Source organism: Grus americana, chromosome 4 (genome assembly GCF_028858705.1).
Source record: "Grus americana isolate bGruAme1 chromosome 4, bGruAme1.mat, whole genome shotgun sequence".
In the NCBI taxonomy this organism is placed as follows: Eukaryota; Metazoa; Chordata; class Aves; order Gruiformes; family Gruidae; genus Grus; species Grus americana.
The window spans coordinates 2,783,958-3,072,315 of record NC_072855.1 but is presented as its reverse complement, the minus strand read 5'-3'; the positions used below and the strand labels follow the sequence as shown (position 1 = coordinate 3,072,315).

General features: G+C 45.5%; 2 protein-coding genes across 6 annotated transcripts; both read right to left on the bottom strand.

Annotated features, from left to right (window-relative positions):
• Positions 1-57,914: 57,914 nt before the first annotated feature.
• On the bottom strand, positions 57,915-67,783 carry LOC129205979 (5-hydroxytryptamine receptor 7-like). Of its 2 annotated transcripts, none has more exons than XM_054824514.1 (3): positions 67,704-67,783; positions 66,169-66,731; positions 57,915-59,055 (listed from the first exon to the last, which is right to left on the bottom strand). In XM_054824514.1, the coding sequence occupies exons 2-3, from the start codon at positions 66,675-66,677 to the stop codon at positions 58,284-58,286; spliced, it is 1,281 nt and encodes a 426-aa protein (XP_054680489.1). In that variant the 5' UTR covers positions 66,678-66,731; positions 67,704-67,783; the 3' UTR covers positions 57,915-58,283. The 2 variants fall into 2 exon arrangements, with proteins under 2 accessions (XP_054680489.1, XP_054680491.1); XM_054824516.1 differs by having other exon boundaries at positions 66,169-66,620; positions 67,704-67,780.
• Positions 67,784-79,577: 11,794 nt separating this feature from the next.
• Positions 79,578-177,468, bottom strand: SLC4A11 (solute carrier family 4 member 11). 4 transcript variants are annotated; one of them, XM_054824417.1, is made up of 21 exons: positions 177,254-177,468; positions 160,158-160,208; positions 148,521-148,673; positions 138,669-138,715; positions 134,031-134,262; positions 133,325-133,387; positions 132,697-132,778; positions 122,134-122,257; positions 118,615-118,821; positions 113,027-113,111; positions 105,300-105,425; positions 104,478-104,591; positions 103,811-103,943; positions 103,438-103,511; positions 98,603-98,852; positions 97,722-97,828; positions 96,639-96,807; positions 93,717-93,890; positions 88,839-89,034; positions 86,519-86,688; positions 79,578-83,288 (listed from the first exon to the last, which is right to left on the bottom strand). In XM_054824417.1, the coding sequence occupies exons 1-21, from the start codon at positions 177,312-177,314 to the stop codon at positions 83,225-83,227; spliced, it is 2,682 nt and encodes an 893-aa protein (XP_054680392.1). In that variant the 5' UTR covers positions 177,315-177,468; the 3' UTR covers positions 79,578-83,224. The 4 variants fall into 4 exon arrangements, with proteins under 4 accessions (XP_054680392.1, XP_054680390.1, XP_054680393.1 ...); XM_054824415.1 differs by lacking the exon at positions 177,254-177,468 and adding an exon at positions 172,909-173,317; XM_054824418.1 differs by lacking the exon at positions 177,254-177,468 and adding an exon at positions 170,514-170,564.
• Positions 177,469-288,358: the final 110,890 nt, after the last annotated feature.

Below are 288,358 nucleotides of genomic sequence, written 5' to 3'. Positions count from 1 at the left end.
TCCGTTTCCCGGTTTCTTGAGGAGTTCAGGGCAAACCCAGGAGGATCTTAGAAAGCATTTCCTCCTGCATATTGCAGAGTACATGCCCGGGAGCGCTGGATCGGTAGTTAAAAGCCAAACAGCCGGAAAGACTCCCAAGGAAGGGCTTATAAAATGACACGGGCGGGTTGGGCGCTGGGAATGACTCACACATCCGAAGCTTTGGGATCTCCAAACCTTTTGCAAACAACAGTGAAAAAAACCCTGTAGCCACCCCTCTGTCCTCAGTGACACATGGACTAGGACACGCAGTACCCATTGATGCCAGGAAGGGTGGCTCCCTGGAGACCTAGTGGTGGCCTTTTAAAGGGGGCTTATAAGAAGGATGGGGCCAGACCACTTCATAGGGCCTGTAACGATAGGACAAGGGACAATGGTTTTAAACTAAAAGAGGGGAGATTCAGGCTAGATATAAGGAAAAAATTTTTTATGAAGAGGGTGGTGAAACACTGGGACAGGTCGCCCAGAGAGGTGGTAGATGCCCCATCCCTGGAAGTGTTCAAGGTCAGGTTGGACGGGGCTCTGAGCAGCCTGATCTAGTTGATGATGTCCCCGCTTGTTGCAGGACTAGATGACCTTTAAAGGTCCCTTCCAACCCAAACTGTTCTATCATTCTATGACTGCAAGGGAGGCTTTTGAGGAGGAAGAAGCAAATTTGCCCCTGTGGAATGTGAGAAATATGATTGTTCTTTGCAAGCCAGTGTCTGGCTTGTGATGACCCCTGGAGCACCTCTCCTATGGGGACAAGCTGAGAGAGTTGGGGTTGTTCAGCCTGGAGAAGAGAAGGCTCCGGGGAGACCTTAGAGCCCCTTCCAGTCCCTGCAGGGGCTACAGAAAAGCTGGAGAGGGACTGTTTATCAGGGAGAGTAGTGACAGGACAAGAGGTAATGTGTTTAAACTAAAAGAGGGTAGATTTAGATTAGATGTTAGGAAGAAATTCTTCCCTGTGAGGGTGGTGAGGCCCTGGCCCAGGTTGCCCAGAGAAGCTGTGGCTGCCCCTGGCTCCCTGGCAGTGTTCAAGGCCAGGTTGGATGGGGCTTTGGGCAACCTGGGCTAGTGGAGGGTGTCCCTGCCCATGGCAGGGGGGTGGGACTGGATGGGCTGTGAGGTCCCTTCCCACCCAAACCAGTTTGGGGTTCTGTGATTCTATGACTCTCCTGTGAGTGGTGGTGCCTGGAAGGCCTCTGTTCTCTGAAAGAGCATCCCTTTGCTCCCAGACAGGCTGTTTTCGATCCTCTCCATTGAAACTGGTCAACAGCTTGCAAAGATAAAAGCAGAGGAGAGGGGTGAGCAGGAGGGGAGCAGTAGGCACAGATACAGCCCTTGTTTCCTTAGGAACCTGGCAATAAAAAGAAAAATAAATTAAAAAAAAGGATCTGTGATCACACGGTGCTCCCAGCCCTGCTCTTAGCACCCAGCCTGCCTCCCCATTGCTCTGCCTGCAAGAGGCAGCCTCCGCCGGCATCGCGGAGAAGCCGCAGACCTGCGTGGGCTGGAGGCATGCCTGCAGCTAAAACGAGCACCGCAGCTGCTGCCGCTGGGATATTTTCAGTCGTGTGACAAGCCGAGACCGTCCCTGCAGCGCCTGAGCACGGCAAAGTGTTGTGTTTAATTAGCAAGGGGGCTCTGCTGCTCTCCCCCCGTCACCTGCACCCGGGATGCGGCTGCGGCAAATCTGAGGTTAACAAAAGCCTGGAGTTAACACCTCCAGAGTGATGGGAAGGCCTGAAACAACCACAGCAGACTAAAATTAAACTGAACTAGGGCTTTTGGTTGGCATTGGGACCGAACTGAGACAAAATTTGTGCAAGCTCTGACTTGCTTCATGCTGAAAGAGCTGTGTTAGTTCAAAGTGTTCGCCTTGTTTTAAAAAATAAAAGTTTTCCAAATCCCAGAGCATCATATTTTAAGGCATCTGAGGCAAATAATTGCTGTGTAAGAGGAGACTTGCTAGCTTCATGAAGGGGAAGAAACTGCCTGCCTGTCTTCCCAGCTGCCTCCTTCCAGCAATGCACTGCTTTATTTTGGGGAGACCCGACCGACCTTAAACCCCTTTCACCAGACATACTAATCACAGTTAATTACAGCTGGGCCTTGGTCATTTGGGTCCCTGGTTTCTCACACTTGAAACCTTAATGGTCTACTTCTGTTAATTTATTTATTAAATGCACACAGCGTTGCTGGAAACAGCCTCCAAAGTTTGTACTTATCTTCCTAGAGGATGAGTCCAGAGAAGCTGTGGCTGCCCCTGGCTCCCTGGCAGTGTTCAAGGCCAGGTTGGATGGGGCTTTGGGCAACCTGGGCTAGTGGAGGGTGTCCCTGCCCATGGCAGGGGGTGGGACTGGATGGGCTGTGAGGTTCCTTCCCACCCAAACCAGTCTGGGATTCTGTGATTCTATAAGTCCACATTCACGGACGAAAAGAAGGTTTATTAATTACCTGCTCCACACTTGGAGCTGAACGGGTCCCCTCCATATTGTGCCAGGCACCAGAAAACATTGGCTTTATAAATACCTAGGAAGTTCTGTAACAGCTGGCAGAGGGCTTGCAGGGAATTGCATCTTTAACCTTCTTTTTGCCATCCCTGGACAGATTTCATCCACCTGCTGGGAGATCTCGACACATTTAGGGGCTGCAGTGCTTTGAGCCATGGCCTTCTGTCCTCTCCGTTGCAATGCTGATGGTTTCCCCTGGGTGTTTGCTGAGGTCAGGCAGAGCCCAGAGGCATTGGCTGTGCATTTGTGTGGTATCCTACACAACAATTTGTCATCTTCTCAACTGAAAATGTTGCTCTCTTCCAACTGTTTCTGCCTGCTGCTGAAGATGAGCAGATGGAAAGGTGTCTCTGCATGGCATTTCTCCCTTCCCTGCTCCCTGGATTCATAGATCTTGCCAGAGAGTGGGCATTTCATCCTGGAAACAGCTACAGGTGCAAGAAAACAAGCTCTGATCACACGCTCACGTTATCTCTAATGTTTACCAGGGATCTCGTCCTGTCTAGAAGTCAACCTGGAGCTCATCTGGCTAAAAATTACCACCAGAGGCACAATGACCACTGCATTTCCCATTCAAAGATCTCCCTGAAATATATCTAGAGCGCTATCAACTTGGTGGGGTCCTCCAGAGACACCTTCTGTGTCCCACAGAGCTTCTGGTTTTTTAGTGGTGAGCACTAACCCAAGTCTCTGTCCTGAGCAGAGGATGGTGGTGGATGAGAAAGCTGAAGCCTGGATGAGGAGGGTTCAGTCCCTCTCCAGTGGAGTGAAGGAAAAAGGACATTTCTTTCCATTCACTGTAGGGTTAGCCTGGACATGGCTTTCTGCACATCTCCACAGCAGAAGCCATCATCTCCTTTCAGGTTAAAGCTCTGAGCACGGCTGGAAGAGGAAAGATGTCTCAGAGACGGCGCACATCCACGTCTGGCTGTGTTTACATGGTGCTCCCTCTCTCTGACATGTGAATGGGTTCGCATGTTGCCCCCTGATTTCTCTCACCATGAAGGGTGTTATGACTTGTTGTCAAGTGCCAGAGCTGCTATTTCAAGGGCTTTTTGACCCCTTGGCTAGTTTGGGTCATGCACAAGCTCATCCCTCCCTTCCTATCCTTCCTCCAGCCATTCATGGCAGCTCATAAATCTTGCTTCCCATCCACCTGAAAGCCCTATTTCATCCTGCTGTGGGCCGAGACAGCCTGTTGGTGTACCTATCTCACACCCCTGCAGCCCATTTTTTGGCCAGCCAGGTGCATCCATCCGTCTTGCAGCAGCGTCTGAAGTGCTGAATCTCCAACAACACGCCAAGGAGAGGAATCATGGCCCGAAAGACAAGTGTCCCTGGAATTGCTACCAAAGAGCTTGCAGCCAGCCTGTGAAGTCCCAGAGGAGGAGGACAGAGGTCTAATTATCCCTCCGTCTGACAGCAATGGGTTGGAGCCCTGCATCATTTCTGGTCCAGCTGTTACTCGCCAGGAGTGACACCCCGTTGCAGATGTGCGATTGCCAGGGCTGAGCCATGGTTCACCCACGTTAGCATCCAAGCACAGCACCGATGGCTAAATGAACTGGTCGAGCAAAGAGCTGCTGTTTCAGCTGCTGGAGCTGACTGGGAATGGTCCTGGTCCAGCAAATCTAGGGGGATGCTGACCTCCAAGAGCTGGAGATGGTGCTGGCAGAGGCTGTGTACCCCTGTTGTTGTCTTCCCCTTCCACCTGCAGAGTCTCTGCTCTGCTCTGCAGAGGGTGGTGGGGACAGAGAAGAGGATGTGCCACCCCCTTGTCCAGAGGGGAAGGATGCCATCTCTGGGAATGTCTCTTTTGTTGGTATTTCTATCACACGCTTAGCTTACCTCCACCCATCTCATGTCTTGCAGCTCACCTGAAAGCTCCCCACCTTCTCTTTCTTATCTGACCTTCCTGGAATGGGTCTTAAGGAAACTCACCTTCCATCTCAGGCTGGTCCTCACACCATTATGGGAGGAAGGAAGAGCAGATGCTCAGATAGAGCAAAAGCCAAAAGCAGGGAATTGCAGAGATCGCTGCTACCTGTTTTCCCATGCTTGCAACCTGGATGCAGGTGTAAGCCCCATGCCTGTGGCATCTTGCTCCATTGGCATCGGTATAGCTGATGAGCAAGAGACGCTCCCCAGGGTATAATTCCCTTGGGGTGAATAAAGCATCATGCTTTCAGGATGCTTTTCATGGGAAGACAGCAAAAGGCTTTCCTAGTGTTAAACGTCAGGTTTGCCTGTTCGGTGGTGGTAGGGGGATGTTGAGGCACAGCGGGTGTCAAACTCAGCTTAGCTGGGGAGGGGTAAAGTTAGAGCTGAATTTTTGGATGACCCAATGGGAAGTGGATATAAACAGGCTGTCCTGGAATCTGAAGAAGACATAGACAAACCTATAGGTTTGTACAGGAAATTCCTGTATACAGGAAAATACAGGAAATCCCGGAGCCAAGACAATAAAACTCATGGGAGGAGCAAGCAAGGAAGAGAAATGAGCAGCCACTTTCTCCCTAGGCAGCAGGTTTATGCTCAATTTTTTTCATTTGCAATCTTGTGAGAGCAACATAATATTTCAAGGTCACTTGGGGGAATTTGTAGGAAGATAAGAAAATCTTGGAAAGCGCAGGAACTGTTCTGCCATGGTTCTGCTTTGCCTTTCCTCCAGTGAGTCCCACATATTTTGAGGACACCTGTGTTAGTACGTACGGTGGGAGCCTCAAACTGGGTGGAAGGCAACGCAAATTGAATTGACACACTTTGTGCCCAAGGAGGACTTCTGAAACCAGTGAAACCTATGAGGAGAAAAGGAAGGCAAAGAGACAGATGCCGATGCAGACAATCTCAGTGAAGATGTCACTTTGATCTGCAGCACCACTCGGCAAAGTTACAAACATATTTGATGGCATTAGAGAGCAGAGATGGAGCATAGGATGGGGGGCACAGTGTCCTCTACCCACTGAGGGGCACTTTCACCTGGATTAATGCCTCTGCCCATGGAAATGGGCTTTACAGGGCCTGTATAGGACTGGAGAGGGCTTGTTCCTGGGTTACAGAAAAAAAGGCAGGAGATGGGATTTACTGCGCACTAGGTGAGTGAAAAGATCTGGATGATTTGGGCTGGGCTAGACGTTCTCCAGAGATCCCTTCCAACCCATACCATTCTGTGATTCAGAGACTCTGTGATTTGGTCCAGATGTTTGGGTAAGACCGAGCATATGACTGGGCTCCTGGAAGGGACATCTTGCAGTAACACCCCTGTCGTGTGTTCATACTTACCCCTGGCTTTTTTAAGGATGAAGAGCTGTCCTGTTGACTTTGGAGGCCCATTGACTATACACAAGGCAAAGAGTTTTACTGGTCCACATCTGTGGGCAGTTCTGCAAAAAGAGTTGGCCACTGCCAACTGTGGCCCATCTCATCCCACTGTTGGCCCTGCTAGGGCTTTGAATGCTTTCCATGTCCTGTCCACAAGCGTGGAGACACGCAGACTTCTTCAGCAGCAGTATGGGCTCTGCACACACAGGCTGGGTGTCAACAGGAGATGGTCATCGTTCAGTTGCCTGTTTGATCTCCCTGTAGGAGAATGAGCAAATATGTGGAAATCCTCCGTGATGGAAGCCAGTTAGGAAGAGAAAACAAAAAGAGATGTTCAAAGACACTCTAACAAGGTTTCTAGGTCTGACCTGGGGGACAGGCAGTGATAATCCATCCAGGCAGGTTCTGATCCAGTTGTCTTATTATTAATACCTTCGTTAATTAACTGTGGTTCATTTTTATGCCTCATCTGTGGACAGATCTAGCAGTGCATTAGCGAACTCTCTGGCTTAATTAAACTCTCTGTTTAAAGACAGCAGAGCGAGCAAGGCTCGGCTGTCTCACCAGTCTCAGGCGAAATGTGGTCAGAGCATCACCCAAGAGGATGGGAGGGAAATCCTTCCATGGAAAGTCCCTCTTTCCACGGGGTGCAAAGATAATGGATAGAGGTGTGCTTGCATCCAAAAAACCACGGCATGATTCATGTCCAAACAGAGGCTTTATACATATTTCACACAGCAAGGATGTACCTTGCAGAGAGGACAAAGTTGTATCAGGTGCTGGAGCCTTTTTTTTATTTTTTTGGGCAGTTGAGTGGTCCCAGTTGTCAGAAGAAAAGCAGCGATCCCAGCTCTGGGTCCCCGCTCTCCCTTCCGATGTGCTGCAAATTACCATCTGCAGCCCGGGACAGCGTGGCCTCAGATGAACGCCAGGGAAAGACTCTTACATAAACCTCTTCATCCATAATGGATGAACAGCATCAAAATTCAACAGCAGCCTCCGGAGCCTTTCCGGTGCCTCGCCTACAAATTTCTCCAAGAGGCTAAAAAGCCCTGATTTAGCACTGCACATTGATTAGAGAGAAACCTGGGAGTTTGGGCTCCCTCGTGCCTAGGGAATCTCCATCCTCAAAGGGTCTTTTAACGTAACCAAGTCCTTTTTAAACTCAAAAAATGATGCTCTGGCCTGGGCATGCAAAAGTCCAGCTCTGAGCTCGTTCAGCCCTGGAGAGGCTGGGTGGGAGGTGGCAGCTGGGAAAGATGGTGCAAATAAAACCAGCAGTGATGGGAGGTACTGGCGCTTTCCCCTGTGTGCCCAGCTGCTGTCTGGTCACACGGAGGTGGTTTCAGGCCTCAAATGTCCCTTTATGCTTTAGGCTGAGATGTGGGGGTGGAGGAGGATGGAGATCTTGGCGCTTCATCTTGAATTGCTCAACTTGGAGACCGCAGTGGAGAATCCCTGATTTCTCCCATCTTCAAATCTCTCTCTGCTGGTTAAGGTTTGTAAGTAGAGGTATTATCTTTTGTTAAACCAACTGTGAAAGAAATCAGACAGGCTTCTGGGTCCGTGCTGGGGGTTGGAATAGAAACAGCAGATCTCCAAACTTGGAGATTGTTGGCCTGGAGTTTGGTGAGAGGTTTGCACCTCTGTAGGAGCAGGTAATTGGTAGCAATGGAAGGGGGCAAAGGGGGAAAAGGGAAAAGAAAAACAATAATAGATAAAAGAAAAAGGATAATAGATGAGAGGGGAATTATAGTGAAGGACAAACAGCTGTTCGTGGTTTTTTGGGGTCCAGAAGTTATGAATTTTAGCTCTTGAGTTCCTGAGCTTTGGAGATGTTTCGGCTCACTGGTCCAAGCAGTGGGAGGGCCAAATGTTTCCCTTTAAAGCCCATCAAGGGAAGACATGTCCCTGCTGGCTCTGCAAGAGGTGGAACAGAGGTCCAAGTCCACGTTGTCCCCTTGGTGCTGAGTGCTGAGTCCATATCGTGACCGACTGTGGGATGGAACACTATGAGACATCCATGCAGCAGGAGACAATGCCTGGCCATGTGCAGAGTGGCCTGTTTCTCCATCGCTCTAAAGGCTGGGAGTGTGGCTGGGGTCTGGCAGGTCAGGAGAGGAAACAGGGTGAAAAACCCACCAAAGGTGCTGTAGTGAGCATGCTGGTCATCTCCTGCAGGTGGATGGATACAACCTGCACAGTTGTGAGTGGTGAACTTGGATTGAAGTAGTGGAGACAAAAAGGGCCTCCTGAGCTGCATTAGCTGCTGTTCCTCAAGATTTTTGTATCCAAGGATCCTCTGTCTTCTTGCATCAAAATCCACTGGCCATGTCACTCAGTGCTATATCAGCCATTTTCACTTCCCACCACGTACAAATAAGGCTGCACTTCTGTGAGTCCTTCATCTTTCTCCATTTTATTTGTTGGCTGATTGGCTTGAATAGCATTTATTTTTCCCTTGTTCTCATGGGCCACAGGTGGACACCACTGCACACAATAGCACTCTTATTCTAGTTGATTTTTACAGATCTGCAAACAATCCCAAGAAGCTATATGGCAGTTCAGTGCCTTCATAGAAATGCGTGATCATGATAATTTCTTTGGATTACCCCAATTTACAGCAACGTTGTTGACATTATGTGCCAATGGGAAGGAGAGCATAAGCTTTAAGACCTATGAGTATGAAAGCTTATGAGGACCCAGCCTCCAAGGAAAAATGTGGTTTTGCTTCCTGTGATGCTGAAATTAGCTGATTAGATGAAATGAGCCTGTCCTACTGCCGCAGCCATGGGGCACATTATCTCCTATACTGGATTGAAGTTGTCCGTTTGGTGGTGTGTGTGGACTTGCTGCAGGTAGGTCTCTTGTTAATTCATGTGCCTAACGGCAGTGCTGAGGTCAGCACTGGGAGCCAGTAAATCCTTGCAATGAGATCCACATCACTTAATTTTAGCCATCTCAACATTAGATGTATCATCTCAGGCAGATTTCCATGCTCCATCTGTAGACAGTGGAGACCTTGGTACCAGCAGGTGATTCGGCCCTTGAATTTACCTGCCTACCGTAGGATGGGATGAACTGCTGCCATCAAAACCACCTCTCCCTATAGACCACAGAGGGAATGCAGGTAATACACTGGAACTCAGCCCTTGTCCTAAATGCTGGAGTTTAGTGTGGTGTCCCCATCAGCATGAACAGCCAGAGCTCAGGCTCTGGTTGCTTTCAGCATCCACTGTGCTGTTTTTGACATTTTCCAGCCTTTTCATCTGTGATACGCACAAAAACATCTCCTTCAGGATGCGATGTTATTTGCACAGAGGTTTGTTGGTTGCAGACTCACTCTCCAGAAGGGCTGACAAACAAATGCACAAGAGGGCAAAAGTCCCAGCTAGGAATGACATGAGTCAAGTCTTGTCTCATCTCACTCAAAATGTGGCTGCAATTGCCAGAGTAGCAGCCCGGATTTGTGGCGGTGCAGAATCTGACCCGTTCCCGCGAGAGTCAGAGGCAATAGGAGATACAACCAGAAGAGCTGATCTGGTTGTCAGAAATATTTCATGAATTCCTGTTAATTCACCCATCACTTCAGTTGGAAAGAGCCTTGTGAAAGCTGAAACATTTTGACAGTTGAAACATTTTAACACTCTTGCGTGAAAATGCTTCAATTTTCCCATTTAAAAGTTCCATTTAATTTTTTAATCTTACTTCAGTTTTATTTTAAAGATCCTCGAAATAGCCTTCTGAAAGGAAACAAAATAAACCAAAATGTTTCTTTAGATCCCAGGTGTTTTTTAAGAACCTGTTTCTCAGTATCACAAATAAACCAACTTTTTTTTTTTTTCTTCCCCGCCCCGCCCCCCCCCCCCCCAGCAGGGTTATAAAAAGATTTATACAAGAAGATAGCATCAGATCCTGTAGCAGAGTGTTACCCACCTTGTGCTGGTGGCTCACTGGTGTCTGTAAGACATCAGAAGGTGGTCCATGACATGATTATAAATTACCTTTTCTCCCCATTTGTTCTCTCCCGGGCAGCTGGTTTGTATGTGTTACCATGCTTGCCAGGCAGAAGGGGTCAGTACCGAGTTAAAAGCCAAGTTATAGCAATAAAATTACGTTTTTGCAAACCAATTAAACTACGTTTACCTAAATGCAAAGTGCCTTTATTTCCCCACTCATCCAGTTTCCCAACAAGTTAAATCCAAGCAAGCTTTACTCTTTTTCCCAAAGAATAAAGACAAACCATGAAACCCTGAGCTAAGATACCAACACACGCCGAAGTTACTTTTAATAAGGGCAGAGTTGGGCCTTAGGAGGTGTCAGCCATGGATGTAGCTATCCCAGTTTACGCCTGGTGTTCCCAAGGTGCACACATGCACCATTACAACAAAACAGACACAGTGCAATAAATTCACATCCTCCCTTATGTCTTTCCATCCATAAACTTCATCAAAGTCCTTGTAGGTACTTAGTTGCACTCAGCAAAAGCTTAGTTTTTATTACAGAGAAGATATGGACACCAGAAGAGCTTGCTCACCACTCTGGCTTGGGGGCAAATGAAGAAAATTTGGCTGAAAATATGTTTGCTGTTGCTCTGCAAGACCCATGCATTGAATGTGGGCATGGGCAGCCCAGAGAGTAGCGCACACTGGATATTAAAAATTCAGCATGCTGTGCAGAGCTTGGGGCTTTTAAAGCCACTTAGATCTTCCTGTGACCCTTTGTCTTGATTTTCTGGGAGCGTGCTGATCCCCCGGGACCGATGGCAGCTCAACGTGCGGTGGTGAAGTTAAGCACTGAGGAGTTTGATGACTGCAGAGATGAACTATGAACATCTTTCCTGCGAGGATGAATTTCTCATGGGACCTCTGCTAAGTTCTGCCTCCTGAGGCTGCAGAAATCCACTCCAAGGGCAAATCCATTCTGCAGCTTCAGCTTCCAGCTTTTTTTATTTTCTAATAGCTACTCCTGAGACCAGTTCAGGATGAAACAAAGTTTGAGAATTGGGCTGACGGCTGGTGTTCAAGAAAAGGAGCTTAAACAAGACAGGGGCACTAAGGTACTGGTGGAGATAAGGAAGAGGGGTCCAGGGCTCCCCCAGAGGCAGAAATCTGGATGAAGGATTGGGAGGAGGCTGCATTTGGCCAGGCTGGAGCTAAAATGCAGAAGCTAGTAGGATGCAAATGCGAAGATAGCAATGCTCATAAGGTGGTGTTGAATTTGACCATGTGCCCAGGGGTTAAGATGGTAAAGACGTGGTCACAGTCCTCTGAGCCACCAGAAAGCATGTGTATCACCAAGTACAGGTGACAGAGAGACTGGGCTTGGGTAGTCAAAAAGCCTCAGTAGATCTGGGCCAGAGTTTCTACGTCTCAGGTCTCTATCTGTAAGGGCTGAAATGCTTGTGCTGTTGACACTTCTTAAGAAGAGTCTGGGAGATGAATCCCGGCTGCACCACAGGCTGAACTGAAAGCAAAGGTTTGGGCTGCTAGAAAAAAAACAAGCAGCAAAAGCCGTTCTGCCCAAAACCCAGCTGAAGATGACAGCTTGTTAGATGAAATCCACTGAGGTGCTGGGAAGGAAAAATAAAGCAAAAACCAGTTCTCTGGGGCTTTTAAGATGCATTTTTGCACAATAGCTGCCTTTTGAAATGTAAAAAGGAATAACCAGATTCTCACCGGGAGTGTGTGTTATATTCACATGACGAGCTGTAGGATTCTCCCTTACCAGTTGTACAGAGATGAAAGCAAAAGCGCTCACAATCTTTTATTCAGGAAGGCGGTAGTAGTTAAGATGATTAACTGTTCCTTATGAAGTACCGTCCAAAGGACCGTGCTGGTTTTATGTCCAACTCAAAAATGAGCTGGTTAAGTTGCTTTCACAGACCTAGTGTGATAAGGATGTCCAAGCCAGGGAGGGAAGCCTGAAAAATGTGCTTTCATATTATGTCAAGAATTTTCATGAATAACAAAGACCCAAGAAAACAGAGTTTACATGTAAAATTATGCATCGCTTGTAATGAAGATGTTATATAGGGCAATGGATCATTGATCTGTACAAATACAGCATACATCACACCCAAAAAAGGGCTGCTGAGTGCTTTGCATTGCTATGCTTGGTCTTGTTTCACCTTCTCCCTGGCTTTATGGGTAGATTCACTATTTAAAATTGCACAAAATAGGCCAAATCTGCTGTCCCCCTAGGTCTCTGTTTTTTTAAGTCTGGGTAGTGAGAGTCACTGAGGTAAACTCCTTTACTACAGAATATTTGTAAATGTTAGGAGAAATAGGGCAATCCAAATCTTTGGAGGAAATAAGGATAATTGAGATTTTGATCCAAACTTTGTTCTGGTCCATCATAAGGTGTGAAAAAGGCCAGGAATAAAACAATGAAGTAATTAAGCTCTAAAATAGCACTCAGCAACATCCATGGGTATTAGCCTTGTCTCTGGAGGAGGTTCCTATGAGCACGTCTGCGTGTTTGTAGGACTCGCCTCGCTTAACAGGTGCCTGGCAGGTAGATGCATCTGTTTGAGCTTCTGACCCTCAGCTCCCTTTGTGGTCGGTGGAGTTAAAAAGTCACTGAAAAGACAGTTTGTTGGACTTACTCTAGACTTAGTGTGCCCAGGAAATGTGGATTTGCCTTTGTTGGCTGTGGTGGCCAGCTGAAATGGAGACACCCATGCAGAAGATGCTTGCAGTGGGGCAGAGGGATCCTGCCCCGCAGCAGCAGCCTCTCTGCCTGCGTTCCCAAACAGATCTTGAGCCTCACAGTTGATGGAAGGGAAGTTATCTCAAAGTCATTTGTTTTGCACATGCTTCATGAAAAAAATGACCAAAGAGAAACCTTAGTCATGTTTCCACTGAGGAGAGGATGCAGACTGAGCTCAGCCATCCCAGACAGCCAGTAATTCCTGTTGGGAACACAGAAACACTTCACCCAGATTGTTCATCTATTTCAACAAGCAAACCCAATCATCCATGAACACAAATGCAGAGGAAAAACAGAGATTTTTTTTTTTCATGGTACACACAGAATGATAGATTTTCAACCTAAGAAACAATGAAGTATTTGTTATCATATTTGCAACATGGCTGAAAAGCCCAGCTGGTGTGATGTTGTCCAAGAGAAAAAAAGATTGAAGAAGTGAGAACCCTGAATCCAGACTGGGGAAGGACTGTGGTTTGGTGCCATCTCTGTAGAAATGAAATGGTAGAGGGGTGAAAACACAGCCACAGTGGTATTTGGTTCTTTGAATATAGGTGTTATAATGCCATTTGAGGGGTACCTGAGCCACTGTATCGGGCTAGCAGAGGATTTGTGACCCTTATCGAGGTGTTGCTGGAAGTCAGCTGGGATAACCCAGAGCATTTCCCATGGCTCTGTGTTTGGAGAGCTGAACCCACTCTCAGTGACTACTTATTGTTGGAGTTAACTTTCATGCTTATTTTTATGATTAGGGAGTGTAAGGCTTTGTAGGAACTTGAGATAGCATGATGTGATTGGCAGGACGTGGGAGACGTGAATCCATAAATCTGTGCCTAGACATGATTGCTTGAGTGAGGGTTTTTTTCTTAGCTCCATCCCAATGTACATATATCACAGCATTTCTGGGTGGGCCCCTTGAGGACTTGGGAAAATCACTTGTTGTGTGCGGTGGGAAAACAGCACACAGGGGCCAGGAATAATGCTGGAAGTACAGATTCTGAGCTGGGGGGCACTAGGTATGGCTGCATCTTTTGAAGGGATCCTAAATTTAGGTGTTTGAGGTGAAGAGCACCCCATGACGATGTGAATAGCCCCTGGAGGTGCCCACTCCTGCCGTGCTGGAGATGATGGACTGCTCCCTCCAGGACCCATGCTTTGCAGCCTGTCTCTGGGTACCAGCTGGTTCCCTGCAACAGCTCATGGCCTTGGCCATGACATCCTAACATTTGCATGAGTCAGACTCCTCTGTGAACATGGCACCTCACCATCAGCAGCACCTACCAAACTGTTCTTACTAGGGAGCTCTATCTCTAAAACAAATACCCAGGGAGGAGTGGGCAGGTCTAAGCTCAGTCCCTTTTTGGGGAACACTGGAGAGCCTGAAAACTTATGAAACCTCTTGATCTCACATGACAGATGCAAAATGAATTCTTGAAGTTGTGCAAAACTGTAAAGTAAAATGATGGTAATGCCAAATTGGGCCATGCTGATGGTCAGAATTGTTCACAATCCGGCAGTGACCAACAGCAGATGATTGCGGTAGAACGTCAGCATCCGGTATGAATAGTGGAGTCCTTCCTCAAACACCCTTCGAGTTTTGGCAAATTAACATAAGGGTGTCCTAAGGAAGAATAAGGAAAACTGGAGTAAAGTTAAGGAAGCAAAAATGCATTTGTCCATGTATTAATCCCACCTGCCCCATCCCATCCCCAATACATGGCAGTGCAAGACCCGACAAGTAGTATTGCCAAAATGCAGCAACAGGGGACTCTCAAGAGACTTCTTCCATAAGTGGGAAGTTGTCACGAAGATGCCACTCCTCATTGGATTGTAGGCTGGTTTTCAGTGTCCAAGGATGTGTTTGAACATTGGGGTGAAGACATGAACCATGGAACAAGCCACTGTTCTTGAGCTTTTGCTGTTGGATAGACACTTTGCATATTTTGGCAAAGCTGATGTGGTTAGTCTCAAAACATGAAGAAACATCTTACCAGCTGGTTTCAGCTTCCTTACCTGGGCTGGAGACATAGCCCTGTCTTTCACAGCCATGGCAGAGCTATAAATAAATATTTCTAGACAAGCAAAAAAAGGTTCCTTCCCCTATTTTTGTCTTCCTTCCTGTAGCATTAGTTGTCTGAGATGTGGGTTGCTGTGTTGTTGTTGGTTTTGTTGTATTTTTGTTTGCAGACCCAAACCCTCAGAGGCCAACTTTGCACCGTAACAAGCAAAATCCATCTGACAGGTAAAGACAGGCCTGGAGAGGCAAGCTGGGTCATTCGGGCTCATATGACTCATATTTTGAGAGGCAAAATATCTTCTACCCCCCACTCCTTTCCCATCTCATCCTTGCAACAAAACACACTCCACGACATCAAAACAGTCCCAAGAAAGTCTCTTGTCAGAGCCACTCACGGTAATAACGGCTGCACTTCCCATTGGGGGGCCCAGCCTGTCTCAGCAGAGATGCTCTGAAAGGGCAGAGCTCTACAAAGTGCCAGGAGATGTCTGAAGTGGCAGGAAGCATCTGCCGCTGGAGATTTGTCTGGGTGCCTGGTGATTAATGATGAGATGGGAGGAGAGACGTGGTCTCCGGAAAAACATCATACGGCTTCATATATAGAGAGGCGAGGCTGTGGCATGGTAAAACTGTGTGTATGGTTAGCAGGGTAGCCCTTTCTGTCCACATTTTGGATGCCTACGTGTCTGGGTCTGAGAGCTGAGTGACCCCAATTTCTATAGGTTTTTCCAGCTAAGGATTAAGCTGGAAACCCAACTTCATCCCCCTTCTCTTCTCTCCCTGCAGATAATTTCAAACATTTTAGATTCTGGGTGCCAGCTGCAGCTGAAACATGAATGTCCAGTTCAAACAACAGTGCTTTAGCCACGCTCTGTGGTCCCTGGTGAAGATTGCTAGCCACTAAAGAAAAGTGATGCTACCACCAGAGAAGCATCTCCTATAGCATCACAACGACCTTTTCTAGCCTAAACTTAATCTGTCTTCCCACATACTCCAAGTATACAGCATTTCACCCAGCAGTTTCATCACATGCAGTTATTTTAATGCAAACCACGCATCTCACGTGTTCGTGATTTCCACAGGCAATGGGGACATTTCTTGGGCATTGGTTAAGTTGGATGAGCAATCGCCAACATTGTCCAGATGAAGAAAAGCAAGTCTGCGGCAGAAATAAGGCTGTGGTGGATGTGGTGTGAGAGCTCATCTCTCAGAGAAAGGAGGTACCGTTTGGGGTAGGATACCTGAAGCAGAGAGCAGCAATTGGAGAGGACACAGAGCAGGGAGGGTGGTGGGGTCAGGCTGGGTATGGCTGTGAAGGGAGCTGTGCATGCAGGAGAGAGCTCTGGGTTGGAAATCAGAGGCCAGGAAGAGAGTCAGGTTCAGGAGGACCCAGGGGAGAAAGAGGGAGGAAAAATGGGGGGAAAACGGAGGCTGGGAGCATTGATAGAAAGATCTGACTTTTTCCCAGCTGCTTCACAACCAGGGAAACATTTTCATCCCTATTTTACTTGTATGCAAATTTCTGAAAGACCTCTTCCAATAGCTAATTGATACCACTCCAGAAGAGACAGCAAGATACTGAATATTGGCCAAGTGCTTGATCAGGAGGGGCTACCATCCATGGCTAAGCTTGCGAGAGAGCTCGCAAAAGTTTTCTTTGCAATGTGCTTTGAGATCCCTGGAGGGAACAGGCCAGGCTGAGGAAGATGCTAAGTGTACCTGGCTGGCTGCTCATGTGGAACATCAACTCAGCTCTTGCTGTTGGGGCTGATTTGTTAGCTGAGATTTCAACCCCAAAGCTTAGCTCTTTGCAGTCCAGTAAAAAGGAGAGTTCATTTTTGGCCACAACTTGTGGCCATGCTCTGTAAAGCAGCAGAAACTTAAAGTAAGAATTTGGGCTTAAAGATTTCATAAATTTCATAAAGTCTGCTCTCAGACACAGATAAGCAGCTGAAAACTTGCTCAAGCAGCTCCAAAAATACACGGCTTCTTGCTCCTTCAGCTCAAGAGAAAATCAACTTGTATGGGTAAGTAAATTAATTTTTATCACTTGCAAAGCCCATGTGATGGCTGATTACGCATACGAAAGCGGTGCCACTACCAGGATAAAAGAGAGGTCTCCCCAGGCTTTTGGCCAGGCTTCCCATGCTGCCGATGTTTTCCTTAGCATTTCTGCTGGAATTTAACTGCTCCAGGGAAACGCTTTGCTGGCAGCTTTCCCAAACCAATCCCGCTGGGACAATTTCATGCTGTTGCCCATCACGGCCACGTGCAATGCCCATCTGTCTCGTTTGGGGAGGCAGCCGTTGGGTGATCCTCCGGTCACCTTTTTCCAGCTGCTGGTCCATCGTTGAGCCCTGGAGTCACCATGACTTCTCATGTCAGCAACAGAAAGGACCAAAGCAGCCTGTGGCCACAGGTGAACACCTTTACAGATCCTTACACGTGGCTCTGTCTGCCACTCGTCGAAAGCCCGTGAAGCCTAAGGCATGGTTATCCCAGGCAGATCCTACTGATCTCTCTCTAAGCCTCCTCTCTTTGCCCTTGGCAGCACTCTCCTCTTTCAAAAAAGGGAGGAAAATAAGGAAATATGGAAAGTTAATGTGTTCGGGAGCACCAGGCCAGCTTGATGTGGGTTCCTAGGACTCTGCACAATGCTCACAGCACAAGGATCCTCTCTTCTGCATCCCCACAGGGTCTATGCTACCCAGGTGGCCCCAGACCTGGACCCTGACTCAATGCTCCTACGTACTCTGCTGTTCATCTGCGAGAGCACAGACACCTGTCCTGCACTGCAGCTGCCCCAGGCTGGCAGGGCTATGAGATATCTCTTCTGGCTGATGGATATTTATGCCCAACACAATGGAGATGCCCACAAGGCCACAGCAGCCTTATCCCACCATGACGAAGGGGACCATCCCTGCCCAGCCACACTGCAGGACACGTTAGCAAAGCAATGCCCTGCTGAATTACACACCATCTGCTCTGGTGCCATCAATGGTTCGGAAGGATGCAATAATTTTCCCTTTCTGCCCAGCATCACACCTCGGGGCCCAGGTTTCCAAAGCGATGAGCATCTGCCGAGTCTATTATCGTCAGCGGGAGCTGCTGGCACTTAGCCCCGTCAAAAATTGGGCCCATTTAACATGACTCAGCTGAAATACAAAATTAGCCAGAAAGGTAGGGCTGAGTTGGAAGATTCGAGCTGTTCTGCCTTGATATTAATTCTGGCCACGCATATCCTTGCAACGTTACAAATGCTATTTTACAGATTGCGGCAGGCAGAGACACATATGCATCTTATTTTCACAGTAGTACAACAGGCAAAGGGAAAAGCTGGGTCATCCTGTCCCCCAAAGAAAAGGTTGGCTTCCATATGACTCAGGAATGTCCTAGAGCTTTATCTATTTATCTATTTATATATTTATTCTGGCTGGCATCCATGAATCACTGCTAATAGCAAAGGGTTGCATAATTGTAAGGAAGATGCTTTTGTGATGCCTCTGACCAGAGAAAATACATCTATTTTGGCTTGTGTCTATGAATAGGTACCCTCCTCTGACTCTCTGCATTTGCAAACCACAGATACTACTGAAAATAAGATATGATTGGCAGGTACAACCTGATTAGCATATACAAATTGCTGTGGCCTTTCTCCAAGCAATCATTTGTACAAATTGTTTGTCTCCTATCTGAAAAGAAACAGAGCTATTGGGCAGGTTGAGACTTTAAAAGAGTCAGCACAAGGCTAATGCTCATGCCATCTCATTTCACACCCTTTTGAATGTTCAGCTTTTTCTGAACCGTGTCTTTTTTCCCTTCCTTAAGAAAAAGGCCAAAAAACATGGGCTTTGGGTGAAGAGGCGGGGGTTTTTTCCCCTGAAGAAAATCCTTGCTTTTTTTCTTTTTTTCACAGCTTTTTTTTTCTTACAGCAACTGTTCCTAAAATATTTGCTCATTGTGGTTTTCAAACAGAAGAAAAATTTCTATAACAGTTTAGAGTATATATTTTTTAAAATCACATCAAAATGGAAAAATAGGCTTGCGAGAGAAGGAAAACCTCGCCTGATGAAAAGTGCTTCAGAGTGGGCTGGGATTATATCCCTTCCCCCATATTCAAGCCAGGAATAGGTCTTGTGGCATTTTTGGACTGACTATTACTGCATGCTCCTCTTAAGATGTTTGATAGCACCAATCATGGAGGTTCAAGTCATGAGTAAAATACACCAAAGAGCTGACACTGGCTCCAAAGATGTGCAACCCCTCCCAGACACAGGAATAATTTGTCTTTTTTATTTTGCTTTGTGCACGTTGGGTCTGGAGGTGGTGTTGAACTCTTCCCTGTAATCAAGAGCACTCAGCTGTTGTTTTTTCATGGTAGTGAAGGTTCCCATGACTCCAGGAGCCAGAGGCTTAAGACCTCCAAGACCTTCCTGGAGACAAGAAGACTGAAAGGGGATCTTATCAACGCTTATAAATATCTAAAGGGTGGATGTCAAGAGGATGGGGCCACACTCTTCACAATGACAGGACAAGAGGCAATGGGCACAAACTGGAACACAGGAAGTTCCATCTCAATATGAGGAAAAACTTCTTCACTGTGAGGGTGACAGAGCACTGGAACAGGCTGCCCAGAGAGGTTGTGGAGTCTTCTTCTCTGGAGAGATTCAAGACCCACCTGGATGCAATCCTGTGAACCTGCTCTAGGTGATCCTGCTTTAGCAGGGGGGTTAGACTAGGTGATCTCCGGAGGTGTCTTCCAATCCCCACCATTCTGTGATTCCTGGTCTTTGCAGGGGTCAGCTGGAGAATCAATGGGTCACTGAGTCCTTTTCAGTGAGGATGTCACTCCAGAAATTTTATTCTATCCACTTTAATTACAATAACAGCATCATTTTGCAGAACAGCCCATCCAAATTTCATAGGCTTTTGAATCAATAATTAGGCATCTTAATGCCGGTTATGAATACCAGGCTGAGTTCTGGCTGCAACCTTAATTAAAAACATCTCGCAGCAGGATAAATAAATAATTCCCTTTTAAGTCTGAGGCCATTTTGTGCTTCAGACCCTGCTGGGCTGCAGGAGGGCTGGTGTGTGGGAGAGGCGCGATAGCTCTGCCTCGATGAGATAAGCGGTGGAGAGGCAGCATGCGTCTTCCGATGCAGTCCTAACCACAACCCTTTCTGGGCTCTGCAAACTTTCTGGCCAGAATCGCTTTGCTTTTCCTACGTTGCCTCAGAGATAATTTTTTTCTCTCCTGGTTTGTTCTCTGGGGGCTTAAATAAATAGAGCGTGAGTGGGTGGGTGGGTGAGAGGAGGAGGCAATGTTGGGAAGCCAAGCTGAGCATGTGACTTGGTACAGGAATGTTGCGTGGTGCTGCCTGTCCAAAAATCACAGGTCATTCTCCAACCCCAACACTGCATGAGAAGGGATGGGTGACAGATTTGCTCCTTGGCTTCCTTGCCAAAATCAGTGCAGAGCTGACGCCAAAATAACACATGGACATCGTGGGTCCTCCTGAAGGGCTCTTTCTGGCCATGACATTTTTGCCAATAACCCAGCCAACAATACAAAATCATTGACAGTGGTGTTTTCAGCTGAGAAGAAGATTACTGGTGTAACGTGTAATGAGGCAGGGCACATAATATCACAGTGAATCACAGAGATGAAAGTATTTCAGACTTTATTTTGGAAAGAAAAGAAGAGGTTTTAGAGACCGCGATCAAAAATGGCCTTGGAATCAACATGCATATGTCAGTTCAGATCAAGCTGGGTGATGCAAAACAGGACCCCAAACTGAGTTTCCTTAAGGAGCAGCACTGAGAAATTCAAGTCAGTGAAACCATAAACTGGTTTTCAAAATGCTTTACTGCATATTGGAAAATCTCTAAAAATGGTTACCTGGGCGACTGGTTCAGACTTCACTGGAGAATTTGGAGCTTTGGAAAGGTAACTGGGAATATAAGGAATATGGGGACAGGGAAAATAAGTGGTAGAGCCCAAGTGGAGATGAAGAGGGGACGTATGGCCCAAATAAACACTCAGTGTTGTCTCTCTGAAACCTGGGGAAAATGTGGGTAATGAAATGGGAATTACTAATCTGAGGGTGAGAAGTCAGCTCTGTTTGGGATAGATAACCCTGTTCTTGAGTATTGACACACCCAAAATCCAAAGCAGCATGTGAAATTGAATTAAAGTCACGGGGATGGAGTATGACTGGAGAAGAGCAAATAGCAGCTCTGTCTAAGGGATGGGAAAAAATGGTCCATGCAGCTACAGGCCTGCTAGTCTGACCTTAGCCTCTCGCAGAGCAGCAGTGTTCAGACTGGAAGAGGTGGTGGAGTTGGGAAGATGATGGAGAAGAGACCTCAGGAGAAGAAGCCACTCAACCCCAGCTTTAGTCCAGCACAAGATGGGTTGAACATGAGGAGGAAGATTTCCATCACGCATTGCTGACAGCACCGTCCCCAGGGTGGTATGAAGCAACTGAGTATTGGGTGTGTACTCCACAGCTCCAGTAGTCTGTGGTTCCAGAAACCTGGTGCTGCAGTGAAAATGGTACTTGGACAAAAAAAATCATTCTTCTGCATGGAAGAGGAAAAGCCACGATGACATACCATGTGCTGCAGGAAAAGCAGAGAAATCAGTGCTGTTGCCACAGTCCAAGGGACACCTTTTAGCAACAACATCCAGTTATTCTAGGAAGTCCATCCCTCCCTTTGCTACACCAGGAACCACAAGGGCACTCCTGATCTCTATGGAAAGTTCATTCTGATTAATGCTGGAGCTCTTGAGCAAGATACACAGAGCAGGAATGAGTTTTTTTCCACAACTGCTAGGTGCACTCTTCCCAAAACCCCTCTTCATTGAAGTCATAATCAGTGGGCAAAAAAGCTCCTTCTCCTGCAGCCAAGTGATGCAGTGAAGAATTAGTACAGGTGCAATGTAACAAACACCATCCACAAGTCATGATCAGGTTCATTTTCAACCTCTGTTGGTGGGACCCATAGATCAAACACTCAAAATCTCCGAACCGCACAGGTTTTAGCTCCTGGCTCCATCAATGTTGGACTCCAGGACAAGAATTGTTGAGAAGTGTTGAGACAGGAGCTTCCCAGTGCCCTGGGAGCATGAGCAAAGCATGATCCCTTGCTCACCCAACCCATCCCTCTGACACCTCGCCTGTGTGCACACCGTCTCTAGCCATCTAGCTATAAAGCTGAGCAAATCTCTGAAGGAAGGCATTTCCCATCCCTGACATGCCAATTAATCATGGAGCACAATATCCGTGTGTTTTGTTGGCCATGGAATCGGTAGGACCAGGACTTCTCCCCAGCAGCCAGAGGGATTGGCAAAGGTTGGGAGCATGCACATCGGTGCTTTGTGCCAGGACCTAAAGGGACCAGTATCATTTTAAGCCTTTCTTGTAGATTGAAAATGCACGCTTATTCCCCTGCAATATTTAATACCTTGCTATGGATCCTGAGGAATATCTGCCCGCTTGATCGTTATAATTAATAATAACACCACGCTGCAGGGAAAAAGACTTGTCTAAATGCTTTCAATTGTTAATGACTGAGACCTTAAGGTTTAATTCATCCTATTCCCTCCTTGTTAATTAAAGGCACTTGGTCTCTCCTTGTGTCAGCCAGATTAAGAAGAGGAGATGCAGAACAGCTGTTTCTGCCACGGCAGGGAAATTGCATAAAAGTTATCTCAGCCTGGGACACCCTGGGAACAGGGATGGCTGTGGACAGCAGTTTGCTTCATCTGACAGCAAAGATGGAAAATGTGCAATGTGGTGATAAACTCCCTTCTCGAGCTTCTTAAGTCCTTTTCTTTACAACCCAGAGATTATGGCTATAGCTTGATTTCTGCTCCGATTCCTTGATAGCCGGGAATTATTTATTTTGCAGCTGTCAGACTGTATTTGCCACATGCAGTGCTTTTCTATTTCGTCTGTCTTGAATATCCTGGGGTTTTATACCTGAGTTTATGTTGTTTGTGGCTCTCTTAGAAATACAATGAAGCCAAAAATAATTGTGTTTATTACAACTCGTATTGAAGTTTTTCTGTCAAGAGTTAGCAGAGTTCAGGACCTGGTGGGATGCTTTCCAGGCAGAAAAAGGGTCAAGTGACAAAAATCAATACATTTTGAAGCACAGGTCATTTATTTGAGCAGTTCTGGATCAGATCATAACTTCCCAGACCTAAGAAGAATCCTTCCTGGGATCCACTCAAAAGAGTGCGATTAATATTTGCTAATCTATTTAGCAAGACTAGGGCAGAAACCAAAGTCACCTTCCATTGACAGCACCTTCTCTGCCCCCATTCAGTATAACCTCAAATATTTTTAGTCCTCCCAACCTTGTAGTGGTTCTGTGTAGGAGCCAAGATGCTGCTGAGTAATGGAAAGCTTAGTCAATCCCCTCCAGGGAATACATGTAAATAAGGAAGGTTTAGCATGGGGACGAAATGACGGCACGTTCCTTGGGCAGTGCACAGAAAAGAAAAATTCCCAATCAAATAATTTTTCTCTGCTTGAAAAAAAATGGTGCTTTCATGTTAGGCTGAAAATATCCTCCTGGTACTTTCATATCTCCAAAGTAGCTTGGAAATGAAAGCAGCTTTGCAGAAAGGGCTTCTGAGGAGAATTTGTAGCGGTCTGAATTATCTCCCTCGGTCCTGCTTGGATTCAGGCAAAATTTGGAATTTTTTTTGCTGAAGAAGTTAAATTCTGCTCAGGGATTTGAACCTGTCCCCCTCTCTCTGGGCCCCTGCTGCTGTGGAAGAACCACATGCCCTTTCCCCTTTCGAAGCAAAAACCACACACACACACACACACAAATCGATTCATCCTTTGCCACTTGGAGGATAAAGAGAAATTTAAAATCTCTGCACGTCTCACAAGATGCCGCTTCTCCAGTGTGACTTCCCTCCCTGCAGCAACTGCTGCTTATAACTGGCTCAAAACAGCAAGAACCAAATTTTATCAGTGGTTAATCCTGTTAGAGTGGACACAAGCTGATGGATAAAGTGGGTTTCTCTCCTCCACCAGCCACTGTGCCTGCCAAGTCCCAGGACACTGTTCCCCCACAGAATCATAGAATGGTTTGGGTTGGAAAGGACCTCCAACGATGATCTAGTCCATGCCCCCTGCAATGAGCAGGGACGTCTTCAACTAGATCAGGTTGCTCAGAGCCCCGTCCAACCCAACCTTGAATGTTTCCAGGGATGGGGCATCTACCACCTCTCCGGGCAACCTGCTCCAGTGTTTCACCACCCTCTTCATAAAAATTTTCTTCCTTATATCTAGTCTGAATCTCCCCTCTTTTAGTTTAAAACCATTGTGCCTTGTCCTGTCACTCCCTGCCCTTGTCACCAGTCCCTCTCCAGCTTTCCTGGAGCCCCTTTAGGGACTGGAAGGGGCTCTAAGGTCTCCCCGGAGCCTTCTCTTCTCCAGGCTGAACCACCCCAACTCTCTCAGCCTGTCTCCATAGCAGAGATGCTCCAGCCCTGGGATCATCTCCGTGGCCTCCTCTGGACTCGCTCCAACAGCTCCATGTCCTTCTTGTGCTGGGGACCCCAGAGCTGGACGCAGCGGAGTAGAGGGGCAGAATCCCCTCCCTCGACCTGCTGGTCACACTGCTGGGGATGCAGCCCAGGACACGGTTGGCTTTCTGGGCTGCAAGCACATGTTGCCAGCTCATGTTGAGCTTCTCGTCCACCAGTACCCCCAAGTCCTTCTCCTCAGGGCTGCTCTCAATCCCTTTATCCTCCAGCCTGTACTAATACCGGGGATTGCCCCGACCCATGTGCAGGACCTTGCACTTGACCGTGTTGAACCTCATGAGGTTCACATGGTCCCACTTCTCAAGCCTTCAAGGTCCATCTGCATGACATCTTCTCCCTCAGGTGTGTCAACTGCACCACTCAGCTTGGTGTCATCTGCAGATTTGCTGAGGGTGCACTCAATCCCGCTATGTCATTGATGATGATATTAAACAGTACTGGTCCCAGTACGGACCCCTGAGGGACACCACTCATCACTGACATCCTTTTCCTTGTCTGTGACATTTGGTTGAAAACTTGGTTGTCCACTGGGTTCAAAAGATCCAGGACAAACAGATGGACAGAGAGCTCACCCAAACTTCATTTCTTCCTTTCTTTTTAAAGGAGAAAACAAAAAATGGTCAATGTTTACACTGGTTTGAGCTAGTATCTGGAGTATTGCTTATACCTACAACCAGCCAATGCCTACAAGTCCATAGTTTGCTTTGCTTTGGGTTCATTATTCCACATAAATAGTTTTGGCGTGGAGAAGACCTTTCTTATCACGAGTTCAACCATGATTTAATGTTATATAGAATCACAGAATCCCAGACTGGTTTGGGTTGGAAGGGACCTCACAGCCCATCTAGTTCCAACCCCCTGCCATGGGCAGGGACACCCTCCACTAGCCCAGGTTGCCCAAAGCCACATCCAACCTGGCCTTAAACACTTTTAGGGATGGGGCATCCACAACCTCTCTGGGCAACCTGTTCCAGTGCCTCACCACTCTAACAGTAAAGAATTTCTTTCTAACATCTAATCTAAATCTACCCTCTTTTAGCCCATATACCACATTTTGAGTTCTTGCTAGACTTCAAAAATTTATGTTTTGAATGAAATCTCTTGACTATAAGAGTACTATTCAAGGTGTCCAGCATTTTGCAAATCACATGCAAGGCAAATACAGAGAGCCTTGAATCAAAGAAATGGTGAACATACCCCAGGGGGAGATCTAGAGAGAGCAAGGAGTTCAACAGAGCTGCTATGGGGGAGCCGTAGGTAATTGGGAGAGTCAGGGTGCTGTTGAAGAGCTTTTCAATTGACCACAAGTCAGAAAAAATCCTTTCTCTGGAGGCACAGAAATCCAGGAAATAAGTGAGACTTGATCTTTTTTTTTAAGCTGCCTTTCCAGGATGATGACCTACTTGACCTCAGTGTGTCAAAAGAGAGGGGAAAATACTGAGAAAGCCTCCCCAGGCTAAACCTCCTCCAGACTTAATGGCTGGTGGCTTTTTAAGATGAAGGCAGGCGTTAGTTATCCTCTACCTGAGTGTTTGGGACACTCGTGTGCAAGGGAAGGCTTTGCTGCCTGCTCATGTACAAGCTCTCTGCAGCTAAATGGGGCCTCCAGCCCTTGGAACCCCTAGTCCCACTGTCCCACCACATCCTCAGATCCACCACATCCCAACAGATGATGCTTCTCAGGGGGCTATAATAATGTACCCACATGTGGCATGGGAGGACAGATGGAAACCGACCTACAACCCCAGACCCAACAGGGAGCAAACGCATCTTCTCTCTTCAAACTCATCCGTGCCTGTGTCTCTAACTTGCTGCTTGGCAATTCGTGCCCCATCCGGCATCATGCTGCGCACACGATTCATTGCCAGCACTCCTGTGTTTTTAGTGTGCCATGAAAGGCAGATGTTACAATCAAACAGCCCCACTAAAGCCCCCAGGACTTGAGTATCTGTAGTCATTATAGCACCAGGAATGCATTTTGCACAGCTGTTTCAGTTTGTTATAGGGTGCAAAAGAGATTGAGGAGAAAGGAGGATTTCTTAAGGGGTTTTGGGTGCAAGGGAAAGGCATGTAGAATTTAAGAGACAAGCAAGGCGCACGCCTGTGTGTATGAGAGGGCTTCGGGAGGAGCTGCCATCATCACTCGGACATTGTAATGTGATGGGGTTGGGAAGCCTCTGTGACAACTGCATGGACTCAGGCCAGTGAGAAGAGGAACTGGGACATGACAATTTGGTGCTGAGCTGGTCCGCCTGCCTTGGACCAAGGATAGGTGAGCTGGGCTGCAGCCTCGGAAGAGATTTGGGTCCCACGTAGGGATGCTAAAGGTACAGAGCAGGACAGTTCAGATCCTGGGTAAGGTTGCCACAGGAGGCAATGTTACTGAGAAAAGGGAGAAAATTCAGTGTCTCAAATGAGTTCTGAAAGATCTGGCTTGCTTTGCCACCATGGTCCCAGGCTCCCAGCAATGTGGGAATCCCCAGGACACGAGATGCTGATGAAGGAAGGACAGAAGTCTCATCACCATTACGCAATTCTCTCGCGGCCTCTTCTGCATTCAGCTGGTTCTCTCTGCTGTAAATATTCCCAGGGAAAGGCAGAATGTCCTTCTTTAGGACAAACTCTCCCCTTGCAAGACAGCAAAGTGCTGCAGGGCAGGGAATCTGTCGGAGGACCTGGGTGCTGTTGTGCCTGCAGAGAGCTTGCATTGCCTCGAGCATGCAAAGGAGACAGCATTGCTACGCGTCGGTTTTGGGAACTGCTGAGCATCCTTTCCCCTTCGCTGCTCTTCTGAAGGTCAGCAGCAGCACAGGGTGGTGGAGATGGCAATTTTTCGTTGGAAGTTCAGAGCAAGGTTTTGCTGTGAAAGGATGAAAAGCAAAAATTTCCCTGTGAAATGAACATACCAGGGAGAGGCCAGCTTGGAAATGCCTTTGAACTATTTTATTCTGATAGTGTCTAGCCACCACTACCAGATATACCCTAATATAATCATACTGGCATCAAATGAGTATGATAAAACCCAGAAGCAAGTAACTTCCAAGCAGGAGTTGTCCCTCATTATGGGGCTAAACATTTCCAGGGGAAAGCCATCCTTTTTGATTACCCTCCCCACAACGAACATCCGCAACATTTCCCCTGAAACAGTGACGAACCCAAACCATTCCCAAAAGGGAAACCACTTCAGGAAATACATTTTCAAGCTGCTTTAGCTAGGAAGCCAGACGAGACGACTCAGCTCCATCACACGCAGCCCACGGCGCTCAAACACACCGCGAGATCCCAGTGCTGGGTAATTAGGAGAACATACGCTGGAATCAAGCCCAGTGACAGCAAATGTGTTCCTTAACTGTATTGACATCTATTTTGGTAAAACTCCCTTTTCTTGTCTCTTGGTCTTTTTTTCCACATTTCTGCTCCCCAGCATTATGGCCTGGAGGCAGGAAGGGGTTGCTGAGGCAGTTGTAGTTTTTTCAGCAAGTTGAAAGAAGATGAGCTGTTATTTTGTACATGAAAATGCACATATTTGCTCTGCAGTCTAGAAAGAGAAGAGAGGTGGATGAAGATAAAAATGGAAATAAAATGCCAGGAACTCAGCCTCTGTGACAGGAGAAGGTTGTCTCCAGCAGTTAACAGAAGCAACCAAAGGCAAGACCTAGAGAAAATGGGATCATTGGGAATTTTAGCAATTCCTGGACCCTTAAATCAGGTAGCTGGTAGGGACAACCACTCTGGTGGGTGGTCCTCTGGTCCACCAGTCCTCTCCTAAGTTACCAGCAGTGTTGACAAACCCTTTAAATTATCCGGACATCTACTGGTAAAACAATCCAGGAGGACTGTGACAAAATCTTCCTTCCTAGTCTCCAGGCCAAATGGTGGAGATATTTGGACTGGTGCCTGTTGGCTTCTTCTCCCGCACGGTGGAGATGAGTGACCTCTCTGCTATGAGACAGAGAGCTTCATGGGCTTCACACTGGACCACTCTTGGATGCAGTTTGGTGTCCAGACTTGGGTTCCTTCCATCAAAAGGGACCTTGAGAAATTGGAAGGATTGTCCAATCTACATCCACAGAACACAAAGCGTGAGGAATGTTAAAATGAACTAACTAACTTATTTTAGAAAAGACAGGACTAGGTGGTAAAGAAAAGATTAGCTTCCCAGTAGCTAAAACATTGTGATAAGTCAGACTGACAAAATGCTTTTGACATCCACTAAGGAAGGGCAGGACAGAACCAAAAAAAAAAAAAAGGGGGGGGATTTTAGTTTGGTAGTTAGGAAGCAGTAACGGCTGGGAAAATGCTTGTAAGTTGCTGTGAATATTTAAGGCCTGCTCTGGGAGCAGGGCTGAGAAATAAGTTTGGAAAAAACCTGCAAAGGAGGGTCTAAGAATGGGTCCTGCTTCTGAGCAGATGCTACAGATCTTCCTCACAGCTCAACATATCTCTTGTGGTGAACACTACTATCTTCCGAGCTTCTCATATGGTCACCTGTCTTCACTAAAGTAGGTGCCTTTCCTCCTTCTGCCCCATTTCAATCCCAGCCATATGCAGTTCATGTAAGTCCATGGGTTCATCTTGTTGGGACATCCTTTAGACCCATGACATCGGTTCTGCTCTCAGGATGGTGTCACTCTCCCCAGTCCTTCTCCACTTGCTGACAAAGCGTTTACTGATATCTCTGCCCTTGCCCATGGTTTTAACTTTGGAAGGAGACTTCAAACTTTTCCAGGGTACCTTCAACAGACACATCCTGTTAGTGAGCAAACCTTTCACATCATGCTAGTTTTGAGTGATCATGCTGTGAAGTCAAAAAACTCCACTGGCTCTCAGCTCACAGAGGAGCATCTCCATCCCAGCAAGAAACCAGAGTGAACAGATGCCTCTTTTGGGCTGTCCAGATGGCTGAGTAAGTGCAAAAGGCATAAGAAGGATCATAGCCTACGGCATCTTTCAAGTGGCCAAACTGATCTGGAGTGAACAACGACCTTCATAAACCCACTTAATGAAAAATACATCCTTGCAGCAGGGTGAACAGGAGGAATCTCTTTCTCTGAATCTCTTATGCCACTGATATTTTAGCTGTGCAAACATTTTAAAGTGAGACCAGCATGCAGTTAGCTCTCACCACTGGAAAATCCACTTTTCCACCCCAATTTTTTTGCTTTCTAGGCAGCTTGCCAATGGGCACCTAGCAGCCAGCTTGCAGGGTGCTGCTCCTAATCACATTAGAGGAAAAGCACTTCCTTGGAATGGAGGCAGACATTGCAAATAAAGGAGAATGTGGGCTGATCTCGCTAAGGGAGGTGAGCAAAGATCCCACTCAAAGTTAGACATGTAAAAGTTATCACTGCAGAAATGGCATCTTTGGTGTCCAAATGTTTGTTAGATTGAGTAAGAAAGAGAGTCTGGAGACATTCAAAAGAGAGGATGGATGAATGAGACCTCTGGGTCTGGAATCCAACCTCCTGCTCAAAACAGGACTATCCCCAATGCTGCATCAGTCTTGAAAGCCTCCAAAGATGGAGATCCCACCAGCTTTCTATTCCAAGTCTGCTCCACATCCATTGCTCTGTCTTGCTGCTTCTTCCATTAGGTGAGAAGTTCTTGGAGCCTGGAGCTTCTCTGTCCTTGCAGCATTACTGCAGAGGAGCGCTGGTCTTAGCAGGCTTGTTCAGGGTCCGGTGCCAGCACACAGCATAGCACAGTGTGGAACAGCATTGGTGCACTTGAAGATTTTGATGCAGTGGCGTGTTGTGTCATGAAATAATCCAAAAGGCATTTAAAAACCCACACAAACAGAGCTTTGGGATTTCCTAAGTCATGTGTTTAAATGTCTTCCACATAAAATTATCCTCATCAAAAAAATCATTTCAAGTTGTTTTCTCTGGAAACTTTCTTTGATATAAACCAGCATTTTCCATGGGAAAAATCCAAGCGTTTGGGTGAAAAATGTCCAGCCACCTCCCGTGTCGAATCTCATCTGAATGGTTCACGTGTAATAAAACGCATGCTCATCTGCAGTGAAATGCATGTAACTGAATTAGCTTTTACAGAAGAGAAAGGACTGGTTAACTACACTGAAATTAAGTCAGCTTCTTCAAGGGACTCTTGACTATCAGAGTGGAGGCGCAGAGTAAAGTTGCTCCCTGGGGAACATCAAACGCTTTGGTGCTGGACTCCTAATCCAAACAAGAACAGAGCTCCTGATGGTGAGTTAGGATTCTTACTACTGAAATGACTGAAGAGATGCATGAAATGGAAGAGAAGATTGTCCTTTTTCAGAGAGGAGGGAAGAACCTCTGAAGGTCTGGGCTTGCACAGCTTGCCCGTTGGAAGCGAAGCCACTGGATGAGTCTTATCTGATGTGAGCAGATTTGTCCTACTGCTGCACTTGAAAGGCAGATGGAAAAACCTTAGTCTGGTCACTCCTGATTTAAATTATGCATCCTCCATCTGCTGACTCGAGCACAGACGTGCTTACAGTAACTGCTGCGCTTCGTAAAATAACCACCCTGCTGCAACGGCTACTTGTGGAGAGGTTTTTACATATCCCTGTCTTGCCTAGTCCAAGCTCTCTCAGCTTCTTTCTCTTGCTGATGTCCCTGCAGGCGAAGGTTTGATGTCACCCGGAGAAAGGTGAGTTGTACAGGTTTGGACAGCTCCAGGCATAGCTCAGGCAGGCCAAGATCCCATCATGCCAATGAAAACTGCTCCCTCTTTCAACCCTCTTTCAACCCATTGCTAGGAATTTCACATCGGCATAGAGAGTGTCTACAGATGAAACCTGAAAACCTCCGTGAGGGACCAGAACCCAAGCCTGAGCCCTGGATTGACTTTAATTTTGGAAAGCTCTGACTTCTGGACCACAGCACTCCTTACAATGGGTCTTAGCACCTTCAGGAGACTGCTGCAGCCAACCCTGGTTTCCCACCAGTTCAGAGCAGCCCCAGATACAGGTGCAAGCGTGTTGGCCCAGCATCTCCCTGGAGCAGAGCCAGGGGTTGGTTAGATGGGGACTCAAGCTGCCGTGCTCAGGTCACTTCCAGACAGCACTCGCATCCCTGCCAGACATGCTCCACCACGCAGAACATATTGAATTCTTTGCCTCTTTCCTTGGACTCTAAATCAATTTTGTCAGCTCCTTAATTATTTTAATTTTTCTTCATTCTCCAAATCCCTCAAATATATTTTATATATAGGGCACAGACTTAAAAAAGAAAGCTACCGCTGTGCCCTTGCCTCTGAAATATTACCAGAGAAATGTATGTATTTCATCTCTGCCTTTCATTTTTCCAGACATTCTTTGCTTTGAAGAAGCTTGAAACAGTAATAGGCTGATGGCTACACTCCAACTCTATTGATTAACAGTGAGTGGTCAAGCTCTTCAGTGCCTGAGAATAAATCCAGAAATGGGGGCAGGTGAATTATTGCATTATCCTGCAGAGGAAAGAAAGGGGGAGGATAAGACCTCCACAGGGAGTTCAAAAGACCAGCCTACCCCATGTCCAAATCCCCATTGGCATGAAGTCCTAATCTGGGAGAGAACCAATGATTATTTCAGTGGCTCAGCACAGCACAGGGCTAAATCATTTACAAATATTGCAACTCTAAATTGTCTCTACTTTAACAGAGAGGGAGAAGGAAAGAAAGTTGGAACACTTTTCCACCATTTTATGCAAGAGCTCAGTGCTGAGACTAGAAATCTCTTCCTAGCCATTATGGTCCTCACCAATGGTCCCATTATCAGCACATTTTAGGAGAAAAGGCAAAGACTCCTCAAGACAAAGGAAGCATTGCAGGCTGCAAGATTTGAAGAAGCCCAAGGGTTGCAAAAGAGGTGGTTCTGATGGGCAATGGGACAGAGGTCCCACGTCTGCACCTTCAACTTCCTCACAGGAGGATTCCTTGTTACAACCTTGGAAGCTCCTGGAACTGCTTGGCTACTCCCTAACAAGACTGCAGGGTCATAGTATCATAGGATCATAAGGTAATTCAGGTTGGAAGGGACCTCAGGAGGTCTCTAGTCCAACCGCTTGCTCAAAGTAGGATCAGCTGTGAGGATGGACCAGGTTGCTCAGGGCTTTAACTAGTCTGGTCTTGAAAAGGTCCAAGGTTGGAGATGGCACAAGTTCTCTGGGCAACATGTTCCTTCTTGACTGTCCTCATATGGGAAATGTTTCTCCTCCAATATGTAGTCTTAACGTTTCTTTTTTAACTCAAAGGAATCGCTGGTGGGTATGAATGCAAAGGGAATGCTGTGAAAGTTGGACTTTTCACAGTAGGACAAACCTGGTAATGTATTTTCTCCAAAAAAGAGACAGGTTTGTGGTAGGATCACAGTCTCTAGATTCCTTCAAACTTGAGGCAAGGAAAAGGAGCAAAGCTTGGATGCAAACAGAATAGAGACCTCCCTCTCAGGTTCCACCACCATGGCCCCTCCCATCCCTCTATCACCTCATTCATTGTCTGGGAGAGGTGTGAGCTTGCATCAAACATCAGAGAATCCATTTTACCTTCAAAAAGATGGGGAATATTTTTGAAATCATGACTTCTCCTGAGATGGGAAAGCATTTTCTTCTTCTTCCTTGAATTCAAGACCTGTCCCAAGACTGAAGAACTGATGAGGCAGAGGCCATGGGTGATGATAAGCAATAGATGACTCCAGCTTGCAGGATGAGTCTGTGAGAAGTCAGAAAAGTTTGCAGCTTCTCTGCTGTAACTGATGCGGTGGTTGGTGCTGGGAAGTATTTCTGAAGTCTCTTTCAACTAGATGTCCAAGTGAAGTTTTCATTTGTATGTTAGGTCATCCAGAGCATTACAAAACTGCCATTTCCAATCCTCACGCAGCTAACAGTGAGTGATGCTTGCTTTTTTGATATATATCATGAAACTCAGATCCTGACAGGACTGATGCACTGTAAAAAGACTCAAGATCTTCAGTGAAGTAGGGTGTTCTTTTAACACATCAACTTTATGAATTCATGCGTGGCCAGTTTTGGAAGAATCAGAAATCCTTCAATGAAAAGAAGTTTAGTGAAGAAAAATAGTAACAACAAAATGAATAAACAACTGTAGAAAGTAAGCTGTGAAGAAAATTTTTTCATCTGCAAATATGCCTAAGTCAATAGGTAGTAATAGAGGTAGTAGTATCAACACACATTTGAAAGCTGTGAAGTCCAAAGGAAAAACAAATCTTTGGGTGCAATAAGCTTACTATGATATATATGTCCAGGCAACTAAAACACTACAGGAAAACATAGAAGTAGAGGCACATTCTTCTTCTTCTTTCTATTTATCTTTTTATAGAATGAGATTTAACTTATATTATCCCCATTAAATTTAAGAGAATTCGCCAAGGGGGTTTCATCTGTTCTGCTTAGATCTAAACTACCATTTCAAGGTATGACATTTCCCAAAGCCTTTTTGCAGTAGGAACAACGCACCTCTTGGAGAGTGGGGATCTGAGCATCGTAGTGACAGAGCGCGATTCAGTCTTGCAACTGTTCTGACCCCTATCTTGCCTTGTTCCTCCTCAATTCTGTATTTGCACATCTTCTCTTTTTTTTTCCCCCCTGCACATTTGAATTTAATAACTATTATTTTAAGAATTTGAAAGGACTAACTATTGAATAGCTGTAGTTTAAGTAACTGTCCTAGTAGCAAAACAGTTTAATTTTGTTAATATTGGTAGCTACAGAAATCAATATCTGCCATCGCTCTACGTCATCTGTTTCGACTCTACGCTCCTCAGGAGAGCATCTGCTTCTTTTCCACATGTTCTGATACCATGGTGAGATCAGGAACTTAAACACTCACCCAGGCGTGTGGCAACTCTCCTCTCTTCATTTCTTTCCTTTGATTTCAACATGGAGGTTGCTCAAACCTCCATGAGGCCCTTGGGGATTCCTCATGATAGACCCAGGACTCATATCATATTAAAACCGATTAAGGGTAAGCAATAAGTAGTAATAAACTCAAGCCATACAGCTTTAACATCAGCAGTCGAAAAGCATCCCAGACTACAATTTCATTGATTTTAGTGGAATCATGTCATGCAATAATTTGAGCCAAAACCACAATATATATTTCAGTGCTCCTGAAAACCCTTTTGGAATTTATTCTCCAGTGGAGGTTCCATTAAAATAAAAAGACGCCAATTTTAACCATTGATCAGAATATATTGTAACACATTTGAGCAGAGAGATTACAGAAGACCTCATAGAAGATTGACCTTTTGATATGTGGCAGAAAGATTGCTGGAAACAAGGGAACAATTCAAGACTTATTTGCTGAGAGCACCCAGGGGCATTAAAATCACTGCATTATGGCAGGCTTGGACTGTTGCTGTGGCCTTTATATACAGCTGAGAGAGACTTGCAAAAGAAGCTCCTCTCAAGTAATAGATACAATATTTTTGCAGCCAGTGACAAGAGATCTTTGACAAATTGTAGATCAACTCACTTGGAGGGAACAAAGGCTGCTGAAGTGAGTCAAGTTCACTCCTCAGTAGTCATGACAACACTTTCAAGAACTCAGAGTTTAGGGAAGAAGTAAGGGAAATAAATACCGATTGGCGACAGAAAGCGATCCATTATTGCTCTTACGTTATCTCTAACCATCTGGACAGATCTGAAGTTAAGAAACCAATGCCTGGTGGCATCCCAGAGGCCAGGCAGGATGTGATATATCACAACTGATGTCAAAGCTCGGGCAAAGGTGGCATCGCTGTGCTGCAGGCAGTGCAGAGGGTCCTGTGGTCAGAGCCCAGGATGCTATGGATTCATCACGCATGTGCTTGGAAAGCAGTGGAAGAAGTTAGGACCAGATCCCTCCAGCTCTTCACTTGGGCCTTTCTGGGAGACATTGTGGCTTCCAGGACTGCATCCGAGGAACAAAATGGCCATCCTGAGATGCCTCAGGGCAGAGTCTGGGGGGGTAGGTTTGAGCTGCTGCGGGAGGTGGCTTAAGCAGAGCAGTCAGACTTTGCACTGAAGAGGATGAGGAATGTCCAACATGATCCATCCTGCTGACCCCTTGTCCAGCCACGGGATGGTTACAAACAGGCGGAGGACAGGAATATCATAAATGGCTGCAACTACTTCCTAAATAGAAGTGTATCTTTGCAAGTGCTTGCCTTGCAAGTCACATCTGCTCTTTGAAAGTCTATTTCCCTTCTTTCCATTCCCCCAGGAAGTTTGATAGCGCTTTATTAGTTTGTTTTTTTTTTTTTTCCCCCTTCTTCATCTTTTTGGATGTAATAGCTGCCCTCCAGCTATATCTCTTCTTTGCTTCTCATCCAGACAGCTTCTGCCACTGCTAATACCCATCTGGACTATGGGAAACCAGAACCCTCACTCAACACTAATGGGCCAGGGGAAGCTTCAGAGTCTCCACGGCAGGGGAAGAAGGGATTAGGATTGATAGTTGCCATGCCCAGGCTCCCTTTGCAACCTCAAATGGGCTCAATAGGGCAGGAGACAGGCTAAAGTCCCCTGTGCTCTCCTGGAAATGTCTCTTATCCCAGCCAGAGGGGCAGGCAGAGTAAAGCCATTACTCTCTTCTGACCAGTTTCATTAAAGAAAAAAACCCAATAGTGACAAGTGTGGGATTGCTGGGGACCACAGTGCAGCAATGATCTGCTCCTCAGGTGTGGAGCTGAAGGCATCCATATCTGTTCCCAGGACTCCTGAGAGCCGCCTCAGATGGCAAGATTCAGAGACCTGGAAGCTGAGTGCTGTTCCACAGAGGTAAGAGGTTTCATCCCTCATGAACAAGATTCATGTGGTAGATTAAAATACAGACATCCAGTAAGTGATTCAGTACATCCTGAGAGAGATCTGCTCTGGTGAGACCCCCCTGCAGTGCTGCGTCCAGCCCTGGGGTCCCCGGGACAAGAAGGACATGGACCTGCTGGAGCGAGTCCAGAGGAGGCCACGGAGATGATCCGAGGGCTGGAGCAACTCTGCTATGGAGACAGGCTGAGAGAGTTGGGGTTGTTCAGCCTGGAGAAGAGAAGGCTCCGGGGAGACCTTAGAGCCCCTTCCAGTCCCCACAGGGGCTCCAGGAAAGCTGGAGAGGGACTGTTTATCATGGAGTGTAGTGGTAGGACAAGGGGTAATGGTTTTAAACTAAAAGAGGGTAGATTTAGATTGGATGTTAGAAAGACATTCTTTACTGTGAGGGTGGTGAGGCCCTGGCCCAGGTTGCCCAGAGAAGCTGTGGCTGCCCCTGGCTCCCTGGCAGTGTTCAAGGCCAGGTTGGATGGGGCTTTGGGCAACCTGGGCTAGTGGAGGGTGTCCCTGCCCATGGCAGGGGGGTGGGACTGGATGGGCTTTGAGGTCCCTTCCAACCCAAACTTTTATATGATTTTATGATACTATGCTTAAAGTTGAGTGACTTTGTCATCATGAAAAGCTTTCCCCATGTGCCCCTGGAGTACCGAGAGGCTGATGGGATGGCCTGACCCTCTCTCCAGCTCCACTGGTGGCACAGCCCTGACCTCCAGTGACCATAAGAGGCACCTCTGCAGCTAGCTCACAAGTAGGTGTCAACATGTAGACCCTCCCGAAATGGATGTTTTTTCATCTTGAGGTATCTCCCGTGCATTCACACCTTGGCAAGCCTGAGAAAGAGATGGGCTTAAGTTCTGTGGAACAATTACCCAGGGGCCAGCTTCACCAGTGGCAGTGGGACTACAGGAGAGATTTTGCACCTATACCCAGGGAGGCCTGAGGCTGTTTTACCTGGAAAGTAGCATAATTGGCATTTACCTTCACTGTCCCTAGAAACAATCCTAGTCCTGTATGTTAAACAACAGCGGAAAAAAAGTGCATTATGTTTTCTTATCAGTACAATTGCCATTTGGCTATTTGCTTGGAGCTGTGCAGCACATAAGATAAAGGACTCTGGGTCAGCTTTATGGGACTGCTCATGTATTAAGCACCACCTAATGAAGAAAAGCCTTATTTCTTTGAAACCAGCTTTTCCAGGGCAACGAACCGTTTCTCACATTAGACCTTTTCACACCTCTCCTTGACTTCCCACATGCTCAGACCACTGACACAACTTTTTGAGGTAAGCATTCACTCATGCATTGGTTTGGAAGAGAGAGCATTTCTGGAGACTTGTCCTTTCTGATGTTTTTATTTAGGGAACTGGGTGAGACATTTAGAAGTGGAGCTAACAGCCTAAAAACTGCCAAACTTCTCTCAAAATCTAAATAGAATAAGGAAAGAACTGCTTTTTCTAGCTTGGAGGCACTGCAATAAAAAAGACTAGACCAAAGCAGGAATTAGCTCTGGTTATGCCTTTGCTGCAGAAGGATGAGGTGGTGAGTCCACAGGTTTGATTTATACCATGTCAAAACCCTGCAGAATGGAGTCGCACAAAGTCAAGCCCCACACATGTAACTTCCACACGTGGGTCTCACTCAGTGCGTTTAACAGTACATAAAACATTTCCACCTAGAGCAAGTGGTGGACAGGAAGAGTTGATCCTTTTAGCCACAACTGCTCATCATTTCATCTTCCTCTATCAAATCCTCCGTTGTGGCTTGCAGCCTCAGATTTCTCCAATGTTTTTGGGTATCTTTCCCCCCCCGCCCCTAGAAAAATAACATAACAATGAGCCTCTGAGAACTTGTTGTGGGGCACCTCCCGTGTTTCAGAAACCGTGACTCATCTGCAGACTGTGGATTGGAAACCCGCTCTTTAAAGAAAATACTCCCAGTCCTTGAAATCCCTCCCCGTGCCCAGGGCTTTGCAAACCTCCACTTGCTTTTGGCATCCGTCTCCAGATTGTGTCACTCGCCAGCTTAGTTAAGAAGCTGATTTGAATATTGTTTTATCACACTGTGCTTCGCAGACAGCATTGAGTCAGCTTAAAACCAGCGCAGTGTATACTGGCTCCCAGTTAATTATAGTCATAAAACATAATTTACTCCAGTGAAAGGAAATACTTTGAATCCAGAGGGCTCTTTGCTGCAGAAGCCAGTTCCTGCAAAGGGTTTTGTTTTCCCCCTGTTATCACACGGGGCACGATGCTAGAGAGCAAGTTTTCTGACTGTGGGATTACAAATCACTGAAGACCGTGTCCAGACTACCCCCGGTGCATGGGCAATCACAGCGAGGATGGTTTGCAGAAAGTTTTTTTTTCCAAAGAGCGTTAATACAGCCCTTAGGAAAAAAAGAAGGAAAGAAACTGCACCCTTAGTAAATAACAGCCTATCTCTTGCTTGGGATTTCTTTCGGGAGCACCAAGCTCCCCAGGGACCCATCCTCCCTCCAGCAGGGTCTGGCTTGGTCCCTAGAGGAGACCATTTGCTGCGTTGCTGTTTCCTTCCATTTCAGCTCTCCAGGGAGCAGACTAGTCACAGTGCTAATGCCCAAATTGAGAATTTGTTTTCCCGAAGACCAGATTCTTGCAGTGTGCCACCCTCTCAGACAGCTCACAGTGCCAGGAGCTGTATCCTGGTCGTTGTCCATGTCTCAACCTTGCAGGAAAAGTTATCTCCATTGTAGGGACTGGATTGCCTCTTAAACTCATGTACTAAAACCATCTCATTAAGTAAATCCATCTCATTAAAACACCTGATGATCTGAGAGGTGAAGGCAGAGACAAGGGGAGATTGGGGTCCTCCTCACTATAGATGTAGCTCTTGGTCACGTCCCAAGTGCAGGACTCAGAGTTATTCTGGGAGCATTTGCATGTATGAGAGTCTCTTTCCCATTGTCCAGGAGAGGATTTCTGGCCAGAAACCAGGTCTGAGGTTTACACAAGAGGTTCAGGTTTGCACGGCTCAGCGTTTTCTTACCAAGAGGTTGCCTTGGATGAGTGCCCAGATACAGAGAGGCAGCCGGAGAAGGAGCGTGGCTGAGGACATACGGTGGAGCTGCAGCAACAGCAACCCACCCTCTTCTTCAAGCTGTCATGAGTGTTTAAAATAGGTGGGAGAAGAGCAGGCATAAGCTGGAACATCTAGGGAAGGTCCAATGGGAACAGCTATTGCTGATGAGCGCTGTCAGGGCTAACCTTGGAAGGGGGCAATTTGTTCCCAGCAGTGTTTGAGACATCTGGGAAGTGCAAGAGCACGGTGGAAATGCTTTGCTGATAGAATAACACATAACCAAATCCCCTGCCCTCGCTTCTTTCCTTGCAGCTCATTGCTGAATGAAAAACCATCTCACCCACCTGTTTTTCAGCTGATCTGGCATGAAATTTAGCTGCTCTCAGATTTCTTCCCACCAGAGTACCCCCAAAGCAGTGGGGAGGGAGGCAAGTGGAGGATATGCTTTAATTTGTCTGGCCAGATACTCTCCTTGGCATTGTGATGGTGAACTTGATCCTATCTAAACATTTCTCTGGGATCCCTCCCTAGTTTTGCTCCAGCACTGATGCAGGGGTGATGAGTGGAAAAGCAGCTCTCCTGCGTCTATCTGTTAGATGGATGTTGGGTAGAAATGACAGGCTGGTCTGAACTCCCAGCCTCCCGGTTGCCTCCCTTCAAAGCACTGTCCGTGTTGAAGAACGGAGGTGACATGTCTTGGCCAGACCTGAAGGAGGGCATGGAAGGTGCTTGGTGAGTCTGTGATGTCCTGAAGGAGCTGTGCATGCCTTGCTTCTGCGTCTGGGTCCCCTCCTCCTCTCCCCTCCTCATGATCAGATTATTAATGATATGGAAAGGAAATACTCAGGTATATATACCATCAGAGGGTGTGTAATATAACTGCCCAAATCTGACATCTCTCAAGAGTCAGAAACTGAGGCACTGGGTGCATTAGTGACATGATCCCAAATCCCAGCAAACCCTTAAAAGGTCCCAAAGAAAAACCAGCACTTGTGGCTCCAGCAAACACTGGACAGACTAACCAGACACCCTCCTTTATGTTTTAGTTAAGTGCTAACCAACCACAAATATGGTCCTCTTCTTCCTCACCGACATACGCCCGAGTTCCAGAGCATCTCTCAGAGGAAACATCCTGTATCAGCACTGCCAGCATGTCCCCTGGGTGTCTTTGGTCAGCCTCGCTGGGGACATGAGCAGCAGGATCAGCAGGGAAATAAAAGTACTTAGAAGAACAATGCCCATCACATTTGGTATTTTATCAGGCTTCCACTTCTCTTTGTTAACGTACTATGAGGAGATGGGAAGCATTGCTCCAGATTTGGGAAGGAAGGACCCCAAAGGGAAAGAAAAGTCACCCACTAGCCTTGGAGGCAAAGGCACATACACACAGAAACAAACCAGGAAAAAAATCCAAAAATGCCCTTAAAACGTTGTTTTGTTTCTCTTGCAGTTGCTTATTTTACTGCAGAGGAGTTTGAAGTTCTCCATTTCCTGGGTGTGTTACAGGAGCAGCAGAGTTGAGACACAAGCTTTTAATGAAGTTTATGTAAATTTGGGTATGTTTATATTTAGCAAAACAGATTTAGGAGTACTAATAAAGCAGCAGATGAGGCGTAGAAAAGAGCTGGTGCAGTTTTCCACCACTGTTATTTTTTAGCTTCCTCCCACCATTCCTAACAAAAAGAGTCTGTTTCTGTTGCCAGTTTCCCTTCAAAACAAGTGCTTTTGAAAACCCGTTTATCCCTAATTGCTGCTGAAGCATCTCACCAAGTTGCAGTTCAGTTGCACCACATCACCTTTCTTCTGCGAGCAGCCGGGGGCAATTCAGCCCATATTTGCTTTCCCTTAAAGCAAATTAAATTTTCCCAACGCCACTGACCGATCTTTGTTCAGTAACATGGGAGCACTGAGACAGGCCAAAGCAAGGCCAGGCTTTTCGTTATTCGTAGTCAGACTGAAGCTGAAGCAGCCTTTTCCTTTGGAAGAAAGGTGAGGGTTGGTGCAGCCACCCCGACGTGCCAGACTCAGATGCGGAGGTTTGCACTGTGGATGCTGAGGATGCAGGATGAGCCTCAGCCCTGGGGATGTGGGTGGAGGAGGAGGCAGAGGTGGAACTGACCAGTGATGGATGGTGACCGATCCTGTGCTTGTGGCTGCGAGGAGAAGAGCGGGGGCCACCAACAGAGACCTGTGACCATTGTCCCCTCTGATGCACCGCCTGTCCCCTGAGAAAGCGGCAAGTCCATTTCTAAAGACCATGGTGGAATGATTCATAGAGAAGCAGCAGAATTTGTGGGTACCAAGTGAGGACACAGAGTGTGATGGGACTCCAGGTCCTCATCTATTGCGTGGGAAGGCTGGCTAACTAACCATGACTGCTAACCTAAGAGTTGACATGGGGTGCATTGCCCCCTGTCCATCGCCACACCGCTGTGACCCGGCTGTACGGTGCTCACAAGTGCTTTGGTTTTGCAAAGTGAGTGGGCTTGGAAGGGGAGGGATGAAGGAGAATGAAGCGAGACCCCCACTACCTGCAACGACCTGAGGGCTGAGCCAGAGCTGTCTATCTCCATCCCAGAAACATCACTGAGGGGATCAGAGGGATGTCGTGGTGGTGACGGGTTTCATCCTGTCTCTCATCTCAGCCAGCTGAGGCCTCCACAGCCATGCTTGGTCTACCTGGACATCCCCTTACAGATGAGGAAAGCCAAGCAGCAAAGCGATTCAGCAAGTCCTCGGAAGAAGATGCTTGGGAGCCCCACCTCTCCTGACACCCTGCCACAACCTCTTTAAAATATTTTCTGCTCACCCCAGGAGTGTTTGTATTAAGAAATGAGCCAGATTTGGGGCTTGTCCGCATTACGCATTGCTATGACAGCAACCTCCAATGCAACCCAGCAGTGTCTGCTGAGGATATTCCCTACTGGATCCAAGTCACAGAGCCACTGAGCCCCTCCTCGGCAGACCTCACCCAAGATGGGGTTTCCAAGGAGGGAGGGTAGTCCTAGACCTCAATTTGAGCAAACCTGTCCTTATCAGAAGGGAGCAGAAGTCCTTTGCACATGCAGGGGAGTTCACATTGAACATAGCTGCCGGACGCACACATGAACCCAAAGCGATTTACAGGGTTCTGCCTGTATCGGCTGGATGACTGATGGTCTCTGGGCTGCATCCAGGCTATCTGAACCATTTATCCAGCCCTGTTGGTTCCCTCCCTGCCCCTGGGGTCCTTCACTGTGATCACGAAACTGCTCACTTTGGTGAAGAAGAGCAGTCTTTGATTTCTATATTTGTCAGCAGTCAACACAAAACGGAAGGTAATGCAAATTATTGCAAGCTACTAGGCAAAAGGTGCTACAGAAACACCAAGAAATTTTCCTATTCACGCCACCTTCACGCTTCTCATTTAATTAACAAAAGGGACAGGATCTAAATTTAGGACTGCTGTGGTCAAAGCTTAGGTTTGAGATGGGGCTTTCCCACGACCCCACAGCCCCCAAACGAAACAAAGCAACGCGGTTCAGGTGGTGATAATAAAACAGCAAAACCCCACTGTTCCCTGTCCACCTCATGGCAAGGCCAAATTCCTGCCAGACAGATAGATAGCCAACAGATGGAGGGCTCACTTCTTGTCTGCGTGGTTCAACGGGCAGCAGACACACTGCATGAGAAAACCACAGCCACTTTCCTTCAACTCAGTCCGGGTCTCAAGTTTTCCTCAGGGAGCCCATTCCTACAACACAAAGAGAGTCCTGAAAAACATGAAAACCCCCATATATTGGCAAGCACTCATGATTTTTATTTTTTTTTTTAATAAGAAACAACCATCTGTTTTACCAACATCTACCAGTGCTTTAATGCACACCCGGGAGAAAGTTTGCAGAAGCTGTATGTTAGTAAATCAACACCCCTGAGCTGACCATTGTATCCAGAATTTGGCTGCAAGGCTCTGACACGAGGAGCAAGGAAATGTGATCCACTGAGATCCATTAATTAGGCAGGGAGTTTTGTTTCTGGCAGGGCTTTGGGTCATGCCATAGCTGTTGGGGGCATCTGAGACCGTCTCCTCCCAGGGAGGACTTCAAAGACCCAGTTCAGTGCTGCAGAAGTGGCCCATTAACGGCTTTTACCTGGTCACCTCCTCTTTGCCTCTGCTTTCCTCCAGCTCTTCTGGGATGAACCAACAGTCCAGCTGGATCAGGCACTCTGATGGGGCTGTCAGACATCCAGAAACCTCCATGAGCATCTTCAGGGCATCTTCCTTGCTATGGACATGGACTCACAGTATTTGCAGGCATCCCAGTTTCTGACCAGTGTTTTCCTGGGGAGGAAGGGACAGCCCAAAGGAGTTAGAGCTAGGTGGGCATCTGAAGGGGAGATCCTGGAAACATGTGTGTCTGTGTTTCACTTAATCAAAGATATCTTTGGAGGAAATGGGCTTTTCCAGACCACTGGCACTCAAACACATTCTCAGGCACCTGAGTGACCTCGTTGAGTGTTGTGACACCGCGATGGGAAACCAAAAGCCTCTCAAGGGCTGACAGATTCACGGCATTTTGATTAAGTTCTGAACCTCGCTTGAATTTTCAGCTGCATTTTCTTTTCTCTTCAACCTGAAATGAATCTAAATATTCCTAACTTAAGGTGCTGGAGGAGGAGGACATTTCTGGAAAAAAGTGTTTGGTCCAGGAACCAGCTGTGATTGCTAAATTAGGAGATTTAGACACATGGGGAAAAAAAGCAAAGTGACTGAAAAGCTTAAAATACAGCCCAAAACATGGAGTCTGCCTAGGAACTGCATTTTCACCCTTCTTTACTATGGACTTCTCTAAACCAAGGAAGAAGGGCACTGCAACTACAGACCAGACCTACAATGTTAATACCTACACAAATGATGTAAGACTGCAGGAGATAAGCCAGTCCAAAACTCTCCTCTTAGGTATCACACCCGAGCTTTTGTGAAATTACAAGCATGAACAAGCCGTATCTGGGCCAACATGTGATTAGAAAAGGCAAGAGGGGCTGAGCACAGCCTCTCACGGCTGCCCAGGGCCAAGCCTTGCATCTATCAAATTAAAAGGGGCTGCTTGAGGCACCCCAAAAAAATGTTATCCTTGCCCTAAGTCAAGTACCAGATGCACAGAAGATGCTGCTCAGAAAGGAGACATTTTCCTGCTCTTTTGTTGGTCATCAGCCTCAGCACAAGTTGATTATCTCACTAATTGCTGACCAGATATCAGTGTGATGCTGAGCTACCAAAATGCATGAGGACTTCTCCAGCTGAGGGTTAAAGACATCTCATCTGATGCCTTTTGCTAGTTGTGGTGGTCCAGAGGGAAAGGAGCTGGGGGAACTGGTGAGTGTATTGACCAGGGGATGCTGCAGGTTACTGCATCCAGCTCCTGGCATCTTGGTGAGTCTTGTTAATCTAAGTTTACATTTTAAACAGAGAATAGGAACTTCCAGGCAAGAGGATTTATATGCAAGGACTTAACAGTTAAATTTATTCATGGCTAAACTGAGGAGCCCAGAGTTATTAAAGCATGAAATTGTGCCAGTCAATTAAAGCGTCAATCATAGCCAGCCTCATTTAGGAGAGCTGCTTTAATCCCAGGAAAGGAACATTTTTTTGGCCTAGTGAGACAGCACATTGACTTGAAGTTGGTTTTAGTGAAATAGCTGTTCCTCAGTTACTGTTCAAAGATTTGCCAATGATTTTTTTAATTTATTTACTATTTTCTGCTGTGCTTCTTCCAAGGTGACTTGTGTTGTGCTCAAGAAGAGACACAGATGCAATTTGAGCTGGAGATGGAATAACTTTGGTTGGCTACACAACAAGCAAACAAAAAGAACCAAACAAGAAAATTGATCAAAGAGATATTTAAACTGGTAAATATCAGAGTTGTGGGATGTCTTTTGCTTTTAAGCATATAATGGATTCTTCTTCTGTTTTTAAAACTCAGCAATTAGATTATTCTGCTTGTCATTTCATGCAACATGTGTTTGTTTTATTTGCTTTTAAAGCCTTTTTTATTCCTCTGGGCTGAAATCCCAGAATGCTGACTGCATTAGTGATATATTTCTAACAAATGATGACTGTCCTTTGGCCCTAGGTATAGCACAGCTATATAGAGCAAGTCACATACCTGATCATAATGAATGTATAGTCAGAAGAAACATCTCCAGAGGTGGTTTACCTGGAGATAAATGTAAGCCTAGGTGACAAAAATGATCTTTTATTCCTTCTACACCAAAGTTCATGAAACAGAGCCAAAACAGACTGTGGGTTGGAGGGGAAACAGGAGCTCAGGGAGTCCAATGACTTGGCCGGGCTTGAACTGTAAGTCATAGGTGGAGCTTGGTAGAGAGTGATGTGTCCTGCTAACTCATTTGTACACTTCATTGCCATTGATGGCCAGCAGCAGGCATTTCACTTAAGCTAGAGGAATTTTGGAGGGGGGGGGGGGGGGCAGCTTTGGGTATGCTTTCCAGCAGCAAAGCAGTGGTGTGAGGGTTGGTGGGAGGAGGAGGTGGTGGCTGACCTGCCTTTACACCGTTCCCCTTCCTGCAGAAGGGCCCTTCCAGTGCCAATCCTGGCTGTGGCATGAGCCAAGGGAAAGGAAAGCTTTGGGTAATCTAGGAATGAAACTTGGTCTGCAAGGCAGCTCCGGACCTGTCTGACTGCAATGGATCACACAGGCTTTGTGGTTGTTCCTGCACCAGCAGAGCTTCCCATGGTGAAGGCCCTGGGTGCACCCTTATGTGCTAGGAGTGAGGTTGCTCACTGCAGGACAGGTTGACTTATTTAGCATGGGACCAGCACACATGTATAAAAAATCTACTGGATATGCATTAAAGAGCTGTCACTTCATGTCTGGGGCATTCAGGAATGGGACTGAAGCTGGGATCTTTAACACTGGGAGTTTGGGTTTGGTCCCTCTGCAGTAGAGGACAGCTGGATAGGCTGTTCTGCACTCATTGGCCTCAGGACCAGAGGGCATTTAAGAATCTATAAGTATAAATATATAACCATATGTATTTGTTTATGTGTTTTTTACAGCCATAGTGTTTCTATGTAAGGCCCAGAGAAGATAGAGGGCAACAGTTGTGTAGAGTGGACACAGCCACCTTGACCCAGAAGAGATTAGCCTTGAGCCCTATCAACATGAGCCCCACTGTGCTGCTTAGCTGGGTGGCTTGAGATGCCTTCCAGGAGCAGGCTTTAGCAGCATAGATGTGGTCTGAGCTTTCCCACCCAGGCAGTCCCCTTGCCTTGCCCAGCCACAGTGAGCCATCAGGGACAAGCTGGACAATCAGGCTTTGTATGTGAGCATTGGTGTCTTTTTTTTTTTTTTTTCCTTTTCTTTTTTTTTTCCTCCTGGTGCCTTGCTTGAGATCTTGGGAAGGGCATGTATCTAGCGTCCGTGCTCTTCTGGTCACCTGTGTCCAGCAAATGAGTCCAAACTGAACAGGCAAAGGGGAGAGAAACAGAGAATTTGTCTTATAAGAAGAGACTAAAAGATTTTTGGCTTATCGCACCTAGACAGTGAAAGCTAAGACATCATATGATTGCTCTCTATAAATATCCTGAGCAGGCAGTGCTAAAGGTAAGCGCTGGAAACAAAGAACCATTTCATGGAAAGGTCTTGCTGCCAAACTGGAAACTGCCCAGATCTTGCGGTGAAGGGATCCGGGCTGGGATGGAGAGAGGAGATCTTGAGCATCACAGGTGTGAGGGTCTGAAAAACTCTTGAAAGGGCAAAAAAAGGGGGGGAAGCTTGGGGGAGCTTATTCTTCAGATTGGACTCGATATGCCCGAGAAAGGGGTTGTATAACAAGGTGTCTGTGAGGACCCAGGAGGTCCCTCCAGTCCTTCACCCCTGCCTCTGTAATGAAGATAATAGCACTTCATGCCTTGCAGGGGGATGAGAGACTAAGTACGTTGCAGAGGAAAGAGCACTGAGATGTGACAGTGATTGGAGCGTTATATATACCTGAGACAGTTGCATCTAGCTGTAATTTGCAGTATTAAAAACAAGCCTATTTAATTACTAGGCTGCAGACTATTTCTTCCTGTTCCCACCTGCCGTGAGATATTGTGAGGAAAAAATAGCACATGTGCAAAGAGAGCCTTAATAAAAACTTTGGAGAAATGCAAGTGGGTCTCATCTCCGTAGGTATCAAGGTAACTTTTCTTGGTTCTGAGAAGAAATTTTCCAAGGCTGGCTGTTTGATTTATTGTCCAGATCCTACAATGGAACATTTCTGTCTTAGTTTTGGCAGTAAGAACAAAAGTACTAAGTGTAAGATGTCCACATTGTTTTTCATTTTGCTGATGGATATTTTGACAGCTGAGAGACTTGTCACTATGATCTCTTTTTTCTATCACTTATTTTTATAGGACATTGGGGGGTGGGGAGAGAACTGAACTTCCCATCAGCTGGTGGCATTGTGTCAGTCAGTTTGGTGTGTGTGGTTTTTTTGTTTTTTTTTTTTTTTTTGTCAAATCCCAAATAATGTCTTCTCAGCTTTCTAAAAGCTGTGAAATTTTTTAAGCGTCACCGACTTAGTCCTTGCGGTGTGCAAAATGTTGTGTGCATGTATTTTTAATCACTGACTTAAAATAAAATTCACCCCTGATTTAGGTTGACCTGGTTCAAATCTGGTCGGACCCTCCCAGCTCAGCTTTGACCCTCATTTGTCAGGTTAGGGAGGCCGAGTAAGCTGAATTTGCCAGCAATGAGACTTAAAAACCAAGGAGCCTTGTCTTTTGGGTCAGTGCATCGTCGATGGGAAAGCTGATGTCCCACAGTCCCTCTGGGTGCTTTTACATGGTCAGCTAAGCATTTCTGCATCCGTCACATTCAAATTAAACCACGAGACTGCTTTAAATGGCCACTTCAGGCCAAGATCTTGAGCAGGGCATGGAGGAGGGGAAAGCCCATGTGCTGGGACAAGACTCTCCCCATACAGGTGGAGGTGCACCCATAGGAGACCCAGCTGTTGCAGGATAGACACTATAATCTCGTGCATCAGCTTCATCTCAGGTCTGACCCTTTGAGAGTTTCCAGCAAGCACTGAAGTACTCACAGTTTTCCTGTCGAGTTAAGGACCCATCTTATTTCTCTCTCCTTTTCTGTGCTAGAAATTGCAACATTTCTAACCCATTTTGTGGTCTGATTTTAATGGCATCACTGACACAGACCATGGCAGTCCCTGTATGTGGCATTTCTGAGTCATCACCAGCCAGTTATGCCAAGTGTTTTGACCCAGCTTTCCAAAGACATGGCTACAGCTCTAGCTGTGGCAGAGTTACACACAGGCATGGTAGGATTCATCCATTCAAATGCAGATGCCTCCAGTGTAGACTTCTGCTCTGAGCAAGTCCCTGTGGGCTCTTTATAGTGCCTGGAAAGAAACAGTCAGTTTAGGGTGGAATTAATCTCATCCACAGCAGACATCTACATTTGGTCAAGAAAATAACTTCCTAAAAGTGTTTATTTCTCCCCAGAAATGGCCACGGCATTGTGTGACTACCTCAAATGTAAGGAGTGATCCAAAATTAGGTGACATGAGTCCATGGAGAATTTTAAATTGAAGCTCAATGAAAAGAAGCTTTTTGGTGTTTTGGGTACCAGAGAAGCCACTGGAGGTAAACTGCATGTTTTGATACTGCAAGGCTTAGGGAATCCATTGTTGGTAGGGCCTGTGAAAGGTAGAAGAAACTATTTTTCTAGCCAGTCAGGTTTGTAGTCTTTTGAAGTATGTCCTGAAAGAAATTCAAGGAAACATCTAGCCTTTCATGTCTAGACACCACCCCCTTTAAAGTTTAGATCCTAAAATGCTCTCCTAGGAACAGGCTGTAGGAAGAGATGGCTCCGTCATGCTGTGCTGTGACCCAGAAGAAGAAAGGGAGTACGTCCTTTTCAAAGAACTGCAGCTCATGCCCTTTAGCTCCTTTTTACTCTGCTGAATTATTACCGCCATGCTAACAAAGCCCATTTTCATTGCCTGAACCGAGCACCTAAATTCTGCAATATGGGAGTGATCTCAGCCACGGTAGCTGTGAATTGAAGAGCAGGTTGTGGCTGATACCTGGGCAAGTCATGATGTGAGAGGAGCTGTCTCAGATGCACAACATGTGCATGCCAATTCTTGCATGGGGATGTTGCCAGAAGAATATCTCCCTGGGCTTAGACATGCTGTAAATATTGTTTTGCAAAGTTATCCATCAGAGCTCGAGCTGTTTCAGGTAGCAACCCATGTATGCACTGGCCATGGCCAAGAGTTACTAGCCTTTAGATTTGAGCACAGCCTTTTTTTGTCACTTATTGCAAAGTATTACTGCAGTAGGGGAAGGCACAGTTCCCCTCCCCTTGCCTCCTCTTGCAGCTGTATTTGGTGATTTAGGAGACTGGGTGCTAGAATTCAAACCTAATAATGGGATCGTGTTGATGTATTGATTTTTCTCTACATCTGATGGTTGTACTGCTTTATTCTTCTCTGGGCTCTGTAGTATTACTAGTACTTCATCTTTGATATGTCTTTCCTTGAAGCTTTTTTTAAAAGATATAGTAGTGAGTTTCATAAAATATATGTGCCATATTAAAAAAAAAACTAGAGGTGGAAAGGTGCTACATCACACTGATTTCAAAAAACAACACCCATCCTGAATTGTTATTTGCTTGATTTTCTTTCCCTGATCTTTGGTTCTTGCAGCATTTTCTCACAGCAATATTTTGCTTTCTCTGTTACATCTCCATTACTCCTGCTAACATTTTTCCAACCACAGATGCAACCCTAGATTTTTTTCTGAAAAAAAGGTATTGCAGGGTGCTGCTTACTAGAAATCAACCTTGCATTGTAAACTAGTGGGGTGGGAAAACTCTGAATTAATTTTTGGAGGGTCTTTTTGGGCTAAAATCTGACAGTGCCAGGGATTTTCTGATTAGGGCCAGTTTTTGGAATTGTATTAAATGCCCAAGAGAGAGAAATTCTTTATTTCTTTCCAGCACTCTTTTAATGTTTTTTAGTGTTCCTGTTGTTAAACTAAGAACTCATCATTAGACACTTCTAGTCAGTTTTCATTTAATTGCCAGTGGAAAAACATAAAGAAGTAAGTGAGGAAGAACAGCGAGACAAACTTCAGGAAATTCATCTCCCGATGGGATTTGTAAGTAACCCGTTATTTTGTCATCCAGGCACTTACATGGGTGGTGAGCAACACAGTCTATACCTATGGGGGACAGATGCCTGTTTGGTGACTGTACCAGAAATGCTTTTCTTCCTCCCAGAGCAGCGTGCACAGCTCCTTACAGAGACAGGCATTGCCTGTAGCAATCTACTTCCCAGCTCCTTTGAAGGCAATTTCATCCCTTGGTTTGATCCTGCAATCCCAAGCCCCATGCTAATTGCTCTTAATTTGAATGACATATCTATTTATTTGTATTACTGCTGTGCAGCCCTGACTTTGTGATGCCTTGGAAGCCTTGAAGACTCAGAGGGTCTCTGCACCCTTCTTGTCCCAACAGTCTTCCACCGTATCAGGAGGACGCTATGTCCTGGCCTGGCTCTGAGAGCGGAGACAGCCTCAAATCTGATCCAAAGAGGTTGTTTGAGCTGTTTCCCCGTGGGCTGTTGTGCTGGAAAGGCCACAGAGATCATGCACAGGAGGGGTGGGTGAGACATCGGTGGTCCCCAGGGTGCTGGGTATCCGGGCTGCACCGCAGGAACAACGTGTCTGCAGGCACCATTGAACACATCAGTCTGTTCGCACGCTGGATTTGTTCTTGCTAAAGGCTGTTGGCATTTTGATGTCTTTTGAAGATATAAAAGAGAAGTGAGTCCTGAGAAGTGACAGCACTAAACTCTGATTAATGTCTCCAAGGAGCTAGATAGTCAACCAGAACCATTTTCTTTAAGCTGCATCAATTTCCATATGTAGCTCAGATTTTTTTTGACAATGTTGTAGAAATGTGGTGCTTGGAAAGAGTGCCATTTGTTATGAGAAATGTTTCTCCTTCAGCCTTTAAGAAGAAATGAAAAAGACCTCCCAAAGCTCTGTTTAAAGATCTCACGATATTAATTTCCATAGTAATTAAGAGGTGACTGTCCCAAACGCTCCCATACAAGCCATGCCTGAGGTTTCAGGTCCTCGGCTAGGAGGTCTGCACACAATCTTGAGGTGGGAAGGAGCATGGCAACGTGAGGTTAAAGACTGGTGGAAACCACAGGTAACCCACATGCAGCTTTGCTAGGACATTGCAGGACCCTACTCAAAATCTGTTATTGCTTCTCATTTAGGGAGAGCATCTTCTACAGATGTAGCCGCAGTCCATCTGCGTAAGTTCACACCAGGCATGTGATGTAAGCTGCTGCCCAAAGCTTTAGGCTGTGAGTTAAATGACCGAGGCATTTCACAATCTAAAAATGTACATTTGGTGTTCAGATTGCCTGCATTCGAACAGAAAAATCACAGGCTTTCAGCAGAGTCCTCATGAGCTGTGCTAATGATTTACAAGCACGCGGCTGTGTTGTCATGTACCGTCCCCAAGTGTCTGGCATTTGGCCACCCTCTTCCTCCCTCTCTTCCTAATTGCTGTGTTAACAGACCTCTGACCACGTTTGAAGCGAAAGGTGGCAGAGAGGCTGAAAAATGGATCCAAATAACACAGTTTTTATACAACCTGTCTCATCGCCTGGAAAGAGTTAATTTTCATCATCTTTTGCAGGGGCTGGAGCAAGTATTGCAAGCTTCCAGCTATCTACTAGCACCACACACACCCCATTGCAGCCTATAAAGATTTTCCTTTTTTTAATTGTTAGAGCATCTATTTGGCAAGTTGTGCAGCAGCAGACAAGTCCTGCTGCTGTCCAAGGTCCATGTGCTTGGCGGGGGGAGCAGGAAAATGTACAGCATGTGTAGGCTGCCCAGACCTGAGCCTCAGCGTACCTGAAATAGCCTGGGATGTGGCTGTCTTGGAGGGGGGCAGGTTCAGGGCTTAGACTCAGCACTTTAATGGAGGAAACGCAGCAGGGTTAGCAGGTAAATCCTGGGCGCTAAGCTAGGTGTAATGGTATAGATCATAGAATGGTTTGGGTTGGAAGGGACCTCAAAGATCATCCAGTTCCCACCCCCTGCGATGGGCAGGGACACCCTCCACTAGCCCAGGTTGCCCAGATATATGCTGACTCTGTCAGTGACCATGCCTCCAGTATGGCTCTTCTTTCTACTTGCCCACCCAGCTTTCCTCCAGCAGTTAAAGGACACGGGGCTTAACCAAGTCTATGAATGCTGTCCTCCATAAGGTTGGATGTCAGACCCTCTGTTAATGTGGGCTGTAGAGAGCTCCTCCTCCACCTAGACTGGGACACCATGCCATGCTGCACCTCTACCTTCTCCATGTCCCCTGCCCAGGAACCCTATTCATATCCATCCCCAGTAAATCCTTTCCTGGTCCAATTGTCACCACCTATGAGCTCCTCCTTACACACTGAGGCCAGCTGCTTTCCTGAGACCTCTTGGACTCACATGCTCCATCATAGAGCCACAAGAGCCTTCCTAGAGTTATTTTTCCACAGGAGATGCTGCCTTTTTCCCTTTTTTAAAGAGAGCTGTAATGACATTGTCACAGGGAAGCAGATATCTCAAATAGGAAACAACCCAGATGGGAATTTTTGTGTTGCAAATGGGTGCCCAACTGGATGACCAGGGGACCAAGTCCAATGTTCACCCAGGGAGAAGTATTGATGCAACCAAAGAGAGCTAAAGAAAACTGCCTGTTTGCAAGATATATTTTGTTCCTCTCAGAATAAGACGTGTACAACATCATCTTTTAACTCCCACTTTCCTCTTGATTTCTTCTGAAATGGTATGTTCTGTGTGAAAGATCTTGTGGACATTAAAAGAAAGTTGAAGTGCATAACAGAGTCTGGCACTGTGTGCCAGTGCCGAGAAGGCTGGACATAGCCACCTATTGCCTTAATGATGTGCCACAAGATGACTTTATAGCAGTGGCTTGCCCTTTCATTTCGTGGTAATGGGGTTTGGCTTTAGTTCTGTCTCTGAGTGATGCACAAGATGGAGAAAAGGAATAGAGTCTGGTAACTGAAGATCCTGCATGGCGAATATGAAATGTGTCCAGATTAAGATGGCAATAAAAAAACCAAAAGGAAAACCATGTCATACATAGGAACACAGGTGGAAAGTGTCGCATGGCTGATGCTCAGTTTTATTAGACTTTCAACTTAAATGCTAGTAGGAGAAGGTTCGAAGTAGAAGGAGCTTTTTCACATGGCAGGTAGGAAATCTGTAAATTGTCTTGCCAAAGAATATGGATGATAAATTTTAACGTGAGTTTGAGTGGGAGACTAGACAAATCATCCCACTCATAGAATAAATAGGTTGGAAGGGAAACCTGGAGGTCTCTGGCCCAATGTCATGCTCAAAGACAGCTTCAGAGGTAGATCATTTTGCTCAAAGTTTGACTCATTTTGCTCAGTTGATGTTTGACTATCTTCAAATAAGAAGATTCCCCCATCTCTCTGGCTGAATCTGCCTCCATCTTCCCTGTAATCCCCCTCAAGGCACTGGTTGGCCACTATTAGCCTTCCCCTTTGCCTTCTCCTCACCAGGCTCAGCAATGCCCCAGCCTGGAATGTTACATGGAGTGATCTGGTCCCAGATGCAAGATTTGGCGTTTGTCTGTGGAAAACCAGGGGGCTACACTGGGGCTTGCACATAAACCATGTCTAAGCAGGGAATTTCCTGAACTAAAAATGGTTGGATGCTTGGAAGGTAGCGGACAGTGGGAAGGCATATGATCCAGACTCTCCTTGTTCTGATATTCTTCCCAAGGCATCTCCTTATGTCTACTGTTGGAGAAGGTGTCATGGGCTGGATAGACTTTTTATTTCAAAGAGAAGAGCATGGCAGAGGTCTACAAAACCATAACTGACCTGGAGAGGGTGAATAGGGATCATCATTCATTCCCCTTCCTAATGCAAGGATTAGTCAGGTTCTTTACCTGAAGAGTAATTAAATTGTGGAACTCATTGCCTAAGGATGCCTATGGGAAAAACATAAATAGGTTAGAAGAAAAGCACCTGTTGGAGGTTATTTAACTCTGCAAGAGCACTTCTGGTTCAGTAAGTTGCTGAACCTTTAACTGCTGAGACAAGGAAGGATACCACAACAGGTTTGCTGGTCTGTCTCTGCTTGAGGTAGGATTCAGGGCTAGATCACCTTCCAGTCTGACGTGGTGCAGCTGTCTTAATATTACATTGTCATCAGGAGATGGTATAGATGGTAGGACCCAAGTGGATGTGAAGAACATGATGGGTTTTCTGAGCTGTCTATGTGAATCTCCAGCACTTGTCTCTGTCAGCCAACTCCATCCACAAAGTGCTGACTTCAGAGAGCACGGAGGTTTCATGATCTTTGGGAAGAGACACTCAGGCTTCTATCCCCTTCGGCTTCTCGTTACATCTCTAGCTGATCTCGCCTGGCTTTGCTCAACGTCGTTATCAAAAACCTCCAAACCCCAGCTGGGGTGGCCATAGGGGTTTCTCAAAACTGTCTTTTCTCCCCAGATCGCTTCTGCCCGTGTTTCTGTATGTGTTTCCCTTGCACACAGAGTGGAATAAAAAGCTGACTTGAGACTTACTTGTTTTATGCCTGAATTACTTTGATTTTCTCTGCCCGAGGCTCTTCATTCTTTTCTGTTGTGTTGCTGCTAGTCTGCTGGGACCCTCTCATTGCCCATGAAAGTTTCTCTTGTCCTCCTAAATTATACCTTTCTCCACGAGCTCAGATTTTTGCCTAAACATGGACTCTTACAGATCTAATTTCTCTTAAATATTACATAGTTTGGTTAGGCACATGCATGCGCACTAAAATGAGTTTCAAAATAAATGGCTCAGATTTATTTTAAGCTTTTTTTTTTTTCCTCCCAGATGCCAAATGCATTGATTCCTGTATGATTAAAAAAAAAAAAAAAAAAACAAACAACAAACCACCACAGAGTATTTTCAGCCTGATTTAGCGGCTCATCTACAAGGATCTTGACTGGCTTATCTAAATGGTTGGTGCTCACTCGTGTGTGGAAAAGGCCTTAGTGTCTTTGGATGCATGTTATTTTTTTATTTAACCTAAACACAATTTAATCTCGGAGGGTTAAAAAGCAAGAGTTTAAGTTGATGTTGCACAGCTTGAGACAATAACTACTGGAAAAAATCATGCAAGCTATCTCGTTATTTTTTGAGCAAAATGTTTTCTGTCAAGGAAGCTATCATGCTTAAGTATTTTTGGATGCAAACTTTTGGAATTGTTTCTGGGAATAAAGCTTTTCTTTTAAACACGATTACAGCTTAAAATGAAAATAGAAGGGGAAAAAAAAAGATCAGATAAGCCTTGAGTGAAACAAAACATTCAATTCCAAGTCAAACAAAACATTAATTTTTAAGACAAATGAACCATTTTTCTTGGTCCCATGCATAAAGGAGGTTTGGGTTTTGTATCATCCAGAATTGTATTTTTTCCCCCTACTCTTTTTCCCTCTAGAAGAAACATCAAGCCAGAAAAAAAACCAGTATTAATATGACTTCATTTAAAAAACTTGCTGTTTCATAGCTGTTCTACAGAATACTTTTGAGCAGTGCTAGAAATACCATCAGAATAAGGATTTTAAGTGGAATTAAACAAGATTATGAATTTTGAAGGCAGTTTAAGAATGCCTAATACAGAAAATAAGCAAACCTATGCCACTATGACCTCAGGCATGTACATATGCTGCAGCAGAACAAACCAGACTCTTTTGTTATGCGCAGAACATGAAATGGGCTGTGTTGGGGCTTTCACATCCTGATGAGACAGTCTGAATTAGCAGCTGGTTAGTTTTAATCCAGACAGCTCTGTCAAAAGGGCACCATCAGCTCCATGGCAGGGAAGGAGCTGCGGGAGCCCAGGGAGGAAATCAGACGCTGAACCAACTTCACGTCACCGTGGCAGGCCAGAACCAGCAACCAGCTGCTGCTAAAATGTTGTGACAGAGGAGATGATGGCTCAAAGTGTTTTCTGGGAGGAAAGGAGTTGTTTTTGATAAACAGGTCCTGAGATGGACAGTCAGACCATGCCCTAGAGATGTGGTGCGTGAGGACCTATTGTATAGGCTTGAAAGTAGAAGCATCATGAGAAGATGCAACCGAGCTGAGGAAGGGTGATGAGTAGCAAGTGCACCAAGGTGAACATGCACAGTCAAGGGGAAGTAGAGAGGTTGTGGGGTAGGGATGTAACGTGGCTGCACGGCCGGGCTGCAAGGCAGGCACTGCTCTGCCTTCAGCAGACAGCATGGTCCTGTGACGAGGGGCTCAGGCAGCCTGGCACAAACCTAACACCAACATACAACTGTAGGTAGCAAACCATGGGAGATGACAGATAGAAAGCTGTCAACCGTCTTAACAGAAACACTCACAACTCTCCAAAGAGCTCCTGGGTGGGATAGCAGGTGAAGCAGGGCTCCAGTTAAACCTTCAGGTTTCCTCCTGACTAGGTCCTCCTTCAAATCTCTTTACTGTCTGATCTTTAAGCATTTCCCACTGAAGACCCATACGACAGCTACAACCTCCCCCGCTCCTATGTGCAATTCTGGCTCCAGCTGTGAGGACACGAGCTTGGAGAACAACATCTGGACACTTTGCTGTTCCTGTGCCCAACCTGTGTTCCTTGGGACACTCACAGTGGGCTTGAACCAATTTCCCTGCTGTGAATTACCAGCCTAAACTGGAGACCCTGTTGGGCATCTATAGAAAAAGCAGGTATAAAAAGAAATAGGACAGAAATGTCTATTAAAAAGACAGGAAGTGAGAGCACAAAAGATTTCACAGGAGAACTCTTGATTACTAAGCCAAACCATGCCAGCAGTCAGCCAGACCGCCAACAGCCAACTCATGGAGGCATCGTACTGCATGATGTTGCAAGAGATGGGACTACCACAACTCATACACTCTTCCTTGATGAAGAAAATCTGTAGTGGAGGGAGGGCTAGAAACCTCTTTGCCAAGCTGCCGTCTCAACAGTCTGGCTTTAACAAGAAAACCCAGACAGGAGACATTCAAACTGACCCCATGGAGCAGATACCGTCTACAAATGGACAAAGGTTTATGGGGGCTACAAAGCAAGGTTGATACAACAAGGTTGGTCAGGAGTAAAGAAGACTGCAGGAAGACAAGTCCCACTATCACATAAAAGTAAAGAGACACTTTAAAGTTGATGTGACCAAAGAATCTACACCAAAATAAAGAAACCAGACTTTTTTTAAAAAAAAAGGATACATCATTTAGTGTATTTTTTCAAGCTTGCTGGACATCATACTGAAGCACTGTAAAGCTGTCAGAGAAATTATATACTTTGTTCTGTTGTCAACCAAAGCGTGCTGTTATGGAGTCAATTAGCCACAAATTATGAACACACATCACTTGTCTGAGAATGAATTACAGTACAACCCAATAAACATAACTGTCTTTGCTCACTGGTCATTGCCCTGATGAGGAGGCCATTGGCTTTTCCTATCCAACCATAAAGGAAGCTTCATGTTCATTTGTGTTCTGTTCTGTGAGCGTGCCTCTTTCAACTGCTGCAGTGCTACAGCGTGAGGGGAAACGGGGTCATTGGTATTACTGCTCTGACGTGCAAACCTGGACATGAGCTCGGTGTGTAAAATGCAATTACATCAGTGGAAAGAGTTTGTATAAGCTGGGATGGCATGAGTGCTTGGATCTACAATGGAGCCTATAGCTGCTGTCATATTCGACAGAGAAGTGCAGCCAGTATCATCTTTACATAGTATATTGTGTGCCCTCCACAGACCTTAGAGCCCTTTTCGAAGGTGGAGAGCTACAGTCTTATCAAGTTTTCAGTTTGTTTTTTTGTTTGGTTGGGAGAGTTTATTTTCCTTTCCTTTTTTTTTCTTTTTTTCCTTTTAACAGATGGGGAAACTGAGGCACAGAAAGGTGGTGTGACTTGCCCACAGTTGGTAGTAGAACTTGAACGCCCAGTCTTGCTCACAGCTGCTCAGCTCCCACCTGGGACATGGTGAGAACCCACTTGTTCCCGAGGCGAGGAGAAACGCAAGTCCTCCTGTGGCGAGGGGAAGAGGTGTCACTCTCAGTGGCAATGTCTGGCAGGCGGACAACGGCACACATGGTTTCTGCCAGCCCCGAGAGGCAAGAGAAGTGAGGAACCTGAAATGGAGAGGCAGGAGTTCGTTGGTCAGGCACTGAGTGGCTCTACAGGATGCATTCGTGCCTCTCTGTGGCTTTCAGAGCCTCATGCATGCTGGCGGCGGAGAGCCTCCTGTTGATGTTCCTGTACCTGCACCTCAGGAGGTTCCAGAAAGTAGTCCTCAAGTCTCGGTTAAAGAAAGCATAAATCAAGGGGTTGATGAGCGAGTTGGTGTACCCCAGCCAGAGCAGAGTCCTCTCCAGCCGCAGGGGCATGCAGCTGCAGCGGATGCCGCAGATGAAAGGCCGAGCCGTTGACATCAGGAAGAACGGAAGCCAACAAAATGTGAATGCCCCCACGATAATGCCGAGGGTCCTGGCTGCTTTCTGCTCCCGTTTGAAGATGGAAATATTCTTTCGGTCTTGCCGAAGCAGTTTGGAGAGCGTGGCGCATTCCTCCACTGCTTTGGTACGCTTGGAGCTGTGGTGGCTCCGGCTGGAGGCCTCCAGGCAATAGACGCCCTCCTCTTCATAGTGCTTGGGGAAGTTCATGAAGCGGTGCTTCTCGGCGCTGACCTTGGCGGCTTTGTAGATCCGGCTGTACATGACGAGCATGACCGCCATGGGGATGTAGAAGGCAACCCCTGTAGAGTAGACTGTGTACCCAAAGTCCTGGCTGATGAGACAGACTCTTTCCACGGTGACATTCTTGGCCCAGCCAAAAAGAGGAGGAAGGGTGATGGAGGCAGACAGGAGCCAAACGATGAAGACCATCTTGGCCATCAGCTTCCCATTTTGTCTCACGGGGTATGTCAGTGGCCGAGTGATCCCCAGATACCTGGAAAAAAGAAGAGTCGCAAAGGGTTAGGAGGGCTGCAAGGTGTGAAAGCTGTTGGGTGGTTTTCATTCCTAATCAGCTGTTAATGCTCTGTCACGGGAGGGTTTTGGCCCTGGAGGTGGGACACAAGAAATGAATTCCCCAAATGGAAATGTTCCCAGGGACATGCAGCTGCGCTATCCTCTGTGAAATGCATTTCACATCCCTTCAGCCCTCTTGCCTAAACACCCTGTTTTGACTATTCCCCACTGCTTTCTTGCAACCGCCCCATGCGTGACACGAGATGTCATTTAACCGCTGAGTGCAGTCTGAGCTCCACACGGTTTCCTTGGGAATAAAAATGCTTAAAAAAGCTCAGTTTTCCTCCAGAACTAGTTTGTACAGAGAACATGCAACAACTCCCAGCCATGGCATGTAACTCACTCCAGACTGTTGTCCTCCCAGGGAAACACCCAGGAGTGGGATGGGGGAGCCACAGAGATACTTGCACCAGGATACATCAGGACTGACTGCAGACGAAATGAATAGACTCACACCAGTGTTTAATGGGATGTGCGAAGGACGACACCCTTCTCTTATTTGTCCAGGCAGCTTGGGAACTTGGGGAAGAAATACAACGTGTCCCTGAGGCAGTGTGTGAGCAAGGAGAAGTCTTGCCTTTGGGAAGACTTAGGGATCATAGAATCATAGAATCTTTAAGGTTGGAAAAGACCTCTAAGATCATCAAGTCCAACTGCCAAACCGTTTGTGTCTGGATGGTCACAGAAAGCAAAAGCTAGTGATGAGGCGATGGGCTGCGGTGCAAGATTGAGCTGTTGACTCACACCTTCCTTTTCAGCCGATGGACTGTGTGTTTGCATCTTGCAGCACTGGCACCCATGGGAGACACCACTGTCAGCAGCACAGCCTATCACTCCCCTCTCCATCCAGCCTGCAATATTAGGTCAAACCTACAGGTTCCTGCAACATCTACTGGAGATGACCTCTAGAAACCAAGGCAGGAGTGAGTGCCAGTTGCAAACAGCTGGAGCAGTCTGCTCCCTTGCATGGCCCATAGCCCCTAAAGCAATGGTGTCCATCCCTCCCCACGGAGAAAAATGAGAGGAGCTCCGAGTTGGAGATCCCAAAAGCACGGGGTGACCCACAGATTCACAAATCTTGACACCTGGAGTTAGGAGTTACCTTGCTAGCTTGACCGAAAGGAGCTGGAGACTGCATCACCCATCAACTCCTGGTTAGACTATGGGGGGTAATTTTGAACCACCCTGAGCCTTAATTGAGGGGCTTCATGTGACTAAGAAGTTGTGTCAACTGTCAGTTGGTAAATTATAGCTGTAAACTAATAAATCAGTAGGGGGGAGCTGGTCACTGTCAGCCAATATTCCCACTGAAAAACTTCTGCCTCCTATTCAGTCTCAATCAGCCCAGCAAAAGCCTCCAGCTGTCATTCGGATTTCTTTCATGTTACAGCCTTTTTGGTTCACGCCTGCCTGTTGTCTGGAATTTCTAGGCATTTTTAGACAGGATCACATCACCTCTTAATTGTTTTGGATAAACTGTGTTAGTCCAGAGGGGCAGTGAGAACAGTAGCTGTATGGATACTTTTTGCTGAAAGCTTTTCCAGGGAAGAATGGGCTTTTCTGCCAAAAGAAAAAATTCTGCGGAGAATTTTACCTCTATTGTATCATTATTTTTTTTTCCAACAATCAGTCTCATTGTAGGCGTAAGGAGATTTTTTTTTTCTTCCCTGATTATTTCCCTTTTCCAGATCATCCTCCAAGATTGGAAGATGGAAATAAAATTAAAAAAAAAAAAAAATCCAATTCCTCCTCCCCTCCTGACTGCTAAACAAATTCGAAGCCCAACGTATTCTCCTCTGACTCCCCAATAAAAGGAATTTGATTTATCCTTTTCCTATTTTCCTCTGTATTTTCTTCAGCTGGCCTTACAAACACCAAGCCACACTCTCGATGACCACCTATGCTGCTTGAACACCCGGCAGTGGTACAGGCTGAAGGACGACACTCACAGACGTGAAGGCAACACAACCTCTCAGGAAAGGGTTTTTAACCCCATCACCCCATGGGGCCCTGTCTGCGAAGGAGAAGACCTGATGAGATGGACAACAGAGCTGGTTTTGGTGCTGTCCTTCCAAAACATACCGTTGACTCCTTCCTACCTGGGCTGAGCACAGCGAGAAGCGATGAGCCTGACTGGAAGATCGGGACTCAGAGAGGCGCGTGGGAGCAGGTTGGAGGGATGCTGCCGAATATCCCTCCTGCTGTAGGAAGGAGCTTTGGAGGGAAAGCAGACTTGATGTCCCCTAGGCTGGCAGAAAACCATGCCCTGCTGTTGCAACTCCAAATTCAGAACCCAAAAATCCCTTCTCTGTATAGCCAAGCCAAGAACTTTGCAAACTAATATATGCTGTGTTGTGTGATATCCTTTATTATGCTATTACTGAGTTTTCTTTAGAAGACAATCCACTCGGGATTTGCTGAAACTTCAAGGAATTTACACGCTAGCCAAGCAAAATGCACAGTGACAAGATTTAAAAAGCAAGCAAAGCTGACACATTTCATCTGCGGGTGCCTCGTGCCGTCGCTGCTGGAGGAAATGGGGCCGTTTTGAGGTCTTTGCTTATAATCTTGATGAGAGCGGGAAAACCTCAAAATAGGCCAGTGTCTGCAGCAGGGCGGGAGGCGACATTGCACAGACATGCAATGAAATTCAAATCAAATTCTCTGGCTTTGATTTTTTTTTTTTTTTTTGGTGTGTGTGTGTGTCTTGTTATTAATCAAGTTTCATGGTAATCAGGTAACAAAGGCCAGTTCCCGGAGCAGCGATTTACTGGTGGTTTGTACGGCTTTGCAGGACCCCCGCTGTGCAGAGCTGATTGTGTAGCCACTCGTTCCTTCTCCAATAAACTCTTCCCACGTCCTCACTCCCACGGATGCCTGGGCAGACCAAGCCCTGGCCGTGGGGTAGGAGACCTGCCCCAGGCTGGGCTCCACCATCAACCCCATGGATAAGCTGATTCAGTTCATTTATTCTACGCTCAACGGTAATTATTGAATCCTTACGCCGGGGATTAAGTAATAAAGAAAAGCAAAACCTCTCCAAGGTGCCCCTATCTCCATTCTGCAGCTGGCAAGCTCGGAAAGGATGAAACTCTGCTCATGCAGGTTGGCTGAGCCCAAATGAGCCCAGAACTGGGGTTTCCTGGACCCCACTTTTTTACCGCAATCCCATGCCTGCTCTGGGCCAAATTTAAGCTCCGTAGCAGGTTTCCAAGCTGATGCCATGCCTGCCCCATCCTGCTGAAGGAGAGGGAGCCTTCAGGTGGAGGATGCAAAAGGCAGCTGGAGGCTGCAGCTACCTGTGGCTTCATCTGCCCAAGCCCTGAGCCGGGGCTGGTGGGAGCACCCCAGGGACACATTCCAGCTTGCCGGAGATTCAGCACAGGGACCTCCCTGGCCTGGGACTTGTTTGGATGAAGGACGTATGAAAGGCAATCCAGCAAAATGCCGTGCAGGTTTTATCCCACCGACTCTTTCTGGAGGCATGCTTTTTACTGAGGATGATGTAGATTTGGAACATATCATCTGATTTCAGGTAAAAAACCCACTTATTTTTAGGGAGAACCCCAGCAGAGCTGCCTGGGAAATGGATGGAGACTTCTTTCAGGAAAAACCTGAAGTGATATGTGGGATTTGGGGAGCTTCTTTTGTCAGCTGCTTGGCAGTTTTACGGAGAGCTTCATCAAAAGCTGAACAGCCAAAAGGGGTTTTTTTTGTTGTTTTGTTTTTGGTTTGTGGCAATAAAGAATCTATAACCTTGGCAGGGTTTTATTTAAGAAAAATGTAAGAGAAAGACGGATGTTTCTAGCATTTTTCTTTTTTGATTTAAAAGAAAATCAATCAAACCCCGCTTGAGAAAAATTAGTTCTACCAGCTCCAATCAAGAGGCTTTTAGAAAGCGCTCTGCATTAATAATCAATAATAGCAGCCTACATTTTAATAGTACTCAGCATCTTGGGCAAACCAAGCATCTTTTATATCTAAGCTAACCAAAATATGAGGACACTTTAGCCATCAATAAAAATGCAACCTCCTCTTTGGCAGAGACAGGCAGCTGTCTAACAGTGCTGACCAAGCTGGCATTCAGGACAGAGCTAGAGAAAGGGTTTACGTTTCCGAGAAGCACCAGTGCTGTTCCTCTTCTTGCTTGCAGGACAGGAGGAACAGCTTGCCACCATCACTGGTGGAAATTTCAGTTAACGCTTCACTGAGATGAACAACCATTTCATCTTTTTTGGAGCAGGTGTTTCAGGCTCTCTGCGAACTCAGTGATCCTTTTGCTTTAGCTTCATGGTCAGCTTTGCTTTGCATCAGCACAGAAGCTGAAAAGCGTGCTTTTGGAGATGTTTCCATCAGGAGCTAAACAAAAAAAATCTACCCATCCCAAGGCTGGGGGGATGTGGTGATCCAGGCATGGTCCTGGATCTGTGCTCTCCCTCAACCCACCTCCATCAACTGCCTTGTTGGAACAGTGAGAATGATGTGTTGATGTAGAGCAATGATGACTTACGGGATGCTCACGGTACTGCCCCAGGGCAATCCACACAGCCCAGGGCCTGTTCCTGGGGACCCTCAGGGCAGAAAGCAGCAGCAGTGTCCCAGTCGCCTACTCCTCCTTCGTGCATCAGAGGACATCCCAATTATTCCGGCTCCCCTCCTCAAGCCCCAGTATGGACTGAGCCTGCCAGCCCCCCTGCACTCGCTGCATGCCTTTCCTCCCACCCAGAGCCAAGGTGGGCACAGCCAGGAGGACTGTCCACCCCTTTCCTTCTGCTCTGCCCGTCTTCCTTCCACTCAAATCACAACCTCTGCTCTTTTTCTCTTTTCCCTGCCTTGAAATGCATCTCAGGCAATTGCCCTCTCACCACGCAGGCTTTGTGGCAGCCTCTTGTATCGCAAGCTTCTCCTCCATCACCCTGCTGAGCGGTCTGAAGCACAGAAAGGTCAAGCTGTTGTATAAAGCACCCCGCAACCTGCTCCCTCTGTCATTTTTTTTGCTGCAGCTCCCCTTTCCTCTCCAACATCCAAGAAGGATGGTGGGGTTTGCCCAGCAGGCACCTGGAGACGTTGCGGCAGAACTGAGTAGGTGCTTGAGAGCTGCATGAGACAGGACACGGGACCGTGTCCCTCTGGTTTGGGGTGGTTTTCCCACTCTGCAGCTCAGCATTGGCAGCATAAGTTTTGCAATAAGGGCCTAAAGCTCTGGGTGACCTGGGCAGAGATGCTCCCCAGAGAAGTGGGGGGTTGCTGGAGGCAGAAGAAGTGTACCCACAAGTGCCTCCAGCATCGCCCAGTTAAGAGGTCCTCCTTGGCTGTGTGACCAGTGGGTGCAACTCAGAGCAGCCTGGGGGGTTCCCAGTTCAGCCAGGGGTTTCACTTACACAGACGCAACTCCTGTCCATCCTACATTGAGAGTTTCCTCCCCACTGCCTTCCCTGAGGCACTCAGCACTGCCCAGGATTCGGCCTTGGCACGTGTGCACCCCCCCGGTGCTGGTGTCCACACCTCTCCAGAAACCTCCAGAGACCAGCAGAAAAAGACAGACCAACGTCAACCGGAGGCACCTGCCTGCACGGTGTCCTCGGATTTTTGGTCTGCTCATGGGAGCGGTGACATGGGGCGAGAGAGACGTGATGAACAAGTGGAATAAATTGCCATGATTTTTGTGAAAGTTCTGTCCTATTTGTGTGCATGGCTGGAAGAACGTTTCTCCAAGGGAAAGGAAAGGAAAATAAAGGAAAGGGGAAAGGAAAGGGGAAAGGAAAAAGGCAATTTTTTAAAGCAAAGCCAACGTGATTAGTGTGTAGCTGCTTCCCTGCTCCTCACTCATCGAGAGGAAGCATTGACATATTTCATTACTGCATTTAATCTCTTCCCTCTAACAGAGACAGACTTCTGTCAGCTCTAAACACACCTGCTTTTTTTATGAACAGGCTTTTTATTAAAACCAAGCAAGTTCAGAGCAGAGCTGGACCTTGCCGTGTGGCCTGGGAGTGATTTTGCTTCCAACCTGCAGCGCCGAGCTGATCGGGGCCGTGGAGCAAAGGGCAGCTCATCGGGGAGCGGGGGGCGCGAGGGCTTCGGAGCAGGAGTTGCTGTTTGCTTGCTGGGGGGATAAATCAATCATCAGCAGCAGGTTTTTTCTCTGTGCTTTCTGCTTTGTCACCCGGTTTCACACCTGGGGAGGGTGACCCGGGAGGTGGTATAGCCGAAGGCATGCATCTCCTTGGCTGTCTCCCTTCCCTGAGCTGCTTATCACCAACCAGCCTGGCTCAGCAGTGCCGGCGTAAACCCAAACCAACCCCTCGAGAAAGCCAGCGTGCGCACGTCAGATCTGGATCCGGCCCACCAGCTCATCAGCGCACTGTCCCTAATGATGCCGGCTGCTATAATTAGACCCACGGGGATGCTGACTTGCCCGAGTCTTGCCAGTTTGCCAGACAGGCTTAGCCTTTCCCTCCTGACCCCAGGTGTGGGAGCTGCAACCAGCAAATCCTCACAAATGCATGCGCTGGGCTAAACCAGGGGGTTCAGGGATTTGGGATGGGGTGGGGGGAGATGCCGACATCCTTAGCCAAGGCACAAGTCCAGGGAGCAGCAGAGCATGCCATGGAACTGGGCTCCAGGAACGCCATAACACATATTTTTGAAGTGCATGTGGTGGGGTTTTTTTGTTTTCTTGCATAATTTTATGGTCCAGCCTCCTCCCATGGAGAAGGTCAGGTCACAGGTCTATCCTCTAGGCTCTGTTCCTCAGGCCAAGGAAGAACAATGTGAAGCAGCTGCCTAGAGGGGAAGGACTAAGCAAGTAACTTAGAGAAGTTACTGGAGAAAGCACCTTAAGCCCAGCTCTTCCAAAGGGCCAGAGGCACCTAATTCATACAGAAAGCCCTCAATCACCCCGTGTACCTGGAAAACACATGCAGAAGCACTGATACAACCAGGAACATGATTCTGGTGGTCCTCAACCTTCAGAAACACCCTTATATTTGACCCCACCTGAATACATGGCAAGTGCCTTGTCCTTTCTTACCTGTCCACGCTGATGATGCACAAGGTCATGATGGAGGCGGTGCAACACATAACGTCCATGGCGATAAACACATTGCAAAAAACCTTCCCAAAGAGCCATTCTCCCCCCACCAGGTCTGTGATGGTCACGAAGGGCATGACAGCAAAGGCCACCGACAGGTCAGCGGCTGCGAGGGACACCACCAGGTAGTTGGAGGGCTGCCTGAGCTTCTTGACGATGCACACGGAGATGATGACCAGACCGTTGCCAGCGATGGTCATGAGGATGATGATGGAGAGCACTGCTCCAATGATGATCTTCTCAGTGTCCCCATAGAGCAGGATCTCCTCGCCGCAGTCTGTCACGTTGGTGAGGTTGGAGGACGGCAGGTCTGGCTCGGCTGGGACAGAGGGTTCCTCAGTCATGAATGGATTCGGGAGCGACTTCTGAGCCGGGTGCTGCTGCTCTGCGGTCTCCACAAAGAGAAGATGTTGCTCCAGAAACCGCCTGGGGCTGGCCCTTAGCAACATGCTCTGAGCTCACCACAGCAGGCAATGGCACGAGTTTTCTCCCAGCAATGACACCTCCAGTGACAAACCAGAACATTTTATCATAAACAGGCTAAGCAAATAAAATATTCCACCACCACTCCCCAACCTCACCTCTTGCCTCCCAAAGCTGCGGCTGGATCTCACGTGCTCAGCCAGAAGCCACTTCCCAAGTCTGCTTGAAGACAGACAGTTTGCGGGAGGATGCTCGGAGAAAGCTCGTCTCCACTTTTAAGGGAGCACAAGCTGCCCAGTCTGCCTGCAAAGGCTGCCTGAACCTCTGCGTGCTTTTCCAGAAGGACAGATAACGGCAGCTGATTGTAACTGCTCATGTTATTACGTGTTACTGCTGTGCTTCTGGTCTTGCACGTCTCCTGTGCATCTGGACGTTTAAATCCCATGCAACCACATGCATACTGTCATACGTGGGTAGTGAAGAGTATGTGACAGCACGACTCACAGCCACAAACGTGTGCACACACATCACTGGCTCTGTCTCCTGCATGCGTTAACACATAAACTTCAAAGCTGTGACTGTAAATCCATGCACACGGCATGTAACGGCCGCACGCAACCGTACATACCCGCAGGAACATGGTGCAGAGCTGTGGATCGCAGTGGGAGCACATCCATCACATGCAGCACCCCCAGGGTACCACGCACAGTCAGGGCATCCCAGCCTGCGCCCGGAGCCGTGAGCATCACCACCACACACGCAGCAGAGCTACACGGAGAGCAGCTACCGCGCTCCCACCCCGGGTGTTCACCCCTGTAAGTATTGCCCTGCCATCAACAGGGAAACTTTAGGGCAAGGCTGGCCCCTAGGCAGGACTCCAAGCATCACACACAACCCGCATCCTCCTCTTTTTGTTTCAAAGCCCCTTTTCTTCTTGAAGGCAGCTTTGTTTAAATCAAAACAGGATTGCAACCCCCTCCTCCCCTTTGCAGCGTCCGTCCGTCCCCGCCCCCCCCCCCCCCAGGCTGGGGTGATGGGGGTCCCAGAGTTACCTGTGCCGACGGGGTGAGACATCCTCCAGGCGAGCCCCTGCGAGCTCCGGGCAGGCGAGAAAGCAAAGAGCCACCCCCGGAGCATCCTTCTCCCCTCCCCGCCTCGCCGATCCCTCCTACCGCCCTCCCCTCGCCTCTCCCCGGGCAGGGACCCAGATGGTCCCTGGCTCCCTCTGAGCCCCAGGGAGGAGCAGAGACCGGGGAGGGGGGGGGGTCCAGGCCGGGTCCTGTAGCTCCCCCCGCTCCCCAACCCTGCAGCGATGGGTGAGGGGGAGCGTGCGAGGACCTGAAGGGAAAGGCTGGAAGTTGAGAAGATGCCTCTGAACGCCGTGGTGCAGCGCAGCGAGGCAGGCGCAGGAGGAGCAGCCTGAAACCCAGCAAGCAGGGTACAGAACAGGGGTGCAGACAAAGGCTATTTCCAGAGCACCCTTCCCCATTATTATTTTTTTATTTCACTTTACAGGAGAGGGTTTCTTTCCCTGCTCCATGCATTTTTACACCCCCCTGCTTGTAGGAGGTCCCGGATTCATTCCACTCCGCACTGAAGAGCAGCAAACAGCCAGGGAGAGGCAGATCCCTAAAGATGGGCCTTTCCCTCATCCGAGTAAAATCAAAACACACACAATAAACAAATCAGGCGAGAGCATGCAGACATCCACATCCATTTCCCCCTCCACCCAATTTTTCAGGGGTGCTTTGGTGACGCTTGCTCCGGCGCTTCAACCTGGGGCATCAGACAGCTGCTGTTCGCTTCTCCCGGGGCAAAAGCAGCTGAGCAGAGTCATCTCCTGCATTGGTTGCTCCTAAAGGCAGTTCCCTGGGAGCTCAGCCCATCTGCTGCCTCCCTGGGGGGGGGGCGGGGTGTGTGGACAGTGTGGGGCTTCTCCCCTTGCACAGGTGCTATCCTGCACCCCTCGGGGTGATGGGTGTCCAGCCAGGAGAGGCACAAGCTTCCGAGCTGTTTGCAGGCTTGGAAAGGTGTTTCTTGCTGCCCTGCCTCATGCTAAGCACTTTGGGAGCTAGATGGGCACCTCCACCCCTGGTGCCACCAGCTGCCTTGTCCATCCTGGGGCTGTGCAAGCACCCCAGCACCCTCCAGCCCTCCTGGGGACAGCATGGAGGGATGATTATGGGGAAAAAAAAAACCCTTTAAATCTCTGAGATGCAGAGCACTGCATTACTTCGGGTCAGAGTCGGCACCAACCCCAAGAGATTTTTGGGGCAGATGTTCCCTGCAAAGGAACATCTGCAAGGAAAGCTCTGGTGAGCTAAAACGGGGCTGTTAAGGCTGTACTTAACACTAGGGTTTCTCCTTTGCTGCTCGAGCATCACAGCGTGCGTGGGAGGCTGGCTAAAATAGCTTTTTCGCCAGGGCAGGGCATGCCGAAGCTGTGGCTTTCTTGCTCTTTGCATTACGTGTGTTTTTTTTTTCAACCCCTTGAGAGTGGTGACACGCCAAGATGGGATGGGGCTGATACAGGAACACAACCTGCCGAGCCCAGTCCCTGCCTGCCCTGGGGAGCAAGGGCTGCTTCAGTGGCCAGTCCGAACTCGCCAATATTTGGCAGAGAAATACACCCTAAATTTCTAAAGGGAAAGGGAGATCTGCAGAACTCCCTGCTGCAGGACCAAACCATTTTGTAGTCTCAACCCCCAAATTCACCCAAGAGGAAAACCATCCCCTAAGGACCAGCTGTTACATGCCAAGGCAGTTTGTTGCCAGATGCCTGGAGAGTTCCGGGAAAACCATCTGCGCACGAGCTGCAAACTCCTGCTCTGCTTTCCACCCCCGGCACTGGGGTTTGGCAGGAAGGATACGCGGTGAGGGATGGGCACGAGGGGTTTTTCCAGCTTCCCTGGGGATTGCCTTCGGGAGAGCAGCGCAGCAAGCGGCTCCTGTGCATCAGCAAGGAGAGACAGGGAGGGATTTTTTTTTTTTTTTTCCTCTTGATGTGCCACTGGGAAGCAGCTGGCTTCTGCACAGCAGTCAGGTTCATGTCCTGGCAGAGGAAGGAAGGAGAGAAGGTGCTTATAAAGGTGATGAACTTCATGGGCCCTTTGCTCTGGCTGACCCTTTACCTATGGCAGAGCCCCAAAATCCTGCAATAACTTCAGGGAGCAGAATTAACCTCCCTCTCATGCCACAGATCCATTTCTTTAGGATACAACCTATATCTTGTCCGTCGTCGTCGTCGTGTCGTCCCTGTCCACCCCCTCCCCCGCTTTCTAGGGGAAATGAGCTGCTCTGATAATTTGGGGAATGCCAAAATCCCCGGAAAACCAAGGGCAGCGAGCTGCCTGCCAGCTCACGGGACACACACTGAGCGGCTAGAGGGTGCGTTCTGTGCATGGGCTGATTTTTCAGAGGGCAGAAGGTAAAATGCCAATTTTTGTGTGAAGGGAAGATTAAAAATAATAATTATTATTCTCCCTAAAACATGTAGTGCAGCATTTCTCCAGCTGCAGTCCATGATGACCTTGTTAAGACACTTGTTCCTGGGGCACACTGGGAAGCGCTAATTGCATTTAATGGCAATTAGGGGAGGAAATGGCCAGTGTGCCTTAGCTTAGCCGCTAGCTGTAGCTTTCCATCTTTGGCTGAGAAGAGAGCACAGATCTGGAGGAGCAGGGCTGGTGCTGGAGCAAGATGGATGAACCTCAAAGAAATTGTCCTTGCAAAATAAACCTGAGAAGTTGAAGACCCAAAACAGTTTTCCCCCTCCATCTTCAGGCAGACAAGAGATGAACAAAGACCTCCTGCCATGTCACGAAGGCAGTGCCCAGATACCTTCTTACATCTTCATGTACAAACGACCATTAAAATGGCTACTTTATTAACTATTAATTGTTAATATTACACCCTATTAACTTCAATGGCAAGGTAATAGGCACAGTTATTAATATGCAAATTCTGAGAAATCTCATTAACTCCAAGGTCCTCAGCCTCTCAGTGTTTGCAGGACTAGTGTCCCAAAGCAATCTTCCCTGTATTGCAGGTGCTGACATTTCTCCCTCCGAGCAAACGGAGCCTGCCCAGATGGAGAAAATTAATCACTTGACACTACCGGCTTTCAGGGAGAATCACTAAGGACTGCTCCTGCCTCCAGAGATGAACCAGTCTGGGGTATCTAAACCCTCTCTGATTTGAAAACAGAGGGGCTTAACCCACTTTCACAGCAGAGTGGCCAATAACCCAACCACCTGCAGGTACCACGGTGCTTCTCCAGTGGTTGTAATCAGGAATAATGATGATGAGGTTTCAGGGACCCACACTGCTTGAAGCATCACCTCCTCTCTGTGGGCATGTGTCCCTCTTTCCCTCTGAGGGTCTCCTCTCCCAACAACGGCCCCATCTCCTCCTGATGATCACTGAAGCCCAGCTCCCCAGAGGTGTTCACCCAGCAAACGCCATCTCAGTACCCAAGAGATGGTTGGGTCTCCCAAAATGGACCTCCAGAGTGGGGGTCCAGCCCAGGGTGGCCGGTCTCTGCCCCTCGGCGCCTGCTCAAATGGGGCTTGCAGAGGTCTGTGGCAAATGAACCGGAGCTCGGGGGGAAACTGAGGCACTTCAAAGGCCTAAGAAGGCAGCAAAGCTCTGCATTTAAACTTTCAAACCACACACGTCCTTTAAAAATCAACCCACAATTTTAAAAAGGACAAAAGGTGTTCAAAGACGAGTCCCTAAATAAGCCACGATAGCGTTGAAGTGTAACAGTTTTGGCTGGACCAGGACAAGATCTCCTCCCTGTCCCTCTTCCATGGCATGAAGCCTTCAGCCCATCTGAGCGTCCCTGCATCCTCCCAGCTCTCTGCGCCCCAGAGGCCATACAGAGATTTGCCTCCTCACAGAAACCCATCCTCCAGGACAGAGGCAAACAGCAGGAGCACTGCGAGGGGACGTTTCTCAGAGTGTCCCGTGGGGACCGCTCCCATAGCAGTAACATCGGTAGCCAAAAGATTTTAGCAAGGGAATCCAACCAGGAAAGGCTTTTCCGCCTGAAGGGAAAAGCCAATGCAGTATTGATACATTAACAACGTACCTGTGACTTAAATATCTCACAGTAGAGTCCTTGTTTTTCTTACTGTATTTCCCCAAAATAGACCAAAAAAAAAAAAACCTCTTTATCTGTTTATAAAGGCACCCCATGCATTCTGCTGTTTGACTAGATGGGAACCTCGTGGGAAAACGCCATCCAAAGGAGACATCCAAATAGCTCATCTCAAAAAAAAGGTGCGTTTGCTGAGGAGAAGCAGGCATGAACACCGTCGGACGCAGCCACGCTCCCTCTGCTGGAGTCTGCACAGACAGCAAGCAGCTTTCAGTGTTTAAATCTGCCATGATTTGCAATTTTTGGTTAGCTGGGAGGGCTCTCAAAGAATTATCTCTGTGCCCCACCACAGCTAAAGCAACCCACGTGTTGGCAGCACCGGTGCCTCATCCCAATGTCCCACAAAGGTGGGACAGCCCCAGGGAAGGATGAGCTGGAGGGATATTTGCCACAGGATGGGGGTGAGGTAGAGGAGCCCCTGACAGCAAACTTTTGGCCTGCAGACCCTCCTGTCCACCCCGAAGCTGCCTATGGTGGGTGCTAAAGGGACTTCCCCATGAAGCTGGCAGAGAAAAATAAAAAAGCCTGAAATAAAAGAGGAAAAGGTGAAAAATGAGTGATTTAGCTGAAGTTTCCAACCGAACCCTCCAGCTCTAGCTCACAGCCGTATTCACCCATCTACCAGACTTTTATTAGCAAGTTGGTATCATTAACACTCATTATTTATTCAAAGTGATGGACATGCAGCATTTCCACCTACTGCGTTCCCATCCACCATCTCCAAGGGTTTGGGTAGAGCCTGACTTTAAGTATATGCAGTGAGGTAGGTGCTGATTTAGTTTTTTGGGCTCAGAGTCATGCAGCACCAAACCAGCCCCCCCCTTGATGCGTGGTACTGGTGTTACACCTCTGGACCATCCAAATTTGAGAGAGAGAAGCAGGTGGTGCAGAGCAAGCACTCCTGGCCAAACCTCTCCTAAAATCCAGCAAGATATGGCCCTCTGGAGAGCAGCAGGAAGAGAGAAGGTTGCTTCAGGACATTATGGCAAACCTAGAGCTGGAAAGGTGAACTGTGCCTACAGAGAGATGAGCTCGCAGTGCTCTGGCTCGCTCGTGGCTCCTGCATATGCTCAGAACAAAGCAAAAAAGAAAAACCTTGGTGCAGGCTTCTCTGGTCCATGGCTTTGGGCACAGGTGCTGTGTGAAAGCAGATGCTTTCTGCTCCAGATTTGGGGCTGGCTAAGCTTGCATCAAGCCATGAACCCACCAGCTCCCTGTTTTGAGCCCGGTGTTCTCCACACTCACTGCTGATGCAACCAGGAAATCGTTGCGGAGGTGGGCTAAGGCCCTTGGAGGTCACAGGTGGGTTGGGGTGGTAGAGGAAATATTGCAGGTTTGAAAATGAAACCCCTCCTTGTCTTCTTTTCTCTGTCCCCTAGATGGCACCTGGTCTCAGCAGATTAAATCCCTGATGAAAAACAGCAGGTTTTGGTGCCCGGGAAAGCTCAAGGCTGCAAAGTGCTTGCCAGAAAACAAAAAAACCCACCCAAAACACAAAAACAAAGCTACAATTAATGGCTTTTTTGGCTTCTACGCCAAAAACTTGAGATACCTGACCCCTCACTGGCTGCAACATTTCTACTGCTTTCTCTTCTGGTCCATCTGGGTCCTCGAGCCCCCTGAAATCTAGCGAACAGGGACTAACAGGCCCTCGCCCACCGGCTTTGCTGCAGTGGCAGATGCACATCCGGGGGCAGCGATGGAGCCTGTCAGACCCGGATCTCCCCATGAAGGTACTTTGGTCCTTTATAGGGCTGGGAAGCACAGACAAGGGAGGAATATGCCAACTCCCTTTCCAGTTTACATCAAAGCAGGACATCGAGAAGAGAAACGTACTGACAAACTCGTGTCAGTTTGAGGAAAGCCCAGGTGCAGCCACCCTAACCAATTCCTTTTTGTACGCCCTTCGTACCAAGACATAGTGCAGAGCAAAACCGCAGATCGCATCCCTGGGGCCTGGCTCCTCTTTGAACAGTTTATCCATGTAACTTTGGGCCAATAGATATTTAAACTCCTCCTGGAGAGCTCCTGGCAGCGCATTGCACATGTGCCTGGTCAGAAAGGAAAGACACGATGGAGGGAAACATGTCAAGGAGGCCTACAGGAAAGCTGGAGAGGGGCTGGTGACAAGGGCAGGGAGTGACAGGCCAAGGGGAATGGCCTGAAGCTGCAGGAGGGCAGATGGAGATGAGATGTGAGGCAGAAATCCTTCCCTGTGAGGGTGCTGAGGCCCTGGCCCAGGTTGCCCAGAGAAGCTGTGGCTGCCCCTGGCTCCCTGGCAGTGTTCAAGGCCAGGTTGGATGGGGCTTTGGGCAACCTGGGCTAGTGGAGGGTGTCCCTGCCCATGGCAGGGGGTGGGACTGGATGGGCAGTGAGGTATTTTCCAACCCAAACCAGTCTGGGATTCTATGTCCCCACCTGACCCTTTCCTTTCCAAGCTCAGATCTACACCAAATGCAGCTGACATTTAAACTGTTATTAGACATCCGCTTTGAATGGGGACACTTCACACCTCACAGGGTTATGGCCTTGCCAGGCTGTCTGCAGTCGCAGGCAGATGCCCTCCAGCTAAAACTCCATGCAGTGCCATCCAGAAGGTGACAACCATGGCCTGCCCACCCCACCTCTGCTCCTCAGCACCCATCCTGAGAGGCTTGCTGCATCCCTGTGTGTAGCACTGAGCCCTTCGTTACACCTCACTTCAGCCCAAAGGTGCCGTACCGCCTTCCCGGCTTTCCAAGGCTCCTCCTGGGACCACGGGCTGTCCCGGGGAGTGATCCTCATGGACTGGAGAGAGCTGCCACAGAGAGACCATGGGCCCAGGTGACCCCATAACTCCCAGGAGACATTCTTTGATGGGTGCACAACCACTTCTTACCCATTCTGTGCTTGTTCCTGGGACCTCCTGTGGCTCCAAGAGGGAGCAGCCCTGGCAAGGAACACACTCTCACTCTCCAGTCATCTTGCAAGAGGGTTTTCAGGTGTTCAGGACAGTCACCCCATGCATGCAATCCTTCATCACAGACCAAGACCTCAACAGGGAGCAACATTTACCACATGTGCCACTCCCCTCCCACCCCAATCATCATCTTGCTGCCAAGACCTTAGTCCTTGCACCAGTTTGAGAATCTCTGACTCCTTTTGTAGGTCCCTTTATGGACCTTGCTGTGAAGAGGGATGCAAACTACATGCCTGAGGGCAACACAGAGCTGTGAAAGGGCTCCCCAGACCCTGCTCCTGCTTCATCCTTCTGCAGAAGAGGATGGTATGAGACTAGTGCAGCAAACAGCCTGAGCACTCCTTCCCTGCCCCAGGGACTGTCACATCTCAAAGGTCCCTGTGCCAGAGCACAGAACAGCTCAGGTCCCAAAAATTTGAGGCTTCCCCCATATTCAACAGCCCTCTGAAGTTAACACTGCAAGGACTGCTTCCCCCTTTTCCCCACGGCCTATCCGCATGTATTTTTACATATATTATATATGCACATATAAAGAGGGTCACCAGCATTGCTTCTAGGGCAGCTCATGCTGATGGAGGCCAGAACTGTCTCTCTGCTTGGAGGGTGAACCCCACAGGACACTGAGAAATGCAGCAGCTGGTGGCAAGGAGCAAGTCTGCAGACTCTGGCTCCTCTCAGGGATGCTACCAGACCCACACAGCCTGCGTTAACATGCTAAAAGCCCCTGTCTTCTGCAAAGTGAGCTCCTCAAAGATCCTGATGGGCTAGAGGGAGCTGGAGGGCAACTATCCAAGCCTGGATCCCTCGGTAGGTAACTAGTGAATTTACTCGAATTGGATCATTCTCAGGCTCCCATACAACACAAGATTCTCTAGATTTTGGGCTCCTCTGTGGTTTGGATGATGCCAAAGAAGTCAGATCCACAAGGGCAATGCTAGCCAGGTTGAGATGCTCTCAGTGCACCACATCAGATAAAAGGTGCAGTTATTTCTTAGACTTCCCCACTAAAGCATGAAGGAATCCCATTTTTGACTCCCCAGACTCCCACAGGTAAGACAACATCCTTATATTCACAGTTGAGATGCTCACATGCTACAAGTGTTGGGGGCTACAGAAGTATCTCAGCTACAGGGATCCCCACCAGTCACCAGAGAAATACGTACATCAGCGCAAGGAGAGAAGTCCAAGCTATGCTGGGAGCTTAAGGTTAAATAAAGGACACTGATTAGGCACAAAGTAGAAATATATAAACAGTATATTTCTTTTTATTTTGTTTTTAAATACACAGTTTCCTTACACAATAAAGGAATTCCCTCTCCCTCCCCCCAAGTAACTCTTATCAAAAGAAATCATTCACTGTAAAATCAACACTAGATACAGGCATGCGCTTTAAGAGCATATTTAGCAAGTGCAATATCTATAGGCCATATCTCCCTAAAGAGGAACATGTGCTTTCCCTCACTTAAAATAGTTCCCCAGCAATCTGTGACAGAAACCTCCTGGTCACTAAATCCAGAAATATTTAACCAGTTACATGCCATGTTGGAAAATAAACCCACCGCTGCTCGTCTCCTGGTACGCTGCAGACTGCCCCAGTGAAACGGCTCCGCTAACGTTCGCCTGCACGGAAACGGGATGCAGGATTTGCAATGAGCCAGCTCTGCCTCAGGAAGGTTCCTCCTCTTAAATCACCTCCTCAGAGCTTATCCTGCATTTACACTCCCTCCGAGGAAAACGGGGCAGGAGCGGGGGGGAGTGAGGGAGTATTTAAGATACAGCCCCGTTCTCAGGTCAGAACAAGAGGAAGGGGGTTTGGTTTGCACTAAGGGTCAGGAGCACATCCTTTGGAGAAGTAAGGGTTTTTTCCTTTAGTAAGACAATTCCCATTTTCTGGGGTAACATCTGTGTGGGATTGAGGTACAACTTCACATCAACAAAAAGGACATGGAGAACAGAGGGGCTACGCACTTCCAAAAATAACAGAGCACTGAGCCACCTTACTTATTAAATCAGAGCAGCTCCGCCAAACACAAAAGGCTAAAATCCTCAAAGGGTCAACAGTGCAAAAAAGCTTCTCGCTTTCCACCGGCTGCCGTGCTTTGCAGCTGAATCATGCCTTCTCCCACAGGAAGAGACCCACCTGGACCTGCTGGGCACTTCAGACCACAGCCCTGCACCTGCCAGGGGTGGACACATCCAACGCACATCCCAGCAGCCACAGCTTCCAGACATGAGCACTTAACACCAGGGTCCTAATTATACTTTGGCATCAGAAGTTTCGGAGATGGGAGGTAGCTGCTAACACGCAGGCAGGAGAAGGAAGCTCCGCAATGAAGATGCGAATCACTTAAAAGCCTGTTTATGCAGGCTGGGACTCTGCTGGGGATAGAGAGTGGCACTGGTCCCAAATTTGAGAAGTTCAGAAATACGTGATGCTTTAAATAATAGAAAGGTGGCTGACACAGCTCCCAAGGTAAGCAGTTCACGGAGAGAAGGGTACACCACATAAGCTCAGTTGTGTCAGATGTCAATCAACCACCTCCCAAAAAGAGATTGCCTGCAAAACTGGAGGTGCCATTGCTCACAGCACCAAGGGCTTCGCTCTCTGCTCCAGACATATCTGGCAGCGACCGGCACAGCCATGGTACCCTGCCATTGCTCGTATGGACACTTGTGGAAACCATCTAAGTCATCCAATCATGTGAAACTTACCTAAACTCAATACCTGGAAAAGCACGCCAAGACACCAACTGTTGCTGATGGGCAGAGACACAACTGATCTCAGCCCTTCAACGAGCCTCTCAAGCACTGATACTCCAGCTGTTGAATTCAATATGCTGATCTTCTGCAAAACCCTGATCACATAACAAATACTTTACTCCTAGAGAGTTTGGGGGTGGGTTTTTTTGCATGTTAAGAGCAAAAAAGCCAGCATAGCTCAGGTAAAGAGGGAGAGAATTTAATTGCAAACTCTTTTCCAACTCTCTGCCATTTTATTCACCTTTTGGACTCCCACCTGCAGCTAAATAAGGGATACTGATAGCTTTTGCAGCAGCAAGAATTTGTCACACAGATGACCGAGATGCCACATGCACCCCCTCTTCTGCTCCAAAAGCAGACTTCAGCTCTCCAAGTAAGCAGCTCTTTGCAGCAGAGATGCAGATGGGGAGCAGAAGGCAGCATCTCCCCCAGGACAGGCTCTTCATATTTAATGTGACACCAGAACAACGCCAAGTGATCCAAGCTCATGCAGAGTTTTCTGCAAGGGAAAGAGACACAGCCAAGGATTGTCTTCTTTTGAAAGGAAAACACACAAAAGCTGAAGAGAAAAGTGCTAATTTGTATTTCTAAAGCGTGTACTCCAGCAACTCCCTCGTCTGTCTGCTCTTTACACAATATTGATGGTTTGCTCTTTGCAACCAGATCTGCAGCCAGTAGTGTAATGGACAGGGTTTGGTACTTAAATGCCTTAATTAGATATGAAAACAATTAGAGAAGACTATTCTCTTCTAACATTCACAGGCCTCAGCACAGACAGAAAATTGGGCAAACCCATCCCATTATGTCTATTTAAGTCATTCTGGAAGCTTGACAGATGAAAGGAGGACAGCACAACTGGAACACTGTGCCATAAAGCAATCATCTAAAGAGATGCAGAAGACAGTGCAACTGTAGGACAATTATGAAGGATTCTTAATTGCTTATTATGGCAAAGCAAGCCCCAAGGGAGCAGCCGCTGCCATGCTGCTGCTCAGACACAGGCTCAAGGTCTCCAGAGAAAAATTCCCACTCTGGCACTTCAGCAGCATTTCCACAGTGGGGATGCCAGAGCCAACTTCCAGAGAAGGGCTGGGGAAGATGGGAGCTGGGTCAGGAGATGACAGAAAATGGTTTGCACTGGAGTTTTGGGAGGACAGACACAAGAGAGAAGCTTGAGCCAGCCCCAGTTCTGCCTGTTAACCTTCCAGGCAGGTAAAAATACTACGAAGGGCAGATACAGAGCACAACAAACAAGAAAAGCTTGATCAAGGAGTAACACAAACGTGTGTCGGTGTAGATACATGCTTAGCGGGACACAGACTAGAAAATGGTAGGTGCTTTTGGAGACATGGCATGTCTCAGGTTCCTTTTTCGTTGCTGAGAACTCCACAAAAAAAACCCCTCCCCTCCCACCCCCAAGCATTCTCCAGCTATATCCAACTTTGACCAACTTCATGTTTCTTCAACAAATGTGTCCACAGAACACAGTTCAGCAGCAGTTTCCAAAGCAGCCAAATACGATATGCAAAAGTTTATAAACAGTTTCAGTCTTTCGGTACAGCTGGGGACGTGGACCTTTTGGGGAGAATTGTTTGACCTACAGCATATGGAAACATGACCATCTACCGCATTTGTTTTCAGAGCATCCCAGTTCACACAGGTCATCAGGAAGCGCGTATCACATCCCACAGTCGTTGGGCTCATCTTGAAGCATTTCACCAGATGGCAGCTCTGAAGCAAACCGGTTGAATTCGTTTACTCCATCCCCATCCTTTCACAGCAATGCACTGATGCATATCCAAGTAGAGCTTGACATTTATTAATAGTTTCAAATGTTGATGCCAGAGCATTTGGGGATTGTTGCTAGTGAAGTTGTCAGATGTGCTTCCTAAGCAATCTAGAAAGTGCTATGCTGCCTGTTCAGCAGTCCAAGTTTTCACCAACTTTCCTTACTTTACATGGAGAAACACATCTATTTCCATACATAGCATGTCAACAGTATTTTTGAAAGCAACAAAATAAGTCTCAGACCAACAAAACTATTCAGGTATAACTCCGATTTTAATTGTCAAGCTAACTTCTAACTCTTACATTCAATGCAAGGATCAAAAACTACAGGTTTGAGAGTAGAAGTTTATTCTATCCCCAGTTTCTGATCACTTTGGCAGCTGTCAAAAGGTAACTTCCAAAATCCACTCATTTTCAGAAGCTTTTACTACCTTGCAGTTCCAGGTGAACATCATGGACTCTTAATAGCTATCAACACCCTTCAAACTCAGTTCTTTGGCAACAGTTATACATAGCATTGTGCGTATATAAAAAGCTTATAATAAAACTTCTTTTACATTCTAATTGTCTTAACCTTCACAGAAGTATTAAAGTGCTCAATCAACTCTGAACAAACTCTCCTTCCCTAGTTAGCCTACTTCCTGGAAACGTCTGCACTTAAGTCAGCAAAACCAGAAGCAAACAAGAAGAGAAAAGGTACTTGTATGAAAAAAAAATCCTCTGTGGGATCATTACAACCCCATAGGAGCCAAGAAGCCTTGAGTCTCACATCTCCCTTCTACCCATATATTGAGACATGGGTCCAAACGTCCAACCAGTCTAAGCCAGCACAGTTTCTTTTCCCAATTTGTGCTGATTTCCCATCAGTTGATTCTTTGGCCCCTGACTTTGTCAAAAGAAAAACCTGCGGAATAGAATCCTATTGATGCTACAAAGAAAATATGAACCCTGAAGTCATACTGGTAAAGCAACAGCAATAAAAGATATAAACAAGAGTTGTGGTGGATATTTAACTCCTCCCCCCTCCCCAAGCTACCTGGATTTTAAGTGATCTCAGTTAGCAACATTTGACACTATCTGAAATCAATGCTTTCAAAGAGGCTTTAAAACGGGGACATTTTTGGTCCTAAGTGGGAGGATGGAGGGTACATCTCAAAACTATTTCCTCTGGCAAGACCTGCGTGCCAGTTCACCCCACCACGCTCTGTGCTGGAGGAAATTTCACCCAGGGCCTCTGCTCTTCCTCAAAGAGGACCAGAGCCGGCATCCCCTTCTGCACATCCTCTCCCTTCCTCCAGCCACAGCATCCACAATATGATTTAAACCAGCCCACAGGGTAGCTTCTTCCTGCCAAGAGCTGAGACACCAGAAACGCAACCCCAGGACACGTGCATTTAATAGCTTACTCAACCACAGGATGATGTTTTTCATTCTACCTTTGGTCAAATCTTTTGACATTTGTGGGAAAAGCATGTTAATTAAGCATCACCAGGCCTCTACACTCCCTGTCTTACAACAGGTACTGAACTGTTTGCTGTCACCTGCTCTTTTTCTGTTGACTGAAGATCAGACATACTTTTACCAGCTCCGCCTTTGCACTGCCCCAAAATCCTGTTCGCTGACTGTTTGCCCCCCATTTCTACTTGTAGACCCTAGTAACAGCTATTAGCTATCTCACCACAGAAATGACTCAAAAGCCAGGAAATATTGACGAAGGTGGTCAGAAACCACGCATGGATTTATACCTGCTGTCACACCACTTATCAGACCTGGCGTAAGTTACCTGTGCTGCCTCCAAGACTGACTGAAAGCTAAATGCTTGGCATTACCTGCTTGGATGTACCAGGGTGGTCATCCTGACCCTGAGACTTCTCAGCAGTCCCACAAGAGTTGGTTGGTGCAACATGAAGGTCATACTTTCAAGATCACGTGATGTTGTTTTGCTTGCTAAGCTGAGGGCTTTCTCCCCTGTGATTGCTCGGGGATATATAAACCATGGCCACCTTCTTGGGAACACTCTAACTGCTCTCCTCCATCAAACATCAATGCAAAGATGAAGGGTCCCATAAGAAAATAAAAATTTAGTTTTCCATACATGTTTTAAAGCCATAGGCAGCTACATTAAGATGAAATACCACCTGATATTTAGTGCAAATACACCAACTCATCAGTGGCTTGAGTCTGGCTTAGTTTCAGCAATAGAAACTACCTACCCAATGCCTTCTTCCCTCATTAGAGTTGGTCTTGCTCATCATGCAGAGGAACACCCAATCAGTAGGGCATGTGCTGATAAAAACGCTGCACCATTTACTGGGCAAGTAATTGGTAAGAAACACTTCTCTTTACTAATAATGTATTTGCATTTTATTTTATATTACTCTTCTTCCCTCATTTCTACTGTTTTGAAACTTCATTATCTTCAGAGGTCCACATTTTTCTTAACACTTTACCTGTGATCTGTAGTGTGCAGCAAAGGGCAAGCACTGAACTAAAGGGCAGCTTGTTTCACAGTACTCCAAATAAGAAAACTGACCATAGTACAAGCAAAATTAAATAAACTGAAATATAAAAGACAGCAGAAGTTAAATTCATCCAGAAATATAATATAATGTCTGGGAGTGGGGAAAACTGGAGATTAGCTACAAAACAGAAACAATGAAATGACCAACAAATATTGATTAGGCAAAAGAGGAAAACTTTCATTGCATGCTGTACATTAAAATTAAATGCAAAATTCACATGTTGGAGCATCAAGACAGAATGATGAACGTCTCAAGCCATGGGAAGAAGAAAGCAAAGGAACACCTTGAATAAAGCAACACATGAACAAAACCAATAACTGAGCAGCTTCAAAAGGAAAAAAGTGACCATATCTCAAATGAGAAAAAGCAGCATTGAAGCAGAGAACAAGTATATGGCCAAGACATCACGGGTAGCACTGACTGCACAAAACACTTTGATATTTTGAAAGAATCAGGCCTATTTGTATATCTATGCAAAATATATATACACAAATCCATATGTATATATGTACACATAGGCACTACTGTACATATGTATATGCAATCGTTAACACAACTGCCCTTTGACAAGTTTCAGCATCTGACTCTGGGTGCAAGCAAGAATGTAGCAGTTGTGCAAAACTACACTTCTGTGTTTGATTACCGAGAAGTAATACCAGAAAGATCCAAAACAATTCCCAAATAGCTCAGACCCAGATGTGGTTTCATCAACATCACCATGCGAGCCCAACCTCTGAACATTTCCAGCTCATTTGTAGGAATTAAATATTCATTCAAAGCTGTGGATTGTATCAGTACAAATTATATCTGTTTCTAACTCTGCTAATCTGAAGAGATGGCCAGACATCTCTCCTGACATCAGTGGTTTAGCATGAGGCCAATCCACCCAGAATACCAATTTGTGAATACTGGATGCACAGGAAATTGAATTCAAAGGCCAGAACAGGACTGTCATTCTCTAAAAGAAGGGTCAGTTGCTGTCCTTATAGTGTTTTGGAAGAAAGGGACATGGTGCATAAAAAAGCGACTCCCCCCACCCATCAGACGAGGGAACACATGACAACTCTGAGAACACATGCTCCAACCAGTACAGACATGCTGATCTTTGGGGTTTCCAGTTGTGGGATGTGGAAAGTAGCATTTCCATAAAGCTTGCTTGCCTCACAGCTCCAAAGTGCATCGGCCTCCCAAGTCCAAGGCTGTTTTGGTCTGACACTTCAACGCTCAATTGGTCTTTGATATGTGTGCATTACCAATGCCATATTAGAGCAGAAAGAAAGTGGTGAAAGAAAGAACTGCAGATAGATTGTTCTATGCCTCAGCAAAGCTGCCTTTCAACTCCAAAAGAGCTGTCCTCACTGTTCTGTGTGTGGAGGACCCCGTTTAATGCTCTGCATCCATAGCATCCAAGTACTTGGCTTCGATGATCCTCGGGAGCAGGTTATACCTAAAATTGAACCAGAGAGATAGCATTAGTGCCTGCTTATCATTGTGCAATATTCCATTTGTCTGTCCTGAGACCATCAGTTGAGTTTCTCCATGGCCACACATATAATAGATTCACCTGGCTAAAGTGGAGATGAAGTGGGGAAAGTAAGAACAAGCAATCCTGCAAGCAAATATAGCATTTATAGGAATAACAGTGCAGAGGTTCTCCTGGAAGAAGTCTCCTTGTTTAAGTTGAAGAGGAAAGATCATCCTCATCCTAAAGGAGAAAAAAAAATTCTCTTTCCTAGAGCACTCTGTCACCACAAAGTCTTAAAGGTGACCAAAACGTACTATCTCACCTGGCTCAACGCTATGCTCCTGAGTTTTGTGCTGGGGAGGTAGGCAATAGCTTCCTGCAGCCTCGAGTTTGCTAGTGGATGAGTTACTTTGCCAAGAATCACCATTTACTTCTAGTTTCTACTTTCTTCACAACTTCCCCCATAGTTTCCCAACACATAAACCCCACCTGATGCAGCCTTACACTCATTACACCACCATCAACATCAGGCACTGAGAGCTCACAGGAGAAACGCTCCTCTAAATTTACAGGGGTGGCTCAAAGACCTGCATATGAGGGTTATTTGTCTTGCACTTCCTCAGTTCAAGTAGCCCAGCTCACTCCTTTCAGCTCTCCCGCAAAGAAGCTTTAATAGACAACCTAGAAGCTTTGGTCTTTAGAGAAGCACTAAGTCTATTAGCAAAACTTGAGACCGTGGCAAGAGGCTAAGAAGGGCTGTGACATTCATTTCTCCAGCTGCTGGTAAGACTCCATCCCCATCTGGTCTCTGGATTCCACCGATTCCCTTACTTTTGGGTTTTTTTATTTGTTTGCAAGAACATTCTCATGAATCAACATATTTGGGTGAGAAAGGCAAGGCACTGTAACAATATGGTATGAAGTTGCTCTCATTAAGTTCTACTGCATATTTAGTTTGATACTTTCCTTGCTTAACAAGGAAGCTATTCTTCAGTTGTTAAAAAAGGCACAAAACATAGAAAGCCAGTTTAAGACTTGGAATTGCCTTTTCAATAGCTATGCAAGAGACCCCAAACAGCACTTACTACTGAGAAGTACCAGGCTAAGCTTAAAATAGATCTGTCATGAAATAAAATACTCGAGAGCTATGGGAGCACAGATAAGTGTCACAGAGAACTTGGAAAAAAGATTCTTCCTCTCTGAGCAACCTTAACCTCAGTACTCCTCAGAGCAGGGATTAGAGTGTAACCAAAAACTAGTCATCCCAAAGTTTTGAATCCAAGCCAGGAACTGGGGATACCCAAAGAGACCACATTTTCTCCCAACAGGCTGTTCTCCACTGCAATAATGAGAAGCCATTGAAATCCATTATCTTTCACATTAACACTACACCAGGGGAAAAAGACAGTCCCTCATCACTGACAATGCAAATCATGTGTCTAATGCTGTCGGACAGATGGAAATGTAGCTTTGAGACAGACAAGTTACATGGCTGGTTTTCTGGATGGGACACTGAGCCTGACTCATTCATCTGGGTTTGATTCGTGACTTTGACCCCTGGCTACTCTCCCATTTCCTCTTTTTTCTGTCATTTCTTAAAAAATAGAGAAAAGTTATTTCATTTCTTCTACTCCGTCTCATCTATTTAGAGTGCCAAACCTTTGTGAAAGAGTCATTGTTAACTACAGAGCTCATGCATCATGGTGCTGCCTTCTCAGCTGGAGCCCACAGAAACTACACGAAGGCAAAAGATAGCAGAGAAAGGAAAGTCGAGGGCAAATACCTGTATTGTGCCTGATAGCACCACTTTCCCCTTAGCAGCAGGGCTGATTATCTAGCTACTAGAAAAAGCTACACTGGAAAGAGAAACAAGTTAGCAACAGAGCTAGTATAAGATGACAGTATCTTATTACTCAAAAGAAGATATATTTGCACCACTAAATTATCTAGCTCATATTACAAAATCAAGTTCTTTGACACAGCACTCTCCATACTAATTTAACTTCTTATACTATGTCCGATACTTGAATGTTTAGCAGTGTCTCCCATGTTTTCTTTTCTGTACTGAGCTGCTCTGCACTGGGATTTGCAATTCCCACAAGAGTCAATCATCCAGCACTGCACACAGTTGAAGTATTTACCAGCCACTTAACCAGTCATCCAAAGTGATGCCCATGTGAAGGGTAGGTGAGAGACTCTTACCACAGGAACAATAATTTCAGTGTTTTCCAAGATTTTGTTTATCTTTAAAAGTCCAGCCCAAATAGCTCTAACCTGATCCTGTTGAAAGCCATAGTAGCTTTGACATTTGCTTTTGTTTTAGAAGGAACTGGACCCATCTTTATCACCCAAGGAAAAGACCACAATAGCTGCTTTGTTAGATTATCACCTTGGTAGCCCTGAAATTTGAGATCAGACAGAAAATCTCCAACACTGCAAGCTCAAAGACAACCAGATATCACTGGATGCCATGCTGGCCTAAAAATAATCAAATGGACTGGAAACAGATCTGTTCCTTCCAAGATCTTATTATGGCTTCTCATTATATCTAAAGGATGGAGAGTATGAATGATTTAACCGGAGAATGATGGGACAGTCACTGCTAATGAACATTAAGGAAGAAATTAGTTAAATTTCTCATTGATTCTCTCTCAAGACTGCAAGATATTGTAGGGTCCTCCCAGTTTTAAAAATACATTTTAAGACTAAATGTGCCCAGTTAGGTCAAACTGATCATTGGCAATGGCATTCAGCAGTGTAGGAGGTCTGTGAGGTCACCACAGCACTGGATAAGATGTAAGGATTCCTTTTAGGAAAAGTTTCTAGCTCTGCTCCGAGCACAGGCCTTAAGAAATCAAATTGCAAAGCAATAAGGAACATTATCAAATGACTAGAAGGAAGGCTCAGACTACAGCTTCTCAGAAAGATCAGGCATCTCACAAACTGCAAAAGGAGACTTATTTGCCTCTGCTAGCTGTAAGAAAAGTACCTGCCAGCCCAGAATCCTCTACACAACACCTAGCATCAGTGAAGTTACAGGCTCTCTGTACTATTCTCCCTCAAGCCTGAGCAGCTGGTGAAGAACTCACTATCACCCAGAAAAACCTCAGGAAAGTACTGGCTGCCCTCCTAGACTGCTCAGACTTCCTGCAGTCCAAGCCTGAAGACAAGAAACATGGGAGACGGGAAAAAAGGCAGCCAAAGCTTTGTACCTGATTGGGATCATCCCTATCATGATGAGCGGGAAGATCATCTTCATGTAGGGCAACGGTGACATGCCAAAACCACAGAGGATGAGGAGCTGCAGGACCTGCAAGCCTGTGAAATAGTGGATCTTCCTCTGGGGCACTCTGCGGATGTAATGTGTTGGAGGATAAGCGGTCTGGGAAGAAAAGAATTATATGTTAGACGTGCAGCGACCCGGACTTGTGACTGCAGAATGTGGCACAGGCTTTTGAACACAAGGATTTTAAGGATGTCAGTTTACACAGAGTGCATCAACATTAGAGTCCTTAACAGGTTCTACAGCTGAACACAGGATTTGTAGGGTTAAAGCAAGTGCCTTAAACCACAGCATTGGCAGCAACACACAGAAGATGACTGGGCACTAGAACCTTGGAGAAGAAGAGATATACCACACAGCTAAGATTGCCTTTAGGAGCATCTGGAGTGCAATAAAATATCTTGATAAGTACAGTAATGAGATTCCCCTGAGTAGGATTATCAGGGCTTTGCAGCAACATGTGAAGTGCCTGTGAGGGTGTGCAGGGGGGTGATGGTAAACAGATGCATTTGGGTGTTGTTACTGCTGGATGGTTTCTCCACCTGAAACCCAGCTCCTCATTATTTCATAGCCCTCTGCTCTCTGCTGATCAGACTCCACACTCACCCCTGGTGGTCCCATTTCTTGGCTGAACCCTGGGAGGGAAAGACCAGGAGATGAGACTGGGAAGGTGCAGGAATACACTGTACTCAGACTGCAGTGATTTTCTCTACTCATAAGCTATTCATTTTTAAGAAATAAGGGAAAAAGTGACATTAATAGGCTAAATATTGCTTGTGGGGTTTTTTTGACAGTTACTTGCTCATGTCTGAGCACAGGCTTTGACTCACTGTCTATACATCAATGAAGGGTATGAGCGACTGTCTGCTGGCACTGATACAAACTCAATGCATTTCAAGTTGTGCCATGACTCATTAAAAGGTTTCCAGAAAAGGGAGATCTCCATATTTGAAATTACTTTTTAATTTTCCCAAACCGAAGCTTGGAAAATTCCACACACGATTTGTACTAAAACCAGAAGTAATATTCCACATACATCAGTAACTATTCAATCTTTGTTCAAAAACTGACATGACAAATGTAATCTTTACCCAGATTTCTCAGTTTTAACCTCTGGAATGTAATACTGGAGATCAAGATAGATTAACAGAGATGCAGAGCCAAATGTTGGGCTTATTAAGCCCTTGACCCTTGTTACATAAAAGGTGAGCTGGAGACTCGCTATTGCTCCCAGGTACTACCTACACTGCAAGCTAACACCTTCTCGGCACTTGTAATAGAGATGGTTTGAAAACAGATCTTCCAGGTTTGTTTTCATTTGACATCAGAAGGGTTTCAATAATGCAAGTAAGGATTTTAAGCTCAAAATGAAATATCGCGTGGTATTTCACACAACTCAAAATGAAAGTGTAAAATATAGCAAAAAACCTACCTGTTCTGAACCTTTTTGGGGAAATCAAAGATCACTATTTATTGACATTATACATGTGCTTTTTAATTTTTTTAAATTTTTTTTAAAATACATGCACTCTGCAGCTGATATCACAGTGGGTTTTTCAAACTTACAAGCCCCCTACCTACAGTGAGCAACAGCTTGTGCATTTTTTTGTTTTTTAAAAGGCATTGTTTGAATGTCTTTTTGGTTTGCACTCGATACAGTTTAGGGGGTGTCTTCACTGGTAGCAGCTATCCTGGCTCCATCCATGCACTCATCTTTGCCTCTAGAGACCAGTTCTCCAGAGCAATTCTCAGCAGACTGAAAAGAGAAGGATTATATTCGAGACATCGCTCTGAACAAGAAAGCTAAAACACTTTTGTGACAGGGAAATGCAGAAAGCAATTTATGCAGAATTTGAAAGACAGATGAGATGCAATGCAATTCTATGAACAATTCAGCTACCACTTTTTTTAACCCAACAATAACTATGTCACTTGTTGTTTGACACTGCATTATTCTCCAACTCATTTGTCCGCTTTAATGGAAAAGACTTCTCTTGCTCATGTCTCAGTGGCAGCCAGGCTAAACTAGAGATGTCAAGTTTCACTCCCTCTTTGCAGAGAAAGGCAAAAGGGATACGCAAAGTACAGGTTGGAGCTGGAGATCAGCCTCCTGAAAACATGAGTTTTGGAGGTAACCTCAATTCCCAACACCAGCAGCTTTCTGTGTTAGCTCCTGGCACAGTTTGGTGCCAAGGTTGTAAATACAATTTCCTTCTCTGTTCCACCAGGCTGGTGCCCAGTCTGCGTACCTGTTCTTTGAGCAGGAGAGCCACCCTTTCAAAGAGCTGGTTCCCATCAATGGAGGTCAATGCAATGTAGAGGAAGAGGCCATAGAGGACCGGCTTTGGGATCCACTGGAGAGGGAAAGGGAGGAGCAGGAGCGAAAGGCCAACCAAGAAGTTTGCCACTAGGCTTGTCAGCCGGGTCTCCTTCACACTCACAATCCTGGAAGCAAGAAAACAAGGATTAGGGGAGTAGGATAATATCCCAGTGCCCACGCAAGCTTATCACTGGGACTCACTACTCTGCATAGGTACAGGACACATGCCGCTCGGTAAACTCATCTCCACTGCACAGAGATCAGCACTTCTGGCCCTGTGCTGACACTGAGAAGGCAGAGCTCTGCTGGATCCAGGCCAGGCACTTAATCCATAGCTCAAACAGAGCAGCTGGAAAAATGCCAAATTCCCCTTCTGCAAAGCTCCACGGATCCTATCCTGAACTAAATTGCCCTCTAAAATAATTCTGTTTAGCACATTGGAAAAAAAAAAGCCAAAAATCCTCTTTCTGGGCAGTAATCCTTTCCTCGATTTACCCAGTGAATATACAATTGGCTTTTATCCAAAAGAAAACTCATTGACTTCTACAGGAACTAATGAACCTCTTGTAAAAAAAAAAAAGAAGCCTGCACTCTTGACTGCGAGTCAGCATTTTTGATGTATATGAGGATCTCCTTGTTTACATGGAAGGGAATACTGAGAGCACTACTGCAGGGAGCTAGAAATTTAATTCTGCTGTGGATAATAGCAGCTGCACTGCAAATTACCTATTACCATGCAAAACATGTAATTAATTAATGCAAATTTTGTAGAGCTGACAGATCACAGATTGATTTATTTTTTATGGAGGAAAAAGACTGACAGGAAAGCATGCAGCAACTTTCAGAACCTATTTGGGGGGTGAGGGGAGGTTGCATTGTTTTCTTTTCATTTCAACTAAACCTGTGAGCATCTCCTAGCTTGAAAAAAAGTTACCAGAAACAACAGGAGGAAAGAAAACCCTCATCTTTCAAGACTACTTTTAAATAGAGAAGAGGGGGATTCTTAACCTCTTAAGACGATAAATCCACCAATTCAGTGGATAAGATAGTGAGTAAATCCCCCTATTATCAGGGGAAATTCTTGACCGTAGGCTGTTTTGGTGTCATCTAGTGGCCTCGTTCCCTGGATGCGAGATCTCGTATTCTGAATTTACAATGTACACAAAATACTCTGAGGATTGACACAAGCACCAGCCATAAGATCTATCAAAACACATTTCCCTCTTTTACATATGCACTGCTGGGGCTTTATAATCCCTTCTGTCCTAAAGAACATTGATTCCAAGTGAATTCTTTCACTATTTAAAGTTTTTGTGAATCTTGGTTATAAGTAAGGTCAGGTTGAACTTCAAATCTGTTCATACATTTAAGAGCATAATGAAGCTGTGGGGATGAAGGAGCCTTTAACATCTGTATTTGGAGAGAGAGGGAAAGAGTAACAGCTTAAGGCTTGCTCTCAGGATTTGGGTATCGTGGCAGAATTAACACAGTCACAAGACCTAAGGAACCACAGATATCACAAACAGTACACAAAAGTCCTGAGGACAACACTTGAATTCCTTGGTGAGTAATGGGGCACATCATACATATTATCTAGGATTACCAAGAGAGGATGCACATTAGAGCCACAGAAGGTGTTGACCTCCCTCCTCCCTGGCTAGATTTAAACAGAAACCACAGCTTTCCTCTTTCCAGATTTTGTTCAGAATCTCTTGCAACTCTGTCAAAAGGTCCCTGCCACTGCCTAAAGCTGCCACGGGAGAGTAAAGCACTTCTCTTCATCTTGTTACCTGCAGACTGCTCTTGCCAGCTCTGGAAGAACTGGGGCATCACCTAGGTGGATATAGTTTGGCACCCTTTTCACTGCCTCTCGGTATGGATCGCTGCAGAAGTCTCAGAGATGACAGAGCCAAGTAGCTTTAAGTGCAACTGCAAGTGCTAATTCAGAGCAATTTGATAGTCCAATAAGGAGCGGTCAGATCACTTAGAGCTACCAGAACCACTACGAGCCTCTCAAGTGGCCCAGTAAAGCAGGAATGAAAGGATGCACTAACTGATTTAGCCTCATCCAGGTGCAGCAAGAGCTCCCCTGGTTTCCTCATTGGGCAAGATACAGAAGAAGCATTTCTGTTATTTCAGGCAAAAGCCCCACTGCTGGGGATGCTCGTGACCTTCAAAAGCACCAGTCCAAACACGCACAAGTTCACTACGTTCCTTGTAAGTGAAGTCATGTAAACCAAAGAGCTCAGGATCAAAATTAGATATGAAGCCACCACATTTCAATCAGAGGCAAGTCCATAAGTACAAGAACAGCTCAGAGTAGTAGCACTTTGGTAGTGGATTTTTGAAATTCATGAAATTTTCTGCCTGTCATCTCTTGGGAATACAGCAATCATGGCACTGGAGAGTGTTTGATCACATACAAGATGTGCTGAAACTACTGCTGCCAGCTCCTTCTAATGCCACTTAAAGTGGTTTGGAATTTCTTATCAGAACTTAGTTAAAATTGCTCATAATTGACCAAACTTGAGCTCTTTAAAGCTAAAGTTGCCAGCCTTAGCTTGCCACAAGACCAGCCTCGGTCTTCTAGCAATTCTAGTACCTTTCTTATTTCCAAGGCAAGGATATCAAGAACAGTTACATTAAGTCAATAGAAAAAACCCTGTAATTTGCTTGTGTTCAAAAACTGGTTTGGCCCTTGAGGAAACAGATCCAGAAAGCCTGTGCTGCAACAAAGTAATTAATGGAGATTAAAGAGCATAATCCAGGCTCATTTCTCTAGAATCCTTTAAAGACAGCTAGCACAGGATTAGCCATTCCCAAGCTCCTCCATACGAGTAATGAGAGTTTATTTGCAGATTGCCACATGAAACTCAAGTGGTTACTCTACAGGGGAGAAGAAAATTTTCCTTTCATTGTGACAGATCTTTATTCTTGTTTATATCATCAGCCTCACTGAGAGCTTTGATTTGAGTGCAGGAAAGGAGCCTGCCAAGGGAGCCAGCGCTGAAAGAACTCCTGATTTTCTAATTGAGCTTCAGTATGTTTCTTTTTCAGCAGAGCTGGCTAAGAGAAAGAAAAAAAAGATGACAACATTGCTCAGAGCCTCCTGTTTATAGCTCAATACTTTTCAGAGAGCTTCAGTCTCAAAGGGAGTTCAAATAACCAGGAAAATCCTCTTTCCCTTCTTCACTCCCAATATCTAGTTCACAGCACTCATTGACCCACCAATTTGCCCCCAGCAGAGGAAGAGCTGCGTCGTGAGAGAACATGCTTAGGGAGATCAGGGCACGCTCAGTCCTTTTTAGGATACTCGCTGGAGCCATGTCTAGGTTAGCATGGCCACAGAGGGCTCTCCAATGCTCTTTTAGGGCAGCTGGGTGAAGGAGCAGAGGACACAGGCAGAAGGTAGTCCTTAATTCAGGCAGGGAACTGGACTTTGTCAGGGAGAAGCCAGAGCACAGACTAAACACAGTAGGTGACAAAACAGGAAAAAAGCCACCAGGTATTAAAATTGACAACAGAAGACACAGTAGGGAGACTTGGCACACGCGTTTCAAAGTGTAAATTCTGCATCTCTCAAAGAAATGGAGAGTAGAGGTATCCCAGAGCATATCATGGACACCAGGAGCAATAGCATTGGTTAAAACCCTACAAAACTCAAATTGCAAAGTTGCTTTTTTCGAAATAGGGTGTAGCATTTATTCAAGACAGATATAGTAGTGGGAACAATGAATACCACCACATACTAATGGGAATATGAGCCCAAGGGACTGATTTCCCAGGAAGGGGCTGTAAAAGCATTGCAGGGAGCAGCAGAACTTGGCAATTTCCAGATGTGGCAGGTGAAATCTGTCCATCACCAAGCCAAAAAGCAGCCGTACCAGGTTGGGATGGGCCAGCTGGCTCTGAGAACAGTGTGAAGGTGAGACTGAAATTAAAAGACAAACCCGCTCCATCCCCCAAAGTAAATGACCACTTAGCCTCACTTTTGATAAGTGGCAACTCTGGAATGGAAACCAAGACAGAATAATTAAAACTAATGGCATGCAAGTGGAAATTACCCCTTCTGAGGTAAAAGCACTCAACTGTAACATACTGAGATCAAACAGACCAGATAATCTCTGTTCTGGAGCAGGTTTCATGATAAATTAGGTTTTCAATTTTTTTTTTTTAAATAGGTATCTGGATAAGAGTGTGCTGGACAACTCAGAACAGCAAATAAGCTGCTCAAATAGAAAGCTGTGACCCAGGCATGGCTTCACAGTTGCTTTTGCTTAAAAACAAAAGAATTTAATAAGCTTCTTGCCTTCCCATGGTGGAAGATGCTATGGGAGCTGAAATAACGCTGCATTTTTCCTACCCTTTGTAATAACCACCAGCCAGGTTTCACAGGCAATGAATCAGACTGGATTTTTTCTGGTGAAGACATCTGGAAAGATCTGGCCAAAGCATCTCCTCACATTTCCACAAGGATAAATCTGAAAGGCCTTGGCCGACTCTGGAAGACAACAATTTGCACCAGAGTGGGTGGAATCCCTGCAGACTGCCACCAGCCACTGATGAGAGCATAAAATTTGTGTCTGTCATAAAACAAGTGCTTTGGTGAAAGGGGATGAAGCAGGGGGGTCACAGGCCATGCTGGCTGAGGTAGCTTCATTTGGTGCATCTCCCCTCCACCTTCATATCCTGCAGATCTTTGAGAAGACAGCTAACTCCCCAAGCATACCGCCTACTGTACCCAAAGGATTAGGAAACCATAAATAAGACAGAAGAGATCCAAAACAGCTCTACAGTTCCTACTTACGTCTCGTAGATGTGTCCATTTTCAACCCTCTCCTCCACGTAGGCCAGGGCGCGGACATGCATAGGGGAGTGAGGGAAGGCAGCATGGATCCACGGGAGGCCAAAGACTGACAGCCCTGTGTTAATCAGTGCCACGAGGAGGAGGTCCCAGTGATAGGCTGTTCCCTTCACCAACCTGAAATGAATTTTACATTGACAGTTACACCATGTGCAAACTAACAGGCTGCTCTTGCTGAACCTGAGCTCAAATGCTAAACACTAAAGTGCACTTCCATGCACAGAGCGATTTCACACTCCTGCTTTACAGCCTGTGTTAGAGGAATGCAAAAGGTAATGAAATTTGATAGTTCACTCCCAAAGCAGTCATCTCCTGGAAAGAACAACTCTGAGCAGAAAGGCAACTCACTAAAAAAACACCCCATGAAAATTTCATCAATGTTTTGCCACTACGTTTATACGTAAATGTATACCTGCTAGCAGAGTCCACGTGGGCAGTGGTTAGAAACCTGGGCATGGGTTACCAAGCTACTGACACTGAAGTTTCCCACCTGTCTCATTTTTAACCCTGATATCCCTCCTTCCCCACAGCAGAAGACATGCTCAGTGTGCTGCAGTAATCCCCTAATTATGTAATTGCTACTGCATGATAAGAAAATAGGACATGAATTCATTAAGCTTCAGCTCCTCCTTCGTAGTCAACCAAGGAGATACACTCCTAACTTTGGTGAATGCAGGGTAGCCTCCTCATTTTGGTAGGGGAGGGGGTAAACTGGCAGCCTTCACCAAGGAAGCTGACCACTTCATATTCCCACTGCTCTGACTGAACTGGCATCTAGCTTAACCATACTATTTTTTGCAAGGTCTGCCCCTTTCCTGAATATACCCATCTGGTACCAACTGCTCAGGTGCCATGAGTAAAGTTTAGAAAAAGGCTGGGGAAGGATTCAGTGCTCAGACTTGGATCCCTAACTTAAAGGTCTATAGCCATGTTTCTGCCTGGGCATCACAGCAGACAGCAGTCTGACACAACACAAGGGATCAGCCGAATTTCTTGCCGGGCACCATCAACTTGAAACACCATTACGTGTTTTAAAGCCACCCAAGTAAGCTCTGTTCAATACTTAAGCAGACACTTGGAGCCATCCAAAGTGCTCTAGGACATGAGGCGCATGGAGCTAGTAGACATGACTCAGCACATGAAGATCTATGCCTGCCTGTCTCAAAGAGCAGCAGATGCCATTGTTTGGGCAGCAATCTTGGGTGGTGTTCAGTGTTTGGAACAAAAAGACTCATCAACTGGTAGTGCTCACTTCCATTGACTAAGCAGGCCACAGGGTGACTAGGTCAGGTAGATGTCTACATTGCAATGCCTCTGAAGCTGGAAGGTGCTGGCAGGAAGGGAGGTATTGTAAACACACTTCCTGTGTTGGCTCACACTTCGAAAGCACGACCCCTGCTCACATGGCGCTTTCAGAGCAAAGGCATCTCCAGCAACCCCAGGGTTATTGTTTGATTGTCCTGTCTGCCCTTTTCAGAGGGTTTTCTGTGTACAAAGGCCACACATCTAACAGTGGCATCATTTTAATCCCCTTGAGATACTGGTCTCAGCAGTCTTGCAGCACTGGTATACACCTGCTTTGAGCAATGGATAGGCTCTAATGAGCTTGTCTAGCTCAACACAAAGATCTAGATACCTTATTCGGAGTTATCTTCACACTGCCCCATATGCATGCTTTGATTATTCTTTACTAAAGCACATCAGTGCACTTTCAGGCAAGCATCATCTTTTCCCTGTTTTTTTCCTACACGAGGGAATCACTACATTTGTTAAGACACCAAACAGAATGTTCTCCTCTTGGCTGATATAAGATGACAGTATTTTTATTGTGATGGTGCCAAGTCCTAGTCTGTCTGTCTCTAAAAACCCATGCTCTGATACCTGATCTGCATAAGCTCAGCCCTGTAACACTATGAAGAACTCCAAAGACTATTTTGCATGCCTTAATGACATCCTAGTGGAAAACACCAAAAGTTTAGAAGAAACCTATATTAGGAAAGAGATGACCCACTTACTTCACAGATTTATGCAAACACTTTACTTAAAGGGATACAATAAGAGGAAAAATCAAGTGGTCGAAGAAAACCATATTAGTATAACTGAATTGGAACTCGTCTCCTCTCTCCTAATTCAGCGTCACTCCAGCTACAACATGGAGAATGCTAATGTATGTTATGCAAAGAGAGAACCCTCCCACGCATTACATTAGCAAAAAATCCTCTGAAACATGGTGGTTTCCCTGGAAAAAGAGTCATACACATTCATTCTTAACATCATATCTGATTGCAGTTGGCACAAAAACAGAGAGAATATTTTAATAGTGCAACATCTCAAGTTTGCACATAAATCAGACCTATCAGACATTAGACATTCTGTTTTACTTCACTTCCAATTTTTCAATTGGAGACTAACAGCTCCAAACACTTATTTTCTGATGCTCAAGTGCAGCATATCATGCTGTGACATTTGTGTAGGTCACTGAATTTTCATTTTCAAAAAGTTCTCTGTACTAAAAAGCAGTGCAAGTGTCTACATGAGTCAGACACTCCCTAAATATCTGGAGGTATATCCAGACCTGAAACCATACAAAATATATATGTAACATTCACACATGGGCAAAGAAGAAACAGGCTGAGGTGATGCGCTCATTGATGCTTTGCATTTTTGACTCACTGGCACAACATTGTGTTTTAGGAGATGGCGAGGAGTTAAGCAATAGAGTTACTTTCATCTGTGACAACAGAAGTTCTGAAGAACATGTTCAGAATATCTTTTCTGATATTCTGACAAGCTTTGAAGAAGCAGTGCTGGGAAGAGACTTGTTAACATCTCTCCACAGAGGAAAAGGAGTACCAAAAGCATTACCTGTTCTCCGGGGCATTTGTGAGCGATGCTACGATGTTCTGCTCTATGAAGAACAGCATTGACAGGAGGAACCCCAGCCCCATGGCACTCATCACTGACCCGATGGAGAGAGACTGGACTGGGGCCAGCACAAACAAGCTCTCAGATGGGTTGTAGTTAAATTTAGACACTGAAAAGAGGAGGGGAACAGTGTTAGGAGGCACCTTCTTGTCCAGCCATCCACATGGACTCAAGTAATGTTTTACACACACCATGAACTACTGGGAACCAGCACAACAAACCAGGCATGATGCCCTGGTATGTCGGAGCCAGAAGGCCATAGAAGATGCCTTGTTTAGTTTATTTTTTCCTCCATCCTCTTAGAATTTGGCTGCCATCCTGATTTGACAGATTACTACTAGTTCTAGTAAGGCATTACACATAATTGAGTCAAACCGAGAAGAGAAACTTGTTTTCTATAGATGTGGGCATTTTTAGATTGGAAAAATCTTATTTCTAACTAGCAGTACATTCCTCCTGCTCAGCTAATCAGCTGACTGAGGCTGTTTAAAACTCCCTCATATGCAACAAGCCGTACAAGGCATTTTAGTACAAAATGCTCCTGCTTTCCTGCCATTGGAAGGAATCCATGACTAGAGATAAATCACACATGGCCACGCGTCATTTTACAATCCAACTGGATGGAATGGCCGTCACAGAAAAAAGCCATTTCTTATTTGTTTCCATACATTTCCTCACATCACCCACTCACGTCATCACAGGACAATGCAATTCCTGTCCCCATTATCGCTTCCTGATACAGAAAAGCTGATCTATTTGGCCAATGAATGGTGTCTCATTTTTAGATTTCCTTGTGTAACTTAGAACTACCCAGATGCTCTGCACCATTTCACCTAAATTAGGAAAACGTGGAGACAAAGAGGACCATCAACTCTACATCTGTATGACTGGCAACAACCCTTCCTGCCTGCTAATTACTCTGCCCTTTGTTCTTTGCCAGAAATTGTTGATTCTCTTTTTCATACACCCTAAATAGCTTCTCCCCAGTATTCCAGAGGAAAAAAAAACCCCAAAACAACTTACTTTCGATTTCCTTGAAGATATAGGAACCCACAACAGAGAAAGTCAGAACTGAAATTGGTAAGGCACAGTCGGACAGAATTTCACGTACTCTCGCATGTAAATATGGGCTGCAATTTAGAGACAAAAAAATTCCATCAACACGACATTGTAGGGAGAATTGCTCAGTCCAGATAGCATTAATGCTTTAACAAGTGACAATTCAGTCCAATCTTCCAATTCTAAAGAGATACTTGGAGTGAAGAACTAGTCTTCAATTCAACCCTAAATCCTCTGGAATTTATAGCCTTTGAAGGTTGATGAATGCATAAGCAAAACCCATAAAGAAACAAGAAACTAAGATGCAAGCTAGAAAAAAGTCCTCCAAGCACCAATTTGTGTCTCATTTCCACTTTAGTTTAATTGCTTACTCAAGCATTTCAAATGAAGAGTTTTAAGGACAATGCAAGCAAAACACAAATTAGAGATGGACATTCGATTCCCAAGAGCACACTGAAGGTACATTCCCAATAGACTTTCTGGCACTAGACCATCAGTGGTTTTTGTTGTGTGTGTCCCCCCAAATGGTTCAATACCTATTTGGGGGGGAGTTACAGGAGTTCTAACATGAACTACATGGTTCACCCAAAGCTTTTTAGAAAGTCACCTGCGATGCCAAACCAAATACGGAAGGGCATCATCCAGTGACCGAACATTTTGTTCTGCTGCTAACATTTTCCACGTGGCCAGCCAAGTTCATCTCTGGCTTTGGCTTCCACTGCCACTAATGGAAGAGTTCCACCTGATTTTTCTGGGTTACAAAATTAAGATCTAAACCATTAGCGATTCCTCACAGGTAATATGAGCTAATCAGTAGTCTGAGCTCCAAGACTAAAGTAACTCACCTTTTCTTAAACTGATAGAGCGTATGACCAAGCCAAAGGGTACCCAACATCAACATGAGACTAAGGACAGCAGTTTCACGTCCATAATGCACATCATGCGTGCCTGTTTGATTCTCTAGGGACATGGATCTGCTCACTGATGAATTCATCAAGAAGGTGGTATTGATGCCGAGGCTTGGAATAGCATCAGTTCGTGCTTTTTCCAAGTAACTGTCTCCTGTGCGCCCATGGTAGTAATATTTCTTAAAAACTGTACAAACAACCAACAGGCAAGCATTAGGATAGGTTTGTGACAATCAAAGCAAGTAAAATAAAGTGGTTCTTTTCTGCTTGACCATGCAGTATTAACATTATGCTTCACCAGGTTTATAGCTCTACCCCTCAAACCAGTGAAAAGAAATCAGGAGAGCTACTTCTCTTATGAAGCCAGTGCTTTACAAATTTATTTTTCACTTATTTCAACAGGTAAAAGTTAAAATTGATCTGAAGAAACATTTAAACTGTAAGGACTTCCAGTGCTAATTATTTACATGGGTTTTTCTTCCTAGCCCTGGAATCACTGCTCCTAAGTGTTTGTATATATATATATAAAAAAACAAGACACCTACTTTCAGCAGCCTAGTAAACAAATTCCATCAGGATCTCTGAAAAAGTTAAGAGCAGCCAGGCTGCACAGATCCTCAAGTGGACTACATAATGTACAATAATTACTTTTCCTCCAAGGCTGATCCAGACTTTAAAGATAAGTGTTGATGATATGCAAAACCTGGCAAAACATTTAAATTTACACTGCAAATTGAAATACAGTTACAAAGCACCTGAAGTAAACCTGTACAAGTGAAACACCCAGTAATGCCTCTGGAACTGTCCATAAATGTATTAGGTTAGCTCAGAGGCATTTATATAAGTAATTAGCAGTTGTAAATACATTCTTGCTCTTGAGCATTTAGACAGCTGTGTTCCTGTTTCTATGGCATTAGCTGGCTCCAAGCATATCAACATGTTGGGATGATTTCACATCTTTTGGGAAAAAGAGCCTGAGGTGCACAAGGAGAAATAAAACCAGAAGATGGTTGGGCTTTGCAGCCTTGATACTCCTGCATTATGTGACTGGATGGCAGCAGGCAGCACCCGCTCTCCCCCATACCAATGGGGAGATACAGGAGGATGGAAACCACCCTGTCACAGCTTTGCAGTCTCTCTACCTTTCTTTGCTTTAGTCAAAATATCCCTTCAAAGTTTGCATAGGGAAACTCAAAAGTTTAGGGCAAGACCATCCTCCGTAGGCAAAAATACAACAATCTGAAGCTTAGACTACAATGCTTCTCAGAACATTTTCTCCCACCCCCAAGTAATAATCAAGTTTCTGAAAACCCCAAGCACCTCAGCTTTTCCATCTGTAGCAGCTACAGGAAAAGCAGGCAAAACAAACTGTAATTCTAAATATTTGAAAACAAGCAAGACAAACTTTAAACATTCTTGTAAAGTACAATTGGTATTTGTAACCACCTTGAATTTGGCTGAAGCGTAGTTTGTATTACTGCTGGTTTGGAGCTCACCCCATGTTTAGCCATGCTGCTGTTTTAACAGTAGTAATCATCTTTATTGTACCACATTTATGTTTTGAAAGGAGTCTGGACATTCGACAAGTGGATGGGGTCAATAGGGCATGTAGGTCACAAGAGACAAGATTAGTTACTTCACATTCAATACTTCTGTATATAAATTTAAAGATCACAGAAGGTTTACAGTTCAAGATTTAACCTTTCAATTTGCTCTCAGCAGCAGCCAGAAACAAGGAGATCGCTGCACATTTAAAGCATGAGAAATGTTCCCCCACTAAGGAGCAATCTCATTACGACCTCTGTTAGCACACGATGCAGAAATATGCAGTGCTATGGAAGAGGCTCTGCTATTATTTCCTCCCTCCATCCTCACAGCTGTGTCCAGCCCAGGCAGGACACCCACGCCTGCTTTACAAACAGGTAAACTGAGGCACAGAGCACTGCTGTGACCCACACATCAGCACAGGACAGGTTGTTGGAGGATTTGCAGTTTCTGGCTCTGAACATTAAAGGACACTTTTGTCATAACAAAAATGATTATTGCAGTATTTCCTGGGGACTAGCAGCTGGCCAGGGCTAAAAGCCTGTTCACCATCTCAGCTGACCCTACACATTACTAAGTCCTACAGACACACACAATTACTGAGCATATGATAAACTGACAGCGCACACAACCTGGCAACTATGCAGCATGTATTTGCATGCCTCTGTATTTAGATTTGGACTGGAACAAGAAACAAGTTACTTTGGTGGATTTTCTCAATTTCCCACGCTTGGCTATATTGCAATAACACATTCAGAGCTGAGCACGTCTTTGGTGCCATGCGTTCAGCCTGACTACGTCTACATACACTACCTCTCAGGTTGCAATTCAGTTTGCACCCACTTCAAAACTAGGTAGGATTACTTCACCCAATCCTGGATATAGGGGAAGAAACTTTGACTTTGGTATTTCAGTTAAAGCAATGAGAACATGCCAAGATAGCTAGTGCAGGACTTCATCCCACACCATGGATTTGCTATAAAATATTAAATTCCTCCAGATTTAGGGTTAGTTTGTTTTTATAACAGAGCTAAGTGAATTTTGCTGCCCATGTTGAGAGTAAGCAGCAAAGCAGGTGGTGCCCTCGCTGAAACAGAGCTCTTCAAGCCTAGTGTGCGCTCAAGTTCCCTCCGACAACATTAACTCACTTTGTTTGCTTCAGCTGGTTCACCACTGTTTCCTGCAGAGTGCAGATGTCAAGATCAAACACACACAGCTACAGTGGCTGCGCCACATGGCAAAAACAAAGTGTCACCGGGAAAACACAAATGCACGTGGTTTGATTCCTCTGTACAGTATTGCATCCCTCCCCCCTTCTTTCCTGCACAACTACGAGTACCTTGCAAAAAAAAAAAAACCACAAGGCTATGAACAGACTGAGAAAAACACATCCAAGCAAGAGCAGCATGTCCCCTGACGCTCAGGAAGCCTAAAGTCACTGTCAGCTGGCTAGCCATTACCAGGACACATTTACCAGCACAGAGAAGGTACCAGCTTTCTCTCCCTGCTTAACTGCTCAAGCAGAGTTTTGAGTGGGAGGGGGAGATGGCAGCAGCAACCATCACCTCCTGCTACGAAACAGAAGTGGAGGATAACAGATGAGCATGCAGCTGTGAGCTGCACTGGTGTCATGTGTTTAAATATGAACACTGAGAGGGTTAAGGATAAGTCTGTGCCTGCCAGCATCGGTGCCCTTCTGCATCTGGGAACATGGCTGGACCTGGGGTCCCATCTGTTGATGCACTGAACACTCTGATGCAGCTCAAGCCAACACGAGCTGGCAAGTGAGCAGAGTGTTGGTTTGGTTTTATTACCATTGTTCCTGTAAACTCAGCCCTTCCCAAGTACAAGGGAGAATGACACTAATTCACTAATCACACTGACTTCCAGGATCCTCTCCCATCAACACTACAATACTGTGAGGTATTACTTGCATATTCCTGAAAGTCTGGCAGCCGAGATGAATGGATGCCTTCTGTACCTTTAACCTGCACATCAGTCCCCTGCTATGGGAAATCAGCTGTCTACTACAGAAGCTCTGTGAACATTTGCATTTGCTAATTTTTAACAGAGCAGGTGGATAATCTGTTGAGGAACACCTTAGCATCACAGGGAGACTGTCTTATGTCTCCAGAGCAAGGCACTAACAGCACACATAGTGAGCAAGGAGAAACCAAGGTATCCCAGAACAGCTTCTCCTTCACCAAGCTTTGTCTAAACAGGGTATCTGAAAGATGCAGGTGTTCTGCAGAGAAAAAAACCCTCTGATTGCACAATCAAAGCCTATGCCCAAGGAGCCAAATTAAGGATTCCCAATGAAGCAAGGAAGTATCTCACTTGAAATTGCTTTGCAGTGTCAAACCTGCTCTTTGAAGGCATTCTCCTTGCATGCAAGATACCATAATGAGCCAAGACTGAGAATCTTGAAAACAAGGGATGTGCTCAGGGTGCTTAGGTATGTCCTTAAGGATTTCAAAGGATAGCCCAAACTTGGGGATGTTACACAGTAGGTCATAAAAGCCAAGGAATGCAGACTTGGTCAACTCCTCACTGGGATAAGCAGAAAAGATTGCCATTCATGTGGCATTTCTGCTGACATCTTTCACCTTCACAAATACTTCCTGCCAATCCTGATCAGGAAGAAGAGACCTGCCAGAGAAATTTGTTAAATCCCAAAGCTGCTCACAGATACTCACCCAGAGTTTAACCCAGAAATAGGGACCATGTGGCTGGAAAGGGCAGAATAACTGCAGGAGCACGCTGGAAGGCACTGCAGTCCTTATGTTGGCATTAAAGAAGGGTCTCGGAGCTCACATAAGAATGGGCAATCTCAACCCATCTTTCAACTCCCCTGCGTTTAGTTTTAATAATGTTGCAAGGAAAGAGGTCTAGATTCATTGCACTTAAATTGGATTTTTTTTTTGTTCCCCCCACCAGGACCAAAGAGACCAGTATCAGGGGAAGACTTTCACAGCAACATTAATATGGTTTCTCCATTTCTTAAGAGACTAATTTTCTACCTCAGCTAACTGAAATTTGAGCTGACAGAAATTCTGCATATCCAGGTGAACTGCTCACACAGGGCTGCTTCAATCTCACACTCATTTTTTTTGTGAAGACTCTGAAGGAACATGGAACAAGCAAACATCATGCATATTTGCAGCCTTGTATTTCCCTTTGACAAGGAAGCAGAGATCTGCACTGAAAAATATTGTTGCAAGACTTACCTTTAATAATGCCTTTGAAGGCATCAAGCACAAACGTGATGGATATAAAAAGTGCAATTATTTCTTCTGTTGATCTGTGGAAAAATCCCAGGAATTAATATAGCCATTAGCAGAGTCTGCATACAACTCCATTCAAAGGAAAGTAAGCATATTCATGCATTTACATGAAAATATCCCAGTTTTAGTTAGACTCCAAACAAAACCCAGTGAATCTTTAAGAGCTTCTTTCAAGCTGGAACAATAAGCTGAAATGATACTAGCCTCATCTCACAAAATACATTTTGCAGCAAGTTTGTAATTAAGAAACTTGTGGAATGTATAATTTTTCCATTTGCTGAATAATCTGATCAAAATATGACTTCAAAATAGCTACCTTTTAAAGAGCTTCATCAGAAGACTGAAATTAAAGAGGGAGTACATCACAAGGAAAAAGCTGTTCCACAGTCCAATCCAGGCATAAAAAGCACTGAAATCCAAGTTGTAGTCATCACAGATTCCTCGGATGACTGCAAAAATGAAGCATTCACATGTCAGATTAAACTTTTGTCATTACCACCCTGTGATTCCTACCTGCTTGATGGCAAAGAGAACCAATTTCAAGACTTCCCTGCAACCACTTATGGCAGATACCATTAAACCCCTGTTCTTACTCATGGATGAACACTGGATCAACCTAAACTGTTCTCTCCTTCCCTGTCCCCTTCCTTCACTAGAAACAGAGGCTCTTATCATCCAGTTGGTTTAATGCAGCCACATGAGAAAACCATCAGATAAAAAACATTTCCTCCTTGAAGCAGAAAAAACCACTTATTCTCACAAAATGTTTTTTCCTATGCAAGCTGATTCCTTTAGAAACCAACTTTAAACTAAACCTGAATCAAATTCTTCCCCCTCTCCCTCAGCACCAGAAGCAGCCCTTCGATATTGATTTATTAAACAAACGCAACTAAAGCTCTAACAGGATCGCAAGGTTCTCGTACAAATCCCATTACACCGGTCGCAATCACATCGGTCCCAACGTACAAGTTTAACAGACTTACCATTAATGTAGAGTGCTAAAGGAGCCGTAGTTAGGAGCACAACTAGAGGTTGCCCCGAAAAGAGCGCGTAAAGCAGCCCTCCAATACACTGGCCAACAATTGTCTTCTGCACATCTATGAGTAATTGGGAAGGACAGAAACAGGGTTTTTAATCAACACCTCCCTGACCAAGGAGCATTCACAGGCCATAATGAGTAAGAGCAATGCTTAGAGAGTATGACAGTAAGACATTGTGAAAGCAAGTGACCCTTTACCAGCAAACGTGCGCCATTAATTTTGGATGCCATCAGGTCTCCAGATGTTGAACTATGAAAGTTGGGTGGAGGTTTTTTGTTTGGTTTGGGGTATTTTTGGTTGTTTTGTCTTTTAAATTTTAAACCGCTATAAAAACATAACCAGTATTTGTGGAGCCCTTCAGGACAAGATTTCAGCTGAGACTCTTATGAACTGTAGCAGCAATATCAACTGCTTCAGGGACAACTTGGATAGAGCAAAGCATCATCCGCTATACCAGTGATTTGACAATCAAATTCAGATCAAAAGCACAGGAGCTTGTACCAGGAAAAATGTGCAGATACTTACATAGTTATAAAGTGAGCATCATAAAAATACAGTAGCATACATCTGTATCAGTCCAAGTCAGATGATACTATTCAAAGTAGTGTTCAATTTTTCTAGTCTTCTGAGAAAGCCATGAACATAATTAGAAAAGCCTTCAGTGGCATTCTATTCATTAAAAACTATCACAATATCCTGTGACCAGAGCTACTCAGCTTGAATACATGGGATCCTATAACAGACGCACAAAACTGATAAACTTACCAATAGCTCCTCGAGTATTTTCATCATTGAGTGACCCAAATGCAATGGAGGGAAGGAGGCACGCAAAATACAGAAAGATCATAGTTGTGATGTATTTTCCTATAGCTTTGTTGTTTCCAATAACACCTAGTGTAAACCATAACAAATGTCACATTAGTACTGCCCACTTCAAAGCATTGAAACCCTACTTGCTTCAGTCATATGTACCATTAGTTATTTTAATGCTGAAAGGCAGAAGTAGAAATTCAGTCCACACTTTAAATGTATAGGTAGGTCTTTAACATTTGTTTTTGCACAGCCATGCTCTTTCGTTCATCTGGGACCAGAAGTAGAAGCACCAACATGCCACCAGACTGCTTGAACAGACATTTCTGGCATCGTCAAAACAGGAAATACTGGAAGCCTTTTGTTCAGTTTTGCCAGCCCCAAAAGCTTGGAAGAAGATCAAAGCAGAAACTGTAAGTTTAAGGTTTATAAAACCCCCACCCCCTGGCCTTTTTAATACCAACTTTATAGGTATTCTGGGCTATGCCCCTAATGAGCTTCACTCGTCTTCGCAACTCACGATGCTTTGGGCAGGAAAACATGAAGCACTTTTTTCCCTAGGCAGAAGTCTGAGGTTATAGGCTTGAATCAATAATATGCTATGCTGAGCCAATTAGTGTTAGCAGACTTACAAAAACAAATAGCACAAGAGGTCAGGAATGCGTACATTAAGAGTCTTACTTTAAAAAAAGCCCTTGTGAAAGAATGGCTTCTTTCTTTTCATCCACTTACCCCCTCTCATCTCCACTGGAAAAATCACACCAGGCCAAAACAAAAGCAGCCAGAAAGAGAATTAAAGTGTCATAATAAGAATTTAAGGGCCTCTGAAGTAGCTTCCCTTCCCTTTCCTGTTTTCAGGCTGACGTCCATCCCCAGTGAGCTCATATCACACAAGAAAGGATGAGAGATGACATCTGATATTGCTCAAGAACATAAGTTTTTCCACAGAACAGCCTCTTCAGAGAGAACACACCAGAGAGGGTCTTTTCAAAGAAAACCTTGAAACAGCCTTCAACCTGCATATGCCACCATCCTTAATGGCGCTCCTGCTGCAAGACACTTGGACAAGCTTGGAGTTGCCCAATTTCCCTTTCTGGAAGCCTCCTGAGCAGTGAACTCCTACACAGACATCTGCCCCTAAGCTCCCAAATGCCCATCTAAGCTGTTGCTAGCATCAGTCCCTTGCTGAAGGAAGCTACAAGTCAATGAGTTGAATCAGAGAAGAGAGGGCTTTGCATTAGAGGCTGTTGGTGCAACACTGAGAAAGTCTGGACATTACCACAACAGACTAATTGTACCTCTAGGAGAAAGAAAAAAAAATTGCTCATTGACTTTGGGATCTTATCTAACATCTGTTTTCTGCACCATTTGCAGTGCAGAGATAAGGACAGAAGGAGGATGCAAAAACCAAAAGTCAAAGATGATGCGTAATGATCAGGCAGCCACATGAATAAAGGACACCTTGCGATGGTTCCTGCTTGCAGACACAACAGAAGACATAAATAGGACTTTTGATGCTCAGCATCCTCAAAAAAAGGCAGGGACTGAAACTTGACAAGAGACATCTCAAGCATGCAAATATGAGCCTGACCTTCCAGGCGTCATCGGACCAGCTGTTTCAAGGCAGATTCCTTTCAATTTATTGTGAAGATTCAGAAACCACAGACCACATTCCTGACCACTCTTGGCAACCAAAAGGCCTGAAATTTACTTCTTGCAGATGAAGCTTTCTCATGTGATCTTGAGTTCAACAGCTGCAGGCTCCTACCTCACACTCCCAAGTGCCCAAGATTTTTAGAGAAAAGGAAAGACTTGGCAGGGCAAACTGCGGACCAAGTGGTAGTTTTGTAAGTAGAGATGGTCACATCCTCGTTCAGATGACTTTGCACCACTCCAGAATACCCATTTTTGAACAAAGTCTTTCCAACATGAAAGGTCAGAAGCCACAATGCCTGAAAGCTTTGAAATCATTCATAAAAAGACAGGCAACCAGGACCAGAGAAGAAACCAATATTAGAAAAGGCTCATTTGCTGAGCAGAGAAAGCTACGTAAGTGATGAGGTACTTTTTAATCTACCTGAAAGTTTGTCAGATTGTAGTATAAGAGGGCAGAAGGAAGGAAGAAGCCTTGAAGAGCATTGCAAGAGCTCATGCATGGCTTTTAGTTTCAGCTTCAATCCCTGCCAAGCAAGAAGGAGTCCTTGCTGATCATGGAGGTCCTTATGCCACATCATGGCTAGGTCCAAGACTTCCAGTACAAAGCAGTACTTTCTTTAGTCCATAATCAAAACAGACAAGATCCAAGGAGCAAAGAAACCCTCCTGGTGGGCAGCAAAATTCACTTCATAATGGAGACAATAACTACATCAGATTGAACATACCCTTTCACAAACATGATCAATCACTCCTCAATCACAGTTAAAATCATGAGCAAATACTGCCTCCTTGTACAGATTCACCTGAGACAAACACTAAAATCCCGTGTTAGCCACAGTTTACCTTTTGCCTTTTTAAAGTCAACATCTGGTTAAATATTTTCAGGGTCTATTTGCAACCCAGGGACTGACATTACTTCATTTAAATGAAGGTGGGCTGCATTATGATGGCATTTCATCTGTAGCAGGCTCATAAAGCCATTGAAAAATGTGTCATTCCAACTGCACAATGTAAATTTGTGGCAGAAAAATCAACTCAGTCCAGCTGTGACATTTGAGTAGCTGACTATTACAGAAGCAATCCCTTGACGTTAAGGTACATCTACACATTGAAATGGGAAGCAATTATGTTCGTCAACATGACAGTTCTATTTTACTTGCTTGAATTTCTGAAATGTCGTAGTTTTTTTAAAGACAAGGTTAGAGTTTCAGAGAAAACTGTAGCATTTCTGGCTTCACTTTGCTTGGTATTCCGCATTAGTAAGTTAATGACCAAGAGACCCAAAGACTGGGACTAGAGCTCCTTAAGTCTACTAATTGTACATTTACTGAATTAAAGTCGAAACAGATGGACATCCTATGAAATGTCTGACTATTAATGTTCTTTCCCAATTCTCTGACATGTCCAACACAAAACAAGTTTAATTATACTGATCTGCAGCACAGCAGCAAGGATGTATCTATTAAAGCCCTCATTTAAAAAAAAAATCACCTTTCAATGGTAAGAGCACACAGTAAGGATAACCGTTCATAGGTTTTGAGCCATAAAAACTCAAAGCATTACATGCTTCTGCTAATGCCCTCAAGCTGGGCTTTCACTTATGTTAGTAGCTGCTGGACTCTGCCCAATTTTCTGAAGATGAACAGAAAATGAATCTTCCCTGAAGTCCTGTGAAGAGTAAATCATAGTACAAATGAGGCTAAGAACTTAGCTGGAAAAGGAAATCCACACTTACTGATTTTGGAGCAGAGAAGCCAAGCATATGCTCAGACTAGAGAAGTATGAAGAAACAAATCAAGGGCTCAGTTTTCCCTTCTTCTCTTGTTTCTTTCAGCCCATTTCCCATGAAGTGCTAGTCTCTTGGAAGGAAGCATCCACAGACAAAACAAGATGCTTTTACACATCTTTAATGCATTCCCAGCCACCACTGACACAGAGTGACTTCCAAAGCATCATAGCTGCAAACCCAGGCCACGATGCCCCAAAGCATCCAACAAGTCAGTCATCAAGTGGCTACTGAACTTTTACACCAAGGTGATATTTAGGAATGAAGGGCTGCAGAGTGATGCAGGAGCTACCCCATCATCTAACCTAGAGCAGCAGAGGCACTGAAGAAAAAAGGAAAAAGCCTATCTGCAATCCCTTTATTTTTCCTCCTCCCTCAGGAACGCAATCCTGCCAAACAAGGTGGTGAGTGCAACCAGGTGAGAGAGTCAATCAAGATTTGGCACATGGCACAGCCAATCCACAGTCAACATTTTAGCAGGTTTACACTCTGTGCTATCACAGACAACCAGCAAGACAAACCTTTCCTTTCAAATCCCATTTCTCTACTGCCTTTAAACCTTCCTTCTAAGCATGCCTGCATTACAGATAGCTTTGGAGATCTCCCTCCTGTAAAACATCAACACCAAATCCTGAGGGTGATGCCAGCAGATGTGCTTGCCTTACTCTCAGGAGCTGGTTAGGGACCCTCTGCAGTACCAAGGACAGGGAGGAATCCACATCTCCAGCTGAACTACCCACCCACCATGGCACATGCAGAGGACAGGTCCAGGAGAACAACAGGGAGAAACAGGTTAAATCTCAGCTCCCCTCTCTTCCGTCCCCCCTCCCTCCCTGCAAGAGGTGAAGGGATACAGCAGAACACAGCATCAAAGCTCACCATAAAACTCTCAGGCACCTCAAATTCCTCCCCCCCCCCGCCCCAGCACTCCAGGCACTACATTCATAAGTGTTTATTCCTCCATGTGGTACCAGAAAATACACACTGAAGAATAAGGTTAGCAACTTTAAGGGGTTTCAGGAAACTTGTAGCTGAGTCCAGGCAGAATTCCCTCCTGCATTAAAACTAGCCTCAATATAAAAAAATTCAGGAAGTTCCTACAGTTCAACCAAGTTTTAAAGAGTAATAATATTGATACACACACATTTTGAGCCTATATGACAATATCAGGATGAAGTTCTGTACAAACTTTAAGAAAGCAGAATCCCATAAACAAAGGTTGTAGTCATTAAGAGGAGACTACATGCCAAATTGTGTTAATCCTAACTTCAAAGGAAAGTTACAGGTGTTCTTAAACTGGGCATAATCCAGTTCTTCATCTTCACATGCTCCTGCTGGGAGACACCTATTACCTATCACTGAAGTCCTGGACCAAAAGTTTAGAAAACTCTTCCTTGATCCTTTCATGTTCAGTAAAATGCACAAGACTTCTACAATCCAAAGCAGACCTAAAACTGACAAATTCCTAATCTGGAGGAAAAAAGACAAAAAAAGAGAAAGATGATTCCTTTATTTCCTCTCCCAAATCATGATGGTTAAGGATAACGTAATGGCCAGCTTTGTGCAGTGTATGAAGACCAATCCTGCAAAAGTCCAACTGACAAAACATTTGCTGGCCCTACGAAAGCCTTATTATTTATCACCCTGCCCTTAATCAGTTTATCTGTCTAAACCAAAACCCCAGGATGCTTCTCAGATTGAGGATTTAGAGACTCCAACCATTCAAAAAAAGGCATCTTTGTAATTCAGAGCTCTTTGATAATGCACATGTGGTTGTCTGGAGTGCAGATACTTGGATAGCTCAAATCCCCAATGTTCTGGTACACTGCTGCTTTGAGATGGTCCAGGAATTTCACATTCCTGATCACCTTTGGTCTTGGTGGTTTATGGCGGATGCTGTATGCTCCATCTGGTTTTCATTCCATACAGATCCTTAAAGAATTCATCCTAATTTCTGGTTTTAGGAAGAAATGGCACATACTAATATATATAGGTTTTTAAAAATCCCCCCCCCCCCCCCCTTATATTTGAAAGAGCACAACTGCTCCTAAATTGAGTACTTCACATTTGAGCTGCAGTAGTTCTTGAGTTTCACTTGGCTCATTTCTGCATCTTTCACTCTCCAAAAGTCGTATAACAATGCATTTACACTTCTTAACATATATTTGCATTTTATACCAAATCCTTTTTTTCTAGAATATTTGTAATGCTCACTATGACATCATTTCATCACTCAGGGCAGATGCAACCAAGGGAACAATTATTTCAAGCTAGTCAATCCCAGCCCCCTGTTTAGGTCAAGCTTGATCTGCTATATACATTGGTTCATGGAAAGCTTTTAAACTTTGACTATAGCTGACAGCCCTGGGGCTAAAAGGCAGCACGCACAGGCTACTTTGGATGCATGCAGAGCCAGAACACAGACCTCGAAATGGATTTCCAAATCTGCTGACAGTCAATGTCAGCTGCAGGACCATCACATGATGCTTTTGTGCCTATGAACCTGCTGCACTCAGGACATTGCTCCACCTATAGTTGTCAAGCCGACGCTGCTCTGTCGAGACACACATGGGTCCCCCACAGGATGCTTCTCCCTGAACAGCAGTCCTGCAGCACTTCCCTTCTGAAGTGCTTCAGTATCCCTTTCATTATAAAGGTAGATTTTGACGGGCCTACAAAGCAACAGCCATAAAGATGAAGTGTCCTGAACCCACTCCAGAGGTGTCCAGATTAGGATCTTAAGTCCACTAAGTCCTCTGTCAGACCTAGTGCCAATGATGCATGTGCCAAGAAATATCCTTCTGTTTTATCAGACTCCTTGCTGCTACCCTGAAAATTAATTTCTTGTTCCCCTTCCTCCTCAACATACCCTCAAATCCCCTGAAAATATAGCATTAACTTGACTTCAAACAGAGCATGCCCTCCTATCACCCCAATCCTCCTGAAAACAGTTTCATCCCAGCAGTTACAAAGCACTTGGAGAAGGCATCCAGCACTCAACCACTGTGCCAAGCCAGCATCTCATCTTATTCTTCCCAGCAGAGTGGATAACACCAACTGCAAAGTGCATCGTGGTGGATGAAGCAGTCCTAGTCAGCAAAGCTGGATCTTTGTGGGAAGCAACTACTTGACAACTCCCCCAGACACGTGGCATCTCCTTCAGTTGAGCAGCCAACAGCTGATTGCTATGTTCCTCTGCTGGTAGTGACCATCCTTGTTGAAATGCAGTGGAGGACACACATCCATACCCTGCCCATGCTTGCTTTCAAGCTTAAGCATCTGTGGAAGGCAGCTTTGCACTAGAATGCTTGTCTGAAAAAACGAGGCTCAGGTATGCATCTTATTTTCTTATGCCAACTCCAAGGGAGATAGCCCTCAGCAGAGGTGCAGCAGGGAAGGCTGGGACACTGTGGCTTGAGCTAGGGGAAGATTTAACAGCAGGAAGGTGTCTGACACAGCCCCGACATTCTCCCTGCCGACACTCTACATCTTTATTTTACACAAGCTTTCCGGGTTTAATACTTGAATATATTAACCAACTCCCCAATAAGCTGTAAGAAACTGAATGTGTTTTGACATCAGGCTGAGGCTCTGTAATCATGGTTTGCCCTGAAGACTTCACAGCCTTTAAGAATCTCTGAAAGTGAAAGTTTGCAAGTGAAAAGGGAGAAAGTGACTCTTAAAACCAAACAAGGCCATTGTAGGAGCTATATAAAGACCGAAACCTGAGACTCAATATAAACACCGTATTGCTGCTCCCGTGATCTGGCTACAGTAGACAAGCTATATCCTGTTTTTAAAAGCACCAAGCTGAAGTTACTGCAGCTCAGATTTTGTTTAAGCATTCTCAACTCCCACAGCATCACCATAATTGCTATTGATGCTGGCTTGCAAAGCCAGCAGAAAGGGTCTATTAGGCCAGTGCTGACTAATTAGGTTGAAATAAGAGTTGATCTGTCTACACACGACAATAATCAATCCATTTAATCGCCTCATTGCTTAATAAAAAATTAAAATCCTCATCTACATACAGCTAGCATCTTCATTAAAGGAACACTGCAAGATTCTCATCTATAGGGTGCCATGCTGCCTATTCACAGGCTTTTGTCAAAATATTATTTAAAATAAAGAGAGCTATTACACATATCAAAGAACACATTGAATGCACACTGTAAACAGGACATCGCATCACAAAAATTCAAAATCAGGCCAATGCTTTCATAAACATTGGCCAACATACCGTCAGTGAAGTCCAAAGCGTACACTGGAAATCTTCGTGCAATGTCATCAGAAATCCCCTTGCCAACACTGAGAAACTCATGCAACTAAAGAAAGGAAGGAAGTGCTGTGTCAGTTTAAAGGCTCATGTATTGTTAAAGAGATTAACCTCCTTATTCAATACTGATAGGAGCAAAACTTGTCATTTTGAATAGGGTATTCAAATCAGATTTTGTAATGATAATAAAAATAAACTCTTTGCACTTCAGTTTATATCCTCAAAAAGCATTGTAAAAGAGAAAATTCCCCAAATCACTGCTTTCCTCCCTTCCTTCCCTTCCCCCCCCTCCCCCCCCCCCCATTCATATCTGCATCCCTGCTTTGCAGGTAAGGGAGCTGATGCAAAGTGTGGAAATGACCCGCTGAAAACCTGGCCAACAGCAGGATGCTGGGTAATGCCTGGGTACCCATGCAGTAAACATCAGGTCAGAGATGCCTTTCCCACCCTGCTAGGCAACGTCTTTTTCTTTAGACACCACTGGAAAAAACTCTTCCCCCAAATCCACATGAAGACTCTGAAAGGGGATCCCCAGCAAGTGCTCCCTTCCTCAGCATTGCCACAGAAAAGGGAGACTTCAAATTGACTTAAAGGAACTAAGACTCTCTACACCTCAAACTCCACCAAAAAGGGAACAAGCTTGAGTAACTTCACTAACCAAACCGTAATTCCTGCCCATTAAAAGACAGTAAGATTATTGTGAAAGGGTTCCAAAACTCCAACATGTTTCCTTTTATTTCTGGTTTAGGGGCCTGCAAGGTGCAGTATGATTTTTTTTTTTTAATATATGATCTGATGCTCACCACAGGCAATAAGGAGCTTTTCAGAAATATGTGACAGCTGCTATTGACTTACAGCCTCCCAATTCTCACAACTACATCCTTACAGAAAGCACATGGAAAGCATCAGAGTAGGCAACACTTGCAAATGAGGCACCTGTCAGATTTTTTTCCTGTTATCCTCAACTCAAGAGTACACATACTACTCTGAAAATCAAATGCACCTTTATACAGTGCTAATTACCCCAGCTGCCTCATCTAAAACATTTCATATGTTTATTGCAGAACAGAAGACTTATAACCTCTGCTAGGGAGTGTGTGTGTGGGGGAAAATCACAGATTCAAAATTTACACCAACAAATCATCTCAAACCAGCATGGACATCTTCCTTTGGCTGGTTTATGTAGAAACTGATAAAAACTATTACTTTAGAAAGGACTTGACACTACAATGCTTGTTTAACAGATTGCACACAACTTTGCCTTTTCTCATGGGACTCACCTGGAGTGCCTGGAAGATCAGAGCCATAAATAAAACACAAGAAGGAAACCTTTCCCTTAAGAGGAATACAATGGGCACAGCAAACACTAGGGTTTGGGGTGCAAGAGATACCTCAGAAAGCCAGCTCCTTTATCAGTGACTGAAACCTTGTATTTCATAGAATCATAGAATGGTTTGGGTTGGAAGGGACCTCAAAGATCATCTAGTTCCAACCCCCCTGCTACAGGCAGGGACACCCTCCACTAGACCACATTGCCCAAAGCCTCTTCCAACCTGGCCTTAAACACTTCCAGGGATGGGGCCTCCACAACCTCTCTGGGCAACCTGTTCCAGTGCCTCACCACCCTCACAGTAAAGAATTTCTTTCTAACATCTAATCTAAATTGACCCTCCTTCAGCTTAAACCCATTACCCCTTGTCCAGTCACTACACTCCCTGATAAACAGTCCCTCACCATCTTTCCTGTAGGCCTCTTCATGTACTGGTAAGCCTCAATCTCCCCAGAGCGGCCCTTTCTCCAGGCTGAACAATCCCCACTCTCTCAGCCTGTCCTCATAGCAGAGGTGCTCCATCCCTCCGATCAGCTTCGTGGCCTCCTCTGGACTCGCTCCAACAGCTCCATGTCTCTCTTGTGCTGGGGCCCCCAGAGCTGGACGCAGTACTCCAGGTGGGGTCTCACAAGAGCCGAGTAGAGGGGCAGGATCACCTCCCTTGACCTGCTGGTCACACCTCTTTTGATGCAGCCCAGGACACGGTTGGCTTTCTGGGCTGCAAGCACACACTGCCAGCTTATGTTGAGCTTATCATCAATCAATCCCCCCAAGTCCTTCTCAGGGCTGCACCTACTTATGTCAATTCTGTTGCACTTTGCATTTTGCCCATACACCTGTTTTACTTCAGGACAGTTCCAACTCTGACCTGAACCACCAGGATGAAAAGACAGCAGACACCAGCATAACATCTGCATTTTAAGTATTTCCAAAAAACTATGAGCTTAAACCATATTTGAAGGCAAATTTGGACATCAAAGCCATATGCACTTGAAAAGCAATTTAATTTTTTTTCCCCCCAGAAAGACATTCCTGAAGGCACAAGTCAGCCAGAGAATCACAATAGCTTTAATGACTAATATGTTTACTTGTCTTGCTACAGCGCGTATGGGGAAAACGATGCTCAGGGTATCTCATCTTCTAGGAAAGAAGTCACACACTTGCTGCTGGCCCGGGGCTGAGAGCCAAGTGGGGAGGTAGGAGGCATTCATGCACACTGCCTGTTCGTAGGCAGCAGTGAGTGTGCAGAAAAAGCTGCATAACTTGTCCCACAAGGAACATTGATGCAAATTTGAGGGGAGGTAATGGGTTATGTCTGAGACCCCCAATTCCTTCATGCATTTATTTCTTGCATGTGTGAAAGTTTAGCCTAGGGTGGGGTATGGGGATGTCAAGCTAAACCTCATCAGTGGCTAAGTATGAGGAAAGCTGTTTCTTCTGCATGGCTAATTCTCCTCTTCACTTTCCTCTCTGCTCTACTAACCTCATACTCAACTTGGGTTGCACTGAGGAGATAAAAGACCAAGTTTACTGACCTCTGAAGTTACTGCCCTTCTTGGTTTTACTTTTATCCCCAAACCTATCCGCCACATATCTTCACTGTCTAACTTTTCCAGATGTGTTTCAGTCTGACTTTTGCCTCCTTCCATCTTCTGAGCTTGCACTTTGTGAGGTTTCCAAAAATCTTGGGAAGGACAGTGCTGACACTTCATTCTTGCCCTTTTTGATCTGCTTCTTCATGCACCCCAGTGCTGGGAATTTCTCAGACTGCCACTCCCTGCTTTTCTCATTTAGTGGGTCAAGTTTGGCTGACCTATTGGCTTTCAACTCCCATTTGTGGTGGCACCTCTCTCATGGCCCTGTTGTCTTTTTGATTTAACATCCTGATACTAGGTGACCTTATCCAGGAGGCCAGAGCTGCATCCCCCACCAAGCTCAAGGCTTATTAGCCTTTAGGAACTGCAGCTCAGGTACCCAGCACCAAATCCTCCTTCAGTCTCCTATTCTCTTCTTCTGCAAGTCCTTCCAGTGCTTTGCCCATGTTGCTCCTAATGCACAAGGGAGGAAAAAGCAGCAAAGAGGAGTACGCAAAAAAAAAAATCAGAGATGAAGTTTATGAATTTTCTACTTTCCATTTTACAAATCCCTCCAAGTCTCTTGCCATAAACAAACATCCATTGAGTTAGAGGCTAAATCAGCGCTATAAGTTACACAGCCAAACAGAAAATATCTGCTCCAACAAGACAGACTCTTTCTCAGTCCTCCCCTGAAGTACTAGGGGGCTGCACAACTATTTTACACAGACCAGGGACACATGCTATCCTCCCTCCTGCTGATGCTGAGCCAACATAGCCCAGCCCTCTCACTAAATCCACACAGGTATCAAACAGACACAAAATCACAGCCAGAATCACAACTGTTAGGGGCTCCTCTAGGAACAAAATCACAATTAGATGCCTCAGTAAACAAGAGGATTTCAGGTTGACTTAATTATGACTAAGTTCATAGCCTTGCCTAAATAATCCTCCAAGATGAGCCAAAGCAAACTGACTGTGCAGTAGGCACAGCATGGCATGCAACTGTCACGTCCCCTTCAGTACTTTAGCAGAGGCAAAAATGAGCCCTTGCAAAAATCCCACTCGCATACAGAGCATTTGAGGACATTACTGCCCCATCACTGCAGGATGAAGGGAATAAGGGAGGCAGATTTTTTTTTTTTTTGGGCTATTAAGAGACTTTACTCTCTTGGTCCCTCCTAAGGACTCATTTGTAATAATACAGTCACTCCAGATTGGGGTATTTATTTCATTGGGGGTGAAATCTCCACCCCAGCTCTTAATGGTCTATGCTGGCAAGGTAGAGTCAGGGACAGCTTCTTCCAGAAGCCATGAGAAAGCAGAGTTACTACTACACAGGCTGCATCTCATGAGACCTGAAGGATAAAACATTTTTAAAAACAATGATTTACCAAATCCAGACCAAGAATGGCCAATGCCAAGAACATGCACTAAAGAAACAAGCATCACTATCCACAGCACTGGCCCAGAGATGTCACAAGTCTGCCTGGCCAAGGCTGCTGGCCCAGCAAGGCAGGTAGGAACCACCACTTCTCAGGGCCAACACCTACAAGATCAGTGTTGCATCCAGCCCTCCTGCTCAAATCACAGAGCAGAAAATCCTCTGAAGACATTTAGAAAGGGCTCGTTTTAGCAGAAGAGCCAGACACTTCAACTGCTCTAACAAAAACTCCTTGGAAACACCAAGTGCAAAGGGTTAAACCTACTTTACCTAAATTATGTTACTGCAACTACTCTGAATGACCTAGGTTTAAAGAGGGTTTCAGGACTTGTTCTGCAAACTTAAGAGCAGGTACAGGGTCTAGGAAAGTTCAAAGCGCTACCTATAAGGAAGAGGATTCTGCAGGAAAAAACATGAGCTTTGCTCATTTCCAGATGTGAAGATCAAAACCCCTTAAGTCTATTCCAGGAAAAAAAGTGATAAGTTGACCAGCTTCTGCACTGTAGGCAACCCAAAGCTTTAAGGTTACGTGTAATTCAGGGACAGGAGCAGCAAGCTACAGATGGCACAGCTTGTTTTTCAGGTATGTTTTCTGGTTAAAGAATGAATGTCTGAACGGAAAAGCAAAGCAATGACCAATACACAGGAAATTCCAGAAAAGAAAGCCGAGTTACAGCATTTCCTTCTGACTTTAAAATACAAAGCATGTAACGTTTTACAGAGCTACAGATCAAACAGTGAGAAGTCAGGCCAAATACTGACAGGCAACTTTTAAGTGAAATTACTGTGCAGGAATGGCCAAGAAGTCTTCTGGCTACAGGAAAGACAAGCAGCAGCTTCCTTCAGAGACTTCTGATCATAAGGAGTAAATACCTTGGACCAACAACGCACAGTGATCCGTTAATCCCACCCTTGACTAAGCATCTGGAATCAAAGTCCTGTAACCATTTCAACCCCCTACTGCTCTGCATCCCTTCAGCACCTGTCTCTTTGAAGTGCTTTTTTTTCAGATTTACAGCAGGAGCTGAGGAAGGTAGACACACACACTGCAGCCTTTTGTAGAAACCTCAGTGCTGAGAGCTTACTAGGAGAACCCAATGGACACAAGCAGCACAAGTGCTTCATCTCCTTACCCAAACCCCCTTGTATTTAAGCATCTGCACACCTCTGAAGCAGGGGCATGGCTGATGTTGGCCAGCCTTACCTTGAGTGGCTTAGGACCATGCGACTTGTGCCCATCGCTCATCGCCGAGGGTCTCTGATTCACCACCGTCAACAAGTGGCGTTGGTGGACTAAGGCTTCCTTGAACTCCTCTTCAGTTTTGGTTTCTAGGAGTTTCTGCCGAAAGGTTATGTCCGAAAACATTGTGGCAAACGTCCTGCCCACTTCTGTGGCTGTTTTGGTACTTTTCTGAGAAGAAACAGAAAAAGCCTTGTAAGTCTATTTTCTTTCACTTCTGAAAGGTAAACCCACTGATTTAACCCATTGGGCACCATCTGAAGAGCAAGCTGCCTGGCTTCCAGAACCTCAGAGACACACCAACCACAGCAGGATCCTGTGAAGGCATCAACATATAGACCCTGACCAGAAGCACCGGTCAGTCTTATTTGATCAACTTCCCAAGACTTGATCCAAAGCTGAATCATGCTGAGCATGCATTTTATCCCTGGTCTCCCTTCAAGGTTACTAAAACTAAACAAATTAAGGGTCGTTTCTATCCTACAGCATCTCAGCATTACTTCTACTGGGGTGGAAAAACACTGTAGTCAAGGTTCCTGCAGGTAAAAGTATCCTGATATCTTTTCTGGAAGTCTGAGATTATTGTGCACATCTGCTTCATCGGCTTCCTTCTGAGCATTAAAACTCAATTCAGTTGGCCTCTCTGGGGCAATTCTAGCAGCACAAGTGGAGATTTAGAGCTCTCAGCTAAAGTAACTACTGGCACAGAGGAAAGCACAGGAAACAAGCAGCTGAGCATACACACAAGCAGCAGTGTATCTTCACCAAATAGCCTGGAAGGGACAGGAGACTCAAACATGAAAAAGGAACTAGTGCTATTTGCAGGCAGTAACATTTCTGTGAGCTACAGGCCTGATCTTTGAGGGTCCAGCTTTAACAGTACGCAAGCCCACTTTCCTATTGCTCCAAGCAACTGGAAACTAGATACAAAGAGCACGGTAAAGGAGAGCGAGCTCCCCAGCCCTGCACAAACCCACCAATTCCAAGCTCTGCAAATCCTGATCTACTCAACTGCTTGTACCACTTTGGTCAGGACAGATAAGATACTTGTCAAGGCAAAGTTATGCAGAATCACAGCTCATTAAGAGCTCCTTTTGATGCAAAGTTTTAACCCCCTCACCTTAGCTACACTCAACACTCATCATGCAGCAACTGCTAGACACCCCCAAACAACCACCCTCCTTTGGACAGTCTCCAAGCTCCTTGCACTACTGTGAAGAGTAGTAGCAAGCATATGTGATTGATCTGAATTAGTTTTTGCGATTCATGATGAAGAAATTGTTCATCTGCTTTAACACAACCAAATAATTCAGCAGTGCTTGATGCAGAGGCATAGACACGTGGTAGTGATAGGACAAGGAGTAATGGGTTTAAGCTGAAGGAGGGTCGATTTAGATTAGATGTTAGAAAGAAATTCTTTACTATTAGAGTGGTGAGGCACTGGAACAGGTTGCCCAGAGAGGTTGTGGATGCCCCATCCCTGGCAGTGTTCAGGGCCAGGTTGGAAGAGGCTTTGGGCAACGTGGTCTGTGGAAGGCATCCCTGCCCGTAGCAGGGGGGTTGGAACTAGATGATCTTTGAGGTCCCTTCCAACCCAAACCGTTCTATGATTCTATGACGTTTAATTTAAATCCAAACCTTTCCCTAGAAACTTAAGTGAAGATAATCTGCTCTGGGAATTGATTTTACAATTTGTAAGCTTGGTCCTTGCAGACTGAGCCATTCTGGATTTGCCATCACAGGGGAGGCTTCTCCTTTCACCTCTAAATAGGAGCGGTCCTTGGGCTGGATGCTGCAAGGGATTACTTCAAGTTGCCCAATGCCACTCCCTTTCTTTGCTTTCTCAGAGAGATAAATGGTTTATAGGAAGAGCACAGACATTTGCAAAAGAACTCAAGTTTTTTCCATCCTTCATATTAGAGGAGGCCAAGGAACTGGATTCCTCAGCACAACAGATGCCCGTTTTCTGGGCTTATCCCAAGCAAGGCTCATTTAGTCTGTTACTGTCAGCAGGTTAATTATTTTAACTGCTGTACCAGAAATGCGTACTTAGAGCTGGCTAGATAAACTCATTTAAAATAAAAAGCATATTGGCAACTGCAGCTCTTCTTGGCCTCCGCTCCCTTTCCTTAATTTGATGCTGTCCATTAGAATTGCAAACTTTCAGGATACAAGCGGATGCAGAGCTGTTCGCTGGGTGCTTTGCACGTAGCTGGCTGGAGATAAGCAAACTGCCATACAATGAAAGAGAGATCAATGCAATTGCACGTGGGTTCAGTTGTTTGCCTGCTGCTTTTCATAAAGAACATCAATATGTTTTCAGCCTGTTGGGTTTGAGATCTATGCCAAAAGCATTGAACTGCTCAGCTGGGAAAGATCTGCCAGAAATCCTGGGAAATAAGGAAACACCAGTATTTCCATTTAAACAAGGGTGGTAGTGGAGGGGAGGAGGAGACAGACAGACCAGACTAGAAGGTCTCAAGGTTACGCAGATAGCATTGAAGAGCAGGAAATTGAATCAGGATATGTCCTGTTCCAGACAAGGTCCCCAACCTCTCCAACACCTCCCAGAAGCACACACCTAGTAGCCCCAAGGTGTAAACAGCCAGCTTATGTGTGAAAAGGTCTTGAGCTTTGAACCATTCAACCATTAGCCAGAAGAACACACCATCTTGATCAAGCCAGTGCTTTCTAGGAAGACAGGATAGTGATCCCCAATTGACCTTGATGCCCCCCATGATATTGCAGTAAGTGTGTACTACTATGCTATTTGTTGGCCTTGTCTACACCAGTAAGTACACTTAAGCAAACTTTAACCTTGTTGTTTTGAGTGCCAAAAGCTGTGAAAATACATACCAAAGGACCTCAGCAGAGTCTGACCTTACAAGCACCCCAGCTCCCAAGTAGTCTCACCCATGCTGCAACAGAGCTCACAAAACTACGTCTTCCTCCTGGTTACATCAGTCCACCTACAACTGCTGCAACCATATCTGCAGTGTAATTGAGAGTCCCAATCAAGAGCATTTACTGGGAAGCAACCCAGACCTTTGCAGTGGGGCATCAGCTGTGGATTCACAAGAGCCCTTCACAAGCACAGCTTTAACCAAGAGCAACATTCCTAACTCTAAAAATAGTAGCTAAACTGGTAAAGCTGGAAGGGGGGAATCTGTGGAGCATGACATGCATCACAGAGGTAGCTCTAGCAGAAAGCATATGGGGACTCCAGACACTTGATCTGCAGTGTTCTCCTCCCAGTCAGGCTGGAGGCCATTCTCCAATGAGATGAGGATACAACTGACTAATCTACCCCTCACAGACACTTATAATAAACCATCTTGATAACCGTTGAGAAGATCTCAACCCTTTTCACATCCCCTTGTGTTTCAAAAATAATATGCTGTTGTTAACCATAGAAGGAGACCAAAGAAAAGCAATCTTGGGAGAACCCTCTGAAGCACCAGAGAAAATGAGAGCAATACTCACCATTTTAGGAGGAGCCAGGACTAATATCACAAATCTTACTTCACAGGAGTTTTCACCCCAATTCTGAGGCCTCTCCAGGCGGCTGATGCAAACGTGACGTCGCTGAAGGGACTTTATAGTGCAACTGTCAATGAAGATGGCATTGTTATACTTGGCACTATGACACACAGCATGCTCTCTGCTGGTGCACAAGGCTTACAAACACACATTTCAGCTTTGAGAAATACAAAGTGTTGTTGGTTGTGAAAGGCTCACTTGTGAAGTCTTAAACAGGGACTAAGTTACTGTTAGCCCAGTTCTGCTAGCTCTTTTGTAGACTTTGAACATCCAGGTTTTTATGGAAAAAACTTTCAAGACTTCAAGGTATATTCTTCCTCTTCCCCCACCTGCTTTTTAACAGCCAAGAATTCTAAAGATAGAGAACACAACATACCTAGTACTTGCAGTGCTACAGAAGCTTCTACAAAGAAAACTCTTAGAAAAAACCTAATGCTTACATTACTGGAGAGCAGTTTACACTTCATTTCACCTAATCTCCTAAAGTGCTTTCGGAAACATGAAGGTAAGATGCCAAACCAACATATTCCCACTTTTGCCTTGGGCAGATCTCTGATTGACTAGCTTTCCCTACTTGCTCTCAGCTGTTATTTTTCCCCTTTCTGATACAGGTGTTACAGAAACCAAGCTGACATCCCTGCTCAAGATCTAGAGAGGCTGTAGCAGGCAGGATTACTGCTCAGAGAGAAATCCTTGGCTGCAATCCAGCCAGCCCTGCTGGGCACATGATGGCTGTTTCACTCCCATAACAAAGACTAGCAACAAGGTCTTTGAAATAAACAGAGATCACCTGTGGAAGCCATGAAGGACCAGGTCTGTCTCCACCCTGGGACATTTACATAGCTGTGATCTGAGTAGCCATAATTATTTCCTGCTGGAAAATTCTGACCATGGCTTGGTGCAGTTGCACCAGTTAACACCAGCCTGGACCACAAATCTCCTGCTCCCATTAAAGCCACCTACTACTCTCAACTCTTCTGAAAAGCACTGATTAGATACATACATAGGTTTTGCCTATTGGCACTGAAAGAAGTATGGAGGTGTGTTTTCCTACCTCAGAGTGATGATTTTTTTTTTTCCTGGTTCAAAGTAACTTAGAGTGCTCACTCCCTTTTATTCATCTAGCAAGTGTCTATCACAGTCCTCAAATCATCTCTCCTTTAACTTCTCTTCCACAATCCTAGCCCATTTCTTTCCTTTTAACACATTCTCACACCCATGCACCCTGAAGCTTGTTGCAGTAATGCTCCTGAAGGTCTTTGGCTGAAGATGTACTAGTCAGGAGCACATTATATTTTCTATTAAGTTCTTAATAACTTGCATACAAAAGTCACACCACTAAGTATTTTCTAACCAAGTTTGACTTCCTGATCACAGACTGGAAGCAGCCTACTTACACAAATTAATCTAATAAAGGCACTTGTCCAAGAGCAACCAAACAGCTTAATTAGAACAATATAGGTCATGAGTAAGATTACAGTATTTCATTTATTTCCTAACACCCCTCCACCACAGTCCTTTGTCCTTTTTCTGCTCAAATCAGCCTTGGAAGGGAGAAAGATCAAGGTAGGTCCTAAGGTTAGGAATAAATCTCTTCTAAAGTAATTGAAAATAGAGTGCAAGCTATCTTCTCACCTAAACCCATAGTTTGGATCTGCAACAATCTTTGTCCTAGAACAGGGGGGAATGGCCTGAAGCTGCAGGAGGGCAGATGGAGATGAGATGTGAGGCAGAAATTCTTCCCTGTGAGGGTGCTGAGGCCCTGGCCCAGGTTGCCCAGAGAAGCTGTGGCTGCCCCTGGCTCCCTGGCAGTGTTCAAGGCCAGGTTGGATGGGGCTTTGGACAACCTGGGCTAGTGGAGGGTGTCCCTGCCCATGGCAGGGGGTTGGAACTAGATGGGCTGTGAGGTCCCTGCCCACCCAAACCATTCTGTGATTCTTCCCTCCCAAGGGATCAAATAAGCACAGACAACACTGGTTTTCACAAACAATCAAAGCCCTCGGTAGCAATCCTGCTGTGGCTGGACAGCATACAAGTCTCCTTGTGTTACAATTCAGGAAGCCAATGGGGAAGACACATGAATTCCAGGCTTTATACTAACAGGAGAACCTTCAAATGGTCCAACACCTTCAGTTGTCTCCCTATCCACTTGAACTGGTCAACAGTGAATTATCAAAAGTGACCCTTTATTTCATGTTCCATTCTCAGTATTTTCATATCTCAGATGTTCAGCTCACTGACTGTTTTGAAAAGGAAGGCTTTCTGGGCATTTTGAACATCATTTCTACTTCAGAGATGGCCAGAAGCAGGTATAAGATGCCTATTGCTCACAGAGCTGTACTAATGCTTTCCAGACATCATTTCTTTCCTACCATGTCTATCAGGCAGTACCTGACCTAGCAAGAACTACTGAAATACAAAGCATGACCAGAAAAGACTTATTACAGGGCAAGGGCTGATCACACCAGCACACACCCTGGTGCCTGAAGTTGGGGAGGATACCAAGGCATGCACATGAACATAAGTTTACACGTGTTGTGGAGGTATGAGTTACCAGCCACCTCTCAGCAGTGCTGCTCAGCAGTACCTGCTTGCCTGGTCTCACCCTCTTTGAGTAAATCCAAGAACTGAAACCTCACAAAAACACCAGAATTTCAGCTTGCTCCTACTCCAGGCAGTAAAGTCAAGATGCTGGAGTCCTGTTCCCCTAGCTACAATATGTGAAGTCATGTAGCAACATAGCAAGTTATTTGGAAAAACCTATTATATAGTGCAATAATTAAACAAGTCACATGTTGCTCTGTAGCTAGCTTTCTCCCTGAAATGAGAGGGTTATGTTTCAGCTCCAGTGGCAGTTCACAGGGCCACAACATCACTTGAGCTCATGAGCTTCTTGGGCACAGAGGGGAAAACTTGACTCTAAAAGGCTGCTCTTATTTACTGGATCGCTTTCACATACAAGCTAATTTTCCTGGCAGCCATGCCAAAACCTTGTGCTTCTCTAAATCAGAAGTCTGCTGTTTCCTTACCTCGAGGGACTGGGAAAGTGTGCAACAAAAGGATCTCACAGCGCTTCAGCAGTACTGGAAGATTTAGCAACCTGAGCGCACTCACAAGACACCAAGAAATGCACTGTCATCATTACCCATTGTTATCTGAAATAGTTTTATCCACAGTGCTGGAGTTCAGGAGTTCTCACTTATGACAGAGTTTCTTCCGATTCTTCTGTAAAGAGCTGTATTGACACCGGCACATGCATCTGAACCCCAGTATCACCTACACCAGTAAAACTGAGCGTGGACCACTGAAGAATTTCCAACTTAATTTAAATCAATGTATGGATACAATTTAAGTCAATAGAATCATTTAGGCTGGAAAAGACCTTTAAGATCACCAAGTCTAACTGTTAACCTCACACTGCCAAGCCCACCACTAAACCATGTCCCTGAGCACCACATCTACACATCTTTTAAATCCCTCCAGGGATGGGGACTCCACCACTTCCCTGGGCAGCCTGTTCCAGGGATTGACAACCCTTTCAGTCAAGAAGTTTCTCCTAATATCCAATCTAAACCTCCCCTGGCACAACTGGAGGCTGTTTCCTCTTGTCCTATCACTTGTTACTTGGGAGAAGAGACCAACCCCCACCTGGCTACACCCTCCTCTCAGGGAGTTGTAGAGAGCAATCAGGTCTCCCCTCAGCCTCCTGTTCCCCAGGCTAAACAACCCCATTTCCCTTAGCTGCTCCTCACCAGACTTGTGCTCCAGACCCTTCACCGCTTGGTTGCCCTTCTCTGGACACGCTCCAGCACCTCAATGTCCTTCTTGTAGCGAGGGGCCCAAAACTGAACATAGAGGTGCGGCCTCACCAGTGCCAAGTACAGGGGGATGATCACCACGCTGGTCCTGCTGGCCACACTGTTTCTGATACAAGCCAGGATGCTGTTGGACTTCTTGGCCACCTGGGCTGTCAACCAACACCCCCAGTTCCTTTTCCACTGGGCAGCTTTCCAGCCACTCTTCCCCAAGCCTGTAGCATTGCCTGGGGTTGTGGTGACCCAAGTGCAGGACCCAGCACTGAGCCTTGTTGAACCTCATACAGTTGCCTCGGCCCATGGATCCAGCCTGTCCAGATCCCTCTCTAGAGCCTTCCTACTCTCAAGCAGATCAACACTCCTGCCCAGCTAGGTGTCATCTGCAAACCTACTGAGGGTGCACTCGGTCCCCACGCCCAGATCATTAATAAAAATATTAAAGAGAACTGGCCCCAATACTGAGCCCTGGGGAACACCGCTTGTGACTGGCCGCCAACTGGATTTAACTCCATTCAGCACAACTCTTTGGGCCTGGCCATCCAGCCAGTTCTTTACCCAGCAAAGCATATGCCCGTCCAAGCCACAGGCAGCCAGTTTCTCCAGGGGAAAGCTGTGGGACACTGTGTCAAGGGCTTTACTAAAGTCCAGGTACATAACATCCACAGCCTTTCCCTCATCCACTTCGTGGGTTACCTTGTCATAGCAGGAGATCAGGTTGGTCAAGCAGGACCTGCCTTTCATGAACCCATGGTGACTGGGCCTGATCACCTGGTTGTCTTGTACCTGCCAAATAATACCCTGACAAATTGGGCTGAGTTGGTTTAGTGAGGGGAAACCAGATTTAAGCAGGTGCCACAGAGCAGGTCTGATGCACCAGAGCACTCCTGCATGGAAAGGAAAGACAGTGCCTTTGTGCAGAATGCAGCCTCATCTGCCCTGAGCCTAGCCTCACACTGTTATATCTGTTTATCTGGGGAAAAAACACTGGTGTCTCACTACTTATAGTGCAAGGCCAATCACTTCTGCCCATGCATCATTCAGCATTTTTCTCTTCAAATTTAAGCCATTATTCAGCTGACTCCAATCCTATTCCCTGGTGTAGCACAGCTCCCACTTCTGTTTTGATTCCAGAATCTAGATACAAATAAAATACAAAACTGCAGCCCCTACTAGACTTGTGCAAATATTTGTAAAGGGCAAAAAACATTATTTGGTTCACATGGAGAAATCCCAAGTTATGCAAGACTGCAGGTAAAACTCAACTAGTTCAGGCCAAGAGGAGAGCCACTTCCAAAATGAAGCAACTTTTTTTCCCAAGTAGCACTTAAATTCCCACTAAGGAAAAAAAATTCTGAAGGCTAAATAGCCAAACCCCCCAAAAATCTGAGAACTAGTAAGACATTTTCAGCTGACTCTAAATCAAGTCTAGTTTGGCCAAAGCCTCCAAGTTCCCTTTTGGTTTGAGTTGAGCTAAATTTGATTCTCCTTTAGTTTGGCCAACAAGCTGAAAAAAAGAAATAAACCTATTTTCACCCAGTATTAGTTACATAAGGAAATGCTGGGCTATGATTTAATGAGATGCCAGGTTGTGTTCTCAGCAATTTTATCTTGATCCTCCAATAACTGAGCTCATAAAGGGGGCATTTAAATTATAGCACACATCCCTGCTTCGCTGTCCTCTCTTTCCAGGCTGCATATCTAGCAGCACTGAGCATGGCACTTGGATGGTGAGAACTGGCAACGTTCCACCAGAATCACTGATACACCGAGTCACACACACCACAGGTCTGCCCCACGCCCAAGATGTTATCAGAGTTATAACACATTTCTCAAACAAATCATAAAAAGGGTCAAACTATGGAGACCCAAGAGAAACAGAAACCCTCTTTAAACAGGGCAAGAAAGGAAGTTAATTCAGAAACAAATTATCCCCTGCAGTAAGAAAAAGTGCCCAGCAGAGGTAATCAGCTAGCCAGCCTTTTCCTGTCCCAATGCAGAATAACAATGACACTTGTTCTCATCCACTGCAAATAAATCTTCCTCTGCAGAGCAGCACTAGGCACAAGCTTTCAGAAACCAGAATTCGCAAGTGAGAAATGAAGCTGTGACCAGCAAGCCAGCTCGCCTGCAGCTTGGCACAGGGTTGTTTCGGCAACAAAGTCGCTCCAAGTTGGCTATCGTTTTGGACTGGTAAATGCACTTTTCTGGGCTCCAGAAAGACCCATCCTCTCTAGCAGTTAATCTCTCTAGCAGAAAGTATTTCCTACAGGTCAATGCATAAGGAGAGACCTCCTCGTCCCCATACACACGCTGCAGACACCGCGAGTCATCCTTCTCTCCAACAGATCTCCTTTGGGACCCAAATTCCTAATGACAGGTTTGAATTTGAAAACTCCTTTTCATAACACAGCACCTGCAAGAGCTTCAGCTCTCCGGCATAACCTGGGACAGTCCAACAAGGGTGGCTACAGGTACTTAAGAGAAAATTAATCAGTTCTTTGAACCCAAAGAACACTTGAGATGATGGTGGTAAATTTTGGAAAAGAGGCTCTTTTTTACAAGACTGCAGACATTGCAACCATTCTTCTAAGTGATAACATTTGTTTTAAACAGTTGAACTGTTTAATTTCCCACAGCATCCCATTCTTCTTTGAAAGAAGCAGCATTATTCTGAGAAATACACAATGACTGAAGCATGCCTATTTGAAATCTATTCAACAACTAAACCAGAAGCAACGTAGCTTTTCTATAGACCCACAAACCTTTGGGTCTAGACAAACTCTTACACCCATGAAATAGTCTTTGCTTTTACTTTTGTTGAGAGATCCATTAGTAACATGTTTCACACAACCATTATACATTAATCCAAGAAGTTACTACTCAAATTTTACTTTATTTGAACAGCAGTCTTGCTTGATATCCCAAATAACCTCACAATACCTCTTTTTGAAAGGCTACCTGGCTTTTTCCAAGTACAACTCCTCCACAGGAATCCTTACAATGACATACTGTATCAGAGTAAGCAATTTTACAGCAACACAGAACATGCAAACCACTAAACCACTCTGCTTGCAGTAAGGTTTTTTTCCTCTGCTTTGCCTGTTAAAACAGCTTTAGCAAACCAGTTGAATGCACTGAAAATAAGTCTTTCACCAATCCACATGCCTTATCAATGCAGCCAAAGGAAATGGCTCTTCAACTACTCAATCCAGACTAGTAAGCAGCTTGCTTTCATGTTTTTCTAAAGATTTAGCTTTAGAAGAAAGTAATTATATCTATCTCCTGGCAAGAAGCATATAGCCTAGGGGAATGCCATTAATTCAGCTCAGGGAGCATTTGTTCAATAACCCACACAGCTGGTGTTTCTCCTAGGAGGAGATCAAGGAGAGAGATCCACCAGCAGTCAGTTAACAGTTACTTTAACATCCTTGGCACTAGGTATCCTTCACTTCAAGGGAAAAAGAAAATTAAAATAGCCATTTGCATCTCCAGCCTTCCCTGGGCTTTTTGAGCCACAAAGCTGTGCAACACCAGAACCAATAGCTCTCACAGGGGCTCCTTCCCCACCTTTCCTGATCCAGACATGCGAGAAACATCCAGTTTACCTTCTCCAGACTCTGGATCATGGTGGGTCTGGCTAGTTCCTGGGGAACTCCTAGCACCCTCCAGACAGTACATCTACCTGCTGCAGTCACTGCATGCTGGAGGGGTACCAAAGTACCTCCACTAAGCTCCTACTATCAGCAGAGCTTCCTCATGCTACATAACTAAGTCTGAGGATAAGACTTCAACACTCCCTGTTCTGGGACAGGTCTGGCTATCCCTCGTCCTAAGTTCTCTAATGAAACAACCAACCAGCAGCTTCACAGTGAAGCAGCAAGAGATCTCCATGCCAGTTTGTGTCTTGCTGTGCTGGCAAATGCTATGAATGTGAGAAAGAGTTGTGTCCATGGTTTCTAAGGTATGAGATCATGTCCTTGACTGATGAAGCAAATCTGTAACTCTGAAGATTTGCTTTCTAGTTAGAAAACAATCATGTACACAAATACTTAGTAACCTTCATTCTTCTAGAGCTGAAGATTGCTGGTTAGTGGGGCACGCAGTATTGTGCCACACTTAGCTACACAGAATTTTAATGAATGAGTCTCAAGGTTTCCATAGGCTTATGTACCCTCATATGGCTTCAGCAAGATCAGGTTTTGCACATTTTTGACCAAAAAAAAGAAGCCATAAAGCCTATTGTTAATTAGAAGCCAGTTGTTTTCCTGAACTTCAGTGGAACATTCAAACCTTGAAATCTTCAGTTCCCCAGTGGTTTGTTCTGGCATGCAGCTATAGCCCAGATCCATATAGTATATCTGACCTTTGCTGGAGGTTCAATAGACCTAAAACTATCAGAAAAGCACCAATTCCAACAGAAGCTGAATAGCTATTTCACCCTAAGTTTTCTGCACTGCTTTCCACACTGAGGGTAAGTCTGATAAAAAAAAAGAGAAACCCTCTCTCCAGCACAGGAGAGAGAAGGAACCAAATTTTTCTGTCTGTTAGGAATGCTCTTCTGCAGCCAGGCTCTGCATAACTCAATGAAAATCCTACACAGTTTTTCTTTATCTTAAAGCTAATTTAGGCTTTAATATTCCCCCTCAAAAATCAATGCAGAAGCAGTACTACCAAAGCCATATTTGAGCTGCTCTCTCATTAAGATAATCCTACCATAATACTGAAGCCTACCTCATCCACTAGGAGTAAAAAGTTAATGTGCACAAAAACCAGAAGGACTAATTTAAAATTTAGCAAAGAGTATAGACTAAATGCAAGGATAAAGAACAGCAGTTATCTTAAATGTTCTTCCCACTCATACAGAAAATTTTTTCATCAATAAATTCCTTTTACTTCAGAGTTTTGGAAGTTGTTTTGCAGTCTGACTTCAAGAAAAACGTAAGATCTAAAAATATGGTTCACAATCTGTTGCACAATAGCTACAGCAGAAATACAGTGCAATAATTAGATAATTATAGTTAATAACTCATCACTGCTTTCCCACCACTTTCTTCTTCTCCTTCTTCAGAGTAACAAAAGGAAGAAACAAGGAAAGTTTTGCACAAGACACCTTCAGGCTGTGAGCTTATTTTTCAAATCACGTCTTGTCATGGAAGCTAGTATTACTCACATAGATGCATTTAAAGCTTTGGCACACTTTCTACAGAAAGGCTGAACCTACCCTTTCCAGGTTCATGTACATAATCACAGCATTTGTATCATGACCTCTAGAAATACTTTGTTATTAAGTCAACGCCCTCCAAAGCCCTCCACAGAACCACATCACATGCCACGGTAGAAACTTCTACCCTCCCCGGAGTAGGATGTACATATCCTTATTGCCATTATCCTACCTATGGTATCCAAAAAGGGAGAAAACTGATCAAAAGCCTTCTTGGTTGTTCAGTACAGAGAGACCACTTTACAGTATGAACTCATTTTCTTCTTTGTGCGAGCTGCTCTGTACAAGCCTGATGTAAGAGTAGAACTTAAAGTAACACATACAGCACAGACATTATCCAGTTCATTTATTTCACAGAACAGAGCCCTGATATGCAGTAGTTTCCTTTCTACAGAGACACCACATCTTTATCTTTCATAAGAGATTAGAAAGGAGGAGGAGAGGTTGTTGTTTGTTGTTGGGTTTTTTGAGGTTTTTTAGTTTGTTTCTTTTAAATCATCTATTTCCAAGGCAGAATACTCTACATTTTTTCCAGCCATAAGCAGAGGGGAAGAAGAACTGCTAGTAGAAGGAGAGCTATTGTCCTAGCAAACTGGCTGTGAAAGCTAAAATACATGCTTCCACTCCCCAAGCCTTTAGGTACCTATCCAACATATCCTAGTAATTTCTCTGGGAATTAACGTATTTCTTGACAACTTGACTTAGAGACTGCATATACATAAAGCAGCAGACAGAAGTCAAATCAAATTGCTTTGGTTGGCTCAGTGACTCAGGTTCTGGCCTTCCTCTGTGAAGGGACAGTTTGGCTCGCCCAAATTGCTTGAACTTTGAGACTGTAATTGCAAAACTCAGTTTTGGTCAAATGGAAACTGGGGTGAAGCCACCATGTCTTGTAAATCCCAGGTGACAAAGTCCTTACTGTCTTAAGGGTCTGCTCCGATGTTTGACAGTGACAATTAATTCAGACACTGATTAATTGTCAAAGTAATCAGTGTCTAAACAGTGTCAGAATTTCTGACTTCAATTTTCGTTTACAAAGTTTAGATGTTTTCAAAGGACTTAAGAAACCTCTTGGTACAAGATCCCAGACTTTGGCAAAGTAGTCCATGAACCAGTTTGCTTGTCCCTTTCAGAAGTTCCTCTCATTAACATTTCTCAGTAATTAGCATTTTCTGGCTCCGATGGTTTTTTTGGCATTTTTAGCTTGTTAACACCAGATTTCGATAGCATCCAAGAGCTTAATGTCCTGTAGAGACAGTGGTCACCTCTGCCCAGGCTACTGCTTGTCCATTTGCAAAGCAGAGCAGCCCAATGGTGAGACTGAGATCACACAAGCCAGGATGGATTGAGATGGCATCACCATCTTGACTTACAAGGGCACATTCTACACTGCTATTCTTCCCAGTAGCAGGAAAAAGTTACAAGTTTTGAGCAGCCAGTGGATTTTGCCAATCTAACCCAGGTACTTACATGATACAGAGCCAGGACTGCTGATACTGCACCCCCGTGACTGTCGCTGTGACCCCTTGAATTGTATCGGATAAGAGGTGAACTAGGAAAAAGAAGAGAGGGAAGTGTTACACACTGCCTGTGTTTGGTTTGCAACTGCAAATAATATTTCCTTTCAAATGGAAGCCGAGTACTAATACCAAGCATACTTATTTATCTGCACAGTGGATTGATGCAAGGGTGGGGGGTGACAGAGCAAGATGGAAAAATTTGTCCCAATACTTTTGAATTCTGTCCTTAAACTATTCACAGCTTGGAAAAGCAGCTGATTTCTCCTCCCAACATCAACCTACTGCAGTATTAGGTTATTAGATTAGCATTATTCAATACACACACACGCAGACAGGACTGGAAGAGGCGTCATTCTGACTTCCCTGCCCTCTCTCCCCCTCTTCCTAACTACTGTTCTCAGATTATTTTTATGGCATTGCTTAATTTTTCTTTATTGGCAGAAAGCCTAAATTAAAGAGATTATAAATGCAAAGCTCTAAGACAGGTAGCAAGAAGTAACCAAAGCATGAACATGCTTACTACATGCTCAGGACTTGACATATCTGTTAAACAAATTCACTGAGGCTGTGACAGTTACATTTGAGGTGCGATGTACATGTTTGTATATTCATTCCTGTTGACTCTGAAACATCATGGGTGCCTACAGAGAAACAATGCTTAGTTAAGCTTCTTTACATCTTGGGCTAAAAGATAGCGTTTTAGACTACACTATGACATTTGCCGATAGCTTAAGGTGACACATGAGCCAACAACGTTGGCCAGGGCTGCCCTAACTGAGTTTCTAGAGGAAAACAAAGCACTTCTCGTCCCTTCCAGTGGGCTGGGAACAAAGCAAAGGCTCAGCCCTCCCCAACCAATTACTTGTCCAAAGCAGTCAAACTTTCCCAGCCTGTGTGAATTTAGATGGAGAATCACAAGGCAAAGGAGCCATTTCTGAAGGGACACCACCAAGTGTGTCTCTGCTGAAGAGCACACACTTGTCTGGGGATAACCACACCTAATGGCTCCAAACAGACAAGACACTCCAGTGCTGTAGGCTTCTCACCCCAGAGAACACTGCTATGTGTCATCGTAATGAAATAGGGGCAAGACTCCACCAAAACATAAAACCTCAAGAGACACAAGATCCTTCAGCCTGGGTGACATAGAAAAATAAACCCCAGTGTCACATGCAACATGCAAGTCTGGGGACCACGCAATAGTGAGCATTGAACACACCACCAATGGATAGGATGACAACTTAACAGTAACCCACTGGCAAAAGCAAATCAAGTGTTGATTACCGTTCCCTTCTCGTGGGGTCCCTGAATCCGTGAATAAAGTGCTCATGATTTTTTCAAAGTTGCAGCTTGGCTCCATGTTCTCAGGATCTTCGGCAAAATGTTTCAGCATCTCTCGAAGAACATCGTCCAAGGAGGTGGCCGTTTCATCAAGGATGATGCTGGCTCTGGCCAAGAACCCATCCAGGTCTCTGTGGGCTCTGACTTCCTCCTCAAAATTCTTTAACTTCAGGTACTGTGTTAAGAAGAGGTCAGAGCATTAGACAGCTGTACACAATATCTAACAGCAAAGGACTAGGATCTGTGTAGTTCACAAGTAGATCGTTTTGGTGAGGTTTCTGCCATCAAACCAACAGTTCTGGAATCACTTTGACCATTCAGATCACATTACAGGAGAAAAGGGGCTTTGTGTTATATTATTAACACATTGAAGACTTGCATTTTCAAGGCTTATCCTAACAGAGCCACCATAGGCGAATGCCTAGGCACCATTTACACCCTGAAATAGAAAGCAGAATTTAAAAATAGTTTTGTTGCCTAGGATAAAGCACAGAAGTTAGCCTAAGAGCAAAAATGCTTAAGGTAGCATTTCAAATCCTCTTTAGGTTTATATAATTCAAGAAGTCTGCAGAAACAAAGAAAAAGTTATCTGGAAGAAATGGGCTCTAAGCTCAGCAGCATGAAAAGATTATCAGTATGCATCTCAGTACAACCTAACCAAGTTCTTCTCAAACTGGGAAGCATCTGCCCCCAGTGCTCCCAGTTAGGGAGCGTGAAGTAGGAGATGGGGAATGCCATCCAGCCCTTCACCTTTTTTGATACTTCCTAAATTTCCATTGTTCCCACTCCCAAGGAAGTTGTCCTCCTTTGTGCATAACATTTAGCTTTGAATCGATTAAAAAAAAAGACAGCAGACAGAGGCTGAAACTGTCTCAACTCTCTGCTGGTTCCCTCTGCTGTCCCAGACTTGATGGAAGAAACAGCTACGCTGTATTACAGAACCTCAACTCCTTTCCGTATTTGTCAGCTGTGAAGTTCATTGAGTGATCAAACTACAAATGCATCGTTCCATTTCACAGTCCTTGGAAATCCACACACTGTTAGCACTCACAGTACTAGTCAAGAAGGACTGACAGTCCTCTCCTCTCCTTCAACAGCTTAAGATCGAGTGAGGAAGAGGGAACTGTACTTTGTTATGTGGATCTTCCTTCCGACAGGAAACCAGCCAGGCTTGAATTCATGATGTTGATGAACAGATTGTCAAGATACATTTAAGCCCTCAGTCTCCCTTAATCTCAGTAAGAATCAAGCTCTGAATTGCTTTTACAAGTCTGACACCAAGCTGCCTCCACAACCAGGACCTTGGCACATTCCCCCCAAGTTACAGGACCTCCCCAGCGCCTGAGTCATCAATACCCTTCTCTCACACATACCCTGTCTACCTTTTCCATTTATAGCCTAGACACAGTGGAAAAATGCTAATATCTTACTAATTACTGTAATTATCAGAGCAACTATCAAGTTGTCAGTACACATCCATTGCAATTAGCACTGTTTTACTCTGCATCAATCATTTCTTACACAGCATCCTTGAGAGGGAAGATTCTCTGAAGGATTTCAGCTCCCATCTCCAAGGCTTTATTAGCATCTGCTCTTAGGAGAGGAGACAGCGACACAGCTACATTACAACTCCACCTAAAAGAGACCATATATCTGCAAGTGGCCAAGTCAGTCTCAAATTATCACTACCTGATAGCACATTAAAACACCTATCGCCATCTGTAACACTGCTGTTCATGGGGTCACCATACGACCAGCAACCGCATCCCAAAGGTAACTCATTTCAGCTTGTCTGGCATGCTGAGTCCAACCTGGGATATAGGTTCAAATAGCAAAGACCTAGACAGGATTTAACAAGGTGGATGGCAGAGGAGGTAACCTTCCTCATACCTCCATGGGTAAGAACATCACGAGTCCCACAGTGCCAAGCAGCTTTCAAAAAAAGCAAGAGTGGCTTCGTGTCATCAACTTCTCTCATGCATGAGAGAAGCCACCAGAAGTGGACAGTGGGAGGAGACAGTTGAAGGATAGCTGAGGGACAGCAGAAATGAATCAAAGGCATTCAGAAAAGGGCTATTATCTGCCCACATCATCTCAATCAACTCTGATCCTCCAGCAAGCTGTGCATGACAGCATCGTTTGCTTGCTATGGCAGGACAGCACTGTCAGCAGCTTACTACAAGTCATAAGCATTCAGCTCAGCTCTGAACAAGCTTCAGGCAAATCCTCGGGTAAATAATTTTCCATGCTGTGGTCCTGTTTTATTCTACTGCTCCTGGTCCTTTATAAGAAATAGGGACAATACCCATCCCTATTATCACTCCCATAACATTGGGGAAGATGCACACATTAAACATCTCAAGGCAACTAGCCACCGTGAAAGAACGTAACTACATCACTCCCTGAGACAAACCAAAATCAAATTAGTGGAAGCACCGGTACAGCAGCACCTCAGAGATAGCTCAAATAGAACTGTTCCAGTCAGGACACCCGCTGGTTTCAGAAGAGATTAGTGATTGCTCCTTCACAAATATTTTTAACTAGATAGTCAAGTCACACCAGGATACTTGATGCTGGAAACTGCTTAGCTAGAAACTCAAAACAGCTCAGCCCCCTCCAACTTCAGGCAGGTCTCCTGGTCAGTCACACACTCTACCTGTGCAAAAAAGAGCTTTCAAAACTCATCAAGGTGGCCCAAAATGCAACTTCTCTGCTGGGTGGCTGCTCTGGAGACTAACTCCACTTACAGACACTGCAAGAATCTTATATGAAGGGGTGTCCAAAAAGCATGTTGTCCCAAGCAGAGCTCTACCTGTGCTGTTGCCATGGTCACTTGGGCCAATTCCCACAGAAACACACTGCAATAGTGATTAAATATTTTAAACCGTGTCAAGGAGCTTCTCCTTATTTATGCCTACCAAGTGCTGTGCTAGATAGCAACTTGCCCAAGACACAGATTGCCCTTCCAGCACTCCTGATAGGGCAACAAGAACTATGGCCTACCACCAGAGACAGGGACAACCCAGCAGGGAAACATCTCCAGACAAAGCTTCTGACCTGACCACTTTTCTGCTAGCAATTTCCCCTTCTCAGACATTTGGGGCCATCTCCTCTGTGACTCAGGTCCAAATTTCCTTTGCATTTGAAGCACAAAATTTCAACTTGGCCTCCCTGGAGGCAAAAACTGGCTATAGTATCTTTTCTCAAGCCCTGCTAAAGCACACTAGCTCTCTGGTATTTGTCGCTCAACAGCACACTAAAGTGCTCGAGCATGAGCTATAGTCCAGAAAAGCAGGAATACTACAGCTCTAAAAAGGAAAAATAAAATAGAAGAGACTTATGTGTTAGCAGTTTCCAACTACTTATCAGAGGCAGATCCTGCATTTGGGCTTAGAATTTGCACTTTAAGTGATTAAGTTCTTAGGTTACTTTCAGTCAAGTGTACACAACTCAAGAGAACCTTGGCACTAGTATTAGACAAGACAAATTATTGACAAAGAGATTTCCATTCCTGAGCACAGAATAGCTTATTTTCATTTCTATGACTTAATATCAAACAGTGTCTAATTCTTTTGGTGGTGGTTGTGTGTTTGTTTTTTTCAAAACTTGGGGGGAAGGTTTCTTCTACTAAAGCTATTATTTTCCTCCCCCTACTAATTCAGCCTGCTGAAATACCTTTTCAAGATTTGATCTTAGAGGCCTAAAGCAAGGCAGAGTTAGAGAGCTCTTTGGGATTCCCTAAAAATCCCTGAAGGCTTTGGTACAAAGATTTAAGAACCCAAGTTACAACCTTCAATGAAGCCAGCAATATATGATTTACCACGATCAGCAATGCTACAGCTTCATGCAGCCAGCCCACCCCTCCAACCAGCAGACAAGACGAGTCAAGACAACTTAAAGTACCATGAGCCATACCTCACAGCCCCAAAGACCAAGACTTCATGTGGTATTAAATATCAACCTATTTCCCCCTGCATACTTTCTGTATATTTTCATAGTGGGAAGTCTGTAGTAATACAGCCTATATGATTTTTTTTTTTTTGCATTTTCACTTTATCATTACTGAGTTGCAATCTCAAGAGCAACTGTAAATTAAGTGTTGTTTCCTAATCATCCCCCTAGACTGTGTGTTGCCAGGGAATTCACTCCTGCTGAACCTTGTGAAGGCAGATCTGATCAGCTGGAATAAACAGGAGACAAAATCACAGCAGTTATCTATTGGGTATTTCTGCTTTCGGCTCAAGAGGAGCTCAGCAGCCTGAATCTCTATGGTGTATGCTTGGATCCCTTTGCAGGCAGCTGCAGAGGAGAAAGTGATGAATTAACATGTCAAGGAATTGTCTGGGACAAAAAGCAGTGGAACAATCAGAATTACAGAGGAACTGTTTGGAGAACAAGCAGCACATGGCTTTTTAGGTTTAAAGACAGACAGAGGAATTCAAGGAAAGAGGCATTAATATATCTTCTGTTTAGGCCAGTAAAAAACACCTCCCCACCCCCACAGAGTGTTTCAAGATCCTTTCCTCTACTTCTAGGGGATAAAAAAAACCAATAAACAGATCACACAGCATCACTACTTACCTTCCTTGATGTGTGCAGTAACACGCAGCCAGCACTTTCATTTTCAGCTAGAAAGAGGGGAAAAAAATAGTCAGAAGAGCGTTACTATTGCAGGTACCTGACAGGCAGCAGAACAAGATGAAGTATCACTCTTGGCAGAGGATGATCTCTAGAGAAAAGCAGAGACTCCATTTTTTACAACATTTCCCATTTTGGAAGTGTAAACCAAGTGTAGAAGTAGCTTTTGGCATTATTTGATCAGTTGGGGTTTGTGGCATTTGTTGTTTTTTCCCCCCAGATTCCCTATGTATTTTTACTCTTCACTTCTCCCCCTGCCAAAAAAAAGTTCTAACTCCTAATCCTTTAGGTAATCATTTAATCCAATGCATCGTTGTTTGATAGATTGAGGCTAAGATTGCATGAGTCACACTTGTTTGGAAACCACTCTTGTCCTCATTAAAGAGTCAACAATAACACCCAGGCACTTCCAAGGGAGCAGGCTGCAAGAGATCACATGCAGTGACTCGAAGATGAGCACATTAATGTCCTGTCAACTCACCATGCTGCCTCCATAAATCTAAGCATAAAGCAACAGAGCTCTTGGGAAAGAAAATTGCTGTTTAGAGACTATTAAATGTCACTTAATATGCAGCTGAGATCCTGGGTACCCCTGTCCCTCTAAGTTCCCAGTTCAAATTTCCAAGCACTAACATTAATATTTTTTTAGGGTATGTGAAGCAATTTTTTGGGTATAAACTAAAAAACAAATAAACCCCCATTTTTGCCACAAGCCCACTCCACACTGCTTGCATCCAAGGCAGCTTCTCTGTAGCATCACTATTACCATAGGTACTGTCTGTGCATCCTTCTCCTTAAGTCCTCATCTTCACACTCCCCAAAAACCCCACAAGACTGAGCTGCTACCAAAATTATACATCAAACACGAAGAGTTTTTTTTCATTCAAATGAGTGTAGTGACAGCATGGAAAAAACCCACTGAAGACCAAAAACTTTTCCAGAGGCCAAGCTGTGGAAAAGTACAGAGATGTAACAGAGTTACAGCTATTCAGATCAGGTTTTTGCTTCTTCTCCAGATCTGGACTTCCAAATCCTAACCCATTTCACAGGCTGACCACACGCAGAGGCACCTTCAAGCCCAGCCCTGCTACTCCCCTAAAAAAAATAGGTTGACTGAGGATGCAATTCACAAAACACCAGAACTCAAAAAAAGCAATTTTTTTTGCACACAGAAAACTGCTTTAACCAAAACCATCCCTGATCAAACAGGAATTCAAGTCATGTCTGCAGTGGGGTTAAAAGGCTTCGACTCAAAACTGGGAGCAGAGTTGACTGCAGTAGAGAAAAAGAAAAGGATTGCCTTCATCTCCCACTAAAGAGAAGATGGTTCAGAGGCTTTGGTTACATCACCCAACTTCTTCCAAAGTTCACTTAGATGCTGCATATGTGATTAAAAGCATCACTTAACTAGACAAGCCTGCTGGTGCAACAGTCCCAATTATTACTGCTTTTGACACATCTTTTGGAAAACGCAAGCTGTTTCATCTAAAAAATGCTATTTATTATTAAAAAGCAAGCACCCAAATAAACTAGAAACATCAAGTGTTTTCCCTAGGCTCTTACATTTGTAGTTCTCTAACGCTCACTTACTCAACTTACAGCCTAATTACACATGCAAAAGTATGCTGGAAGATTTAGAAGCAATAAATATTCATTGAGGAGAAAACATGTTTTGTTTTTTCTGCTCTTGCAATAAGTAGTTCTCAACAGACAAAAAATACCCACAGCCCTGAACAACAGCAAGCACACGCTAAAGAGATATCTGCGTATCTGCAGTCCATCCTTACGGATGCATGCAAACACAACAGAAATTCATGTTGTCCTTTTATCATACAGCAACTCTCGCTTTCTCTTATCAGTTTCAAGCGCGTATCAATCTTCTTCGCTGACAGCTCCCTCAGGTACTCATCTTGGATGAGCACTGAGTGCTGCTTTATCAACGCAAGCAAAAACATCTAATTACATCTGTTGGACCAGGATCTTTCAAACTTCTCAGAAAAGCTGTTTTGGGTACAGAGGTGATGCTTTGGAAGGCCCAGGGCCTCATTCATCATTTCATCCAAGCAACACGCCACTCAGACTTGACCCATGGGAAGGAGACAGCTGGATATGGCTATCCCAGTTCTGGGCTGTTATCTTAAAGGCCCACTGGAGTGCTATAACATTACACGGGGGTAGTAGCAAATCCACTGGAACATGAAAAACAGAGAGGAAAATACAGAGACTTCCCAAGTGCTCTTCTGCCTGGCTTATGAACCACCCACTTACTGCAGGGGAACCCACTAGGCAACATGGGATAAAACCCTCCACAAGACTGCCCATGATACATCGATCAGGAGACAGCTTGGCTAAAGCCCAACACCAACCACCACCAGCCTGCCACTCATCTTCTCCTCCTTCATGGCACTATTAGTTCTTCCCTCCAGTTATGGAGGGGCTGAAGAGGTGCAACACCCTTGACCATTATGCCTCCACGGAGGAGCCCTTCACATGCACAAAACAGAGACAAAACCAAAGATTCACCCTCTAGTGACAAGGAAGAAACTATCCATCAATCAATCATCAGTTATGTCTCACTACCACGAGTAATAACTAGATTTCACATCTGAATGTCAGGATTAAGCACACTTAAACAGAAAGAGGTCACAGCCATTTAAAATTTTTCATTTCGATTTATGTGGTCCTCCTTGCTGGACAAAGCAGGCTGCAAAAGTCTATTTTAGGTAAGCTAGCTAGCTACGGGCATTATCGTCTCCGTCTTCATAGTTAAAAGGAGAGCTGCCAGGGGTGGCCGACCTTATCTGTTAGGCTGTGCTCCAGGTTCTGCCCAGGGGAAAACCAAAAAGTCAGCGACGCATCTCCGACATCCCCTGGCAGCCACATCAAGGCGACAGGCATATCCCGAATTTCTAGGAAGCACGCACACAAGCACGCAGCATTACTGAATATGCTACAAGCAACTTGCTGGGAGTTCACTTCAGTTTTAACAACGCTGATGAATTGCCAACATTAGACTTACGCTTGTAGCCTCATGTTGGCATGCTCAGAGCCCTGCCCGGGCACTGTGGCATGCCTTCATTTTTTGTTTCCCACCATGTGCAGAAGAACAGGATCCATCCAGGTTCTCAACATGAACAAGGAGATTTAATACTTGGAAGTGAGAAATGCAGCAGGAAATTTATTTTATACACTCCAAAGCCATTTCATCCCAGCTGCCCTTTACATAACATCCCTGACAGCAACCCAGAGACATTAAATCCCCTAACCTGCTTACCCCCCACTCCCTTTTTAAATAATGACATCTTTGATACAAAGACAACTCTGAAAACAAACCCATGAAAGTCATATGCCAAAGTTTAAGGCTTTTCACCTTTTGCCTTAAGGGATTTCCTTTCACTTAAGATCCTCTTTTCAACCCTTTCCCCGTACAGGTCCCCAGTGCTGCTCTTAACACCCGAGAAGACCCAAAAGTCTCTGGAGCGAAGTCACCACTGGATGCCTGCAGCATATTTTTCTTTGGGATAAAGGAGTGGAAATTGGAAAACATAGACTTTTTGGCTGTGCAGGTGTCAGTGCACATGACTTTAGATCTACACGCACTCCCCCAGTGCATATGCATAGTAAATCAGCTAATAAAATCAGAGCAGAATACTACATTAGCACTTTCATAGTTTTCTCAGAAAAATATCAAGGATCAGGTGTAAGTGGAAGTATTTAAGGTTGGGGTTTTTTTATTAATTAAAAAGCTATTTTATCTGGGCTTTCTTCAGGGGTCTGAGCAAATCTAAGCCTCAACCACTTGTATTGAACCACAGGGCAAGCAGCAAAACCTGTTCTGCTTTTAGAATCTGTTGCCTTAAAAAAATATAAATAAAAATGCATCAGCACATGGCATGACAGGAGCTTGTTAGGAGCTGTGGAGATACCTCTAACTCGTCACTGGCAGTGAGGGATTGCACAAGCAGGATATCAAGGGGATCCTTTGCTTTGCTGCCCTGCCATGGCTGTGCCTAGTCTGGACTCATCCCCAGACTTGAGTAATTTTGGTGAAATACTGTTAAATAATTGTGCCCCAGCTATCCCACATTCCCACAGTAGAGTAGTGGGCTGAGCTGCAGCAGAAAATCTAAAATCAGCTGGGTTTATCCCTTTTAAACCAACTCCCAGGTTAAAAGGCAGGTGGGAATAAGCAACTAGCTGCAAATTTCTGGAGCAGGCAGAAGAAAAACTTCACCTGAATAATGGCACAGACATTGCAGCGGCTGGGCAGGTGAAAGACTATCACCTCACACTCCTCCTTGGCCATCGCAGAGGAATTGGAAAGAGGTGGACAGCACAAGATAAGAACGCTGAGCGCTGCGTCATTTGTCACACCCCCCAACTCCTCAGACATGCACGCACTGCAAAAGCAAAGTCTTTTTTTTTTTTTTTTTTTTAAAGAAAAGCTGCAATAGGCTTTGTCATTAAATTTTGGGCAGGGGAAAAAGGTGCAATTTTCCATGTGAACTGGAGGGACAGGGAGCTCAAAATCCTGGGGGAAGCTGACCCCAAGGTGAAACACCTAAAAGGGAGAACACTGTCTTTGCATGGAACCACCTGCACTACACCTAAACCCCCCCAGCACCTCCCTTGCCTTCATAAGCACCACTTTGAAAACATACTCATCAGGAAATTCAGGAGGGAGGCCGTCTCCCCCCCACCCCCCCCAACACAATCGGTATATCCACTTTCCATTAGAGTATAGGAAGCTTTGGGAGCCCAACATCCCACGCTGACATCAAACTGCTAAAACAGGAGTTATCAGATGGAACGCGTGGGTCAGCATTGTGCCTCGAGACATAAAAAGGACCTTGGTATTAATGTGAGGAAATGTGACTATTGTGTACAGAATGATACCCATTCAGGCCCAGACCACTTGTCTCTGGACACTACTCTCTCTGGAATATCCTTGGCGCCAGCATCTAGCATTTCTCCTCGTCCCCTTAAAAAAAAAATCATCTCAGCAGGGGCTGGGCCATGAGTTAGAGCACCGTGTTTTGCTCGGAGCAGCAGCGGCGGGCGTGCACGTGCATGCCTCTGGAGTGGATTGCAGGAAACTGTTGATTCTCCGTATCTAGGAATGATCAATTGTCCAGAGGGTGGAACAGGCTTTAATTTCTCATGAAGCGTAAATTGTGTTCCGTTATTTCCCCCACACACACCCCAACGAAGACACATCCTGCTTTCCAATTGGCTTTTCACTGCCATCAGGATTTTGCCTTCTTCCCTCCAAAAACTGCTTCAGGCACCTCTCTGCAGCTAAAACCACCAGCATGAGAACCAGCTGTAAGTGGCAATGCATACTAAAGTTGAGCAGCTATAGCTCCATGAATCCCTGATAAATTGTGCCCAAGTTTAGGAAAAAATCCTGTGCAAACCCTACTATTGCAATCTGGGGAAAGGAGGAGCAGGTGAATTGTTTTAAAACCCCAAACTTCAAAAACAAGGTCCAAATTATGACAATATTTGCCTGACTGATTTAAGGGAGCTGCCAAGCAGATAAGAACACTGTGACTGATGGCAAGGCAGTAGCCCCTCACATTTTGCAGACCCACTGCAACAAGTGAGGCTTGCATTAGCCTGTCCACCAACTTTAAGGCTCAACCTAAACCAAAATCCTGTGTCTATTTGCAGGGATTTATTTCCAAGCATGCTGCAGATAAAGCAGCAAGTGGTTGAATCTCGTAGTTCGATGGTTCTGCAACAGGCTGAAGGGATACAGGTATGTACACCTGCAGCCCAGGCTCCAGATGGATTTATGGAAAAGTCCACATATAAAATACAAAAAGAGACAGTAAAATTCACATCTAGGTAGCACTAAGACAGAACAGTTAATACACCTCTAGCTAGGTGAGAGAATAGGAAAGCAGTTGTAAAGCCGTATAAGAGCCTGCAAGCCACTAGACAGCTAACCTGGTAGTTAAGAAATAAGCAGGGCTTGTAGCACACCCGTCTGGAGAGGAAAGAGGCACACACACCCCACCACCACCACCACCGCACAAACTCACTGATGCTCCTCATCCTCTCTGGTACAAGTTCCCAGGGAACAGAGCATCAAGCTGGGTTTTCCACCTGCAGCACAGGAAAGGTAACATCCCTGCCTCTGTGATGGGGACTCCCTCTTCAACCTCAGGCAGAGGTGTCAGGGAAAAGCGACTTCATTTAGGGCTAGAATGCAGTACTGACTTCTGCAAAAATAAATGCAGCAGGGCACAGACCTAACATTTCACTTACATACATTTATTGTGAGACTTAAGTACAAGTCCCAGTCTCTCTAAAATCCATCCTGATCTTCCCCCCAAAAAGGCAGATCCCAGGTGCAAAAGCATCTAGCTTCAGATTAAGACCCTTCATGTTAGAGATACTAGCATTTACTGAAAACAGAAATCTTGACACCAAAACCTAAGCTGGAAGAATGAGAGGCAGAAGAGAATTAAAAAAAAGCTTTTCATCACCTACCACAAGGAAGCAATAAAACAGCCAGGAGAAAGGACCCAAGTGTCAAGACTGAGAAGCATTTATAGTGCTTGGGCATCTGCATTGATTTGGACTCAATATTACATGCAAAAGCAGCTAGTTTTAATTAAAAATGAGAGGTCATACCTTAAACCCTAAATTTCTTCAAGCTATCCCGTTTTATACACATCTGTGCACAGAGCCCAGCATTTTATGGCAATGGTTAATTGTCAGAGTTTTATGGACCATGCTATGTTTTGTTGGCTCAACGTTTAATCCTACACAGCGATCTCCAAAACAGAATTACAGGAAAGTGCATCCAGTTATGCTCATAGCAAGCTGTACATCCATCATATGGAGATTAACAGCTCAACAGGATGATGGCAGAGCTGTCACTGCATCTGTGATTCCACTTACATTGCCTGCCAGCACCCAGCCCCTGAGGTACCAACTCATCCCCTCCCCAGAGATATTTTTGGATCTTTTAGCCCTTCACTACAGTGGGCAGCAACCCCACAATAGCTCATCAGAAACAGTCCCCAGCTTGAGAGAATTTGGACACCACATTCAGCCAAGAGACCCAACTGTGACAACCAGAACATGCTCACAGAGCCTCAGATATCTCAGAGCAGCTATTTATCTTTTTTCAAGTCTCCTTAGAGGTTTTTCCTGCTGGACATTGAGCGAGTATTTTATGTAGCAAGTGCATCTGACACTAGGGAGCAAATCAATATAAGCATCACTGGAGACCCCCCCTCTGCAGACGACAGCCCATGCTCAGTCTCTCTCTGGCCAGGCAGCAGCTGCCCAGGCCCCACCAAGCATTGTGAAGGGCTGCATGACACAAGAGGGTAATAGCAAGCCCAGCTTAGAGAAAGCAAGAAAGTGAGGTAGGGATGGAAAGATGCCATTCCCACACTTGCTTTTCCAATGTGATAAAGAGCATCAGAAGATCACGTAGTATCCTGGAGCACTAGCTCCCTTGGGGGTTAGAAATGAGGCATTTGAAGGGGGGGGTAGATCTTGTAATGCCTAGACAGAACCTGCTTCCCCCCCCCCCCCATTTCTGCCTTTCTTTTCAGCTTGTCTTGCTTGAAACAAACACTGCAAATATTCAGCTCCACAGTTTTGTTCCAAGAACAAAAAGTCTGAATATAAACCAAAACACCCAGAGAACAGCAGCAACGCAAGGACGTTTCTGAAAAGTGTTCCCTTGTGGAGTTGAACAAGGAGCAGTACTCCCAGATACACCTCAGCAAAGGAAGAGTTAAACCTCATTGGGGGGGGGGGGGGGGGGGGGAGAGCTTTAAAAGCTCATGAAGAGGGGTTTCTCTTCCAGCAGCTCAGGCTACTTTCATTAGCAGAAGAGCTTAAAGGGCTCATCTCAGCCACCTGAGAGGTCAGCTCTCCAGGAGGATCAGCTATGCCCTCTGCAGCCAGAGACTGACTTAGTATGTAGAAAATCAACTCTCGAAGATGCTTCAGCAAAACTACCTCTGAGAAAGAGCTGACAGCCTAGATGACTCAAAACCTAGAATCTGAGGAATCCTATGCCTGATGCTCACAGAGAACCACCTGGATTTTGGCTACCTGGACCACTTTGATGCTGTCATGGGAAAAAAGAAAAAAATTAATTTGACTTCCCACATGCCCTTAGCGAAAGTCTGAGCTTTAGTTCTGCCTGAAGCCTGTTTTTTAAAACCTCCATCCTTGCATTTGAAAGGAGACTCCAGCACATCAGAAGTCCATTTTTCCTTAAAAATCCTAAACATCTCAGCTGAAGAAAAAGGATACAACTAATACCACTGTCAAACATCAGTGCTTGAGGGAACTAAGGAAGCCTTTCTTGTCCTGTTTTGAATGGAAGGGAAAACACTTACAGAAAGCTCAGGAGGACACACAAGGAAAGTCAGCTTCTTCAGACACAGAAGAATCCACAGCACTTTTGCATTCCTCATTCCTGAACAATGCACCCCATGGCATTAAGCCCAGACTTGTCATAGCAGAGTACAGTTCCCCTTAATCTTTCAATTAAAATGGCATTTCTAAAATTGCAGGCTTGAAAATTGCTAGATATTATTCTTAAGTTAAAGTCACTGCTCCAATTCAAAAAGTAGACTTCAGGACAGTCAAGCAGAGGTCTGGGCCGTGCCTATTCTGCATCACTGTTTCCAATAATTGCTCACTATAGATCAATTGGGATTTGTTTGTAATCTGAAAATACCTTTCAGCAAATTTAAAGGACTCTGCAATACCGTGACACCAAGTTTAATCCAGAGCCCTCACATTTAATCTCCAAAATAGTCAGTGCCCACACAGGCAGGCTCCAGGCTGCCTCCAGCTGCCAAGATGAAACCCAGGCTGCTGCTGTGTCCCAGAGATTGTTTTCTCCTAGGCACATACTGCTAAAGCCAGGTTTTGCTAGCCCTCCTCCTTCACCATTTAGCACATGCCTTACAGAGGGTGTCAAAATGGTGTGCTAGAGGCAAAAGCAACCTCTAGAGCAATCTAGGGATTTCATTCCTCAACAGCAAGCATTTTAAGTATCTTCACAATTTGTGTTAACTAGGCTGCATGGAAGTCCCCTCCACCTTGCTCCCCACATCAGGCAAAGTTTCTAAAGGATGCTAGCATGACAAGGAGTACACAAAGAGCACAGTTTTGGGCAGACAAGCATGATACACAACAGCATTTACCTGTCTTGTAGGCATAGCTGCGTGCTGTGGGGGCCTTACCGCCATCGGAGATGTTTTACAGGCTAGTTTTCTCCTCATTTTTGCTATCTGCCTCAACACAGCAGGTGCAGGGATTGCTTGTCAGCTTCATCCTCTAGTCAGGATGATTAAACCCAAAAGGCACATGTCCAGCCCCAAAAGTCCCTCTACACTTTGTTCCCTTGCTGGTTGTTGTGGAGAACAGTGACTGACCCAAGGTGATTCACAGCTCCAACTCTCATCCAGCATTTCAATTAAAACATGATCAAGAGACCCTCCAAAAACCTTGGGAAGCCCCAGAGCCACATTTGAGTTATCTACAGGGATCTCACACACACCAAAAATCCTGTTTCTTTCCTAGAAACAGCTCTCATCCAGTGACCAGGCCACAGCAGTGAGAGCTACAGCAAGGCCACAGCCCCCAAACTCAAGGCCTTGCTTTAAAAAAAAGGACGGAAAAAGGAGTTGGGACACTGAAGACCTGCTCAGCAGCCAGCCTTTTATTAGGATTAAAAAAATAACTGAATAAAAATTGCTCCAAAATTTCACAGCAAGGAACAACCCCATTTTGGGGGGCAGCACTCACCAGTAGCATTCGGCGGCACCTCCAGGTTGACATTGACAAAGAAGCGGATGCTGTCCCCCGAGACAATGGAGGAATTCACCGCGTCGAAGAGCTCCTCGCCCCCTGTCTCCTCCTTGGTCTCGCAGCCATCGTCCGTGTCGCACTTGAGGTACCCTGCCAACGACATAGGGAGAGCGGTCAGTGGGGCTGCAGGCCAGGGCCCAGAACCGCCATGGTGCGGGCATACCCACCGATCATGGCTGCCGAGGACTGCAGCCAGGCCTCGAGGCTTCAAACCTTGGCAGCACCTGGGGCCTTGTGAGGGGCTTCTCTTATGCCCTCGCCTGGTGAGGGCTGAAAATTATAAGCAATCAGCTCCAGCACATTTTGGGTTGGCCTCAAGCGTGCATCCAAAGGGCCACACTGGAGCCTGGCCAAGCCAGCCTGCTCACTGAGTCAATGGCTCGAGTGGCAAATCCAAGGGGGTACGCCTTGCTCCTCTCAGATCAAAACAAAACAGGATGAAAACTCAGACTGGAAACCATAAAAACACCAAGCAGTGACCCAAAACCAAGAGCTGTGTCACAGCACCAGCATACCCTAAACCTAACACTTTCATCAGCTCAAGTCACTGGCAGCACAGCAGTTTCACTTACGGTTCAGCAATTTGAAACTGAGGAAGGAAAAAAGAAAAGAGATGTTTCCAAGGAGACACCTGATACAGACAGACAGACCTGCAGCTCCCCACAGGGCAGAGGAGCAGGTCACAGGAGGCAGCAGCACCGAGAAAGCGAGACAAGTTTCTTAATTACAGCGGACAACTCCTTAGCCTTTCGCAACGCTTCTAATTAGAGTTTAACCTAGCCTCATTCAACAGCAAGCTGGTTCACTGCAACGTTTTATTACAAAGCAGCTGGAGGACTCTTGTGGCATGCTCATGTATCATGTTTAATTAGGAGAATTAGGGACATTATAGAATGTCAATTTTTACATTACCAGGATTATTCAGCAGCTTCTACCCATCTTCTGACAAGTCTTTTATGCCTAATTTGAAGCAGGGAGGGATATATTTCATTAGCTTGCTTTAGGCACTACAGCAAAATGAAATGGGTGAGCTTCAAGGCCGAGGCTTGAATGGAAGCTACAATATTGATGGCTTTTTTTAAAGCCTTATATAAGCAAATGTAGAGGCTGCAGCAGCTGAAAGCAGCACACGCGGTCTGAGGGATCTCGAGCTGACAGCTTGCCACCACAAAAAACAAGCCTTGAGCAGGGAGGCCACAAACAGGAACTCAATGACACAGGACAGGGGCTGCAGCACTTCCTGCCGCGGGTGACACACCGACAGGCGCTCATCCCGAGCACTCGGCATCTCCCCAGGAGAGCTGCAGGGGCTCCAAGCCTTCAGGTGACTCCTGAGCTCCTTGTCTGAGCCATAGGAAACCCGACAAAAAACTGACTAATCCCCCTCCTGATCTCTGCCTACCTGCTTGACAGGAATAAGTGTGAATTGGTCCTATCAGAAGTGGTCTGAAGGCTTCAAAAAGCATACAGGTTGCTGCTGTCCCCATCCAGCCAGGGAGACAATCAGCAAAATACACTAAGGGTGCTGTCCTCTGCTGCTGGGGGAGCTTAGGCAGCCATTTCCATCCCCGCATGATGAAAACTTGTCCAAAGAAAGAGAGAAAGAAGTGAGGTGAGGAAAGCGTGGGAAACACCTGAACACAATACCTGAAGCATCATGGCACTGTAGGCACCACCAGCTATGGAACATCTGTGCAAGGGCTGGCAAATGTACCAGGACTGCAGGGCAGCCTGTGTCCTGGAGGGAGGACAGCAGCCAGACAGGGTGCTGCTGACATCAGAAGTACTACAGAGCCCCACACAAGCATCTCAATCCCAAATGAAGTGCCAAACCTGGGGTTTGGTTCCTCTGAAATGCATGACAGGCACCATAACCTCTCCTCAGCTCAGCAGAGCACCCACCCACCAGTGCTGACAGCCCCCTTGGTGCCAGGAGAGCTTCAGCAGCCCTGCAAAGCAAAAGTCAGCCTGGGATAGGCTCAAATCCATGATCCTGGCTTTTCCATCTCAGCCGTATCCAGGATTGCAGCCCCAGGGAAGTTGTCACAACAGGTTTGCTCTTCTCCATCCTTCCCACTCTGTGGGTGGCACACTGGGGCAAGATGGTTTGAGCACACAGCTCAGAACATGCTTGAGTTTTTCCCCACCGGCCTAAGGCAATTAAAACACAGATGGGTAAATGGGTAAAAGCCAAGCAGGGAAGACTATTTATTCCTATCCAAAGTCCACTGAAATTTCCTTGATAAGAGCACAGCAGCAGTGGGCCCTGAAAGCAGGGAGGGCTGGAGACAGAGAAGCAGGACAGGAGCTGGAAGAAGGGCAAGGGTGGAGTAAGACCAGAGGGTTGGGCAGAGGTCAGCAAGGACTCTGGCAAGGGAAGCATCCTCTGTTCCTCCCTCTTTAAGGGAGGAAAGAGCAGAACAAAAGGCAGCCGAGCCTTGTGTCCCTTGGGCAAGGGACGGACAAAACACTCAAGCTTGCAAATAATCCCAAACCTGGGCTGTACAGGAACTGCACTCCCGGGCAGGTGTCTGCTTTGTCACTAAACCACCTCAAGGCTTCAAATCACTCCTGTTTTGAATCTTTCAGTCTATTAGTCTGCCAAGCATTTTAAAGCACAAGCAACTTAATGCCTGTCAAATGTGGGGTCACCTCGAGGTGAGAGGATGAGCTGTGTGCATGGCAGATGCACCTTCCCTTCCCTCTGAGCATGGCTCAATAGCTGCCTCCAGCCCTGGCAGCTGTTTTTCCCCCATTGCCTGATGATCACCGAGTGCCACTCCTGCTGCTTGAAGGGCAGCAGATGCCACAAGCGACAGCAGAAGCTGTTCAGCTCCTCTAAAAGTTTGACTGGTGTTTTACAGAAGTTCAGAGTAGGATCCGATGTGGTCATTGCACAATTTGTGTAAATATCAATCAGGTTTCCATATGGAAGCACAGTCTCAGTAACACTTTATATCCTGTGCTATCAGCAGTTGCTTCAGGGAGGTGGGGGGGGGCAGTTAGACACCTTTGCATATAGCTTCAAATCGGCTGGGGAAGAGCTTAGAGACCTCCAAAATGGTGATCCCCATCTCTCTCTCAGCAGATTGCCACCTTCACATGAAGGCAGCATTTGCTGAAGCACCAAGAGCTACATGACAGGGTGAGTCAGACCTCTGAGCACAGGAAGTACCACTTCAGCCTGAAATATGGTCTGAAAGCACTAGAGACAAGAGATTTTGTTGAGTAGGAGGCCAGAGTCAGGAACCGAGTTAAGGTTAGCTGAGGAGATCAGTGCAGCCCTCCTGTACCTTGAAGAACACCTTTTGTGGTCAGGATGACCCCCACTCAGTCCACGCTGCAGGACTCATCTCATAACAAAAAGAATGGAAAAGGATGAAAAGCACATGAGGCCAAGGACAGCAGGTGCCATCCTTCAGCACTGCAGGAACAAAATCAATTCCTCACCCCGTGCAGCCATAAGTAGCAGATGCCCTGACCCTAAGTCTTCCTGCACCTCAGCTCGTCCTTTGCAATGTGAAAATAAGCCATTCCCCTATTTTATGCAGGTGCTGGGAAGAAAAAAAACCCCACAATTTCTCTAATCATTCCCCTGTAAAGCATCACCCCTTCCCCTGTAATTCATGCCTGGCCCAGGCCTGCCTTGCTCTAACATCTCAATATCCATCCCCAGCCTTCTCTCCTTACTCTCATCACCTTTTCACATCCACTTCATCTTCCCGGTCCCGCTGCTATCAACCCTCTCACATCTCTGACTAGGTGCTTGCCCTGCAGCTATTTTGCTTTTGAGCTGAGTTTTAAGAGCCCAGGGCTCTGTCGGGAAGAGCAGTGAATTGAGCTGCAGCAATCGGAGGTGGCATTACCTCTCCCTCCACTGCCTTAGCAGCACCTGGCAGCTGTACTCGGGGTAATAAAATCAGAGTAGTAGTTAACAGGAAGCACAACTTCAGCCACAACATATACGTTCCCTAGAAAAGCTCAATTGCTCTGTGGGAGCAGCACTCATAGCCCAGGGGCTGCAGACTTCTCCAAGAAAGCTGAAATCTTAATCATGGAACTCAATTTCCTGGGAGAAAAGCAGTTATATTACTAATGACATCATCTCACATCCCAGGTTATGAGACTTATGCCAGACACAGTCCCAGCATAACCTCTCGGCTGACAAAGCCAATCACGGTATTTTGATCAACATCTGCAAACACACACGCTAACCAGGAGGTTAGGAGTGCAAATGCATCTATCCATGCTTTGCTTTGGACTCGGTTTAGCGCAGCACATCAGACAGAACATTCAAGAAAGAGGTTTTTGGGGGAGAAGGCATTTTTCCTTTTGGCATTACCCAGATGTTGCACAGTTTTGCATAGCATGCGCATACCCAGATTTTTTTGTTCAGGCAGATATATTGCTGCTACTGTTTTAGCAAAAGTTACACAGATGAGATAAGGTACATATCCACGTAGCTAGATTCGCAGGGCAAAATAGGAAAGCTAAGATCAAAACTTGTCAAAAGTTACCGACCTCTGCCAAGTCTCTGCAGAAATTGCTGGCTTTATTTCTGAAGGACCACATATGCTATGTTAACACTCCAAGTACTCAAAGCAGTTTTCTGGAAAAGCACTGATTTTACCCTCAACTTCCAAGGTAGTCTACACTACAAGTCTGGAAAAGTGTTCTCGTTGATAGCACCTGTTTGTACAGCAATGTCTATTCCCTCAGCCAAATCCAGGCTTCCAGAATCATGGGGTGGCATCTGCTCTTCTGAAGAGGTGGTAGTTGCCCCCCCTCCCACAAAATCTCTTCAAAAAGCCAGAAAACTAAAGTTACATTAAGACAGTTCTTTTGAGCTCAGTGCTGGATTGCCAATCATATAGCTTTTAGCATGGCTAGCTGTTATCTCAGATTTCTCCAATGAGTTTTTAGGCACAGAAGGCAGCAAATTGCAGAACAGTCCCTTTTACTGGTTTTCCAAAATAGCACTTGGTCACCTCACCAGAACACCGGTACACACTGTGTTCCTGCCAGATTCAGCAGCCTCAGACATTTTACCCTGGGAAAAACAAAGGTTTTTCTCCTAACATCACTGCTTTAGATATTTTTGTCACTCATCCTGATCCTTTCAGAGCTCAAATCCACTGTTTCAAGCCGTAAACTTCACACAGCCAAACAGCCAGGTCTGCTGCAGTCACAGTCAAGTGCAGGAGTTGGCAAGTTTTTGTTTTGGAATAGCCGAAGAGCTATTTGCATCCACTTTCTCTGAAGAACTACAGGTCAAGTACAGAAGGACAATGGAAGCAATAATAATATATATTTAATAGCTTTTAAAGTTAAGTGGGCATTAACTGGGACACAGGCATAATCCTAAAATCAGGTCTGGTTCTTTGAGCATCCTAGTGCTCAGCTGTAATATAGTGTTAAGGAACGAGAGAATTAAACTCTGTATCTACCTAAAAAACAGTCATGATACTGGCATTAAGTTAAAAAAAGTAAGTTTCATCTAATTTTTCCACTCATGGATTTTCAACTTGCTCTAACCAACAATAGACACTAATTTTTAAGAAAGGCATGAAGTTTTAATTAACCTGAGCTGAAGTGATCAGCATGAGCTTTAAGCTATCAGAGAGCTTGCTTTGATCCCCAAGTACTGCAGGCTTGCAGATTCACTGCGTCACTCAGAAAATACCCAAATCCCCAACACTGGGTGCAAAAGGAAACTCAATTAATAATGGAGCCTCCACCTCCATTTTGACCTTTAACACTCTGCACAAAAACACAGACTCAAGTTGCCTCCAAAGGTTAGATAACCTTATGGTTAGTTAGCATTGGCAGGGATAAAGCAATTGAAGGATTCAGAAGAGACCAGGAAGAACTTTGTACAAGTGTTATTAGTTCTCCAATCTGCACAGTATTTTTCTAGAAAAAAAAAAAGGGTTTAAACAGCATCCTACTCTCACACACTAACCAAGGCAAGCTTCTGGTTGTATCTCATATGCTAGTTTCAGCAAAATTCACCTACTTACCAAAACAGCTCTCCTTTTTCAGACAAAGGGAGCCAACTGTATTGATAGAACAGCATCTCTTAGGTAAATATTTGCCTAAATTTTACATGTTCTTCCTGAGGTTAAGCTTCAAAATTGGGGATTACGTATTGTTTTGAATCAGAAGAGTCTGAAAAGCAGTCATGAAAGATTCCTTCCTAATTACTCCATTTCACAGACAATAACAATTGCAGTGCTGTAGCTGCAGAGCAATACCTTCCAAAAGGCTGCTATCAAGTCACATTTTGCAAAGTTGTCTCCCACAAAATTAAAAATTTAAGCCACACTGATTAAATAAAGCAGTTCTGCATACAGCTGGATGCTTGCTAGAATTTTAAGCTTTTCCTTTGGTTCACAGTCAAGAGATTTCCTGGCAAGGCTCATTATTTTTGTTCTAAGCAGATTTACCCATCGCGCAGCAGGCAGCCACATGGACGTGGTTTATGCCAGCCCAGGAGAAGACAACTAGGACAGGTAGGGGTTGTCCACAGACTGCGTTGTTAGACTGCTAACAATTAATTGGCAAGAGGGGTCCAGAGCTTACCTCCCGTGCTTTTGGTTAGACAACCTCCTTTATTAAGCCAAATATTATGGGTTGGCACAGGTAGACTAATGACTTCTCTGTGTCATCCAGATGGGATTTAGAGAAGTGCCCTCCAATCCCAGCCCCTCCATGGGTACCTTAAGGGGCAGAAGAGCTGGGGAAGTGTTGAGTGATGCTTTTTGGCTCTTGAGCAGTCACTGGGAGCCCATCAGATATGGGTTTCAAGCCTTCTGGAGTAACAGCCACCTGCTACAGAGATGTCAATCCATTACCTGAGCTTTCAGCGTGCTTCAAGACAGACTAAACCACAACCTCCTCTTGTTAAAAAAAAATGTGGAAAGTGTCTAGCAGGTGAGTCACCAAGACCAGACCTGCATCCTTTAAGTAACAGATCCCTTCACTACTGGCTGGCCATAACTTCAGTCACACATTTCCAACCCTACTTTGAGTCAGTCTTGTCATGAAGAGCCAGATGGAAACATAAAGTTTCCCCTGCCACTTCAGTAATAATTCATAACAGAACTGAGAGAACTGATCTGCTACAAAAACACACCCAGGCACTTTTGAATTAATTCCAGTATTGTATTTTGCAGCCAGATTTCTAGGAAATGTTGTGAATAATCCAAGTAATTCAGTGGGGCTTTGTTTTTATTTTTCATTTAGTTTTTACAAAACACAGCAGCATGTGTAATTTCAGTTCTGTACCAGAACTCACAGAAATCAGGAGCGTTCATTTTATTATAGGCCTCCTGATAGACAATTCTCAGAAATAAAAATCTGAGAGAGACCTGCAAGCCACCCTCTCCAGCTCTCCATAGGTAGCAGTAGTGCATCTCCTGCTGGTAAACTGGGCATCTCATCATGGGAAGCCCATTGCAAAAGGATTTGTTTCACAAAAAACATTTAGATTAATCTCCTAGTTAGGCAAACAATTCCAAGACAGATAAAGACAAATTAAAAAAACCAAACCCCACAGCACACATACCAAACTGAACTGCAAACTGAAAAACAAAAACAAGCAGATAAAATATATCCAAACATCCCAAGCCAGACTGGGGCCTTGGGGCCCTTCAACACAACTGCAATTTATTGTGCCAGCAAAACCAATTAATAAGTCAGAGGAGACCAAGCAGTGAGGGATTTGCTCTGGAAGACAAAAATTTATGCTGCAATATCTGTTAAGCCAGCTTTAAAACAATGCAACAGTTCAAATATCCCCAGCACTATACTGGGACTCCTTCCCTTGGATTTTGCAAGAAGAACTAGAAAGCCTCTGGTTTTATGTCTTATCAGGGAAAGTTCATGGGTCAATTAAAAAGCTCATCATACATTGACATTAGCTGTGAGTGATTAAATTCTGCCAATGCCTTCAGAGCTAATCCACTTGCAGCAAGCACAGGATACTCCCCCCACAAGACCAAGGGGGGTGCAGGAGGCTGACAGCCAAGAGGCACTGTGGGGCTTGAGTAGTTATTCTGAACACTGATTGCTGAGCTGCATTTCATCAGGACTCCTAATATCTTCAGGTTTGGATTGGGTCTACACAATCATCTCATTAGTCACTTAAATTTGCCAGGAAGAAAACTCATTTGACAAAACAACCTTGGTGAACATTCAAGTTACTTAAGCAGCCTGCTCATGGGGCAGGTAGGGGGAACACCAAATATTACTGGGCCATGCCAAATTTTGTTCATTTGCTTGTCCCAGATTCAAAAGTAAAAGCATGGATTTTCATCAGCAAGATATGTAAAAGGACAACTATTAAAACTGACAATATGCATGGGTGAAGAACAGAATATGGCCAACAGCTGCCATCATACCTGCTGCTACCCAACTCTCCATCAGAAACTTCTAACTGGGCAGGCACAAACTGATTTCCTTATGTTTCCTTATTTTTCCTCTTAATTTTGCCTCTACAGAGCAAGCTACTAAACCAGTTGGGGTTTGGGGTTTTTTTTGTTGGTTCACACCCCCAGTCATATTGCATTGCATTTACCTTCTGCAATACACTAAAGGCTACAAAAGTAGCTTACAGTCAAGTTCTTCCAGCAATAGGGGAAAACCAGAATTTGTAGCTAAAGACATGGGCTCCTTTGATTGACTTTCCAGATTTTTAGCCAGTTAAGAAGTTATCAAATAGATTGGTACATGACTGGGACCATAAAAACCCTCTGAGCTTCCAGATCAGTCATATATTAGCATCCATTCACTAGAAAATCCTTCCTGGGCTTTCCTCAGCTCCTCAGTAATTAACAGAGCTACAAATTATTAAATACTTCAGTAAGTTTTGATGAACAGTAAATATCCAGGAGATTCTTACAAGGCACTGCTTTGGTGCTGCAGCCAAGATTACCCTCACTACAATAATTTAAACTAAAACTGAAGTATCAACTTTTAAGTTTTAACATTGCTGCAGCTGCTATCGAGAACACAAGGGTAAGAAAAAAGTTAGCTGGCAAAGACAGTCTCTAAACAGATCCTCAGATACAGTCAAAAACAAAAACATCCTAATTACTAAGGATACAGAAAACCATATGTATATACAAGATCTCAGGAGGAGATAAGGAAAAAGCTTGACTGTGCAAAGAGCAATAGTATCAGAAGATGTTTCTACTGAGAAAGGGGAAAAATAAGTGCTAAAGCAATCAAAAAGGTTTGTTGTGTTGTTTTTTTCTTTTTCTTCTTTGCTCCCCCTCACCCTTCAAACACACAGCTTAGTGGTTTGGCTTTTTTATTTTAAAGGTGGGGCAAGAGCATCTCTTGGTCTCCATAATGAACTGGCAGATCTGAACGAGTGGTGCCAAGAAACAGCTTAATGATTACATAGCTCCATTTCAAAACAAGTAGTTTTGAAACTATGTGAAAAGGTAACTTCTTTCACTGCAGTTTCCTCTAGTCCTGATTAAGTTTTTGGGTAAATCTTCAAGAATCTGAGTGCACGAAACTTCTGTACAGAGAGAGCCAAAGCACTGCCTTGCAGAGGCATGTGAACCCCCAAGATGTGCTGTCCATGTATTCTGTGCAGAAACACACAAGCCCTCAGTTAAATCAGGCAGTAGAAGGTGACTCATCACTCAACAGCAACTGAACTTTTAAAAAAAAGGTCAGTTTGTAATGAGAAACAAGAATGACAGCAGATTTGAGCATGAAATAACCAAGAAATTCACTGTATTTTCAAATCACAATTAATATAGCATCCAATACTGCATGCAGGCTGAAGAGGAACTTGCAAGCAACCTTCCCTCCTTCCCCCAAACCACACAGAAGCATAACAGGAAAGAAGCATACACGGTTTCATCAAGTCCTTAAGGTGCTGTCTCCTTAAGACACAGGAGGAAGCTGACTAATAACACAAATAGGGCAGAAATAAATGCTCACTGCCATAGCACCAAGTTGCATATCTCATAGGAGAACTTTGCACAGGGAATGCCACAACTACAAGCGTGCTCTAAAAACATCCAGAGATATGTTTTTTGGGGCTTTTTGTCTTCCTCAAACTGTCCAAACAAACAAGACATTGAGTCCTGGAAGGGGGCATGTAGAACCTTTCCACATAAGATACTAGGACAGTAGCTGCACTTGGGTTCCCTGTGGCAGGCAGGCTTGGGATGAAGTAGGTGGCTCCAGAAGACAGACACATTTGTCCTTCCTGCAAATCATACAGCAGCATTTCTCACCAAGCACTTCCACAGCTCGCTGGAGGTTTAGTCATCTCTCCAGGTCCCAACCTGGACCATCCTCTTACATTCCCAGTCCTCAGGACAGCACCAACCACATCCCAAGGGGCCACCAGCAAGCCAGGTCAGGTAGGAACAGGGCTGCCCAGACCTCATGCCCCATATGAGCTTGGAAAATCTGCAAATACCAAAGTAAAACCTCCCTGAAGTCAGGCATAATGTTTCTGCCCTTCTGCAACTCAATCCAGTTTTCAGAAAAGACCTCTTAACTAGAGATGAGAATACTTGCTTCCAGTCTCATCCTTTTACTCCTAGAAATTGGCTCCATATAAAGCTTTCAGAGAAGGCAAGTGAGCCAGTGCCAAAGGAAACGCTGTCAATAGCGATGCTGGATCTACTGCAGCTGACAGCTGGCAGACATTCAGCTTCCCCTTCCCAGATGTTAACCTAAGACTTAGCCCCCTGGAACAAGAAAGATGAGCCTTGTGACAGCTACAAGCATCTACAGGCCTAAATAACTGGAGCATTTTAGTCTTCCGCTCTCACTATTTGGGAGTCCTGAATACTCCAAGCACTGCACCTTCTCAAGGGCAAGAAGTCCCAGGCCCTTAGAGAGTACATCCTGAAGAGGCTGGTCTTGAGTTGAAATCTCAAGATGATTTCTCCCTAACAACCCACACACATGGGGTTTTTTTTTTTTTCCTCCAAAACCAGTAAAGAAGTTGGGATTTCACTGCACTTCAAGTTTAGTTGTACGATACTTTGGCCCTTTGTCAGTACAGTATCTCCAAGAGCTCAGCCACCTTTGTCGAGGCAGACTATACAAGTTTCCAAAAGACACAATTTAAATCTTGCTTCAAAAAGAAAAATCTTAGAGCACTTTACACCGAGAGATGCATTTACCAGAGTCATCCAACATTTGCCTGATGCTTTTGGCAGGATGTCTCCAAAGGGATCTGACACCTACACATGATCTCCACTCCAGAAAAAGACAAGCAAATACACCTGCCAGTCTGTATTATAGGAAAACATCATGAAAGAACTTGAAAAACAAGGAGCCACCCAGAATAGTCACTGATGACAACATGAAGATGATTATTTACTGCTTTGAATATCTAAAACATCTACAGGATTTAAAAATGCAGAGTCTGCTTCCAATACAAGATTACACAACCACCATGCAAGACTATCTTTGCATGCTGCTTAAGCTAAGTGAATTTGGGATCGCCTGTTTCAAGTTCTCAGCTAACCCTGTAGCACAGCCCTCCCTTCAATAAGGCAAAACTACACACAAAAGTAGTCAAATAATACTTGCCACTCTCTTCAAAGAAGTATCCATTTCTTGACATTGCTGCTGGTGGAGACTCTAGAAAATAGAAAAAAGAAAACATAAGAATCATCAAGATACTGAATGTCTTTCACCTTATTGCTAAACTCCTGTAAACCTGGATTATAACAGAAAACCAGTCCAAAAATACTGCAGGCATCAGATTTGCCTGAATGTGGCAACTTCAACCTTTTGTTTATTGACTTCAGCATTTACCAGAATATCCTATAGTGTCACTGCTTGAAAAAAAGTTAAGCAGTCTCAAACACCCTAAGCCAGGATCAAAAAATGAGACTAAAGATCAGGACAAGCCCGATCATCTCAGTGACCTATCAAACCTGAACAAGTATATTCAAAAAATCATACAAGCTAAGCATCTGCGAGACAAAAAACACAACCTGGACTTCATTATGGTTTGTATCTTATGCTCATATAAAAAGAACCAGTTTATTTTAGAAGAAAACAATTCCATTTACATGAGAAGGGGATTTCACATTCTATTCTGCTGCTCCTAATCATTAGGATATCCCGAAACAGCGCTTGGCATTGAAGATAAGCACCAGAACACTGCAGCCTTCCTTGGCCTGCTTCCTGAGCAGTGGTCCTGCAGCAAACACCATCTGTGCCAATGGGGTCTCATGAGGAAGCCACAAATGGGAAGTGATGCTGACCAAGAGCAAACCCACAAACACAGCAGCACCAGGACCCAAAACCCCATGATTCATTGTGGAACATACTTTATTTGTTAGTGAGTCAGTTCTGCAATTAACTGCTGGCAAATCAAGTATTTACCATGCAAAGATATGTTCAAACAGCATAGGAACGCCTGCTTCCAGGTGCTATCAAAGCCCAGTACCCAAGCCCAGCCTGGCTGTTTTTTATTACTAACAGTATTTAGCAGTTCAGACTGCGTGGGCTAGAAGCACCAGCTTTTCTGTACAGGTGCATGCTCCATTTTACAGTGAGCTAACAGAGCTCTTTATTTTAAGCCTTGAGCAAGAGTCACCCAAGCAGTCCCTTAGAAAGCTGGTACTAGATGTTGCCTCTTTATATGCTTCTTCCCAGCCAAAATGCAATCAAAAAGAGGAATAGATTTGCTCTGTCTTTCCCCACTTCATTAGGCTAATCAAACATTACCTACGCAAGCCTGGGATGAATTTGGGCCAACAAGGAAAGAGGTTTTGCCTGCTTTATTGTTCTACAGATTGGGCTTCCTGCTTTTCATTTGAAGGTATGAGACTGTTTCCCAAAGACCCTTTCTCTACCCCATAACTTTTGGCTTACAGGTTAAGTGCTTCCCCACCCCACACCCCCCCCCCTTTTACAGCGTGCCATGTTTTCAAGCATAATAATTCATCCCAGTCCACCGGGAGCCTTTGTGCACCAGACGGATACAAGTCACACCACTGACAGCAGCACCTTCCAGCCCTAACACTTGTCACAGCCCAGCATGGCTCAGACCTTTCAATACAGACAGTATTTGGCTGCACAGGTTCCTGGAGGGACACCCTGATGACCATTTTAAAAAAAAAGCCACACAAACACAAGGGCAATTCAAGTGTCTGGTCCAAGAGAGAAACACAATGTTCCAAGTTCATCCCAGAACAATGGGTTGGAAGAACAAACGCACCGTGGCCAAGGGGCACCCATTACACGAGTCAATTGTTTCCCTCCACCTGGAAGGGAAGGAGAAGATCCATCCAGACTGATTAGCATGCTGATGATCAAAGGAAAGTTTTTTAATGAGCCTCTTATTGTGTAATGATTGCATTTACGTATTTCAGAGAAACAAACAAAATACGCCTAGGCAGACGGATTACCCAAGGAACTGACATTCCCACCAGGATGGTATATCAATTTCTCATTTCTATTATGGCTTCTCAGGGAGCCTGAACCAACACGCTCATCCGTCACTAGGCAAAATGAGACACTGTTTGCATTTTCTTTAACTGAACATGCTTATTTCTATGAGTTGATAATGCCCGAGGAATTCAGAATTAGTTTTCTTCGTTAGAAATACCTTCTAACTGCAGTATTGCCTGGGTTGACATCGCACCTTTACGAGAGACTCTGGTTTGGTCGCTGCTCAGACCAGGCGTGAAAAGGGCAAGGCTGGGGTATTACAACAGGCAGTGCCATTTCATTAGGTGGCACTCGTTCCTCTGAGTCACTAATGAGGAGTAGTCCCCTAGGCAACATGCTCAGGCAATTATGTTGGAGGTGCTGTTTTTTCAGATGAGTCATAAAACAGAGGTCTTAACCTTGTAATTAAAGATGCAATGGCACGTTTGGGAAAAAAAAAAAGTCAGGCGTTCACCCTACTATGTCCTGGCTAAAGTCCAGCCCTGGTAATTTGTCTTCTCCCTACGTAATGCTGTCCCATAGCACCAACAGGATTCAGACTTCAAAACAGTCTTGCTGGAGCCTTTTGAAAAGTCACTACAACCCCCACGGAAGGGGCTACGCACATTAACATCAGGAACGGTGTACAACATGCCCAGGAGGTAAAAGGTGATAGAGTGTTTACACAAGTCCAGACACACGCACAGAGCTATGGGACTAGCTTAAAGGTCAACATATTAGCAGAAGTGGAGGTAGAAAAGGTAAATTGGGGGGCTATATCACCTGAATTCACCCAAGAATCTAGAGAAAGTGGCATCCATCAAACCTTTTAACTGAGCAGAACAAAGACGACAGATTTGGGAGAGGGGACAAATAACATCTTTCCTCCTTACGCATCAGCCCCCTTCTCCCCATATTTCCTCAATCAGTTTAAACATAAGCTATGCTTGCTTGCACTATGGGATGCTAGCTAAGGACAAGGCCAGCTAGACTGTGCTGAAGTGCATGCTCAGCAGTCAGCAAGGCAAACGTAGTAGCAGGCTCCACGTGCCTCTCCTTTCACAAGGCTTATAGGATTTTACTATCCAAGCTCTCAGCTCCTTAGTCATGTTTTGCTGAAGATGGGAGCAATGGGTTTGAATTGTACAGAACTGACAGCAAGGCAGAGTCTTCTCTAGTGATAAGGTACATACCCACAGCCTGACGCACACACACCCCAACCTGCATTTCTTCTCCCCATCTCACCTCTGCTCTTGAAATTAAAGAGCTCAATCAAGGGGCAGTTATAAGACACTGCAGTAATCAATGCAATTGTTTAGCTTAGAGAAGCCTGGGCAGGAATACAAGTATCCAAATACATCAGAGATCAACATCACAACGCTCCAGGGTTTGCCTGAAGTTGCAGAAATGTTTCCATGAAGTCTAAGTCAGACCCTGCACTAGCCTTTGCAGGCTGGAGGAAGAGACCTACAGCCCAGGGAGCACTTTATTACCACAGGGTGGGAGTTCCCCCCCTCCACTTCCCTCAGATCCAAACTCATGTTTCTAGTCCCTTTCCCTCAGGTTTTCTTTCAGAGACTTCAGTAATTAAAAAAAATCTAAGCAACACAATTTCAGCAACACATAAAGTCAGGCTTCTAGAGACAAAGCAGGAATGCATTACTCTGAGGAGCTAAGATACACCACACAGCAAACTCGCTCTCATGCCTCTAGTATCTCTCTAAAAGGCCCATGTCCTCATTCTCCAGAGTCTGCTTTCTCATCCAACACCTACAAGGACAGCAGGACTCTTCAATTGCTCTCCTAGTCCAAAGGCAGAACAAGATGTCATCTATTATCTGCCAAAAAGCATGTGGTTATAGCTCTTTTGACAATTTAAGCAGCACTCTTCATTTTTAAGAGTTAATTTACTCCAGCAAATAAGTTCCTACTGCCACCCCACCTTGTTCTCTACAGGGATGTCTATTAGATGAGACCAAATTGAACATGCATTACGAGTATCACCACTTAGTTGCTTTTTCAAAGAAAAGCTTCTGACTTGTTTCTCATCTTTTTACAAGCATTGAATTCAAAGGTAAAAGTGAAGAGCTGAAGCACTGAAGTGCTCCAAACTAGAAGACAAAGCCTGTTTCTCTAGACTCAGGGATACGACTTAAGATTTCATAAGTAAGCCACTGCCCTGTGACTTGAAGCTACTGCAGTGACTCCAAGAGCCACCAAGGGGAGGTATATGAAGTTTACTTCTTAACTAGTAGGACAGTCAAGTTTGCTGTACTTTAAGGTACTTGGTCTTAGAACCAGGATGAATCAGATGATCTACAGTGGGAAATATCAGACAAGAAGTGGGTATACTTCCTGATTTCTTACATTCTTACCATTTTTACATTTGCATTTAACAAAAACAGAACAAACCCTACCATGCCATCCTCCATTATTAAATTCCTGGGGGGAAAGTGTCTCAGATCTAATAACCCATTTTAACTCTCTTGTTTTAAGGTTAGTAATAAGTTCTCGAGCTTTGCAATATTAGTGGATTACAAATAAAAACACATTCTCTGGATACTTCAGTAACTCAATTACAATGTTCTGCTGCCGGCATCTTCCAAGTAAACAGCCCTCTGCAGTACAAGCCTCATATTGAAGCAAAACATAGCGCGCTCACCAGCTTTATACAAGTGGTACTACAGACTCGGGCTTTTATAACTTACCTCCAAGTAAGTGTCTCTGAGTTTTAGTATCTTGATATTTAACTGGAGTTTACTTGAGACAACACCATTTTGAAAGAGTTATTGGAAAGGTACTTTTTCATTTACAGGCCCTTTAACATTGGCTGCTCTTGGGTTGCGTCTGAACATAGGCAGCCTGTACATCTGGAGTGTTTAGTTACTCTGTAAGTATTGATGGGAAATGTTAGGTCCCTTCATCTTTTACTCAGGGTGTGCTCCAATATCCCAGTTTCCACCACCTTCAAGACTGCTTTGCTGAAGCTCTGAGGACACTTCTGAAACTCATCAGCAAATGCAATGTCTTGCCTTAAAGTTGATAAAGCAAAACACTTGAGCCTCTGCAAGACATTACAACAAAAATCACCTGATAAAAAAAGCCTTTAGACTTTCCCAGTTTCCTCCCAGGAGGAATTCCCAATTCTCAGCATGACAGACTCAACCTCCCAGTTATCTGGAAAGAAATTTACTTTTCAGAAGATGTGTAGAGCTTTAGCTTTGAAGCAAGGTTTTGGCCACTTCAGGATGACTTCCAGGAGTTTGCAGTCAATGCTAAAAGCATCCATCACTACCATTAAGTAACTGGGCACCAGCTTCCCCCACATGATGGGGAACACTAGAGTTGGTTGTACTACCTCAAACAGATCTGGGGCCAAGTCCAGCCTGAACAAGTGTATTGTCTCATCTAAGTCTTAGATCTGGGGGAAGATAATAAAGCTACCCCTTATGCAAGGGTCTATCAGATCTGGTATTTAATATTAAACTCTGAGCTAGCTTATTTACTGTTCTCTCCACCTCACCATGAATTAACAACACAGGACAAGGGAGTCTGCAGCTGTGGAAGTGATCAGGGAGCTGCACACCGGTTAATGAAGTTTGGGGCAGGAGGAGAACCCTAATTTATGTGCTTCACATACTTAATAACCAAATGATGCTGCTCCCCTCCTCCACCCAAATTCAGCAGAAAACCAGACTTGAGAGAAGCCACACACAGAAGGAATAATATCCCTCTCCTGCAGGTTTCCCTTGGGTTTTTTGGTGGTTTTTTTTTTAATTATGTGGAGCATTGACTGAAAGAAGCCTGCAATTAAGAGTTTAAAAATCTCTGTATGTAGCAAGTGCTTCATAACACAAATCTGCACCACCGCAGAAGAGGAGGAAAAGACATCGACAGGCAGCAAATCTGATCACACTAACTGATCAGGTCCAAAGATATCAATATTTGAGGATTCTCCCACATAATATTACTTATGCTCATAAAACATGAGATTTTGGCAGTTTTCAGGGAAGAACCAAGCAGTGAGGTCTCCTGGTGGAGACATTTGCTGCAAATGATTTAAAATCATTCAAGTCAGCAAGAATGAATGGACAGCAGCATGGGAAAAGCTATTTTGCCTGAAGTTACCACTTCTCATTTCTATTGACACCATAAGCAACTGATCCCTTCCCACAGCCCTGCATACTTCAACTGGAAAACGCTGGTGAAAGCACAGCTCATACTGGCATGGAGATGAGAAGCGTGCCCCTATGCTGCTGTTCCGGGCAATAACAACTGACATACAGGACAAGGGCTTGAGATTTTACCTGTTTTTCTGTACACCTAGAGAGGTGTGACAAAGATGAAAAAACCCAAACAAGTCAGGGTTTCAAAGCCAATCACCATAATTCATGGAAGTGTAAGATGAGTAAGGCATACTTGTTAATACTCGGGTAGGACAATGCCCTGTAAATACAGTGCATGAGCCTGTGGCAAGTCCAAACGTAGACCTTTCACCAGAAAGCACTTGTTTGCATCAATAAAGGCAAAGGAAAACATAATACTCAAGGGGGAGTATAAAAAGACCTTGTATAAGTCATTAAGTGGGAAATATCAGTACTGCTACATTCTAGGGAGTTTTGTCTTGAAGGGATAAGAGTCAAGATCAACTAAGGGACTTCTTCACTGCAGCTTTACAGCCTCGCTCCCCCTGGGAGCGCCACATGTGCCCTTTCTGCGTAGACACACATCCATCCATGTCTCATCCCAAGTAGAGACAGAGAGATAAACCCTTCCGAGACACACCAGAGCCCTACCCCTCCTCAACTTGTCCTTCATTCATCTCAGTGGCATAGCTGCAGGGAAGAGCTAAGCAGAGCCCCACGGCAAGCTACCCAGGACCAGCTATGTTCCTCCTGCCCTGATTATATCCACACGCCCACCACACATGTCTAAATATCTTCTTAATACTGCTTTACTACAGCACTATTTGAAGAGCAAAGAGTTAGCAGCATACTGGTCATCACAGTGAAAGCCTAAGGGCTTCACACTCCAGCCAGTACTCACAAGGGCAGACTCTCCTCTGTCTACATTCCCCTTCTGCACTGCTGCCCTCCACCTTCCTTCTCAGCTTCTCCTCTTCCTCACAAAGCTTTCAAGCCTTTGAAAAAACACAGCTAGACACTGAAGGATGGATGTGGTTTTACCTAAGTGGGTTGTTTAACACATGGTCTGCATGAAAACACCTACAAGAAATCAACTTTTGAGGTCTTGAAAACAGTCTAGAAGACAGTCATGACCCAGGAAGATTTAAATCTACTCCAAGCCCCTTCACCTTGGCAAGCTTTTAAAAGCTGAAAGCATTGGTTAGAGCAGACACAGAGGAGGAAGGTGCTTTTAAGTAGCCCAATCCAACGGCAAATTGCTGCTTTAACCAACAGACTTGGACCTGCAGGGACACAAGCTTTGCCCTCCTTATATGTAGACATGGCCAAGTCCTCCAGAAATCCTCGCAGGAGAGGATGTTTGTTAGTAAAAAGCACTTTTAAGAAGTTACACGTTTAACATGCTCTTCTTGCCACAGAATTGCATGGATGTGTCACTTGTCTCCCTTGGCCCCTACTAGAAGTATCCCTAAAGGATTTTTACCACCTCCTTGCTTCCCACAAGGGTTTCATATCCCCAGAATTCCCATTTTTGGGACTAAGAGGTTTGGATTACCCAAACTAAACATCTCTAACACTCCATTCCTCTGATTTTTGCAGGACACAACATCAACCCTTTGGCATTTCCTAGGCTATCCCATGGGCACCAGTCACTTGGACATAAAGCTTTCCTCCATACATCTATCTAAACAGTATCCTACACCACAGTGTGACCAGCCTGGGATGCCAGTCCCAATCCAGGTAGAAAACAACTTCATAGATTCATGGCTCAGCAGGCATTAAAGTATCAAATCAAGGATTATATGCAAGGAGCAGGGTATTCTTCTGATGAAAGGAAATTGTGTGAGGAGGTCTTAAATCACGCTATGGTCACTTCGGTAAACGAAACCCAGAACTCATTTTCACAGCCAGTGACTGTAAAAACAGAAAGCATCATATTGAAAGGATAAAGCAGGAAGCATCTTTCTGCGGGCTCACTCCCAGGCAAACACACCCCCACACACAAGCTCAGGGATCAGACACGTCTGCTCTCAAAGCATTTTCTTCACTGCATTGAACAATTCCCCTCTTCATCCCCTCCCCAGCTTCCTCCAGAGCACCCGTCACAATAAAACCATCTAAATAAAAGATCACTGGCTGCAGCAGTGACAGCTACCAGAGACCTCCCCCCAAAAAAATCCCATGCACACTAAAGGTCGGTGTCAGCAGCGCTTGGATCTACCAGCAGCACCAGGCTGTCCAGGTTGACTCATCTCAATTTAGCCCACCCGAGCAATTAATATCCGAGGGTGCCTCCCAGAGGTGAGCCGCAAGAGGAAGCAACCTTGTAAATTGAGAGCCATGCAGCTGCTTTGCTAACAGGATATCTTTTCCTCCTCTGATGGGTTTCTTGGCCAGCATTTCATAGGTGAGCAGGACAAGCTGAGAAGCAGGGGAACAACGACACTTTGGGATTTGGCTGGCGGACAGACAGCTTGTGCTATTTGCCCTTCCCCCCCCCCCCCAGGTTGAAGGGGGGAGGTTTCATTTTGTTGGGCCCTCTAAAAGAGTGATTTAAGACTTGCAAGGATTTCTTGCATAAGTGCTACATGGAGAAGAGCGAAAGCAAATACCTCCAGAGATCCCACAAGCTGGCAAAGGCCCAAGAACAGACCAGTTGAGGCTTTTCAGTAGACTTCTCCTGAAACATTTAAATAATTTAGAAAGCATTAACTCTTACTGACAGCTTTTCAGACAGCTCTTTCACTTGCAGGGCCCTATCAAAAAACCTTTATAACTCTTAATCAAAAAAAAGAGATACTGCAATGGCCCCAAATCTTGGTCAGGGTTGAATGTGGCTTCAAAGACATGCTTTAGACATTTTTCCTTGCTGAAATGCTTTCCTTGCACAGGCAGGTCTTCCAGAGGCCACCACCTGCCACTTATCTGCAGTGGTACTGCACAAAACCTGCAAAAGTGTTAAGAGACAGTCTATCAACATTTCACTTGCTTGGGGCTATTCGGAGGAAGGGAGCTGTTCCCTGCAGTGGCTCAGTTGCATGAAATGGTCTAAAAATTAAGCAGCTGCAAGGGGTAAGCTAGTAGCTACAGACCTCTAGTTTGGGGTTAAGTGGAAGAGATGCTCCAGCACCACTTGTTTCACACTCCCAGCATCCCCCCAGCGTACCAGGATCACATTTTGGAACACAGAGTGCATTACTACAAAGTTTTTAATCTCCTCTTTTATTGCCACCAGAAATGAAGACAGCTATTAAGGAGGCAGTAGTGGCTAGGCCAAGCTTTGCAGCAAAGTTAGTCCTGCACCTCTTCCCACCACCACCCCCCAAAAAGGCATCTGGACGAAACAGGAGCCCAGCTCCAATTCACTCAAATCCAGAAGTTAGGTCAAAAACAAGGTCTATACTGGAAGCATGGAAAGATACACAAGTAGAGCAGTGAACTCGACCACCTGATCACCAAACACATTTTTAGTTCTGGGTCCAGGTTTTTTCCTAAAGAAAAAACCTCCCCATTCCATTAAAAGTGAAAACAGTCCGACAGATACCCAAATGGGAACCCAGCTGCCCTCTGCAGCCTCAACCCTCCCCTCAGAAACAGGTATTTCAAATCACAACAGGCTTGGCAGGATAACACAAATCACCCCATACAGTTTCTATGTCTAGGAGCCACAAAACAGCAGTGACAACACAACCGCCATGGGTGGGGAGAGAGCCAGCAGCATCAGATCTGATTTTGCTGTCCATCATCAACCCAAAATAAAAATGCCCTGGTCCAGTGGTGAAATAATTGCAGACTGACAATACATGATAGAGTGTTATTCATTAGGAGATTGTTTGTGGTTCATCTACGTGGCTTCCATGGCTACAGCAACAGGGACGATGTTTGCTAGCATTTTAGATTACATATATGCATTTTGTTTTCACTCAGCACTGCACTCTCCCCACGTGAACCATCAGTATGTAAAGCCTCACAGACAGGTTGTTAGAGTGTTTTAGCATTAGACAAATATTCAAAACAGGTAAGATCTCTTGTGCTCATGTCCCCATGCACATCTTGAAACTAAATTCAGACCCTGGAAGACAGCACTCTGGTTAACGTAAATTGAATTCAAAAGGTATTCTCCATCCTTAAACACAACAGCACAGAAACATCCAGCACAGGCAACAGATATCATCACTAAGCAGCAAAGCCCATTGAAAATACATCAAGTACTGCCTTACTTTAGTGAATTAAATAATTAAAGAGCTGGCAGAGCTGTTTTTCTAGCTTTCCTGTCCAAATGCATCACCCAGCAACAGTAGTGCTTCAGTTTTGGAGTTTTTTGGGGGTTTGGGGTTTTTTTAAGACCACAACTTACCTGCACTACTTCTTTAATAGAGATGCTGTTCAAACAGCCTCCACTCCCCTCCTGGCTGCTCCCCCTGAGCCACCACACCACACTTGTTCCCAAATGCCACTTTGCTCAGGTGGCTGAGGCAGCAACTGCTCGTGCTTTTTCAGCGGCTCCAATATTAATCCATCCAAGAGCATCTTTCTCCCTCACTTCCAATTGGCAAACGGCAAATGGGTGGAGTGAGAGGGTGACCCATTAGCTCCCAGATGGGCACCTCCAACCCAGCAGCGATGCCGGTGAGCCGCTAAGTTCATGCCTGCGAAGCACCGCTCCTCATGCCACCGCAGCCCCGACCAAGGCTGGGCTTTGGGTTTTCTCCAGCCACCCAGACCCTGCTGCTTCTCCGGAGCTATTTGCCTCTGGTAGCAAGCAGGAGAAATAGAATAATTAAAGTGACCCTGCACTTCGGAGCCGGCGGGTTTTGCTGGATGCTGTACAGAGAAAGCTTGAGTGCCTCCTTAAAAGAAAAGGCTTTGTGGCAGCCAAGCTGAACTAAAGTGAGAAGATACCGTACCTTACAGACAGAAGTACAGGGAAAACAAGGGGATGTAAAGATGCAGGAAGAAGAGGTGTGTGGGGGAAATTGCTGCCAAGAGGTAGATATAGCAAATTTCTTAAAGATATAGCTGCTGTACTTTGTGAGCACAATGCCTTCCTGATTGCAGGGCTGAGCAACGATGTTTTTTCCACACTACCCAGCATGACAGTTCAGCTGCACGAGCAGCAGCAGTGCAAGGGTTAATGCATGCTTTCAGTGAGGAGCCTGCATAAGGGAATGAGAAACAGGGCAATAAGTCTGTGTTCTAACAGCAAGTTGCAGAAAATAGAGCTGGAGAGACCTCACCTCATCCAAGGAGACTTATACCCGAGCCCGTCTCCCCAGCGCTCAACTGTGCGGTGCCTAAAAAGCTTTGGAGGGAAGATGCCACATCCTCTCCCCCCTGCTCCAGCCTATTCTACTGCTTCACTTTCCTTACAATTCAAGATTTTCATAACAATAAGCCAAGTCTCCCCCAGCTGGATATTTAAAGCCTGGAGGAATGGTCTATGCTGGCAAAAAAAAAGGGGGGGTGAAGGGGTGAAAAAACCTAACTCCCCAAAGCAACATCAAGTCAGCCTTAGAAAAAGCAGAACCCTAAAGAAATAAGACAGAAATAAACAGCAAGTTATCCAAATGCTGCTACAACTGGGTCACTCCCCTACAGTAACTCAGACAATTACTGTGACTTAAGTAAAAATTTCCCAGTGATCATATTTACCAGGAGGCAGCAAACATTCCCCAGCGCAAAGCACAGCAAGGCAGGGCACGGTTCGGGGAGAGGCATCGTTTTTAGCAGAGGGATTCAGTCAGAGCCACATACCCCTGTTTTCAGTCCCTGCTACAGACTTGTTTCCGCTGCATGAAACCACAGGCAATGCATGTTTTTAAACACCTCCTACGCATTTTCTCTGCTGAGACTGCTCATCCAGTCTTTTTTTTTTTGCATGCCACCTGACGAGCTTTTCCAGGTAAGGCACATCATATTCAGACTGTTAATAAGATACAAAGGAAGTATATTCATGGTTCATAAAGTATTTGAGGGTGGAAGAGACCCTTGAAGGTATCTAGCCCCGATGCCTTGCTCCAGGCAGGATCACCTTCAAAGCTACACCATGCTGCTCAGGACCTCAAAAATCTTCCCAAAATTTTTTACAGTCAAGACTCCTGTCCTTGGGAATCACCACTTACATCAGGGCTCAGCTCCTAAAATAGCAGGATTTACCAAGTTTTCCCATACAGATGCTTTGCAGTAAAGCAGCGTGTAAAATTTTGAGTCAAGCTGATACTTTTAAGGAATTTCTTTGTAGTGAAACAAATCTGCAATAGAGGAACTTAGCACCTTCCCCTATACCCACACTTGATACCTTTAAGAAGGGTTTAAAGGACAGAGTTGACAGCATCACAACCCTAAAGGTGAAACGAGCCTGCCTAGCCTCCAGCAGGTATTTCAGGTTTCAGACACTGCCGGATTCATTTCAGCAAGTGAACAAGCTTATGAAACAAAAGCCTGGCTAAGATCAGTTTCTATTTTTATTTTTTTTCCTGATGTTGTTTATCAGCTCTCTCTGGCACTAGGGTGTAGCAGGGACCAGAGCTGCTCCTCAGTGGACATGACAACAGCCAAGCCAGCACCACCAGAAGAGGTCCGAGAGAAGACTGCATCAACACAACCACACCAATGCATCCACCAAGTCCTACCCGCGCTGCTTCCCCCCTCACCCACCATCTCTAAATCCCCCCACCAAATCTCGGAGGGCTTCTCTGCTACCCCATGCCACCCCTCTCCCATCCCCAACCCTTTCATCCCCAGTCACGCACCGTCCACCGGCCCGGTCCATCTCTGTGTCACCAAACGTTGCGGCCATGGGGCCAAATCCTGCGAAGAGCCAGCGCTTGCCCCAAACTGGCCATAGGGTGAGCGGAGAAAGGTGAGCCGGGGATAGCAAAAAGAAGCTGGCTCCATTAGGACGGAGAAGAGAGGAGAGCCAGGTACGAAGCAAACCGCGTCTCCCTTCACCTCCTTCAGCGGGTACTGTTGGGACATGCAGTCTCAGAGCCTTCTCCCCGAGAAGTTCCTTTTTGAAGGGGAATTAGTGCAAAAAAGAAAAAGCGCCGCTCAAGCAGCCCCGCTGCTGCTGTCACAGCCCAGCAGAGCACACTGGAAAGGCTGCGTCTCCAGCCTGTATTTAAACACCCCTCTCAGAAAGCAGAGATGCAGCACAGGAAGAGACAAATTCCAGCTCTGCGTCGGGCTGATAAGCCAGGTTTATAATATTCAAGAAGTATTGGCATTACTACAGTTCCTCCCCCCCATGAATATCTTGTGCAGTAGCTTGTTGTGCACACTAAGCAAAAAAAAGCCCAATCCCTAAAAAAAAAAATCAGCCTGTTCCGGTGGGAACAGCCAACACGTTGAATAAAACAAACACACGCGTGTTAAACCCTGGGGATGCAATTAGGCTCGAAGCAGGGGGAAGAGGCATTTAACTCAGAGAAAGAGATGGCAGCGGGCAAGAGGAAAAGGACAATAAAGCCAATGCCCAACACTGTGCCCCATGGGGGGCTTTTTCCCCAGAGGGTGAGCCCCAGTGGCAGCTCCCACTACTGCAGGGTGCCAGCACCTGCCCCAACCCCAAAAGGGGAGGAAGGCCACCTCATTCTCAGCCCCCAGATTGCCCCATCCTCCTAATTTTCCACTCCTTATCTGCCCCCACAAGTGGCTAGCACCCAGCAATATCTCACTCCATCACCTTCACGGTTCAAAACCCACCCGCAGCATCTTGAGACAAAGGTTGCCCAGCTCCAAGCACCAACCAGCTGAGATCTTCTCTCCGCCAGCTTCAAATCCGAGTTTCTCCCCTGCCAGAGCCTGCATTATCACTGATCTCCATCCATCCCACCACCTATGGCTGCAGGGATGCCCCCAGGGCAACCACAGCCCCACAAGCCCTTCTCCTGCCATTTGCATCAGGTCCTTCAAACCTGGGGAACAAAAAAGCACGTGTGGGGAAGAAGAGTTCCTGCCCAACACAAGTATAAAGTCAGTGCTACCCACTCCAGTGGCTTATATCAGGTTTTCATGCTTTCCACTCCCCCCATCTTGTTCAGCAGAGCATCTGTGAGGATTGAAACTGGACTCTATTCCCTTCATGCCTACCCAAATCACAGCTCCCACTGGTCCATCAGAGCTTGTAGACTTTTCTTCAATAACAGAGTTAGACTGAAGCCTTAGTACTGCCTTTTTTCCTTTTTTTTTTTTTTTAAATTACAAGTTAGAGCCAGGAATGAATTTAGAAAGGGAGAACAGAAAAACCCATGGAGTTATAAGTGACAGCTAAGCACTTTGATATCAAAGCCAGCACTGACAGATGCAGAAGCCTGCAGCACTCTGCTCTCGGCCAGCATGTCACCGTGCTCTGCAGAAAGGATTTATGGGGAGCTTATACTGGATCATATTTAGAAAGCTATATTGCATTAAGAAAAGTTTTTCAGTTTCACCAGGTCCCAGCACAAACTTCTGAAGGAGCCGCTTTGCAGACTTTGTGATCACAAAACATTGCTCAGATCCAAATTAGGATGAACTTTAAGGAATTACCTCGGCATTCCCAGTTTTAACCTTACTGCACTGCATCCTTCACAGCAGGCTCCCTATCCTGCTTTGGCAGCAATAGCACCACACCATGCCTCAGCTGCTGCTAGCAGCAAAGGTAGTTTGATTTAACACATGCTGGATATCTGCTGGTGTGCTTGGCAGTAATTTGCCTATTTACAGAGTAGATGACAGTTTCATGATGATGAGTCATTAAAGCATCCCAGAGTTGTTTACTCCCAGAGAAATCCTACATAAGGAAACAGGACTTCTCTAGAAGCGGTTTTGCATTAGGAAGATGCAACTTAGTGGTTTCGCACGACGAAGAGGTAACTCAAGTGTCACCCAAGCTGGAGCAATAGAAAGCTTTTGGATGGCAATCGCTGTGGCTTCCCAGAGACACTGAAATCACAGCCCAGTATTAGAATTACTCAAAGAGAGAGAGCAGCTTTTCCCCTAGGTAATATGATTTAGCACCTGTCTTTAGGCATAAAGTACATGTGCAGAGCATCACTGCAGTTCTGCAAGGACAGTTTTTGAGGTTTTAGTCTTATACAGGCAAATAAACCAGCACCAAGCTAAGTCCAATAACTGTGGACTAAAATCCAGCTTTGCAGCTAACCTCAAGCTCCCTTCTGCAGGAAATATCAAACTTTTCACTGACACTTTTAAGACCATATAGAAAGCTTCCACTTCAGATCCCTTTGTTTTTAAAAGCAAAGACATCTTTGTTTTCACATTGACCCAACATAAAAATAAAGCTTGCTTTAACAACTGTTTACAGCCTTAAAATAATTTATTACAACTTTACTAGTAGTCAAAGCACTACAAGTTTACATAGAGATATCTTACGACACTGGGGGATTCAAGTGAGTGCTCCATTTAAAAGCCCAACTTTATTTCTAGCTGCGTTCATTTAAGCAAGCTGAAACATTCAAATCATCAAGGAACAACACAGGAGCAGAAGAGGAACTTCCTCTGCGGTACATAATTCTTACAGAGCAACAACTGTATAAAAGCCACAGATATTTCAAAACCAGAGGGCTCTGGCTGAGATGATTAGCCAATGCATCTCAATTATAGCAGGGAAACAGTGATGTGCGGCTCACAGGGGTGACAGCACTGACTGAGGTCGCAGTGTAGACAGGACTAGAGTGTTGCATCACCGTTTCCTTCCAGCCTCCAAAAAAACCAGCCACAAAACCAACTCCAACAGCAACTCAGGTGAGAAGGCTGGATTTATCCAACCCTGGGTCAAGCAGTTTATCCCATGCTTCAGCTACAGCATTTGAGGGACCATAACCATGAAAGGGAGGGACAAGGCTAGGTTCATACCTACAGAAAAACCCACATGAGGAGTCCCGCAAACATTGCGTGTTGGGGGAAAACAGTGATGTTCCAATAGAGATTGTTCACACGCACATTGCTGATGGACAGCCAGTCCATACCATCAGGTCGCAAGAGGAAGAATGACAGTCCTGGACACGAAAAACAGCACCACAGAAGAAAGCTTTGAGGAAGAACATCACATCCAAAGCAAACTTTTTCATTAAACCAGGAGGGGGAAAACACAAGGGCACAATCCTCCCGGAGAAGAGATCCTCAAGAGAAGTTTGAGGACCAGCCTCCCGCTCGGTGCTTTGCAGGCAAAGCTGTTGTGCCACCTACAGTTGCTTTTACTCCAGAACAAACTTTCCTACACGAACTCAAGTCCCTGTCATTTAATTTGGTGTCAAACCAGCACTAACGCAGCCATGCTAATTAAGGAAGTGCTTCCTCTAGTAAGGCGGGGGGGGAGGCACTTCAGAACATAACTTTTGAAGTTTAGCATAAATCACAAAGTGCATTTAAATCCACCCTCTCCCCGCCTTTAAAAAAAAAAAAAACAAACCAACCCACATCACTGGGGTTTTTGCCAATGCACACGACTGCCCAAGCCCTTTACACTAGTTCAGCTTTAGCCATATAGTTTCACTTTTTTTTCTTTTTATTGCGACTTTTACACCATTGCTAACATGAAGTCAGGCAACCGCATCCGCAAGCAAAGCACAGGAGCTGAGCAAAACACCACACCGTATCTTCCTCCCCTAATTAGGTACAAACAAGTACCAGAAAGGGGAGGGGAGGGGGGGAAGGAAGAGAACACCCCCAAAACAAGCAGCCACCAAGTTTCCATCGCTCCTTTATCCCCTGGTACTTCTTTCACAGCACATCGGCGCCCGCTGGGCTGGACCATCCCGCTGCTGCCCAAGGAACCAAGATTTGCGGGGTGTCACCACCTCCCCACAAACAACAACCAGCTCCTGAACAAAAGCCTTGAGCAACGATGCAAACCCAAGATTTCCCACATTTCTGCCCCCTCCCCTCGGCACCCTCCCAAGAGGGGAAAGCAGGATACATCCCCATCCCCTCCCATCGCATCCCATCCCCAGCCCCGACCCCTCCCGCTGCTGCAAAAGGCAAAGCTGGGGTGAAAGAGCGGGGGGGGGGGGGACACACGACACCCCGGCAAGCTGCCTGCAAAACTCATCACACTTGTGCCCCCCCGGGGCTGCTGCCAGCTTTGCCTCTCACCGCATGGCTGGAGGTGAAACACCCGTCTCGCTGCCATGGCTGCCTCGGGTTTTCCTCTCATCCCATCTTCACCATCTCGACACTTTTCGGGCTTTCTTGTGGTTTCGAAGGGTTTTCTATTTATTTATTTTCCCGCCAAAAAGAAACCAACCCAAAAAACCCCACAAAACACCACGGAACAGCTCAGCCAAAAAAATAAAGCAACTCGCGGTGCAGGAGTGCGGGCTGGAAGGGGAAGGGACGGAGCGGTGTCACACCCCTGCCTGGGTCCTAGCGCCCGCCCCGCAGCCCGTGCCCATCGCGCCGGCCCCGGCCCTCGGGGCATCCCGCTCCGGCCCCGCATCCCCGGCCGGCTGGCTGCGACCCCGCCGGAGCCTCGGCACAACCCCGGGTGCACGCCAAAGGGAAGATTTAAAGTCCGTTTACCACCACCACCACCTCCTATACCGAGGCTCATCACTCTAATTATGGAAAAAAACCAGTTTTTACTTTTCTAAGGATGCAAGAAGTGTTTGTAGGTGAGATGCTGCCAGTAACTTCAGAGCTGGGAAAAAAAAAAAACAACATCGAGCTCACAAATCTTGCTTCTTCCATAAAGCATGCTGATGTATACCACGGGGTCCCATCATCTAGACAGGTTTTCTCTGTCCCTTCAAAACTTCACCTGAAGTAACCTAGCACAAGCACATTTTGAGTCAAGAGCAGCCAGCTGGGGTTCACAATGAATCCCTGGGACACAGCACAGCGATGTACCTCAAATTTCTTTACAAAACCAGGCAGCAACAACAACAAAAGTTTTTAAAAGCAGGTGCAGAGTAATGGTCTCCAACCTGCAGCCTTTTGTCTAAGAAAGAAGAGGCACATTTCTTAAGTTCTTACAGGCTTTGCTGTTTGGGGTGGGGGGTTTTTTTGTGAGTTTTCCCCAGCTACTGCTACCTTGTTTGCTCACAAGCTGAGCAAGCCTTAGTGGTTTTGATGTTTGGTTTTGTGGGGGTTTTTTGCCTCCCTGCTCAAATAACTCTTCCCCAGGAAGTAGGTGCCAATACCAGGAGCACTGAACACAAAGCAGTTGGAGAAGCAGCAATTGAAGCTTAACACTCCTCTGCTGAAATAAAAGCAAGGTAGCAATTAGAGACTAGCAAGAGGACATTTGTATCACCTCCAGTGTGTACACTATATCATATAAGGATAAATAGCTATACTACCATAAAGGCTGGACTCTGACTGCTTTGTTTCTCCATTTCCTCATCTTTCCTTCCTCCAAAAGGGTCTCTGAGCTGATCCAGCTGCAGCAAGCAATTTGGGAAATTTGGAAGTTAGGGGTGAAAGGGGTTTAAAGAAATCTTAAAGACATCTTGGCTTTTGATTGCTACAGATCTTGGTCTCAAGGCAGCATATCCAGAGCAAAACTTCTCCATCCTCTAAAGCAACAAATCACATCCAGGAAAAAAACCACCTAGAAAACCATTTGACACCATTTCAGCTGGAGATGGGAAACCCCCAGTGAGATTTGAAGGCTTAAGCTACTGTATAGATGCAGCAAATACTGGAGAAAAGAGCATTCATGCTTATTTAGCACCTAGATTCATTTCAAGGAATCAACTCATTTTCCAGTTTCAAATGCTAAGTGCCACCTCCTTCAGCTCACAAGAGAAACCCATTCCCACCCAAAAATCATCGTGGGAAGAAGAGTGAGGTCTGGGTTTAATCCCATTATGTTGGTTTGGAAGACAGATGTAAAGTACCAAATTGTGGTTTTGCTGAAGTTCTGCTTACATTGCAGAAGTTAATAGTTGTTTTAATGGTTTAAACTGTGTTGTATGAAATTTGTAACTCCTTACACAAAACACACGGAGACCAGTTATGTCAGGTGATTGGGAGCCCAGTTTCCCAAGTGGTTACCCTTGCCAGCTCCTCCCGGAAGGAGACAACCAGGAGGAAGAAGACTATGAGAATACATGCAAGAGCATGGACAGCTTTGCAGGGCTGCATTTCATACAAGTCTCCTGCAGGGTTTGTAGGGTTCCTCCAAGAGGTACATCCTATGGGCACACAGCTAACAGTAGAAAACTGGGCCCCGTATTAGTTTCTTTTTGTACATCAAAACAAACCATATTTCCCTCTGATGATGAAGAATTATTATAGCAGTGGGCTAATTTCTAGCAAGGGATACCTAACCACCAGTATAGCTCTCTGGAAGGTATCAGCTTATCTGATATGATGCCAGGCACCAGAGAAGATATCAGATACTTTGTCTGGCGCTATCTGGTCTACCCCCATGTCTCCAGATTTGCTTTTTGCAAGCAGTCTCCACTGGCCCAGCTAAGCACGGTCACCCAGAGGAAGCTAGATCCAAGGAGTAGGAGTTACACCCTACCCCGAGCCCTTCAGCTTCTGAGGGGCTTCATCTGAGTATTCCCCTCCAGCAGGTTACTAACTTTATACACAAAGACAACCTCCCTTCGAGGCAGATGTTCATTATCCTCCCTTAACAAGTTATTTCTAATTGACTGTGTGATTGGCATTACGTAGCTCTTTGTACCTAAGCTGGTTTGGGACTAGAAACCAGCAGGAAGTGGATTTTTGCTTGCCTTCACCACCAGATCATACAGGACCTGATTGCCTGGTCCAGCAGGATCAGTCATGTATCAGAGCAGAAGATAATTGAGTTTCCTCCAAGTCAGGGAGAGATACAAGGTATATTTACTTTTTAACAGGACACTTTTGCGAAGACTGATTCTTCTGGTGGGCTAACATTGGAGACTGCAAGAGTTTGGAGCCCAGAAAGTAACACTAGGTGGAACCAAGCATTGCAGAGAAACTCTTATCCAATGCTCGTGCATGAAGCACTGCCGGGATTCCCATGCCTGCAACACGGCCAAGACTTTAAACAAAAGCAATGAATTTGCTCATGGGATAAAAAAAAATTAATCTAAGTACCACCATACCTGCAGTCCGAGTTGATTTACTCTGTTTTACTCACTCCTTGGAACTCCTTAAATCCCCTCCTCCCTCCTGCTGCTTTGACTGCAACTCAAGTGAAAGTCACTTCGCTTCACGAATCGAGCTCCTGTTGCTCAGCCTGCTTTGTGCTGTGGGCTGCAGGAGGCCAGCTCTGCTTACAGGACAGTGCAATAAATGCTGCAGCACAGCAGAGGGAGCACAGCGTCCTGCTGGGAACCCCCGGGGGTGGGAACCACCAGGTAACAGCTCCTTTTTGAGCTCTTGCTGTTTGGAAGGGGTTTAAGTGTTTATCCCACCATCATTTGCATCAGCGCTCACCCCTGGAGCTGAATCCCGCAGGTCTCCACCACAAGCACTAAGGATCCCATTCGGGACCACACGTTTGAAGTTGCTGCGGCACAATGGTCTGCAGAGACCCAGACTGGTTTGGGACACTGGATTTGTTAAGGAAATTCAGTATTAGAGGCCAAGGTAACTAATGACCTCACAGTCTGAGCGGTTGCAGCCTGCAGATTGAGACACTGGGGTGAGTTTAGCAACTATCACCTTTTTCCTGTGCCTGTCCTCCAGCCCACAGCGAAGGCACAAACAAACATTATGCACAACTGTGTCAATACCTCCAGATACAAGGGAGCACATCTCAACCCTTTAAGAGTTGCCCCCCAGACACTCATCCAAATAAGAGAGAAAAGACCACAGAAACAGTCACAAGAAACTCCAAGAAGAGGCACAACAGCTCCTTTAGCACAGGGTGATCAGAGGAGTTTAAGAGGCAGCAGCACAAGGAGCTGACCCAGAAGCCTGATGCTTTAAGGCAGACACCACGCTCCGCTTCTCCTTGCTCATGTTCACAGCTAAGGGGAGAGCCAGTCACATCGGACAAAAGAAAAAAATTAGTTGTATTTGGTTAAGAGGTACATAAACATTCATTCCTTTGTCTCACTCCTGTAGATTTTTTTTTTCCCCTGCAGCTTCCCACAGCTCCTCAAGCACTGCTGGCTCTCTCCTACACATGCTTAGAGCTATGCAGGGCCAGCAAGGACCAGAGCTGGTGTTCAAACTAAGGGCTGCTGGGAAGGTCAGGCTCCTTGAGATGCAGATTGCACCCAGATGGTGATTTCCTCCTGGCACTGGTAGGAGTTGGGGAAGGCAGCCAGTCTCTCCAGCATGCTCTGCCAGAGCTAGAGGCAGAAACTCCCTGGCAAAAGTCACGCCAGCATGCAGGTTTTATTAGGCAAGGACTGCGCAGCCAACTTGTATTACCACCAACTATAACAGGGAGATGCAAACAGGACTGAGTGCTCAAACATTGTAACCGTATTTGCTGCACAGTCCTTATCTTAAACACAGCTCCCTCCCTGCACCCCAAAACATGATTCATTTTTCCTGCGACAAAGATGCTCTCACCTCCAGAAGGTATTTAAGGGTCCCTTGCAAGCACATAGGAGGAGCAACTCTCACCCAACTATTGCCTTCTTGGAAAGGAGCTGAATGCCGCAGGAGTAAACTGTGGTATAGAGAGGAGCTGACTGCAAAGTCCCTGCTCCAGCCCACCTAAGGAACACGCGTTTGGGGCAGGGGACAGCAGCAGGAATAAACCTTTTCCTTTTTGGAAGGGTTTTCCAAGTATGTCTTGCCTCTACAAGCAAGAAAAATAAGGACTCCCTAACAAAGCCTGGACATCCTGACTGGAAGGTCCTGTAAGCAGGAAGATCTCACCTGTCAGCAGAGCAGAAGCCAGCACGGTTGGACACCTGCAATACTAAGCAGTGGTTCACATGATGGATGGACACCAGTGCTGCGCATGCTTGTGTCTCCTGACTGTGTTGGTTAGCAGGGACTGAAAGAACTCTGTTCTCCTTGTCTGGGACCTCAAGGGCAAAAAACTAACTAGGGACTACTTGTCCAGCCCTGGGAACTGCCTAGACCACAGGGTGAGAAAGCTATCCCCTTCTTCAGGTGTGTCCAGAAACAGGGGACGGTCAAGCCTTCCCCTCAGTAGGGACATTAGAAGAGTTGCTCCTCATTGAGCCATCTATTTTCACCGGCAACGTTTGAGATCAGGCAGTCCGAGACTGGCCAAACACACCTTAGAAAGGTGGGGTCACAACACACTAAGACAAGACTTGATCAGATTTAGGTCCCCACTAGTTAGGCTTATCTTGGAAACAAAGGGAGCAAGAGGGACATTTAGTGGTCTGCTAAAAAGTTTAGTTAGCAGAAGATTTGTCTGGAGACCTGTCCAAGCTGCAACCAGTGAGCTATAGGTTTGGCATGAACTTATGGCCACTGAAAGCTTCCACTAGACAGTGCAGCCGCGTGCACTCGCCTCGGCTGACTGATTAAAGCATCCTGTACAGTACAGCACATCGCAGGGCCTCCCAAGCTCCCTGTGAGACAGGTGTGGAAAGCAGGAGAGAGATTTCCCCAGGGAAGTGCCAACACAAAGCCTTATCTAAATCTACAATGCACTAAACACCATCTCAAGTCTTTCCACCTCTTGTAGGAAAGCAGAGGTGCATCACACCTAAATAGGGTAGCAGAACTGAAGAGAGCTAAGGGAGATTATGTGAAGACAGCAGCTCAAGAGAAAATGAAGCAATGAAGTCCATGTGCTATTACAGTATGGTCTGTCCTCAGGCTCCTGAGCACGCTCCACCTGAGGGCAGGATTTAAACCAGAGTTTGAAAGAATATTGCTCACAGTTATTCTAGTATAAAGGAAAAAGTTACTTCTAAGGGAGGAGTGTGGCACTGAAATCCATCTCCCAAGAAGTAGCTTAAGCTCTAGCCTGCCACTTTAACACCTGAGTGTCAGTTTACCTTTCTGTAGCAATTAAACAGAGGACATCTCCATGGAGCTCATCAAAGCACATCTCCATTTCATGGCTCATTAACAATAGGACACAGTGTCTCCACCTGTATCATTGCTCCCTAGACCCATAGCAGCAGTCAACCAAGGACCAGAGAGCTCAGGCTCCATGTCCCTCCTGCCAGCATGTGCCCAAGAACCAACGCATCTCATTGTTGTGGGACACAGTATATACTGGTGCAGCAGGATGGCTGAGACCCAGCCGTGCCACTGGTTGAGATGGTTTTCCCTTGCTTTGGTTTCTACGTGGATAAGATCATGGGAAAAGCCTACCCTTAAATGATGTTACAGCTATACAGAGTCCTGCTAGCCTAATGAGTAGGTCTCAGACAGAGATAAACACACAGTAGATTTGCACGGAGCCACAGCTGAATAGCTGACTTCAGCCTTAGTTTAGCCTCAGAGCATTAAAAGGTTGTTGATTCCAGCAGAGAACACATTTGCCAGCCTTTTTTGTGCAAGAGTACAATTTAAAGAAAAAAAATAAACCTCAGTAACTAGTCCAGCCACTGGCAACCCCAGCCTTTCTTCTGCAGTTAGCAGACTCAAACAATGTGAATATTTTCACTGCTGCTGGAGGCAACGTGCTGGCGATAAGGAGTTTAGCATGGCGTTTATTTAGTTATTTTCAGAATGCTAATGGATTTAGAAATAAATGATGGTCCTTACCCAAGACTCAGCTGAACATGTTATGAAGCTCAGAACAGAGTAGAGCAGCAGATCCAGATGATGTCATGTAATAGAGCAATAAAGAATTACACAACTGAGGGCAACAGATAAAAAACAGGAACACTCAGCAACATCTCAAGATGTAATAAGGAATAATGTTAAATCACTTGCAAAGCCCCTTGCCTAACACGTCCAGTTAGATCACACAACATTCATGGATGTAAATATTTACCTGAAACCTTCACGACCAAGAGGAGGAGGACACCAGGCACCAGTATAGTTTCATACCAAGCAAAAACACACGGGAAGCAGCAGAGATGAAAACAAGCCTAATAAGACCAACATTTTCCAGGCAAAGAGTAGTTTTTAACAGACTCAGCAACAGGTTCATGAGGACTTGCCGCACAGAAAAATTAGTAGTCAGGACCAACTCTAGGAGTTTTCAGACAAACTAAAACCCCCACTTTTAACACAAAAAAGCTTCATATGCTGGGATGCGGTTGTGAAGATTCTTCACGCTTTGGGACGAAGACTTTCATCTCACTGAGCAGATACAATTGCTGGCAGCAAATACACAACAGAAAAAACCCTCAAGTTCCACAACAAGCTTGGTTTTACAATAGCGTTTTACTCACTGCTAAAACTGATTTTGCAGTTTGCTATGCTTGTTTAACTGAAGTTGCATGAAAAGCCACTCGCTTTTCTCTCCTTGAAGTGCCACCCTCCCCCAGCGATGGGACAGTAGGGTACAAGTAGCAGGGATGCACTAGTTTTCCAAGTTAAGTGATTACAACTCGACACCTCTAGCTTTGACACTGCACAGACTGGGATCAGGACTGGGTATTTGGTAAAAGGATGCAGTAGAAGAAGCATTTTAAGAAACATGTCAAGTCCAAGCAGCCAACAGAGAGCTTGAGTTGTGTGAGAAATGTAGCATCCCCGTACAGATCCTCTCAAAGGAGGAGCATCGCTGTCCTCTGTGGAGGATTCGTAGGGACCACGAGTCTTCACATACCCTGGGTTATCACATCTGCTCAGCTTTAAGACCACTCCTTCAAAGGAACACCGATTTTAAGGAGACACTTGCCCTCTGAAGCCAATAAAGTGACAGTAAAAGCTAATGCAGCACCACAACCCGTAAGCAGAACAAGACTTAGGGGCTCAGCTCATCTGTTCGGAAGGGAACGTGGATGCCAATACCTGGTTCCTACAGGGACTAGAGGGCCTCTTGGCCAGCCAGATACAGAAATTTATGGTGAGCTGAAGGCCCCACCAGCAATAAAGCTATGTTAGAACTAAGCTTAGAAATAAATGCTCAAATTAAGCCAAGCTAATTGAGGAGTTTAATCTCACCACTGGACAGAGCAATTGGTGGCTCTGTCTTCCCACTATTAGCACAAGCACAACTTCCAGGCTGCAATAAGGAAGCAACAAAGGAATCTTTTCCCCACTGTTAAGAGCCCATAGTAGTTACCAGAGCACCTCAGCAGCACAGATAAGACAAAACCCTTTTAACAGCAGTTTCAGGTTGGTTGGGGACACTGAGGGACAGGTATAGAGCTGTCTAGCTTGCAGTCCTACCCCCACTACAGAATGGAGGGACGCACTGTGGTCATTCATGCAACAGATCTAAGGAGATGTTGACCACCTTCCTTGGAAGAAACACTCTAGCACAAGTCAGCCAGGCAGCATTTACCTCCTTAAACCTAAAATTGCCCAGGTTATAAAAGATTTCCATCCCATTCCAGCCCTAAAATATAGGATAAAAAGTCTCCCATTTACAAGTGAGGCTTTCAGAGCTAATTAGAGCATGAAATTAGTGGCCCAGTGTGCACATACTGAAGCACAAACCATTAAGATAGCATTCCCATTAATCAGCTACTTGATGATGAGTGACAGACTGCAGGAGCCACTGCCTGAAGATTTGCCTTGTTTCCACACACAGGTGGGCAACGTGGTTGCAGAGGGACCATCACCTAGTGTGGTTTAGGACACTTGTACACAGCCCATCACTGGCACACCTTGCCATCACTCCAACATAAACACTAGTAGCACCTCTCAACAGAAAATTCAAGATTTTGTAATCCACCTCCCAGACAAGGAGAAAGAGTTACTCTCCCTACTGCCAGATTAAACATAACCAAGCTCTTTTGATGTTAAAAGCCCAGCTGACTCAAATATGAAAGCTATTAAATAGCACTTGTTCTTTAAAACTAGTTTGGACCAGTAGCATTCGCACCACCTGGAGAACTGAATAAAGTTCTTAATGTCATTATGGAGCAGCTCAATACCTGTATAATTATATTTTTGCATTAAATGCCATAGACTATTAATGCCATCAAGGGCTTATCTACTCCCTCTCTGTGAATAGTGACAAAGTATAAGGCCAAGCAGGAAAGGGTCTGAAAGTATTACATTGTTCAGGCATACACTTGCATTTCTCTTCTCTTGACTAATGCAAGTAGTCATGCTGTGAAGCTGTACCTTAAGTGTAGGTGGAGTTAACTCAAAGCTCAGGGCCTTCCTTCTTGACCTTGCATTTCAGTCCACCATTCACACTGAGCTAGGCATGGCCTGCGTTGAACCAGCCAGTTTTCATTCAACCCAGGGCTTTCCCAGATATTAAGAAATAGGCTTCTTTCCAGCAAGGCCAAGCTCACTTTCAGAAGAGACCTTCTGCAGGAGCTCAGAGGGTCTGCAGACAAACAGACCTACCTAGCTGAGGCTGGGCCATGTCCATCTGCACCTTCCCCACCACAACCACCATCTCACTGGTTGGTTTTCTTCCTCCCTCTAACACTAGCCACACGCCTCCATTTTCTATGTGAGGGAAGAAAGAGTAAGTGGTCAGACAAGCCATTCTTGATATGGAATGGAATATTTTCAGTTGGAACCTATAACAATCATTTAAGTCAACTGAGATGGTTATGCCTGCTTTCTGCAACCCTTTGCTCTGAATGGGTTTCTCCCTATTACAATCTGGAGGATTTGAGGCTTCTTTTCAGTCTTCGCCAGGCAGAAACTCTTAATCACCTGCCAGTCTGCAAAGGATTCAAGGAGAAACTGTCCCGTGAACGCTTCTAGGTAGACTGTAAGGTTCCCATGTTTTACAGCTCCTGTTTTGTGGCTTAAAATTTGTCCCATTCATATCCATACTCAAGCAGCTTAACATCAATAGTCAGTGCTTTAATTATTCAGCTCCATTGCTTGGCATGGGGCATTGGGCCTGTAGGTTTAAAGCCCGCAGTTGGAATCACTGACTCCAACATTGTTGGCAGAGCTAAACAGGATCTTGATAGCGAACAATAAAACGATTACAGTTTCTCAGAAAAACTGACCTGCGAGGAAAGCAATTGTGGACAGGCTTCGAGACAGAGGAACTGGAAAGGAACAGAACAAAACTGAACAAGGTAATTTTGGCTGACTAGCAGGAAAGTTTTCAACGATTAAGCCAGTTAGATTACAGGCTAGTCATCCTCTCCCAGGGGAGTATTATTCCTGCACAAACTGGAAAAACCCAAAGGTTGCTCTATAGCAAATAAGGTTTTTTTGGTTTTTTTTTTTTTTTAAATAGCAGCAAGTTGGAAGAAAAGTGGTTCTTATCTCTCAATTCAGTGTCTTACCATCATTCCTGTGCCAGAAGAACATAAAATTATTTCCTCATCATGGGAAAGATCCCTACATGGAAAGGGATGCAAGATACTGTGTAGGATTCATTTCTGAAACCTGCACACAACTATATAATCGCATTCAGACGTGCAGACACCTCAAGACACCTGCAAGCTTTTCTTACCTAGGCAAGAGTTCGTAACCCATCCAAATAGTTGCAAATCACAGATGTGAATAGGCACATTCAGCCCCAGTGCACAACACTGAACCCACAATCTAATGTTTCTAGGACTCCATCGCTTAATTTTTATTTTTGAGATAACCCAGGCATACTTCAGGGATTCTCTCTTTCCTTCTCCACCTTAGACTTCAGAATTACATAAAATGTCTTTAAATACTGCTGTTAGGAGGGCTCTTACCCCAACAATGAGCAGAAACAAAAGTTTTATACACCAAACTGACAGAAACCAGACCTTTTTAGCCAGTTTCAGAGCTGCAGAGTTCACCACAACAGACTCGTGTATGCCAAGCTGCAGATCCTGCTCTGCAGACAGCTGCAGTTACAACACCTACCCCCCTGTCCTTCATGTCTACATTTTTTGTGTGTCCTCACTGAAGATAACAAGTAGACTTCAAAAAACCACCTACAGAAGTGCTGGCACGCTATCATCCATTCAGATGGTTTCCTCTTGCAGACAGACTGGCTCCTGGCTAGGAATCCTGAGGAAGTAGGTAGAAGAGACTGAAATTAAATGAGAGGGTAACTTGACAGCAATTTCCTTTCTCTGGGGAGCTCCCACATGCCCTGCCCTTTCACCAGCCTTCCAGTGAGCAAGAAGATCCTGAAGTCCTAGGATGTGGCAAGTGATTACACCCAGAGACTGAGCAAAGTATGTCTGGACCACAACTCCATCACAACACTACGTCCTTTTTTTTTGGGGGGGTGGGGTGGTCAAAGTCCTCAAGAGTTCAACCAGTGTGAAGTACCCACAAGGATGGGTTTGTAGAAGAACCCTCAATGCTATTTCTGATCTCTCTGCACCAGAGCAGCCAGAAGTAGGGCTTCTTTTACTGAAGGGGAACATTCCTTTGCACTGGTTTAACATCCACTACCAAACAACTGTTTGGCCTCTAAAAGAAGTCAAATATTCCTGGTAGTCTGAAGGTTTTGTTCACTCCCCTGATGAAAAGAGACTTCTGAGAAAAATCATACATCTTAAATCTTCTGAAAACCTCTAATGTCTGAGAAGCTGCAACAGACTGATATGAAAAAAGGCAGCTAGATTCAGCTCAGACTGGTCTGCAATTGCTATTCCCACAAGAGAATATTTTTACACCCTAGTAAGCTAGACAGCAGTTTGATTTTGGGAACATTTTAGTTCAGAGCTAGAAACAACTCCTCTATTCACAGCATTTCTTTCCCTAAGACAGTGCCAGCCTCAGATCATTGTCTCTGAACACTGAGATCTTGAACTTGAGACCTGCTGGGAAACAGATAAGTAGCTAGAATTGGCGTTGCAGAGTTGACATTATTAAACCAACTAATGCACAACGATGCTGCTGAGCAGAGGACGTCCTTAAGTGATCAAGTTTACCGCAACTCTGTACTAAGCTTTAGGGAAGGAGAGGTCCCATGATGCCTTTCCCGGAGCAACCCTCTGGCAGAGCAGCAACAGGTTGACCTTCTGTCCCCTTCCAGGTACCCAATATGCAGATCCACAAAAGATACCTTGCCATAGAGCAGTAAGTCCTACAAGTATATTTGCCTTTATACACAAACGTGCCAAGTACGCATGTTGTACATTAAGGAGCTGGCAATGCTCTTCCCTAAAACAATGCAGAAACATTTAAGTTGCATTGCATATACGTCATCTCCTTGGCCATGCAGCTATTCCAAGACAGTTGTCCATCTCTCCCCACCCGGGTCACAATTGACATATACTTTATTCCTTCAAATGTTTCTCTCACTTTCAGCTGTCAGCTGGCAAAAACAGGGGAGCAAATCAAAGCAGGATTTGAAGGAAGTGACTCGGGCAGACTGCTGCTCTCAGTTCTGTTTTCAGCCTGGAGATACAAAGCAGATACCCACAGTGCATTTGAATGGAGGGCTTGCATGCCATTACAAGTATTTTATTGCCTATATACTGAGAACACCACAGCAGTTAACTGCCAGCCATCTTCTGTCAACATGTGCTCCAAGACTCCCCTCTAGCTTAGTCAGGCTATTTTGACAATTGCTACCTGAACTATCACAATCAAAATACTTTACTGTACTCTGAAGTAATGCTACATGGGTTATTAAGCACTGAGAGCCAGTTGTGGTCATATTGGTCAAGTAATGTGATCTCCCCAGGCCTTTTGTCACCTCCTCGGGATGTAGGCATTCAGTGCCCAACAGATTAGGATGAAGACATCCATCTTGGTCCACACCGATAAATTAAGTGTTCTTGTTAGTTTTAACAAGAAATCATCACTAAAGATTTGACCTGAGCTTGCTACCCAGATTTGTGCATCTTCACCATGAGCAACCCTCCAGCAGGCAGCCTGCCTAGATGTCACGTGTCTGGTTTCGGTTCCCCAGCAGCAAACTGGAGAAGCAATTTGTGTCCTCACCAGAGACAGGCTGGTTCTGTCTCAATACCAGAACCAATTCAGATTTCAAGCTCTTACCCCAACCAATGTAAACGAGACCCTTATTGCTCAAGGTACATGCTCCAGCTCAGAACAGTTTAGCACAATTTGCAGTGTATTTCTGTCTATATCAAACTTATCACTACCTAGATCTGGCGTGGGTTGAGACACCAGACTGCTTTCAGCCTCACTCGTGAAAAAGGTTGAAGTCACTAACTAGCAGTGTCCCAACCCCGCAAAACATACTTAAGTGCTGAGAGCACCATCCTAGCCAGAATAAAGGTTATTATCTGACTTTCTGAAAGACTAAGAAGTTCACTTAGGACATTTCCTCGGTAAGTAGGGTTATGATCATCAACGAGCAGTAGAAGCTATGAGGAAAGAGTTTAGCAAGTCCTATGAAAAAACACAAGGAACAGCTTAGTAAGAACTGGGGAAGAGAGAAGGATGCAGACAGCTGAAGACACAGCCCATCTCCTTACAACATCCACACTCAGACTGAGTGTTTCTGGCCACGCTTCCTACGCAAACTTCCCACTAAGGTTTTGGTCCTGCAGAGAAAGCTAAGGCCTGGTGCACTGTTATCAGTACATTAGCTTTGAACATCATGGGAATTGCTGGTGATGGGTATGGTGGAAAGCAAGAGCTGAAGAACAGCTCCTTCCACTGATCAACACAATCAGCATCCAACCTGGTGTCCTGGACTGGATAACAGCTACCAGCAAATACCTAGGTGAGAGCTTTAGCACCAGCCCAGCCCACAGGGAGGCCTCCTAGGGCACCCACCAACAAGTCTGGAGACCAAGGACTTTCAGAGTTAGAGATGTGCTGCAAAGCTATGGAGCAGACACCCATGTCCCTTCCACAGAAGGGCTCACTCATTCTTTGAGGTCATCTGCATTTCAGCATCTCCAAAGTCCTACAGCAGGGAGCTCCACAGCTCAGCCTGCTGTCACAAGAACAGTTTCCTTTTGCTAGATTTTTAATTAAAAAACCTGCATAACGTGCCTTCATTTCCCACTTTTGTCTGTACTCTTCAGTCTCTTTCCTTGTGCCCTTTTCCAGGCTGGACTTAATCTAACTTTTTGTTATTTCTTGTACAGAAGCTATTTTTGACCTTGACCCTCACTGTTGCCTTTCTGACCCTCTAGTGATGCCTAGGGCTGCTGGAGGGGGAGTGCAGGCACCTCTGAATTTTGGAGCACTGCATTTTACAGGAAGGCAAGCCAGGTTTCAAGGAATGAGGGGAGCAAGGACATGAAGACACCTCTCCCTGCCTACCAGAGGTCACAGTGCTTTTCCTCCAGCATTGTCTGGGTAAGCCAGAAGCTTCTCACTGCACTTCCAGTAAGCAAGAGGTCTTAAATCAAAGGAAGATCAGATCATACAGTGTCATTCTGATCTTCAGCAGCACAAATAGAATTAGTGGTGGCCTGGAGGAATATAACTTTGACAGACTATTTTAGGTAGGTTAAGCAAATTTGGCTCAGTAGCACAAGTTTGTGCTCCACCTCCCTCTGTGAATTGTGCCCCAGTAATGACACTGGAGCACAGTTTAGTGAAGATAGAGTTGATTAACAGTGCAAAAGAGAGCACCACAGAACCAAAGTCAGGAGTTAAATAATTGTCCAGTTATCTTAACAGAATATTGTTGCTAACATAAAAGATTTCCAAAAGCTCAGTGCTTGATGAAGCAGTAGCACATCTGCTCCAGAGCAAGGCAATTTGCACAGTGATTCCAGCCATCTGGAAGAGTTTTTTTGAAAGGCATAAAGCATAGCAGCCCAGAAGAACAGAATGAGGAGCTCTGGGGGGAAGCAGCTGAGATGCTTTGAAGCAGACATTCTGCAGGTAAAGGCTTCCCTATCAGGGGAGAGATACACAGACAGACTTTCAATCAACCCTCCTTGAGAACAGGCTGAGTAGGGGGTGGATCAGGACAGGAGAAACAACAAGCCTTCCCACACTGTACAGTTACTACACTTTACAGCAGGGACTTTCATCTGCTCTGAGCAAAGACATGCCCTCAGGGTAGTGTTCCTATTGCCAGACCATTGTGCTGATGCGAGATGGGTACTGGAGTCCTGGGAAGCGGCTGGGGACACCACGTCTGTCTGTGACAACCAGGTAGCCCCCAATATCCAGGAGACAAAGCTGCCAAAAGCTCCTCTTAACACCATTACAGTCTTGGAACATCGTTTGTTGGCACAGGAAAACATGAAAGCAACCTTTTTCTACCTGAAGCCTTTGGAGCCAGCTCCTCAGAGCTGGAAGTTCTCCATAAATTTATAAGACAAGCAATTTCAGGGTTGGTTCCAAGTACTTTTCATAAACAGCTCCTGGCCAACCCAAACTTCCAAGAGTTGGTGAGGGCTGGGAATTGCAGTCATGGCCAGCTTGGGCTGCTGCCTGTACACTTACACTAGGAGCATGAATGAAGTTGTAGGACCAGCAAACGCTGGAGCTATCCAGGGTATCCCCAAAGCGACTCTCCTCCTCCTCCATCCATCCTGCAGCTCCACAGGGTGGAGAGACCTCATCCCCAACCACTTGCCCCACCACATAGCAACCCATCTGATCCATGGGGCACTCGCCATTCAGATACAAAGACAAAATGGAAAACAAGGTGTAAAACTGATAGTTTCAAAGCAACAAGAGCCAACTCGCACTAGGACAAGCTCTCACCACCTGCTTTGTAGTCCACTCAGGACCTCTAATCCCAAGGGGGAGGCAGAAAGTCACAAGCCAAGCAGATTTCCTAGGGCTAGCCTTACCTCCAGCCTCACCATCCAAAATCAGTGCTAGTCATCAGCCTCGCCATCACCACCTCTACCAGGGGAGGCAGACCATGGCCTCAGGCCACTCTACCACCTTGCCTCCTGCAGACCTGCTGCTTCATCCTAACCCCAAAGCGGTTTTTTCCCCCTCTTCACCACAGCAGCCCAAGACTGAACCGATGCCGCAAGAGTTACACAGGGCTGTGCCGCATGGATCCTCCAAATATAGCCGGGAAAGGGCCGGCATCCCCATGCAGGAAGGCCCCCTGCCTCCGGAAGGAGCTCTGAGGGGAAGCACTCACTCAGTAGCTTCCTGGCTCAACCAGCCGGGGAAGCTGTTTGTGCTGGCCGGGGGACACTGCCGTGTTTTGTCTCAGCTTCTAACAGTTCCCCACGTCCAGGGACAGCCCTGGGCTATGCTCAGGCACAAAGCCACAAAAACAGATAATAGTGTCCAAAATTGGCTCGTCCTTTCAGCATCTCCTGAGGAGGTACCCTGATCCTGCATGGGCTTCTCCCTACCCCCAAGCTTCAAAGGAAAAAGGACTGGAGGAGATGGAGGCAGAGATAAAGCCACTTGCCCAAGTTCAGGAGGGGAACAGAGCAACAGGAGCAAAATTTAGGTCTCTCTGGTCACAGCCATACATCTGGGTGATCCTTCCTCCTATTCTCAGTGCCCTGTGGCTCGTTCCTTGTTTAGATAAGCCCAGCACCCCCATCCCTTTTCCTTTATTGCCCACAGAGGGGCTGTTTCTCGGACAGAGGCTATCCCTACTGGGAGCAGCAGGGAAGAGAGCTAGAGCTGAGAACACTACGTTCACTTTAAGCTTCCTGGCTGAGGGGGATGGAAGAAAAAAAATTAGTGAAAAATTAGAAAAGTTAAGAATTGTGTGCAAGAAATGCTGTATTTGATTACTGAACAAGTTTGTCTATAAGGCAGATCCCAATTAAGGGTGTAACTTCTAAGTGTCACAATATTCCCAGCACAAACACACTCTGCTCACAGCATTCAATTCTTAGAAATATTAAAGTAGCAGATGCAGGAGCAGGCAGCAGGCCTTCAAAGCCTGCTCTCTAGGTTTTCAGCTATTCAGAGGAAGCTAGAGGCACACAAAGCAAATTATCTGCTGCTTTTAAGTATGTATATCTAACAGACTTTAAGGTGCCAAAAAAAGCGCAGTCTGGGCAATCTCCTAACATTCCCTAGACCCAAAGAGGTCTAACCAGGTCTAGACAGAAGCAAGTGCTCTGGTGAAAGTGATCTACAGCTAGTTCACCTTCATTTAAAGTTGCTCTCCAGATTTTCCCCAATTTCTGTAGCCTTTAACCCAGCATCACAGCCCTAGCTGACCTTGGAGAAGTTGTGTGGGCTTCTCATCTCCTCCAGAGGAAGGGACACCAGGGCTGCCAACATCTTTCTTGACTCCTGGTTATAGCCTTGCCTCTGGATGGGTCTGGTTCTTTTCTTCTTGGTAAGGTCTCCAAGGGAAACCATGGAGATCTAGACGACCTCAGAGTGTTTTTGCTAGAGGTAGGAACCAATGCGCAGTCTGTTTTGCTCCCTCACTTTGTTAGGGACAAGTGTTTCGCATCCAGCTCCCCCTGCCCCCTCCACCCTGCACATCCCCCCTTTCTCCTGGGGTGACCAAAGCCATTTCAATAGGTAGCTGGACTTTAATGCAGTCTGTAGCGAGGTCACACAATATAAACACCTTTAATTTATCAAAAAAGATCTTTGCTACATCTAAAAGACCCCCACAGTACCATAAGAGTTTCTTTCTAGAGAGGCACTCTGCAAAACCACCGAAAAAGCCGCCATTTAGCAAATGGATTTCTACGATGCACTCAATGCAGCCATTCTGCCGTGCCAGATTGTGTTTGTGCTGCAAAGTTAACTCTTCCAGACAAAAGGGGGAACACTGGAGTGGGTTATGACTTCCTTCTGTTAAGTCATTTAATAAGAAAGGAAACCCCAGCAGAATACACAGCACAGCATGTCCCGCTTTGTCCTGCGCCATAGGATTCCTGTTCTGCACATCTTGAATTTGACTGAGTTTAATTGCAGAGTTCTGCTTTTTTTCCTAAAAGAACATTTTAGAGAGCTGACATCTCCCAGCATGAGTCCCTTTGAGTGTCAGAGGCTTTTCTGGGGACGTCATGTTTGTACAGCCAGAAGAGCCAAGGACAGCGTGAGGAGGAACCCCGACCACCATGCAACAACCATGCTTTTGTAAGCCAACAAAATGAAGTCTGCAATAGGTACATATGGTCTGCTCTGCTCAGTTCTGGCTAGCATTCCTCTTGGCCTTGCTATGACATCTGTTGTTTCATAGCAAAGTCTCCTATGAGATTACACGTAGGATTTAGCCTTTGCCAACCTTGCCAACCTCACACATCATTATCACAGCCACTTCTCATGCCGCGTCTACAACACCACCTTAGCCTACAGGCTTGCAGTATGATTTGGCCACCAAACCCATAAGCAGGATTGTTCGGCAAAAAACCCTCTGAAGTGGGACTGAACTCCTGCCCTTTTGGATTGTGGATGGATAAGTTCTGAATTTGTTTTCACACACTCCAAGTTAAAAGTTTGTCAGATGTGAAACTGGACTTTTAGCCAAAAAAGAGCTGCTGGAGCCCAAGTTCAAAAGACTCTCAGATCTGCTATAAATTGCCAAGCTCTATCTCAAGGGAGAGAGTCTGTAGGGATTAAAGAGTCAGTGCCTCAGAAAAAGATAAATTCATTCTCTAGTTGTAACATAGGGTGTTTATCCCAGGGGTTAATTTTAGATTTTTAATAGGCAGAAATTACATGAGAGACTTCTTAGGGGGTTTTGCAGACACAGACCTATCTTGCAATCCAGCATGACATTTGCAGCACTTAAGCTTAAGAATCTTTAATTTCAAAGAGTTGTTTTGCATTTCATCTCAAAGTTCATTTGGATTGAAAGAAACACCACCACCAGAGAAGGCAGAAGGAATGCTTTAGGCTAACACATCCAAGCATGCTAGTTAACTGAAGGCTCATGCAAGATGTGCAACCACAGACAGCTCATCCCTCATATACACTGCAAAGGGGATGCCCCGTTACAGAAAAGTCATCTTTAACGCAGTTATCCTCCCTCATTTCACAGGCAAGGAGTGCTCACACGCAGAACAGAGCGTCCCAAAGCCACACCAGTGCTGCTAGAGGATATGTGCAAGTGGAGAGAAGAGGGAACATCTCTGCTCCACGTTACAGCACCTACAGTGCACTAGCCACACCACCAATCCCTTCTCCCCCAGCTTCCCCAAAAGATGAGGAAGCAGAAGGCCATGCATATTATTTGAGGAGAGCCCCAAATGGATGATGACATTGAGGGAAGAACTGATTTAAGCAGGTCAGGCTGGTTTTGATTAGCAGATTCCTGCTGCAACAACCCATGGGATAAGCGAAAGACTCAGCTGCTCACAGGGAATTTCAGATAGCTAAAAGAGGTTATTTTGACTGCTATGTAATAGATATATGGCCTTACCCTGGGGGGGACCTAAGTAAAATTTAATTTTAGGTGCTCAGATGATACCAGTATTTCTATATTAAGATAATGCCTAGTAATATAGACAGATATTAGAATGTTGTTTTCACTGCCAACTGCCTCATACTCTTCTACTAGCAAACACATTCATTAAGGCCACGACTAGTGGTCACTTAATACAAAATTTACTATTATCACAGTACCCCAATAGGTCATGTCATGAGCAGACTTATTTCCTAATTTTGGAAGCATTGTTAGCTCAGATATGAATGACTAGAGCAACTAGAATTGTTTGAATGGTTTTACCGTCAGACTTCTAAACCCACCCTTGTGGGGGGACCTACAGGCAGTGACAGAGTTAGTTTGGGGCAGACAGACTAGCTGACAGACATTGACTTTTTCATGTTGAGGGCTTCCATGGACCTGCAGCTGAGCACCCTGGATTGTCCATAGTCTGTGCACAAGTCAAGAAGATAGAGGTATTAAGAGTGGATGGGAAGAAAACCCATCTTTGTCTGCAATGAAAGTAGACTTGTGAATAGTTCAGTCTATCATGCAGCACTATTTATTTTGTAAGTTTCAGACAAAATAGGGTGGGTGTTGACTGTTTATCTCTTGCTCTGCTTTTGCTAGCACTTGGATAGAGAAGAATGATTGTATTTATTCATAGTAAGACAGCATACAAAAAATCCTACCATAGATTCATTTTTAATCTGTCAGTGCCAAATTGGCTCTTAGTTGGACTCTAGATGCAGCTGAACTCACATGTATACGTTATGTTTCATCTGAAGCTGTACTACAGATATATTTCATGCCGCCCTTCCATGTCCAGCCCTGTGTCAGGTAGACCAGACCCTGTCATCCCATCTCAGAAGTATTTCTGCACTAAGAGCTGCTGGATGGCTTATCATCCTGTGGACAAGATTGCTCCTTCTGGAGGTAAAAGCAATACTCTTTGCTTTTATACACTCAAGCAACAGCTAAGGCTTCCAAAGCCTTGAAAGCTGGTCAAAAGGGAAAAGGAAGTCCAAACTTGCAGTGCTGCTCCCCAAGATTTCCTAGGGCACTGTTTTTGAGGTTCCCCCCAATTCTTTCACACAAGCACACTCTGTATAACTAAAGTTGCAATCAAGTAAGAATCCCACAGCCAAAAGCCTTGTAAGGGTTACAGAGGATGTGCATGCGTAGCTGTGTTTCTATATCCAACCTTTAAAAGAGAGCTCATAAACAGGCATCAGAGACAGCATGCCCCACCCCACATCTGCCTGCCATCACTGGAACCATTCTATTAGTTGCTCTCCAAATTCATATTTCACACCACAAGTGATGGTTGAGCAATCATCCAAGCAAGCAAATAAATTTGCATTCTTCTCCAAGACACACAACTACCTGCCTCCCTAGATGCATATTTAAATATCAAAGCAGTCTATCCTTTAAGACTCCTCCAAAAACATGTCATTCTCACATTCTCTCATCTGCAAAGCTAGAGAGATCAAGCAACCATGGTGCATTCATGACATTTGAACACTCTCTGGTTAATTTTTATCTGCATGTGAACTTTGAATCAGGGTCCAACTTATATGTACAGACCTCTTCTCCCCCAAAAGTCCTTGCACTGCTGCACACAGAACCTACATCACCCCTTCCGTCAGTTTTGGCGGAAGGCAACAATCCAGGATCAACACAGCAGGATCCACCTAAGTGTTCATATGGCATAGGGTGACAACTATATTCTACCAAAGTCCCTGCAGCTTGCCAGTGGGCAGAACTCAGCTGGAATTTGACCAGGGATGAAGTCACCCATCTCCCAGACTAAGCCTTAGGATCTCTAGTAGAAGTTTTGGAAACACATTTTGTTAAAGGATACCACTTCCTCTGCCTCATGGAGAAATACTCACATTGCAGACCCCAATCCTCTAAAGAGCTTCTGTTGAACTTTAACTACACAGCACCAGTGGCATGGGTGGTTCCAAGTGTGTACAGTCAAGAGCAGCTAGTCAAGGCATTGCAGGATCAAGGCATTTTGTTTCTTGATATTCTATGCACAAACTCCAATTAATTTGGAACAGAGCTGTCACCTATTGCCTTTTGAAGGTGAAAGCAAAGCTACTCTTATTTCTAAGCAATTAAGCTTTCTTAAGAGGCTGAGCTTCCAACTGCTTTGTTTTCAGAGTCAAGTATCATTCCTGATGAACACTATCCCAGCTCATAAAGCAACTGGCTTACATCAGGGACATCATAATTAACCAACCTCCCAGGTGAGGTACATGCATAGCAAGAGAGAAACACCATGACCAGATGCCTGAATATAAACACCCATACCTAGATCAGTAAGCAATCCTCCTTCTAGGAGGTGGAAATCAAAGTGGACAAAGTCTGTATCTCAGACTGCAAACAAGATACAGGAGACCCAAAGTACACAAGAAACCCTGGAAGAATTGAACAGGAGGGTTTGGGCATTTGGTGGTGAAGAAGGTGCCGCAGGTGAAGATTAAGCTACACCAAGCTCAGGTTGATAGTTAACTTCACACATCAGAGGCAGATTTTTAGTTCTGCAGGGAAGTGACAACTTACTGATGTATCTGTCAGCCTGGAAAAAGATTAATTCCTACTTTCAACTAACAGCAGCTAGAGGAAAAGCAGAAAGGGACTTAGGGTGCTATAGTACTCCACAGAAATCAGCAACAAGAAGGTGCACTTGAGATGTGCAAGTATCAGCACAAAAATACAGTAAAAATTAATGATGACTATTTATCAGCTTGCTAGAGGAGATGAAAAATGCAGTGGTTCCAAAAAGGGAAAACAATAAGCCAAGCTAACAAGACATCAGTATCAGCTGACAAAGAGAGGTTAAAGTCACAGGGATAAAGAAAAAACAAAGATGTGTAATCACTACCCATGTTATCCTTTGGGAGAAAGGAGCTGTCACCCACAAATACACAGTGCTGATGAACTGATGAGGATGCCAGTTAAGCCAAAACCCTTGATATTTAAAATCTATTCTTCCCCTCTGCCAAAGGAGGTTTGCTTAAGAAATCAGGTTTTGCTTATTTAAAAGCAACTTGAGCAAAACAGAGATAGACTAGCAGGGTGAGGATGTTCTCTGTATTTCAGCAATTCTGGTTATAAACCCTTATCTGCTGGGGGAAGAATCCACACCACAGTGTGGTTATGTCCCTTCCCTGTAGTACATTTCTCAGTCTCTGGTACACCATGTACCATTTTAATATATCCACATAGAAGAGTCTGAGACAAGAGCTACAGCTGAAAATTACTCAAGAAATAGTCAGTTTAATAGAAGCCTGCCTCAGAGAATTAGTGCTCATCATTTCAAGCTTCCTGTGCCTGTCTGCTTTGGTCTCTTTACCAGATATCTGTGTCACACTTGGGCTACATAACTGTCTGCTAGACCCCCATCTTTTCCTATTTTAGGTAGTAAATGACTCAAATACAGAAACGTCACATTCATTTTCTGCCAATAGCCAGAAGTTTTATTTCCTAATATTTAGAAGTAGAATTTAGTGTGCACTCAGTACTTTTGAGATATAAAGTGTTATTTAAGTGCCATCATGAAGTACTAAAAAAAAGGCAAGCCATTTTAAGAAAAACAAAGACAATTCAGCAGGGAAAATCATTTAAGTTTCTCAAAGAAAGTGTCTGTCTTCCAAGTGCCTTCCCAGCAGAGGTACCTTATCTGTACAGTTTGCATCCCCTAATCATCAAGATGGGACTCATGCATACATTTAAACAAAATGCAGTGGGAGCAGTACTATGGCTTGTCATCGCTCTTCAGCCATCCTAGGAGATCTTCATACCAGAAACAAAGAATCTTGTCAGAAACAAGTATTTAATGCTTTATCAGCAGAGTTTTCGCCATTCAGGTTAACAGTTTCTCTACTCCATGTGAACAAAATCATCAAATTTAAAAAATCAGCAATTGAACTCTGTTGTTGCTGATAGAAATTCAATGTGTAAAATGATTCCTTTGCCTCTCTGCAGAGAACACTAACTCTTTCCTTGCCCTCTCCTTCTCCCCACACTACCACGCAATATGAAAATGTGGCCAGATGTCCTGCACTGACTCCAGGTCAGGCCCACCAAGGCAATAAATGATTTAAGTTTCCCTTGCCACCAGCATCCAAGCACTTGTGTCTGGGGCATGCTCTCAAATTTGAGCTAGAGCACTGCTCAGTGCTGTGTAGTTACAGGAATTGCTTCTTTCAGAGGAGCTCAGATTCCCAAGTTTAACACCTGACAATGATGCAAACCGATGCCTAAACCCCTCAAGCTGATCCTACACTGCTTACCCTGAACCCAGGCTCCAGTTTCAGTCCCTGAACTCCTTGGTTGCTGTGCCTTGTGGCCCTACTTGTTTTTCTATTAGCTTAATTTCATACAATTCCAAAACACAATAGGTAAGAGATGATCATGATGACTCCTTTCATTTGGAGGAGATAAAATGAAGCAACACAACATTTCAAATGTACAGTTAGCTTAAAGCCTTTGAAGTCTGTGACCTAGAGGCAGCTCCTGCACTGCCCGGTCAGCTGAAATCATAGCCAGTCTCTAGGCACTGAACAGCATTTTCAGTAGACAAGAACTGGTCTCTTCCAACCTGGAGGTGTTCAGCTTCGGATAGAAGTCTGCCTATATGCAAAGAAAATCTTGAAGTTTTTCAGCACAGAAGTTGAAGTCTTTCTAGGTAGGAAACCCAATGGCACTAAGAAACACAAACTTGGGCTGTAGAGAAACCTGTTAGCTTCAGAGTACAAGATATACTATTAGTAGCATTTGAAAGTTAGAGGAGATTAAAAAAACACACCAGTTATTTCCACTCTCTAATGAGAAATGAAAATAATATAGTTTGAGATAATACAATTTCCTTATCCTTTGTCCTGCTTGCTCCTCATCCCACAATAATAGCAAGCCCTTTAAAATGGTCATGCTGAAATCCAAATCAAAGAGCGCGTTTTTCTAGCTACTCTGGTGCCAAAGGTGTCAGCAATACCTGGAGAGGACATGAAATGGATGGCTATTACTGTGCTCACCACCTACTCTTTCTGAACTTAGTCTGGTTCCAGGAGTCCTGCAGAGCAGACCTCATCCCAGCCTGAGAGCATATTGGAAGAACAAGACTTGGCTTGTAGGTCCACAAAGAAGTGGTAGTGGCTACTTCAGTTTGGACACAAGTCACACCTGATCTAGGCATGTGCTTCTCCAGCTGCAAGGCTATTTTATAAGAGCTAGCAAGCAGGAGAACTGGCTATTTTTCTTGTTAATCTCATTGCTTGTTACCATGGAGCTCTGCTGTGAGTTCAGCACTGATCGCCCACGCCAAGCACTGAGGAACATTATTACAAGCAAGACCCTTCAAGGGCATATCAGGGAGATACTCAGCCCACCCAAGATGCCAAGAGTAATTTAAGTTTACATCAACAAGTATAGCTTGAATTTGAAGTGACCAGTTAGCGGGGTAGAGGGGGGAAGCTGGTGGTCAACTTCATCTCAAAGTTTGGCACCCATGTTCATCCCAGGTTGCATATTAAACACTTAACTGCTTTTAAGGTTCAGAACATGAGAAGCTTGGAAAGCATTGTGGAAAGCAAAAAACACACTGATGCACTTCAGAGGAGATGTAGGGCTTTGGTTTTAAAGACAGTAGTTGTACAGAACGATAGCATGACTACCATACCCAAGCAGCCAAAGCTTCAGGGAGCATTGAAGGACAGTTCTTCCAATGGGCATGAAAGCAGCTGAACTGACAGAAAACAAGACCATTTTAACAGACACAGATCACCCACTGCAGTTAGTCTTCTCTGTTTCAAAACCCAATGCCCTGTCTGCACCATGCCTTACTTTCCAGCATCAGCTAACATAATTCAGGCCTGGGAAAAGGATTCTAGAGGTGTTGTACAGAAAGGATTACTCACATGTTGGCACCTCCTAGTAAGGAAACAGAAGGGCAACAAGTCCAAGCCTAGAAGAGGATCTGGGTAGAGGTCCCTCATGCTCCAGTATTACAGATGTGGCATTAAAGAAGCAGCAAGAGTAGAAGAATCCTTCCAGTCCCTACAGGGGCTCCAGGAAAGCTGGAGAGGGACTGGTGACAAGAGCAGGGAGTGACAGGCCAAGGGGAATGGCCTGAAGCTGCAGGAGGGGAGATGGAGATGGGATGTGAGGCAGAAATCCTTCCCTGGGAGGGTGCTGAGGCCCTGGCCCAGGTTGCCCAGAGAAGCTGTGGCTGCCCCTGGCTCCCTGGCAGTGTTCAAGGCCAGGTTGGATGGGGCTTTGGGCAACCTGGGCTAGTGGAGGGTGTCCCTGCCCATGGCAGGGGGGTGGAACTAGATGAGCTTTGAGGTCTCTTCCAACCCAAACCAGTCTGGGATTCTGAGAGGAACTCCTAGTGTGGGGAACACCATTTGAGCATCACAACTACGTTTATTTCTTCGTTCTTCCCCCTTTCCCACCCAGGCTGAGGGATAGCAAGGATCCTCCAGCGCCTGTGGAGAGTTTGGACTGGAGAAGTTACTATCATGATACAGTCCAAGCCAAGGGGGGAAAAAAAAGGAAAAAAGTCCTCAAAAGTGTTCTCTCAAAGCCTGCTGCGAAGCACTAAGTAATACACCATAACTCCCTGCCTGGACATCCAGGCAGCAAAAGCCTCAGAGCACCCTGCATCTCTCCTCAGCCCCTAAATTTGGGGGAATACGGCCCCCTTGCAACAGAGTTCACACACACACGTGTTCCTGCTGGCTATCGCAGGGCTCGCACACCAGTGTCAGGCTAGACAAATGCCACTAACCTCTCACAGGAAACATCTCCATTGCAAGGCACTCGCTTGAATAGGTCAGACGGACACAGAGCGAGACTGCCGGTAATGGAGAGGCCAAGGAGCAAGTCTCAAGAATCCAGACACTGGTATAACATTGATAAAAAAAACATTCAAAACAGTGAAGTCAGCCAACTCCAGCCTTCCATTTAAAGAATCACTAGATCAACACCACACTTATTCCTTAAGATACAGACAGTAGGAGATGAAGTTTTTAAAAAGTTGTTGAATCACACCCATTCTTGAAAATAAATCAACTATTAAAAGACACACTGCTTTAGAGATATGTATTCCTCATTGTCCTAATTACAAAGTTGGCTGAATGCAGCTCTTTTTGAAAAATGAAACACGGCTGTTGTCATGCTGTTTCAGCAGGGTGGTGTGTCAGAGGAAGTTCTCCAGCAGACAATGTTCTTTCAGGGTCTGATTGTATATCTAAGGGAGGGCCACATGGCCCATGACCCCTGAAATGCATCCATTAAAGAAAATAGACTCGCAAGCACACAATCGCTTCCATTTGTCTTTTGTGCTATTGTGGTAGATTCAAGAATACTGGGCTATTTAAACAGGAATGATGTGGGGTCTGCGGAGGTCTGCGCAAGAGTGCGGCAAGTCCGAATTAAATCTTCTATGTTCTTAGGGGAATTCAGTAGGACTTGATTTTTCCTCTTTAGGAGACTTTTTAAAGAGATAATCTTCCTTCCAAGACTGCATCTTTAGACAGTATTATTAAGGCTGCCTAACCCTTCCCAGTACTGCTTTCAGTTGCTTATGAATTCACCAAGTCCTGGCTGTTCAAGATAGGAGTTTGCATGCTAGCCGGGTCTGCCTCGGGCAGAGTTGTTTTGGAACATGTGAATTCAACTGCTTCTCAGAAAGCAGCATGGGAATAAACACATTGTTTTGTTCAATTTCTGGTGACTTTTTTTGCAAAGCCTTGGACCCATGATTTAGAACTGGGACTTTAATGAGCAGGGGATAGCTTTTTGTGTCAAATTTAATTTTTGTCATCGCCAAAAATCTAGGCAAATTATAAGCCTTTTGAGGGGAGGAGAAAAAGCAACTAAATTGCATATGCTCAACAACCCTTAGACTTTAGAATTTAAGACTTGAGGGTTTTGGCTTTGCTGAGTAAAATTGGAAGCAGGTATGGGGTAAGCAGGAGGTAACGAGGAATAGGAGCCAGTACAAAAGAAGGGAAAATATGCAGCAGCAGGAGATATACCAAGAGAACTGGTGACTGAAGGAGATTCAAAACCTAGGTTTGAAGCCAGTAGGCCAGAGCAGCAGCTCAAGACAACTAAAGAGTTGTAGTGAGGGACAGTGTCAAGACAGACATGGCAAGAAATCCTCTAAGGGCTCCCCCATAGAGCATGCCTTTCTATATCATGGGGGAAATCCTCATTTCATCTATTTTCCTTGTCAGGATAGCTCAGCTGGCCAAAGCACGCTTTGTGTCTCTAGTACTGCTCAATGGGAAAAGCCCTTTGCTGTTGGAGGCCATTGTTTTGAGGAGCAGAGTCTGCCCAGCAGCTCTGGAAATGCAAACCTGCTGATGGACAACAGTGACACCAGAGGCATGCTGAGAAACACTTTCACAGTAGTGGGCAGGAATTAGCTTCTACAAGTTTTTCTTATTTTGTGAGTGAAAGAGTAAGTCAGTCTTTAATTATTCAACCATAAAACATACAGCGTTAGTTCCATTATTCTGAGCTTTAGAGCACTGCTTTTGTGGCCTGCATGTTTTTCAACAATTTGGCATGAAGTTGAGCGTTGGGCATTATGCTCAAGGGAAACAGATCCAAAACAGTAGTGTTTGCTAAGCCTTATTCAACATTTGTATAACCTTATATATGATTATTATTCAGTTCACCTTTATGTTTCAGAACAGATGGAAAAGCATGAGCTATGGTCACCTCTTCCTGGAGGAAGTCAATGACAGACAATCCTACCACCATAGATACCAATTTTTCCAGAGATTTCCAGCTCTAGGGAGGGGGTCTACACAGTACCAAAAGACTGAAATCAGTTGTACACTAGTCATGCAGGGTGTAAAGGTTATATACATATAAAGGTTATATACAATCAAGTGCCTGGCCATCCAACATCTAGAGCATTCGGATGAAGGATGCATCTCCAATCCTAATAAGCTTATATCCACATCAATGACATATGCAAAAATTTCAAAGCAGTCTGCTGTTACTTGTGTGGTAGAGACTATATGAATAGTCAGAACTCTGATCTCATCTTCCTTCAGAGAAGCTTCAAAGTCTGGTAACACCTAACTATGACATTTCACACTTGAAATGAAACTCTGCTAATGCAACTGCAAAGGCTTAATTGCAGCATTTGAGAATGTCCCCATTTGTGGGTGAAAACCAAGAATACCTGCTTCTAATCAATGACAGACCAGAAAAATCTACCCATGAGCCAGAGTAACATACCACCTCCTTCTGTAGAGACAGGGTTTCCTCAGTTTATTCAATCTCGCTTTTGAGTTGAAGAAGAATTTTGTCAAGTGTTTTGAGGTTTACATTAAAGCATAAGCAGCTGGAGGTACACATTATGGAAACTTAACCTCAGTCCTGACCCCAGCAGCTCCTTCTTCCCCTTCTGTCAACCCACACTCTTAAGAAGGTCAATTTTATATGCTTTTATCTTGTTTGCCTAGCCCTTGCCAGCTTTCCATCCACCCAAAGTTTTTCATACCTTATTTAGGGTACAATAAAAGCATATGATAGCATCTGAAAATGAGGCAGAAATGGATCTGTTACACTGCTTTATTGAATTAATGGCTTACAGAAAGGTAATGAAGCCTGTCCAGAACAGGAATCTACCCCTAAATGTTACCCCTTGCAGTTCAGTTTCACCATTTGCAGGTTCACAGCACTTAGTGTCTATTTACTGACACTAAAAGCTTGTTTACAATGCGATTGCTTTCATAAGTGAGTTTTTTTGGATCCCCAACCTAGGCAGAGTCCTCATTAGCAATTCTATAATCCTACTGTGCTTTTAGTATAAGGTAGGTGCAACAGTCATTCTCCCAGTGTCTGCCAAGCGCTTGGTGGTCGTTCTGCAAGATAATACCTATAACTGCTGGGCATAGCAAACCCCTTTACAAAGCCTACCTTGTAAGTTTAAAGGTAATAACAAGACTAGTGGAAAGATAAAGAGGACACCCTGTGAACCTGACAACATCAAGCTAGAGAGTACATTGCATCCAGTTAAGATGATCTCTTGGCTTTCCAACCATTGGGAGTAGTTGGGATACTGCTCTCACTTCACAGGATTTTTGTACAATGTGTTTCCTCAGGAGATCCTGAAACCTTCTATCAGCTCTGTTTTGCTTTAGCATAGTCTCAATAGCCAAGGTTGCACTGCAGAGGTTTATGAATAGATGTGCTACACTATCACTTCCTCTGTGCTTGTGCAGTAAGCTCCTAAAGGCATGTTGTCTTGCGGGATAGACAGCTGCAGAGCTCTTCCTTTGCTTTCTATTTTTCTTAGAAGAACCCTGCTTAGCACCCTAATAATAGGAAGTTATCTCAATCTTAAGAATAACCTCACCCACATCCACTTCCACAAACTGATATTGCCCTAACAAATAGAGAAACTAGTCAACACCAATACTGAGGAAGGTTCAACTCTCAGCTCAGCCACATCCTCTTTCTGGTTTTGCATGTACTTGTGTGCACACAAAGACTTTCCTTCAGGATATTTCAGCCAGCCCTTTCAAACCTGGAGAGTCTCTTGGGCTCATCCATCTGCTCTCAGGTCTTAAATAGCCTGGATGCATCCCATTTTCCAACAGGAACATGGCTGCGCATCCACCAACCTATCCTTCTAAATAGCTTGTTTTTCCTGCAAGCCAGTATCCTTAAAACCAATTGCACAACTGCTTTGTTCGCTCTGATCTTGGATCAGGTGCGGAAGTTTTCAGGCGAGGATTGCACTCACTCCCAGCATAGTTTGCTGCCCATCTCAACTATGCTGCAAGCCAGTTTTGCTATCCTGTCACATACCATCATTCATCATGAAATATGACAGCCAAGGGGAAAAGGTTCAACTGTAGAGAGTTAAACTTTTACTCTGACAAACTCTTTAATACAACCATGCTCCCTCCAGCAAGCATTATCTAATGAGACTGCAGTGCTCTGAACACTCAAAGGGTGGCTGCCAACCCTCCCCTACATCAAGGAACTAGGAGGGGCTAATCAGAAGTGGCTACATAATCCAAGTTGGACAGGACTCTAGTATTTGATACTACCACTGGATAAATAAGTGTTTCCTTGAGAAGAACAAGTGAGTGACTTGCAGATTTATCCCTGGATTCAAAAAAGATCACAGGTGGATTCTTCAGCATCCACTGCAACACAAGGGAACTCCTTTAGCAGGGATGCTAGTTAGTTATTTCCCTGTGTGCCACTTTCCTTTTAGTCTTGTAAAAGCCTTTGAGATCACCTGTCATGTGCGGCTGTAGCTGGTTGTTAGACAAAGGATACACGTGGTATTGTTACATAAAACCTAGCTTCCTTTAGGGGCGAAAGCAGCTAAGAGCACCTCCTACATAGTTATTAGCCTACTTCAAATACCCAGTGCAGAGACTACAATAGATCTTGGAGTGACAAGATCTAGATGCAGACAGTGCTGGGGGCTCAATCAAGTTAGATTCTTCAAAGACCGTGACAGCTCCTGGTGCACATAAGTCCAGGGGAACATTCTGAGGATGAAGTACCTCATTCAGTCACAACAACAGCTTGCAAAGACTTTGACATTTATTTTTATTTCAGTTCAAAATAAAAGGCATCCCCAGGCTGAGCAAGCTGTCAGCTACAAGCCTCCAGCACACAAAGCAGCCATTTCATTTCCATGGCGCAGGGCATCGCTGTGCTGTTTTGATATTACAAACTCATTTCTTAATTCCCTTATCCTTGGGGGGGGGGGGGGGGGGGCGCGCAGGACAACAATAGGGGGAGAAATGCCAGTGGGCTGATGGGGCCTGAACAGCCTAACTCTCTTATTCATAGGAGATACATTCCTGCTTTTCAAGAGAAGAATGGCTAATTTGAAGGGAAGCTATAACTACAAGAACACAGGAATCCAGAGATTAATAAACCAACAGCCTCTAGGATTAGTTCAAGGATCATTTTGCACAAGCATACAAAGATATTTATGTACAAGCATATTTGTGTAGATGTGTGGAGGCTCTGACTATTCACATCAGACTCCGATCTAAGACATTACTGCAAATAGGTATTGTCATCAACACCAGTAGACCCAGACATGTTGATAGGAGGACTGGTATCTCCCACCACTTCTGCCACAGAGACCAGCTGCAGCACTGCCCCATTCCCAGGAGCAGAGAGAAATTATAGCTGAACCCATCAGTGATGGACAGGAAATTTTGGGAGTCTAGCAGTGTTATGGACAAACATTGGGGGGAAACTCCATATGCTAGAAAAAAGGAAAGTCCCAGCACTTGCTCATTTTACCTTTGGCTGGTGATTTAGCAATATGACTTAGCTATCTAGCTTGTAAAAAAGACAGTCCTGAGGACAGCTTCAGCAGACATACAGCCTTATCCAACTGTTCTGATCTAGGGCATGTTCCTCAGCATGCAATAAACCATCCATCCCAGGCAGACCCATTTTGAACCACCACTGAATATAGGCAAATATATCAATGCCTGAACTGCTCCCATCAGAGCAGAGCTGGACCTGGAACAAGGCACATACTAATCTGACTTCCTAAGAAAAATAATCACAGGCAAACTCTAACAGACACAAGTTCAGACATCATGTTAGGACAATAACAGATATTTGCATAACACTGTTGAAATCCCAATGAGAAGCCAAATACGGACACTTGTACTTGAAAGAAACATCTGTCATGCCAAAGTTACCACCAGATTAGGAAACAAGGCAGGGCCAAGGCAGAATTGCCACATTAACAAGCCTGGCCACATACAAAGGAATCCAGGAAATCACCTGAGGAGTCCTCTGGTCTCACTGTCTGTGCAGGTGAAAGCCTTCAACTCAAAAGTCAACAGGATAATTGCCTGGAGAAGCCAATTGTTTCAGTGCTAAAGCAACAGCTGGTGCATAAAGTTTTACGCCTTTCAATTATGACTGATCTGAGAGCTGATACCAAGCTACAGCCTGTTTGCTGTAGACTTAAGCCTTTTGTTTATCACCTTGATGCAAGACAAGAATGAGCCTGAGCATCAGTTCACCTCCCTCACAAGCAAATGCGTCATTTCTCCTAAAGGAACACAGGAGGAAGTTATTTGGGGAAATGCCAATATTTAAAACTATTGAAAGAATGTACTGATACCAGAGATGTGGGGTGCTTATTGTTATTCTTGAAATATCTTGGAGGATGCCACCAGCTACTCTCTTGATCTAGCAAGAGCCAGAGAAGCAGCTAAAGCTGCAGGTTTGCTCATCATGGATGAGGGGTATCTCAAGGGGACATCTCTGACACAGACACATGTGAACCAGGTTGCAGTAGAGGCACACTTTGCTTTCAGACAACCAAGAACCCACGGTGTTTGTTGCTAGGTCAAGGCAAAGTAGTGTCCCTGTCATTCCCTTGTAGATTCATAGTAAGATTCAAGCTTCTACTTGTCTGATCTTATGCTATTTTGTGTTCTGCCTTATCTAGAGCAGGAGGAACTTTTGAAGAGTAACTGACCACTAAAGCTACTCTTGCCTTGTACAGTATTGCGAGGCTTTTAACCACTATCTTAAAGCAAGCAGCTCTAACAGTCATTGAAAGTCAGAGCCAAACTCAATTTTGCTACTTGACAACATCTCAACCTCTGTTTAACAACATGCCAGTTCTGACCTCAGGAAGCAGTGGACTTCCCCCTTACATCTTCAGCCATGGCACTGTCTGCCAGGTATCATGGCTGTGGAAGCTCTTCTATAACTTTCTGGCAATTCCTGCCCTCTACTCAGCACTGGTGAGACCACATAGGGAGCACTGCATCTAGTCCCGGGCTCTCCAACATAACAGGTAGTTGAAATGAAACCAGGAGAGAAATACCAGAAGAATCAGGGACTGGAGCATACAGTGTATGAGAAGAATGGGAGGAGTGACTAAGGAGGTATCTCATGACTGCATACAGCTACCTAGCATAAGGCAATATAGAAGACAGACTTCAGAGCTGCACAGAACAAACACTAGCTGTAAAAAATGGAAGTTCCAATTCAATATTGTAGGTTTTTACGTTTCTTAAGTGTTTAAGTACTGGATCAGGATCTCAGAGGTGGAAGGGTCTCCCATCCTTGGAGGTACTCACAGCTGGACTAGACAGAGGTCTTATAAATCTGACCTAGCTTTAAAAGCCACTGATCTTGGAGCAAGGGGCTGGACTGGAGACCTCCAGACATCCCTTCCAGCCTCATTTATTCTACAATTCAAATTTAAATTTTTTACTAATGTAAGACTGCCAATCTTTTTGCTCAAGAAATCAAAGGCACTTTCCCTTCAGGCCAGCAGCCATACAGGTAAAGTACAATGCCACTCCAGACTTCTCTATCCTGCACAAATTAAGAATAATCACATTGTAAGAAATGCTGCTTATTTCTGCCACTGTTGCTGCTGAAAGCACCGGTGAGTCATGTCACAGAATGAGACCAAACAACAGTTCCTTTTCCTGAAGGAAATTTAAAAACAGGCCTGAAAGTTTACCTGGAGTGACCTCAGGACAGGTACTTTTAAGCAGAATAGGGCTAAAGGGGTGCTACTGTTGGGATTTTGTCTTTCAGTTGCAAGATGGCCAAGGCAAAGATCTCACACACTTGCTCCCTTGGTGCTGGCACTACAGGAAAGCTGTCTGAGGTGGGCACTCATGAGGTGAGACCAGAATAAGAAAGCATTGCATATGCTTGCTCCTCTAAGAGCATTCAAGCACCACAGCTGAGTCTCAGCACCAGAGATGTGCATCAGGTGAAGCATTGCTGGAGCAAAGGATTGCCTCTGTGCAGAACCTCCTGCCAGCCTTCATAACAGCTCTGCTGTCCCACAGAGGATGAACACCATGTTGCTTGCACATGCTGGCTGTCCCCTGGACAGTCTCAGCTATGGAGATGCATGGCACACCACAAGTCAGAGGGTTTAGACCCCACCAGTCTACTCTCTGTTGTCCAACTCACAGCCCCAGTTACATGTTGCAGGAGGTACTTGGTGGCAGCACACAGAAAGGGAGGTGAAGAGAGACATAGCACAGCACCACATTAGCTTTGTCAACCTGGATCTGCATGAGATGCCCTCAGCAGTTCACAGCCTTCACACTTCTTCTCTTACAGCTTCCATTAACATCCCACCCCCAGCCTTATGGCAATAGCTGGTCCCACAGAGAAAGCAGTTATGCTACATGGCTGAAAGTGAAAAAAATTCTATATATGTTTCTATCAAAGTCCTGCCAAGCACCCTCTGTTTTGTCTCACATCCTCCTAACCTTTCTCAGGAGAGCCACAAGCAGCCGCAGCAGTGTGCACACACCTTCCCGTACCAGCTGCTCCACCTCTGAGCACTTGGACCTGGAGCAAGTGGCATTTCTGACAGCTGCAGATCACAAGTGTCCTTGCAAAATTCCAGTTCCTAAACACAGACAAATCAAAGGAAACCCTGGCTTGCCTGCCAGAGGGAGACAATACATAATCTTCTAGGAGAGAGGAAGAAAAACACCAAAACAGTCCACTTACAGAAAACATGGCAAAGTTGTGCAGTTTTTTGCTGTGTTTTTTGCACTCCAGGATGCAAATTCTCTGCTTACGAGACTCAACTCTCCAACAAGCAATACCGGCAGTAGAGAAGTGCACACACTTGTCTTGTCAGCTTTCATGGCCTGGGATGCTGTTCCTGCTTCGGCTGAGAAGTTTTGGGGATAGATGAGCACCTCAGCAAGGAAATGTGGATCTGAAGTAGTGGCACTTGCCCATTTCAGTACCTCCAGCCAAGGTAGACCATGCAAACAGACTGGCTACACAGCACTGGCTTCCGCCCACCCCCCCCCCCCCCCCCCCAAAAAAAAAAAATCACTCAACTTCCACTGCCATACCACGCTTAGCCAAGGCACACTAGCAAAACATTGGCTTTCCTACTGCCATCACAATTGCACTTTTTCCATTAAGTGCCCTGTCTCACCTCAAGGCTTTTAACAAGTGAAATTTAAAATGGAGCCCCAAAAACACTGATGAAAAACAGACAGGTCTTTCAAAGAAAAAAAAAGTTACACCCAAGTTAGTATCTTTCTTTGAACTGTCTTTTTATGGCCTGTATTTCAGAGAGCTCGTACCAGCAGGAGGGCCCACAGCCACCAAGCTCAGCAGCAGTGACAAGGTAGCAGTAGCCCCCCCCCCCCAAAAAAACCCACCCCAACAAACCACAAAACAAAACACCAAGAAAAATTCAGTTGAGATTTCAGCAGCCTTCTGAGGCAAGAGAAGGGCTGGCCTCTGAAGATGTGTATGGTCATGCTGGGAGCGTCACAGCTTCAGATCAAAGATCACAAACAACAGCCCAATTGCAGGCTGCTTTGAACACAGACATGAAACAGAAAAGTGTTAGCCAAGGCTAGAATGTGGCTTGTTTTCTGTCCCGAAGCCACACTCAACTGGTCTCTTGGGCATTAGTTTATAGCACTGCAGTTTGCAAACTGGATGCCAGCAAGAGCAGCTAGCTAGGACTTGCTGTAGGGTTTCTGGAGCCTACCTATTAGATCTTATCACCTAAAGGCATCAGGGGAGATGGGCTCTCCAGCCAGACGAAGCATTAAGCACATCAGCTTAGTCCCTCCTCCAGGTGGGAAAGGGACCAAGATATTTCTCCACTGTCACGCAAGCCATTTCAAAAAGCAACAGCAGATTGTATCTGCACTGAGAGCTGTTCAAAAGCAAGTCCTCTTCAGGCTCCAGCTATCACACATCCTGGTTCCTTCAGACTGGGAGTTGGCAAAATGGGAGTTGTGCAACACTGTCTGTTGTCATTGTGACCTCACCACATCCAAATGGGTATCAGATTCTATCTTTTCAGACTCACCATGGCTGCACATAACTACTCTGGCAAGGGATGGGATCTTGTCAGCACCTCCTATCTCCAGCCTTCCTCACATGCGTTTTGGAGACAGGGAGCCATCTCCAACTGATTTCAGAGGCTGTTGAGCAGATATCCTCTGAACCGAGAGCACCCAGCCCAATTCAAGTGCAGATTTGCATAAGCTAGCAAGCAGTCACGCACACACAGTAATATCATCCTGACAGCTCCATCCAAGGCTTTACTGCCTTGTCTGTTCACAGCTTGTTCGCTTTTATAAGATAGTGCATTCAGAGTGGAAGGTATTATCTTAATTCTGTCATTTTAACTATAATTGCACAAGGAACCTTTAGAGCAATAAAATAAATAGCATCTGTGCTATGGGCTACTTGTTAAATTCATCTCCACTCAGTCTCTCCTACATGGGCCAAAACACAGAGGTCATTACCTGTAAGGTCTCACCAAAGCAATTATTGTAACTGAACAGCAGGGGCTCTCCTGCAAGAGAAAAGGCACATCCAAGGCAGTTGTCTACTAGAGGAGCAGTTGGGGGAAAATCAAAAAGGATGGGAGGACTAGCTTTTTCCCTGAACTAAACTTTTCAAGCAAAACCATTATCAGCAGTCCAGGCTAGAAGAGCAGCACAAGAGGTTCAGTTGAAGTTTCCAAGCTTTAAGCTGAGAGAGAAAAAGAATCTGGGAGGAAGAATAAACTTGACTTTTAAAGTCACTAAATTCATGACTAGTACCTGGGCTACAGGCAGCTGTAAAGCTGGAGTCCTTTTAACCTTATGTGAAGATGTAAACCAAGTTAGAATTGCTGAATTGCTGAGTAGAGACAGCCCATGGTGCAGCAGTCCTGGAAATCAGAACTGAGGGTGCACAGAATAGAGCAGCTTCATCAGGTACGGGTAAGGAAGAGCACACATCTCCCAGCTCACTTCCACTGGACACCATTTAGCACAACGAGTGGCTTTCGCTTTAGATATTCAGTGGGTACACAGCTCAAAATGCCACCTACGTGAGGCTTCCCAAACCTCAAGGGACCAGCAACAAGTCCCCTGATGATAAAAAATTAACTTCTTCCATTACATTTATTCTATTAAACCAATTCAGATCTTAGCACTTCCACCCAAAAGCACATGCCAGATCCTGCTACTTGCAATTAAAGCTAAGCTTCTTTTCAGAAAGAAGGAAGAAAAGCAGAGGGTCTCTAAGAAACTTACTGATACTTCCTTCAGCCCCATGCTGGTCTGATGCACTGAACTACGGATAAACTGGTCTTTTCATCTTGGTAAAGGCTGAGGAGGTGGCCCTCAGCAGCAATCCAGCTGCTGCACTATTATTGTCAGGAAACTTCTTCCAGAGGATCAGACAGTTTGAAAATAATCACTGTCTTCTTAAAATATGATATAGACATACAACCATTAAGAAAAAGAGAATATCAGTGATTTCCTTCACCAAGTCATCTTCCTTGCTTCATAGGTTTTGTGTTAGCTGCACTCTGACATTTCACCTGATGGAACAGAGCAAGAGTCTAAATAACATCTCCCACAGGGGCCATTCCCCTCAACTAAAGGGAGGAAAGCACTGTAGAGATCTGGGAACAAGAAAAAAGTGTGTAAATACATTTTCCTCCCCCCATCCCTCCTCCAACATAAGGAGCCAAGAAGAGCAAGTAGAGCAAACTCAAAGCCCAGTACCTGCTAGGCAACACTTGCCAACAGCTCACACACAAGGAAGAGCAAAGGCAAGGTTAGGAGCTGCACCACATCAGTCGTTTGTATTTGCACCCACCTCTGGCCTAGGGCTGCCTTGGCCAAGTGCAGACAGATGCTGGCAGCGTGAAGCTCTTGCCGATATCAGCCAGGTGCTGACCACGAGCCTGCGCCCAATTTGATGATGCCAACTGCAACTTTGCACAGTCATGCAAAACAGGAATCTGCCTACCTTTTATTTTATAAAAGAAATGCTTGCTGTATTCCACAGTATTAAGATTCCAGCCACGATCAACGTGAATCAACATCAGCAACAGAGCAAACAAAGCTGAAAAGCACATATTTTTCAGCCCTCTCAGATTCAACAACTGCTCTCAGTTTACATAGCAATTATTCAAATTTCATTTGTCACGCTGAAAAGCGGCAAGAAAGAAACAAGCTGGGTGCTCAGTCTCCGCACTAGGTGCGGACCAGCTTTCCCCATGAGCCTTCCCATCAGGATTTGAAGCTCAGCTGGCTCCAAAATCCAATTTCAGAGCAATTTCAATATGCTGCATTACTGCATAATCTGTGCAGCACCATTAAGAGGAAGACGCAAGTTTATTTTCTTTTGAAGTCAGGATTTATTTTTTCTTCTGCTAGATGAGTTTTGATATCATGCTTAGCAGGGAACCAGAAATAAGCTGTGTGCTGGGTGAGAGATCTGATGTTTTTATAAAGCATCTTTCATAAGGCAGCAAGGCAGACGTTAAACAGGAAGTGTTTATTGACTTTATACTCACTTCTTAAAACATTTACACAGATAAGAGGAGAAACAGGAGCTCCCAACAACCCAGCCTGGATTTCACTTAAAACAAAGATGAGTTCAAGCATTGTTCTAGCACACAAGTGATCTCAAACACTGAGCAGACTGAGCTTTAAAGCTGCAACACGCTCCTGGAAGAATTAAGCAGAACAGAGCTGTCCCAGTCAGGACTTCTTACTACTCAGCTACAGAAGTATAGTTATCAGCCATTATCCTTTTGATGCCTTAAATCACCATGGAAAACGCCTGTGGCATTATCACAGTATTAAAGTGATGGGTAAATATTACAAAATGAACACATGGAGGGAAAAGAAAGGAGCTGCTGGTGCAGGTGAATTGAGGAGCAGCAAGGCAGCTCCTTGCCCATCTGCCCACTTGCAGCATCCCAACCCCGGTCACACCAGCCTCTCACCCCCGCACCATTTAGAGGGGTTGTGCTGCCAGCAGTGTCCTGCAACTCACAGCTTTGTGCTGGGCAGAAATCAACATTTGTTGCAGGTATTTACCATCCTCAGCAGAGGACCAGCATTCCCCAGCCCCACATCAGGAGCCGTTAAGCACACAAGCGGTAGGGAATCAACACTTGAAACATTTTTATCAGAGCCCACATCCAGTTAAGCATTCACATGTGTCATTGCACCAACTGCTTTGTTCGAAGCAGGTTCATGCAAGTTCAATTTCAGCTCCTGTTTAATGACTCAGGAAAGCTGACACACATCACAACTCGCATGAGTTCAGACTGGTGGGACAGATACACCACATCCAACATGTTCACCAGCTGCAAGAGCTGCGGGTCACTCGGCTCTCAAGTCTCTCATCCATCCAAGAACAAGTTGCTTAGCCACATTAGCGTTATTTCTATCACTGTGACAGAGCTGCCTATTTACTCGAGGCTTTTCAAAGACCTCTGTGGGAAGGTAAAGCCTCAGTTTTCCTCCCCCACCACCCCCAACAAAACCAGGAAGGCAGAGCCAGCCATTGTATGGTTTGGTCCTGGATCAGCACCATATTCAACTGTCAGAAGTTGGATCCTACACTGGCATTCACCAGCAGGACTTCAACCAGAGTATTAAATTTTCACAGCCTTCAGCCCCTCCTGATATCACTGGCTCTAATTTCAGTCAACACCGGGTAGGAAAGTCACCCCTCATCCCCTCTGCCTTAAAAAGCCTCTCAATATGAATGCAGATGCAGTAGCCCTGTGCTACAAGTTATGGAGATTTGTTCATTACCAATTATAAATGTATCACTGTGTTTTAAAGAAGATAATATTACCTGTCCAGACCTTCCATAGTCATTTTTTTAACTTGACAAAGAAGATATTCCTTACTGGCACCAAGCTGAGCAACCCACTGTCTAGTGAGGAAGTGTGGAAGTATCCAAGCCGAGTTAAAGGCACTTCCCATGAAATATGACATTCTAGGAAATACTTTAAATGCTCTTGCCTACCACACGAGTCACATCCCTACCTCCTCCTGAGGTTGCTGACAGATGCCACATATCAGATCCCTCTCTGTTTCAATTAAATTAAGCAATGAGCTTGATTCGATTAGCATGAGGAAGCCAGCAATCAAGATGTTCTCACAGCAGGAGCAGTGGGTCCTGACCAGTCCTTCAGCTAACAGGCTTAGCCACACATTGCATTGCCATCAGAGGAGCAAAAGCCCAACAGTATGAGTATCACCCGCAGGAGGAGAGTTACCATCAGCAAAGATGGTCCATACATGCTGAGAAAGAATGTTTAAGATGGAATACCTATAGGCTATTTTAGATTGGTCTTACAGGCACCACTCATAGCTACCATGTGTTATTAATATACCCCTTGCCTGGATGGATACAGCCACAAGCCCTAACACACCCATGTCAACATGTATTACGTTCTTAAAAACACATTCATTTCTTTATAACCCAGTGCAGATTTCTGCATTTTGTTCTATTCATTAGCTGAGAATTGTTAAGGAAGAGTTCCTATAGTCAGACAGAGATACAAAACAATGTGTGACATCTGGAGGCTTTGGCCTTAATTCCGTTTATGGGAACGGCTGATGTCATTTTTTTGTTCTGGGAACATACATCCATTAGCTCCAACTGCACAGAACTTTTAGAAAGAGCCACACAGAGATCAGAAAACCCCAGATATGAAAATGACTCAGCTCCTTGCCAGGGCTTAGGGGGAGATGTGCAAAGGGCTCTCTGCAAGCTCCAGCAGACTTTTCAAGCTGTTCTACCATAGTATTTACATGGTAGATTCAATTCCCAACAACACTACATCATCTTGTCTACACACCAGGCATGTGACTGGAGGCTCCCACACCCACACAGCTTCCTCACCGAGGAGCAACCCATGAAGCACTGGTGCTGCTCAGCCACAATGCCAAGTCCCTCCATCCACGCTCAGCAGGTTGGTGGGGGTCAGCAGATGCTGGTTCCATAACCTACAATGCAGCAATCTTCCTTCCACAAAAGAATAGCTCCCTCCTTGGGAATACTCCCATTTAAAAAAAAAAATTAAAAGATGAATTAAAAAAATGAAAGAGATCTGTGAACTCACTTCTCAGTTATAAACAGTAGGATGTCACTTGTTTCCCCCCCCCGCCCAGAACCATCTGAGGCCTCATGAGAACACCATCCTCTATTTTTACCCAGACAGGCCACTTATATCCCAGACCAGAGGCTATTAAGTGTTTCTCACTTTCATCCCATAAGGAAAAACATCCTGTCTTAGTTTCCTCCAAACTGATGCCAGGACACTACACATCAGTCCAAGGGATAACACCGGAGATGTCAAGCAGACAGAGTCAGCTTGATTGAAAAGAGGTATCAGGAGGAGATAAATAAGAGTAGTCCCAGGCACTGTTTCCACATGATGGGAGCCCCTCCTGTCTTCCATATCACACAGTTCTGTCCCCTAACCAGACCAGGAAAAGCTTTTGGCTAAGTTAGAGTTCATCCCATCTCCCCATCCTGTCCCTCAGACCCCTATGTTCACATGTATTGTATGGTTGAAGTTATCAGAACATCCCCTACCTCAACTCCTGCCACAAGCATGCAGCTGGGATAATTATGTTATACTCTAGTTCACCTACTTCTGACATGGTGCTCTGCTGGGAAAGCAGAACTTGAACAATCAGTTCTACATCAATCCCAGTAAATTACGGGACTGAAGAAGGGCTTGGCAAAGCAGTTCACTCCAGTTCTCTCTAGGCAAGGCTTTAGCCAAGTCATATGTGCATGCAGGTGTGTGAAGTGGAAGCTTTTGACAGGTGACTCAGCTGCTGAATTCTCTAAGGCACTAACTAGAGAGTTGTATTTTGGATTGGTCACTCAGATGAAGGGTTGAAAGCCTGATTGCACAATAACATGGACAAGAGTTTACAGCACCCACCCTTGGTTCTGCCAGTGGAAATCAGTCCCTGGGTTTGCAGCCCAGAAGGAAATAGAGAAGCCAGCTCCACTTTCCCACCTTTGCTGACAGGTCTTGAGAATTAAAGATTCCCACTTTACCAGAAATAATAATTACAGAAGCATTTGGAACAAGTCTTCACTGGATACAGTGGAACCTGAATGCCTTCAAGCCATCTACTCCCATCAGATACAATTAAGATCGGTCAGTGGGTTAAGTAGCAGAGGATTTGGGGTGCGGTGCTTTGGGTTGAGGACAGAGGACTACCAGGAAAACAGGACTGGAACTTGTGGACAAAGCAGATGATGCACAGGCCCTATCCCATCAAGGAGGAAAGGATTATTTTAAGGTCTGAGTTTCAATTCTGGACTTTAAAGAAAAAGCTTCCAGTAGACTAGAGTTCTAGCTAAGGTCACTCACAAATACCAAACAACTGTGAAGTTCAGAGTTGAAAGCCACCCTTTGAATCAAGGCTTTTCCAGGAAGGCAGCCCAGCTGGGCACACTTAATTAGAAGATTTCCAACCACTACTTCCCTGAAGGGAGCTCCTCTGTCACGACCAATTGACTTATGAAAGGGAAACATCTCCTCTGCTCCCCCAAGCCTCCCTTGGGGCTCTCATGTGACTCCCACACACCCCCCCCCCCCCCCCAACTTGATCTGCAGGGACAGCACATAGCATCACAGGAGACATTCATCAGGAGGGAGCATCCATCACAGGAGATAACAGGGGCCTTTGACTTTTGAACTGTAACTCCTATTCACGGCAGGGCAGGGAGACAGTTTAATATTCTGGGTCAGTTCCATATCTCACAGCTGTTCAGAAAATTAGATTATAGCTTTGAAGATTAAACTGTGGGGGAAGTTCAGTTTCATGTTTTCTCCCAGGGCCATCCAGAGGGAAGTTTTGCAGTTCCTGGGAGGAGGAGGAGGACAGTTTGCTCCTCTATAGCCTCTCCCCAGCAAGAACAGGGGAGCCAGGGACAGATCAAGGCCCCCTGTGAAGGACAAAAAAATGCCCCTTTTCACAGCAGTTATCCTTGATTCAAGTCCTAAGCAGCAGAAATAAGTATTAAATGGCTGGTTTGCAGAATGTATCTGAACTCCAGAGCAGAGTGACACGCAGGTGGGTGCAGCAGATAACTGACTTACCTGCTATTTGATAAGACAAACCTGAGCCTCACCCAAAGAGCAGTCCACCAGCTACAACACACCCTTTTAGACAGGGGAGCATCCCACATCATCATCATCACTTCAGGGTATTTTCCTAGACATCCAGTTGCATGCCTGGGAACATTTTCCATTGAGCTCATCTCAGCTGCCTGTACCCCAGACCTAAAGCCTTGATTGAAAAAGGGACCAAACATTCACTCCCCTTCACGTGTCCTACATACAAGTTCCCACATCCCTCATTCTTTCCCTTCAGGAGAAACCTGGTCCATCAAGACCTATCCAGAAGAAACAGTGAGTAAAGAAAGATAAATCACTCCTGGAACAACAGGAGAAGTCTCCCCATTGCCTCACCACCAGCATTCATTCAAAGGTGGCACTTTAGCCAGAGGTAACAGGCACAGCCCAAAGGCTGCTCTTGTGAACAGATGGAGGAATAATCATTGCACGGGGTCCGTCCCCATAGTTTATTCATCTCTCACACCATCTCCCAAGGCAGTGTGCCAGGTCGCTCGATGCGGCATTGCACAGGTTGCGGTCTCATCCCTGGTGAGAAAGGGCTCACAGCTCCTTTCACACTCAGTTTATTTCATCCAGCCCAGGCTCTCATCAGGAATTAGGTGAAATCCCTAAGCACTGTCATTGCCTAGTCTCCTACCCATACGGTTAGCTTCTCCCAGGGAGCAAAATCTTGCTGCATTAGCTAAAATAGCTCATACATCACCCTGTCCACAAGCTTATGCTACCACAGGAGGCACAAGGAGCTTTCTCAGCTGATCCTCTGAACAACAGCAAGAAAATTTCTTCCCAGGAGCTATTAGTAGTAGCTGCCTTTTCTCCTGAAAGGCACAGTTAGAGATGCCACCGCTTAAAGAGAAGACACAACTTCTCATCACCTTGGCTTGCCTACTACCCAGGCTGTAGTGTAGTCTCTCTGCCAATAGCTTTTTACAAGCTAAAAGTTAAAGTTAGCTGTGGGACACATAAGAGGGTGAGTTTTTTAACAACAACTTAATTTTGGAAGACCTTTCAAGTGATACCCACCCTTCCATCATCTTTTGTATTCAAGAGGAAAAAAGTTTATTTCTCACCTCTGTCCCTTTCATTGTTTCATATCATCCCACAGCTCTGTTAATTCACCCTCCTCCCTCTACAGCAAGGTCTCTACAGTCATCCTTCCCAAGCATTGCTTTTCTCAGGATAGGCCCAACAGACAGAACTCCTCAAGAACAGATTAAAAAACCCCCAAAGTCAATTAAAAAAGGTCAGAAACCAGATACCTTTTAACCAAGCCCTTCAACAGCTTTCCACTTCACTTGTTTTACAAGCCCCTCACAAAGCCCAACCACTCACTGTATCACTTACATTACCTCCCTTCACTCTAAAAAGCCACAAAAAGACAAGAAAGAGCAAAAGACAAAAATCACAACTTACCTTGCTGGACAGAGACCCCATTTTCATTATCCAGGACCTCCTTCAACTCAGTTTTCATCTTTCCAGGGCTCAGGGGATGGAGGACACAGCCCCCTCCCTCTCCTCCCTTTCTACTGGCTCCTGAAGGGGTTACCCCATTCATCACCCCCAGCATAAGCTCCAAAGAAACAACTCCTCTCCACCACTGGAGAAAAGAAGAGGGCACGCAATAAGAAAGCCAGGTCCTCTAATGAGGGTGGGGAGGAAAACAACCTCCCCGCCCACCCTAGCCTTTACCCTCAGCTATTTCCTATAAACTCATTTACACTTTGCGGTGGGGAAAGCTCCTCAGCTCACTGGGTTAAAGCCCAGTGGTCCAACAACCCAAACTTGACCTCCCTGGGGAAGTTAATACTCAAGTATTTAGCATACCAGGCAGTATTTCTCCTCTAGGCAGGGACATGGGTCAATGAGGAGTAGCTGGAGATGTTGAGCTTGGTGATCTGCTGGTGTGGCGGTAGTGATTATTTCACTGCTGCTTTCCAGAATCTTCCTGGGCTTTGAAAACACAGCTGGGCAAGGCACTGAGTTGGGATGGAGGTTGCACAGGTGATGCTGGGCAGCCTGATGGGGAAATTGGTTCACCTGGAGACAGGGGCACGAAAGGGCTTTTCCCCAAAAGTTCCTCCCAGTGCCATCCCCTAGGGACTGGAGAGGCTTAGAGAAGCCAGAGTGAGTGATAAGTAAGGTGAAAGACCTCCAAAACAACTGGAATTTGGGTCTGTGAGATGTTTTGGGGACTACCTGATAGGGAGAGCTTAGCCCATATGGCTAAGTTTGCTTTTAGTTCTTACTCATTCCCCTGCTTTTTCAGTGTTATTCCCAAGGTATGTTTTTGTGGGTTGTAGTTAGGGTTTCTGATACAATCCTACACTCCTGATGCTTTTCCAGAATAACTGCTTGTCCTGGTATCAGACCACTTTTCTTTATACTTTGTCTCATAATACTGGGCTCCTGATAACTAAGATGGAAGATATCAAGGAACCACATATATAAAAAAAAAATAATCAACTGGTCAGTATCATTACAGACTCCATATCTCAGGTAGAGGCTTTAATCACAGTTTCTTACTTAAACCCCATCATTCTAATTTTCCTCTGAAGATGGCATGACTTTTCTTGGACAGTAAACTCCCATGTTGTTTTTCATATGGTAGTATGTACAGACTTGCAAAAAAAGCTCTGAAATGGGGCGATAATGTTATTGTCCCCTCTGTACAGCTGCTGTAGTGAGGCTGGGAGATTAGGGGGACATGCTCAATGTCTTCTGCAGGTGACTTAATTTTGTGGCAAGTTGCTGCAGGAACTGATCCCTGCCTTGACAGACACAGTGCCCTGACTGTACATCCCTACCCCACCGCCCAGGAACGGCGAGGGGATATCCTGCAACCCATTTGCTTTGCAAAATAATTTGTAATTAATGAAATGCAAGAATTCCACTGTGAAAATACTTTCCACCCAGCATGGAAATTACCTCAGCTCTCAAACATGTTGTCCCTGACAGCTAGGTTATACTATACATCACAACTGGTGCCAACATTTTGTGGCAGTGTGATTGGACTCAAATCAGAGATCAGGTCACCCATCAAGAGGGATTTCCTCCGGCTGCTCTCATTTACAGGCACTAATTGGGATCTGTCTTGCAATTTTCCATAGTAACACCAATAACTTCACAGAGATGTTATTAGTGTGAAAGATGGAGCATCTTTCCTTCAAGAGCATCTTTAATGAGGACATATAATGTCTCAAGAAGGCAGGATGATACCACCACACATTTCAGTAACTGAGTGCTTGAGCTGCTGTTGCATGAGCACCTACATGCAGAGCAGAGTCTGGCATCCTTAATCCCACTTTCTCACATAAAACCAGATTGAAAAACAAATAGTTGTGGCAGTAACTGAACACAGATGTCTACTTTCCTACAGGTTTGGGAGAGGTGGGGGGGTTGCTGTCCACATGGACATGAGAATTGCTGTGGGAGGGAGGGTGGATAGGAGATTTCTGAGGTCTCTCAGCTCTGCTCAGCTGCCTGTTTTCTTGAAGCCTGTGGGAAATCAGTAGTTTTGTGACTCTGTCAGGTTTGGTTGGAATTGGCCAAAGGGGTAAAAAGTAACACCAGGGAGGAGTGGGGTAAGAATAATGTGTACATTCACAGACGATGCTCCTGTGTACCCCATTGCATTAGAAAAGTAGAATCACAGAATCATCATAGAACCATAGAATGGTTTGGGTTGGAAGAGACCTCAAAGATCACCTTAGTTTCAACCCCCCTGCCATGGGCAGGGACACCCTCCACTAGATCAGGTTGCCCAAGTAGGCTAATAATGTTTCCTATTTTACATTTTTGACACCAGAAACACCATTATCTCCTGCTGGAGATGCCTAGAAACTACTGTTATTTGCTTCCGTAGCAAAAAAGAGGATAAAAAAAACCCTTGCAGCACAGAAATGAGAGTTAGGTGGATGCACATTTGGCACCTTCAGCAGTCACCCTGACAGACACAGGTCAATCCCAGCTCTAGTCCTGCCTGGTGCTCTGCAGGGACCTTGCCTTCTTGAAACATGCTCTGCTGAGGCTGATATTGTCCTCGCAGTGATTTAATCCAAAAGTAAGGCAGACTTTATATTTATTATTCTTTTTTATTTTGGGGACTCCGATGGATTTGTCTGGTTTGGTTCAAATCTATGATCAGGGAAACAACACACTGGGTTTTTATTACCAAGGGAGGCGAGAAACAGGTAGAGGATTTTTTTTTTTTTTCCCTAGAAGTCAGTTTCCTAAGGAAATGAGGCCTATTCCATTAAGCTGTGTGTGGAGGGGGAGGTCAGACAGTCACACTATTAGGGAGTGCTGTCTGCTCAATATGCCACATTTTTGAAGCAAAGTCTGGGAGCATGTGGTCAAGATCTGAGGATGAGAACAAACAGGGACTCACTTTCTCTCCTCTGCAGCTGAGGACTTGTGGGACAGAGCCTGGAGGTACAGAGCCAAAGTTGGCAGAAACTTGTAGGTTTCAAAAATACAACATTCCTTACAGACGAATAGGGGTGACCATGACGTTGAGGCGTTCAAGCCTTTTATAGACACTCGAGAAGCCAGACTGATCAATGTTATTGTCAATCATAGGAAGAGCTTCCACTGGATCTCTTGCGTAGTTAGACGTGAGAACTCAGCCATGAGACACTAATCCATATGAGAAAGACAGGAGTTAATCTTTCTGTTCCCTGAACTCCTCATTTTCTTCTTCAGTTTCACCATACTGCCATGGAATGGATAAATTCAGGGAGCTAACTGAAGGATAGGCACTCGAGCCCTTAAGAGCAATGCACATTTACAATAACTGAATCATATAATAGCTACCCATGCATCCAGGGCCATAATCTCAAATGGCAACAGCAGAAGACAAGTTAATAATAGTCATTGTTACATGATTAAATTAGGTAGACAGGAATTATTTTTGCAGAATTCATAATGGCTTTAATGATATTATTTAGTTACCAAGAACAATATATCTTCTCTATTCATGAGTTCCTGGAAGTCAAGGATGTTGAGCTGTAAAATATGTTTTTAAAGACAGAGTTGCAAGCTACAGCCTCTCTGAAAGTTAGTTATATACTATATTGCAGTCCTACAGCTCTTGAATTGTCTTTTTCAGTAAGCAGGAGCAAGACTTGAACGGGAACAATGGGTCTATGCGTGATATTTTGGGCAAATTTGGTGAGTTTTTTGAGCCAGGAGCCACGCTCTATGGAGGGATTTCAGACTGGGTCAAAGCCTGGGGATCACTTGCATCCACTTTGCTGTCACTGCATTAGAGGAAGTTGTACCATCATAGCACAGTTTGATATTGATGTCCTGCTGTACGGCTGCACCATATCATGGACCCATCCAGCAGCTGACCAGTCCCACTTGCGTCTCCCACGGACACAGCGTGGTTGTGTGGCTCTCAGGATAACCTACATGGCATTTCACCTTGGCTGATGTGGTAGCAAGATGGGGTCAAGGCTAGCAGTAGGAGAGGAGCATGATGTGCATAAACTGGACTTGCTTTCACCACGAGAACTGGGATGTGCCGAGTACACTGCACCATATAAAACATTTCATTCTTGTGAATTGTCAACAGAGACATTTTCCTAGAAAGTATTTTCAGTTTTGTAGTGTGCATTCTCTATGAACCACATAAAACACACAGAAAATCTCCAGCTGTAGTGACGCTGCTCTGTCACAGTGCTGGCATTTGTCAACGTCTTCACACTGCTGGGAATTATTTCACAAGGCAGTTTGCTCTGGAAATGTAAACTGAAATTGGGGTGGCCTACAACAACAACAAATGGACATTGAATCATGTCAAAACAGACCTGATAACAGCTTTTTCCTCACGCTGCTCCCAGTGAGAGCCACCTGAATTCATGGTTGACTTGAGCTGGACTGCACTAGCAGAAACACAGTATGTTGGTTGCTCCACCGGTATGAGCCCAGTGGGGTGAGAGCTGAGGAAAAGTGATTAGGAAGCAGAATAGAAAGTCTGGAAGAGCAGCTCACCATGTGCCCCCAATCAACCCGTGTCCTTTGATAGGACAACCAAGTCAACGTTGAGACCTCACTTCACCAATACTATCAAGAGACTAAGCTGATGCTTGTGCTGAAAGACTAAGATTGTGCAGATGGATTTACCAAAGCAGATATATTTAAGCAGCTGAATATTCATCCCTGAAAAAAAAAAACCTGCCGGAGGGAAGCAAAAGCTACAAGGCTAACAACTGGCAAGGAGCACAGGAGACACGTGCCCTGACTTTGGAGTAAAGAAACAATCTCTCCATGTGGTTTGGAGAAACAGTGAATGACAGAGAAACATTTGTGGATCCCAAACTCCTCCTTTCATCACCTTTTAGTAACACTATATTTTGACAACATTTGTCTCAGTTAGCAGCCTGGTCAAGGCTGTGAGTGAAGACACCCGGCTTTCAGTTCTTTATGTAAACTCGTACCTTCTCCCAAGAGTAAAAGCAACTTGCTTTTGTTATATTAACTCAGATAGATGTTCTCTCATGGAGCAAGGCTGCTGACTGAATGTGTCATTCTGGACATCTTCTCATGCCAGCCTTCACTGGCAAAATGAAAGAGTGTCGTATAAGGCTGTATGTAGATTTGTCATCAACTTTTAATTAGGATAACTGTTTTCCTAATTTCATGATTAGATTTAAGCATATAATTCCAAAGCTGCTTACAATAGGAAAAAAAAAATTAAAGAGAGGAAGTCGCAATGAAAATGTTCTCAACAACATTTGCAGATGTCTGATACAAAAGAGGGTGTAACCCTCTCCCAGAGGCACCTGCAGAAGCTCATGAAGCAAAGGATGAGTTCCCATCTGCGGCAGTTTGCAAATTAAGGATGCCCAAACACCATTAATTGTTTGTCAATCAAGGTTACAACACAATGCGTGGGGTTTTTTTTCCTGAATTCAGCCAAAATTCTGCATATTATCAATAGCGAAGAGAGCTGTTTCTGAGAAAAGGAGAAGTAGCTGCAGTCATCAGCTGCTAAGTCCCTGCAGCATAGTCCAAACTGAGCAATTTCAGCCGTTTTTCTTTTTGACTGAATACTATTACTTGTGTATTTCAAGAGCTTCCTCTTTTTCCCAATGAGGACTAAGCCCTCATTTTCACCAGACAACATGCAATTACATTTTAGAGAAGACGCTATCATTTACAATGAGACAACTGTCAATAAGTGCTGGTAGGAATAGCCCTGTGCTAACTCTGCCTCTGAGTTCACTGGGGCTGTTTAAAGTGTTGGTACTGGAGAAGACACTGAAAAGGTGAAGGCTCTCATCCCAGAGTGCTCACGGGGTAGATGTCGCAGGCAAAAACAGGAAAGTTGCCTGAACATCACAGGCATCTCGTCCCACCGTGCTTGCCCCATGCTGGAGTGAACTGGGGACGCAGGTGGAGCTGACTTCCAGCTTGAACTCTGCAGCTATGAGCTCTGCATGCCTGATCCCTCTCTCATGCTGAATTAATGTTATCGTGCATTGGGTTGATTAAGCGTTATTAAAAGAAATCACTTAACTCTAGGGGAAAAAAAAAAAAAAAAGAAGCAGAATAAAGAAGAATTTGTCAAGCATATTTGGATCTGCCACTGCAGTCCCTACTTGAGAAAAGTTGAAGAGGCAGCTAAAAACCCTTCAGGTGTTGATGACAAAAGCTCTTTTATGATGTCCCAGAAAGCAGTGACCACAAAAAATGTTACATAAGGTTTAGAAATCTGACAGCATTTCTGTTTGATGGTGTATTAATCTTCTTGCAAACAATAATCACATTCCATTTCTCTCCACTGCTTTGCTGTACGTATTAAGGCTCTTACTGTGATCTTCTTATCTTTCTTATTTATTTGTGAAATCATATATATATATATATCAATCTGATAAGCAAATAAAAGCAAGTGTTGTCCCAGTGGGGATGGAAAAAAGCAATGAACAATTCCAGCATGTGCTCCGGTGATTTCCTAGCAGGTTAGCACAGCCACATCTAACATCTACTGGCCTCCACAAGGTCTCTTCATGGATTTTGGTGAGTTTTGGGTGAGGCCTTATCCTTGGAAGAATGAAATATAGCTGCTCAGTGATACGAGGATCACTCAGCTACACTGGGTCAGAGGAGTGAAAACATTTTCTTAAGGCAAAACCCCAAGTTTGTCTTTGCTTTACATGATCAAGCAATGCAGCAGTAAATGCTGTGCTGCATTTTGGGTCATGTTTTAAATCCCTCATCTGAACAAGCTGGAGCAACCAGCCCTTGTGACCATATTCTGATGTTGGGTAAATCTAGAGCTTTCTCACTGATTTTACTGGAGTTAAGTCATTTTCTGGAGTTTGGTGCCCATCAGCCCTTTGAAGGCACGGGTTTGAACTTCAGTTTCAAGTTGTGGCTTTCTGTGCCAGACCTTTTCTTGGCCAATGAACAGAGTTGTTGTGGTAATTCACTTTTGTGCTGATGTGAGAGCATGTTTTGTTGACATAATCAGTTTTTGCCCTTTTTTGCTTGATCTCTACTAGCTCTGGTAGGAAACACCTAGGAGAAAAGAGCTGATTCCCTTACTTCCCAGTAACAGGGCCTAAGAAGACCAAAGGCAACTTAAGTTGAAGAGGAACTACTTTACTTTGCAGCACATACTGTCCCTTCAAGCTGGGGCTTCCCTGTTGATTGTAAGGCACTTGCATCTCCCCTTTCTGGCGTTCAAGAAGAGCCAAGGACAGATTGTTGTTCAACATCAACCCACAAAAACATCCTCCTGTACCTCCCCACCCCTTCACAACCTGCTTCATGGCCCTCTTGAGCTTGGCCATCTTTTGCACAGGGCGAAGCTCTCCTCTCGAGACAGAGGAGAATAATTTCTGTCATAACTCACATTGTAGTTGGAGGTCACAGTGTCTGATGCAGTTCCCACCCCACTGCCTCTGAAGCACAGCAGGAACCATGCTGTGTCTAGGAAATAATATCTCCACCCCCTAATTCTGAGGCCATCTCAGACGCAAAATCACAAATGCCATAATGAATAACCACAGGGCTGAGGAAACCTCCCAGCGGAGGCAGGCTCCACTGCTTGTTAATTAGTCCAATCATTAGGGTGAATTTAATGCTGTTTCTGAAATTCTGATCCCTGGTACTCCCAGCTTTGTTTAACTGAGAGCTCAAGGAGACATGGTTCTCCAGCTGAAGAAGCTGAGATCAGGCTTCCTTGCAAAGAAGTTTCCTATGTTAAGGCATATGTGTTAACGATACTGTTTCATGCTAATGGCCTTTGCAAGAGCTTTCTCCCTCAGGGCAGTCCCAAACATGGATAAAGATTGAGTGATGAGTGGATTGAGAGCAGCCCTGAGGACAAGGACTTGGGGGTACTTGTAGATGAAAAGCTGGACATAACCGGGGAATGTGCGCTTGCAGCCCAGAAAGCCACCCGTGTCCTGGGCTGCGTGTCCAGCAGCGTGACCAGCAGGTCGAGGGAGGGGATTCTGCCCCTCTGCTCCACTCTGGTGAGACCCCCCTGCAGTGCTGCGTCCAGCTCTGAGGGCCCCAGCACAAGAAGGACATGGAGCTGTTGGAGCGAGTCCAGAGGAGATCACGGAGATGATGCGAGGGCTGGAGCACCTCTGCTATGGAGACCTCAGGCTGAGAGAGTTGGGGTTGTTCAGCCTGGAGAAGAGGAGGCTGCGGGGAGACCTTAGAGCCCCTTCCAGTCCCCACAGGGGCTCCAGAAAAGCTGGAGAGGGACTGGTGACAAGGGCAGGGAGTGACAGGCCAAGGGGAATGGCCTGAAGCTGCAGGAGGGCAGATGGAGATGGGATGTGAGGCAGAAATCCTTCCCTGTGAGGGTGCTGAGGCCCTGGCCCAGGTTGCCCAGAGAAGCTGTGGCTGCCCCTGGCTCCCTGGCAGTGTTCAAGGCCAGGTTGGATGGGGCTTTGGGCAACCTGGGCTAGTGGAGGGTGTCCCTGCCCATGGCAGGGGGTTGGAACTAGATGGGCTGTGAGGTTCCTTCCAACCCAAACCATGCTGGGATTCTGTGATTCTATGATTTTTCAGTTCTTGGCCAGTGAGGACGGTGAGAGCCAGCATGTCAGGGCATGGCAGCACAGAGCACCGTGACTTGTGCAGGGAGTTGAACAGAGGAAGGGGGATTTTCTAGGGCTACGTGGGGCACTTTGCTATTCCCTCAGCAGTAATTAAAGCCAGATAAAGTGGAATTGGAAATGAAGTCTCAATTTTTCACAGTGGAAATGAAATTCTCTGAGGGCAGTGGAGTCGTCTCTTGCTTCCCTTTTTGACTTCAAAGCTAAATGTCTTTCTGCAAGAGATGCCCTAGACAAACATAACTATCAGTCTCCTTACAGGGCTAACAGGGTGAAATGAAAAGGTCTGTTCTATACAAGAGTTCAAGTCTTCTTAATTTAATAATCTTGTCCAGCCTTAAAAATTATGATTTTATTGATTTAAGGAAAGTAGCAAAGAACATGTAAGCAGCTTGCTTATTTCCTGACACTGTACCACAAATCAGTCAAAAGGTTAATTTTCATTCATGAAAAACGTCGGTTTTAAACAGTACTAAAAAAAATACATAAAAAAAGAAAAAAATCAGGAACAGAGTAAAACCAGGAAAGGCTATTTTTTTTGCATTAAGGCTCACATTGGACTATGGAGATATACTTGTTGCCTTTCAGATCTTATTTGTACCATTCGGACAAGGTTTCATGGTGACCACATAGCTCAGGAGCAAGGCTGTAGGCACGAGGTTCTGCAAAACAAGGCAAAGCACCAAAGTTCTGTCAAGAGGGAGCTGACCTCTTCCAATCGCAAAAGATGCCCACTAAGATACTGGAGCTACATCAGATGTGAAAAAGTGAAAGGATGACAAAGCTTGCCCTCAGGCACATAGGGGAGAGTTTGAAAAGGACTCCCTCATGAGTTTGCTGATCATTTCCTCCACCACAACTGCCTCAAAGGAACGGAGTGACCTGAGAAGTTCAGCACTGCAGGCTTGATAAAAATGTACAAAGATTAGGGTTTGTTTGTGGGAGACACGGGTGGTACATAAGCTATAGCGGTCAAAAGGAGACATAAAGGTCTCTCTGCATCACACGGTAAAATGCAATGAAAATTCAGCATGGATAAACTAGCCTGGAGCTCGGAGCAGTCCAGTCTGCCAACACAAAACTCCATCCAAGCCAATAACATTGTGTTCAGCTTCACGACACTGCCGTGCTGCATCTGGGTCTGCAAACAGCAAACTCAGGAACCTCAACACCGCTATGTGGGAAGGGAAGGGAAGGGAAGGGAAGGGAAGGGAAGGGAAGGGAAGGGAGAAGGGAAGGGAGAAGGGAAGGGAAGGGAGAGGGTGGGAGGGGAGGAGGGAAGGGAAGGGAAGGGAAGGGAAAGGGAAGGAAAGGAAAGGAAAGGAAAGGAGAGGAGAGGAGAGGAGAAGAGAGGAGAGGAGAGGAGAGGAAAGGAAAGGAAAGGAAAGGAAAGGAAAGGAAAGGAAAGGAAAGGAAAGGAAAGGAAAGGAAAGGAAAGGAAAGGAAAAAGAAAAGAAGAAAAGGAAAGAAAAGGAAAGGAAAGGAAAGGAAAGGAAAGGAAGGAAAGGAAAGTTAACGAAAGAAAGGAAAAGAAAAGAAAAGAAAAGAAAAGAAAAAAAAACAAAATAAAAGAAAATAAAAGAAAAGAAAATAGCAGAAAAGAGCAGATAAGAAAAGAGACGACAAGAGAAGAGAAGAGAAGAGAAGAGAAGAGAAGAGAAGAGAAGAGAAGAAAAGAAAAGAAAAGAAAAAGATAAAATGTTGTCAATTTGTTTTTTTTTTTTTTGTTGGAAATAAATGTATAATGGGCAACTCTCAAACCCTGGGCAGCACTTCAACAGAGTTTTAGACATTCATGGAATCAGATTAATTTCACAGCAAAAGGTCAAAGACAGCCCAGGTGAGAGCATGGCATGTCAGAGAAAATATACCACTTCCCTTGTTGATCCAGTACCACTGTGATGTAGAACAACAGTCTTCAGGAAAGCTGGTACAATCTTGGCAACAGTGAACAGAGACCTGATGATCACAAGACACCTCTTTTGATGACGCTTGCTGTCAAGCCAATTTGATTTCCTAATGCATTAGCAGCACCCATCAGCTGCACCAAGCAGCTGATCCTGCCAGAGGTGCATGCTCTCACTGGTCAACATCTCCTTGACCATCCAGGGAGGGCAGCTGCTGCCTGATGTTCAGAGGTCAGGGGACTGGACAGTCAGACATTGATGCGACCTCCTGATTTCACTCAAAGAAAACACCTAAGTGAAAGGAAAACTTAACCGTGCTGAAGCAACACTGGTTTTGTCATCAGGGAACAACCCTTGTGGCATCTCTGTAAGTCATTGCAAGTCCTCTCTGTGGAGAGCCATAGGTATACCCTGTGATTCAGTTTCCCTTCCATGAATCGTCCCATGATTCTATCAACCCTTTCCAGTTGTCAACACTTTCTGCAAGCTGTGGCTCCCTGAACTGCAGACCATCCTCCAGTGCTGGTTTCAGGAGGACTGAGCTCATGATAAGCACAGTCCTCCCATTCCTCCTTTATGTTTCCGTACCACTTCTGCATACCATGGCCACATCGGTCCTCTGGGCACCAAATGGCAGTGGGAACCCAGATTCGCATGATTCCCACTGCACCCCCAAATTCTCAAAGCCCATGCCCATGGATCGCTGCTGTCTACCTGCATGCTTGGCCACATTCAAATGCATCCTCATTGTGTGGCAATAAAATAATCAAAATAATCAAAATTTTTCTGTATTGTGGAATTCCTTCCGTCATCATTTACGACTTCCCCACTCTTTGGGTCATTTGAAAGGTTTTATCAGCGGCAAATGTATGTTTTCTTCAGGTCATTAATTCAAATGTTAAATAGCATGGAAATGCTTTCTGCCCAACCCCAGTGGAAACATGGCCACTACACTTATTACTGCATTTACAATTACCCTGTGAGTCCTATTAATTAGCTAGTTTGCAAGCTATTTAATGTCTTCCGCACGCATTGCATACCATTCTAACTCTAATTCAAACTAAAACCAGGACTAACTTGAAGCACCATTTTCTGTAACTTTCTGACAAAATCTATAAGATCAAGCCTGTTACAATTCTGTAAAAATTTGTAATTGTATTTTAAAAAGGTACCAAATTCACTTGACAGTATTACTAGCTGGCCTTAGTTTTGTTAGTCTCCTTTAATTTCCTTCCTCTATTAATTATCTTCCCTTAATTTATTGCGTCCTGTGTGAGATTCTGTATTATTTTGCCTGGGACTGATGCCAGACTAACAGACTTACACTTTCCTAGGATATCCCATCTACCTTTTGAAAAACATAGTTACAACATTAGCTGGACTCTCATCTTTCAGAACCACCCAAACCAAGTGAAAAAAAAAAAAAAAATTGTTAATGTTCCAGAGACCTCCTCAGGCAGCTCTTTTAAAACTCTTGGGTGCAGTTATCTAGACCCAGCCGTGTCAAGAATTAATAGCTGCTGCCCAAACTCCCCTTAGGGGTTACTGTTGGAATGGAAAGCATTTCACCATCTAGGCTGTCATTACATTATCTGGCTATTCCCAACTACAGAGCAGAAATATTTAGGGAACTTTTCTGCCTTCATCATTATCAACATTATTTTCCATTTCAGTCTGGTAATGGCTCAATACCATTGTGAAAATTTCTTTTGCTTTTAATGTCATTTTAAGACTCCCCATTGTCCTCAGCGCTCCTGGCCACAGATTTCTCCTCACGTCCTTTCTCTCTGTGACCATGTTCCTCAGTTTACTCTGCATTTGCCAACCACAAGAACGATGTGCAAGATCTGTAAGTGGCATCAGGTCCCCCATGATGCTGTACCGGGTTCCATGACAGAGGAGATGACTATTTGCTCCCACACAGTCACACGCTGAGCCTTTCACCTCTGCACCCTGATGGGGCTGGCTTTGGTTCTCAGCCTCTGCTCCAACAGCAATGCAAACGTACTGTCTTGTGTGAGGACCTACAGTGCCATCGGTGCAAGGGGTTTTACAGACAGACCCAGAGCCATCCATGAGATGGTAAGAATGATCATCCGCACTGAGGAGTGGCGAAGGCAGGTCTGGGGAAGGGCACGTCCTCGCTGTAAGATCAGAAAAGGCTACCCAAGCTCCAGAGGCAATTGGCCAGCTTAATGGGAGCAGTTACTTTACATGTTATTAAATAGAAAGACATCATCTTTGGATAAAGAAGTTAGTTGCAAATCATTGGAGGCAGGAGAGCAGTATCTGTCTGTGGTGGCCCTGCTCTGATGGACGCACCTCCCTAAACATCTGCTATGGACCAGTGCTACCAGCTGGAGCATTGGCCTTGCTGAGTGCTTGCTCTGATCCCATGGAGCTGGTGTGCGCCTAGACCCAGAGCGTCTGTCCAGAGTAAATATCCTCCAGTGATTACTTTTTTACACTCCAGTTTGGAAAGTGATATATCAGAAAGAAATCAAAATGCTGTACTGGGAAAAAATTGAATTGCTTCGCACTCAGTGTCCAACCCTTAAGTAGGTGTGCTATGAGTAAACATGGTAAGAATATAGATGTTAAGAGGAAGGGTTTATTTGTGTTCAAGTAGTATTTGATCAAACCAGCAACCAAATTCTCTTCAAAGGCCTTGGTAGCATTTGAAGTAAAAATCTTTTTTATATGTGAATGCTGCTCTCAAACAATAACTGCTGTGATAAACAGAATAGCTGTTCTGTCTTAGTCCATCTCTCTTTTTTTTTAAATAATAAAGTATTGCAAGTAATATGTGGAAAGCCCAATTCTTATATTAGAACTCCTTACAACTCTCACAATATAATTGTAAGAGAAAAAGCACTACAGTCTCTTTTTTCAAATCCTCTTTCATCTTTGTGGTTTTTTTTCTGAGCCCTTTAATGCTCAGGTAACGTGGATAGAGCTGCCTGACCTCTTGCACAACCCTTCAGCCTGCTAGTCCCCTCTCTGGCTTGCATTAAAGCAGTCTAAAGCCTCCCCTTGCAGCATTCCTCACCCAATGCTTTTACTAACATAAAGGAAAGAGATGCTAAATAAAAGGAGAACAAAACAATGGGCAAAGTCACGCATCCCACTAAGAGCTCTGGAGATGTCACTTGGCTGAAACAGCTGCCAAAATATTCCCTACAACGCTCGAGCTGACTGGCATACAGGGAGCTTCAGCTGGGTGAGAAAAAAACCCTATGCACTTGACAAAAAAAAAAAAAAAAAGGATAGGTGATGTTTAATTCCTTTTCTAATTAATTTGGATGTATACAATGTATTTTAAGTTTTCATAAGATTTTCTACATTTTGTTGCACTTGCTACTCTTACTATTACTAAAATGCAGTACAGGGCTTCTCAGCCTTCTTTGCCATAGTTTCTTAGAACTAGGACAGCTGTGAAACAACTAAAACATGAATGTAACTGCAATAAAAAGAAATGAGAAGCAATTTCTATTCAGAGTATTTATAAATCTTTTTTTTTTCAACTAGCCTTCATTTGCTCAGAAGTCTCTTTTGGGAGAAAGAAGGGGTTTTTGGCAATGTAACATAGTTGTCCTTTCACCTTGGGGACTGGAAAACTTTCAAAACAGTTCAAATCAAAGCTAGATAATGTAACTAGAAATGTGTACTGCTCCTGTTTCTAATGCTAAATAACAAACAAGGGGAAAAGGAGTGCATGATACAAAAACAATAGGGAACATCAATCACAGTACAAATACAATACAAATACTGAACAATACAAAATGCAAAATTTTAATCTTTGACTAAATAGGCAGAAGGGAAAATGTGGAAGGGGAGGGAAAGCTTCAGCTCGTCTCCCTCTAAGTCTTTGCAAGCTACTTTTACGGTAATTAAAGAAGCAGAGACAAGAGCAGCCGCAGCAGCTCAGAGCGAAGGTCCAAGTAAACCCGTGTCCTATCTCCCGGCAGTGGCGATAACAGCCGATGCCTAAGGATGAGTGTAAGAAAAGGGGCAGTATGTAGCAATACTTCCCCACAATACTTGGGCAGTCTGAAATTTGCAGCTCAGAGACTTCCTGAGCCAAAAGTGAGGTCTTTGTGTGTAAGTCTTCAATGGGATTTTTTTTTTTCCTATTAATTTGCCCAGTTGTTTTCCCTCACCAAAAGAAGCTACAGGGCAAGTTATGGGGCTGGGGCACTCAGCCAGGACCTCTTGATGATGGGGAGAAACTGACTGACAAACAGATGGGAAAGTTTCTCACTGGGAGGAGGTAAGTCAAGGAAAAGATTTCCGCTGGCTGGCACTGTTATCACTGCAAATCCCAGAGGGGTGTTTGCTGGGGAGTCAGCTGCATGTGTCCGGGCCAGCCAGGCAGCAGGGAGGAGAAGAGATGGAGAGGACATTTCCACAAAGGGTAGATCTTCCTTTGTCTGCGGAGCCAGGCTGCAAAATAGATGGTCTGACACAGGGAGAGACTGCCTGATGATGGACCAGACTGACCCAGTGACTCCTGTCCTCAGCATGCGGGGTTCACCTCTGGTTGAACTAGACCCACATCTGGACCTTCCTTTGCCAGGGCAAGAAAGCCCGGCAAGGGGAAGGATTCAGGGGTTCAAAAACTGTGTGCAACCAGCACGTCTACTGAGGGTTGTGGCGGAGTCTCCATCTGGTTTAATTCCCTGACCCAAGGTGAGGACATCTTGCAGATCCAGGAGGACTGTGGTGAAGGTGAGCAGTGTCCTCCTATGCTAATTTTCCGGCATCTCCTAAAAGGAATGGTCACAGGATTATGGGCAAGAAGGATGTCTCAGGCTGATGGGTGAGAATTCAGCACTTGACAGGCACAAGCTCTATCTACAAAGGTTTTCTAATGTGAAAACAAAGATCAGGATGGTAAGAAACCCAGGGTACAGAGCAAGCTCTTCTTCCTTTTGACCTTCCCACCAGAGAAGCTGAAAGAGTAAAACAAAACCACAGCCATGCAGGTGTTTGCTCCTTTTTTAGCATGCAAAATGAAAGAGACAGTGAGGTTGGAAACATAAAGCTCTGCAATGAGCTGGTTGCTTAGAGCGATATGCAAAACTGAGAGACCTCACATACATGTGGCTACCAGCCCAAAGTGCAAACAAAACATGCATATAAAACCCGGCCTCAGAAAACAGAAAGCTGATGTGCTGGAAGGTGTTTTCCATGACAATTGCTCCATGATATATCACTTACCCACTGCAAAGGACAGCTGGGCTTGAAACAAATGGAAGGGAAATGAATGTTCAAAACCCTTTGCAGTCCTTGATTGCCACCCTGTCTCCAGATCTCATCATGGACTGGACTCTGTGACCCCCTTGTCAAGCCAGGCAACACTTAAACTACACCAATTGTACCTTTAAAGACTGGTCAAGGCCAAAAGAAACTCAGAAGACCTACTTTTTCTCTGCCTCATACCATGAGGATCATTGGTAGGGCTAGAGATCATTCCAGCTCAGTTGAAGAGAGAGGGCTGGATGGCAGGGCAATTTCTTTGCCTCCACTGAGACTCTAAATCTTGGGGTTTTTATGCTGCCGTCTCTGGATTCGAAAGCCCTTGCGTTTGTGGACATTCTGGGAAAGTGGCAAAAGACATCTATTCACAATAGGATTGCTGGAGACAGCTGAGGCACTGTTTCCTGGAATGATGGAAAAGGCTTCTTTGTGGATATCTGGCTGGACTGTTTCTATTTGAGTGATGATTTGATTGCTCCTGGGGTTTTGCTGAAATACTAGTTATATATTAAGACATGCTGACCCTCGTATGAGCATGTTTTTAGTATTATTTGAATAGAAAGAAGCTGGTGAATAGTTGGACTGAATAAAGGCAGCAATATGTGGCTGAAGGCGAGTGTATCTGGGTTGGGGAAGGGCTCAGATCAGAGGTATCCAGTCTTTCCTTCTAATGGTTGAGTTTTGAAGATACAGCCCAGGGTGTTGATACAGTGCTGTGTGTTAGAGATGTTGTTTCTGAGGTGAGATGGAAAATGCATCCCAGGCTTCCCTGCATAACATGTAGGCAGGTGTTCTGCACGTGTAGACACTGGCTGTGGTTTGTGTGTTGGGGTTTCTCTCTTTAGTAAAACTAAAGCCTTGCTGCGTCTGAAATTGCGGAATTTTCCTGCTTGCAGGCAAGAGAGGAGATGCAAGTGCCACATTGTAGACTTCCCTATGCCACCTGCTTCCCTTCCTTTATCTTCCTCCCGTCCCTCACCCCGTCTCTTTCTCCTCTCATCTTCATACCCACATGTGTCATGTCCTCCTTCCCTGCCACAAGCCGGTCTTGCGCCATTCTGTGCTCCACCTCACTTCTTCCTGAGCAGTTCAACCACCAGGTCAGGCCCAACCACAGCCAAACCCAACCTCACTGGCGTCAGTCACCTCTCTGCAACCTGAGGTCACCACCCTAGTGTCAGCCTAGACCCAGTCCTCTCCTCTCAATCACCTACTCAGGCTCTGTACAAACCTTACCACTTCTACTTTTCGCTACTTCAAAAAAAAATATAATCAGACTTCTCTTTCTGTTTGATTGAGGAAGCAGTCAAAGACCTTGCTGCAACCCTTCTCATCCAGTACCTCAGCTGCTAGGAGTTGCCTCTTGTCTGGCCTTGATGGCAACGTCTTGCTCCTCTCCAGTTGGTGTTTCCAGGAACATCCTTTTCGCTCAACCCTACCAGTCCCTGTTTAAGGCCCTCCATGGACCTCCTAAGCTCACGCTTCTTGCCTGGGATGACAAGAGCACTGCTGTCCATGTCAAGTCAGCCAAGCTTCAAGCCGTCCAGCTCTCTTCTGCCAAAGATGGCAGATTTGGGCACCATCCCCTCACTCAACCATCTCTATGCTCCCCACCCACACGTCCCCTGTTCCCTCCCCCACCGCCTCGTCCACTAGGATCTAGCAAACAGACAAACAACCGGTTTATGAAAGCAAAGAGGGAAAGCCAACAGCAGCTGCTTTAAATCTGCTGTAATGCTGGCGGCAATTGCATAAGGCAGAGGTTTTGTTGATGTCCCCACCCCATTCCTGAGAAATATTTAATTTATTTTAGTGTCACTGTGCCCACTGCCCATGCCCTCAGCACATTCACAGCGCGGGAACCACCCGTCCACATTTGCAGCACGCTGCCAGCAAGTGGCAGCATCAAAGACCATCTCTGGATTCACTTCTCCCCCGACGCAATCCCACAAGAAAGAGGCAAGATTCAAAACAGCCTCCTCAACCCAACCCAGCCAAGTTCCTTGTCATGGCCTGGACATGCAGAACTCAGTAAACAGATGGGTCTCACCATGCCCAGGGGATTGGTGGCTTTAGGCCCTGACAGAGCAGCAAGTTTCAAATTAAATGACCCTTCAGCAAGAGGGACCAACCCCCAGCAGCTCTCGTCTGCTAGCAAGATGCATCGCTCAGCCCAAGGCATGGTGGAGCATGGACCTGTCCCGCAGCTCTGGTTTGCATTAAATATTTCAGAAGAAATATGCCGCGATTTGAAGGTCCTGCCTCAACCACAAAGTCAGGTCTCACATCTCCAGCCCTGGCAGATGAGATGTGCCGCCTCAAAGACACGCTCATGCGTTGGCTTGCTCTCAGCAGGCGGGAGCAGGATCGAGATGCTCTCCCCGACACGGCGCCTGGGCTCCGCTGTGGCATCCCTCCACGGAGAGCAGGAAAGAGCTGGCCATGTCACAGTGGGAGAGCAGTCAGATTTTCCTTTGCTATCCAACTTTGCAGGTCATCTTTCTGCCCAAGAACATTTTTCCAGTATGAAAAATCCATCACCATAAAAAATGGTGGTAGAGTCCATCTGCTATTTTGGTATCATGAGCTGCAGGGCTGATCTTATGCATGCCCACCCTATAACTAAGTGTAACCTCCCCTTTGGTCTGCAAACCATCTGGGGAGAGGTAGGACCTGCATTCCTGAGACATTAGTGCAGGGAATATCCAGCACAGAATCATAGAATCATAACATGGTTTGGGTTGGAAGGGACCTCAAAAATCATCTAGTTCCAACCCCCCTGCTACGGGCAGGGACACCCTCCACTAGACCACGTTGCCCAAAGCCTCATCCAACCTGGCCCTGAACACTGCCAGGGATGGGGCCTCCACAGCCTCTCTGGGCAACCTGTTCCAGTGCCTCACCACTCTAACAGTAAAGAATTTCTAACATCTAATCTAAATCGACCCTCCTTCAGCTTAAACCCATTACCCCTTGTCCTGTCACTACACTCCCTGATAAACAGTCCCTCACCACCTTTCCTGTAGGCCCCTTCATGTACTGGTAAGCCGCAATTAGATCTCCCCAGAGCCAGATTTTCTCCAGGCTGAACAAGCCCATCTCTCTCAGCCTGTCCTCATAGGAGAGGTGCTCCGGCCCTCGGATCAGCTTCGTGGCCTCCTCTGGACTCGCTCCAACAGCTCCATGTCTCTCCTGTACTGGGGCCCCCAGAGCTGGACGCAGTACTGCAGGTGGGGTCTCATGAGAGCGGAGTAGAGGGGCAGGATCACCTCCCTTGACCTGCTGGTCACGCCTCTTTTGATGCAGCCCAGGTTGGCTTTCTGGGCTGCAAGCGCACACTGCCAGCTCATGTTGAGCTTCTCATCAATCAATACCCCCAAGTCCTTCTCCTCAGGGCTGCTTTCAATCCATTCCTCACCCAGCCTATAGTCGTGCTTGGGATTGTGCTGACCCACGTGCAGGACCTTGCCCTTGGCCTTGTTGAACTTCATGTGGTTCGCACAGGCCCACCTCTCCAGCCTGTCCAGGTCCCCCTGGATGGCATCCCTTTCCTCCAGCATGTTGACCACGCCACACAGCTTGGTGTTGTCAGCAAACTTGCTGAGGGTGCATTTGATCCCACTGTCCGCGTTGCCGACAAAGATGTTGAACAGTGTTGGTCCCAGTACTGACCCCTGAGGAACACCACTCATCACCGTTCTCCATTGAGCCATTGACCACAACTCTTTGAGTGTGACCATCCAGCCAATTCCTTATCCACCAAGTGGTCCATCCATTGAATCCATGTCTGTCCAATTTGGAGACAAGGATGTCGTGTGGGACAGTGTCAAATGCCTTGCACAAGTCCAGGTAGATGACGTCAGTTGCCCTTCCCTTATCCACTGATGCTGTAACCCCATCATAGAAGGCCACCAAGTTTGTCAGGCAAGATTTGCCCCTAGTGAAGCCGTGTTGGCTGTCATCAGTCACCTCCTTATTTTCCATGTGCCTGAGCATAGTCTCCAGGAGGGTCTGCTCCATGATCTTGACAGGCTCAGAGGTGAGACTGACCAGCCTGTAGTTCCCTGGGTCTTCCTTTTTTCCCTTTTTTCCCTTTTTTAAAATGGGGGTTATATTTCCCCTTTTCCAGTTGGTGGGAACTTCACCAGACTGCCAGGACTTCTCAAATATCATGGAGAGTGGCCTGGCCGGTTCATCCACCAGTTCCCTCAAGACCCGCGGATGCATCTCATCAGGTCCCATGGACTTCTGCACCTTCAGGTTCCTTAGATATTCTTGAACCTGATCTTCTCCTGCCATGGGTGGTTCTGTATTCTCCCAGTGACCTGGGCAGTGTGGCTCAAGCATTTGCCAGTGAAGAATGAGGCAAAGAAGTTGTTGAGTATCTCAGCCTTCTCCATATCCTGGGTAACCAGGTCACCCATTTCATTTCTGAGGGGACCCACATTTTCCCTCGTCCTCCTTTTATCACTAACATACCTATAGAAGCTTTTCTTGTTGTCCTTGACATCCCTGGCCAGACTAATTTCTATCAGGGCTTTGGCTTTCCTAACCTGATCCCTGGCTTCTCAGACAGTTTCTCTGTATTCTTCCCAGGCTACCTGCCCTTGCTTCCACCCTCTGTAGGCTTCCTTTTTTTTTTTTGGACTTTGCCCAGGAGCTCCTTGCTCATCCGTGGGGGCCTCTTGGTGTTTTTGCTTGACTTCCTCTTTGTTGGGATGCATTGCTCCTGAGCTTGGAGTTGTAGAGGAAAGAATAGTTCGTAATTTTTTCAGCTGGAAGTTGTGATACTTGCAGGAATCACAGAAGGAAGTCAACAAAGTCCCAAAAACCTAAAAAACCTAATAATCTCAAGCAGAGACTCCCAAGATTTCCTATGTCGCAAACCACATTACGACTGCAGGGCAAAAAAATTCCTCCCACGATCTCAAATCTCTGTGAACAAACAAATTATACGCATTTTTTTGCCCTGCCCTGTGCATTCTAAGGGGACTGGAAGGATCGGATTTTTTTCAGGAAAGCGTCGCCAGCTTAGAACAGATGAGGAATACTGAACGAGAAAATCCGTTATACTCAAAATCTGCTGTTCCCATACGGATGTTTTCCCTGGCCTCCGTTCCCTTCTCTTTGGGGACTTCAGTCCCATTCCAGGCACTAAACACCTCAAAAAAGGGGTAATGAAGCGCTCAGGACTGTGATGTTTAAATCCGTGGTAAGATTTATTTCCAAATGGCTGGTTCAGAGCTACAGAGGGGATTTGTAATGCTGCCAAGAAATAAATCCACTCTCCCTGAGCCCAAATAAGTTTTCTTAACTGCAATATAATTCATCCTATCTCCTGATAGGGACATTTGGAGGTTTTCGTCTGGGCTTCCTGGGCAAGAGGGATTTTTGTTCCTCAAAAAAATTTAAAATCTTTATCAAAAAAATATAAATTCCAAGCTGAAAGCTTGAAATCTCTCATGGATATTTCTTTTTAAATCTCATCAACTATGGGGTTTTTTTTGTTTTTGTTTTAAAAAAAGGTTTTAACTTCACAACATCTTGCTTCATCCTGTTTTGACTTGATTTAGCCCAGAAGTCAAAATAAAATGATGAAGTCTGAATGCAGCTTCCCTCTCTGTCCTCCCTCTTTCAAAGGAAAAAGCTGAAAGAAAAGGTTTTGTCTTCCTCCGTGGCAAACATGGTCGAACCTGATGCACCCCTGTGAAAAAGCTGCCCTCCTGCAAAACCCCTCCTGGAGCCACGAGCCCTTCTGCTAAAACACACATCGGATATTTTCCCTGGCTCTTTCCAGACTTCATGTCACTAATAATAAAGGTGGTAATAATAAAGGTGGATTTTTCCTGCGTTTCAAAAGGATTTCAGATGAGAAATCCCCCTGCCTTGGGGGATTCACAGCTCATTGAGCGGAGACGGAGAAGAGGTGGCATGAAAGAAGGGCATAACGTGATGGACGGTTCTGAGACAGCAGGCTGGGAATCCCTTCACTGTTTTCATCATATCTAGAAAAAAACAAACCCACCCAACTCAGTTAAATGGCAAATAGAGCACCTCATCAATTTAAAATGTGTTATTAGAATGCCTAATTAAACTGTGGAACTCATCACCAAGAGCCATGATGCAAGATCAGGGGCTAGAAAGATTTAAAAAAAAAAAAAGGAAAAAAAGAAATTGAAAGAAAATGGCATTTATCTGGGTATTGGAGCATCTTCAGCTACGTTAGGTTGGTCTGAAAAAGGATATCAATTCTCGTAATGCACAGCACAAACAAGCTACCAACAACCCATTAGGATGAAAATTCCCCTGTGGGAAAATTGCATAATTTATCAAGCATAGTGTTTCTTACATCTTTCCTTGAAACAGCTGGAAATTATTATGTCAAAAGCAAGATCTGGAGTAAGGCTGGCCACTGGTTCTGGCACACGTTGGCAGTTTCTGTGTCACTGAGTAATTAAAGCTCAGCTGGGCAGGACAGAGTTAAATCATTCTCCTGTAATTTAAGGACTTCCCATCTGGTCCGGAAAGGAATATTGCCTTCTCCAAAGGCTTCTCCCTGGAAAAACAGAACCTCCTATGGAAGTAGACTGGAGGCAGTTTTACAAAGTGTTACAGAACCAAAATGCAAAGCTAAAGCTATGTGCACCCAGATTCCCAAAGTGGATGCTGAGGTTGCCTTGGTGACACAATGATGCAGTGATTACAACTCAAGAGGATTTTAACCCCAGGGACCAATCTGACAGCAGAAGAGAGAGGTTGCTTTTAGTCATAAATACAAGGAACTGTGATGATCTTTGTGTTTTTCAGGCCATAACAGCCCTATAAATTGGATAAAAGAACCCGTGGCATCTACCAACAAAGGTGCCAGCCCCATTATCAGTGGTAGTGGTCAGGAGCCTTCTTGGAAAACCATTTTAGTGTCTCTTGTCTGCAACATCAATTGTAAGCAATTTGGGACAGGGACTGTCTTTCCATCCTATACACAGCACTTAGCATAGCTCTAGCCGGGTCCACAACTGTTACTTTTGAGTTTCTACAGCAATACGAATAATAAAATTAACAGCTTTTTTTTTTTTTTTCCTGGAAAAAGTGTTTTACTTCTTATTGACAGGTCCTCAGCTACACAAAAGATTCCCTGATGTACCACAGCCACAGAAACTCATCATGCACCCCGAGGGGAGAATCTGGCATGGGACAGGAAAAGCCGTGAGCCCTTGCAGTTGAATGGTTCAAAAGGCCCACAAAGGGACAGCTTTCAGTGATATTTCTAAAACCTGGGATTTTTTCAATTAAAATATTTATTTATTCATTTATTTAAATAGAAAAATCGAGTTTTCCATGGGGAAAAAGTATCACACATGTCATGAACAAGACACTACTGCCCTTGATTTGGCTGTTTTTGTAAACCGATGTACACATGGACTAAAGCTGCCTGCTGTAGTTATTGATTCCAGTTGTCACAAACCTACATCTCATGGAATTGATCTTTTTCTCACTTATACGTAAGTGAGAACATAGATCAGGGGCAACACAGCAGGTTTACTGCCAGAGCTGCAATGGATGTAGGGATCCATACAAAATTATGTATGGATTAACTGTGAACCAGTGTCATATAATACGTAAGGGAAAACACATGGAGATGTAACCAGCTCTGGGACCACGATGACAAAATAAAACAGTAGGTACCAAGATCTTTCCAGAAGAAGCATAAGGGCACCCTAGCAGTGTTACAGGAGGTCATTAAGCCTCCACAGATGACAAGTTGTCACCAGGAGCCATCCATCCAAGACATAAATCCATGGCAAAATGGGCAGATGCTGCTTTAATTTAATTCAAAGATGCCGAAGGCGCAGCACTGAGCAAACAGACACAGGTGAGTACTATTTTCACATAAAGTGTGCAGCGATCTGATGGAACTCAATGTCTTGGATATCAAGGACAAAATTATCAATAGGATCCTGGGTAGATTACCAAATTGCTGGAGGATAGATCTAATGAAACGTGATGTTCCAGCTGTCATCTCTGGCCCAGCAGCTCTCTTGATTGCTGCAAGCCTGGTACTGTGCTAGATGGACCTTGGGATGACCAAGTTTTCACATCCTTTTTTTTCCTGACCCCTTGTTTGGTGCTACCCAAGAATTTCTCAGATGCAGTAAGTGCTTCTTCTCACATCAGGTCAGGATCTGTTTGCTTTTCATCCTTGCTGCAACCTCCCCCAGACACTGAGTCATTCCTTCTGCTTCTCCCCAAAACTTTGATGTAAAGCCAAGTGTCATGAGCCTGCTGAAACCCCTGTCCTCTTCTATAGCCTTTCAGTTTTCCAGAGCCAGCATTGCTCCCTGAATGAGAAGGCAATGAAAGCCTGCGGTGCCTGCATGGAAGTCCACTTACACACGAAATTCTGGACTCCTCAACAAGGAGAGAATCACTCCAAGGTGCCTTCTCCTGCCTAAGACCCCATGCTCAGAAATACCAAATGCAGCCGACTGCACTAATAACATTAGCATGGGCACCTACTCCAGCTAAATAGGACACTTAATTCCCATTAATGCTGAACTAATTAGAGCATGGTGAACAGCAAAAGAGAAAACACAATCTTTGTATCTGTGTAGACCTATTCATGATCTCCCATACAAAATATAGGCCATCCTTTCCTTCCTCAAGCTCAAAGGAGGGTGTATATTAATTGACTAGAGCAACCAGAAGCAATCCTCAAGATTTCATCTTTCATCTTTCGTTCAGGGATAAATTTATCTACAAAGAAAAATCTGTGGATATTCATAATGCAGGCAAAGACAGTCACATTAGTCAAAAAGCCTGCATTGCTAAATACAGTATGTGCACTGAGAGTGACCTAAATATCAGTAAAATTACCCTGTCTAATTTCAAGCAAGAAAAAGCTACCCAGAATTACTTTAATTAGCTTAAAAGGATGCTATCAGCCACTTTCTCGAAGCAGATTTAATGTTCTGTGTTATTCATTGTACGCATAGCAGCCTATGGTAGGAAAACAAAATACTTGTCTACTCATCACTGTTAATATTGCCATTATTTATTCTTATCCAGATCTCCTTAGGAAATTCAGTTTGTACTCCATGGTGTGCTCCATCTGTATGCCCCCTCATGTGTTTCAAAGCCACTTGTCAATTCTAAGAAACTGGAGAGCTAGCACTGATTAAATACCACATTATCTTCCAGAAAAGTCTGGATCCTCTTGACTGCTCAGCACCATGGTGGATTAGACCTCAGCATCCCAAGCTGTGTTCACCGTTGGCAAGAATCTGTGGGCAAAGCATGGAGTGACTTGCCCAGCATCACTGAGGAAACCTATGGCAGAATTTGAGTCTCCAGCTGAATACTGCCGGTGTTCAAAATGTGATGGGAGAAATTCAGAGAAGAAAAATTCATTGCAGGATGTTAAACATAAAGAGCCCTAGGGTTCAGGAAGACTCTAAACGAATTGATAGAGGCTTGGAGAGTATCCGGGGAAGTATCACTACAACCTTCCTCTATTTTTACTATTGCCCACTGGCAGAGAATGGGCAAAGTGACATTTTAGTCCAGGATACATTACCATTTTTATGTCCTTATTTTCAAACAGTTCCTTTTTCATGTATTAATAACATTGCACTAGGCTAGAGCTGGACCTCATTGGGATGCCAACCATTTTAGCAAGATGGGTGTCTGGGATCAAATCCAGCAGCTCTTCCTCAGAGAAATCCCTCAAGGAGGTGGCACGTGTTTCAGCAGCTCCCAGCCACCACAATGGTCGTGAAGCTCTTGGCAATTGTGGGCAAACAGGGGGAACCTCAATACCCATCCATGAGGTGTCATTTGTAGTTCAAGGGTGCAACAGCTCAGTTAGAAGTCTTTTCATTTTTGAGTTCTGGAAGGAGAAGTGATGCCATGTCCTGCTTTCCCCTCTGGCTAAGGAAAGGATCAGAAAAATTCCTGAAGTGCATTTGGTGGGGGAGAAGGGATGTCACACTGATCAACAGCAAACTGGAAAAGGCTGGAAAAACAAGCCAACTTCAAAGAGAAACATAGCCTTCAGCGCTCCAGAGATTTGGAGCATCCTTCCTAACTTGGGTCTGTTTCCTGAAGTGCAGCGTGGTGACGAAGGCAGGGAAACTGAACTTGAAACACACAAGGCAGTGGACAGGCTGAGGAGGTGCAGATGCTGCTGAAAACAACGGAAGTAATCTAGCCAGAGCCTCCCTCTTCGTCATCAGAGCTGCATTTCAGCCAAGAGAACAAGAGAACTCAGACCACAGTCTCCGCCAACCCGGACAGCCCAGTGGGATACAGCAGGGGAAGGAGGAGAACTTCATCTCGTTAATCACTCCCAACTGTGAGAGATGGGCTAAGGGCAGGCACCGTGCCAAGGCATCGCCAGATTTCCCAACCTGATCCTCTTCTCCCTACTCTTTGCTCCCTGCCACCTCCCTCCTGCCTTGGACACAACGGTGCCCAAAGTCAGATCTTGTCAGTAGGGGCAGATTTTGACCCTCAGAAAAATCCAAACCAGAGGCTATCCTGGTCAGGTCTTGAGATAACATGTCCTTCAACCTTTCTGAAGATGCTCTCTGGCAATTTAACCTGCCCCAGAGTTGATGTTAGGGGTACACAACCCAATGAGTGCTGGGGACCGCCGGTCATGGTGAGGAGATGGAAGCATGGCATTAAGCTCATCATGCAATGAACAGATGGAGAGAGAAGCGCCATGTCTCAATCCTGCCATAAATAATTGAAATCCCAAGTTGGCATGCCCTGTCTGGGAGGATGAGAGACTCACACCCCTGAGGGCATACCAGGCTGCTGATTTCCTATTATACTTTAAGGACTGGAGTGCAATTAAATGGGAAATAATTAACTTATGTGGCTAAGGACAATGCTGTAACACAGGGTGAATTTAAACACTGCATATCCCCAGCACCTGTTGAGCCCTGGAGCTGGCTCGGTTCCTTTCCCATTCCCAAAATTTGGCTAATGGCTCAGGAAATGAGAGGAGCTGTGAAATGCAAGTGGGACCAGCGCCCAACAGAGCCTCCCTATGCCCACAACACCCCTCCACTTCAGCAGTAAACCTGATAAGGGCTCCTTCCAGCAAAATAAGAGCAATAAGTAAAAAAACCACACTTGCAAATCAAAGCCCCTCACTCACCAATACCAACACGTATTTTCCCTCTCACACCTGAGCCCCCAAGCATCCCTTGGACTTCACAGGAGCATCCAGCAGCGCTGGCACACCGAATTGGTCTGGAGTATTTTGCCCCCCTTGTGAAACCGAGTTTGCCATAACTCAGGCACAATGCCTCTCTCGGGAGGGTTTCAGGGAAAAACTCAATCCGCTACCAGTCCTCCTCACTCTTCGCTTTCCTTGCAATGCCTCCTGCTCCCTCCAGAATTAGGAAACCTTCCAAATGGAAATGTAAGGAACGTAAATTGATGTCTTTTCTCCGACATGAATTATCTGACTCCTGCGGCTGTCTCTGCAAGATTTTTTGAGCTGAACTTGACTGTTGCAATAATTAATTTCCAATCAAGCAAATTTGCGTAAATCTTCCCTTTAGAAATCTGCCTTAAATCAAGGGTTTAGGCACCACATTCCAGCTTGGTTTCATTAAAAATAGATTGCTATTGAAAGCTGCCAGCACTGTAAATACAGGCACCACGCCACCCTGCAGGACGGCTTGGATCCACACTTTCCACATAATGAAAACCTGCCTTAAAAGCCTTCTCCACAGCAAATGTCCCCTGTAACTGGGGGGTTGTTGGGTTCCTATTAGCAGCCCTGACAGCATTCTCTTGTTGACATATCTAGTCTTGCAAGGAGGACTTTGAAGCTATAGAGATAAGTGGGACAAGGGCTCCAGGAGAAGAATAGAACATCTTGCCAACTTGAGAAATCTTCTCAGAGATATCTTGTGCACAACCCACAAGCCAGAGAGCTGTCTCTGCTGCTCTGAGAGAAGAGGAGGAATCACAGAATCATTGAACAGTTTGGGTTAGAAGGAACCTATGAAGGTCATCTAGTCCAACCTCCTTGCAATGAGCAGGGACATCTTCAACTAGATCAGGCTGCTCAGGGCCCCGTCCAACCTGACCTTAAATGTTTCCAGGGATGGGGCATCTACCACCTCTCTGGGCAACCTGTGCCAGTGTTTTGCCATCCTCATTGTAAAAAATCTCTTCCTTATATCTAGTTTGAATCTCCCCTCTTTTACTTTAAAACCATTGCCCCTTGTCCTACAGCTACAGGACCTATTAAAAAGTTTGTGTCCATCTTTCTTATAAGACCCTTTTAAGGAAGAGAAACCCCTCTTAGACATGAATGGCATCATGAAGGCAAAGTGATGAAATACATTGTCAGCGATGACAGAGGCTGAGAGAGGAGAGACAGAACAGTAAAGCTACAGCCCTCCAAAGTGGTGTGATTTGCAGAGGGTTAGGAGTCACTGCTGCCCAAAATTTGGAGGAGAGAGGTGGAAAGCAGTGCTCCTGGGACATACGTTGAGCTTGCAGCAGCCTCCATCTCAACAGGGTGCAGGTGGGGTTGCCATGCCCTTGGGAAGGGATGGGTGGAAGCTTTCTCTTTCCTCCCCATACCTTACCCTTCCCGTGCCAAATGCCTGGTGTTACGTCCATGTATGCCCTTCTCTTGGAAGAAGTAACTCCACAGAGGGAAAGGTGCCACTGAGCAGCTTTGGTGCTTCTAAAGGACTGTGGACACTCACTTCACAGAAAATGGTCCTAGAAACATGGAGAGTCCATCCCAGCCTTCTCCGGAGACTGAGGCTTGACTCATTAAAAGACCAATGTGATGACATGCCAAGCAAGGCCAGCTCCTTTTAGGAGTGCTGAAGCCTTCGCAGGACCAGACTGCATTATATAGAAATTCAGCAAAATGCCCTGGAAAACTGAAAATTGTTCTTTTATTGCTGTCTGAGTCTTCAGCCAAGTTTTAGAGATGAAGTCTCCTGCATGCAAGGTCCTCATCTCTGATTTGTCTCCAACCAACTCTGAGGTCCTGAAGAGGGTTGTTGTCTCTGATTGATCATGGTGCTTTTTTAAAGGAAGAGATTGCTGCAGGAAAAGAGGACGAAGATTTGGAGCTGGGCAGAATAATATCTAGTAATCTTGATTTCCAGCTTCCTCAGCCACCAAAACCGCAGGGAGGAATGAAAACTTGACAGTACAAGCCTGCCTGGCGGTTGAAGCACACTGTGTATTCTGGGCCTGTGAATGAATGAGAAAGCTCCCAGAGAAACTGGTGTTTCAACATGCTTTTCTGAGACCTACCACTGGTATTTTGTCAAGGGAAAGAATCTGTCATCTTTTATCAACACGAGGATACAGGACAGGAAGTACCTTGTTTGGTTGGGGTTTTTTTGAGATCTTATGCACAGCTTTTCTTTTTCTTTTTTAATGAATGATTCAGTTGCTTCTGTGGTTTTGGGGTTTTGTTTTTAAAAAAGGAAAAAATAAATCAGATATGCCTGTTCTGCATCCCTTGCTCACCACAGTCTTCTCCCCTTCTCAGACCTCCAGAGGAGGGAGACAAAAAGCCAACACCTGCTTCTCCTTTCTCCTGTTGTGAGACGCTCTGGACAAGACTGAATATACTGCAAATGCACTGGGCTTTGGGACCCGCATCTCTTCAGTACCCCAAAATAAACACTCAGAGGAGTCTTATTTACTGGATAGCTGCAAGATTTTATGAAGAGGTCCTGTATTTCCCTTTGCTAATGCTCTCCAGTGAATATGTGCATAATCCAGAATCCACCACTCCGGGCTGCTGGTTGGCTGATCAATATCTTGGACAAAGACTAAGTACTAAGATCAGTGTCTTGGATAAGGACTAAGTACATTCCTTCCAGTGTGTTTATGGTCCCCTACTTAGTCCAGGATATAGCCTAAGGATGGACTGATGCTGGTCTTCTCATCCACAGTGTGGTGGGTGCTAGGATCAGACTTCAGTCCAACGCCGCTGTGAGTCCAGGGATGCTCCCTGATGCTTCCTGGGCCTGAGAGGAAACAGACATTCCCTTTATCTCTCCCTTTCTCCAGCTCTCTCCTCCTCCACCCACAGACCAGGACAGAGGTGGTGCCTACAAACCAAGAGTGATCCTACTCCCCTACAGCACGGTGCAGGTGGTCCCCTCTTCTACTTCTTTACTGCCATCACCTCCAGTTCTGATGGTGTGAACTGGTTCCAGCTGGAGGAAAGCAGGTCACCCCTTCTTCAGGCTAAGTGTCTGTGAGGGCTTTCTGATATGCTGAATACCTTCTCCTTCATCACAGTCTGAATTTGGGCAGGTGGAGAAGATACTGTTTAAGCTGAACCGAGTCTTAGTGGGACACTTTGAAGTCTTTAATCTTTAAAATGTATTTACTACTGATAAAAACTGTTGTCTTGAGAAGCTTGGCAGAACCACTGTGGGGCAACTGCAATGTCATCTCAGTCTGTTATTACCCCACGTACCATGGTGGGAGGTAGCAAACCCAGTGAGGAACAGCATCTCTGGATGTGGGATACTGACCCATACGTAGCTTCCTTGCCCAAAGAGATGACACAGAGAGGAATCACTTGACCAAGGATAAACAGGACAGCAAAGGAAGAGCAGAGGACAGAGTCCATCTCCCTTGACTCCTTGTTCAGCAAAGTCTGCTAGAGCTGTCCCTCTTCTCCATCGCAATTGAGGCATGAAGCATCTTCCCTGGGAAGAAGCTTCGGCAAGCATGGACTGATTGCACACCAGGCAAGGGCTAAGTTATGGAGGTGTGAAGTCATATTCTGCCCTGTCACAGAGAGGACAAATTGTGCTCTCCAGTCACCACTGCATTTCTACTCAAGCTGCTGAGAGAGGAGAATGGAGGAGAAATCAGGGAGAAAGCATCAGGAAAGGGGAGGCGGTCCTGGAGGAGTTTGTTTTCCCAAAGCTATTCACCACATTCAACACTTCCCCTGAAGCAGCATTGCTCCTAAGAGCTATTTAAATCATTGCGCTGAGGACTTCTCCTCTGCCATGTGCTGCTCTAAACCCACTGTCAATACTTAATAAATAACGGAGATGTATAGCAAAGGCATTCCTGCCATTAATCACTAGCAAACCCACATCCCCAGTAAGTGCATTGATAGCAGATCTACAATCCAATTTCTGTTTCAAGATACTTTAAAAAAATCAGACTATAAGGTTTCTTATTTTTCTGGCTTGTGCCTGACTGGCTGGGTTAGGGGATGCTTAAGAGACCGCTGCAAAATTACTTTCATCAGCTACTGTTCAGTTGGTCTCAGAATCTATTTTTCAGACTGCAAAGCAAAATTATAGTCATTCAATATTAAAGTATTTGCAGAGTGGCATTAAACAGGGGTGCTGCTGTATTATTTACCATGGCAACTCAGGATGCTAATTTATCTTTTGCCTAAATGTGGAAGAGCCAAGACACTCAGAAATACACTGCCCTTAATGTGACAAAATGCATTTGTGTTGCATAAAGCATTTTACCTAATCAGAGAAGCCTCCCTGTCACGCCAGGGCAGACAGAGCTGGGAAGGGGAAGGGTGTTTGTCCGCTGATTAGATGACATGGGATTGCCTAGAGGAATCAGGCCATTTCATCCCTTATCTTCCCACTAGGACTGGGTGGGATCTGGATATCTTCTGCAGAATAACATGGGTCACTTCTGCAGGGAACCTCTCCCTGGATTTTGCTTCAAACTGGGTCACTTTGAGTATTTTGCAGTGGGTATTTTCATACTCATGATGTTTTTATGAGTTCTCCTCAGCTCAGGTATGTCCTGAAACAACATGCTCCAATGCCTAAATTTCCTTTTATTTGATTTAGCTCTGCCGCCTTCCAATTGCATCAAGTCATCCATTGCTGTCATCACTTGTGGTGCATAGCAGGACGTGTACGCTGAGAAATGCTGACAATCTTGCTGAAGGAGGCAGTAATGTCCCTGTGCTACTGAGGTGACACAATGTGAAATCATTTGCATGAGGAAACTTGCAGAGCCTCTGAGTCTCAGCCTGGTGAGTGAACCAGCCTTGTGCTGTCTAAATATAATTTACCATTGACTCATGCATTGTTTTGGATCCAACAAGCTTCCCTTTACTTCTTCATCCTAAGCAGTCTTAGTATCTCCATCACCTTTCCATGATGGGCTTTTCCCTACTCTTGTCATTCTTGCTGTCTATGTTACAGGACAGGAGCGTATCCCAGCCATGTCCCCAGCATCCTGTAGGGTATGCTCTAGGTCCTTCCACTAACAGACTCCACTGGAGTGCACTGCCTCTCATTCCATACCCACACACCAAGATCTCCCTTAGAAACTCATCTGGACGAGGCCCTGTCTTGTGACCCATTGTCAAAGTATGGCTAAGATGCACTGAGGAACCTGGGGACTTTCATGGACTGCTGCTGCCCCATAGAGTCAATTCTGTTTCTGCTCACCCCTCCCAAGGAAGGAGGTCAGGACATCCTGTTCTGTGGGAAAGAAACACATTTTGCAAAAATGGCATGATAATATGTGATTATTAGCAGAGATCTTGTCCATTTGAAATATTTGGTGTGGTTTGTGTACTGTTCTCCTTCCCTTGGACATTGGTGTCTAAGGATTAGGCTGACATGCTATTCTTAGCCTAGTTCAACATTTACTTTGGAATTGCATTGTTTATTCAATGCATAGAGAGACACATGTCCACAGCCCAACAGTTCATGGCACTGAATCTTGCATATTCCTCTGAGAAAATCTGTGCCAATTCCTCAGCCCTTCCCTACTGGTTCAGCCCACCATCTTCTGCTGCTCTGTGATCCAACCACCATCACCATCTTTCAGTCTTCTGATCAGAAGAAAGACACACAGGAGCTGTCAAATCACATCAGCTTCATCAAATCTTGGGCTTTCCCTTCAGCCAGGGCCAACCACAGATCCCTGGCTGAAAGGCGGTACTTTGCCACTCCTGCAAAGTCAGTGGAGTTCCTTGTGGTCACGAATACCCTGGGCTCATTACACATTCTTGTGAAACTCATCACGTCTTGTCCATCAACATAACACTCATTCTTCTAGGAGTTATTCAACTGATATTACCTGTCATCCAGCATTAACCCAAACACCTTATTCCTTCCCCAATGTCTTCAAAATTTTGAGATGTGAAAAAAACAAACACACAAAAAAAGAGCCTGGGGTTTACTTGTTCTGCAGTTGTGAAACACACACAGAGTATGGAGGATGGGTGAGGGATGGGTTTGGGCAGGTAAGTGTCAAACAATTCAAAAGAGTGTTGGCATTCTCCTGGCTTTGGAGGAAATCTGCAGGAGAGGGAAGAAGTAGGATTGGTATAGCAGGAAGGCCTGCTGTGCACCAGAGCAACTGCTGTAGGACCAAGCAGAAAGGGCAACCCCTGCCCTGAGGGTGCAGCACTGCTCTCTCCAGCTCTGTAGGAGGGAGAATATAGAGGCACCATGTCCACAGGGTTTCTGCAGCATCGAACCCATCCCTTCTCCCTGTATCCCATCCCATGCTGGCCATGTCAAATGCAGACCCTCCCCCAGCTCCCTCTTTTTCCCACTCTCCCGTACCACCCCCAGCAACAAACAGACCTGCCTGTTCCTCATCACTTCTCCACTTCTCCACTTCTCCAGTCTCCACATTCATTTCTTATTCAGCCTCTCCCCTCTTCTCCGAGGGCCTTTGTCTCATGTCCCTTCACCTCCCTCTCTTCTCTTTGCTGTAACATCTGTCACTTTGACACTACAGCCTCTCTCAAACCCTTCTCCTTCCATCCATTCTCTCATCCTTTCTGGATCTTGACTCAGCTCTTTTCAGTCATTCCTCTTCATTTAACAAGCAGCCCTCATTCTACTCTGCCTTTCACCATTTCACTCAAGAGCTTGTGTCTCTCTCTCTCTCTCTGCAGTCATCTCCATCAGAGTCCCTCTTGGTCACACTTGGGCACATTAATGACATCTCCCCCACCACACACCTGAGCCCTTGGCTCTTTTGACGTCCTTAAGCATCACAATCATCTTCTCAACCAGCCTGGCTCACACCCTGTACCCATCTCTCTGCTATTGCCATCATATCACCTTAATCCTGCCATCAAGATGGCTTTCTTTCCAGGAAATCCATCTTCCTTCCTCAGTAGATTGCTCTGCTTCCAAAATTTCTTTTTCACAGGTCACACAGAAGACCCACGCTGCTTCACCAGCCTAAATAGCAACCACCTTTGCACTGCTGCTTCTCTGCTGCCTCATCTCTACTGCGCGCCCACCTCATCCCTGCCCTTTTCAGTCTCAGCTGGAGCATTCTTGCTGACAAGCAACACAAAGCCCTTTTACATCACTCCATGTGGTGGCCAGGAGGGACTTGCTTGGGAGAAAGGCAACAAAGTCCTTCTTTATGGGATCTACATACACATGGCCCTCACAGCACTGCCAAGTGAGTGATCTGAATGGAGATGTCCCTCGCTGAATTACAACGGCACTACCAACCCCAACCCACAATGTGTAATGTAGTGTAAATGTAATCGTCTCTGCAGAATGAAAGGCACGTTGCCAGGCCGCACACGGCTTGGCCCTGGACAATAAAGACATAATTATGGCTTCAGTGGGTTTGCTTTGCTTTGAGGTTTCCACCAGTGGTGAAATGTTGTTCCATCCTAACCTCAGGGAAGCAGATGATCTCATGAGCTGAAACTGCACAGGCCATGCTTACCAGAGACCCTATCAAAATGGGGGAGCTGGTAGCTCCAGTCCCCTTCCAGCGGGCTGGAGGAAGGCAGTCTGATATGCCTTGGCCTCTGGAGGAGTTGGCTCTGTCCTGGATTTATTTGCTAAGGTGCAGACTTCTGGCTGTGGTTTTTGATTTTCCTCTAACCTGGGAGGTCAGGAAAGTCATCTTCCACTCTGCACAGGAGTAAAACCAGAGGGTCATTGCAGTCTTCCAGCAGTGTCTTTGCAAGGTATCACTTCAATCCTGTGTGTGTTCCCATAACAGTGGTCCCTGGTGCAGGACAGCACTGTGTTTCCGTCAGACGATATCTCCATTAAGCAGCAGGTCCATGCTCACGCTGGGCTCAGCACCCAGTTCTTGCCTCCAATTGCCCACTACAGCTCCCTTCAGGTTGCCATGCCCAGGTTTTCCTCCCGCAAAATCCAGCAGAGAAGGGAAGAAAATATACTCAGGATGCACCAAGAGTCAATCTTAAACAAAAACTCGCTGCTCAAAGTCAAACCCTGCTGACAAGTTTAGGATGAGCATTGTTGTCCCCTGCAGTGATTCCAGGCTTTGCTAGGGAGAGCACTAGCTGGCACAGATGAGACCAAAACCTAGTGGGGAGATGAAACCATTTGGATGATCATTTGACAGTTTTTGAACCACTTCTCTATCCTGTGTTATTATGCCACTAAGTCTACTTAGTGGTACAGTGTACCTTGTAGACCAGCCCACTGCTGGGATCTCTCTCATGGCTTTCTCTTGGCGAGCAAACACTCTTGTCCTTCTTTTTTTTTTTTTTTTTTTTTTTTTTTGGTGTGTGTGTGGTTTTGGGTTGGTTTTTTTTAGAATAGGCTCCCTTTAATGCAATCCTATTACTTCCTCTCTGTGTGTTTTTCCATTCTGGGTCATCTTCCTTGAACGTGCAGAGGAAGAAGAAAAAGGAGGAAGCCCAATTTGATGAATCTCTCCAGATGAAATTTCTCCAGGGTGTTACCAACCACCTGGTTTGGCCTGGTCAACTATCATTATCACTTATTTGCTGGTAATTATTTATGATTAATTGCTACTCTCTGCAGACCTACCAATATTTCAGTGACTCTTAACCTTTTTTCCCTGTGCCTTCCCTTAGGTTTGCAAAGGGAGAAGGTATGAACAGATGGCTTGGAGAGCTGTGAATTATGTTATTCGTCTCTGTTGCAGCACAGGCTAAGTTTCGCACTGTCTCAATGTGCCATGGGATTCAGCTGAGCTTGACTTCACCATATCACTGACACTTTCACTGACACATCAGTGATAAAAAGAAGACTAGGGAAAATGTGGGTCCTCTCCAGAAGGAAACAGGAGACCTGGTTACCCAGGATATGGAGAAGGGTGAGGTACTCCACGACTTTTTTGCCTCAGTCTTCATGGGCGAGTGCTCTAGCCACACTGTCCAGGTCACAGAAGGCAAAGGCAGGGACTGGGATAATGAAGAACCACCCACTGTAGGAGAAGATCACATTCAAGACCATCTGAAAAACCTGAAGGTGTACAAGTCCATGGGACCTGATGAGATGCATTCACGGGTCCTGAGGGAACTGGTGGATGAAGTTGCTAAGCCACAATCCATCATATTTGAGAAGTCATGGCAGTCCGGTGAAGTTCCCACTGATTGGCAAAGAGGGAAACGTAACCCCCATTTTTAAAAAGGGAAAAAAGGAAGACCCAGGGAACTACAGGCCAGTCAGTCTCACCTCTGTGCCCAGCAAGATCATGGAGCACAACCTCCTGGAAACTATGCTAAGGCACGTGGAAAATAGGGAGGTCATTTTTGACAGCCAACATGGCTTCACTAAGGGCAAATCGTGCCTGACAAATTTGGTGGCCTTCTACGATGGGGTTCCAGTGTTGGTTGATAAGGGAAGAGCAACTGACCTTGTCTCTAAATTGGAGAGACATGGATGTGATGGATGGACCACTCAAAAGATAAAGAATTGGCTGGAAGGTCACACTCAAAGAGTTGTGATCAGCAGTTTGATGTCCAAGTGGAGATCAACGTTCCTCAAGGATCAGTACTGGAACCAGCACTGTTTAACATTTTGTTGGCGACATGGACAGTGGGATCGAGTGCACCCTCTGGAAGTTTGGTGACAACAGCAAGCTGTGTGGTGTGGTCCACACGCTGGAGGGAAGGGATGCCATCCAGAGGGACCTGGACAGGCTTGAGAGGTGGGCCTGTGCGACTGCATAAAGCTCAACAAGGCCAAGTATAAGGTCCTGCACGTGGGTCGGTGCAATCCCAAGCACAACTACAGGCTGGGCAGAGAATGGATTGAAAGCAGCCCTGAGGACAAGGACTTGGGGCTGTTGGTGGATGAGAAGCTCAACATGACTTGGCAATGTGCACTTGCAGCCCAGAAAGCCACCCGTGTCCTGGGCTGCGTGTCCAGCAGCGTGACCAGCAGGTCGAGGGAGGGGATTCTGCCCCTCTGCTCTGCTCTGGTGAGACGCCCCTGCAGTACTGCGTCCAGCTCTGGGGGCCCCAGCACAAGAAGGACATGGAGCTGTTGGAGCGAGTCCAGAGGAGGCCACAGAGATGATCCCAGGGCTGGTGCACCTCTGCTATGGAGACAGGCTGAGAGAGTTGGGCTTGTTCAGCCTGGAGAAGAGAAGGCTGCGGGGAGACCTTAGAGCCCCTTCTAGTCCCTGCAGGGGCTCCAGGAAAGCTGGAGAGGGGCTGGTGACAAGGGCAGGGAGTGACAGGCCAAGGGGAATGGCCTGAAGCTGCAGGAGGGCAGATGGAGATGAGATGTGAGGCAGAAATCCTTCCCTGGGAGGGTGCTGAGGCCCTGGCCCAGGTTGCCCAGAGAAGCTGTGGCTGCCCCTGGCTCCCTGGCAGTGTTCAAGGCCAGGTTGGATGGGGCTTTGGGCAACCTGGGCTAGTGGAGGGTGTCCCTGCCCATGGCAGGGGGGTGGGACTGGATGGGTTTTGAGGTCCCTTCCAACCCAGTCTGGGATTCTATGATTCTATGGTTCTGCTTTTCATCTCTGCAGCTGCTGTGACCTGCCTGCAGTGGCCTCTTGTTCTCCCTGCAGGGAAAATTGGAGAAATTAGTTGGATTACATTGGCTGATCCCTAAAGTATTGCATGGAGCCAGGGTTTTGAGTCCAGTTTCCTCTGGGGTGTAAGGATCCTGAAAAGCAGGACGGTGAGATGTGCTGTATGACAAAAGTCACGGTTCTGTAACACAGTCCAGGCAACTCCAGTTTGTTTCCAGGCTCTACATTCATTTTCAACTCTGCCCTAAAAGACATGTTGTATTGTAAAGCTTTTTTCTTTATATGACATTCAGGGATTTTAAGAGACTACAATTAAACCCAGCTTTTACCAACAACAAACTATTTCCAACAGCACGTTCATATACTCCAGCAAACATTCCCCAGCTCCAGTCCTCCTCTCTGGCTGCTTAAATTTTACTCTGAAAACAATGTATTTGTCATGGTAAACCATTCCCAAGCTTTTCCTTTTCCATGGATTTGAGTATTCAAAAAGCCCCAAAATAACAGCATCAAAACGCCACAAAGTGGGCTGAACAGAACATTTTAAGACCATCAGTCTAATGAGTACATTTCCTAACAAGAAAATACTTTTTTTTTTTTCTTTCACAAACCCAAACTTCACATCTAAACTACCTAGGTTGGTGAGAAAGAAACCATGGTAACTGCACATTTTAATTGGATGTTTGTTGGCTAGAAAGAATGGGAAAGATTGCATAATTGGTGCTTGGGAGTCTACATAAACATGACATGGTTTGGAGAGCCGAAGGATTCTACTAAAAGGGGAAATGTGATATAGCACATCTGGCACTGGGGTGTATCTACTTTATGTAACACAAAATCAGAGGGTGTCAGGAGCTCCATGCGGCTCCTGCAAAACAGCACAATGCCTGATGAGTCAGCCATCCCTCAACGCTCCTTCAGTGACTTGAAGCTGGGACCAGACTGGGAAATAAAAAGCAGCAGCTTCTGCCAGGTTCTCCCCTCTCCTCCGAGCCATGTTGACTTCCCAGCAAGGAGGAACAGTGCACTGGGCAGCCCCAGCACTCAAAACACAGCTGCTTGGGAGGTGGATCCAAGTGTGGCCAAGAGAACTCAATTTTCCCACCTGTGCAAGATGAACTGAGAAGCTTTGGGCTGGCTTAATGCTCTGCCCTTGCTTCCTCTAAATTTCTTTTTTTCATTCTGTTTCCTTCTGTTCAAAATACAGGCTTCAGCCCCTATTTCTCAGATCTCCCCACTGAATACTGTCTTATTTCCCACTTGGCTAAAATCATAGAATCATAGAATCACAGAATCATTTATGTAGGAACAGACCTTTAAGATCATCGAGTCTAACCCTTAACCTAACACTGCCAAGCCCACCACTAACCCATGTCCCTAAGCACCACATCTACACGTCTTTTAAATACCTCCAGGGATGGAGACCCTACCACTTCTCTGGGCGGCCTGTTCCAATGATTGATAACCTCTTCAGTGAAGAAATTTTTTCTAATATCCAGTCCACAGCATTTACCCATCACTGTAGGACTTCTGCTACAATTCTTCAGCTTTTTGTATACTACCATCTCATTCACATCATTGCCTTCAGCTTGGTCTTCACTTCTAAGTTGTGTCTAAACCTTGTAGACTAGCTGTACATAAAAGATCTTCAAGATTATGTCTGCAGTGCTGGTTGGGCCACCAGTCCCAATGCACTTACTGAGAAGCTGGTACCTGTCTGTACCACTGCTGGAGTTCTGCACAGAAGACCTTCCAGTCTAAAAGGGCATCTGGGACTTATTGAGAGCAGGTGGAGTCCAGCAATAACTGTTCCTATTACTCATCATCTGGATGTTGTGTGCCTTCTTCCCATAACTGATAACAAACCCACAAGGAGGAATGAGAGTGCTTCCAAGCCGGGCTCTGCTGCTGGAAGAAGCAGCACAGCAAGAGTAACTTCAGTGCACCACTCCAAATAACATACAGCAGGAGATGGCAGCATGTGCAGCTCATGATGGATGAATGGAGGGGGTGCACTAGATGACCTTCAAAAGTCCCTTCCAACTCAAACTATTCTGTGATTGATTCTGATGTGATCCATCCAAGCTGACCCTAGATATTCATGCAGATCTTAGAGCTACAGCCTGTCATCTCTACCTTCACAACTTGAACTGCCATTTAAGTCTTTACTGCAACATTTAGGTTGGATAAATGCAACCTACTGTTGCTGATAGACCCAGGAAAGGTAGAGAGAAGGCCAAAATGAAATGAGACAATGAATCAAGAGACATCTCCAGAATCATGAGTGGGACTGAGACAGGGGAACTGATCACACCAAGAAGATGAACTACAGTACACCCCGACCTTGACACAAGAATCAAGCCCATTCTTGTTCCAGGATATCTCACAGGTGCTCAACCACCCTTTAACCTGCTTGTGACTCTACGATGGTGCTCGCTTTGCTCAAGAAGCCATCAGAAAAGAGCTGGCATGCTCATAGCCAAGCCTTGCATGTTTGGGGAGTGAGCAAACCCTGCTAAGTGGAATCTGGCCATGCTGTATGTGTTGCTAAAGAGCAGCACGTGGGCATGGATTCTCTTGGTTCTGCCAGTTGGTGAGGGAAGGCTGGAACCCAGCTGCATTTCGAAACACGAGACGTAAACAATGATTTGCCAACGAGAGTAAAAGTAACTGCCTCTCAGCAGACGCTATAAACAGTCTTGCACATTGTATCTGGAACCGTAGGGCCATTAGCCTTGCTATCGATACCCCAATAATGGGAACCAGGCAGAAATCACTGCCAAATTACTCTCCTCCACGGCAGTCCGTGTACGTCCTCCTCTTGTAAAGGCTGCTCTTCTCTTCCTTGCCATCGGCAGAAATTGCCTTTTTCCACTTTCTCTGGTGCCTGGGGTTGGCTTCTCCAATGCAGTTAAAAACTCATTGCGAGGCCTCATTAGATATAAACTGAAACTGAACCGAGCAGAGGCACCCAATATCTGTTGGTGGAGGATCTGTCCTACATTGGAGGGGAGGGGGCTGAACCTTTCCACAGTACAGCAGATTTTAAGAAAAATTCTAGCCTTGTTAGCATGGCCAGGTGCCTCCTGGCTTTCCTGCAGCACTTGGACTGAAATTCCCACACTGCTGCCTTACTTATTCTTGCCTTGCCTGTACAGGACAGATGGGCTTCCCAAGACTCATCAGTCTCTCCATGAGGGTGAAAGCGCACAAGGGGATTTCACAATCAGGTGTTCACCTCCATGCCAAACCCATGTGCTGGAACTGAGGATAACCCTGGGCTGAAGGGAGTTGCTGATTATCTCTGATTCCTGACAGCTTCCCCTTTGCTGGCCTCTCCTCCTCTGTTGAACCCTAGATCTTCCCAGGCAAGCATGGAAGCATCCTCCCTGCTCCTCATCTCTGCCTCCTTGTCAGTGTTTCTGCCTTATTTCATTACTTATCCCTGGCGCCTGTCCCCATGCTTCAAGGCAGGGTGGGAAGCAAAGAGGCAAGGGCTGCTGACAGGGAGATGTTCAGCTGATGGGAGACCACCAGCATGGTGCACCTCAAGGGAACCTGCTCCCTTTTCAGCAGGTTCTCCGTCAGAGCTGGTGCACTTCCAAGCTTGGCAGAGAGCACATGAAAGTGAGGGCTTCACATGCGTTTAGGAGACAGAGGAACAAAGACCAAATTTCTAATAAAGCAACTCAGTACAGAAAGACACACATCAGTAAATTCCAGAGCTCCGGGCAGCTCTGATAGGGGTGTGTAAAGCTTGCACAGATTTTCTTATGAGCAAGTGTGTCCTTTCTTCAAAAAAAGTTTGCTTTTAATTCTTTACAACAGGGCTTCAGTTAAAGAAGAAAGAAAAGTAAACAACAAACCAGAAATGTCTGAGGATTGTTATTCGAGAAGAGGGAGACCTGCAAAAATGTCTTCCCTCACTTCAAGATGTAAGTCTCTCCTTTACCTAGCTTAGAGGGCAACACAGATTACAGAGAAAAGCCACCTATTTCCCTTGAGAGTAAGGCACTCACCCCTTGCTGAAATCCCATGGGTTCTGGTTGTCTCAGTCCCCTTGTGGCTCCTTTAAAGTCCTGTTTAGCAACACGACATTAATGTTGCATCAACTCTGAAAGTATAGGCCCTGCATTTTCTTGGAATTTGTAACTCCAAATGAAGCTAACACAACTGTTGCGGCCACAACTGATACCTCAGGGAGATATGGGCTGCATCTGCATGGGACAAAAAGAGTGGCCTTGAAGGCCACTTGTGCGATGAAAATACTTTCTGTCTACATTACCTGGTCTATCCCACACACCTGGCTTGAAACAGCCACGTCATTCCCAGGAAGCTCTTGGGGTGCCTGTGGAAGGTGTAGAGAAGGCTGACAGTCAGGAACCACATATATGAGAGTGGCCTACAGGGATAGTTCTTCACATCTGAGCCGTGCATCTCCTTGCCACAGGATTGTGCGGATGCTGATCACTTATGTGGGAGACCAGACAAATTAACAGAGGAGAAATTAACTGAGAATTGCTAAATGCACAGGGGCCACTTTCAGCTCAGGAAGTGTGTGAGACAACATGCCTGGGGGCTGGGAGGATCTTGCTTGGACTTGCATGAAGCAGCAGGCTTTGCTCTTCCACCCTTCTGTAGGATCCTGCTTTTGGCCATGGTCAGACACAAGGCATGGGGTTAGATGGGTGTCCTGTCTGACCCAGCGCTGCCCCTTTTATGCTCCTGTGTTACATAGTCCTACCCCGTCCAGTAGATCTGCTTGGGCTTCGCTTCTACAGAGGACTTCAGAGATTATAATGTATATAATGAATAGCAAGATGGAGAGAGGGTTTGGGACTGCGTTTAGCCAGTAGCACAAACACAGCCCTTGGGATTATGGTACCGAGAGGCCTCAGAGACAAAACACAATTGCAAACAATCAGTCTTGGGCTACTGGTCAGGATGCAACGCATTTGTCAACTCGGTGAAGGCAGGAGCAAGCTCACTGCAGAACACTCTTTGCCCGACAGATATTTTGTAGTTAGCAGCATCTGGGTCCAGGGAGAAGAGTAAAGCAAACGATTGCTTTGGAAAATTGTGGAAGTTGCCATCAGAATCCACACCCAAAGAGAATTCAGTTCATTTGGAGGGTTATCTCTGTGTCCACATCACAAGGCACTCTGTGCCCACTCCCCTGCCCTGACCCACCTCCTGTCTCTGCTCTCCCAGCTGCTGTCTCCTAGCAGAGCCATGGTCCTGACTTTGGGCAGTGGTTTTTGGTCTAAAAATCAGGAGAAGAAGCCTTTGGAAAAAAAATGATGATGTATCTGAAAATTGCATTTTCAGATCTCCACTTCTTGAAGTGAGGAAGACCAAAGCGGCCCTCAGTCACCAACCCTATCCCACCTTCCTTCCTGAGCTGCCTCACCTCACACATACAAAGCCTTGCCAGATTTTTTGATCATAGTATCACATTGGGCACTGGGACTCAATCCCCCAAATCCTTTTCAGTCACTACTTGCCAGGCAGCATTCCTTACCATACAAGCATAGCTTACCTGATATTTTCCTGGATGTCCAACATCACAACTGATGGTGTGGAAGTTAGCATGTTTTGGCCATAAGCTTGTACTTCAGTGGCTTTTCTGAGGTCTCTGAGGCCAATCTTCTGCACAACATCATGTGCTGCTTTGTAGGACACCAGACCCTTTGTTGAAGAAATTTGTTTCACTCCCTTTGTAGCATGTGCCTTCTCAGGTTAGCACAGGAACCTATTGGGAATAGTAGGACGACTACACAGATGCTGTGGAAGTCCAAAACATCTCATGGTTATTATATGTTTCTTCTGATTCTTTCTTTCTGGGGTAGAAGTAAAGGTGAGAGAACAAGACAGAGAGATGATCTTCAAATGGAAGAAATTGCTGAATTAGGGGTTGGTTTAAAAAAAAAAAAACACATAAGTGGCAATTGCTACTTTTATACCTGAGCTCAGATTATCCTCCGCACATATAGAGCGCGTTCTCAGATTTCCTTCCCCTTTCCTCTGTTTTCTCTTAGCTTATTCCTTTAGCAGATGTACCTCCTGCTCAGCAAGGACTAAGCAAAGGGTTTCCAGTCCCCAAAACATGCAGCCAGAAAGAGATTTCCCCAAAACTACATCTGTTCACAGTGAAGCCTTGTGTCTCCTGCTGACAACAGGCTTCCATTGCCAAACCCTGGGAGATGCTGCCCATTTTCAATGAAACCCACCCTGACCCTTGGGCTGAGCTCATTTTGGTACCCCAGAAGAGTGAACGGATTGCACAAGGAATGAGGATCGGGGAAAACCCATTCATTTATTTGTCCATCTAAAGTATTCAAACCCCCATGGCATCTGGGGTTGCAGGACCTCACAGGAAAGGGAGGACTTCAAGTTCCACTTGCTGGAATTTTTAATCATTTGTTCATACAAAAAAAAAAGAAAATAAAAAAATGGTATTTTCTTGCAAGTGCTCAGCCTGAATAATTACAGCTCTGGTGTATACACAAACCTGTTTGTCCTGGGTGGAGGCCATGGGGTCATCCTGCCCTGGATTTTCTTTTTTTTTTTTCCTTTAGAAATATCCATCGCTTTGTGATATCTGGGAGTAGCAACAGTTCTCACCCTTGGTTGTGTGTGGGGGGGGTACGGACCCTGGGGACCACTCTGTAGCATGGATGTTGCAGAAACTCTCTGTCCTCCACCTCCCGTTGACAGCAGGTGCCCAGGAGAGTGCTAACACCCTGCCAATAGTGACACAAATTCATCAGCGGTCTGTTAATTAACTGACAACCAGCCAAATTCATTCCCTTATCTCGCAGCACACAAATGAGGCTGGTAAGGCAATTCTGCCTGGGAGAGGGCTTCGTTAATGCAACGTTAAGAAGCCAGCCCCGGAAGGAAAGCAGCCAAGGAAATAGAAAATATTAATTCTTACCCTAGCGTCTGCATCCTTTCCACCTGGGGTGACAAAATACACCTCAGCTTGTGTCTGAGAGATTTTATAGTACAAGAGACCAGAGATTTAGGAAAGTTCCTCTGTCCTGGGGACTCTCGCAAACATGTCAGCGTGGAGAAAATGCCAATTAAAGAAAATTCAGTGCTCTGAGAAATTTAGCAAGTCTTCCCTAACTCTCATCTCACCTTCAGCAAGGAGTTTCCAACCCTATAAATTGGTTCATTCCCCAGTGAACATTTTACTTGCATTTGACACACACACATTCAATATTTTCTTCTCTTTCTGGTGCTACAGAGCCTTGTAGGAAAGTTTATCTGGGGCCTTAGTGTAAGTCCAGAATTGCGGTAGAAAGACAGAGGCAACATGGAGCTACAAACATTGAAATGCTGTGGGGATGCATAAAAACATAAAACTACAGTGCACATTTTATAGGCTTTATGTTAGTTTATAATGGGCATCAATAAAACCTGCAGGGTTTTTAACTCCCTCATTCGGAAGAGAGACTGGATGAATAATCTGAAGAACCAGATGATACGATTAATTCTCCTAACCAATAAAATGGGAATTGGTTCATGTGAAAAAATGCCAAGGTTACAGAGAAGGCTGAATTCGGATAAAGGCAAAGAAACTGGATGGGCTAGGCAATGAATTTCTCTGCCTGCAACCTCACAATTTTCTGTTCCTTGGCTGTTTCACTTCTACATTTTATTTGTTTAGCCCCCAATTAGGGCTAAGTGGCCGTGGAGTCAACCCTGTGGGCTCATGCATACCTTACAAGCTGCAGATGTTTTGTGCTGGCCACCTCCCATCTCATGTCCTGCCAATACGTAATGACTCGCTGGTCCTTGCACACTTTGGGGGTTGGGGTTTTTTTTTGGGGGGGAGTTAAGTCTTTTTTTGGGGGGGGGAGTTATTAAGTCATCTTTAAAATGTTCGCGTGCCAAGATATTTGCCAAGACTTAGCCTTGAGTAGTTCTCCCCAGCAACTGCAGCTTTCTGCTTACAGTGCAGGGGGTAGATTAATCTCTGGCATCACAGAAATAAAATCAGCGAGCAACACAGTGGGTCCACACCTGGGCCCTCAAAGACTTTGCTCTTGGAAGATATCTGAAAAAAAATGGATATCCTGTGGCTCGTTGTCAGGTCTGCTGTGCAAAGTCAGGGTAGAAGTCTGCTGAAGAGGAAGGTGGTTTCTACAGGGGGTTGAGGGATTCACAAGCTAATCACAAGATTAAGGTTTATCATGACATTTCTTCCTTGCGTGCAGCTCATCAGACCGACTGCTGCCCACCGGTACCTGCCCTCGTTCCTGAGCACGAGGGATTCACGGTGGCTGCGTTGGATCTTGTGTCTGCACTGTAGACATCAGAAACCAGGTAGGATGAACCCTCCGTGTTGTGGTAGGAAATAGTTGTTGCTCAAGACAAGCGTATGTTACCTGACAGCAGGAGCTACCACAGCCACTTTCCTCCTATACCTCCTTCCCTCATTTGTGTTTTCCTAGAAAAGTGAAATACGAGAGGTCTTCTGTCTGAGAACCTCACTGATCTATTTGCTGACATCATGCCTGGCATATTATTTATTCAGTAATGTCCTGAAAAAGAGGATTTGTTTGGAATCTGTGAAGATGAGTAAGCACCATGCTGAGGACAGGGTGATGAGAGGGGGAACCAATGGATGGGAATAAAGTTTCTAATGGGATTGAAAGTGAGACATTGGGCCCCTTTTTAAAAAAAAATGTATTTTCAGTAATCGTTTTGACTAAAGGAAGAGCAGGGAGCTGATGGTTGCTGTGGGTACAGAGATAAAGACACTGCAAAGGGAAGAATCGGAAATTATCATAACAGACAAAATGCCTGAGCCTGAGAGCTAAAAAGGGTGGAATTTAATAAGGTATGAGAGTGTGTATCGAGGGGATCAAAAAAAAGTTTGACTAAAAGGGAAAAAATTACAGTTTGGAAATAATGGAAGAGGAGAAATTGTGGAGAGATGGGAAATTTATAAGCTAAGTAATTTTCTGTGTAAAAACATCATCCTAGGATGTACTGGGCGAGGAGTTTAAAAGCTGATATGGAAACCTCAATGTCATTGTATCAGACACTTGTGAGACCACAATTGGAACATCCTGGATAGTTCTGATTATACTTATTTTAAAAGGCTGAACCCAAACTACCATGCTTGGAGGAAAGAGATGCTGAAGTGGTACTAGAGTGAGCAGGAAAAGCTAGGGGACTTGGAGGAGCCTACACATATCCTCCCCCCATCCCAGGGTATCTGGCATCCAGGTATGTGCTGCTGGAAGAGGAGTGAAGTGCACTGACTGGGAGAGGCTGCAAAGCTTCGGGCCAGGCTCCCAGCATGGATGGCCACAGGTCACCACAAACCTCCCAAGCAAAGACTTAGAAAGGACTGGTTTTTTTCTCAAAACCATGCAGGGAAGCAGTTCTGTGTCAGCTAGGGTGAAGGGTTGTTTAGCTGGGGTTAGGTGGGAGTGCAATGTGCTAGTGGGATGGCAATTTGCTCAAGGGTAGAATACAGGCAGGAATTTAATTGGTAGGAATTTAATTGGGATCTTACATCGAGAGGACTGAGGATCCTTAGCTGCCCTCCAAGCTCAGTGACAGTGGCATGACCTGAGTTGCTTTCAGCTATGGCATGATGCTTTTAAATTTGTCCAGCACATTTATCTGTGACAGCAGGGTCTCATCCAGACCTCCATAATCCAGCGGTTCCTGCGTCAGGGCACAGGTATGGGATCGCTCCCTGCTGCCTCGAATTGCAAAGCTGTAACTTTGGCATGTCGCTGCACCCATTGCCTCCGTTACCTGCCTCGGTGACGGCTCTCAGGGGCAGTAACGGCTTCTTTCTAGGACTTATCTAGTCTGCAGATGGTCTGTAGGGATCGCTCCTGTAACAAGGCTTTGCCATGATGCGTTGCAGAGACCTATCCTCAGTCCCACGCAAACAGCACTGTTTCTAGCTGCTGTGTCTGTCTCTACCACAACCAGGCTTTTTCCTCCGTCCCGTAAAGGTGTGATTTTTGCAAAGCAATGAACTGGAAGTGCAGCCCACGCCTCGGTGCCTGAACAAGGCGCTGGTAACAAAGGTTAAGCAGTACCAAACTCTGCAGTTTAGGGCCCAGGCAGGGATTTTTTCCAGCATGTGTGATCTGCTGAAGAGAATGTGTTCTGGAAGAAAGACATCTCTGAGCACGTCACAGCTGGTGAAGGGTCAGCAAGAAGATGGACTGCTGAGAAAGTGGTAATGCTGCACAAGCTGAGCTTTGGCAGGAGAGGAGCTGCCGGATCATCCCAGCTCACAGAACAGATAGAAACTGGAGATCAGGTTTTTTTCCTCCTGCCATGAAAGACAGATGCATAAAAGGGGAACCTGGTAAAGAACCCTGAGAAGAATTGGTCAAAGCTTAAATAATCCATTTGGGTAGCAGTTCCCACAGGCAGAACCGCAGCAGAGGACTCCACAGGAAAGGCAACAAGATATCTCCCTAGGAGTGGCAGGGAAGAGAGATTACAGATATTTCCTCTGTTTGTTACTCAAACAATATAAAGAGACTCGGTTTTGCTCCTAGCAGCAATGCACAACTGCCCTCTATTTATGTGCGATGTGCACCCCGCTGTCCTCGGGTCCCCGGCTGTCCCACAAGGACACACCGAGCAGGGATGAAGATGACTGTAGTGGTTGCGTGGTGACTTATGGCCACTGCAGAGAGGGAGACAGAGCCCTCGGGTGATAACAGGTACCCCTCAGACACCGGCACTTGTGGGCTGAGCATCCTACAGCAAACCTGTCTACGTCTGTCAGACCTGGAGGAGCTGTAAAAAACCCCCGCTCAAGGGAGGTAAGAAAACTCCTCACCTCCTACAGGGGAGAGCTCTCCAGCTGGCTTCCCAGCTTCTCCCATAACTTCCAGCCAAGTAAAACATGTCTGTGCTGGTTCCTCCTACCTTTTCTTTCATCCAATCTGTGGTGTCAAAAACCTTCTGACCTTTGCTGCCCACGTCTCCTGCACAAGCAGGTAGAAACTATCACAGGTTGGAGTAGATCAGAAATCCCTCAAATAATTTTTGTCAGAAAACCTCAACTTGTCAAAAAAAAAAAAAAAGAAAAAGATGGGAAGTGTGGTGCTGAGATGAAAGGTCGTCAGGCTGTGGGAGCGTTTCTGATCCATGCCAAAGGTCCACTTTCCCTCTCCCAACTCAACCCACGGATAGCTGGAGCAGTCCCTGGACACCAAGGTTCAAATCCCACTGCCAGAGCAGAGCAGAAATCCAGGTCCACCTTAGCAAACACACTCTTAAATTGCTGTTTCAGCACAATATCTACCTTATTATCCTGTTGTAGATGTTTTCCACAGTTATGTCCCTATAAGGATGGTGTCCATGCTTAGAGACTGCATGCAAGGTTTGGAGATCCGCTGATGTACCTAATTCAGGAATACCCTTAGAATCTCCATTCATTTGCTTGCCCGTAGGGGATGATGCTGCTTTGTACATACATTGCTCTTGTTTTAATCCCTGACTATGTTTAAATTAAACTGAGATTTTTTTGGAGTAGGGATTGTCCTCTCTGAGTATTTAGAAAGCTCCTGTGCCATAGCAGGAACTGCAGTTCCTATAAGCCAGGGATTAAACACAGAGGAAGATTTGAATCAAGTCACACCTGGCTTGTTTCTTTGTTCGTAAAACGGGCAGAAAACAGATTGCTCTATCCATCTCCTGGGGGGTCTGCAGAGAAGCTGCATGTACTTCACTGCAAACAGAGTTTCCCTGTTGGCTGCAGGTTTATCAAGACTGCAGCTGCTCAGGAAAATTGAGTTTTGGCAAGACTGATTTTTTTCTCTTGGAAATCAAGCAATTTGCAAAAAAAAAAAAAAAAAGAGAGAGAGAAAAATGTACCTAATGGTCTATCTGGGAAAATGGCTAGGTGCTAACTTCATCTAGGATTTCTCTTGCCTGCCTGCCAGTCCGGCTCCATATTTTCCTGCTTTTATTTTAGCCTGCGATCAGTTTTCCACAATATTGAAAGCAGCTACTTCTCTAATGAAACGTCTTATCTGCTTGTCTGAGGTGTGTCTTGCTGCTGGAAGGGAATTGTTTGACATTTTGAATCAGATGGTAAAAGAAGCTGTTTCACGCAATACTAATTAGAGTAGCAGCTGGTTTGTGGTTTGCTGGTTGTTTTTTCTTTTAATATAATGCTAAGAGTAAATTAAAAGAAAAAGAGGGGCTGATGTCTCTTAGAGAAGATCAACATGCAGGCAGTTTTCGAAATAGCCGACAAAGAGGATTTCTGAACTTTTATTCCAGGATTCCTATTTTTTTCTAAGAGTTGGTAATTCTAAATCACTCTTTTCCAGAGAACTGGACTTTCCAGCAAAAAGGAATTTCTGAGTTTTGCCTGGTGGTAACTGTAATGCATGGGCACTGCTCTTAATTTTCATGTACTCCAGGGATCCTACAATGGCGTTTAATGGGTTCGTGAAGATCCATGAAGAACAAGAGTTATGATTACAGTGCTGCCTGTTACACCAGCAACAATAATTAGCCCAATGAAAATAGTCCTGGGGTGTGTGTATTGGATCCCTAGCTGATACCAGCTGGAATCAGTCTATTGCCTTCAAGCACGAAGTACACACATAGTCCTCCTAAAGGGGGCAAAACCCCTGGAAAAAACTAAGCAGCATCCATGGGTCCCCACAAACCCTGCATGACCCAAGAAGAAAAGAACAAGGTACTGCAATAAACTGAACCTTATGTCTGTATGAACAGTAAAAACATTCCTCTGCTCAGCTTGTTGGCCAGGAGTTCCCTGTTGCAGATCTCCTGGACACTGATGGGACCATCAGGAGAACATTACTTTGGATACATCGTAGTCCTGCATCTCAGTCCCACAATGCCAGTAATGCATGTGCTGTCCTTGGTCACCAAACCAGGAGAGGAGCAAGTCTCTGGTTTCAGAGTGAACAACAGCCCCACAACTGCTGAGCAGGACCAACTAGCCATGGCCTTTGCTCTTCTCCTTTGCCCAGATACAGCATCAGCAAACCACTCGCTGCTAAGAAATTACTCTGTTTTGTTGCTCTGTTCCCCAAGAGGGTTTGACCAAGATGATGTTTACGTTGAACATCCCATACTACAGACTGTACCTTTGCCTTATTGCTGTACAACAGAGACAAGACACTTTATTATCCGCCCGCTCCAGATGGAAGTGAATTTTGGAGCTGAAACAGCCAGTCTGTTTGCAGTGGTGTGTCACCCACGCAGATGAAGCCAGCTTGCCTCCTCCCTTCCTACACCTCTCCAATAGATGGCATCCAAGGTCCCTTTTCTGTTATTTTGGGACCACCAGGCCACCAAGGAAACTAAAAGTCAACATCACAGTCCGAGCACAGCCAGTGCCTGCCATGTTGATGGCCAAGCTTCTGAGGAAGGTGAACCTCTCCTCCTACCTCTTGGAAAAGGGCTGTATACTTGTCTCAGAACTTTCTCCTGCCTGGAAATTGTGCCAGGGACTAGAAGCTGTCCATTTTCCTTTCAGAGTCACCTCTTAGCCCAATCAAGGCCTAGAATCCAGGCTTGCTTGTTTTCAAGCACAATCTTGCATTAAAATATTGTTTATTTTCTCCCTCCCTTTCAATCTGCAAGGACAGATCATTTGTTCTTCCCACACACTCCATCCTTGCAAAGCAGGGATGAGTAAAAATAAACAGCAGCAGCACGTTTCTGGGAGTGCATCTTTTGTAATAGCCTACCCTGTCTGCTCTGACCCAGATGTGACCCATGGTGGATGAAAAGGGGACAAGAACCAGTGAAAAATCAGAAGACATGATATGGTGCATTGCTGGTGCAAGCTGGGAGGTGTATTTATCATTACACACCTGGTGGCATTGTGTGGCCTCTTCTGCTGACAGATTTGCTGGTATAAACAGTTTCGTTTTGCAGACTGTCACAGCCCCAAACCATGTCTGGAAACTTGCTGTGGGGTCTACGTGGACCCCATGGACTCTCCGCCTTTGTCTGGCAAACAGACCTCAAGAACTTGGAGGTTTGGTCCATAATTTTCCCCACCTTTTCCCCCTCCCGAGACTCGCGTTTGGAAATTTTCCCAATGCTGAGAGCCTGACTAGATACCCAGAAAAATCTCATTTCTTTTGGGATACTGTGTAATCATGAAGTCTTTCATGGTGCACCAGTTCCTGACTGGGACCTGCAACTGAAGACGAAGGACAGTCATTCTCCCTGGCAGACCTGCACGTAGCCTTAGCGTGTCCCTGTTCATCAGCTGAGCCATGGGGACCTTTTACATCACCGGGCAACCAACCACAGCCAAAACCGACCCTACTGCTGTATATATTACCAGACCATCAGGAAATCCTATGGGCCATTGTGCGCCCTATATGGTAAGACCTGCTATAGGGTAACAAAGCATAGAAATGCAGCAGGCAGTGCGTATGCTCTAATCCTTTTCTGTGCTTCCCCACTATTCCAGCCTCCTCTAAACAAAAAGGTCATTTACATTGTTCCTTCACTTTGTCTGCAGCAGCCTGACAGCTTAGGCACGATGATACCAAGCCAGTTCAGTGATGTCAATTAAATACTTGTCCAAGCTTCAAAGATTTTAGTGTCAGATTGGTGCCAGGAGGCCGGCTTCAAGAGGGGACAGCTCTTTGCAGTGTTATTAGGAGCTCATCAAACACATCGTTGTCATTGTGAGGTGCCAGCACCATGAGTTCAGAAAGCAGAATGTGCCCAGTCTCTGAGGGATATTTTGTGCTTTTGATCAAAAAAAAAAAAAAAAAAAAAAAAAAAAAGAGTTGACTCATTTCTGGTTCAAGTATTCACCTGAAAGAAATAACAAAACAAACCAAAGAAAACTATGATGGAAGGGAACTGCCAAAAGCTCTGTGTTCTTCCTCAGTCTGCAAAAAATAGCCATTAAGAGAAAGCACTTGAAAAAGGTCCTCAAAGACAGTGATGCATAAGATGAAGCAACTTGCTGACAGACGTGTCTGATGCATTATTTCCGATATTGTTCCTTAAAACATACCTTTGCACCACAGCAGCTCCAGCTCCCTGCTGCAGATGGGTGAGCTCTCCCAAACAGGAGCTCGCTCCCATCGAGAGGTCTTTACAACACTGTAAATCTGTTCCCTGTGTTGCAGCCACCGGGAAAGGTTCCCCCCGCGATCGGGGCCCCACGTGCCGAGCGGTCAAAGGCACAGGCAGAGCAGGAGCTCGCGAGCTCGAGTCCCTGCAAGCGTGCAGCGAGAGTGGCTGAAGTACATGGGCATTTTCACCGGTGCTCCTCGTTTAATTAGGAGACACCAAGACACTCTGGCTTGTCTTACAGCCTCAAATGAGAAAGAAGGAATCTCAGTTTTCAATTTCTTTTTTCCTGCCTCCTAATCTCTTATTTTCATGAATACTGTAAAAAAAAACCCTTTAAAATACATTGTTAGACAGACTTCCAAATCAGAAAACATGCTGAAGCATCACCTGTTTGTCTCTTTTTTTTGTTTGTTTGTTTTAAATCTCATGCTTTCAAAGGCCACCCTGGAACACAAATCCTTCCCCAGCTGGAATTGCTGTAAACTTCTTAGACACAAGCAGCATCACTTAGCCACTAACCCCAACCCAGGAGGTGCTGTACAAACAGAACAAGGTGGAACAAAGAGTGCACGTTTTGTCCAATGGCTTTTGAATCAAGCAGATAGATGGGTAACCAGCGGCTGTCCCTTGTAGACTGGAAGATTGCAGACTCCAAATAAACCAGGGGGTTTTAGCTGCGAGAACATAGTTTCTGAGTGGCTGGGGTGAACTCAGCCCCTCCTGGATGCTTTGGTTTGAGTTGGGCATCCCTCCTGAAATACATATTACCGTTCAAACACAGCTCACTGCTGGTTTCAAAACGAGCTGTGGATTTCCCTGCCTGCCCTGGGCTTAGGATCTGCCAGGTTAGGAAGGCTGCTGGCTTGAAAAGCCAAGCCAAACCTACGTTAGGTGAAGGTGCTTGCCTGGAGGATTTTTAAATACTGCCTTTGCTTTATTTGCATGTACTCGTCTCCTCTTTCCAGGGAAATAAACTGGAAAAGCGACTCACTGCCAATATCTGAAGAGTGAGCAATTCTCTTTCGTCTCTTAAATTCTGGATTCCTGCTGACTGCTTTATAAAAAAAAAAAAAAAACCAAAAACCAGCTCCTGGCTTTTCAGCCAAGAGACTCCCTGAGTCTGGAAGGCTTCACAAGTAAAATAAAAGATTACTTTCTCAACCATGCTCTGCATGAGAAGGCTGCAGAACTGCTGCCACGATCCATACGCCTTGGTCAGGAGCCCACGGCCGGTCCCTCTCAGAGACACCATGTTGGACTCCAGTCCTGCAAAACCCAAGTTGTTTGTGGCTCTGCAGAGATGAAGAAAAACAGCATGAGAACAGCCCCAGTTTAGAGACAGATCTTTGTCTGTCTGAAGTTTCTCCTTGCTCTGCAATATTAGCGATGCCATGGCTCAAGGACGGGTATGGGCTGGGGGCTGCATCCAACCCAACGGGGCAGTTTTATCTGCCCTCCACCAAGCCATGCAACCGAGGTGGGGACAGCACGACTGTATCTGCCTTGGCCTGATCCGCAAACATCCGCCTGCAGCTACAGCTGAATACAGAAATTCACCCTTCCTGCCATACGTAGGTAATTAGGATCAAATCAGTAGCAGCCTTAGTTGGTGTGGGCAGTTTTTCTTACGTAGCTGGAGCCTGCACCCCTCCCACCCGGCATTTCAAAGCAATGCCCTCCCCTGCCCACCCACACAGCCCATCAAGGCCCTTGTCTCCGCACAGGGTTACTGCCACAGCCTCTCATCTGGGCTCATCTGATGCAAATTTGCCTTCATTGCACATGCAAAACACCTCTCTGCGAGAGTATTTTTAGCTCCTTGCCTTGGTCAGGTCAACTTTTTCTGTACCATGATTCTCTTTGAACTGTTTCCCACTGTGGAAGGAGAGAATAAGTGATTTGCCTTTGTTATCTAAGGCCTCTATGCCTCCTCCTGTCTCACCTCTGATCCCAGCCCCATCTCCAAGCTCACCTGGTTCATCTTCTACTAGCTGCTGAATCTCCAAGCAAGCAATCTTGTGCTATTTTCCCTGTCTGTCTGCATGCTGAGAAAAGATCCCAAATACAATCACAGCAACGCCTCATCTCCTTGTTTCAAACCTTCCCTGCAAGCTCACCTGTTCCTGCAACATGTGCAAAACCCCTTTGCCTCTCTTAGATGGTCAATAGAGCTGCCCAGCCATGGTGACTCATATTGGGTCATCACTTTTTGGTGACTACCTTGGTCTGACTGGTGTGGGTTTTTTTCCTTCTATTTCAATTGCAAAAGCTTTTGTTTGCCCTTCAGACACCATCTAGAGAAACAGTCCTGCAGCAAGGACACTAACAACTTGCTACATATCAGAGACCAAAGTTCAACCTCACCTTAGTTGTCTCATTGACTAGCATGGATGAGCCAAATCTGTTTCTGTAGCCAGTGGAAGGGGAGTAGCCAGCACCCAGGTGAGATGTCACTGATTTCCCAGACTAAACAACCAGTGTCCCATGGATGGTGGGCTTCACTATGGCCAAACTGCTGTCCATAGGTCTGTCTAGAGGCTTGAACTTACAGCTTGGGTCCAAAACTGCATTAGCCAGGGAGGTGTAACACCTTCTAGAGCCTTTTGCAGGGTTTCAGTAGGTTTCTGGATTGGGTAGGGTCACTAATTGCAAACCAGACCCATTAATTGCCATGCATAGCTGGAAATATCTTTGAGCTATAGCATCTCGTGCTCTCTCCCCAAAGACCCAGGACCTTCCTTCGCCAGCCTACCAGTGCCAAAACCTGCTTGCCATGAAAATTTCATTTTGAAACCATTTTCTGCATACTAGGAAGGTCTTGTTGCTGGGACCCAAATGACACGTTGTGGTCTCCAGCAGCCAGGTGTGGTGTCCACTGCATCCCAAACAGAGCCAACCCTGCACCAAGAGGGGAGCCGGGGACAACCTGCAGCATCAGGAGGTCCTGGTTTCCGAACCCCAGGTAAAGGGAGTGAGCCTGGGGGGCTAAAATCTGGAGGGAGTTGAAATTAAATGTTTCTCTCCTCTTCCAAAGTAATCTTTTTCTCCTTTTTTTTTTTCCTCCCCACTTTCAGCCAAAAACTGGGAAAGATTCATCCAAAAATACATTCTCATTCAGCTGGCAAATATTTTTCCTCTCTTATGATTTCCTATCTGTTTGATGAAGAAAATTTTCAATGTTTGGAGACAGAGTTAAGATGAGTGAACAGAAACAAGGGATATGATGCCACTTAGTGGAACATAGTTAGATAATAATAAAGAACAAACTTCCAGCATCAGTGTTTCAAATATTTGGTCACCTCTATGAGACAGTGGTCTTAATTGTGATGTGCCCTGGGGATTTCCCAGGGTACCAAGCTGCAGACAAGGGCTGCAAACAGCTTGTGCTGTGCAAAGCCAGGATAAAAATTTTCCCCTCCAATCCTGCAGATGCAGCCCAACGGCACAGGGAATTTTGCAGAAAAGTGGGAAAATCAGGGAAGCAATAAATCCAGGGCAAATGCAGGTGATTGCAAAGGTGTTATGAATTGCTCCATGAGCATCTCATAAGACAGTAAGACCTTGTGCTTTCCAAGCAGTGCTAACAAGAAGAGAGGAAGAGAGGACAACTCCACCAGCTCGCTGGATAACTCTACTCTTGGATTTCCCCACCAGCTCCCTACCAGGGCAAAGCCAGGATGGTGAAATTCAAAGCACTATGAGAACACAGTGAAAGATGCCCAGGCAAAAAAAAAAAAAAAAAAAGAAAAGGCAGGAGCAACCCTGCAGAAATACCCAAAGCACTCCCTCCTGCAGGCAGCTGCCCTCCCCGGGCAAGGGGGATGGACACGAGCCAGCTGGGCAGACCCAGCCACTGCTGCCCTGCCAAAGCCTGGCTGCTGATAAGGGAAAGCCTCTTATCTCTCCCCATCCCTCCTGTAAATACACCCTAGCCCCTACGCTCTGCAGAAGTGCCAGGCCTGCAGAGGCTTTGGTTGGCAGCAGCAATGTTAACATGCTCATCGGCACTTTACAGTATTTTTAGCTCTCCTGACATTAGCAAGGTGCAAAAAAAAAAAAAAAAAAAAAGCGCGGTCCTGATTTGGCACGTGTATAAAAGGGATGGGGGGCTGCCGGGATTTGCCTGCCTTTAGCAAACAGCGGGGAGCCACGGCTGTGTTGTGAGCAGGGTGAGTAGGAACACCCCCTTTTTCAAAGGCTTTGCTGTCTCTGCCGTTAGTCCCTGTGCATGCTGATGTGGGTCTCTCCAGGGACACCCGCCACCACACAGACCCACTGGAGATCATTTCTCAAGGTTTTGTCACCCCTCTGCATTTATTCCCTCAGCTCCATCTATTTCTTTGCCTGTACCATAGCAGGACAAAGTGCCACATCCCCCCGTGGAGTGGCCATGGTCTAGCGTGGTTGTGCTTTGGTGGCCTCTTTATGGCCCCCCCACCATCTCCTGACCACCTCCACCTTCCTCACCCCAAACCCTCCGCTCCCCAATGGCTCCTTTGCCAACTCAGCGCTCCCCAAGGCATTTCCCTTCCCCTCTCCACCCCCTGCCAGGCTGGTTACCATGGGAGGGATGCTACGGAGATGCCAGACCATCTCTCTCTGTTCGTCTTGTGGAGCTTTTCCACTCGACCATTACAACTTTAAGCTGCTGCCATTACAGCTCATAGAGACAAAGCAATTCCTGTACTCCCGACATTGAAACTGCACAGAGCTGCTGGCGATAAAGTTGCCTGGGGTACTTTAAAATTGCATTTATCTGCTCGGAGCATGGTCAGGGCAGACCGAAATGCCTGCTCGAACGTGAGTCGAGAGCCTGCTGATAGCACAACCGTCGCTGGGAAGGCACGGGGTGCTTCTCCTGTTCAAACCACAGCAGGAGCCAGCCCTTCTCCCATCTCTCCCTGAGCCCTCTGCAACGACATCTCTGGGCTGAAACATCCTCTCCAGAGCTAGAATTTCATGGATTAATGAGTTACCTTCTCCCGGGCACTATGGGACATGGGGAAGGGGCTGGCCACCCTGCAAGCTGCACTATAATCAGTGATCTCAAAGACCCATCCTCTCCAACCACGGACTAAATTTGTGGGGAGAGTAAGAAAGCAGCAGTCCCCTGTTATCATCTTCTCTGACCGTTGGCAAGCAGTGGTTTAGGGATTTCTGAGGTAGGGGCTCTGTATGAAGCATTGTGTTTAAGGCATGGGGACAGCAATCTGTTTAGGGTGGTATCAAAGTGATGCTTTTGCTTAAGTTTCTTTTGAAGCCATAAATACAGGAGTGACATGGAATTCAAATAAAACATTTGGTTTGAACCCAAGAAAAAGTGCTCAGATTAAAAAATAAAACCAGGTGAGTGAGGATTTTCACATTTTCAGTCATCTGGAGAGAACCCATTTTTTCCAGTGTTCCTGAAACTGTAGCTAAGTACCGAGGGGGCATCTTCCACCCCAGTCCCAAGCTACTCCCCTCCCAAATGCCATGTGGGAAGGCAGAAGGGAGACTTTTGCTCAGAAAGCACAGCTGTGGAAAAATTGGGCTTAGAGCCCCCCGATCCTTCTGACGTAGGTTACACTTTGCGGGAGCGAGCCCTGCCGAAACAAGCAAAGAACAGTTGGGGTTCCTGGCATCTGCTGGGATTTTTTTTTTTTTTTTTTTTTGAGTTACCATGCCCAGGTTCATGTCAGGTAACGACTGTGAAGGATGCAGAAGTGGCCTCTTGTTGCTTGCTTAGAAAGTGGCAGGCGAAATCCCTCTCTGCCTGTGACAGCGGGTGTCTGCGCCTGGGGACGGAAGAGCAGCCCAGCAGCGACCGCAGCTCACACGCACAAGGACAACTTGAACGTGTCAACAGCTGGGCACGAACAATTCGTCTCTTCGGGCTCGGATGTGGTCCGGGAATAAATAGAGAATGTATGGCCTTGGTGGGCTGTGCAAAAACCCCATGGCAGCAGGGTGGTTTGGGCTTCGGTATGTCTGTCTTGCAAAGAAAAACATCCCATGTGCTCAGGACCTATCTTGGGGACATCCTCCTATTGGGGTATCCTCTGGTTATCTGAGCATCCAGCGCTGGATTAACTCATTGGTGCTGTTTGCATCCTCTCAATGTTTGTGTGCACATGCATGTGTGTGTTAATAAGAAAAAAAAAAAAATTTGGCAAGCCTGGAGTGGTCATGATTTCTTATCCCTTCTGGGCAAGGCTGTCCTACCTCTGCAAGCCTCAATCCCAAGCAGGGAGGGAAAAAACCAGGGTACCAGAGAGAGGGATGAGTGACATCCCACTTTCCTGGAAGAGCGAGGCCAGTGCCCCAGTGCAGCTGTTGAAAAACCCAGTTTGGCTCCGCATGGGAGAGGCTGGATGAATACAGAGAATGACATTTCTGGGCTACGCTAAGTGGCTCACAGCAGGCTCTGCTATTTGCATTGCACAAATAGTCATTTTATGATTAAAAACAACAACAGCAAATAGAAGCTAAACCAAGATAAAACTAGCGAGCCCTGTGCAGATGTTGAGGGCGTGCAAGAGCTGGCTCTTCCCACAGCTTTAACCCCAAAACCTCATCAATCCTGGATTGCACCTTTCCTTCCACTCTTTCATATATTTTCTCCTGAAAACTTCTCACTCAACGCACCTACATTTTGAGTGCAAAGCAATAACACAAAGAATGACATTTTTCTGCAGAACTTGAATGGCAGAAATGAATATGAGCAAAACAAAAACATCCTGGGTGGGGGTCCTCCTAAAAGAAAGATTTTCTGGCAGATGATGTACCTCTCTGGAACACCAAAACATTAATTACATTAATCCTTTGTTCTCATTGGAGAAATGCCACGTGGCTAGTCCTAGTTTCATGTAGGGAAACTGAGGCACACACCCCTTCCCTGCACCCACTTGCAGATCTTTCCAACACATGTAAATGTCTCCTTGCCATTTCTTTGTGAAAGGAATAACCCTGATTTTTCCATTCCTTTCCAGTGCACAGATGTAATTGCTGATAGCCCACCACTGGATCTCCAACTATCAAAAAAAAAAAAAATATATATATATATATTTGCACTTGGAAAGAGGCCCAGGGCTTCTCTGTGGCATTGACATCCCACCTTACTTCTGGAATTAGGAAAAAAATCAGTATACATGAAAACATGTTGCCTGGCTGGAGAGAAGCTCAGATGTCGGATGTCTGTAATGGCAACTTTCCCCTGGAACACGTTTCTGGAGAGATCAGCTGTAAGACATCAGAGAAACTCCCTCACCAAGTCACCAACACGAACAGGAACAAGGAAGGGGTGCTAGAGAAAGTCTCAACTACACAAAAAGTAAGAGATGAGCCCAAGGATTCCCCCTCCAAGGCAGTTTTCACATTTTTGGCCAACAAAGTTAACAGCAGCAAAACGACTGCCTTCCAAAAGCTACTGCAGAAGTCCTCTGTGTCTGCAGGAAGCTGCTCTCCAGCCATCCTTCCCGTGGAAGGGGTTAGCAGCTTGCAAGAAGAGAAACAGGCTACAAATCCCCAGAGAAAGACCAGGAGAGATCTCTTCTCTGACTCAAATGTTTTCAGCCATGTCGACACCCATGTCCTACATGTGAGCCAGCAGGTAGGTCCTGGTGTCCTTCAGTAGGAACGCACATGGTGCCATCAGCAGATGGTGCCATCAGTAGATCCACATCCTAACATTCAACTGTTCATCATATGCTCTGATGACAGCAGTGACAAGGTGGTGTCTTATAGCAAAACTAGAGGATCTCTCAAGGCCCTGGGCTGTGAATTTGTCCACACCACGGCCAAAGATCACTCTGCCTCTGAAGATCTGCTGCCCACCCAGGACCTACTGCTGCCTGTTTCCAGCCAGCACCGGTGTGTAGCTGCAATATTCAGCGTTTGCTGCAGCTCACCATGCAAAACTGGGAAGAAGGGCTGGTTTCGTCATGGGACAGGATTTTTTTCAGGGTCCCAAAGAGGATTGCAGTGTGGTAGAGAGATCCTAGAAACCCTTCTAAGAAGGATTCAAGGGGGAGCGGAAGGGACTCAGAGCAGAGGATGCCTTGAGGCAGTGCAGGCTGTGGTTAGTTAGCCTGGGAGCTGGTGAGCCAGCACGCTTCCTGCATAAAAAACACACGGAGCCAGCAAAAAACCACATGGTCTGGCCATGTCCACCAACCCCTTCATATCTGTGGCAGCCCAGGTCCTTTTTTTTTTTTTTTCAAGCAGGAGGCATCAGCTATATCCTCTTTTCAGGGTGTCTGCCATTTTGCAATGCTCCCACTTTCTAGATGCTCGGAAGGAGAGCACTGAATTTTGTCATTCCTTCCTGTTCCCTGAGCCACGCGCTGTCGGTGCGATCTCTCCCCCAGGGTCAGCACACTTTGCCTAAGCAGCGAACGTGGAACCAATGCAGCGTTTGCAGCTTACACGTCAATTTGTAAATGAGAGCGAAGAGGCACAAGGAATAACTGTGCTCTCCATTATTGCTGAAACCTGTAATTTGTACCTAGCCTGAGGCTAATCTCCCTTGGGAAGAAGGATGCTTGACGATTTCAGAGTCTACCTAGGCAATTAAAAAGAGAAGAGTGGGGGAGGGAGTTGGAACATAGGAAAAAGAGGGTAATAAACAACCAAAAATACCTCCAAGGCAGTGGAGAGTCATGGGAACAACTTGTTTCCCTGTTTATTCGAAGTGCTAGCTGTACTTTGCCTCTTCCTCTTAGCCGTGAATCACTGGTGCCAAGGGCAGCAGCAGGGCAGTTTACTGACCACCTATGAGCAGGGTATTGCACCTCTGGTGGCAGCTGCTGCTCGGCCGATGGCATGGCACACGGGATTGTCCCCTCTCCCCATGCACCAAGCCCTGCTCCCATTTCCCGGGGAGAAGGTGCTGGATGGGAGAGCCCCAGGCAGTGCAGGCACAAAGACAAACCTGTTTTCTGGCCATTTATGAGTAGCCTGCAGATTGCTTGCATGCATCTGTCTTAACCATGTGAAAAAGTCTTGTCAGGATCATTGCCTGGGTGGTTTTGGAGAAAACGGCTCAATCCTTCTACTCCAAACACTCTGGTGGAGCCAGCAACTACTGCAACACAAGATGCTCTGACCCATTCCTTCAGGGTCCTCAGGAATAGTTGGGACCAGGATTACTTGGGGACATTGCAACTCTCAGTCTAGGACCTACTTTTTACCATCTCTGACTGAAACAAAGAATAACGTGGACTTGGGCTTAATTTGCACCAAGATGTGCAGACAGGGAAGCAGGTAGCTCGATATTTAATGGCTGAGTATCTTTTTTTTTTCCTTGGGAATAATTCATATTATTTGTTTGCCCAGCAGCTGCACACTCCTAACAACCTCATGACGGAAATGTAAGGGACCAGCAGGAGCACCATCGTTTTGACGTAGGTGCTCTCCTGGCTGGATCATCATTTTTAAACCCCCATCCCAAGGAAAATCTTCAGCCATTACAAAAGCAAAAAGAAAGAAATTTCCATCTGTGGGAAACTATCTTACAGATGGTTGGGGCACGAAAGTCACTGAGGAATGAAATAGCAGGGGCAGGACGTTAGAGAAACAAGCTGAACTAAATTTAACCCAGTGAAAGAAAAGCCTGCTGCTAAAAATGCTTGTGCTACCACAAAGGAGGGAAGAGACCACAAATGTGAGTGCATGGATGGGAAGAAAGGGGCAGAAAGCCTTCCTTTGGGGTCAGGCATGGATTAAAAAGTTAGTGAAAATTTAGCGATAGGGGCAAGTGTCTTCTTACCACTCATTTTGGTGCATGGGTGTGGGTGAGGTTTCACAGCCTCAAGAAGAGCGTCTGAGCCACAAGTCTGGTCCTCTTCTGTACAAAGACACTGAGATGTTAATCAGTGCAGGACTGGAAACCCGCTGTCCCTAGGTAAGTGCTGCAGAGTAACACCACTGGAGAGACTCACCTCTAGGACAAGACCTTCTGGGCCAGAGGACGCATTGAACTGGACAGAGAGGGCACCAGAGCATTGTACATCCCAACCAGCTGCTCCAAAGGAATGGATGCCACCTTCATTTCCTCCAGCTTGCAACTCCAGCCCTCAGGCTTTTATAACGCCATGCCTAGGAAAATGGGGAAAACATCCTGTTCTATCACAAACAGTATTTTTTTCATTTTAAATTCTCAGGGGGAAAAATGCAGCTTTGGGGTGTTTATGGTGTACATTTTCTTTCCAGTGAGCCCACCACATAGATCCGTCACCCACCTACACAGCAGTGACACCCAGATTCCCTTTAACTCACCCATCCTCTCCCTTGCAGCTGAAATCCAGGCACACCGGGCTGTCTGTCCAGGCCATCGTTCCCCTCATCACTGCCAAATCCCAGAGCAAACTGGAGACAGTGCGGGCAATATGGTTCTGGCTCTGCCACAACATCGGTAAGTCTGGTCCCACTGTTGTGCAGAGACATGAAAAGCCCTTTCTTCATATGCCACCTCCTGGATTTAGGCTCTTCATGCCCTGCAGAATAGAGACGCCGCAGTATTCCTGGTGCACGTCATGAATTGAAACGTCCTCCTAATGACTTCAGGAAAGTGCTTGGGGTAGGAACTGGTTCCCACCATGGGACCCTCCGTTCTGGAAACGACGCCTGCTTCAGGCCAAACCTACAACAGCACTTGGGTGGTCAGACCCCCAGAGACACCCATAAAGCCCACCCACCTCCAGTGCACCCAGCTTCAATGTATTGGAGGCTCTTTCCTTGATAATGCAAATTCGACGAGGCTGAGCTATGCCTGACTGCAGTCATCTGGGGACACAGGAATCTCAGCACAATGCAGCCGCTTCGTGCTACTTTACCCTACTACATCCATGTGTGCGAGACAATATGATTGTCACTGTACCTCGCTTGAATGGCGCAACGGCTGTTTACATGCACTGGGAACCCAACTCCCCCAAGGCTTTGGCAATTCTTTGCTCATATGGGGAATTGTCAAACTCTTGAATAATGATGGATAGAAGAGCTGTCATGGCTTCCAGGGTGGGTAGGCAGAGAAATAGGGTTGGGCAGGAGAAGGAATGGGATGGGTTTGGAAATAATAAGCCCTTACGTTGGGCTGAAATTGCACGGTATTCTTCCTTTCTTAGAATATGATGTGGATGGCTTCTTGGGGCTGTCTCAGAAGATCCACGTTCTGGAGCAGGTCCTGCAAACGGGAAAAGCTGTGTGTTCCGGTTATGCCCATTTATGCCAGGAAATGTGCAGGTAAAACACACCTTGTGCTTTCTCCTCCTGCCCCCTCAGAAGATCTGAGATGGGGACATACGTATGGCACAGGGCTTGCTACAAAACCAGCATCATTTACCCACCACATCCCTGGGCACAGCCACCGCCTCCCTCCTCCTCTGCTTGGATGGAGGAGTAGATATGGCTTTGACAGATTAACCAGAACCACAGATATGAAGGCGGAGGGTTGGGAATAGCTGCAGAGAGAGCAGGGGGCTGGATAAAAGATGAATTTGGCCAACAGCTTGCATGAATGGGGCCCTGGCTTTGAGAAGAAGGAGGTTGTACTTACCATGCAGGTTGGGTTGCTCTCCAAGAAAGTAAGCACAAAGCAGTGTTTGGTCTGTGGTTATCTTCCCTGCTGGCTCTCCCTGCACAGGGAGGCGGGTTTGAGCTGCGTGGAGGTCCCAGGGTTCGGCCGGAGCCCGGGCTCCTGCGGAGGCCGGTGGTGTCAGCAGCAGAAGAGCAGCCACATGTGGAACGCGGTGGAGCTGGAAGGACAATGGTGTCTCCTGGATGCTTGCTGGGGTGCAGGGACTGTGGATACAGAAAGCAGGTTGTTCGTGCCCAGGTGAGACACCTCTTCCCTTGCCATCACTGGAGACACGGTCCCCAACACAAATGAACAAAGCTCAACCTGACCACACAGACACCCCAGAATGGCCATCCCAACCCTTCCAATATACACCTTAAAGTCTGGGTTCACCAGGCCTTGAGCTCCTATTTTCAGGTACACCCCCAGAGGCTACTTGCAGAAGGTCCAGAGAGCTATTCTGTTCATCCTCAACTATGGTGGGTGCTCAAGGACCTCATGCAAACATAGACCCTCTACATGTAAACAACTTCATTAAGTGCCTTATTCCCTGAGCTGGGGCAGTAACTTTTCAGATGATAACTTCCACCCCCAAAATTGTTTTTAATCTGCAATGAATGCCACTTAAGAAGTAACAAATCCTCATTTTCACAGCAACTTTGCTCTTATGTGGTTCCATATGTAATTACTTGAGATTTCTCAGCCCATGCTACACAAATAATGACTCTCATGGAAGTTATTTGTACAATTTAATATTTTCCATTAACTGTATTATGGGATTGCATTCTTAATTTTTTTTCCTCTAATAATGTATAATGAAATAATTGTGGAATTTCTAATAGGTAATTATCTTGCTGAGAACAGTTTAAAACACCAGTGAGTGTGGGTTAGTTTTAGCTGAGCACGGGGAAAAGAGGAGAAGAAGAATGAAACATCACCTAGAGCAACACTCAGAGATAACAGCTTCTTGCGGGTCCAACACAGTGTCCTCAAAACCTTCAGGTCAATAGAGGCAACAGGGCTTCACAGGATGACACCGACACAAGGCTGAGCACGCATCTGCAGGTTGACCCACTCAACAAACACCTAAGCAGAGGTGATGTTTGGAAAGTCAGGTTAGGCACATTCAAATTGGAACCAAGATGCTTTTTTTTTTTTTTTAAATCATATGTAAATTCTTGGAAGAGCTTTAAACTAAGATCAGATGTCATGCTGAAATACATCCTCAAGTAACAAGCCTTAGTAGAGGAACCAGAACCGCTGAGTAAAATTATCTCCTCTGCAGCTCAGCTCATAGGGTTGGTTTAACTGGTTGCTGGAAGAGAGCTGTTATAAGGCTGGGAACTGCAGTTTCAGCTCTGGACATCTCAGTACAGGAAGAAAAGAGAGAAAATAAAGCCAGCAGAAAATGAAATGCCAAATGAGAGCTCGGTCCTCCTTTAGTGAAGCTGGTGCAGCTCTGATGATGTGGAGGAAGCTGCCTTCCCTTACAGCGGTGCATCACGACCACTCAGGATGCTAAGGGTTTTCTTGCTCCTTCCATGGTGTCTTCTCCTCTCACCTTGCAGGCATGATGATTTTTTCTTCCTCACTGACCCTGAGCACTTCATTGAGACCCACTGGCCGGAGGACCCCCAATGGCAGCTGCTGCAGCCCCCCATCTCGCAGGAAGACTTTGAGCAGAGAGTTTTTAAAACTTCAGAGTTCTTCAGACTTCAGCTCTCCCTCCTTTCTCCAAACACTTCCCTCCTCAAAACAGGTAAATGCAAAGCAAAGGCTAAATACTAGTAATGTAAAAGCTCAGCTACTTTTAAGAAATAAGTTTGGGTTGAGGAAAACACTTCTCATTCAAAAATGGTCCATCTGTCGATTTTTAAGCACATGTTTAACATCTCGTAGAGCAGAGGCACATATTTAAGCAATTTCTGGAATCACAGCCATTGTGTGATACTGTGATTAGCAAACTGGGAATTAGGATTCATAAATTATAGCTAATTGAGCCAAATCACTGAAGCCCTTTTGTGCCTGGCTTTTCCCATCTAAATTCACCAACAGTAGCAAAATAGCTTCAAGATACCTGAGACACAATCCTCATTGGGGAAGACTCCCAGACAAAACATGGCCTGAAACATTCATGTCCTTTTTTTTTAAAAAATGAAGGGAGGGGGCTGGAGTTGCTTTTTCTTGATTGTAGTTTTATGATGATTTTTCAGGTTGGATACAAAACAATCTTATTTTTACCCAGACACTCTTTGTACATCCATTTTCCTGGAAGGTTCCAGGGGTATATGGATCTTTCCTGCAATTTATTTTATCAAGACAGCAAGCTAGGAGATAAAGCAATCTCAGATTGAGGGGAGTTGTCAGGCTTACAGAAAATGAATGTACGACAGACAGGGCACACTGTAAAGCTTTGACTGAGAGAGGTTATTACT

What these genes read in the sequence shown, in the direction of transcription:
- SLC4A11 (XM_054824415.1), bottom strand. Translation starts at nt 173,134, where the DNA reads ATGTCCCAACAGTACCCGCTGAAGGAGGTGAAGGGAGACGCGGTTTGC. An exon ending in ATACTTCTTTGAAGAGAGTG is followed by an intron (nt 148,674 to 160,157) that starts GCAAGTATTATT and finishes TGTCGTTGGCAG; the next exon opens with GGTACCTCAAGTGCGACACG. An exon ending in CTCTCCTGCTCAAAGAACAG is followed by an intron (nt 86,689 to 88,838) that starts GTACGCAGACTG and finishes TTTTCTTCCCAG; the next exon opens with ACCGCTTATCCTCCAACACA.
- LOC129205979 (XM_054824514.1), bottom strand. Translation starts at nt 66,677, where the DNA reads ATGTTGCTAAGGGCCAGCCCCAGGCGGTTTCTGGAGCAACATCTTCTC. An exon ending in TGCATCATCAGCGTGGACAG is followed by an intron (nt 59,056 to 66,168) that starts GTAAGAAAGGAC and finishes TCTTTTTTCCAG; the next exon opens with GTATCTGGGGATCACTCGGC.